This window comes from Cylas formicarius, unplaced genomic scaffold, assembly GCF_029955315.1.
Source record: "Cylas formicarius isolate icCylForm1 unplaced genomic scaffold, icCylForm1.1 PGA_scaffold_1__22_contigs__length_36826433, whole genome shotgun sequence".
Taxonomy (NCBI): domain Eukaryota; kingdom Metazoa; phylum Arthropoda; class Insecta; order Coleoptera; family Brentidae; genus Cylas; species Cylas formicarius.
Window position 1 is genome coordinate 32857002 of NW_026844264.1, and position 273669 is coordinate 33130670.

The window sequence follows — 273669 nt, forward strand, 5'->3', positions numbered from 1 at the left end:
TAGGAGTAGAAAAAAAATCAGGATTTAATTCGACCTCGTGGAGTATTTAAGAGGAAAATTGCACTCCAGTAGTTTATAACCAAGGAAAATTGATTTTGTTGTCCGGTTTCCGCCAAAAAAAAATTATCCGTTTCCGCGGAGATCTGTCAAAAAATCCAAACAATCAAATTGATTAAACACTACAGGTTAGGAATTTTCTGTTGAGAATTTCAGGTTCTGGAATATCTTTTCTGTATTTTCAATAACGAATTTTGTATAATAAAGCAGGACCTACATTTTCGCATAACAACATCAACACTGGAACGGTTTGTGCTCATGGTGCATTGAATAGTTCGATTTTTACAAGGGCTGTCGTTCGCCTTCCAGAATAGCCGATAAAATACAGAGTGTTCCGTTTGAGGAAATGAAATTTTTAAAACTATTTTAAGAGACCTTCGGCATTATTCGTTAAAATACATGAAAGTGTGTGTCTCGCCCAAAGTATTATCGCAAATGCTACTTTTTCGAATGGGCGGCAACGTTGCATAGCTACGTAAGCGCCGAAATTTAGTTGGAGTGGCGGAGGTGTATTAAAAGAGCAAAAAAACGACAGGGCCGTACTCGTAAAATCGATTTATTGGTCAGGAAAGCTTCATTGAGTCACGACGAGTTTGTAGTATCGGACTTCCTTGTTGTTCGTGTTGCGCAATTCCAAAATCTGCTCTACAAGGGGCAGTTCGGCTTCCCAGTGTATCACCAAATCCATTGTATCCTCCGAGGTGACATCCTTGACTTCCAACGTGGCATTTTGCGACGTGAAATGTGGATCCGGAGCGACCACGTACACGCCGCTGTCCGAGAATATCGACGAAGACATCAGCAAGCTGTCGGGGAATAGGTTGACGTAAAACTTGAGGATGCGGAACAGTAGCGGGGTGTCTGCCAAAAAAAAAAAAGGTCCGTTGATTTTTTTTAAATAAAAACCAATACGGCTCTATCTTGTGAAACCTCTCAATCGGGGAAACCGAGGACAGCGACGGATTATACCATAGATCTTGGTATTCAAATTCCGTGACGGTTTGAAATACCTAAATGAAATTAAGACCGCGAATGCAAAAGGTCGTCGCTTAAACTCCTAAAACCAGAAACCTTAAAAAGAAACGTCTGGGAGAAAAAACGACTTAGGTCAGTAGTAAACTACGGAAAACATTAGAAGTTAAACAAATATTTCGAGAACCAGAAGTATGAACTACAGTCTCAGATTTAGTTTTGTTGTGACATTTCTGGGTTCCTTGTTTTCATTTTCTATTGACATTCAAGGGTCGCATTTGCCAGGTCGTTTAAATATAAACATAAAATTTCCAAATACTGGGAGGTTAAAAATTAAAAATGAAATGAACTTTTATAAAGCTTGGATAATGACGATAACAATTTGTTAAAATTAGGAACAATTGGTTTAATCAAAATTTTCCTTCGAACAAAACAATTGACGAAATTTTGTTTTGGTCATGTTTGCAAACTTTTAAACATGAAATAATTTTGAAAGATTGAACTGAGGTGACTCTTACTTGATGAAAATCCATTTATTAACATAAATAAGAACTAAAAGTTCATATTTTCACGAAATTATTTATTTTGACATAATTGTTTCGACAACACCGTGTCGTTCGATTCGAAAGGGGACTAACCGGCGTGTTTGTCCCAAAACGTGCGGTACTTCTCGGGCAGGCACATCCTAAGTAACGAACGCAGCCCGCCCGCTAATAGGTTGTTCCTGCTGGGCACGGCGACCCTCAAACTCCTGGGACAGCGCGCGCTAATGGCGGCGTCGCAGACGCAGGTGTTTAGCTGCGGAGCAGCGACCGGCACTGTCTCGCAGTGGGTGCGCGCATCGATTTGCGCCGTGACGTTCACGACAACACAGAAGTCGCCTACGCCACGACAACAGAAAAACAGGTAAAACGAGAAGCGGCCAGGTGACAGGAAACACAAGCGCAGTCGCACACTCCCGGAGGATTTTTTCGCGCCAAACTCGCAACTGTCGTGCACCACATTCACCTCTCTGGGGAGGTTACTCGCGTTGATTTCGCGCACGGAACGAAGATCGGATGGCGTCGACGGAGCGCCGTGACACTCGCGCACGTCGGCGACATACTCGACGCCCACGTAAGGGCTCACCACCTGGAGGTTCCTCGCAGTAGCTCTGTAGACGTCCGCCACCAGGTTGATCTCCTGACAGTTCGCGACGCTCGGCACTCCGACGATTACGAACGCGGTACTTTTCGCGTACCTACGTTGTCAATTATTGGTTATTGTTCGTTGACGACTTCACACACTGATGACGTAAATTTTAAAACACCTTGAAAGTTACCTTCCGGACGTCGTTGCGCGGTCAAATATTCTTGTTAAAATTTTCCAGATACGTTTCGCTATGTGACAGTCAAGAAATTTAGACGTAACATTGCACTCCCGTTTATAAAACAATACTACCTTTATTTTAAACTGTAAGGTTTCAGAATACCTAAGATATGGAGAGAGTGATTGAAGTCATTAGTTTATCGCGATTCCTAAATCAGAAATGGCTAGAAATTACAATGAACACAGCACCATTGATCTGATGAGTCATGTCTTAAAATTTCCATAGATACTCAATGGATGCTCTGTTCAGCATTCAAGTTCTAACTCTAGGTATGAAATGCGACTTCGAGAAAGCGTTTGACAGAGTGCAACGCGGAAAATTGATTCGACTACTAAAAACAACAATAATTGACGACAAGGACTTGAGAATCATTGCCACCTCTACTGGCACGAAACGGCAAATGTGAAAAAAGGAAATGATATGACTGAAAGCGTCTCAATTAAAAGAGTCTATCACCATTGCTTTTCAATTTATACTAGGAGAAAATATTCCAAGAAACTCTCATACCTGGGCCATGTTACGATCCAGCGTTTGATCATTCAGGGCAAGATTGAGGGAAACACCCCACAACAGTGGGGTTCCTGTTTTTTAATAGTTTAAAATGTGGAGAATGTTCCCCGGTTAGAAGAATACACCGAAAACAACGCATACGACGACGAAGGCGAAGATGCTAAACAAATTGTTTTTAATGTTTACAGTTTTATTCAGAAGGGCAAGTAAGCAATAAAAACGATTGGCATAAAACTTAATAAATTGTTACTGTGTACTATTTTTTTTATGTACATGTTTCAAGAGTTGCTCGCCGAAAAAGATTGAAAACATAGTTATATCCCGCTTGTTAGTGTAGGTAGATAAATTCCTAGGACGGTCCTGGGATCGTTACGGTTTTTGCGGTTTTGGAGGAACAAACAGTAGGCAAAGTTGGTTGGTTGTAAAAGTACTATAATTATGGTCGAAATATACCTGTAACCGGACGACTCGCCAGATAGTACGAGCGTCGCGCGCACGGGCAACATCTCCGTCGCCGCGTACGTCACCCGGACACGCTTCCGACCCCTCCGTACGATCTGAATCTCGACGTTGTCGACGCCGAATCTCCCGGCGCCGTTCCCGAAGAATATCGCTCTATACTGGACGGTAGCGTCGCCGCAGTTGCGCAGCTGCAAATCGTGGAAACCGCGCCCGGACAGCGGCGCTTCGATCGTGACCGTTTGCTCCGGATGAAACGAGGGCAGAACGTCGTAAAGATACGTGACGATCAGCAGGATCTTGACCGCGTACGCCTTGACGATGGCGCTGGGGTGAATGTCGAACGACAGGTTCAGTGATTTCCACGCTTGGACGACGCGACACGCGTTGTGCGTCAGTTCCGCCTCGTTCTTCGGCGCGACGTAGAGGTCGCCCAGGCGATCGGCCAGGTACGGGCAGTACGCTATCGTGACGGTGGCTAAAGGGCCGCTGTCGTACGCTTCGCGAAACGCGTGGAGCCGACGCGGTGTGTCCGGCGCCGCGGCGCCCCACAAGGTGCGTTTCTCGCGCTCGTAGTGATACTCGAGCCACAGCAGGAGCGTCGTTTCGCAGGGGTGCGAGTCGCGAAACCTGCGATCAGAACGTCTATCGATGATTGATGTTTTACAACGACGTAATGCATCGAAAAAGCCATAAGAAATTGTCGAACTTCCATTGCACAACGCTTCCCGTTATCAAGTGTCGACCAATTTCTCCACGTTTGGGTTGCTTCAGATGTTTCTATTGTTTTCCTTAGACTTGCGCTTTTTCCAATATAGTTCCTTGTGGAGAACCCAGATGAAATTGATGTTTTGTTTTGTTATGAAGCAAATCCTTTTTAATACTGGTTAATTCTACTTCGAGCGATGCGTCGTCACTGCATATTGTAATTGCTTTTTCGCAGTGTGTTTCGAAGAATCCTAGTTTGGTTGCTTCAGAGTGGTTAAACTCGAAAATAAAATACTGCCCGGTATGTGCAGGTGCTGATAGAACTACTAGGATCTGTAGAAACGATAGGCAGCCATTCTCTTTCTCAACGGTAAATTTAATGGGCGGTCCCAAAGAATTAAGATGATTGAGAAAATAATCTAGACGTCTATCGGTTCCGTTCCACGTGATGAAGATATCGTCGCATCGTGATAACTGGTAGTGCCCGCAACGTTGTGTAACCAAAAAATGAAGACAATGGAATTTCGATATTCTCTTAGTATTTCTACTGAATTATTGTCTACCGCCTACAATTATATGAAAAAGACATCGTTGCATCCATAAATTCCAACTGCAATTAAAGTGGTTACGAAAGACTGATCATTGGATAATAAAAGGAATAGTTATAATTTTTTAAGAATGTTTATTCTAAAGTCAGTCAAGCGAAGCAATTTTATTTTTATTGCTGAGCAGTTTACAAAATACTCGAATAGGCAGCGAAATATATCTTTGGAAATTATTTAAGTCACTTTTACGCAACGGCGGTATATTTCGCGTACATAGTGCTTAATTGTTTATTATTATTACTATTATTATCTATAAACTAATAAATAAAAAATAAAGAATTAATTTTCGGTAAAAAGGTGCACATATCAATTAACAGTATATAAATGTTACACTGTTTAGATTGTGTAGTATATTTTATTTTGTTTCTTTATTTTAATGTTCTGCGTAATTCTACGAGACATCGTTAATTTTCTAAATTTTCAAGTTTTTAAGAAATATGTATTTAACTGGTGGTAAAATTATTCATTGTGTGGTCACCATGTGTTATTAATTCTTAAATTAAAACTAGAAAGTAGCTAGAGTTCGATAGGTGAAACAGGACGAATCATCCATTGGGGACGTTGGAGACAATGCAGCAGTAGAATGGACGCCATTGTGATGGCGACTTCATCAGTTCAATAAACCGAAACACGCATCCAAGACCTGAATACCATTGGACATCTTTAGGATGAATTGGATGGGAGCTTCTCTAGTTATTTCCATCGTTTATTTGCAAATTTTTTTAAATGAATCTGATCGGAACTTGCATAAACACTTTCGACTTGAAAAACTGAAACCATCGCGTTAATAGCGGGGAACATAAGAAGTATATGCCGTTAAAAACTCTGGTCACTATTCCAAAACTTTACAAAAATTAAATCTTATTCAGTTGTTTTTGTTGTTCGTTAACCATTCCTGCCAACCTGTTTGCCTCACGTTCGCGATACGCCGCGAAGTCGACGCAAGATGGCGTCGCCCGCAACTCAACCGCCCGTTCCAGCACGAGCGTCTTGTAGAGGTGGAAAAACAGTTCGATCCATTTCTGTTTGCTGAACAGGTAGAAATCGCCTTCAGAAAGCTCGGGTTCCGGTGACGAAGGTCGTTCCTTGTCGACGAAGGAGGTTCGAAAGTGGCGGTATTCGCTGTACGGTAACAGATGTTCCGGTCTGAGGCCCGGCACCCAAACCTTCTGGCTCTTCAGGAACGATATCGTGTCGCGATAAGTGGTGTAGTTGTGCAGCACCAGGTCGTCGAGCGATTCGCCTGGCGTCGAACTATATAGATTATACGAACAAAAAAATTTACTCGAGTTTTACTAGCCCAGATATTTGTCGTTGTTAACCTTTTCTAAAAGAGATTTCCTTTTATGGACGTAGAAATGCTCTTTTTGGGTATTGCAAACATATGTCGGGATGTAAAAGTACGAAACTGATTTCGACTAAGATAACAATAATCATAGATGAAACATTTCAATCTGAAGAAGAAAGACGAGCTTGAAAATATTTGCCGAAGAAAACGGTTAACGGTTAACGGTTATTCGTGTTGTTTTGCGAAAATATACCCAAAAACTAACGGTCGTAAAAAAAGTGTAGTATGCAACACGTTCGGTAAACTTTTTAACTCACTAGTTTATTAAAAACTCGCTCCGCTCATGTCAAATAAACTATTGTTAATTTCAATTTCGAAACTTCCACAAGGATTCCTTTTTCTTTCGGATTCCTGTTGCGTCAGTTAATGCATTTTACTCTGTATCTGCTTATTTTTTTGTTTGAGTCGGCGGATGACTGATTCAGATATTTGGTAAAAGGTAAAGAACTGAGGCGCAGTTCAGATTGTTTGGTTGCTTATAGATTTCTAAGGACTGTCGGATTTTTCGTTAAGAGAAAAATTTTTGGTTCGGATGGTGATGTGACAACACATGAGTGTTTTTGTCTGTTTGCGTAGGGTTTCTGTAAACAGAATGACCCAACGTGAGTTTTCAATTCAAAACGTATGTTAGGGTGCATAAAGTTTAAAATGACTAAAAACATCTAGCAGGCATTGTTGATGATGAGGTCCAAGACTTCCATATAATAACTCGTGATAATGTTGTTCCCGACGTTTAAAAATTTACCCGTTATAAGACAAATATGTCCCAGAGAACCCTATTTCAACTAAGACGAGATTGCTTGGTTCCAGATTCCCGAATAGTAATATACCTGAAATAATATTGAAAGTTTCAGGAATCGGGACTTCTACGTCGAAACTAACCAGGATATCCTGTGGATCTAATATAATGCTTTTCAATTGTTAAATACAATGAAAGGAATTAAGTACCAAACTATCGATTTTCTCTGCAACAAGAGATTGAAGGGGCAACCGTGGTTTTTGAATCTTAGACAGTCCGTAGAGGCGATCAATTTTGCAGTTATGAGGATTGACAGACTTTTTCACGGATTCTGATAGAGAGGAAGCTTCAATAACAGTTTAAAGCTTGCGTTCCATAAATGAAGTTGGCAATGAGACCCGTTTGTAAGAATCTCTCGGATCTTTTTCCAGATTTGGCGTCTTACCCGGAATCGATATACTTCAAGATCGAAGCATCCATCAGGTTGACGAGCAGCTGGACGAGAGGCAGTCGCGGCGGCGGTCTCGCCTTGGCGTCCCTCTTTCCGCCGCCGGTCCGGACCGGAAATCGCGCGATGTCCTCCGGCACCCGGCAATAATTCCGGCAAAAGAACCCCTGACTGTAGAGCCACCGTTCGATCACCGGCACGACCGACGTCATGCGTCGCGCATAGAAAGACGCGTCGTCCTTTTCCGGGAAATACGGATACGTGGTCGTCGATGCTGCGTCCAGCGACGACGCGAAATTGATCAGCGTGCAGCTGTCCGAGCAGGCGTTGACGACGACGCAAGTAGTCCAACATCCACAGGAGAACTTCACGTGCGATTCGATCCTGCGATCGACGCCCCGCGGCTCGAACGTGATCCTGTAGCGACGCGCGTCGTTTCGCTCGCTTGTCACTCGCAAACACGAGTCGCCCGACTCGCACGTCACCCGCTCGCAACCAAGGTGCGGGTCGAAACCGACGACGACCGTCGTCTCCGCCGTCGCGTCGTTCGCAATCGCCGGCAGGTAAACGGCGGCGACGTCGCACAAGAGCGCGGGTCGCGGGTTGCGTCCCCGCAGCGTCAAGTAGTTCAAGGAAGTCAAGTCGTCTCCGACGAATATCGCGAGTCTCTCGGTCGCGTCGCCGAAGTCGCGTGGTACGTACGTTACAGTCACCGAGGCTCGGTCGTCCGGGTCCAAGGCAAACGGCGACGGCGACGCTTCGATCGTGAAGTCTCTCAGGGCGCCAGCATCGAGAGACACCTGGAGACGCCGTTCGGCGACGTTGACCATCTCGAAGACGCGGGGCACGTCGCCCGGCCCGAACGACACGTCTAGCGCGTTAAAAACGAGCCATGGCGACGACGCCGCGCATAGAATCTTCAAGGTGCCTATCCTTTCCGGCGCCGACGCCTTCGAGAACCTGTCCGTCGTCGTCATCGTCGAGCGAAAATGCGTCTTGGCGAGCAGCGACTCCGGCCGGTTCAACTCCGGCGGCCCGATCAGACCGTTCACTACAGTGCGAGAAATATGTTACGTAGTGTAATTAATATAAGCAGATACGGCAAGTTTAATTTCGTTTCTTCAAGTTATGTTGAAAAGGAGAAACTAATTGACAAAACACAAGCCGGTTTTAGGAGGGGACACAGTTATGCTACAGCGCTTCTTAATGTGACAGATGACATCATCAGACGAATTGATGAAGGTAAGTGCGCTGTGTTGGTTCTACTCGATTGTTCTAAGACTTTTGATACCATTAGTCACAATATTCTACTCACTATTCTTAAATACTTAGGTTTTGGGGAGGCATCCGTAAATTTAATTAAATATTACTTAAAAGGGAGAAAGCAAAAGGTGGTCCTGAACGGGGTCGAGTCTGCTTGCCTAGACATAAGAAGTGGAGTTCCTCAAGGTTCAATTTTAGCTCCTGTTCTGTTTATTATTTTCACAACAAAATTATTAGATTATCTCAAACATTGCAAAGGACAATCATATGATGATGACAAACAGTTTTACCATGTTTTTGACCCCTCTAGATTGCAGCTTGAGTGCCAAAATATCAACAGTGACCTTGAACGAATTGACAGAATTTCCAGAGATCACGGTTTGCTTTTCAACAAAATCTTCTGTAATGTTTTTTGGTCGGCCGGTGGATGTTAAGCGTCTTGCTTCTGAAGTAATCATAAAAATAAACAATATTACTCTTCCTCTTCAAAACGAGGCAAAAAAATTGGGATTACTTTTAGATACAAAACTTCGCTTTGAAAAGCATATTTCGACTTGTACGCAAAGGGCTATTGGCCGTTTAAAAGGGTTGTATAGCTCAAGGCATATTCTAACTCGAAATCTTAAAAAAACCTTATGCGATACTCTTGTTCTCTCCGTCTTTAATCACTGTGATGTCGTATATGGGCCTTGTTTGACAGCTAATTCGTCCCAACGTATTAAAAAAATTCAAAAATGCTGCTCGAGGTTTACTTACGGCATCCGCCGCTGAACACCTATCAGCTACAAGCTGAAGGAAGCGGGTTGGACGAATATGAAGACGCGGCGCTTGATCCATCGCTGCTGTCTTTATATCAAAATAATTAAGACAAAATAGCCGGAATACCTCTCGGAAAAAATAACTTTTAGAACAGACGTGAATAGCTTAAATCTAAGATTTAAAGGGGTCATAAGTCCTCGTCACCGATCTGATATATTTGAAAGATCTTTCAGTTACGACTTGGCTAAACCATATATTGACCTGCCCTATTCCGTTCAGAATGCGACAATAAATTCTTTTCCAAATAAACTAAAAACATAGTTATGTTCTAGATTTTAAAGAGGAAAAAATGAAAAAAAACATTGAGAAGTTACAGAGCGCAGGAAGAATCTAACCAATGTGCACTGCTAGAATTCTTTAAAAAATTGTGGTACTTACGGTACTTTAGCTAATAGTTTTTTTATTTAGAGAGATAGGTTTAGGTTTCTCATTCTGTTATATAATTAAGTGGGTACTTAACGTATTGTAAATTGTAAACATTAATTAAAACCATGGTGTGATGTAATGTGTAAGGATAAGTGTAGAAATCAGCAAGCAGATACGTCTGGGCGCTGCACTCTTGCCTTTTCTTGTAATTTTTCTTGTCGAAATTACCTGAATAAAGTATATTATTATTATTATTATTATTATTATTATTATTAATGATAATAATAAAGATTTATTCAATCGATTGAATATTTTCAACACACCAGTTTTGCCTAAAACCAAACGTAATTAGATATACATAATGACAAGCAAAAGTGCGTAAATAACGACTACTTAACCATAAAAACGTTATTATTAATTAGTATTAAAATGTAAGTTTGCAATCGCAGGGACCGTTACACGAGGAGAACAATTTTTTTTAAAGCCTATACATGCTAAATCGTTTTAAAATTATATTGAATATACTAATTTTAATAGTATCGTCCCGATAAGGTAGAAAGTGAGGATCGAACGCATCACCCAAAATCGCGAAGATTTAAATTGAAAAATACCGTTCGTTTTCGAAAGTTTGTTATAAGAAAATCGAATCATTTCAAATCATAAATATTTGTCATCGTGTTTTTAGTCAGGCGTTGGACTTGGGAGGAATAATAGCTTCCTACTGTCTTATTTTGATTTTTTTTACAGTGTTTTTATACCCTATTGCAGGATCGCTTCAACGGTGGTCTCATGCCTTTTTACTACAATTCCGAGTAATATGGAAGAAGTCAAAGTTGTTCTGAAGCGATTTCATTTTAGATTTTATTTGCTATATGACGCTTTTCATTTTTATTTATTACAGTTTCATTCCTTCCTGTATTTCTCTTTGGCGAACTGATTCGAGAGCGTTTATCTCATCAACCGAGTCAGTATACGGTTAACTGTTCAATTGCATCTATATTTGAACACATTTCAACTGCTTTTGCCAATGCGAATGTTGAAGTTTGGTGGCGAAAAGCAGTGCTGGACCCATCGATATTAATTTTCTCACTTTTACTAATTCGTTACTAACTTTTTAAACTGTCAAATCATCATAAGTAGAAATTGCTGACGTTTCGCCAATCATCCTGATGGCTTCTTCAGTTTCAATCAAGCACTTACGCACGTAGGGCAGGTAGACGCAGAATGCGGCCGGCTCCATCGGTTTGAACACGACGCTCAGGGTCCTCGACTCGTCCGGTTCGAGTTCGACGGGCGCGTCCAGGGGCTCGCCGGTCCGGCTGTGCACAGCGAACGCCTCCAGATCGTCCAACGGGAAAGTTACCGTCGTCCTAACCGCCGAACGGTTCGTCATCTTGAACGGGTACGAGGCGACCGCCCCCGCCGGTATCTTCTCCATCTTGATCATCTGCGGCTCGAACGCGACCTCCGGACAGACGACGTTGCCGGACACGCGGACGGTCGCCGAGTACTCGTGCTGAAAAACCATCTTCAGCGGGCAACAGAACTCAGCCGCGTAGCGGAACAACGCGGCGACCGCGACAATGATTTCGCCCTTGGGGTTGACGAGCGCCTTCGTCGGGCTGACCGTCAGCTCCGGCATCAGCCCCTCCTCTTCCACGCTAAACTGTATCAGCAGGTTGCCGTCGTTCCTCACGACGAACTCCCTGACGACGGTCACGTTGATCGGCACGTGCTCGAACGCGATCTCTTCGACGCTGAGCCCGATCGGCGCCTTTTCGTAGCCAAAGTACACCTCCACCAGCTCCTTGGCGCCGCTCTCCGAGATGACAGTGATCTCCTTGAGGGGCAGGTATCCGATACCGGGTCGAAACGTCACCGTGCACACCATGTTGGCCCGCGACGGGATCGTCCCCTCAGAAGGGAACGCCTTCAGGTGGAAGTACTTGGTGTCGACGGCGAAACGGACGTTGCTGTTGAGCGGGTTGCGGAGTTCGAGGAACGCGACTTTCTCGGTCGGATCGATGAAGATCTCTTTAGTGACGCACTTGACGGTGCTGGCGATGACTTGCGCGAGCACGGTCGCCTCGAACACGTGGAACAGATTGACGACGACATAGAGCGGCACGTGGCGTTTGCCCATCGAGTGAGATCGGTAAGCGAAAGTCACGTCGACGGACGCGTGAGCCGCGACGGCGAAACTTTCGCGCGGGAACGTCAGCGTCGAGTACATCGCCTTGAGGGAGACGCGCACCGGGAAATCGTTGCCGTTTCGGACGGTCAGGCTGGCCGAACGGGCGTAGCCGAGAGCCAGCTACGAAAGATAATTCAATCCAGCAGCAATCCTCCTGCTGGTTTCTTCAGAGCTAAACTCAACTAAACTATACAGTTGAGTTCGGAAACTTAGAGGAAATATTCAAAGTGGTAAAATAATGGTTGTAAGTCATGTGACAAAAATTCGAAATCGTAATATTTTCCGCAACGCAAATCAGCTGGTATTTTACACACAGATCTGATTTCAGAAATCTTTTTTTATTTAAGCAGAATCACAGTTCCTCAAAAATTGTTATTCTCATTTTAAGTAGGCCAATCGACTTTTTTATTCTCGGCTCAAATTTAACCAGTAAATGTGATTTTACCAAACAGGACAAAAGGAAATGTGAAAAAATCATTGTCACGATCCGTTAAAAATTGTTATTTTGTTCACTAAATTCAGTCGTGATGGCATTGTAAATTTTCGAAATATGCATCACTAGAACATTGAAAACCACACAGCGCCGGTTTTCTTTAAATGTATGGACAGGGATTATAGGAGATAATCTTATAGTACCTAATTTCTTTAGCAAGACTGATGACTTATTCCCATATTCCCATATTCCCAATTTTCGTTGTCAGAAGAATTGATGATATGCAAGAATGTTAGTTTTATCGAATAGGTTGCGATTTGCGCTTTCGTAATTTTATCTATGAAGGCTCGAAGATGTTGGGCTTGTCTGGTTTTGAACTTTTATTTCTTCAGACACTTTGATATGTGTGTTACTTTGAATGTACTTTGGAAGTTTAAATCGAAGTATATTTTGTGATTGATTGAGTGATTAATATCTCTAATATATAATAATAAACCATATATAAAAAGTTCATAAAAAATATAACGTCAAAACCAGATTCACTACTGGTCCAAAAATCATAAAGCATTGCTGGTGTAAGTAGTAAGTGAGTGTAGGTAAGTAAGTGTAGGTATTAGCGACGACCTTTGAGTAAAACAATTCGATCAACCGTGGAAAACAGGTGAGCAAGGGCCCTTAAAAATGGATGCTTGCCAGTATGGCTTAGTACACTGTCTAATATTCCCCAGCCAAGATATTTTCTTCCTTCGGAACTCTCTGCTGCTTTCAATGATTGATATTTTTCCTTTCTTATTATATACCGTTCGTGCAAAATAAACTAGTCACTCAACGCCGTTTACCCACACTTATTATTATGCATATTATTCTATGAAATGACCTGAAACGGTTTGACTATTCATCCAGTTCGCTTTTTTTCGCGTTTTTGGTCGAAGTACCTTCCCCAAATCGATGAACCGCGGCGACACTACGATGTTGCGGAGCTCGTACGCGTTCAGCGACGTCGGCGTCGGTTTCTCGATCGCGGCGTCGCGACGCGCCGACGGCCAATTCGGCGGAGGTTGAGTCAGCCAGGGGGCGATGTCGGTCGTCTCGTAGTCTTCTTGCGGTTGATTTTTCGAAGCTGTCACCCTCCTGCGCGCAGCCGACAGCTCTTTGATGTAGCGATCGTAATAAGCGTCGTTCGATCGTTTGACGTCGGCGTGGTCGGGCTCGAGGTCGTAACGTTCGTCGAACGTCGCGACGCAGCGAGGCAGATTAGCGAATATTGTGCGGCACCTAGATATTTTATATTATTTGAAAAATGTGATGACACTATATTCCGGGGTATCATCCGTTCGCTTGTTGAACTCCGACTGGAATCCTGCATCCGACTGGAATCCTGCAGACGTTTCGCCAAAATCTCACTTGGCATCTTCAATGCTGGCGCTCCGAAAACACTTCGAACACTGCAGGATTCCAGTCGGATGCAGGATTCCAGTCGGAGTTCAACAAGCGAACGGTCGTTTTAGAGAAGAGACCATTTTCATTAAGGATTGATCAAGGGAGCTAAATTTATTGACAGCGTCCGTCGATGCTTTGACCTCCGTGAGAATAAGCTCGAGAATGTGGCTCAAATTGGCGGAGGTCATCAGACAGTCAAGGCTATCTAGGCCTGAAAGCCAAAAGTGCTCAGTGCTCAGACTATCCATCTACCGATCAGTGGCGCATCACTAGCGGGGGGTACTAGGGACTCAATTCAAGGGGTGTTGGACTTCAGCGGCAGAGAGTGAAGATATGCGGGTCTAATAAATCGAAATATCTCAATATTTCAATGTGGAATAATTTTATCTGATCGACAGATCGACATTGTTAAGACTATTTTTGTCAGATTTTAAAATATCGCTAATTTTGTGTAACGATGATGAAGCACTTCATATATTGTCATATATTCAAGGTGGGAATTTCAGTCGCTAGTATTGACATTAAAATGCACTAATTTCAATTGTAGAAACTAAGTTTCAAAACATTTCTTTTCAGAGCATTTATCGAATTCTATCCGAGATTGCATCCGGAATATGAATTTAAGCAAAAGTAAAATCCAGCGGATTTCAACATCTCATAGATGAAGACCGACAGTGAAGAAGATACTGTTTACGTATCTAACATTTAATACGGCGCCACCGCCTAATTTAAAAACACACATTTCTGGTCAAGCGAAAATCCCCACGAAATATTGCCAATTAAAAAAATATGGTCTCCAACCAATTGGGGTTAGGCTTCTGGGAACCTCTTTTTTCGATTTCCTTCGATTTAGAGTAGAAGAACATATCCAAGAGTTACCTCTTGCTGTGATCCCAAATATAGTAAGCTAGAAGGAGAGGGCACCATGTCACAATGTAGAAGACTTAAGAGACTATTTGAAAAAAAAATATCATGTTTGGATAAGAAAAATGGAGTAATACTCTTGCTTCCTAGCAGTCCAGATCTTACTCCCCCTGATATCTTTTTATAGGGATTCATAAAATCGGGATTACATAGAACAAGGCCGGCAAAAACTCTGGAAATATAAAATAAAACTAAATCCGTCAATCCGTCAATATAATTTTAGGACATTTCAACCTGTAGGTACCAGATTTTTGGGATTTTGGACAGTTCGTTTAAAAAAAAAAAACAACAATAAATAAAATAAGGTTGTCGTCTAGATTCTAATTATGCTACACACTTAAACACAGAAAAACTCATTTTTGACGACAATTTTGATATTTTACGTACAGCCACAAAAAGTAGAAAATTAAATTTATTGGAAGCCAGGAAGTTTGTAAATATTACATTTGATAAAGACACGGTGTTGTCGAAACAATTGCCATGTCAAAATATATAATTTCGTGAAAATCTGAACTTTTAGTTCTTATTTATTTCGAATACAGGGTTTTGATTTAAAAGAAATGGCGACCTATCAAAATTTTATATTATTGATTGCAGAATCGGAAGCTTATCCATTTAGTAATTTAAGCCCGATAGAATGGGGTGTAAACCGATGTGAACCTACGGTTTCGTCGACCTCCAAGGGCGCAGGCTCCGCGGCCTATCGTTGGGGAACGCCACAAGGGCGTTGTCTGTCTTCCGAAAGCCCTTGTCGACGACGGCCTGGCGCGGTTTTGCGACGTCGCTATCGAACGTCACTTCGTCCACCAGATAGCCGACCTCGTGAGCGACTAGCGGCGTGATCCCGGGCAAAAACGACGGCGTTTTCGCTGCGGGACTGTACGTCCCTCGGTACTTGATCCGACAATGGACAGATTTCAGCTTGACGCGGCGCTCATCCGCGACGCAGCGCACGTCGAACGCGACGGTGACGCTCTCGTCGCCCATTTTGGTCGGCGTCACGCGTAGCGCGACTTCGACGGCGGCGCCGGCGCCTACGTCGAAATCCCTCGGAAAGGCCTCGACGCATGCGCGTTTCACGTAGCCGCAACGCACCGCCAGGCGTTTGGAGTCGTTCGCGACGGTCACGGCGACCACACGCGTCTCGTTAACCTTCGAGTCTCGCAAGTCGACTTCGTCAGGCGTCACTCGCACTAGAAGCGGCTCGACTTCGCCGTAGAGGCACACCCTTATGGAGTCGTCGATTAGAACGACCTCGTCCGTACGGTATCGTCCGTTGAAGTCCATCTGCGACGGAACATCTGCGAAAGACGGACGTCTCAGTCTTTTTTTTAAATAAACTACAGTAATACTATTTACAAAGCTTCTGGATGATTATCGAAACTTCAGTAAGTTCGATTCATTATGGAAGATTTGTAAAGAGTCTCCACTAGGTTCTTTATACTCTCGCGAATAGACGACGCCGTCAAAACAAGAAGTTCATCGACTATCCATCCTCGCTGCTGAAGACCGACGTCTATTCTAGTTTTTTTTCCAAAAACCCTAAAGTAATACTATTTACGAATGTTCTGGATGATTGGCGAAACGTCAGTAAGTTCGATTCATCAACAATATAGAAGGTTTGTATCTAGGTTATTTATGATCGTGAGTAACCGATGTCATCAAACCATGGCGCTCATCTACTATCCATTCTTGGAGCTGTCCAATCATCGAGTAGCTAAATTAAAGTATCTTGGGACTTAGACTACTACGTGGAGGTTAAAGCCAGAATCGAATGTGAAGTAATCCTTTCAACGCTACCGATTCGACCGTTTTAAGCTGATGTAGTATAATATGTGGCGGATCAGTTGATTTTGACTAAAATCTTATTGAAGTCGACTAGGAAATACGTGACCGTATGATATAGAAACTGAGATGCTGAGTTGATGTGTGCAGGTTCGACGTAGTTTTCGACGCAATGTGTGATGCAAATGGCCAATTTGACTGTAATCTGATCGAAATCGCCAAAGAAAGGTTTTGTCTATCGACTGCAAAAAGGTTATTGTATGACACAGAAAGTGAGGTTCCAAGTTGACATCGGTAGGTTGGCGGAAAAGACGATTTCGGTTGGAATTTGATAGGAGAGGAAACTATCAGAGAGGTTTTAAACTGTTATCTGTAGGTATGGTATCGTTTTCGGTGTAGCGGAATAATCGATTTGATTGAAATCGATAAGAAATTGTAACTGTGTGACACAGAAACCGAGATTCCCAGTTGATATCTGCAAGTTGGGCGTAGTAACTTTTTCAAACGGTTTGGAAATTGACGCTTTTGAAAGTGGACATTTCGTCGAACGAGAATATCTTAGACGAATAAATCCCTATAACTGCTCATCTATTACAAACGATCATCAAAGATATTTTACCTTTGATGACACATGTCTTGGATGAAAAAATATCCCGAATCCAAGGAAAGAAAGTGCAACAGCGACGTTATATATGATTTAGTCTCTTTAGACTTAAAAATTAACTACTAATTACCCAATAGAGGGGACGCGACGGACGTGATCTGATCGAGGACGTGTTCACCTGGAAAACGATTGCTTTAACGATTGCAAGATGGTATGGGTTCCCGAGTGGTACTTTTGGTGTCGGGTGCGTGACCCACCGAGCATTTTACGACGTCGATGCGGACGAGGCAGATGTGGTAATTGGGAGGGTTCTTCGCACGCCGCGGCGGTTCGTACCTGCGACAATAAAATACGTCCACTTCCATTGTATAAAAACCTTCGTAACTAGCAGGTCAAGATTCCTAAAGATGTTGTTATACTTTGACCAGAAATATAGTGCGTTTACAACCGACCCCGTGATTAACTTTGCCTACTGTTTGTTGCTCCAAAACCGCAGCCCCTTATCGAACGCCCTGCCGAGCACAGTAACAAGCGGGATATAAATATGTTTTCAATCATTTGCGCCGAGCAATTCTTGAAGCATGTACATAAAAAGATTAGTACAAAGTAACAATTTATTACGTTTTATTTCATTACATTTCTACATAGTATCAGTATTAATATACAAAATATTAAATATAATAATAATAAAGTATCAGTCACTTAAAAAATCATCACTATCGCTACTATCGTCACCTAGTATAATTTTCAACTCCGCCCTATAAATACAATCTTCTTTTATAACTCGTTTTTCACAGTTAGAGCAGCTTTTATTTTAGCTAATTATTGCCGCATTACTTTTATGGTACTAAATTTTTTCAACTTAGATCAAATCATCTCGATCGTGTTAACTATATGGAGGTAATCTCAAGAATTCTTGTCCGTTTTGTTGTGCTATCGAATCGATCTTGTAGTCCTTATTAAAATGTTTTTAATAATTCCAGAAGTTGCATTTTCGTTTAGCTCTCTTCAAAATATATAGAAAGTATTCTTTATACACAATAACAGTCACTATAACACAATAACAATATTTGCCATTAGTTTTGGTTGGCACTTGAATCTTTGACGTGTTTGGCAGATAAAAATAAGGCATCTTCTGCCCAGCCATTTTTGGACCCAGCATTATGCGTTTTCCAAGTATTCCTTTTTTTTACTGTGTCGTGAGTGGCATTGGTTATTGGTCTATTTTGCTCTCGAAATTTTGCAATTGCATATAAATAATCCACCCTCCATTGCGAGTTTTTTTTTTTCACTTTTCTCTTCATTTCCAACAATTTTTCTTACAGTCGACTTCGGAACATTGGTCATGTCATTTGTTTTCATTGCTGCTCCCCTTCTGAGTTTCTTATAAAATTGTAAACATTCAAAACAAGTTGTTCAGGACCAAAAGACAAATTTATCCGCTTTTTTATTTGCTGAGGTAGTTCGTCTTCTAAATTGTAATTAGGTTCGACTACCATCTCCACTTGGTCTTCAAATTCAGCGTTGTTTTATATGTCTTCTTCCAACAGCAAGCCGTACAAATGTGGTGGTTCGCTGTGGTGTGGTGTGAGCGATCGTCTGGTGTTTTCCATAAGATAATCTCCTTATTTACTAATTATTTTGTAAATTCTTCTTTCCAGTAGCGCAGTTGGGTTAGTAACCTACATTTTTCATCTCTCAATACATCGTAATTACTGGTATTTAGAACTCCGGTTGGCTTCTTTTTGTCTTGAACTTCAAGCTTTATGGTCTCAACTGTACTTATCATATCTTTGAAACCAGAATCAATCTTTGCCTAACTTTAGAGAAACGGCCTTTTACTTCTTCATTCGTGGCATTGCAAGTAAAATTAAAGACCGCACAAGACGCAATGTACGCTTACGTAAACTCGACGAGGGACCACTGGCGCGGATGGAGCCTGCCTTGCGTCGGAAACGCGTCGAATGCGCGGAACTCTTCGTATTTGCGTCGCGCATCGGAAAAGGCCTGAAAACGAAACGTCGGATGTAACGCACTATGTAAATATCACGCGTGCACTACGAAATTGCGCAATAAAGCGACATCGCGAAAGAGTAACAATAAAAGTAAGTATTTAGAGATTTTTAAGACAAACGGGGGATGGGTTAAGATGAACGGGAGTTGACCAGAAAAAAATAAATCTTTAAACCGATACGAGTGGATATGTTGAGTTAAGCTCTGGAGATGCCAAAAGGATGATGGGCGAAACGTCAGCAAGATTTTTAAATAGAATCACAGTACGCGGTGGAAATTACTTGGAAAAATTAACTGAAATAGCAAGCTATTAAAACTTTACGATGTAACCCGGCGGGCAATGTAAAATTTTTTAATTAAAATGCTTTTAAAAAGCAGATTCGATAAGAAATCGATATCGTGCGACTTACGATCGTCTCGTCTCTTGTGATGGCGACGACGCAAAACGATGCGCGCGTCGAGCTCCGATTGGCGAACACGATGCTGCGACGTTGCCGTGTCCCCGCGTACGACCTCGGAAAAGCCAAAATGAGGAAACTGGGGTCTGTGGCGGGAAAGTCGAGCGCGAGTTTCGGCTCGACGAAGCTGCCTTGCACTTTGACCCGATGGAGCGGTTCCCCCTTGATCCAGAACTCCTGCGCGAAATATCCCCGGCTGGTGCCCAACACCTCGACCGTTATCGCCTTCGTTTCCAGGGGCTGAAAATGCCCCGTGCGAATGATTTTATTTAAAATTTCAATTCACAGCTTTGACGCCATATTACATTTGCTCTTTTGCAAATAAATCCATTAAAATCGTCGCTAGATCTCGAAAGATCGAAAAAAAAAAAGTTGATGAATTTTCTCTGTTCTCTGTTTTCCGCATAGGACCTTCGGAAAGTATTTGAAGCCCGATAACATTCGAACGGTTGTAAATGCTTACTTCAAATTTTCCTCCATACTACTTCCGGCTGATGGCTCGCAAAATATTGCACCGTTCAGACATCGACGGCGATTTTGTCATCCATTAAGGGTTATTCACTCGGAACATAGCTACGAATCAAAGTAAGTTGCCCAAATTTCGAGTTATCGAGTTGAGGCTCAGGCAGGAGTTTTTATTTCCATCCCCATATTGAAACCAGGCGGAATCGAAAGCCGCTAACTACTTTTTAAAAATTTTTGAACATTTCGGAATCACAAAATTATGATTTTCTCGAAAACGGATGTCCGATAGTAAAAAAATTCGAAACGGAAGACGCGCCAGATTCGAGAAAATAACCGGAAAACAGAGTGTCCGAGTTATGAGCAAAAAACGGAAATTTACAAAGAGCAAACGGCGCGGTTTCGTGAAATCAACTTGTTTAATACCTGAACCGTCCCCTTCAAAGGTCGTACGCTCAATTCCGATTCGTTTCTGCCCAGGTCGATCGAAAATTGGGCATTCTTCGTACCTCGGTTCGTCAAGCGTAGGGTTTTCGCTTCGGACACGTGACCGACATCGATCTCGCCGAAGTCCAACACCCTCGGTTCTAGGCAAAGCCGCGCGTAGCACCGCACACTGATGGCGTAAGCAAATTAGAGTTTGTAGCAGAAGAAATCTCGAAAGTTTTGAAAGTTTTATACTGAATCCCCGGTAGGACCCTGAATACTGATGCCGAAAAATCACCCCCAAACATGTTGGTGGGCGTTTTACTCGTTTACCGTGACTCCAATGAAAAAATGTAAGTTTTTTTATGTTCTCCATTAAATTCTGCATAAAGAACAGTTCTTTGTCTAGGTCTAGGTCTAGGTCTGGTGCTGACAATACTGGCTTTTGTACCATTTTAACTCATTCGCGTGTACTCACACGAGCAGCTCGTAATTGACACGTAGGTTGTCGACGTAGATCGACATGGAGGTCTGGAGCACCGTCGTTGCAGTGGTGTGGAGGTACCGCACATTGCGAGTGATGCTCAAACCGCACGGGAGACGTTTGGCACAGAGCAGCGGTTTCATTTTAAACGCCTGCAATAGAATTTTGCACATCAAATTGTCGGTTAGTATAATTCCCGTTTCATATGGTATTGAGGTTGTTTATAGACCCAAAAATAAGGATTACTCATCCTTATATTTTGGTGTATTCCAAACAAATCACACAGTTGTTACTTCTCCCTAGTTCTGTTTTGTACTGCTAATAATACAACTGTTTTGCTTAGATGTTATCGATGCTGTTATGGTACGACCAAAAATATAGTGCATTTATTGCTTTGGTATTTTAAGTATTTTACAGTTGCTTAACCGCAGACCTACATAGGACCGTGGTAAAAAAAAGTAGGTGAACCGTAACAAATATTTATAGAAAGTTGAATGCGACTACTTATTTATGTACACGATTTTCGAGCGTTCTTGTATTCTTTGATTTTTGCAGTTTGTATTTTTTAAATTAATTGTGAGAGCTAATAGAATTGCCTCCGCCAGCTAGCGGTAGTGTGGACTATAGATTATAATCTCTGTTGATAAAGGTACGGACTAAGAATACAGATAAATATTTATTAGAATCTTACAACTACACATTTTTTAGACGAAGAAGACATGCAAAACAACGCAGAATTTGAAAACGAAATGGAGATGGTAGTGGAACCTAATGACACTTTAGAAGACGAACTACGTCAGGAAATAAAAGAATGGATCCATTTGTCTTCGGATGCTATTGTTTTAAATGATTAGCATTTTTATAAAGAATTTTTTATGTACATGTTTCTTTGTTGTTCGGCGAAAACAGATTGAAAACATACTTATATCCCGCTTGCTAGTGCAGGTAGATAAATTCCTAGGAAGGTCCTGGAATGGTTACGGGTAGTGCTCTTCTCGGCAGGGTATACTTTAAAGTGCGGGTTTGGAGTAATAAATAGTAAGCAAAGTTAAAGACGGGGTCTGTTGTAAAAGCATTTATCGTCGTCTAATCATCTCTATTACCTCGATCGTCCGTCTTTCTTTTGATGTAAATTGCTAACATTCGGCGCAGCAATTAAATTGTTGTCTTGCCTTTCTCGGAGTGTTCTTCTTCCTTCGCGCAGTGTTGGCTCCTCTCCCACTTTCAGGTATTCGATTTTTGTAAGGTTGATATGAAATCTTATTCTTCGATGGACAGTGCTGGTCGATTTCTATTTCCGGTAACTCCTTCTGCTCACGTTTCAATCTTTTTATAGGCTTTCTCTAAGCAGTTATTTGCGGTTCGTTGTTTTTTCGTTATCGTTTCGGTTCGTGTTCTCGTTTAGTACATAGAGGATCGACAAGCGGCTAAGCGTCACCTAGACCCCGAGACGTATACGATACGTATAGTGCGACCTATGATCTATCGAACTGACGACCTTATTTCGGAATCGCCTAGGTAATTTCGATAGTTAGCTGACAAGTGGTTTGTTTCGTTTAAGACTGGACGTACTAACTGCAAAACTAAAATATCAATATCGCCAAAATTCGGTACGTAATTATATTAGGAACCCCTGTTTCAAAAAAGTCGTATAGAATTAAAAGTTGCCCCTTATCAATAGAGTCGGGTATTGTTTTACAGAATTGATTAATTTTGCAAATTTTCGGTCCAGTTCCATCTTATTCCATCAATAATTTCGGTAGATCTTCGGTTCTTAACTTAATACTTAAATTTTAGTTTTATACCTTGGACGTAGGCGGAAACAGTCTGACGAAAACGGCCCTCTTCCTCGCGTTCCTGACCGTTAACACTCTATCGAAGCTTTTCCCGTCGTAAGCGTCGCGAAACACCATGACGCCGGGCGTCACGACGACGCCCCCCAGGTCCATGGACTCTTCCTCGTCACACGAAGGCACCTAAACAATCGTCGGGAAAATGGCGACGCCGCGAGATCTCGCTTACCCTGCCTTGGTGGTCCTACGGGATAACGTAACGGAGGGACATGGGAGGGGGAGGAAAATAACGCCGTAGCTTACCCGGGCATCCCCGTCGAACAGCGTGACGCAGTCCGCCATTGCTATGGGCACTTTCCCGCGTGAAATTGATAATAAATTGGTATATAATAACGGTTAAATTGACGTCTACCCGTCAACTGTCAATATTTTAAAAAACAGGTACCGGGCGAGTCAACAATACGAGTGCTGCGTTATATTTCGGGATTTTCTTAAACTAGTTCTGCTACCTGGCGACTAACGTTTTCATAGAGAAGTTTGACATTTTAAGGTTAGGTTTATTTAACTCTACTCCCATCTATAAAATATCTAATTAACCACCGATCTAGCGTGCGGGAAGCGTCACTTTACCACGTAAGTTTCGTTTCCCATGAATCCGGGCCACTTCGTACATTTCCGGGATTTTACGGCACGGATTTGGGAGCAATCGGACGTTTTCGGAGATATTTCCCACGCTTTGAATTTTGACGTTTGTCAATTCTAACGTTCATGTCAGTGAATGTATTCGTGTTGTTTTGCGAAAATGGACCCAAAAGCTAACGGTCGTAGAAAAAGTATGCAACAAGTGCGGTAAACGGCATTTGACTCACGAATTTATTTGACACGAGCGGAGGGCAGCGGAGCGAGTTTTTAATAAACGAGTGAGTAACTAATATACTATATTAGTTGTCATTAAAGCTATTCCTTTATCGTTTCGATCGGTTCTGTTATTGTTGTCTCTTTTTAACTGTGTACGTTGAACAGAGGGAGATGTCATATAAACAACGAAATAAACACAATTTTAAAATATTATGTTTATTTTACTTTTAAAATTGATCACTAAGTAGTTTATTTAAAGAAAAAGACTGAAATTTTAAGAAAATTCATCCAAGGATAGAGCCTTTGAGAGGACTTTTTAAGATCGTGTAATTAAGAAATAGCAGGTCAAAACATTCAATTTTGTTTTGTTTATACTGATGAGACATGGATATTTGTAAATCGTACAATTGGTCTCGTCCAAATGACGATAACAGGAAAAGTTCTGCGTGTTGAAAATTTCCCAATACAGAATTTGTCCATCGTGATATATTGAGTTTGTCTTGGGAAAGGTTTTTAACCAGGACAGGTTCAGTACCTCGGAGTTTGGAGTGAGAGTGAGAGTTTTATGATCTCCCGATTTGACTAAATTAACAAATTGGTGTAGTAAGACAACTTGTAAGTTGGAGTCAGGACTGACTTCTAGATTATTTTCATGAACGACTTGGATAAAAGTGTCGCATCTGAGCTAGCACGTACCACATATAATATAATATAATATACATAAAGGATATGGCGTGGTACTAATAATTTTGGTAATAGTGGTCGCCTGGTTTCGTACTGGAATACCGTATTTCGAGTTATTTCAAAAGGTGAAGGAATTTATAATAATTAAATTGTTGATCAATATTTTTTAGCCAGAATATTATCAGTAAGATTAACAAATATTTTCGGGATTCAGATTATGTTAGAAATGCTTTTGTTACGTTGCATGTTAATTTTCAAAACAGTTTTCTGCTTAACATATTTTAGAAGATCGTGCTTTTTCTCAGGCAACATTCAAATTTGAAATATTTTTATCAAGTACGCAGTGTTTCGCAAAATGTTACTTCTCTCAATCTTCTTAAATCAAACGCCCCGTATGTTTCGAATAATGCTTTAAAAGACGAATTACCCTTAATTCTAATATTTTTTATGAAATTTTATTTAAAGTACCATTATAATTATATATTATTATACATTATTTATTTGTTCCACATTCGTTTTTTAAAGTGCTATGCGACAACTCAAAAATATAGGGGGTATTTGATTTTGATAAAAATATTTGAATTTTGAATATTGTGTGAGAAAAATATGTTACTCAGAAAAATGTTTTTAAGGGCTATTTATATATGTAATAAAATACAGGATGTTCGTTGTATATAAACGACCAAAATCAAGAGTTTCCTCAGTAGTTAACGCCGCTTTTGCCGGTTGTCTTCTTAGCAATAATGACCATTGCTTTTTTTTTGGAAAATACTGATTTTTTTATAAACTAACCAGAACTACATAACTTACGTGGGTACGTCGCATGACTACCATAAGTGCGATTGTTCTTTTTTTTTACTTTCTCCTGCGGCGGCGGCCATGTTTCCGCGCGGCAGGAAAAAATATCGATCGGCTCCGGTGCCCGGACCCCCTTAGCCGTTAATCATCCTGCGTTCCCGCGTGGTCCTTCGGGAACACTTTTTGGTCCCGGCCCGCGTGATTGATTGTAAACTGACGCCGTGTTCCGCACGACTTTGTCATGCACTTTGAGGTCCCTGAGGGAGACGGAATTTGTCCCTGTCGCTAGGTGCGAATGTATAGTTTGAGATGGGTCGAAAAAGGGCGGCTGCCCAAGTGTAACTGGGACGGGAGATGAACCAGGAGACTGCTCAATAGAAGTAGTAGACCAGCAGTGCATGCAAAGGGATGATAGATGTTGATGAAGATGATGGTGCAAGAAACACCTTATGCGTTAATTCCATTTGGTCTCTCGCTAATCTCTAATCTCTTCTCTATCTGCCAATCATCAATACGCCTCTACTTCGGCCAGAAATATAGTGCTTGTACAACCGACCCCGCGATTAACTTTGCCCATTGTTTATTACTCCAAAACCGTAGCCTCTTATAGAACACCCTGTCGAGCAGAGCCGTACCCGTAACCATTAAAGGACCGCCCAAGGAATTTTTTTACCTACATTAACAAGCGGGATTTAAGTATGTTTTTATTTATTTCTATCATTATTAATATACACAATATTAAGTATAATAATAATAAAGTATCAGCCACTTAAAAAGTCGTCACTATCGCTACTCTTGCGCAATTACGTTTATGCGCTTTCAACTCAGACCAAATCATCTCAATCGGGTTAAATATACAACGATACGGTGGTAATCACCCGATTTCATGTCCGTTTTGTTGTGGTATCGAATCAGTTTTGTAGTCTTCATTAAAATGTTTTATTTTTAATAATTCGAGAAATTGTTTTTTCGTGTAGCTTTCTTCAAAATATAAATCATTTTTGTACAGATATTTTCAAATTTTTCTTTATTTAAAGAAGTATTTTGAATTTTTCTAATTTGGGCTTAATGATACGAGGCATTATAAAAATACAGTAACAGTATTTGGCGATAGTTTTGGCAACAGTTTATTTTCAAACCAGTCCTCAAATATTTCCGCGATCATGTTTGCAGCATGAAGAATTATTATTCATTTTCCATGCGGCACGTAAGGAAGGAAGCATCACAGTCAAATAAATCCACGAACTAAACGCTCCTACTTATTCGAAAATACCCCGCAGCATCAATGCTTAATCAAATTTAAAACGATCCATTTACGTTTCAAAAAAAAAGAAAAAAAAAATCAAGTTTCGAGAAATATTCGTTACGGTCCATCTTAATATCAATTACTGTGTATCTCAAAAACTGGAGATAATAATAATTATAATAATAATATATACAAATAAAAATACAAATTCTAAACATAAAATATAAAATTTCAGAAAAACGGAAACCAAAAGCCAAACACACAGAAATCAGAATTTTGACAATACATGATATCTTAAAAGTCTTTTAAATTCATTAAGAGTATCACCGTTTTTAATATCATGGAAATTGTTAAAATGGTTTAGGCCTTTATGTAATATAGAGTTTTGTACATGACTAGAATAACATACTCTTAACATAAAATTACCACAATTCCTTGTATTGTAAGAATGAATGTCTGTGAAATAGGTAACTTTTTCACAAACATAATTGGGAATCGGGAATTTTAAAAATAATTACATAGACATGAAACATTAATTTTTGTTTTACAGACAAGAAATTAAGAACACTCAACATGCTTTGAATTGGCGTATATCTGTTACACTTTAGTATATTTCTCACGGCTCTATTTTGAACAATCTGCAATTGCTCCAATTTATAATTAGGGAAAATTGAACAAAAGTGTGGAACAAAATTCTAAATGGGGAGCAACTAGGCTGTTATACAATAAGATTTTGGTGTCAATTGACTAATTTTTCCCTATTCTAGATATAAAATTAATCTTTTTAGAGAATTTGAGTCAAATATAACACCCATTAATATAAATTAATTAATATAAATGTTTACATCGAAATTTAGTGTACTCAATTTATGTCGCTTACCAAAAATACAAAATTTTGACTTGCCCGTGTTTATACAAAGGTTATTATTGCACAGCCATTCAAAAGCTTTCTTCAGATCGGCATTCATTTTTCTTTGCATTTCATCCACATTTTCACCCACAATAAAAATCATAGTGTCATCCGCAAATAATACCGCTTTAGTATCATCTAAATCATTTACAATATCGTTTATGTACATAAGAAACAACAATGGTCCCGAAACTGTCCCCTGAGGAGCACCATGTTCTACAGTTATGCAATTTTTATATTTCGTTTTTTGTACCCTATCTGTTAAATACGAACAAAGCCATTTATACGCTGTTCCCTTAATACGCATTTTGTACAATTTTCTTAACAATCTAGTTCTACTTATTGTTTCGAAAGCACGCTTAAAATCCGAAAATACAGCCAACACAAATTTACCATCCTCCAAGGCCCTCAAGAAATCATCACAGACAGTAACGACGACAGATTCGCATGAGTGTTTGGAGCGAAAGCGAAAAACATTTCTGGAATCGGCAAATTTACGACCTGGATGATGCAATGTTTGGTCTCATTTTCTATCAAATTGGATATTTTAATAATCTAAGTTATTAGTTTCTAATTCACTAATATAGGCACCTCTGAATAAGCCAAGAGGATGATTCAAAGAAACTTCCATAGGCTACTGTAATACAATTTACAAGTCTTCTGTATTCCTTTTTCGTTAGTGGTTGAGAATCTTTTTACTCAACTCCCTATTCTTGAAACCCCCGACATTATTTATTTTCTTATGACAGTTATCACCAGCCAGGTTAGGTGTTTGAAGACATGCATATTTATATCCATGAGAATTATAGAACATATAGAATAAATGTAATTTGTTAATAAACATTTTTTTGTACTACCTTCTACTTAATCAGACAATCAGACATTCTTTTATATCAGTAATGAAAGATCATTGAAAGGTGCTGACGACACCATTGAAAAAAATGGAAACAAACAGCATTGAAGTTTTTTTTTTAAATGGCTTTTATAAGTTTGACGGGATCGCGATACTCAACAATAAGCAATTCTCAGTTGCAATTGCTAGTATGATTGCTGTATCAGAACAACAGTTTACTTGGTGCTTCGTTTTTTTTTAATCCATGTAAAATTCGATTTTTTCTTCAAGCTTGGAAGATACCGATATGTAAATATTTTGTTCATTTGCAGGCTAAAAGTGGATCGATTTAAAATGGGAGTCGGTAACCTTTCGGACCTGGCGCCCTTGCGAGGGCCCTTGGCCGAAGCCTGGTGATCCGACACCTTCCAGTGGCGTACGTGCAAGTTGCGGCCGAAGACAAGCCAAACCAATATTTTCTTAAATTATTATTACAGCTAATTAAATAACGAAAAAATACAAATGCATTTTTTTTTCAAAGATAGTGCATATTTACAAAATGCATGTTAAATTTACTTTATAAATGTATTTGTATGTTCGTAAATATAAAATCACTCCGTACCAGTTTCAATTTAAAATGAAATTAAACAAAATACAATGTAATACCGCTTTTGAAAAAATCTGTGGACTTCAAAACTACGACAAATTTCCATTGAGTTTTCTTTTCAGGAACTGGGTGAGAGTCTAACCTTAACCTAAACTTAAGATACGAACGTGCGTTGTCATATAATTTCTGTTCTGTTATTTTATCTATAAAAAAGGTGAAACGTTTGATCCTAATAATTATCGACCCGTATTAATTATCCCAATAGTTTACAAAATTTTAGAAAAAAAAATTGTATTCTCTTGGCTTGGATTTAGAAAGGGGCGTTCCACCACTATTACGTATAGTCGTTGGCATAGTTCAAGACTTTATTAGTCAATCAATTTGTGGAAAAACTTATCTCCCTAATAGACAGCAACCAGTTGTTTTGCAGTAATAAAATGTCAAGTTTACGAAATATTATGCACGAAGTTCCACAGGGTTCCATTATGGGTCCATTATTGTTTTTATTTTATATTAATGATCTCTTTGACCACAATGGGCCAAAGAACATGCCAATAGATATGTGGTTTGCAGCGAATCGCCTAAAATTGAATGTGGATAAAACTCACTCGTTAGCGTTTTCAACAAATGTAAATATTTTGGAAGGAGGATCTGCGAAGTTATTGGGTGTTGTCTTGGATGACAGGCTCTCTTGGAAGGATCATACTGCTTATTTAGTAATCGGAAGTCATATGCTGTTATACTGTGGGAAAACTCAGTAGATTCCATAAAAAAAAAATTGCATGCAAAAAAGAGCGATCAAAATTAAATCCAAAGCAATCCATTGTCAAGCGCTGTTTCAGAATTTTGGGGTTATGCCACTGCCATCTATATAAATGTACTACACGGTATTAGAAATTCATAACTCAAAAAATACGTTTTCATTTCACTCAGATAATTCTTAAATTTGCTTCGAACTAGGAAGTTGGAATACACTAAAAGCATAAAAAAAACTGGAAATAAAATCTTTTCTTTTGATAGATATTACCTGGTTACCCATTATTGATAGTGGCTACTGTTTGATAGTATTCGGTATCTTCCTATTTGTTCATTTTTAGTCCTGCTTGTTTTTATATGTTATGTGTTACGTTGTTATTCTTGTAGACTTTATCCATGTATGTGTATATGTATAAATAAAAATATTTATTTATGATGGTTTGCAAATCCGCAAATATATATATATATATATATATATATATATATATATATATATATATATATATATATATATATATATATATATATATATATATATATATATATATATATATATATATATATATATATATATATATATATATATATATATATATATATATTCTCACGTATTGATTCACGGATGGAAAAATGTGATGACACTATATTCCGGGATGTCATCCGTTCGCTCGTTGAACTCCGACTGGAATCCTGCATCCGACTGGAATCCTGCAAATCTTGCATCCGACTGGAATCCTGCAGACGTTTCGCCAAAATCTCACTTGGCATCTTCAATGCTCGCGCTCCGTGTTCGAAGTGTTTTCGGAGCGCGAGCATTGAAGATGCCAAGTGAGATTTTGGCGAAACGTCTGCAGGATTCCAGTCGGATGCAAGATTTGCAGGATTCCAGTCGGATGCAGGATTCCAGTCGGAGTTCAACGAGCGAACGGATGACATCCCGGAATATAGTGTCATCATATATATATATATATATATATATATATATATATATATATATATATATATATATATATATATATATATATATATATATATATATATATATATATATATATATATATATATATATATATATATATATATATATATATATATATATATATATATATATATATATATATATATATATATATATATATATATATATATATATAATAATTAATAAATGTATTTAAAAAAAATGAAAATGACGCTGGGAGATTAGAAATTTGTATTGGTTATTAGAGATTTTCAAACGAAATTAACTGTCAATACCCTAAAAATCAAGACATGCATATACCGGGTGGCCCAAGAAAGTGGGGACACTATAACTTTTAAACGGCTGGAGATAGCCATTTGAAATTTCGAAGGGATAATATAGGATGAATTTCCAATTTTTTGACAATATGTAGCCAATGGTTACACTTCCGATTTCAGTGGAAACAACATTAAATTTCGAATTTTAAATGGCACAAGCTATATTATTTGCATTTTTGGATTCATTAGATCGTTATACATAGGATACGACGGCTTTTCCGCATCGCTTAGAAAAGTGGCATTAGAATTAGACATCCCAAAAGAATCTGTGACTAGAATTTTAAAGAAAACACAGCTGTCATTCTTTATGTAGCTGACTTTGCAAGAAAACTTCGATATTGTAATTGGCTGTTAGATAAACATGACCAGAATAATAATTTTTTTTAACTCAATTTTGTTCACTGATGAGCTACGATTCTCAAATAATGCTATGCTTAATCGGCAGAACAACAAATACGGGTCTTTAAATAACCAAAAAATTTTCGTCTCGGACAATTTTAAGAACGGTTCGGAAGCAATGTTTGGCCTGGAGTGATAGGAAGGCGAATTATTGCATTTGTTTTTTTTTTATGATGCCTTAACTGGTGTACTATACTTCCAATTCCTAAGAAATGAAATACATATTACGCGATGTTTATGGGGATAGAGTAATCTCAACACACGGTCCAGTCAATTGGCCCCACGGTCACCGGACTTGACACCGTTAGATTTTTTTGTTTGGGGATACATGAAACACCGTGTTTATGTACAAGAATTACAGCAGAGTATATGGGCTGCGTTTGACAGTATAACTCAAGAAATGTTAGGAAAGGTTAGAGCGAATGTCTTATACAAGAAGGAGGACATTTTGCAAACATTCTATGAAAGTTTCATCTTAAAATAAATTGGTTTTTTTTTATTTAGAAAAATTTTCTGTCAAAATGTTGCAAGAAAGTACCGGTTCGAAACATGTTTTGTTCCCACTAGGGTGCTATTTGAAAAAACTATGTTATCCTAAAAAATTAATAGTTGGTTACATTAAACGCTATTTGCCATTACAATTTTTCCCATGACTAGGTGACCCGGTAAATAGTATTTATTTTGGCCACAGCCTGCTGGACACAATTTTCAAAAATTAAATAAAATTAAAAAAGTAACAAAAAAATGAGAAAAACCGCCTCTCAATCCAAAAATGCAAAAAATGTAGATTATCCTTTTAGTATTCGACAGTTACTGTCGTGTCAAAAAAATTGAACATTCAGACTATATTAACTCTTAACAATTTCAAATCGCTATCTCAAGCCGTTTAAAAGTTGTATAGTTTTGTTGTGTCACTCGGTATATTTTTAAATTTTAGTGTTTGAACTTTTCTACAGCACATGCATTTTTAAAGAAAAGAAGAAGTGTTTTTTTTAGAACGGAATGGACGTGGTTTTATCCTTTCGAAATCCGAATCGACAAGTCCTTGGATTACGCGAAAAAAAAGGGCGCTTTTCGCGCGACTGTGGCCGCCGCCGTTCGCCGCCTTATAAATGAAGCCGATAGTTCGAGCATTGAGATCGTCTAGCGAACGCGGAAACGGCAGTCAAGCGTCCGATTCTTCTCCCGCTTCGAGATCTTACACGAGCCGCGAGTTTCGTACGAGACCTACGAAACAGTCTCGTCTCAAACAACACCTGCGGTACGGTGACCGGTGAAAGTGAAATTTTCGGTGGTCTACGTGTCCGAGTTCAGAGAAAGCGCGTCGACAATGGACGTCCGCGACTTCAGGGAGTTCGGCAAAGCGGCCGTCGATTACATCGCGGACTATTACGAAACGATAAGGGACAGGTAAGTGTCTAAAAGCCCATAGGCGTAATCTCCCACGATTCCCTGGAAAAATGCGGGAGACAATGTGAAGCGATTCGCTGACGATGGGCGATAGATTAAATTTGGATGGGTAGATGGTTATACTTCGACCAGAAATATAGTTAGCAGTTAGCAGTTACTTAGTGATTTATGACAGCTGTTTCGGCAACACTGTACCTTTATCAAATACAAAATATGGCAACATTCCAACACCTATATATATAAACGGGTAGTAATAATTTTTTTTGTTAATTTCTATTGCTTTCAACGAATTTAGTTTTTTGCTTTCTGATTGATTACTTAAAATATCAAAATTATCTTCAAAGCTTTGCATTTCTGAATTTAAATGAATGGCATAGTTAGAATCCGAAGTTTTAGTTTTGTACACCCTTTTATGTTCGTTAAAATTCATTTCTTAAATGTTCTACCTGTTTGTCCGATATAAATTTTGGGACGTGATGCACGTTTCAACTTTCGACCGGATTTTTGAGTTTTTGTGTTTTCAGTTTTAAAACCAATATTAATATTCGAAATTTTCTTCTTAGTTTCTCCTATGTATTTTATTGTTTTATAAATTTTGCTTTCGTTGTTTAATATGGGATGGACAGAGTTATGTTATAATCTTATATATCAAAGAGGGGCGTTACCATTGTTAAAAGGTATTTCTTTTATAATATTTAATTCTTTTTCAAAATTTTGTGTGGGGCGGTAAAAGCATAAAAGGCAGCCATTTTGTGTGAGGGTTTGTGGTAAATGGAAAAATCTAATTTCTTCTGTAGTTTGGTAATAGTTAAGTGCAGAAAGTTTAGAGAGTCATCTAGTTCCATCTCAATGGTAAATTTTATACGGTTATGTATGAAGTTAATATGATTCAAAAAGGACTGCAGTTGTCTTTCGGTTCCAGTGAAACAAGCAAAGACACCACCTACTTATCTATACCACTAGAGAAATCCTTTACTCAGAGGATGTTTATGTATGATATTTTCTAAATTGTCCACGAAAATTTCTGCAAGTGGTGGACTAAGTGGGTTTCCCATGATTAATCCTTCTTTAGCAATATAAAATTGACAATTAAATTGTTTTATGATAGAGTTAACTTCTCTCTGCGTGAGAATATTATCTATTATGTTTATTACGTCAATTGGTGGAACGCTAGGAAATACGAGGTTCGAGCCAAAATTTCCCGGCCTGTCATAGATAGAGATAGATAGTATCTAGTATAAAACTTTGTCTTCTTTTAAACATGTATGTTAGTAGACGAGAAAATTGTTTTTAGACCATAGATTAGATAGATATAGATAAATAATTAGAAATGCTAAATCATTGTCAAACTTCCATCGTCTTTTTTTTTGAAAATCAAAAACTGAAAACCAGAGGATAGGAGGTTAGTTTTGGTTAGTTTGGTTTTTGGTGGTTTATTGACTACAAAAAAAAAGTGAACACATAAATTGTGCATAATCCATTATAATTAAAGACGACTTTTCGAGTTTCAGCAGCAGTTTTTCAAAAATTCGACGCCGTTTTGTAGTGGAAAATACTGTAATTATATTGTAATTAGTGCTATCTCTGGCAGGTAAATAGGAGACTTTTGCCTTTCTTGATATATGAGTGGAAGCAGATGAAAATGTGAGGCACCTTCTCTGTTGGTTTTACGCCATCGCACAGATCGTACCGGCTATATCTACGTCGCTTCGTTTCAGACCGGTCGTGTCGTGCGTCAAACCCGGATACCTAGATGACGTTATACCGAAAGAGCCGCCCTTCGCAGGGGAATCGTGGCGAGACCTCCTGCAGGACGTCGACAGGATCATCGTGCCAGGACTCACGCACTGGCAGTCACCCAATTTCCACGGCTATTACCCCACCGGGCAATCCTTCCCCGCCGTAGTGGGGGAACTCATGAGCGCCGGTTTCGGTGTGGTCGGTCTCAGTTGGGTACGACCATACCATTTTTTGTTTTTTGAAAAAAATTCGCCTTTCAAAATTCGACACAAAGATCTCAAAAAAAATGCTGGTTTTTCGTATAGACGTTTGTCTTAACTTGCTCCGCTTTAAAAAAATCGGGTTCTAATTAATGACACAAACACCTTTTTTAAGTCTCGATAATTTAAATTTAATCTGCAGTGTAAAGACAAAGGAAAATCCGCATTTTCCTTCAAGTTCTTCATAATAGGATTTCAAAAAAAAAACATATCGATGCATGTCTGTAGGTTTCATTATTAATGTACCAGGTGATCATTTTCTTTAACGTGTTTGGAAAAAAAACCTCAAATTCCAAAGTTTTAAAAATAGTAAGCTATTTACTAGACATATGAAATATATTTAAAGGAACGCCCTGTATATTACTCATGGGAAACTACGTATAATTGCATAATTAACCTCCGTTTGTCATTGCAAAAAAAACTTTCATCGAATCTCAACAAACATCAACCAACTTTTTATTTTTTATTAAGCGTATAATATACAGAGTGCCTCATTAAAAAATATGTAACTTTTATCTATTAAATAAATCAGTTAAAAAGGGCCGAACACATTATAAACGATCACCCGGAACCGCGAGTTGAAAACATTTAAAAAAAAACGGGATTTCTTCAATTTCATTCAAACTGCTTTTGGCGTCGATTGTACGGCAAGAGATATAGAAACAATTTACAGAAAAAAAAAACTAACAGAATTATTCAAGTAACTATCCTATATAACAGAAATTCACTTCAATACTGGCAACAAAAAACGCAAACATATTGAGGGTATGTTGTTGTGAACAGCTGATTTTACTTCTGATTGGCCTAAACTTAACTCAACTGGAAAAATCAGTGGCGTACCACAATTTCATCTATAAATACCAACGAGATCGCCCGCTTAGACGCCATTGGACGAATAATCAAATTTTAATTGAACAGAATTAAGCGCCTTCAAACATTCCAAAAGCTTATAAAAACGCCTACCGTTTTTTTAAACATGTGAAAAAAATCTTTCTTGTGGCGATTAATATAGACCTGACAATATAAAACGAACGCGTGCCGCATTCGTAATTAGCCGTTGCCAGGTGCGCCAATTAATTATATCTCGCGTCTTTCTTGACGACCCGGTGGAAGCTTTACGGTTGTTTTGAAACTGTTTAAGGTTTCCACCACATAATCAGTCGAAATTTTCTACTATTACGGCGTTTTAGAACAATCTAGAAAGTAAATTGGTACTAGTTCGCGGCGCGTAGCGTTCAGCTTCCATGGAAACGAATGTCGCGCACGCGCGTGGTCGCTACGGCACGGCGTGTCCACGTCATTGACGCGTAGATAGAAAACGTAAATACGCACGGCCACGTTATAGATACTGGCGTTAAACCAATAACTTTAACTAATATCTCAATATTTTCTGTGAAAATGAGTAAAGTGTGTGGAAATCGCTATTTACGAAGAAATATAGAAAATACGATTACAAAAACCAATGCCGTATGCGGCGCACCAATTTTCACGGCATTATGGCCACTATATGCGTCAATGCGTAAAACGGTTCTTGACAATACGGTGGATGCTTTGCTGTTATTTTTGCATAATTTATCATCAATCGGAATTGGCAACCGTCAAGTCGTTTCAGAACTAACTGGAAATGAAATCGGTACTATTTCGTGGTGCGCAGGGTTCGGTATCCATGGAAACCAACGTTGCGCGTGCGCGCCTCGCAAATTTCACAGAGGCAGTTACTTTATGTATGGCAACAAATTTTTCTTCTTCTTCCGTGTGAGAGACGGTAAAACATAGTTGTTGTTGAGCATCGTATATTTTGAAATTCAAATGATATAGTTTCACCAAAAGGTGTGGACAGATTAGTCATAATATAATTTAATTTAATTTAATTTTTATAACGCGTTGACATTAAACTGAAAAACGATACCCTTTACTACGATACTCTAGGATTTAATTTTCAAAAACTTTAAAGATCTCTTCCGTAACATTGCACAAGTATACTCTAAAATAGAGACGAATCTCGCTCGTCAATAACTACTCCATTTCGGAAAACTGACTGACGTAATACAATACTAGCTTACATGTGCTTCCCGACAAACATAATACCTACAGAAAATATTCAGGGCGGGTCAAAAAGTAAACGTCGAAACCAAGTTCCAACCAACCAATTCCTCTTCAAATTTGACGCTTAGTAGCAATAAAAAATTATAACGGAGGAATGTTGGTTGAAATTAAAGTAGAGAGTTTTCCCTGAAGGTGCTAGACGGTGATCCGGTGGAAATACTAAGAGATTGTCGAACTTCCACATTGATGCATCTGCCAGAAATGTTGTGAAAAAAAATCGACAGTCTCATGGCATTTCCAAAGTGGACCGAAAGCTCTATTTATGCACTATCTGCAGATCGCCAGTCCCGCCATGACCGAGCTCGAAGTGGTGATGATGAACTGGCTCGGACGCATGCTGGGCCTCCCCGAGGAGTTTTTAAACTGCTCCGAGGGACCGGGAGGGGGGGTAATACAGGTAACAACACGCGAGGCGTACCGACGTTCCCGGTCACACATTCGTTCCTCTTGCAGGGCTCCGCTAGCGAGGCCACCTTCGTCGCCCTGCTCACCGCCAAAGAGAAAAAGGTGAAGGACCTGAGGGCGTCGCATCCTGAACTATCCGAGGCTGAGATCAAGGGGAAACTGGTCGCGTACTCGTCCGACCAATCGAACTCGTCGGTGGAAAAGGCCGGATTGCTGGGTAATAATAATTACAATCTTTATTTTTTAATAAATTCACAGAAGGAGCTGCTTTGGCTAAAACCAAATAAGATTTAAACAGGGGTGAGGGCCATTTCGTAAAATTTATTGAATAAAATGTGCGCCACTGTCTTTAATCTGATTTCGATGCCTTTATGATGATGAGATAGAGCTACTAAAACTGCAACTTTTTCGTCTCTTGAGTTTTTCTCATATCTTGCTTCTTTTACGAGATAAAAAATACTCTATAACATTTATTGATTGAAATGTACGCCGCCGACTTCAGATTAATTTGGATACTTCCATGAGGCGGAGCGGCTAAAACTGCAACTTTCATAAAAAAGATAAAAAAAAACCTCGTGAGATTTATTGATTAAAATGTACGCCACTGAGTTCAATTTAATTCGATACTTCCCTGAGGCGGATCGGCTAAAACTATTACTTTTTTATACCTTGAATTTTTGTCATATCTTGCTTCGTTGATGAATTAAAAAAGTTTATAAAATTTATTGATTAAAATGTACGCCACTGGCTTTAATTTATATTCGAAACTTTTTCAACATGGAACTACTAAAACTACGGCTCTTAGTTTTTTCTCATGTATTGCTTCGTTTATACAATTTATTGAATAAAATGTACGCCACTGACTTTAATTTAATTTCTACGATTTTCCTAGAAGAAGCGATCAAAACTGTTACTTTTTCGTCCCATGGATTTTGTTTCTTTGGAATTTTTAAAAAAATTATTAATTAGAATGTACGTCATTGACTTTCATTTAATTTCGGTACCCCCTTGAGACGGAACGACTAAAACTACTACTTTTTTATAACTTGAATTTTTCTCATATCTTACTTCGTTTACGAGAGAAAAAACTTTATGAAATTTGATAAGAATGTAGGAATAAAATGTACGCCACTGATGAAATGTCACACAATGTTTATAAACGATTTTATAATATACACAATACAACTATGGACGAACAATTGCATTAGTTTATTAAAATATTTACATTTCTAAGATATATTAGACCAATCCCAAAGTTGTGGTATACAATAGTGGGATAACAAAAACCAAAGTTTGTTAATGAAACAGCTGCAGAAAAGGTTGGTTAAAATCGCGTCGCGTCATATTAAATGCAGAAATATAGAATTCGTAAGCAAAGGAACCGGCAATGCTGGATGCTAGTCAAGCACTTACAGCTCTTTACCGAAACTCTGTGTTTTTCTCTGCAAAAATTTCTTTAGATATTCTTTTGGTCAGTTGCCGATCGTTTTAGCTAAAGCTGACGCATTATCTTTGCTTCATTATTCCGAGCGTGTTATTTATTTATTATCGCATGTTATTATTGTTTAATTAATTTTGAGACCGGCCGTTCGCAATCCTTTCTCATTGTTCGCGGATTTATGTCCCGAGCGTTCCGAATCGTAAACAATCATAAACGCAGGCAAAAAACAAAACGATTCCAGACACATTTTACTTTTGACTTACGTTCGGACGAGGATTTTTTTCAAGGTCAAGGTCGAGATTTTTTCCACGACCGTAATTACTTCATCGATTGTAATTGAATTATACTTTTCTATGGTAAAAAATTGCAACACCTGGCGACACCAGATGTCTGCTAAATAACCGTAATGGTCGCGCCTTTCGCGCGAAGTCAAAAATCGATTGCGATTTCAAAGCAACGGATCAAAAATATTCCGTATCGATTCGCATTTACCCATCTCTAACATGGCAATATAACCTCGTTGATGGCTTTACTCGAAGACGTTTCTATGGAAACCGTAAACTACCAAAGATTTCGCCATATTTTGCGATCAAATCGAAGCAGCATGTGCGGGTTTTATTCGTCGATGCAGTATTTAACCAAGAAACGTTATCGTGCCTCCTTTTCCATAACGAATAAGCGGATGATGAGGGTTGTAGTTTGGCGTTTAAGGTTACCGAACGGCTGAACGAGGCAAATTTGTGGACAAATTGCTGTAAACATCGTCACATTTTCATCTCGTTTTAGGCTCGATGGTCATGAGATTGCTGCCTAGCAACGAGCACGGCCAACTGAGCTGCGACACGCTGCAAGAGGCCGTCGACAAAGACAGAGAAGCCGGCCTGATACCATGCTACGTCGTTGCTAATTTGGGTAACCTTTTACGTATTATACGCATTATAAACGGTGGATCGCTGTTGCTCGAACGTAAAATGTTTCGGAAACGTTTGAGCATACAAAATATACAAAGTTATTTCATAAAAAAATAACTATTTGGCACTTGTCCCGTTGGTCCAAAAAGTACCGAGTAACATTGCCCAGCTAGTAACAAACTGTGTAAACTTCTACCCGGAAACGTATCTAAGTATCGTGGTAGCTGTATATTTCCTGTATTGAAAATCAAAATTAAGTTTGCCCTTTTAAGTTCCATTCCTAAGTATACTAAGTGTTTTCAAATTGTTTGTCAATAATTAAGAGTGCGATTTTGGGTCCATTTTAAAAAGAAAACTTCATATGAATATACCTAAGTCTTAAACGTCCTCACTTTTGGCATACTCTACTATGTACTTAGTATACCACAATTTTTTTAAATACACCAGCGGCGGGCGTACGAAATTTCACCCGTCTAGTTTGACATTGATGGTACGCCACTGATTTCTCTTAAGATAAAACAAACAATTACAATCTCCAATCATTTCTAGAAAAATTTAATTTTAGATTTTTTTTTTAATCCGATCGATTTTCGCTTAACAAAATAAGAACCTCTTCTCTGCGTAGTCATAACTCATTATTATCAAAATCATTATTATTTCTCTTTTTTTTATTGTTTTAGAAAGTCTTTTATTTTTTCTGTTCTCTGTTATTCATAACGGACGTTTGGGAAGTTTTTCAAGTCGGATAACTTTCGAACTGTTTGACAATTATTGCCAAAGATTTTCTGCGAAAAATTGTAATTTTCAATTATTTCCCACAATTGGGACAACCTGTATATTTTTGACTAAACTATATTTTTTTGGTTATTTCCGATTCGAGAAATTTTTCGATCGGACGTATCGTTTTCGAGAAAATCATTTTTGTATCAGTTCCGAAAAAATAATTTGGATGGGGATGGAACTCGTAACTTCCTGTCAATTTTTAACTGGATAGCCCGAAATTTACGACACTTGCTTCAGTTTGTAGCGATTTTTTAAGCGAATATCATTAGCGGCCGGACAAAATGGCCACCGACGTCTGATCGGCTCGATGTTGTGCAGACGGCCACGTGTCGCCCGGTATTAGAACGGGGGAAAATTCGAAGCCCGCACTTGAGCGTTCAAACACTTCGCGACCGTGCGCGACATAGAAAAAATAAAAATGGCGTTTTTTTGCGAAACACAGGTACTACCCCGACGTGTGCATTCGACAGTCTCGACGAACTCGGCCCGATCTGTCAGAGAGAGAAGATGTGGTTGCACATAGACGCCGCGTACGCGGGTACCGCGTTCGTGTGCCCCGAATATAGGCACCACATGCGCGGCATCGAAATGGCCGACTCGTTCAACTTCAACCCCCACAAATGGATGCTGGTCAATTTCGATTGTTCGGCGATGTGGGTCCGAGACGCGAAATACCTCGTCGAAGCGTTCAACGTCGAACGGATTTACCTGAAGGACCATCACAAGGGTCTCGCCCCCGAATACAGACACTGGCAGATATCCCTGGGTCGTAGGTTCAGGGCTCTGAAGATTTGGTTCGTGCTCCGGATTTACGGAGTAGAGGGAATCAGGAAACACGTCAGAGATCAGATCGGGCTCGCCGAATACTTCGCCGAACTCGTCGCTAGCGACGAACGCTTCGAGGTGTGTTCGTCGAACATGGGCCTCGTTTGTTTCAGGTAAATTCTGGTGGGCGTAACGGCCATTTTAAACTTGAAGGGTAACTTTTCACTGAAATTCTTCTAGTAAATGTAACAAGAAATCGAGTTTTTAAAAGCCGAGCTTTATTCGAATAATTTTCGTTTAATACTTTTTGACCTGTCAGTCAAAATTAAGTGTAAGAGTTTTTATTAAATAAAAATGTTGTCAAATAATGCCTAAATAGGCTAGTTAAGACTGTACCTTGGTATCTAACTCCTAACCTAATAAAATACAGTAGTGTGAAAATTGAGTTTCCCAGCTGTTTGAAGCCGCGCATGCGTGGACATTAGAACCGTTTCAATTTCTCCACAAGCCCAAACATGTGAGGTCTGGGTAACGGGGAATGTTCTCACAGGTTTCTTTTGTTTTATTAATTTTAAGGGCTCACTTATGTGCGCAACAAGCGCAAATTACGCAGCATCTATAATAAATACAATTTTAATACAAACTTTGTTGACAAGTTGATTTTAGGCATTTGTTTTGTTACTGGTGTTTATTTTTATTTTATTTTGTTTTACAAACTAATAGTTTTGTTATTTTAAAATTATAAAACTACGAAATTTTACGAACGGATCTTGAAAAAGAAACTAGTAAAACTAGAAATAAGATAAGAAATAATTTTCAGTCGTTTGTTGTTAGTCCCATCCGCTTGGCCACGTGACTCGTATAGGCAGCTAAAACTTTTCTATCCAAGGGTTTCGCATATTTTTCGTGGTACGTCTTAAACAAATCAATTAACCAATATACCGGTCAATATTTCCATGGAACCACGCAATTTTTAAGTTTTTAGTTTTGGTTACTCTGTCACCAATAAGAAAAGTCATTTTTCATGTCACACTCCCGAAATTTCAAAAAAAAACTCGACCGTTTTCAGAAATAGCCGGATGATCTCAGGACGAATCGTGCTTAATTTACATGTAACTGCAGCGGAATTGAACCCAAATCCTTCAACAATTGCGTTGTAAATAAATTGGCAGTTAGTCTGGTGTCGCCGGAGTGAAAAAAGATTAATCTGTGATTGTGAGGTTATGTCGACTTTGTTTTTGCGGCAAATGTTTTGTGAGAGCGCTCTAAAGATATAGAGAACCAAGTATGCGAATTCTATCGGATGCCAATACGAGCAAAAAATCCGTACTCTAAAATTCCCAATGTATCGTGTATACGCGTATAGCGCAGGTTTTTTGTGTTTTTAGATTGAAAGGCGACGATAGCCTATCGGTGGCGTTGCTCAACGGGATTTCGGCCCGGAAAAACCTGTTCCTCACCCCGGGACACTTGCGGGGCAAGTTCGCCATCAGGTACGCGGTGTGCAGCAGGCTGACCGATAGGGCGGACGTTAATTACTCGTGGAAGGAAATCACGAGCGTGCTCGACGACATTTCTTCGAACAAGTCCGCAGCCAATAAACGAAACATCGCGACGATCAATATGCCTGACAACGTCAATGCGAATACTGAAAAATCCAAATAGGTCAGAACGGATAGTATTGTGTTGCATCCTTATGATATAATTATGTTTAAGTTTTGATATATTTTGGACTGTATCAATAATTGGCTATTAATAAAAGTTAATATATATAAAAGTCTGAACTGAGGAATTTATTGATGAACCACTTCACTACGCGACTTTTCTTTTCAATAACCAACGACTGCCAGAAAAATAACATTTCAAGCTTGGGCTTTATTATTATTACAACAGACCCAAAATAAAATCCATAAAACGAGTTACATCCACAAAGTTTGTTCTTCAATGCTCCTGATGACCTTGGCTATAGAAGTAAAGTAGAAGAATGTTATAAGCTACGCAATTCATTCCATTTGGTAATGGGCGAATGCTCATAGTGATTTTACCCTGCTATATGTGAACGTGAGAGGAAGGAAACAGTCTGTGGTCTTGATTTCGTTTGTTTCGGTCTGAATATAGCGGTATCAATGTAAAGGAGATTAGTTAGTGGCGTTTTGAAGGTCGCTATATTATGTTGCCATTGAACTATACCAATTTGAAATTAATTTATGAAAACAGACATGGTCTTTGTCATCTGTTGTGTGAATAACTTGTTCTGTCACAATTTAATCATTGCAGTGCTCTATACGGGCTATGTTTGGTTGGTGCCAGTCATTGTCGTGTTTAGAGCTCGTGCCTGACGCTAATTTATACCTTGCTGCGACGGGTAATTGAAACAACAAAAACTCGTCTATCTTTATTCAAAACAATACTTTTAACATAACAATACATAATGTGAAACTGACTTGTAATAACCCGTCATCGTAAAAAAATATTCAAAAGATTATATTCCTATTTGCATTAACTCAGGTTAATAGTTGCTACCATCCCAATAATAATAATCTCTTGAAATTTATGTGCCCTCCCACTCTGTTTTTTTCCTTACTTAAGAAACTAACCGATTAATATTAATTACTTTTTAACGCAAAATTAATTATTTAAATATTTCAAAATATAAAATTCCGTTTAACTTGAGGCCTGGACAGTGTCTATATTTTCTAAATAGCTGTCCTTACAAAGCCTATTAACCATTATTTCAAGCATGTTTATTTAGTTACTTAATTATATGAAATGTTGATGGTCGTATCAAAAAGTTACCACGACGGATATCGGTAATGGGCGAGTGTCCCTAGTAAAATTGTCCAACTTTGTCTTAATTGTGAAGAAGATGAACAATCTATGGTAGTACGATTGCTCAGCATATTAATTTGAATGGGAGGAAATTGAAAAATTATTGAGTAGTTTTGAAAAAATTGGTAAAACTCAGGTAAGCCAAAAAAGGGATCCTAAATAACAGTTTTTTTTTTTATTTCAGTTAAGCACTGAACAAGTCAACAGAAGCCAGAAGCTTTGTAACTAGTGTTACAGTACGCTATGGGAGTTTATAAAATTAAACGCAAACTTATTACGACGATGAAGATTTTCATTGCCATAAAGCTCCCTCGCTTTTAAAAATATATTCCCGAAGCTGTTTCAGAAATTTTCGTATTTTTCGCATTAATTTTTGTTTGTTGTCATAAACATGACCTACTATTGAAAGTAACAATTTATTTTAGAAAATTATCGTTTATTTCCGATGAAAGCAGCATAGCATTGAAAAGGTAAAAAAAGAGGAATTCTATAAATATTCACTGAAGAAAACAGTGGACACAGTGGCTTCTGTACAACTTGTCACTTCAATAACACAGGGGTGTTTTTCATGGTCCTTTTTATTTTATCAATAAAAAACAAGCTTATAAATTATTTCTTCTTGGATACACCGACGGTTCGGCCTCGCCTTCCAGTAGTTTTGGTGTGCTGTCCGCGCACTCTGAGGCCCCAGTAATGCCTCATGCCTCTGTGCGCGCGAATCTTCTTCATGCGTTCCAAGTCTTCGCGGAGTTTCGAGTCCAACGAGGACGAAGTCAACTAAAAAGAGAAAAAGGCCTCTCCGTGACACTACCCCTCACACGAAACCGCGTCCACTTACCTGACTGTACTTTCCGTCAATAATGTCCTTTTGTCTATTCAAAAACCAATCTGGGATTTTATATTGACGAGGATTCGACATGATCGTGACGATCTTCTCGACCTCCTCTTCCGAGCATTCTCCGGCCCGCTTGTCCAAGTCAACGTCCGCCTTTTTGAGGACGATATTGGAATAACGCCTGCCCACGCCCTTAATCGCCGTCAAGGCGAACATCACCTTGCGTTTGCCATCGATATTCGTACCCAAGATACGAAGAATGTGTTGAAATTTCTCCGGTATTACCAGCGACTGCAAAGAGAATCACGGATATTATTTACCAATCGGACACCGAAAAAATACTAGCGCGTCTCGAAAGCGAATAAAACGCGCGACATGCTAAACCGATTACGCGCAGTTTTCGAAATGCGATGGTCGAAATAAAACGAGATTGTAATTCGGAATTACCATTTTGGAAACGCAGAGAGACCAAAGGAAGAAACGTCAAACATTAATGACGTAACCGCAGGACACGGATTGGCAGGTCTTACGTCGCGACCAATTGCCCAAACTCTGAATTTCTGGGAAAAAATAAAATTTAAACGGAGTTTGGGGTTTTGTACTCTTTATCGACAATTTTCGTAAAAAAATTGGAAACAATTAGCATCTCAAATTGCTGTATAAAATGCCTGGCGATTTTTTAGTGGCCTTGATATATAGTGTTTGTGATCATTAAATGCGTGTGCGCTTTATGTGAACAATTTGACTTTCGTAATACGTTTATTAATCCAAATTAAGCTGACATTTAAGTTTACATGAATAAAATCATAATATAAACTGAAATACTATTGAGATTCACCAAGTATTACTTACTTATAAACATCTCTGGGTTTAACTTCCAATATTGCTAACCTGTATTATATAAAGCGCTTACATACATGACAAGGTGGGCGTATAAGAAAAATCCATAACGAAGATGTTTGTTTAAAGTGCTGAATAAAATCCAATTTATACTAATTAAATTAATTTAACCAATTTATCCGCAATTCTGTTACATAAATTGCTAATTCAGGTTGTTATAAACAAATTGTAAATTTTTACAACGGGTTTTAATTCGTTTGGTTGTATTTTGCAATACCCACAGTTTAAACAAATTATCCTTTGTCACTTTATATAATTAGATATTTTATCCATGGGAAGTTCTACAGTCGCTTCGTGAACATTTTTTCCTGACATCTAGTATCACATAAAGTTATATTTAGACAATAAAAAACGGGTTATAATTTTATTTGACAAATTTCTCGCAATTAGAGGCAAAATGAGTCGTATTCTTCTTCTTTTTTATGAATTGGTGTCTTCTCGAATTATCGTCCAGTACAAAATCAAATGTTGTCTTAAAGCTTTATAAATCTATAATGTATCTGCTATTAGTTAGTAATTTTTCCACGAATCCATTCTATAATGCTTGGCGCTGTTCTAGAACTTAAAGGAATGTAACCATTCTTCTTGGATGTTGGCCGAATGATCGTTATATAGTTGGCCAACTGAAGTATGAAGAAGACTTGATAGGTTAGAAGGGTTTTGTTTTATCGGGAAGGATTATCGCAGACAATGCAGAATTTCTTCGAGATTCCGGAATTTCACGACTTATTGTGGGTAAAAACGCGTAATGGCGGAAAGTTTTACTGGTATGTTATCGTTTCAGAAATGCGGTTAAGACGTCGAACGAAAAGGTTGTTGTTATTTCAATCATCGGGAAAACTGCCCATCGCTCGTTCGGTTTGAAAGCGAAATCGTTCGGGCGCCTCTTGCCGCACGGAAGCCAGCAGAAAGACCAAAACGTGAGGATCGCGGGATCCTATGATAAGGAAAGCGGCATCGTCTATCTCCACCTGTACAGCCTGTTGGACACGGACGTCCTTATACAGCAGTACCAGGGCGTGAGAGTGTCCTGTCAGAACCGACTGAACTGCGACGATTTCATAACGATAAGCGACGAAATAAAAAACCAGACCTCGAAATACATGTTGTTTTTGCTGTACGTGAGTCACATTGTGGTCCTCTCCCATCCAGGCTACACTTTCGACACGAATTACGTCCAGTACTTTAAGATAGTGGACTCTCTGAGTAAGCAGCTGTTCGATCACATAAGCGACTCCTTGGCGTCCGTCGAGTCCCTCAGCTATGACTGGGCGAACAACGGGCGGCCTTGCACGCCCCGCCTGCTGGTGCTGTTTGAGCGGAGCCCCCCAGGACTCGACAGCGATGGCATAAAGCGGATGGAGCACAATTTGGAGGACAAAATTTACCATGTGCTGAAGAAAACCAGGATTATATCCGGCGCGGGGTACTGGGTTTAAGTTTCAGCTGACTGGGGCTCATGGGACATATTTTCAGGCACTCGTTGTTCGCCATCCCGTTAAACGATGAGTTCGTTTACATTTCCGAGCGGCCTGCCGAGGACAGGCTGGGTGACGCGGTCAGGGGGTTGATACGAGACTGCCAGCCGGGGGGCGCGCTCCAAGTCACGCCTCCGTTTTCGAACGAGCCCTACCTCGAGAAGCACTTTTCGAGGTTTGTGCAGGTCCATGTGCAGCAGGCCCGCAATAAAGGTTTCGACGATCACGCCGTGTCGAGCAGGCACCAACACGCGCCCCCTTATTTCGAGGTTAGAGTCGTGGGTGATTGGGGCCCCTAATTCGGGTTGAAGCTTCCAGCTTTGAGGCTATGGACGGAGGTGTGCAAACGGCTTTACGACGTCATCATTGCTAAGGGTACGTTGGTGCAGACCCATTTTGCCGACACCCGATTTTCTGAACAGAGGTGCCTCAAAGTGCTGCCACTGGCGATGGCGCGCTATCAGGAGGGATTGCCCTCGCATTATGCCAAGGCGGAGCACGAGGCGCGGTTGAGGATAGCGCTGGGATTGTTCAGGTAAGTTTTCCTCAAGTTTGTAATTTTTTTTTTAAATAATCTTCTTCCCTTTTCTCCTGCATCGTCGAAGCTTCTATATGAATATTCATCCACTTCCACTACAAAAACTCATCTCAAATTCGAAAATATTAGAAAATATTTCGATCCTTTGCGAAAATAGAGTATGTTACGTCAGAATTGCCAATTATAGATACAAGTGCGATGGAATAAACGTCTGTTGATCATGGAACATAGAAATTTGCCGGCCAATAGGCCAAAAGTGTTCGTGTTTGTGTAAAATGTTTCGAAAAATCAAAAAACAAGGAATTTTTTTTTTGCCTGCAACAGTTTATTCTGTTAGTGATTATAACTTACTAATTTGTTTCTGTTGAATTAATTTTCCCACTTTTTTTCGGTATCGAATTTCAATCCGAATAATATCCGAAGTTTGTCAATGTAAACGTGACTTTGACGTCGGGCTGTATAATGGTGTTTTGCCAACGGAAGATACTTATTTCTTTGGTCAGTTTACTATTCAAAGCCTAAAATAATGTATTTACCTGGAAATGGAATATAAAAAATGTTTTTTTAAAGAAAATTTCAGTGAATATAAATTTTAAAACTTCCAGATAAAAAAACGGGTTAGAGAAAATGTCGAAACTGTCCGGGTTTAAGTTCTCTTCTTCTTTATTCCTGCAATTTAATTTTGCAATAATCATTCTGCCAACAGGGCTGTTTGCTATTAAAAGCATAGAATAATGTATTCATTTGGTAAATGGGATAAAGAAAACGGAATTTTAGAGAAAATTCCATTGAATACCGGCGTTTTAAACTTTTTTAAAACGTTCTCTGGAGTTAAACTGAAGCTGGCCAGGTTTATGTTCTCTTCTTCTTTATTTATGTTGGCCTGATTCGCAATCATCGATCGGCCGACATCCAGACTAAATAAAAGCTTTTATCGTTGTCGAAATCGAAAGGGCGCAAGCGCGGGGCCCCAAATACCACCAGTACGAGATGCAGCTGGAAATGGAATGCACGAGTCACTGGGAAAACGGTCGGCAACAGTGCGAAGCCGCCTCCATGACCGGAAACCCGTGCAAATTGCCGAAACATGCCAGCGATCAGGAACACATCAGCGGCTTCATTTACAGGTGTACGTCATAGTTTACGCGACGATGCAATTATAATTCGGGAACGCAATTGCAGCGGTGTGTGATTGTGGCCGCAAGGTCGGACCCAGAGACGACCCGTACACCGCGAAGCAAGCGAACTTTATCTTCTATCAGCAAATCGCGAAGGAGTGTCAGTGCTCGAAACTGGAACGCATAGATTTTCCGGTGTTCGAACCGTCGATCAAAGAGTACAGGGCGGCGACCATCAACGAAACGGAGGAGGCCCTATCGGTCTTATCGGACCGAAGCGTCCAACTCACTCCCGAAGTAAGTACGCTCGGGCGAATTTCTGCCAAAAATCGGAAATGTTCATTTGACACTTTCAGCAGCACTTCATTCGGTCGGTCATTATCTCAGATAGCGGGCTGTCGTCCTTTTTTTCTAAGCTGCCCCGCTCTAGTTTTATTCTTATCTATTTGTGTTGGCCCAGTGTACATTGATCAGTCGGCCAACACACTATAAGATCCTTACTCTATATTTCTTTGGTTTTCAAGGTATATAAATAAATCTTTAAATCTCCCTGGCGAGTGAAGCTCTGAATTCTGTTCTTCTGGTTCTCTCCTTTTTAATTTTTGTTGTCCCGGAGTGCAATGATCATTCGGCCAATAAGCCATGCTTGTTTTTTTTCTCAATTGACTATTAAAGTCTTAATATTTAGGCAGGATTCTTTTAGTCTCTATTTCTATTGATCCAGAGTGCAATAATTATTCTAACAAAAGGCCATACGTGTTTCTTTATTGAACTTAAATTCCTTTCTCTTTGCCTTATTGGTTTTTACAGAACTTTTCTGGGGAATACAAATCTTAAAATTCCCTGACAAGTAAAATTTTTTTAAAAGTTTTTATCGTTTAAAAAAATTTTCTGACGTAAGTGTCTCGTTAGGGACAGTGCGAATTGAAATATCAGATATACAGGGTGGTTCATAAAGAATGGACACACTGGACAAAAAAACGATTCGATTTATCTAAATAAGTTTCACATTCGTCTTTGTCATGTCAAAAAATCTGCCTATTATTATTATTGTATGAGAGACTTATGTCAGAAATTCTTAGTTTTCAGGAGATAGTTATTGGATAAAAAGGTTTTTTTTTTTTCAACGAAAAAAAAATATTTAACCCCTGAAATATTTTCCCAAAACAATTAAATTACATGAACAAAATCCCGCTTTTTTTTGCTAATTTTTTATTTTCAATTAATGATTTCAAAAAGCAAAGCCTCAGAAATTTCGGATAAAGACCAGGAAGAAAAAGTTTTTTTTATTATTCGCATGTTTTTAGCCACTTTTACCGAACTATGATGATATAACATTTTTATGATTTGACCGACGTCATTCGTTCTGGTTATTCACTCGTGTTCGTTCTCTTGGCGATTTGATTATTGCCCAGCTCTACTTACGTCCACAAAATTGGCTATTATCCCACTTCTAAGAGTGTTTCGCTTCAATAGATGGAAAAAGGTTTGGCACGTCAGCCCAGCACCACGGAATACCTACCGGGGATGGTGACGTCGACCTCACCCCCAGGTTTATTACCGGTATTCTCGAGCTGGTCTCTGGTCTGCCTCGGGGCGTCCTCCCTCTACAGTCACAACATAGGTACGATCCTTTCGTAAAACGTGTCGCCGTTTAATTGTCAAATTCTCCCCGAAGGTCTGACCGAATCGTGCCACCCGGGCTTTCTAAGTTCCACCAATTACCTGCTGCCGTGGGACGTGTCCGTGGGCACGAAGTAATACCTCAAACGGTCAAAGTTTTCATCGGAGTCGAGTACGAGTGCACTTTGGGCCACAGGTTTATGCTGGCCGCCCCGGATCGAATGCTGAAAGCCGCACCCGGAAGCATAGTCAAGGACACCGGCCACAAGGTGGCCGAATCCGACATGCCGCTGTATTTCCCGTGCTCTTGTCGGGCCGGCAAGATCGCCCAGCTCATGCGTTTGCACGTAGTCACACCCAAAGCCCCGGTCCACTGCACTCTGAACCCCAGGGTAAAGTTTGTTCGGTGATTTGCGGCGGGAAATGAGAAAATTGATGGTCGTAGGTCCAGCCCGCATCGGGAGCGCCGATTTTTATATGTTCCGTGGACGGGCCGGCCAAGCTGACGCAGTCCGCGTATTGGGTCTTGCGCTTACCGTTCGCTTACGTCGCCGACAAGGAGCATTACTCGCAGAACTTGACCGGGAAGCTGCTGCAAGGCGTGTTCGGGATCGCCGAAGCTGATTATTAACGTCTTACTGCTACAAATTTCGAGTTAAATAAATTTGGTTTCAAATATCGCGTTTTTTTTTCACTCTTCGTTCGTAATTTTTTTTTTAAATAAGTTTTCGGTTTTTAAAAAGTTTTTTGTTATTATTACTATATAACATTTATTGTCATATAAGTTTCGATTTAATTAAAAGTGGTTTCAGATAACGCTTTTTTTTTCTTTTCACAAATTACAGAAACAGTCTTTGTTTATCTACTGGTAGAATGAGGTCATTTTTTTAAAATGAGGTCTTTAATTTTCATGTTTTTATTATTACTATTATTATATAAACAATAATAAAGTTTTTTCGCAGAAAATTTATTACAGAAAACATATTTGTATAAATTATATAATTGTCCGCAATATATATATATATATATATATATATATATATATATATATATATATATATATATATATATATATATATATATATATATATATATATATATATATATATATATATATATATCCGTCCTTATGCCAGCAGACAAAGGAAATGCCACTGTCGTCATGAATACGTCGGATTATAATGCAAAATTGGAGGATATTTTGAACGACCCAATATACAAACTAGTCACCAGAGATCCCACGACATATTTGGAAAAAACAACTAAGTCCAAAATTCTCGATTCATCAATATACGAGGATACAAAGAAGAAACTTATTCCGAGGGAAAAATACAAAATTCTACGGGCTCCCAAAGATCCATAAGGACGGGGTTCCCCTGCGTCCAATCGTAAGCGCCTTTAACTCACCATTATGCAAGCTGGAAAAACATCTGGCCAGTGCACTTCAGCCTATAGTGGAAAAGGCAGATTCCTATGTTAAAAACTCAGAACATTTCACTCAGATTTTAGGTTCTCTCAGGATGGACAAGGACGACATTATGGCAAGTTTCGATGTCAAATCCCTCTACCCGAGTATTCCAGTAGAAGAGGCACTCTTGCTTATAGAAGAAAACGAAGATCTTCCGCCATACATAATGGAAGACATTGCCTGAAAAACGCTTACTTTATGCACAACGGGAAAATTTACCGACAAATAGATGGAGCAGCAATGGGATCATCTCTCTCACCTGTGATTGCCAACCTCTTCATGATTTACTTCGAAAAGAAAGCAATTGAGAAGGCAAATCTGAAGCCAAAACTATGGACAAGATACGTTGATGACGTATTTGTTGTATGGCCTTTTGGCAAGGAGGAGCTTTTGAAATTCCTAGATCATCTGAATTCCATTCACCCAAGGATTCAATTTACAATAGAACTTGAAGAGGATAACAGTCTGCCCTTTTTAGATGTGCACATCACAAGGACCGAGGATGGACACTTGGAACACACTGTCTATAGAAAACCAACACACACTAATAGATATCTGAACGCTAAATCTCATCACCACCCATCACAGATACAGGCAGTGGCAAATACATTAATTGCGCGGTCCTTCAGGCTCACAAACGAGAGGAACAGAGATAAAGAACTGAAGAAAATTAGTACCTGTCTTCGACAAAACGGATACCAAAGGCGCACCATCAGCAAGGCAATCAGTAAACAACAATAGCCGCAGCAGAGAGTGCAGGACGAGACCCAACGAAGATCGATCGCTGTCCTGCCATACATCAAGGGGGTTACTGACAAAATCGGCCGAATATTACGGAAACACGACATATCAACGGCATACAAACCTGACCATACCATCGGAGCAATACTAAGAAACCCAAAACAAAAAAAATTACTCTGGAAAACCAAGGAGTATACAGTGTAGCATGCGGATCGTGCAGCCTGACGTATGTGGGAAAGACGAACAGAAGGATTTCAGCCAGGCTCGAGGAACATCGTTTAGCCATAAGAAACAAACAAACAACATCTGCTTTGTTTCAGCACCAACATCAGACAGGCCATAAAATTGATTTCGGCACTTGCAAACAAATAGCTAATATTCCTGATTTTAGGACTAGGATTATACGAGAGGCCATCGAAATAGAAAAGTCCGGACACCTCAATACGAGAGACGACGCTCTGCATTTATCCAACACGTGGAGAACGATAATCAAACAGCAGAGCGATGCGCAGCAGCCAACGGGGACATCGCAACTACGATCGGGCGAAATTAACAACGCGACAATTCAGGGGGCGGAGCCACCTCCCCCCACGCACAAGCAGCGCCGTTACCATCTCCGGCGCAGAGTATAAATACCGCACGCACCGCCGATAACCTCCCAGTGTTCGAAGTGTTTTCGGAGCGCGAGCATTGAAGATGCCAAGTGAGATTTTGGCGAAACGTCTGCGGGATTCCAGTCGGATGCAGGATTTGCAGGATTCCAGTCGGAGTTCAACGAGCGAACGGATGATATCCCGGAATATAGTGTCATCATATATATATATATATATATATATATATATATATATATATATATATATATATATATATATATATATATATATATATATATATATATATATATATATATATATATATATATATATATATATATATATATATATATATATATATATATATATATATATATATATATATATATATATATATATATATATATATATATATATATATATATATATATATATATATATATATATATATATATATATATATATATATATATATATATATATATAAAGCTATTTTCAAATATCGCGTTTTTTTTCACAGACAGAAACACTCTTCGTTCATCATTTTTTTTTTAATAAAGTTTTTTTATTATTACTACCATATAACATTTATTGTCATATAAGTTTCGGTTTAAATAAAACTGATTTCAGATAACGCTTTTTTTTTTCTTGACACAAATTACAGAAACAGTGTTCATTTATCTACTGGTAGAATGAGGTCATTTTTTTAAAATAAGGTTTTTAATTTTCATGTTTTTATTATTACTATTATTATATAAATTTATTACAGAAAACATATTTGTTTAAATTATATAATTACCCGCAAAAAGGGAGCGATGACAAGTTACAACTTGTCAAAGTTCAGCCGCAAAAGCATGTATAATCGCAAAAAAAGACAAAAGATTTCCGCAAAACTATAATAGTCATTACAACTTACACTTCTCAGCTTTTCGTAATATTCTAAAGCTTCTTTTTTGCACTGATAAAACCTTGGTTAATCCGAATAAACTCCTTCAAAGAGTATATTTTTTAATTCAATATTTTTTTATTTGGCATTTAAATTAACTCTCATTTTTAATAAACGTAACAAGTGATTGTAAATTCTAATAATCTTCATCTAATAATCTAAAAACGTAACTGTTTTCATAAGTTCTCTGCATTCGTTCTTACCTAAGTGACGCAAAGAAACAAAATAGGAAAAATTAAGCTCTATTAATGTATTTTTTTAGGCCAACACTACCCCACCAATGCGCACACTGCCACCCCAAACTGGAATGCCACAGATTACAGAAACTTGAATAAACCAGCTTAATATATCTACTTACACCTATTAATTTTAGTAAAGTTTATTTTACTTTGTTGTTTATCTGAAAAAGTCCAGAAGGTGTATGTGCCTACAAGTTTCACGGTCTGCAGAAGTTTCTTTTAAAAATTATTCTACAGTTTGTTCCAATGGAGGTGCAAAAATGATGTTATCAAGAAGGCGTCGTGAAAGTCGCTCAATTCAACTTACCTTAAAGGTGCATAAGTGTGCTGGAAACGCCTTTAGGCCTGGAACTTTTGGTAACTGATATTTAAAACATTCAAAATCGATTTACCTTAACATCCCTGTTCTCTGTAATGGAATTTCGGGAAGTATGACCCAAAATAAGTGTCCGAAATTTCCAGCGATCGAGTTGAAATTGCGCAGGAGATTGAGAGGAGAGAAAATTTTGCGAAGTATTAAAAAAAATATATCGACATTTTTTTTCGAGACCGCAAAAAAAACGCCGTGTCCGATGGAAAAAATTCATGAACCAGAAGCGAGATGAAGCGAAATAACCTTAGTCAAAAATATACCGAGCGTTCAAGTTATAGGCAAAAAACTGAAAATTTTGGAGTAAATTGTTGACCTTAACTGACGAATTGGACAAACGTGGCACTTTGGTTTGAACGCTCTTTTTACTTTTTACTCAAGATTAGCATGCTATAACGGGGATATATTACACAGGGAATACCGAAAATATACATTATGGTCAACATACTGATATCGAATAAAATACCAAAACACATTAGCAAACAGAAAGTTAGAAGTAACTGTTGATGGAACACTGTTTCTCAGATTTATGAAAATAATACAGGGTAAATGACAAATGACAATTCTAATCGAATAAATAACTCGTGAAAGTACGGAAAAATATATATATATTTCGAAGTAACGAGAAACAAAACGACGAACTCCTCTTCTTCTTTTACGCTTTAGCGTGGTCGTTGAGCGGGATACTTTCCACGGCTTCCTCGATTTTTTTGGGCGGCTCCGTGGAAAAGATGAATCGGTAAAGGAGGCCGCCGAAGAAGCCGGCGCTCAAAGGCGCCAACCAGTACAGCTGCAGGACCGTAATAAATAATTTATTAAATGTAAAAAAGTATTGTCTGTTCTCTGTAGACGGAACCTAATTCTGGCCATAATTTTTGAAAGGTTCTAGGTAGAGAGTTCAAATTTCGCTCGTTTGGACCTCACCGCCCTCCTCGTCACGTCAATGAAGATAGCCGCCATCCAAAATCGGCGCCCATCTTTTTTCCGAAAAATTACGTCAAATCTTTATCAGACCGAACTCTCGTGAGGTCCGAGATCATTTATAACCCTTACGTAAGGGGATTTTATCCATAAGTCACCGAAAACTGAATATTGAAAAAATCTGCCATAACTGAAACAATGTAATTTAATTGCGCTTTAGGCAGTGGGGTTCGTTTGTTTTTTTTTTGGGTCAACTTTAGTTTCGAAAATTCAATCGGAAAAGTTTGCTTTTGACAATATGATAGGCCGTTACCAGAGTTATGGTTTCCATCATACAGGGTGCGCGAGATATATGTCAGATTTGGTCAGGAAAAAGAAGTCTCACGTACCCAATGGTGATCCCAGTCTCCGTTAAACAGCGCAGGCGCAAAACTCCTGACCGGGTTCATGTGGGCGCCGGTGTAGGGGCCCTGCAAATCGCAGTGCAGGAAGAAATTTTACGGTTTCAGTTTGAATTTTAGGAAAACGCTGAAAGGCCACCAAGAATAAAATATGGATTTTAGTTTAATACGGGAATTTTTTGAGGAATAAGTCACAATTTCTTACAAAACTCAAAATTCAGATTTGTTTTCCAAAAAAACTTACTAGGGAAAAATTCTGACTTAACTCAGAAATTCTGCCTTATTTTCCAGAAACTTTTTTTTTTCAGAAATTCTAATTTAAGTCAGGAATTGAAATATCTAATTTGTTTTTTTAAAAATTCTGACCCATTTTTTAAGAAATTACGAATTAATATAGAAATTCCGACTTCTTCAAAATTCTGTTGTTTTTTTCTAATTTTGAATTATTTAAAAAAAAATTGAATTGTTTTCTAAAAATTGTGATTTTTTTAAATTGCTGACTTTTTAGAAATTTAATACGGAAAATTTTTGGGGAATAAAATACAAAAGTTAAAATGCAGACTTGTTTTCCAAAATTTTTTTCTTACTTTGGACTTATTCTTGAAGACATTATGACTTGTTTTCCAAAAATTCTGATTCAGCTTAGAATTTCTAACTGAATTTATTCTTTAAAAATCCCGATTTATTTAAAAAAAAACTTATTCTTTAGAAATTCCGACTAAACTTAAAAATACAAAAATTTTCCACAAAATTTCTCCTTAAAAATTCAGAACTATTTTTCAGAAATTATTACTTGTTTTTCAGAAATTCTGACTTAAATTAGAAATTCAGATTTGTTTTACAAAAATTATGATTTATTTTTTAAAAAAAGCGACATTTAAAAAAACGATTTAACTTAAAATTTTCGACTTGTATTCCAAAAATTCTGATTTATTTGACTGAATGCTGACTTATTTATTAATGAATTCCAAATCCAGAAATTATAATTTATTTAAAAAAAAGTCTGATTTATTATTTTAGAAATTCCGACTTGACTTAGAATTTATGACTTCTATTCCAGAAATTCACACTAGTTTTTGCAAAAATCTGATTTATTTTTTCAAAATTCTGACTTATTTTCCAGAAATTCAGATTTGTTTTCAAAAATTCCGACTCAACTCAGAAGTTCTGTTTTATTTTCTAGAAATTTTTGCTTATTTTTCAGAAATTTCGATTCAAATTTGACAGAAATCCTGACGTAAATTAGAAATTCCGATTTGCCTCGCCGAACCAAAACCTACATATATTTTTGGTGGCATTTTGGGTCCGTTCAACTCACCGCCGCCATAGCCAGCACCGCGATGGTCAGTCCGAATCTTATGGGCACGGAATCGTGCTTGTTGCTGTTCCTGTGGTCCCACACGCCTCCGCACACCAGCGCCAAGATCAGCGTCGCCAAAAACTCCACCAGAAAGGCCTGACCCGGACTGACCGTTATTCCGGGCGAGCAAACTCCCGGAGTTTTAACTGTACCGTTGAGGATCTGGTTGCCCATGTACTCCGCAGGCGTGGATATCTAAGAGAAAATAGGGACCACGTCCGCGGACGGTCGACCATTTTAATCAATAGTAGATACCTTCAATAGGGAAAAACCCAAAAGGGCACCCAAGAGTTGACCGACGAAATAGATGGGCACCCGGATCAGGGCGATGTGACCCAGCGTAGCGGCGGTCACCGTCACGATGGGATTGATGTGGGACCCCGACACGTGACCGAATACCTGCAAGTTTAGAGCGTTCGCACGCCTAAATTAACGATTTCCATAAGAAGGGAGTTCCTCAGGGCTCTACACTTGGCCCGCTTCAGTTTACGTTTATCTAATACGCAATATAATTGAAAAAAGAAACTGATTTAAATTGTTTTTTTTTTTATTTCATGGTTGTGGTAAATCTGACAACGTTTCAGCTTTGGCTGTTTTGGATATATTTAAGATGTCGTCCGAGAGAACCGCATGTTTTTTTTCAAAGAAAACACAGGTTTTTAGCAATAAAATAAACACTTTAAAATACTGCAAGCTCGAAGATGTTCACTTAGTGTTGGAGATATTTTGAAAGAGCCAAAATAATGAGACACTTTTCATATAGTCATATTTTATTTGCAATACAAATAACAGAAATTTCGTAACACAATTAAAAATATAATAAAATTCTCTTCAGGTTTTATTAAAGAAAAATGAATTTTTCCCATACAAGAAAATACTGATAAAAATTGATAATTGTCCGACAAAATAAAAAAGCTGCGCATAAAATTTCGAAGACCGCTATTTAAAAAGTTGCTCTAATAAATTTTCATATAGCTTTGAAAATGTCCGTTAAAAAACGAATGGATACTTTCCAAAATCTATCATTTTAGGTTTCAAAAAAAACGAGTTCTGAAAACTCTTTCTGCGGCTCATTAAAAATCACTTGTGTTGCTTCCTAGTCAGACAACAAGTATAGTGAAGAACTAGGCATCCTAGGTAAGATCTGATGATTATGGTAGCGAAAAATTGAGGTTAGGACCATAGAACAAACTATTATTATTGTATTGGTTAGGTGAACATGTAAACGTAGATGAAAGAGATCGATCATTTACTTACTATGAATTTGAATTTCAATGAATTACTATGAAAATTTTACATTTTTTTAAATTTATGTTGAAAAAAGAACCTCAGCCTGTTGTTTAGTACTGCTTACTGGTCGGCTTTTGAAAACAATTTTTATACACACGCCACCGTAGTAGAATAAGTAATGAAAAAACTAAGAGCTAAAAATCTGCAGGAAAAATATTTTATGCAAAACATTGGAAAATATTTAAAGTCTTTTAATAAGTGGAATATAATTTTTGTGAATGTTCTCAAAATTAATAATTTATACTTTTCTTGTATATTATATGAAAATACTTCGCACATTCTAACACGTAAAAATTATTTTGCAGTATCTATTCGGCATGCGTGACGTATATTGTGTGTGATTAATGCTTAGAAAGAGCACGTTCTACCAAAGATCTGGGTGTAACATATAGTAGTGATATAACATTCGCTTGTCACAATAAGGCTATAAAGTACACTTACATTTGAGCCCATAAAACATCTGACACATTCAATATTCGAACTTTGCAATGTCGCAAAAAATCATGATCTTTGCTTCCCATTTAAGCAAATGAATAATCATGTTTATTAATCTACTATTAACTTTAGTGCATATGCAACAAGCACTGTTTAGAATTGCTTGTCTATTTTTATATTTTATCTTGTTTAAGTACCATATATGTTTCTAATTCTCGTTTATTGTAAATAAAAACTGGCCAGTTCATTAATAACCTATAATTAAATCGTGAGGTCAAGATTAACGAGTCTAAACCGAGATCACACAGCATAAGCGAATTCTTTGTCATTAAATCCGAATGCCGGTTTAATTAGATCCAAAACGGTAATAAGGTTAATTTGCCAATAATTAACCATGTAATTGGTTAAATTTCCTACTGTTGTTTTGAATTTGGATAATGGCGACCAAAAGAACGTAGATCTCTTTGATCTATAATGTCTCATTTAAACCTAATAAACTATTTTACCGAGATTTCCGAAATAATCATTGTATTATGGTCCGAGACTTTCGGTAGTTTTAATAGTCTGCGGTAGAATTTCACCTGAATCACAGACCATAGTGGCAAATATCAGAAAGTCGAAGCCATTTTGATATATTATGTGTTTTGCATAATAATAATGATGGCCGAAAGCCTCTGTTGGCACATTTAGTGAGGTATTTATGTTTTCACAAGACGATGCTTTAGTTGGTCAAATGATGAAGATATTGTGGGTATTTTTTAATCGTCCATATTTTTATTCATCGTCGACTCTGTGGAAATCATTTTCTAAAAGTTTCTGAACATTTGTTTGACGAGCCTTTCTTATGATTTCTTCCCAGAAAAGTATATGTAAATATTGTCATAAATGGTCAGTATACGTCAGCGGTTAGTGACTTATTTCAAAGGGTTTAGAATGCCAGAATAGGTAGAACAATATGTAACTTAAACAGCCTCGTAACTATCACTTAACATTATAATAACATATTATTTATCATATTAATAAGACATTACTGTTTAAAAAAATATATTTTTATCCTCTTTTTTCGAAATCAATTAGAGAATCTCTGTTTTCAAAATTTATCAAAAACAAAGAAGACAAATTTAATGCGAACCAGGCAGTGCCGTCGGACGACGTAATGACACGTGACTGCCGAGATAAGACTGTTTGATTTGGCGAAAATCTACGGTGACTGATTTACAGACGTCTTTCGCTACATAAATCATTCAAAATTTCCGGTCAAGTTTTTTTTTTAATTTTTACTCACGGCGTGAGAAAGACACTCCGAATCTTCAATTCTATATCTAAAATTAAGTTTGCAGGCCCATAGATAATTAACAGCCGTAATTATTTTATTAAGTTACAACAAACGTAAAAAGTGAAAAGCCCCTATTTTTTTTATAAGGTTGTCCAATCCGGAAATCATAGTTTCTAGTGTTCCTTCATTGTAATAATGCTGTGATTATACAGGGCGATGCACCTGAATCTAGATTCTGTTCGATAAATAGAGTCGATTAACTGCCATCTTGTTCGCAAAAAGATAACGTGTAATATTTTAGTGTAACAACGAATTATTCAATTGGAACTTTCACTGCTGATAACTAATCGAATATCGACAATAAAAGAGACGCCTAAAAACTACACCTGTGAAAGAAATATGCGAATAAACAAAGTCATTTTTATCGGCAAAATGATTATACGTCTTGCTACCTGACCATTTTTTTTAAGAAATGCAATAAAAAACTATATGTTCCGTTTAGAAATTTAAATGTTGCCATTCGTTTCAGGTACTGGGTGACTCAAAAATAACATACGGGAGTTCTAGAGACACGTTTTATTGTTTTTTTACTTTCGGGTTTTTTTGGAGTGTCTTCGGAAATTGTGTTTTTTTTCTAATTTAAGCGTCTTATGGTTTTCATTACACGGGGTGTTCTATTAGAAATAAAAACGCGGGCCTCAACCCCAAACGAACTGTGTATATGAAATATTAAAAAACCTAGACGAAACTACTTTTCGAATGTTTTTTTCAATATTTCCTGCGCAGCGGCTAAAAGATATTCCGCAAAAGCAGGGTGACGCAAAACATATAATCGTCGTTGTTTACGAACGCTTCTGTTGTGAAACGTCTCTATTAATAACAGCCTCCAGTGCCGTAGCGGTATTTTGAGAAAAAGAAAACTAAAGTCGGTTTTACCTGTACGGCGATCATGACCGCCAGTCCGAACGTCAGCGAAATTTGCTCGTGCGGGATCGCCTTAGCTGAAGTAATATCAGTTACGCAGCCCATGCACCCCAGAAACACCAAAATGGCGGTACCGCCTAGTTCGCTGAGGCACAGCACCACCCTGTCGCCGGTGGACATGTCGTCCAACAATTTGATTTTGTTCCCTGAGAAAGAGGCGTAAAAAATCAACGTTAACCATTCCGGTTGTGAAGTAAACTATAAAAAAAGTAGTGTTTTGGATATTGCATATTTCGATATACAGTGGAGTTCAGATATAGTAAACCTGTTTATTGTGAACACTCGGTTATAATGAACACTTTTTGAAATACACTCAAAAAGTCTCATAAGACTGTTTGCAGTGATCCCGTATATTCGGATACAGTCAAGATAAAGATACACTTTCCATTTTTAATGAACTTTTTTCTGTTGTTTGTTTTATTGTTGTTTTGATCTCAGTTGTGATTTATCAAAAACGAAAAGCATTAATGTTGAAAGAAAAATACGATGTTATACAAAAAATTTAACGTGGTATGAAACAAAGTGACACCAAACAAATGAATTTGCCTAAAGCAACTGTCTCCATCACCTGGAAAAAAAATAGGATTCTCTCGTCCTATGTTCAAGTGAATGCAAGTTGTAAAAGGCTCAGAAAATCAGCTCATGAAGGCGACAATAAGGGACTTTTACAGTGGTTTACCCAAAAAAGAAAAGAAAACGTTCCCATAAGTGGTCCAGTTCTTCAGCAAAAAGCAAGTGAAATGGGAAGTAGAATAGAAAGGAAGAGATTTTGTGTGTTCCAGATTGATTGATTGGACGTTTTAGGAAGGGAAATTGAATCTCTGGAGAAAAAACCGTTGGTGAGTCTGCATCAGTGATATTTCTGCAAACTAACCCCTGATAAAGGAAAGGTGTTCAGGTGAAAAATCGTCCAAGATTCGAATAACAGTTCTGATTACTGCAAACATATCTGGAACATAGAAGAGCAAGCTGTTTGTTATCGGGAAATCAGTAAAGAGTGGATGACATCTGACTTATTTATTGAAGAGCTGTTCGAATACAGAATTGAAGAAGAAGAACAAAAAAAATTTTCTTCTAGTAGATAATTGTCTAGCACATCCTTATGTTCCTTTGAACCAAATCAAAATGGTTTTTATGTCACCCAATACCAGTTTTAAACTGCATCCCATGGATCAAGGTATAATCCATTCCCTGAAGTGTCACTATAGGAAGATTTTTTGCTGATAAAGATGATAGAAGCGACTGATGATGGCCAAGAGCTTTCAGTGAGCTGATTGGATGCTGTAAATTTTATTCACCGTCCTTGGCAGGAAGTTAGCAAAAACACAAAAACCGTTATCAAGGATTCTTTGAATAGGAATATATATATATATATATATATATATATATATATATATATATATATATATATATATATATATATATATATATATATATATATATATATATATATATATATATATATATATATATATATATATATATATATCTAGAAAAATGCTAGTACATCATGACAGTTTTTTAAAAAACAACGTACATAATATTGTATATTATGTAATAACCTCCATTCATCGGGTAAACATCGGGTGTGTACAAACGTTCATTTATTGCTTACAACGAACCAATTTTGATGCAACTTTCGAGTTCACTATATAAAACTGAGCCAGTATGACATGGTGTATTCAAAACAAAGACAGAATCATAATTTCGAATAACCGGTCATGGCGGACACTCAAACGAAGGTCAAAAGATCATGTTTTTTTCAATTATTAACCTATGTAAAGCATCTGTTACAATCACGTAATATTGGGCTTTAAGGAAACATTTCATGGTATTCTAGAATCTTACTTAAAGGGTCTATTAAAATTTTGTAGAGATACCGTCTTTGGACCGCTGCTTTATACTATTTATACATATATCCATAGCTCTCCTCTAACAAATTGATAATGAATGTGAATAAGACCAAGTTTATAATCATTTCTATTCTAAATTCCTGCCGAATTTCAATACGACAGCTCGAAATTTTTCGAGTAAAATCCTATTAAAATGGCAGCCGATGCCTGATCGGGTCAATATTGTACGGGACGCTGCGCGTCGGCTAGTATTGCTATTGAAGCAAGTACTTCGATTGAGCTTTAAATACTTCCCGAAAATCCGTTACGGAGAACAAAGGAAACGGAGAACAGACACACGAAGGCTTCAAGAATGTTATGAACGCGTCGGAAAATGCTAACACTTATTCGAAAGTTGCTTCAAAAAAAATATTACGCTAAAAAAATTAGTAAAACTAGGTTAGGTTGTAGGCACAACGTCATTTTTTAATTTTAACTTTCGTCAGGTTATTTTTTTACAATCTAAACCTACAAATTCGAAAACAACTGCGTTAACACACGTTTATATACGATTTGACGCTGTCCGCGTTATTATTATACGATAAATACGGGCAAACTACATTAATCGGGACTTTGGTCATGTGTATTTTGCCGATCGTTTTGGCTAGAATCCAGGCGTCGCGAAAAACACCGCGTCATTTTGACCGCATATTCCGTGCATGTTTTCGACCCCGATGAATAGTAAATCGATACGGAATCGAATTAAAACAATACGACAATTTTATTGTGGTCCAATAAACGAAAGTAGTTGCTTTTTTTTAAACTAACTACAGCAGTGCTCAGAAAGTGTTTTTGAACACACCAATTCTATTCTGTTATCTTAAAGTGAGAACAATTGTTCCAACTTAGGTTACCAAAGGAAACAAAAAGAGAATCCTTCTAAGCATTGTAGAGGATGATAGAGTAAAATTCATTATCTCATTGGTTTCGAACGTTATGAGAAACTCGTAAATACAAATCGATGATTAAATTGATTTGAAAGAGAAGAAAATATGACTAATTAATATTGCAATGATAATTCAAAATATTATTCTATGATCTTGAAATTATGTTTAGAAGGAGGGAAAAATCTCATTATTTCAAATATTCAGTCTTTTAAGTCAATTTGCAAAACTATTGGGAACGATTTTTTAATCGAATTAAACAACTTTTTTGTAAAGGTTGTCCGAAATATAAAGAAAAGTTAAATAGATTTTTTTATATAAATGGGGGAAAATTCTGGATATATTTTATATAAGTTTAACCGTTTTCGAAAAATCCTGAAAAGTGTCGTCTGCAGGCCCCCAAAATACTTATCAATTTCCGTTCTGTTAAAGGGCCTGTTGTGATATATTGAATAACTTGTCTTATTTTCGAGACACAAACTGTCATTTTTTTAAAATAGAAAATCGTTTTTTTTTATTTTAATTAAACTTGACGTGCATCTCAGAGGGTAATCAATTTGTTAGTATATTTTATACATATTTTTAAGAATACACTATTTGAAGTGCTTTTTTTTTGTATATTCTAGTTTTTTAAAAGCATACCGAATTTTTACTACTTTTGCAATTAGATTATCCTCTGTGACACCTCTGATATTAATTGCTTATTTCGGTAAATAAAAATGTGAAATTTTATCAGTCAGGCAAAGGGTTGTTCAATAATTTGCAAAAATAAAAAATAAAAAAAGTGTCATTTTTACATGGAAAACGGATCTTGGAGGTATTGTATTGAACTTTTTTTTCTATCGTACAATTATCCAACTCATTGCTAGTATTTCGGAGCCCACAACTTTTTTCAATAGGTGAATTTTTAAAAAAGTAGATTCGGAAAACTTTTAACGATTTAAATTTTTATACCTAGGTTTTGATCGCCCTGTATTAAGGTAATCAGCGCACACCTCCAAAGTAAAAGGAAACCGTCGCCAAGTCTATATAACAAAAGCTTTCAGACTTATCAACGTCATTTTTGAAAATTCCAGGGAATTAAACAGTGCCCCAATATACAGAGTGTCCTATTTGAAATAACAAAGTTGTCCACGAAAAACAAACACCCTGTGTAAATGATAATGTAATATTTGAAAAGTATTAGTGAATCCCGCGTAACGTAGCCTAGCTCACCATGGGGTCCAGCCAACTTGCTATACCAAATTTCAAAAAATCGCTCGAAAATCCGAAAACCAAAAACCAATTAAACGAAAAACACTTGCCTTTGGCCATTTCGAGTGCGGATCGTTACGTCCCAATCGACTAGAATCTCCGGTGGAAAAAAAAACGAACCCCGGACTTGTTGCCCAATTTCACCGAGCAGATAACATTTCTGGTTGAACTGTTGCCGATAAACTCGCGCGGTTGAAAATAACCGCGAGCTCAAAACGGCCGCCATTGGCGCGCCGCTATCGCGGCCTCCGCTTCGTTGGGACAAAGTGTGACCGTTAATTGCGATGCAATTTGCATGAGAAAACGTCAAATTGCAATCAGACGCTCCCCGTCTCACTTCACCTTTCGTTTAAAACCGCGTCTCACTCTTTTTCGGGTGTTTTTTTTTTTTTGACGTGAGACAGACACCATTTCACTCGAAAACTCTAAAAGATCGGGCTAAATAAAGAGAGCAGACGTTCGAACAAGAAGTGCAGTACATTTCAAAGAAAAACTAAAACAACTATTTAAAATTGTCACCATTGTCACCACTCTAAGAATCATTCATCACTCTTGACGGATTCTCCTCCAAATAGTAACTACCAACCTCATACATTTTCTTTTTAAAGCGTCTTCTTAGAAGCCTAACTGAAACTGACTCGCGTACATTGTCTCGGATGACTTGATCGTCATATTGGTGAAACGTAACCATTCCTACCGAGCTTCTATGTACGACCATCTCAAGTCCGCAAAATTACAGCAAAATCTTTTGTTTTAAACAACTTAAATCGCAGATGTTTTATTCCTAATTTCAAAAACATATAGTTTATTGAAATTTCAATTAGCCGTTTTTCAGATATTCCAGTTTAAAAATAATTATCAGTCGACTTCGGGACTAAATGGCCAAGTCTGCCATATTATTTGTGTTTGCAATTGCAAAACTAAAGATCTGCAACGTAAGTGAAAAAACTTAAGATAGTTGAAATAAAATAATATTATTTAAACGGACATAATGTTGCAAGGGTTAAAAAAGAATACCGACAAATATATCCGGGTAGAAGAGTTGCTTCAATAAACACAATAAAAAATGTAATTAAACAATTTTGAGGACCGAAATAGAAGACCAGGATAATAGAAAGAAATATATCACTTTACTTTCAAGGTACGACACTTGACATCATGCCTTTGGGTTCTACTACCTTAATTTTTATATTACACATTTTTTAGAAAATCCTATAAATATAGAAAATTTTATAACCAACGCTAAAATATCATAAGTTCCTTCCAGTGCAAAGTTTAACCGATGAACAGAAAAGGCAGAGGCTCAAATTTTGCACTGAAATGTATAAAAAATGGAAATAATATTTGCGGATATATTTAATTGTAAGAATAAACATTTTTAGTCCACCAATTATCCACACAAAATGCAGGCAGTGAAAATCCAAGTTAATGAATAGTGTGGTATGTTAAACAATGTGGTAGTCGGACTAATTATATGCTAAGGATCCTTGAATGGCCAACGATATTTAAATTTCCATGCAACAGAAATAGAACAGTTACTAAAAAATGAGCCAGTTAGGAATCATTTAAATTTAATTTTAACATCAAGATGGCGCACCTCCACATAATGTCCAACCGGTTACCGATTATCTAAATAATATATAGAGACTTTGGATAGGTAGGCAAAGAACTATCAAATGGCCTGCCAACAACCCCGATTTGTGACATTTTTTTTGTGAAAATACTTAAATTGTTATTTTATATATATTTACAAGACCTAAACAGAGAAAATCCTGATTTTATCACTTCGTGTATTAATAGGAAATTCAAGGGAAATATTGTCCGATGTATAGAAAATAATAGAGGTTATGTGGAAAATGTTTGGCATTAATTATTGATTTTTTTATTGTTTGAATAATATAATTTTATTATTTGGCGTTTCTGTTCCTCCCATTGATAGATATAGTTGCTAGATAGATATAGACAGATATAGTTGCTATAAAGGCAATTTTGTGCAGAAATCGAATGATAATCATTTTTAAACTGAAATATCTCAAAAACGGTTAAATATAAAAATAAAAATAGCAGAAAAAGACCTTTATCTTTCAAAATTAACCCTGTACGTGGGTGTCAAAATATATTGAATACCCAGTACAGATTGAAAAATTGAATGCTTTCACACCAAAACAAAGTAGAGATGGATTCAACACTAGGAGACTCCTCTCCATATGCGAGACGAATTATATCCTTGAAAAGGCTAAGACTATCACTGGCAAATACTACGCAGAGTTATTTGCAACGTTTGACCTCATTTGGTGAAGAGAAAAATTTCGGGTCATCATGATAACGCCCTAGCTTATTCGTAGACTGTTGCCATGTCCAAAATCCAAGAATTGAAGTTTGAATTGATGCTGCAACCTCTATATTCTCCAGACTTGGCCCCCCGGCGGTAAAAAAATTTAAAAGCAACGAAGAAGTGATGTATCAGTGTTGATGGAGATTGTGGTAAAAAAAAAGCAAAATATTTTTTTTAAACATCATTTTTCTTTGTCAGGCCGGAAACTTTTCATCCCACTTTTGTAATTTACCGAAATATTATTACAATTACAATATTAATATTGTTCATAGGCACGCCACTGATTTCCTTAAAAAAAGTGACATTTGCATCAGATTTGATCTGTTAATTTTTTTTAGTCCATCGCACGGGTTTCACTTACAAATAAAAACTAATATCTCTGCATGCTGTCATATTAACGATATTGTCAGGACCTTGCAGAGAAGAAGTTTTTATTTTTTTAAAGCGAAAATCGTACATGGGATTGAAAAAAATCAAGAAATTAAATTTCTTTAGAAACGATTGGAGAATGTAAGAATAATTTTTAATTTAAGAGAAATCAGTAGCGTACCATCAATGTCTGCCAAGATCGACAGGTGAAATTTTGTACGACCGCCACTGCTGTATTTTACAAAAATTGTGGTATACTATAGTGGTATGTTGCTTGATGTATAGTACATGTGTGCCAAATTCCATTAAAATAACTAAAGCGGTATTCTCACAGGCTAAGAGCTTTAGGACAAGTGTCCATATGAAGTTTTCTTTTTAAAATGGACCCAAGAATCGCATCCTTAAGTATTCATGATCAATTAGAAAATCCGCTGCAAGACTTATTTCATAACTTGGTATTTTCTGGTATGGTGAAGTCGTGAAAATAACGTCATAGGTTTCGGGGCCTCACCTCTTTTACAAATCGCCTTAACCACCATCATTTTCTTCGGACTAGCTTCCGCCCGGGCACATCACATCGAAACAAACCAGAAATCTGTCCACGCGGGATGGAGCTACTCAGATGGGCCACACAAGGCGCATCGTATCATAAGCACGTGAGTCTAATGGAAGTTGTCTTGTTGCGTCAACTATTTGAACATGCTTGACATGGATGGGCCCTTTTTGACTTGTTAGATAATGACTAGTGACAAGTCTGACCAGCGATCCCAAGATCACGGTAAAAAGACGTTTTTTTTTTCAATTAAAAAAATCAGTAAAATCGTCACTTTCTTCGTTTTATCCCTTTTGTGTGTCAAAAGTTTTGTAATTTATGAGTTATAATTTTCGAATTTGTGATATTATTATTAGGCCTCTCAACGCCATTTCCAATCCTATTTTGTACAAATTGCAAAACCGCACTATTTTGGTCTGTGGTTCGTAGTTACTTACGAGCAGAGTTCCACAGACAACTGAAAGTCGTCCACACGGCTTTAATACCCAATGATTTAGTGCCATCTCGCCCGATATCCGCCATAGCGCCACAAATCACAAACGATTTATCTCGCGTTAACGACGGAGCTTCAATAGGCAACAAATCCGATGGGGCAATCTTTTATCGCGTTTTATTGGCATAATTCGTTTAATTATTTTACGGGTAAGACTGTAGAAAGCCGAACGTTTCTCCTATCTCCAGTTTCTTTCGAAACCTATCGCCAATCAAACGAATCGTCTTAATAGTGTGCTTACCTTTAACATTTCTTACAAGTCCATCAACGGACTATAGATAAAGGTCGATTCATAGCAGAAAACAATCCTGGGCACGCACTTTTTCGCCTGTCGTTTAAATTAGATCGTTTAGGGCGCGATTGAACGCTTAATACAACGTTTTCAAAAACGAAACAGCGGAACTTCTTCGTTTCCATTGGGGCAGTTTACTATGGACACTCGCCCACAGAAAGAAAGATATCAACGTAAATTGTGATTTGGCTGTTCCGTGAAAAAATCGGTAAACAATGCGACTGAATGTCGTTTTCGATTATGACGGAAAAACCGCACCGCGGAAAAATTTCCGGCATGAGGACATTGTTTATTTATTTAGAATGATATGTACGGTAAATCAAATTCTATAAGTTTCGTCGATTCCGGCGCATTCGCCAGAAAATCGAAAAAACCCGTTCTGGATATTTCCGACGATTCTCGTTCAACCTCAGGTAATTCAAACAATAAATCCCTCATAAAACTGCAGAGACACGAATTTCGTGCCTGGCGGGCGTTTTCGGTAAACGTAACTCGCGATATTAAAATCGACATTAGGGAAAAATAGTTTTCTTATTAAAGTTCGGATTGAAAGACGGGACGATATCCATCTGCGTGGTACGTCCGTACAGGACGTCGCCCAATAGACAGCGTATAATTTGACTTTTCATTTGCAGAATGATTTCCGCCGTTATTTATGCGGTCCGGACACGACAGTCATTTCATTTCCATTAAAAAAAAGGTCGGAATTTAAACCGGAGCATTGCGATGATAACGGCGAGATATATTCTTTCATTATGCGGATGGTTTCTAAGTATACAGTGTGAGTTCTAGAGAATGAGAAATGGAAATTGGTAATTTTAGGTTTTTGTGAAACTTACTTGGACGTTGCTCATAGAGGGCACTAAATTCAGTCTATTATTTACAGATATTTTGTCTAATTTTTTTAAAAAAGTAAAAGTGAATTCATTTCATTCATTGGAACGTTGAACGCAATATCTTTATTATTCTACTGCTCCTTGCATTTTCTGCTTCAACTCCTGCTAACGACAAACTGCAAATATTGAGAAGTTCAGAGGGTTTAAGTCTGGAGTGCTTGTTTTTTGTTGGGAGTTTATATAATGAACTCCACCAAACGTTCAAAGATTATCTAGCTAATAAAGACTATCTAGCTAATATTGTGATGAAATTTTCGAAAAATTAGCCATGTCCCAACCTCACTTTCTATAGTCCAAGTCACACTGACAATACAGTGTTGCCGCCAATTGTAGGGTAGTCCCAGAGTCGCAAAAGATGCGTGTTAAATAGACAGATCATATAATTTTAGATACCTATACTCATACAAAAAATAGAATAACATGTTTAGGATTTATTTACAAAAAAAGATGGGTAATAAAAACTGACCAGCATCAATCTCTAAAGGTCGGATTACTTTAATGATGTATTAATGACTGAAATAAGTGTGTCAAAACGGCTTACAATACCCCGAAGTTTTTTTTGGTTTAAAGCAGCTACGACTTGCGCTACAGCACTGAATGGTGTCAGTGAAAAAACAATTTTTAACATCATTTCAACATGTTCCTAACAAAAAATAATTTCAAAAAATATTAGTGTAAATTCTGACGACAGTATAACTTATATTTGAATTGGATTATACCGAGGAAGAAAAACGCCAAAGAATACAATTATATAATTCAAAAGGACATATTGTTGCAAGGGTTAAAAGAGAATAACGACAAACATATTAGGGTAGAAGAGTTGTTTCAATAAATTCAGTTAAAAAAGTAATTAAACAATTTGAGGACCGAAACAGTGTCACACGGGAGACCAGGACAATAGAAAGAAATTTTGATGAAGACCCCAATATATTACTTTACTTTCAAGGTAACTTATTATACTAGTACGACACTTGATATAATGAATTTGAGTTCTACTTTCTTAATTTTTATATTGTATATATTGAAAATTTTATAAACAAACGCTAAAATATCATAAATTTCCCCCGTATAAGTTCCTTCCAGTGCAAAATTTTACCGAAGAACAGAAAAAGCAGATGCTCGAATTTTGCACTGAAATTTATAGAAGATCTCAAGAAGATGGAAATTTTCTAAATAAAATAATATTTACGGCTGAGGCTTCGTTCTCCACAGCAGGTGTATTTAATTTTAAGAATAAACATTTTTAGTCCACCAACAATCCAAGGACGGACGTCAGTTAATGTATGGTGTGGTATGTTGAACAATATGGTAGTCAAACCAATTTTATACTAAGGATCCTTGAATGGCCAACGATATTTAAATAAAACAGTTGTTAGAAAATGAGTCAGTAAGAAATTATTTAAATTTAATTTGGCATCAAGATGGTGAACCTCCACATAATGTCCAACCGGTACCTTTGGATAGGTAGGCAAGGAACTATGAAATGGCCTTCCAACAGCCCTGATCCTTGTGACATTTTTTTGCGGGGATACTTAAAAAATAAAATTTATTATATTAAACTTGAAAAAAAAAGAGCAAAAATCTTCAAACTTTACACTTTTTATGATACCTTGTAGGGGGGGGTGTCAAAATACAATGAATAACCCTGTACTCCCGACTTTCGGTAATCAGCGTATGAAATTCATTTAACTCTACATACCGAGTCAGTAAAATGTTGGCCGTGACAAATTTCAGAAGTGGGATGATGGCGGACATTAGCGAACACGGTCAACCGTCTACTTCGAAATGTGATCAATGTAACAGCTATGTCGCGGTCGTCTATTTACCGGCGACAAACACGCAGGACGAAAGACGTCAAAAGCGACGCCTCCTAGAAAACCGCGTGTTGACATACGTGCACCGTAGCTATGTGGTCGATGTATTAATCTCCGAACGCGTTTCGCGAGAACACGGACCACCGCATTAATGAGAGTATTAATGGGAAACGCACACAATCGCTCGAATTCCGTAGAAACTTTCTTTGTTACATATTTAGCACCGGTATAAAACAATTTCGGTAAATAAAGGGAGACAATTACGGCCGGTATTCGTTCTGAAACGTGATAATGCGACGGGCAAACATCGAGTACGACCGCAGAATAGAAGAAGCGAAACCGTATGGAGCACTGAGATAATGACGTAGCACGCATTGCCGCTTGTAAATTTGTTGACGGTTTCTGCGTGCACTTAATAGTCGTTTTTTTTGTATCGTAATTCCGTTGAAAAGGAATTAAACAGAAAAACATCTTTTCCTCCAAAGCCATTCATCCGATCGGAAAGATTTTACATCCGGTATACGTGGGAGACCTGGCGCTGTAGGTGTTTTAGTTATGGACAAAAATCTAAAAGAAAAGATTGGAAGAAATGGATAACTGCGCATAAAAGTGACGTTGAAAACGAGCCGAATATCACCAGCCCCAATAGATGCGTGAATGCTACATGTTTAACAGATTTTTTTTGGAAATGTGTTTGTGTAACAATTGCACCAACCAGAAAAAAGATGCGGAAGGTCTGAGTGGTATACATTTCACTAAAAAAAAACGGATACCCCTGATTGTTTCATTAGACATTGTCTGTAGCCTTGCTGGCTTATCCTGTCCCTTAGTAACCGGTTTACATAACTATAGATTTGTGTGTATATGCATATATGCGTATGTAAAATACGTTTCTTTTAGATTAGGCGTCTTATACTATGGTATATTCATTGGCTTTCGACCGGCCTTCCCCAATGAAATTTTGACAGGTAGGCCAGGTATATTTCTTTCTTTCTGATATATTTCTTGAGTGTTGTCCATTTGTGGCAGTGTTGAATAATCGTTTTTACTGTGCAGAAGCTTTAAAAGAAACTTGTCTACTTACGAAAACGCCAATGTCGTTGATAAGGGTTATTATTAATAGTGGAGATTTGTAGAAAATAAATAGATGTAGTGACCTCCATATAGACAGTAGTAATCACTACTTAAAAATAAATAAAATATATTGTCTTCATCAAAGCGAAGTTGTTCCTACCTTGGATAGACTGAAAACGAAAGTAGTGAAAGATGAGACCAATATAAATGTAAGCCGTGTCACCCTCCACTTGGAGATTTAATTATCTTCAAGAAATTAAAAGATATAGATTCGACAACGGATCCATAATTTACCTTAATGAAACGTTGCTTCAAACACAAAGCATGGGTTGATTCCACTCAAAACTGTCAGACGAAACCACCATCAAATAAAAGAAAACGCATCCCCATAATACACGCTGGGATTTGTCCCAACCGGTTTGCTGTTGCCTGCAAAGAATATTAAGGATTCCAGCTTGGATTATCATGAGGATACAAGTGCCGAACTTATTGAAAATTGTTTTGAAAACAATCTTTTAAAAAATATTCCCAATAACAATGTTATTGTCACGGATAACGCAGCTACCACAGCCGCCTGCTACGCAAAGCACCAGCCTCATCAAGTTCAAAAACTGACATCCAGGATTACTTGTTCGAAAATTATATTTATTTTGAATTCAGCTAGAAAAAGCTTTGGAAGTCCTAAATTCAAAGCTTATAATTTGGATGAAAAGGCTTTAATAAAAAATGTAATTAATTACATAACAATTGAGTGATGGAAAAACTCAGTACAGCACAATATAAAGATTAAGATTAAGATTAAATGCTATTATAATTAATCTCAATGACGACTCTGATAGTGAAACAGATTTAAATTTAGACATTTCGAAGAAAAATGTAATTATGTATTGATATTCCGTCTTAGTGTAATTTAATAAGATTATACCGACCTAAAAAAACAAAAAAAAATATTAATACCAAAACCTTTGAGAGTCCGTCCCTAATGTTATGTCCTTTATTACCTGTCGGGCTCGAACTTTATTGGCGTTGGCAGGTAACTTCCATAATTGTGGGAGGACGGAGATAGACTATATTTGTTTCTTTGTTACTTCTAATGGGTGTTTTTTTTTTCGATGTATAGAACTTTAAGTTCGCATAACTGTTCAAGATGGCGACCGATTTAACAGATAGCAGTTTGGTTTGGCAATTCGTCACGAATCGACTCACGCCTGAACAACGCTTGCAAATAGTGCAATTTTATTTAAAAGAAAAAAGGTTCTGTGCGGAATACGTATCGCGCACTTCATCCATTGTATCCTCGACAAAATCGTTTATCAGAGCAGTTAATTCGATTAACCATGGAACGTTTTCGCTCCACGTTTACTCTTATTGATAACTCGCATCCCCAAAGACGCCGTACGGTGCGTACAGAAGAAGCTATTGCTGCTGTAGAGCGTAGCATTGAGGAAGACCCGAATGAGCCCATCCGCCATCGAACACAGGAATTGGATCTATGTCCATCCACTTTATGGAAGGATCTTGATTTACGTGCTTACAAAGTCCAACTCGTGCAAGAATTGAAGCCAAACGATCATCAAGTAAGGCGTACATTGGTCGAATGGGCCCCAAACGAAATTGCCGTTGTTCCCGATTTTCATAAGCGGATTTTGTTTATTGGTATGGTTGAATGGCTACGTCAACAAACAAAACGGACGCATTTGGAGCGAAGCTAATCCTCAAGTGTATGTCGAAACACCGTTACATCCAGAAAAACTGACTGTTTGGTGCGCTTTATGGGCTGGTGGAATCATTGGTCCAGGAGATGTCGTTTCAACAAGACGGCGCAACATGTCCCACAGCTCGTCCCACAATCGATTTATTGAAAGACACGTTTGGTGACCGCCTAATTTCACGTTTTGGTTAGTATCTTTCGAATAAATAAAATTCATGTCAATCGAATAATCCATCGTTGTTTTATTGCAACCTAAAGTACTATACATCGAAAAAAAAATGCCCTTATAATACATGGTATGTTTTATTATTTCTCCTCGGTATGTGGCGACCATTGGTCGGTTGTCACTCGTTCTGTGACACGTTTGTTATTTTAAGACGTTGTGCTAGATGTGATTCTGTGAAATTTTACTAATTTCGACAATACCCAGTATTTAACAATAACCACGTTTTTATTGAATTTTTGATATAATTTTGAATAATCTTTTTTTCTTTTGTGCTGAGTTTTAAGCTAACTCGTTTTTTTTTAATTCAAGCGTATGCGTAAAACCATTGACCGTTAGAAATTGGTGCCGCTTTAAAACGCGACGAAACCATTTTTTTTTTTACCGTTCCATTTAATTTCGGCACACATGCCCCCGCAACCCTCGCTCGAATTAAACTCCGGTCTCAGTGCGCTGAAAACCAATTTTCGACGTTCGATACGGCGATATTTACCGTAAATTTTCCAACCCATATATCGCATGGGCCGATGGGTCGCTCATTATATCGACCGATAACGTTGCACCTTCGGCAGACCGCCCATCATTTGCTTCAGCTGGTTAATTTGCCGGACCAAAGGGCACCGATAATGTGTGCGTGATTCGGTTTTCCCCGCTTGTATCGAAAATTAACGTTTCTGGATCGAAAATGCCCCGATATATACAATATACGGTGCGTCCGATATAAACTTGGTTGCATAGACATCCGAACACCGTAAATTTTTGACTATAGTATATTTTTTGTCTGCAAACTATTCATCTGACCCAAAAAATAAACATGCTATGTGGAATACAATTTAATATGCTTCAGCAGGAGTGTAAATTTTTCAAGAGATCTTTTATATGCGTAGCTGCGGCTAATGAAAAACATTTGTGCAGTAGTTATACTGAGAGTAACAAACTCATACACTTACAGTTCGTCAAAAAAGTCTCCGTACACATAGTATTTTTTTAGTTTTCATTTAGTTTCTTCTTTCACTTACATTTAATGAGAAACGTATTTCAACTAAATATCGGCAATCTCATTAAGAGTAATAAAAATAAAATGAAAATCATTTGAAACACTTTAAAAGATAAAAAAATAATGCAGTTTTAGAAGCAAGAAACTATGATAAATTATAAAGTTTCTTAAAGTCTAATATTTTGTACAATTGCCATTTGCTTTAATAACGGCATTGCGTGTTTTTGAAAGACTTAAAACAAGCTTTCTTTTAACGGTTTTCCCGCTCTTCTTTTATCCTATTTTTGAGGTCTTTTTTACTCGTAACTTGATGTTTTTTCACTCGTCGCTTTAATTCTTCCCACAGTTGCTCTATGGGATAAACATCCGGAGATTGTGACGATGTATGAAGTTGTTGGCGTACATTATGGATCACTCAGTCACTTTCAAGCGTAGCGGTGTGTTTAGGATCGTTATCCTGTTGGAATAAGTAACGTCCCTCAAGGTTAAGTTTTTCAACACTTTGGTTTATAGTATTCTTTAGGATGTTCACTCCCACAATAAAACATTACCTCCACCATGCTTCACCGTAGGACCGTATATATATATATATATATATATATATATATATATATATATATATATATATATATATATATATATATATATATGATGACACTATATTCCGGGATATCAGGATATCATCCGTTCGCTTGTTGAACTCCGACTGGAATCCTGCAATCCTGCAGACGTTTCGCCAAAATCTCACTTGGCATCTTCAATGCTCGCGCTCCGAAAACACTTCGAACACTCGGAGCGCGAGTATTGAAGATGCCAAGTGAGATTTTGGCGAAACGTCTGCAGGATTCCATTTGAGGGCTAACATTTTTTGAGAACTTTTCCCTGATTTCCTCTGCAAGTTTTGGAGTGCTTGTTCAAGAATTAATTCTAATTTTTTTCACAACAGAAGACTTTTCTCGTTCAGTTAACTTCCTGTACTAAACGTTTTTGTCTCTTTCCATAAATCTACTATGATTTTTCGGGTCCCAATTGGAATTTCGCAATTTTTAGCGCTCATTTTGCTTTTGCTTCAAAAACCGAATAATCGAACTTAAAAGTGGTGTCAAATATAAACAAGTATAACTCATTTGTTTAATTGCAATTTGATAAATTATTGATAACTAACAGTTCTACTTCCAGTTCTGAATAGTGATTTATTAAAGTGTGTGGAGACTTATTTGACAATTTCTTGGGCCTAAAACTGCCTTATTTTTTATCGTTCAATTAAAGTGTCTCAAATGATTTTTATTTTATTTTTATTACTCTTAATGAGATTGCCGATATTTACTTGAAATTTAAATGTAAATAAAAGAAGAAACTAAAAGGAAACTGAAAAAATACTATGTGTACGAAGGCTTTTTTGGTCTCAAATAAGACTAGAATATGATCGAATATGATCGAACATTTATGGGATAAGTTAAAATGGAAAATTAGAGATAGACTTTGTACCCCAACTTCGATCCCACAGCTTAAAGTTGCAGTAGAGGAAGGATGACTTAACATTCCACAAGAAACAATAGCGAACTTAACTAGATCTATGCCTAATCGAGTAAGAAATGTTATTTGGACAAGAATGGGTCATACCCAATATTAAATAAGTGTTGAATTGCTAATTGTTAATAACTCGTAGTTAAAATAAAGTTAATTGGACTCGTGCTATGCTAAACCTAAAAAGCAGAAATAATTAAATCATATTGAATTGCTTTTCAAACAGCATATTTTTTTATCTGATCAGTAGTTTAAAAAGAAAAGAAATTGAAGTCAAAAGTACACAATGTTCCGATCTCTATGCACCCAAGTTTACATATTAATCGGGTGCTCATACAAATAAATTACGATGAATATCACGATAGTTGCTGTAGCTATTTGCTGGAATGCGGATGCCTGCAATTCACAAGGGTTGCTAGTATTGCTAGATCGATAATTTGAATATGAAAGAAACAAAGTAGAGTAACAATTTTTTATTATTTTTTAATATAATCCCCCCTTAACTTCAATACACTTGTTACATCTCTTTATTAACAACTCAATCCCTTTAAAAGAATATTCTTTTGGTTTGTCTGCAAAATGAGCTAAAACAGCCTCTTTTAACTCAACTTCGTCGTTAAACCACCGTCGACGTAAGTCCTTTTTCAAATATATAAACAAATAATAGTCGCTGGGGGCCATATCTAGAATATAGGGAGGATGATCTGTCCGTTGGAACCCACACTCTAAAATGGCTGCTTGTGCAACACCAGCAGTATGGACAGATGCATTATCGTGCAAAAGACTCACGCGTCTGGTCAGTTTTCCTCGGCGTTTTACACGTATGCAGTCTCACAATTTATGTAATAATGTTGCGTAATGTTGACAGTGGTATTAGTTTCTTTAAAATCTATCAAAAGAATTCCTTCACAATCCCAAAAGATAGTGGCCATCACCTTTTTTGTTGACTGGCAGATTCTGAATTTTCTTGAAGGTGCTTCACCCTTATGACGCCATTCCATTGATTCTTTTTTCGATAGAGGGTCATAATAGAGAACCATAGTTTCATCTCCCGTCACAATAGTTCACAACAATATTTCCGATCCTCACAGAATTCCAAAAAAGACCTCGCACACTCGACACGGTGTTGTTTTTGAATAGCCGAAAGGTTTTTAGGAACCCATCTTGCACTAACCTTATGCATAACTAAATCATGCTGATCATTTCTGTAATTTCCTTGACCATTAAACGTCGATCACTCAATACCACCTCTTTCACAATAGCAGCAATATCTTCCGTTATGACCTCCACTGGTCGACCATTTCTTGAATCTTCTTCAAGGGACTCCTGCCCCATTCTGAAACGTTTTGCCCATTCTTTCATTACAGAATACGAAGGAGAACTTTGGCTGCATCTATGTCAAGCCGGGAAATTTTGGCGCTAACCTCGTACTGCTTTAAATGTTACATGCGATATTATTTACAATGACATTCATAGATGAAGATAAATGGTATTTATAGTGCTTAAATCTTAAGTCACTCCCCCAGCGATAAGTCGACGGTTCATTGCATGAAGAGGGTGCATAACAAACCGTCAGGCAGGCTCCACTGCCCATCGCTCCAGCTAGCTAGCTGTTGACATAATAATCGAACTTCATTGCACTAAACCGATCTTTGCAAGAAAAAGCAAGAAAGAGCATTGAGCATCCTTGATCTTTGTGGGATCCCACTGAAGAAAGTTACCTGTCTGCGATGTGGGAGATAACTTTGTAACAATACACTGCCATTAATTTTTCAAAAAACTGTAATCCTCCATTATCACCGGGCATCGGGAATGTATTTATGGAAGCCTTCGGGAAGTAAGTTCTCGACCTACCGTCCAAAACCAAAATTATGATAATGTGATACTTTTGTTTTTGACCTCATGGTCGGGAATCTCTTTATACTCAGAAAACCTACGGACACAGACCGACCATGGATTATCAACTCTCTTGTTTACAGAGGCGTAAAACTAGTTCAGCCCGAGTCACTGAACCCACCTTGCCTCTGCTCTTCTCCCCAATAATTTCCACATTAAAGATATTAAGCGTTCCATCACAAAATACATGTCATCACAACCTTCCAATAGCAATAGCAACATCACTCTTCAAACACCGAAAGGAATATAACGTCAAAACAAGTTTACCAATAGTCCAAAAAGACAATATTCCATTTGAGGTACCAGGAGTTTACAGAATTCCATAAGAAGACAGCGGATATTGCTAAGTTTAGGTCGAACGAGAAGCTGGCCGAGCTGTGGGGGTTAAAATGACTCTTTTCTTTCTTCATATTTTACAAGATACCCCACCCAAACCACCCCAATCACTCTAAAGTTTCTAATCTCGGGACACAGCTTTTTACCGAACGGATTTCAGCTATATAGAATGCAAATTAATAATAACTATATTGATATTATGAGAATTTGCCGTTAAAAAAGCCATTTAGAGTAACAAAAATAAAATCGGATAATTTTTGATATGTTTCAAATATTGTACACTGACGACGAACCGAAACAGGAGAAAAAAGGAATTCGTTACATAATAAGATCGACTAAATTTCAAAAGGATAGTCCGTTTATAATCTCAGTTAAAGGAAATAAGTTCGCAAATGAATAGCACACAATAAATATAAAAAAAATCCAAGAGGAAGACCATCCACATCCATTAGTTCACCTTTTAGGTTTCTAGTGCCTTTGTTGTACAAAGACCTCATGGCTCAATTATTATTAATTTTCTACGTGACGCGTGTCGCCTTTTGTTAGTATTTTGGTTGGGCAGTTAATAATAAAAAAAACGTTGCACACTAAAATGAAAGAACGAAAATCAATATTTGCTTCGATTTGTCGGAGCGCGACGGGCGCGCAGAAAGAGAGAGACGACACGCGTTAAAAATATTACCGGGCACCCAATCAGCATAGATATTGCCGGTGATACTATAAATATGTCATCGCCGCTTGATTTTCAATTCCGCCGTGTCTGCGTGTGGCGTCATAAATAACACTGGAAGGTGAAATAACACACCTATTACGGAATAAATAAATAATTGCATAAATAACTCCTTGTTAACAGAGTGTGTGGCTCGAAGAAGAAAAGACAAAGAGTTGAAAAGAAATTGAAAAATGATAAATGAATTCCTAACAAGAACGCGGCGCTGCCTCGCCCCCCGGGGGCCACAGTCGGACAAACGCGTGGCCCCGCGCCAGTGCGGCACCTTTTTTTTTATCGATTTTCGAAATTTTCCGTAGAGTTCGTCGACTCCTCACAGTTCAAAATCCAATAGACAATTAAAATTAAATAATTTTGTCCAACCTAATTAGTTTCATCAGAAATCGTAGTGGAGGGTGGGGCAGACTTTCCCATCTTACAAATTAACCAAAATTTCTAGTTATTTGTACATTTTTAGCCTTTTGCGTAATACCAGCTATTCCATAATTTTATAAAGGAATCATAATTAATGTATTGTATTTGGATAATTCTATCTTGTAAATATCAATAACAAAGAAGCTTCGCCAAAATTCGGGTAAATTTAGTTAAAGTGAGTCAAAAATAGGTCGACTTGATTGTTAAAAGCCTCAAAAAATGATAAAAAGCCTGATCCTTGCCCCACCAGCCCTATTTAATTTTTGTTGTTGTTTTCAAGCATGCACCCTGACTCAATCACAAAAGACGACATCTAGCCCACAAATAAAGTTTATTCAGATATAGTCGGTCAATTATGCAATTATGCCGACCGAAATAAAAACTCGGACCAGAAAGGACAAAATATTATTTTGGATCTTTGGTTTTCCAAGCTGGAATCCTTCACTGGACCAGGTAGAAGGCCAATTATAACTGCTTGTGTCAACAATAATAACTATAACAATTATATATATATATATATATATATATATATATATATATATATATATATATATATATATATATATATATATATATATATATATATATATATATATATATATATATATATATATATATATATATATATATATATATATGATGACACTATATTCCGGGATATCATCCGTTCGCTCGTTGAACTCCGACTGGAATCCTGCATCCGACTGGAATCCTGCAAATCTTGCATCCGACTGGAATCCTGCAGACGTTTCGCCAAAATCTCACTTGGCATCTTCAATGCTCGCGCTCCGAAAACACTTCGAACACTCTAGAACTAGTGTTTTCGGAGCGCGAGCATTGAAGATGCCAAGTGAGATTTTGGCGAAACGTCTGCAGGATTCCAGTCGGATGCAAGATTTGCAGGATTCCAGTCGGAGTTCAACGAGCGAACGGATGATATCCCGGAATATAGTGTCATCACATTTTTCCATCCGTGAATCAATACGTGAGAATATATATATATATATATATATATATATATATATATATATATATATATATATATATATATATATATATATATATATATATATATATATATATATATATATATATATATATATATATATACATATAACAATAAAAGCTCCATGAAGTTTGAAAAGTGGCTATTAGTCAGTGGGCAGTGAGAAGACTGAAGGAGAATAACCTGACCCCAAAAACAACTGCAATTGGTCCAAAACTTAGTCCAGCTAGGCTGCACACCGCAAGGATCGTGCAAGATTACATTACAAAAGTCGGTTTTCGCATTTGGAGTGGCCAGCGTGCAATTCCGACCTCAATCCAATCGAAAATTTATGGGAGGAGCTAAAACGGAGAATTCGATCTAGACTTCGAACCCCGACCTCAAACGAAGAGTAGTAGAGGAAGAGTGGCTTAACATTCCACAAGAAACAATAACGAACTTGAATAGATCCATGCCTAATCGATTAAGAGATGTTATTAGGGAAAGAGGGGGTCATATCCATTATTAAAAAATAAGTGTTGAGTTGCTAATTGTCAATAACCCTATTTGTTTTTAGTTATAAAAAAAGTTAATTTGTCTAGTGCAGTTTTTTACTATGCTAAACCTAGAAGGAGAAATAAATTTAAACTCGTATTAAAGCATGTTAAATTGTCTTTGAAACAGTATTTTTTTTTCTGACCAGTAGTTTATAAAACAAAATGAAATTGAAGTCAAAAGTTCACAATGGGCAAGTTTATTTTCCTTCTTATTAGGTCCTGATCACTATTGTCCCTACGGTGAGTTTGAAAATTACGTACGCTTATTGTTTTTCTACAATTTTGCGCTATTAATAATATCGATGAAATAGATCCTAGAGGACCGTCATCGGTACAGAAATGATCAGCGTCGAAAAAAAAAATCCTCCAAAACCGTCAATGCGACCAAAAACATCGTTGAACGAGAAGACGCACAAAATTGATAGTTGATAATTTTTCAAGAATGTACATATTCAAAAAAATTGAAAAATGGGTCCCCTTAATTTTGAAAATTGGATATAATTAAAGGAATGTATCTCAGATGTTAGTTTCTTTTACATGACGATATAGCCCATATAGACAGCTGAAACTTTTGTATTTCACCTATTGTACAGGATGTTCGCGATATTCCGTGCGATATAAGAAATGCGTTAAATGGCCTAAATTTGCAAATATCCACTTCAAATTTATCAGAGAAGTAAAAGTCCTTGCCCACATTTAAACAGTAGAAATTGGGGGTAATCAAATTTCAATAAGTATTTTTTGAAAAGTTTTGAATATTCTTTTTTTTTTGGTTATTTTGGTTTCCAGAAAAACATGTTTTTTCCATAACTATTAAACTGATCGGCAAAATTATTTATTTCAGACATTTTTTCGATTATATACAGAATTTTCCAATTACAGACAAAAAACTAAAAAACCCAGAAAATTGTTCTTTTCCAGAGTAAATTATTAGCCGCAAATCAAAAATCGTAAAAAATATGGCTAATTGGTTCAAACAGTGTCATAGGCCGCATCAAGAGCTACAATTTTTGTATTTGCGGTTTTCGTTTATCACGCTTCAAAAAATCCATATGAAAATCATTATTCGGAAGGTTTAATCAAGACGCGTTGACGTCATTGATTATTACGATGCACTGCATGGTTTCAGAAAAAAACTTAGTTTTCTCGAAAACCATATACTATTTTGGAAAAATTCTTGTACCAGGAAACGTGGACGATTCAGGACTATAACCTCCATTCCCGGATTTTTTCAAATATGTACAAGGCAACGGGATCAAGCTTGTCGGTCCCTCTGGGTCAGTACTGCACTGTGTTTCAGGCGGAAATTTTCGCTTTATTGATGGCGGCCAGAGAGGTGCTTCGGCTCAACTACGGAAGCAGGAGAGTCTTCTTCTGCTCGGATAGTAGGGCTGCACTCATGGCGCTGAGGTCAGTGCGTACGCGCTCCTTGTTGATAAAGGAGTGCAAAGGGGTACTGAGGAGGGTGGCTGAGGAGAGAAAGGTCACGTTGGTCTGGGTCCCGGGTCACACCGATGTCCGGGGCAATGAGGCAGCGGACGCCTTAGCCAGGGAGGGCTCCTCGCATAGGCATATAGGGCCAGAGCCCCGCTTGGGGATCGCCCCGTGTGTGAGGCGGGGAGCTCTCGAAGCCTGGGCGAGAGACCGGGCCGCGGGGGGCTGGAGAGTTGCTCCGGGAATGAGGCAGGCGAGGCTTATGATGGATGGGCCCGCCCTTCCTCGCACCAGGGAGCTGCTTAGACTGACCAGGAGGGAGTGTAGAGCACTAACAGGGGCCTACACAGGACATTGCAGGCTTAGGAGGCATCTCTGCTTGCTAGGCATTGGAGACGACCCGGAGTGTAGGTGGTGCATGGAAGGGGAGGAGACCCCGTATCATCTGCTCACCGAGTGCCCTGCCTTGACATGGGCAAGATTGGGAGTCTTCGGAACGGCCCTGATCGATCCGGACTCAGTGCACGGTATTGGGCTAAAGGAGTTGCTGACCTTTTACAGGAGGGGCGGCATTCTGGACGCCCTCTAGAGCGGCCTGGGGGCACAACGGGCCCATCTGGTGGCCTAAGTGCTTGGACGCCCGCGAGGGCGCCCCCCTTTAATACCAATACCAATACCAATACCAATACCAATATGTACAAGGCGTGTCGATTATGGGTAAAAAAAATCTAAAAGACCCTGAAAATTGCCGTTTTCGTAGATAAATTATGAGTCGTAAATGAAAAACTGTAAAACATGGAACAATTTGATTTAAACAGTGTCGTAAACTGTATCGAGAGAGTTTCAGGTTTCGTCTAACATGCAGGGTGCGCTAGAGACTTTGAATATTATCATTGGAAATCGTTATTGCTTTCACATTTTTTATATATATCAAAGTTTGAGGTGACTTTGAAATTAGGCGATGCTTGAAAAACGCCATATACGGGGTGTATGCACAATATATTTACATCGATTTTGCGAAAGGTCCATGGTGGTCCGCAAGAGCGCGATAGAAAAACAACGCGTTCCTCTAGCACAAGAACTTCTGATAAGCGCACACTTAAAGATTTGTGATCGTTGCAATTGCTCCGCCATTGGTCCACATAATTCTTATAATGAAAATAGTTAACAAGGCTAAATGGGTTGTTAGTAACAAAAAATAGACCTTGTTATTTTTTAAATAAATTAATTAATTATTTCTTTTTTAAATCGATCTATTAATTAAATTACTTAATTAACTTATTATTCATTATATTTATTTTTTTAAATTTAATAATTAAATTAAATTCATATATTTTTTATTATTAAAATTAATTAAATAAAAAGTTAAGTGTTATTTTCGTTATTAAAATTGAAATTAATTTCACATAATTGTAATACGAAAATAATTCCTAATTTTTTAGTTAATTATGTTTAATAAATAATTATTAATTAATTTAATTAATTTAATTTATTTTAAAAATTCATTAATTCCAATCAATAAAAAATTATTTAATACAATCATTAGATCGATTAAAAAAAGAAATTTATTATTTATTATAAATAATTAAAATAATTTTAATTGTAACAATTAATAAATTGATTGATTTTTTGATTTGATTGATTTTTTAAATTAATGGACCTTTTCAAAAAATTAGTTATTTAATTATTAAAGTTAATTAATTATTAAGTTAAAACAAGTAATACTTTCGTAATGAAAATTATATTAAATTAATTTTGATTTTAATAATACCTGACGGGGAGGTGAAATGCTAGTAAAACATGTATTTCGGTCAAAATTTTCGGATATATTTGCGGGGGGCGCCGGTGTACAAAGGAGTTTTGATTAAATCATTCGTCGGTGGTTATTCCATTGAATTTTCCATAATTATAATCGCTTCGTTAGCGGGCCGCGTGCTCTGTCCCATTACAGTGGCACGTGCCACCCCACACCCCCTCCAGATCGGCGTTCTACCTGAAAGATTTTTTTTTATCAAAGCATTCAAAGAAGATGTTCAAAAACTCTGGATTCTCCCTGCGTCGGTTGTTGTTGAGTGGGATTTGATAAAGTTTCGACAATCATCCTCTCGGCTTCTTCAGGAATCCAGAACATTTGAAAACAGTATTACAGTAGCCTGTGGAATTATTTTATTATTATAGATTTACCTTATATTAAATATATGCATTGATTAACGGAAAAGGTTGATACTGTGATGTGTGTTGATGTTGATACCATAACACACTGAATTTTAGCACTGCTTTAGCAAAAAAAAATTTACCCAATTGTTTTGTATTTTTGTAAAATTCTGTGTCAAAATTTCAACATTTGCTAATTAGAATTTAGCTTTGACAGATTTATAGGCAAAAATATAAGCTTGTCGTGTTAAGAATATTTTCTTACCATCCAGAGAAGAGGTTTTTACTTTTTTTAAGCGAAAATCGTTGGGGGGGGGGGGCAAGGCGTCCTCTACCTGGGGCAAGGAGGCCTACCTCAAAAATTAACTTTTTTTTTTCGTTTTTTTCTCCAATAATTCCCCTTGTGTAATATCAGGGGTAAAATGGACCGCTTAAAACTTCTTTAAAAAAAGCTATTTGATATTATTATAACCAAATCATAATTTATTTATAAAAAGTGTAATTTTTTGGATAATTCTATGGACTTAGCCCAAAACCAGACGAAAATTTGAAAAATATCAATAACAAATTTTTTAATCTATTGAAAAATAGTTGCTAATCATTAACTTTTTTTTTATTAAATGCTTTTTCATAAATAAATATAATTTTTATATATAGCATTATAAATAGGGGAGTATGGGCCACGACGGCCAGAAGAAAATTTAGTTAAAAGTCTCAAAAAACAATAAAAAATTTATGGGGGATTTACTTAAATTAATCACTTAATTAGAAAAATAATTATATTAATTAATGAAGTAATTAAAATAAAAGATCAATTAAAAAAAAACAAATTTTCCATTCCAAATTGCAAAAGTGATAAAACAAATTTAAAATAATACCATCATCGATATGAAAAATTGGAATAATAAAATCCGTTTATGGAATGCGATGAATTTTTTCTGCGTAGACTAGCTCGACTTAATCACTGAGAATTTGAAACTATAATAATAAAAATAATAACTATAATAACATATCTTCACTTAATGTATATAGTAGCATCAACATTGAAATTTTCAATGGGACACCGTGTATATTATTGCATTTCACGATCGGTTAATATTTTATGATTGATTTGTTATTTTTTAATTTTTATTTTTACGATACTGGGCCGGTAGATATTTAAAACTCTACATCGGATTGAAAAAAATCAATAAATAAAATTTCTTTGGAAATTTATTTTAAGAGCAAAAAGCGAAATTCTGTACGCCCGCCGTTGGTGTATTTTAAAAATTTGTGGTGCACCCTTACAAAATCGAATTTGAATTTAGTTTTTGGGGATTGCATATCGGAACCAAAGAATTAATTGAAATCGGAGGAACAAATACAAAAATGGTAGCAATGTCACTGTACATGACGTAACTGCGCGCGACTGCTCTGACTTCAAAAACAAAACAATTTGTCAAGTTTTGTTTCTACCTCGCTTTTGTCGCAGTCGTAACTAGAGTTTTTTGCAAATCTACTGCGTTATTATCGTTCTCTTTGCTTCGCAACTGACCAAAACGGAAACCAGCGTCTATTCAGTGTCGCGTCACCGTCGAGTGGTCGTGACGTAGCACGCCTAGGTGCACGGCACCCTTAGATCCACTCCGGTTGCCGTAGAAAAAGGTACGCATTGTTTTTTTAAATGCACACCCCTTTCCGTAACCGAAATACGGCTCGATATTTTCTTCCGACGCGCGAAACTTACCGAAATCTGTTTCCCCGCATACACCGAAAACAGCTGCCTGCCTGCCTCGTAACCCGATACTTTTAAGAGGTATCGCCGGCATCTCTGTCTCGCAAGAGCGACCAGGTGGCGCTCGGTCCTCTTCTAGCGTCGAGCCGGGAAAACAAACACCATTAAAATGAACAGCGTGGAACACTGACAAAGCCTATAAATAGACCGTATACTTTCTGTATGGTTTTTAGAGGAGAGTTTATCGCGGCAGCATCTCCATCAGGCGCGTACGGGGTTGTTGACAAATGGGTACCTACGGGAAATGTCAAATGTCAAACTTGAAAGTACTTGATAACAGTTGGACTGAGGTGGCTTTTGCTTGATGAAAATTCACTTAACATAATTAAATTATAACGAAAAATGTTCATATTTTCACAGTTTTTAATGATTTTTGACAGCTGTTTCGGCAACACCATGCCTTTATCAAATACAAAATATGACAATATTCCGACACCTATATACCGGGTACACAAGAAATTGGGAACACTCTATAACTTTTAAACGGCCTGAGATAGCGATTGGAAACTTGGAAGGGTTAATATGTCCAATATTTTGACAATATGTAGTCAATGCACTTCCGGTTTGAGCGGAAACAACAGTAACTTTCGAATTTTAAATGGCAAGATCTATATTTTTTTACAATATTGGATTGAGATCATTAACTCAATTTTTATTTAATTTTTAAAAATTGTGGCTGGAAGGCTGTGACTATCATAAATACTATTTTCCGGGTCACCTGATCCTTGGGAAAAATTGTAAATGAAACTTTTCTTTCCTTGTCTTATGGCAAACAGCATTTAATGTAATATTTTTTTAGGATAACCTAGTTTTTTCAAATAGCACCCTAGTGGGACCAAACACTTTTTAAAACCGGTACTTTTTTGGAAACATTTTGACACCAACATTTTCAGAATCCGCTAAAAAATAAGCTCACAGGAAGGAAAAAACCAAATAAGTACATAGATTTTTATAAGAACGAAATATTACTTGGGTGGCTTTGCCTCTAGTCATCATCAAGTCGGCATGATTGAAAATTCTGACAGTTTGTAGTTTTTGACTGTATCCCCGTATTACAAAAGCATATCAACTTTTTACCATAATAAAACACTTTCAACAAAAAATTCTAATCGTTGAATCTCAGAAGAAACTTTCCCGTGAATTTTATTATTTTTTTAAATACAAATCTGTTTTTTGTCTTTCCACTGCATTTTTAATCTTACCGACTTGAAAATTAATAATGAATAGAAACCATGCCACCTAAGTAATATTTTGTTTTTATAAAAATGTGTATACTTATCTTTTTTTTTCTTTCCTATTAGCTTATTTTTTAACGGATTTTGAACATTTTGGTGTCAAAAGGTTGCAAAAAAAAGTACCGATTTTAAAAAGATTTTGTTGCCATTATGGTGCTATTCATAGTTCATTACATTAAATGCTATCTGCCATTAGACAAGCAAAGAAGAGTTTCATTTACAATTTTCCGATGATCACGTGATCCGGTATAGTATTTATGATGGTCACAGCCTCATAGACACTATTTTCAAAAATTAAATATATATTACGTAGAATGATCTCCTGAATCCAAAAATGCAAAAAAGATATAGGCTGTGCCATTTAAAATTCGAAAGTGTCATTTCCGTTCAAACCGGAAGTGCAACCATTGACTACATATTGTCAAAAAATTGGACATTCAGCCTATATTAACCCTTCCAAATCTTCCTTTAAGTTATAGGGTGTTCCTACTTTCTTGTGCCACCCGGTATAGAAACAGGTAGAAATAGATTTTTAATTACCGGTATAGGATTATAAATTAAAATTTAACAATTTAGTTTTTTGCTTTTTGAATGATTATGTAAAATATCAAAATTATCGTCAATGTTGTGCATTTCTGAATTTAAATGAACGGCATAGTTAGAACCCGAACTCTTATTTTTTATACGCCCTTTTAGGTTCGTTAATGCGTTTCTTAAATGTTCTACCTGTTTATTATTATTTTGGTATAAACAAACTATCAAACTATCTAGCAAGTCTTGCTTTATGATAGGGATGACTTGTCTCTGAGTGAGAATATTGTCTATTATGTTTATGACGTCAATTGGTGGGATGCTAGGAAATTGGTTGTGGACGTCAAATGAAACTAAAATTGCCTTAGGATTAATTTTAATGTCTTTAACATTGTTAATTAGTTCGAATGAATTTTGGATAAAATATCTATGTTTTAAGGCAGTATGATATTCTATAATTTTTATTAATCTTGTTCAGAATTTAACTGATGGCGCTTTAAAAAAAACTATATACCTTATTGACATATCCTGTTAATTATTATTGCTACGTTTTCCTGTCTTTAAAAAGTGATGAACCATTAATTATAGTTTTGATTTGCTTTTGATATAATTAGGTGGGGTCTTATTGTATATGTAAATGATAAATAAACAGTTTCGAGGATTCTGAACGTCATTTACCAATCGGTATCCAATCCAATGCAGAAGTTCAACAAAAACTTTTTGCAACAAATCGCAACCTAAAACTTAACCCCTAAAAAACTCGAATTGTTATGGTCGATGAAAACGAGGACATTCGAGAAAACACTGAACGGAGAATCTGCGTTGAGATTGAAAATAATATTTTTCCAATTAGAGACGCAGCAAAAAAATTAGGTTTGACTTTTGACAAGTCTCTATCAATTGTTTCTAACCTTTAAAAAAAAATTAAAGCCAGTCATAGCCCGTCTGAATCTTTGTCGTATTGGATTTCAACGAATCATCCCCAATAAAACTTTAACGATGTTATTACCTACTGTTATTGGGTAAAGCCATTAACAAAAAAATTATTTTAATTTGAGTGACAAAGCAAGGGTTTGTGATCGTTGTGAAATATGTATATAAAACTCAGTAGAGCAAGAAAACTGTCTACTTGACTCCTTGTTTTGCCGTGTCTTCGGGGTAAGTGTAAAAGTAATATTGGAAAGTACGTATATAGTAAAAGTAAACGCGTATAATGCACACCATTCAGGAGGCAAATGGTTTCTTTTTGGTAATCCATTATTATGGCCTCAAATTCTTTTCGTGCTCTCTCTTTTCTGTCCCTTGTTCAGTTCGAAGCTTTTTAACTTCCAAATTTTCAGTTCGGCTTTAATTTGCAGACATCACATCATAATTTTTCATTTGGATGTAGAACTTGAAACATTCTCTACATTTTTTAAATTTTGGGTTGATAGGCTTGTTATGAGCTATTTTTATTATCTTATTTCATTTTCAATCAAAACTGGAGATTCCCTTCAACAAGTTGATTTTTTTTTACTATGTTGTGGGTCAAAAACACAGCAGTTTAATATAATATTAAGCAACGGGTCAATAAAAAAAAAGATTACAATAAAACCAACGAAAAGATCAATATGTCCTCAATAATACATGTGTAACACATTAATTAACTGGAAGCTTCGTCTTTGTCAAGTTGACAATAAGTGTATTATTTTTGCACCAATCTGAATATTGATGAATAGGTGTTATTCAAGGCTGGAAGACAAAAGTAACATGGTTTTGAGTGAAGTGAACTATTGGTTTAATGATAATAACCCATACCTTTATCCACCAAAAACAACTTTTATAAGATTCCATCATGTTGACCACTGAGTGAATACAAGATCTAAAGACGACTTTAGATAGATATAATAGTTCTTATTGAATCCCATTTTTTACCTTCTTGAAGAAAGAAATAAAAATGTGTGATAATTAATGTGCATTTAAAAAAGTTTTAAGGGAATATTTAGTGATTAAATGCCTGTACTACGTAGAAGAGTACTTTAGTTAGTCTTTTTCCTTCCTTGTTTTTAGATTACTGTTTGTAGTTTTGGGTTATGGGTCATTTTATTTCATTTTATTTTATTTTTTTTGACAATTTCCTATACAAATATTCTACCAAATTGCAAAATCAATATTATTATTGTTTGATGTTTTGCTAAAGTTTACCCTGAGGAAGTTAATTAAACTTTCATTAGTTTTAACACTAACGCTCATGGTTCAGACAATATTGACATAAAAATGATTCTTTTGACTACTCCGTATTTAGTCGATCATATCGCTTTCTTTGTTAACAAGTGTCTGCTGACCGGAGTTTTTCCGGACACTTGGAAGCAATCTGAAGTTATACCCGGTCCAAAGAAAGGGTGTCCAAGTGGCATTAACGATTTTAGTCCAATCAGTTTGTTGCAGCTATACAATTTCGCCAGTTCCTATACGATAACAAAATCCTCCTAAACACTCAATCTGATTTTCGACCTCTTCACGGCAGTGCTTCTACCTTGCTTCTAAATTAAACTCTTGGACTATAGCAAAGCGTTGGGCACCTGGGATCATTTCCTTCTCCTAGCTAAACTGGAATTCTTCGGGATTGCATTTTTTAAAAATTTTCTTGGTCAGAGATATCACAGGGTAGTTATAGGAAATACTCACTCAGATGTCATTTCTTTATTGAGAGGGTAGTACTCTGGAACCTATTCTGTTCTCAGTTTATACGGCTGACTCATCTACTTTTCTTAAATTTTGTAAATCTCATCAATACGCTGATGGTACTCAGATATATTTATCTTTTGTTGCTAGTGAAGCTTTAAATGCCCCTACTAAAATAAAATTAGATCTAAAAATAATTTCGGAGGTATCTGCGGCCCAGATACTAACAAAACACGGATCTTATTATTTGAAATTGAAAGGGAAAAAGCGCCTCTTTTAAGATTATTGGGTTGTTCGGAAAGTCATTTCGTTTTTTTTTTTGGGAACATGAAAGACAGTTTTCGTATAATGAATAAATATTTTATTAAATTATATATTGGCCATTCTGGTCCAACACCTTTTGCCATCTTTCTGGCAGTAACATAATTCCCCTCTCATAAAAGTTTTGGTCCTTGCTGGCAAAAAACTGGTTCAGGTGGTTTTTGACCTCTTCATTTGAGGTAAAGGTTTTGCCATACAAAAAATTTTGCAGGGACCGGAACAAATAGTAGTCGGAAGGCGCCAGATCTGGAGAATATGGTGGATGTTGCAGTACGTCCCATTCAAGCTGTAAAAGTTTTTGGTGAGTGACCAAACTTGTGTGAGGTCTCGCATTATCCTGGTGGAACACTACACCCTTCCTGTTGATTAATTCGGGCCTCTTCTCTTTAACTGAATCATTCAATTTGTCCAGTTGATGACAATAGACTTCTGAATTAATCGTTGTATTGTCCGGCAAAAGCTCAAAAAAAAACGATTCCTTTGACATCCCACCAAACGGAGAGCATCACCTTTTTTTGGTGAATATTGGCTTTTGACACGCTTTGAGCCGGTTCATCTTTTTTGCTCCATGACCTCTTGCGTTTAACATTGTTGTATACAACCCATTTTTCGTCCCCAGTAATAATCCGCTTCAAAAATGGATAATTTTCTTGACGTTTGAGGAGCGAATCACACACGTCAACGCGACGACACAAATTTCGCTCCGTAAGGACATGGGGCACCCACACATCGAGCTTCGAGGTTAAGCCCATGCCTTTCAAATGGCCATAAACAGTCGAATTTGACAAATTTAATCTCTCACCGATCTCTAGTGTGGTTATTCGCCGATTTGCATCAACTAATGCCTTTATCGCATCTTCGTCAGCTTCGACCGGCCTTCCAGACCGTGGTGCATCTTCGACATCAAAATTGCCGGATCGAAATTTTGCAAACCAGTTCTGGCACTGGCGTACTGTTAACACGCCTTCTCCATACAATTTTTTTCTCGCTTGGAGAGCATTTTTACCTTTTCTGAAGTAAAAAAGTAAAATATGACGAAAATGCTGCTTATTGCTCTCCATATTTAAAAGGGCACCAACCAAAAACTACTGCGTAGAATTAATAGAACTTTTTCTCACACAAGCCTTGCAATATCAACTCTCAAGACATATAATGGTTATGCGGCTTAAGTGTGAAATTGGTTTCGAAAAAACGTAATTAAGTCCTCTGACGGGAAAAAACGAAATGACTTTCCGAACAACCTTATAATTACGCTAAGTGATAAGAATATCTCTCCTTATTCAGACGGGTGTAACAATTTAGGGTTATGGTTTGACGGTGACTTGCGATTTTCTATAAGTTGAGGACATTGTATATTCATAAACATTTTCTCAGTAAAGAAGTCAAACTTAAACTCTGTGATATGGTATTATTTTTATCCCCTTAATCGAGATAAGGAGAGACTCCAACGAATTCAATATGCTTGTATTCATTCTAGTTACAATCTCAGAAAGTATAACAATATTTCACAGCGCCTCTCTGATTCGGGTTGGCTCAAGTTTAGTTAGCCACTTTTGTTTTTTTACTAGACTCCAACAAGACCTCGTTGTACTTGTTTGGTAAACTTTGCAGAGGAATCGATGTTCATAATCGAGACATTGTTTAAGATATTGCGTTCCAGAGATCTTTAACGCAGTTAAATTCTTTAATGAAGTACCTTATGCTATAACCTGTTAATATTGTTTATTAGGTCCTCCAGTATCTAGCAAAACCGTTTCAGTTCAAGATGTGCCTCTATTTCTTGTATTTGCGATGTTTATACAATTATGGCGTTGGGGCTTATAACAATTTTGATTGTAAACCCTCGATTGACAAGATAGACACATGTTACGTAAATAGTGTCAATGGTCTTCGAAATATTGTTCTCAATGCTAATTGGTTTGTTAAAAACGGCCACTGAATATACAAGAAAATCCACTAAACGAACCGAGATTTTCGTTTTGAAACACCTCGTATAGTAGACACGGGAATTTGTCATTTCGCGCCACGTGAAAATGATTTTTTCGCGTCGAATGACAAAGGAAAAGTCCCATCAATGAAGAAGACTTCGAGGTCTTTATATAGACATAATACCGAACAATTGGGTTGTGATTTTTTTTCGATTGTGGAGTATTTCCGCTACTTCTCTCGCCGATCGTTTAAAATTAACGACTTACTAACTAGAGCATTGTGTTCGGTGGACGAAGCTATGAGAGGGACCTGTATATTTAAACGTAGTCGACAATAATAACTGTCAATGGGACGGTTGCGCTTCCCTATATGACAGACCGTTAATGTTCGTCCTTTATTCTCGTTTAATAATGCGTGAGATCCTCAGTAGGTTTTTTTTCCTCTAAATTTGTCACATGCGTTGCAGTAACGACAGAAGACGTTATTAGTCAAGTATTACATTATATTCTTTTGATTCACTCTCTCCTGGTAAATGAAACATCCCATTTCTGGGGAAAATTTTAGAAATGTAACTCATCGCTTATTTTTTATAGCTTAAATTCTCATTTAGGGCAATGTACATGTACAATAGACACAGACATAGACCTAGAAAGAAACATATTTTTAATCGTTTTTTAAGTAGACAATGTTTTAAACGTTTAGCGCGTGGCTCTAATGACTCCGAGAGGTCATCGTCATTCCCACACCACCATCGTATACAGAACATTTTCAATATACAATACAAGAGCACAGGGCCTAAAACTGATCTTTGGGGGGAACCCATCTCTATGCGTTGACTAGCTGAATATACACCTTCCGTTCTCTTACCGTTACAAAACTTAAAGGACACAAATTGAGAACGATCTTCTGGAAAACTACTGATCCAGTCTAGAGGCTTACCCTTTATACCCGAAGCGAGCAGAGCTTCAACAAGTTCCGGAAAATCGACACAGAAACATCCGAGCCTAGTTCTTTTTAGACACGATGGGGATGTGCCATTTAGAAAAGATAGATTCACCAAGAATGTTAGCGGACCTATTATCAAAAGCAAAATTGGTATGCAATCCAAAAGACTTTTTGTTTTTTAATTTATTTTTTAAAATATGCAAGAGATCCTCCTCCTCCGTAAAAGGTAGCAAATAAAAACTCTGATCATTAATTTATTTTCGATTGGTTTAAAATGTTAATTATAGGACATTTGGATAAATATCTATCCTGCATGCATAAAGCATGAAGAGAAACAACGTCTGAAAGATACATTTTGTAAAGCTATAGTTACCTTTGCTGTCCTGGACATCGTTCTAAGTTTTGGTTATTTTTGTTATGTTTAGTTTCTGCAAGGCTTATTGAAATTGTTTTTTCGATTCTCCACTAAATCGACTAGGTAAATATTTTTTAAAATTAATATAAACTTGATTTTATTTTGACAATCCACAAAAAAATTTGATATTTTATTTTCTTCCACGTAATGGTTCCAAATTGTTTATAAATATATAAAGAAATTAAATAATGTTACCATAAAAACCACGAACATTATCATTTTTTTTTAAACCAAAATACAAAAAATTCCATAAAATTTCACAGTAATTTAAACGGATTTTGAAAAAATAAAAGATTGAAATTTCAAATTTGTGCGGGTAAGTCTACGGAATTTGAAGCCTCTTAAAAAGTCCGATTAGCCCTCCAAATTAACCACTTCAATGGAAAGCTTGAGCCGTTCCGGTTTACAGAATTTTTTTAAGGTCAGTAAATTATAATTTGATTATTTTTTATTTAATTAATTTAAGAGCAATTTCAATAACATCGGGTTCGAGGTTCTCGTAGATATTGGTAAAAGTAGGATCTTTTTTTGTTATTAATGTTATTCGAGAACACCGTGCATAGTAAATGGGATAATTGGTTAATGCTAGGTATAAGCATAGAAAAAACTAGGTTACGAACGGTACCGAGGAAGGAATAGTACCTTTTGTTCCTCTTAATTGTACTTTACTGGGAATGAAAGACAGGAACTAGAGTGGTGCGTCACGGTTACACATAAGTCAAAAGGTTTTAATGAGTAGAGCAGACCAGATAAGTTGGACGAATCCAATAAGAAAGTCCACATTAAAATCGCCTGTCAAAATTATTTTGTAGTTTTGCAAACCTATTCATGTTGAAGTCTGCTAGGCAGGATCTGTAAACTGAAACTAAAATACAGTTATTAAAATTCGATCTGAAACCGAAAAAATCCTGAAAAAATCGAAACCTCCTAAATCTAATATTGCAATGCCGGAACGCATTGCCCTAAAATCTAATCCCGACATCCTAAAATCAGATCAAGGAAGTTTTACGGTGGTCATGAACACAAATGAATTTCATCAAAAGATTCAAGATATTCTTACAGACGGATCATATCGTCAACTTAAAAAAGATCCTATGGAACGCAAACTTAAATCTGTTATTAAGGCTTCTTCCAGGATTACCCTTTCGACCTATTGCCAGCACCATTGGTTCTGCAACATATTCTCTAACAACATACCTTGCTTCCGTATTAAAACCCTTTACAGGAAAAACTGTACTTAATTCCTTTCACTTCATTGAACAATTAAAAAGATATTCTGGTTAGTTTTGACGTAGAATCTCTGTTTACTAAAGGTCCTATTCCTGAAACCCTCAGCATCATTTCCGATATATTAAAATCAGAGAATCTGGAACTAAACCTTATCAAGTATAACGCCAAACCAGATTTACTCCTTGACCAAAAATGCGCCCATCATCTTCGATCCCTCAAAGACAAAGTTTCATTTGAGATGCCAGGAGATTACACCATTCCTTGCGTATGCGGCAAAGGATATATTGGAGAGACAGGTCGAAAAACATCAACTAGGCTCTAAGAACATTAAAGAGCCTTAAGACTCATTAGTTGGTGCAAAATAAAATGCGAGCCAGTTTCAGTCAAGCTCTGAAGAAACCGACAGGATGATAGCAAGTTCTACACAACAAAAACCGACGGAAGAGCAATCCAGAAATCCAGAGGTTTTGTAAAAAGTGCATCACGTTCTATGCAAACCCGAGAGACTTCTACAACTTCACTTTCATCGATTTCATTGGAAAATATACAGACTCCGCCACGTTTTCCAGGTGGACGTGGATAAAAGCTGCCCAAAACATATCCATGAATATTTACCAACTTCAGAGTGTTACAATCGAGCCAGTGTAAGTAATTGTTATCTGAAGAAAAACTTGTTTTGGGCTGCGTATGAAGTTATGTGAAGTTATTTGAGGTCATGTCCGGTTTACAGGTCTGAAAATGATGAACAATCTAAGTTTCGAAGTTTTTCGATTCCAATTTCCAAGTGTTTTTGTTTCTACGTTATTTGACGGGCACTCTTGTCGATCCCCGGAGCCCCCCACTTAATGGGTTCCAATTAACTCTTCGCGCGTGAGATTACGACCGCTTATTACCATAAAAACACGATTTTCGTCGCTCACCGTCTTCGATAAACAAACTCGCGAGTTGCCAGGTAACAACTCTCGGTTGTAATTAAAGCGAAACACCGAACGACACCTTTACCACAACTTCCACGATGCGATACTTCGGAAACGCGTCTCATTGGCCCGATGGAGCGGCGAGCACGCCCCCTCGCGACCAGAGAAACGCCCAGGACACACCGAACAGTAAAATCCCAAATCTCCTTTGCCAGTTACTCGCTAGGACTCGTAAGTGGCGGTAGTGTCGTTTTCGGTTACGGGCTCTGGCCTATTTCTGGACTGAGTGTTTCTCCGATTCCGAGGGATACCCGAACGCGTTCGTCAGGGAATTCGGGACCCCTGAGCGTTTCAAGGTAGGAATTTGCGGTGTTTATCTTGCCCGACTCGATCTACGAGTCTCTGCGACCCGCCCACACACCCGGAAAAACTTCTAAGACGTCTAAAAAACCCAAAACAAGCCTAGTTTTATGCCCAAATGTACCAAGAGTACGGTTCTCAGGTTTTTTAACGAACTAACCCAACTCGAAAGCTCCTGGACGCGTTAACGATAGGATTTTGCGGTTCCTTTATGTGTTAATCTGTGTTTCTACCTTGGATGAACTAAAAAGGAAGCAAAAAGAAGATGAAATCAATATAAAAATAATGCCTGTAACATTGGATTTAAGTAACCCAAAATATTTATTTAAAAGCTACTTTTCGCCGCCACTTTCTTATGATGTGCTTAAGACTTACCCAGAAGTACGCAGTTAAAATTAGACGTCAGATCCATAATTTACCTCGATGAAACATGATTCGATACACTGTAAGACGAAAGCACCTTCAAATTAAGGAAAACGCATCACCATAATACACTCAGATTCAGAACACGGATTTATCCCAAACTGTTCGCTGTTGTCTGCAAAGAATATTGAGGATTCTACAAAACAATCTTTTAAAAAATATTCTCAATAACAGTGTTATTGTCAAGCAGCTTCATCAAGTTCAAAAACTGAAATTACAGAATAATCACAGAAAAAATAAAAAAAAGTACGTAAGCAATAATTTGGCGGAACAACCTGGTCGTACTGTTTTACGCCATACAAAAATTGAGGACTCTTACATTCTATACAAAACAACATAAATCCTATTATAGGTAGCCTCAGAATTGGATTTAGACATTTAGAATAAAATTCTGTATAGATATTCCTAGCTATTCCTAGTTTATTCTGTGTATGATTGAATAAGATTATACTCTCCTACATAAACCAGACCCGAGTTTTGTTGCCGTCGGCAAGTAACTTCCATAATTGCGGACGCGATGAAGATTGTAAGAGAAATCGCTGTGAAAAAGATGATCACTTCGGTGATATTTCCGTATCTGAACTCAATTCATTTCTTACTGGCATTGCTTCCGAGAATTTTGCCGGGTTTGCTGAAGGAGATGTCTTGAGTTGAGCAGCAGTTGTGAAAAAATTGATTATTTTGATATTAACAGTTAGTTACAGTTTATTAACAATTTATTATTTATTTCAAATTCAAATGATTAAGTATACTAAATACTAAAAAGACTCGTTAAATTCGTGTTTTTATATGTGTCATGTTGCATTCTTTTGTTTTTTGATTTTTGAATTGATTTTTTTTTTGGTTATAACTTGATTTATTTATACCATTTGTTTGTTCGTTTTGATTTATACACCCATCTTACTTTTGTTTCATACATATTATTGTACATTCTAATGACGTTGCCGATATATTTTTTAAGTCAATTGAAGAACGTATATAACCATATCGACTGGTACATCCATTGAATATATTGAGTATAATAATGTACAAGGTGCTACAAAAAACATGTGTCATCGCTGTAAAAATAACAATAACGTTAAAGAAATAAATTAAAGAAAAATTATTTCGATTTACTCCGAATTTCTCCAAAACAACTGTGGCGATAAATTTGAAGCGCATTTTTTTTGTTTAATTAGTTCGTTCTTCTATTTACAAAACTTCTGGATTCCTCCTGCGTCGGTTTTTGTTGCGTCGAACTTGCTGACGTTTCGCCAACCATCCTGTTGGCTTCTTCATCAAAATTCCACGTAAAGATAAATAAAATAACACTTATCTCATTAAACAGGTCGACAAGGGATTAAAAGGTCTCTGCCTGATTTCCTTATAATGTATAATGTAATTTTTATTAATCAACTTGTTCTTGAGAGGAAACACCTTCTATCTTGAGGCAGATATTCGTGTTGCCTTGTAATACTCATCTCTATTTTTGTATATTCAAATAAATATACCTTTAAAACGGAACAAAAATATCAGCTATTTAAGTAGAACTGATTTTTTATTACAACTTTTTAAGCATGCACGCTGTATTACAAGCAATTGATCCAATTAAATAAAAATAATCAAAAATTACAGATTTTAAAAATTCTTATGTACTTTTTTTTTAAATAATTAAATGCACTTATGTTATCATAAAAAACTATGTACACTTATTTTAAAATTATTTCTTAAAAACCCAAATATAAAATATTTTAACAAAATTCCCAATAATTTAAACCTTAATCTGGTTTTCTTATGAGGTCAAAGATGTTTTTAATTTTTGTGCTTCAACTTCGTGTGAGTTTTGATTAATTTTGTAAAGGTAAAATAAATCGCAAAATAATAAAAATAGCTATGTGACATACTGAATTAAACTTGAAGGTCTTTGTAAAATATTTCAAAAAAAAAAATATAACATATGGTATGTCGTTTGAGAAAATAGAGAAATATGTTCGTTTATTTTGAACACCCTGTAGCATCTAATTAAAATTAAATAATAAAAAAAATAAAATTAAATAAATAATAATAAGCTATTATTTTTTTAGAAAAATTAAAAGATTGGCTGTCCTTACAATTCCAGATAGATATTTGGCTAATTTTAAGGCTGTTTTCACTATTAGGTATATGCTATTTTTGGAAAAAGTCAGTTTTCAGTCGTGGTGATTCCAAAATCAATTCAACAAATAAAATTGAGAAACTCAAGGTCAGGTTCCTGTCGAATGGTCGGACATCAACTGGGAACATCTCATATATAATTTCTTTATACCTCACCACACTGGACTTCAATGTATACCGCCGGTGACCTCCCTGCTTAATCCAGACCCATCTGTTTGTGAAGCAAGGAGGCCGGAGCCCGTCAATTGCTATCGCCAATAAAAATACGTATGAACGAGCACCGTCATCTTTGTAAACGCAACCCGATTGTTTGCGGTTGCTGTTATACCGATTTCGGTAAAACAAATCGAGATAACGCCATGTTTGCCAATTAGACGGCTATTGTGAAACCGTTGCGACACCCCGTTGTTTTTCGATAATTTTCAACTTGCCACTGAACGACAAGGCAAGCAGAGGGCATTCTTGACGAAAAAATGGCCATAAATCCGAAAACACTCAGTATGGACCATTGGGTGATTGAGTATAAAATTAATGCAGGTGTCCTAAATATAAGTTTTATTCCCAACTATTACTGACTCACCCTGTATATTTGAAAAAACTTCTAAATTGTTTATTTGAGAATGTCATTTGTCTATTTTTTAATAAAATTTTCCAAACTTTTTAAAAAAAAATCTACGTAATTATTTGCTGTTTAAAAAGGCGTTTTTTTGCGAAATGTTTGATATCTGCGGATTAAATTGTATTTCAAAAGCTTTTTTTTTTCGAAATATTTGAAATTTTAAAAAATCTACGCAATAAATTGGAGTTTAAAAATGCGTTTTTTTTTTGTAAGTGAATGTCATTTGTCTATTTTTAAAACGAAATTTTCGAAACTTTTTACGCATTTTTCTTGAAATTTTCGAAACTTAAAAAAAAATGTACCTTTAAATTGCATTTTTAAAATTCGTTTTCTTTTAAGTCTACGAATGTCATTTGTCTTTTTTTATAGAAATTTTCGTAACCTTAAATTGGAGTTTAGCAATGCATTTTTTTAGTCAGTCATTTGTCTATTTTTTAATAGAAATTTTTGATACTTTTAAAAAAATCTACGTATTAAATTGCAGTCTAAAAATGCATTTTTTCGAAATTTTTTAAACTTTAAAATATTAAATTGCAGTTTAAAAATGCGTTTTTTTTTTTAATTTGGAAACTTTAAAAAATCTACGCATTAAATTTTAGTTTACCAATGGGTTTTTTGGTCACTGAATATTATTTATGTATTTTTTAATAGAAATTTGCGAAACTTTTTAAAAAATCTACGTTTAAAAATGATTTTTTTTTTCGAAATTTTTGGAAATTTAAAAAATGTACATATAAGATTGCAGTTCAAAAATGCGTTCTTTTTTTGTAATTCCAGCAATTTTCGGCGAGGCGGTAATGGCCTGATGTTACGCCGCCCCCGCCCCTCGTAGGCCCGGCGCTATGCTATCGACTGGACTGACCTATGGGGCCGCTCCCGGTGCCGTAACCGCCTCCACGCCCCCGTATTCGCCGCCACCGTCTGGCAGGCACAGTCCGCTACAGAGTTTCGGGTTCACGCAGGAACAGGTCGCCTGTGTCTGCGAGGTAGGGTAGTTTTCGATGGAGAAAGGGACGATAATAATTATACTATTAAAAACGTTAAACCGCCTATACTTTAATTAATTACTACTAATAAAATTTTACAATACGATACTATCAAAAAATAAATTATTAAAAAAATTACAAAAATGTTCGAAATGCAATATGCGATGAAAAAATATGTTTTTTCCTCTGCAAATGCATAAAAAATTGACCTTTTCAAATATTTCGTATATTTCTACTTGAGATGGGAGCCAATTTTAACCCGATATTGCAAAATTATTGTTCGAAATAACTCGAGTTTCTTATTCAGGGAAAAGAAAAGTGTCACGTATAGTCTTCGGTCTAAAAGTAACTGAAAATAATAATCAATTCAGAAATTTCCACGGTAAACTTTATTTCACGTCGTTAAGAACCGAGCACTATGTCAGGAGGTTCCTCAAGGCTCAATACTGGGGCCATTGTTATTCAGCGCTTTTATTAATCGCGTAGTTTGAGTCTCAAAATAATAACTTGCAGCTTGATGGTGTAGATGATCTTATTGATGAAAATGTCTGCCGTTCTAATACTTTTTGGTAACTCGCAATATTCTATTCGAAATTATCCTTTCTTCCTCATGTCAGTATAAAAGTAAACTCACAAGTCATGTTAAAGTTAACGATACTTCGCTTAAATACTTAATGATAAATATGTTGCAGTAATTTGGTCTCCTGGGTACAATTGGGCCCCGTTATCCAAATAGCTACCAACCGTAAAGAAAGAACGGAATAAAAATACACACTCTTCAGTTTAGCATGAAATTTTCAACCTTCATGGTTGACATACTGAGTTATAAAATTTGAATTTCGCGATGGTATGATTGGGGGAAGTTCGACTCAACAAAAACCGACCCAGGAGGAATTCAGAAGTTTTGTAAATAGCAACATTTAGAGTTTGCGAATGAAGCTCCGACACAGAAGATTTTAAAAAAGCCAAACGCAATGATGAATATGAGTGCTTGACTTTTAATCTTAAAAAAAAATCTATACAACCATTATTAGTTCACCTGTCACATTAGAAAAACTTTAGAACGAAATGATGGATCTTTTTATAGCAGATTAAAATCAGATAAACGTATAGTTGAAGATGTAGATTTATTTCAACGTGTAGTCTTCTAGTATTTTTTAGTATTTTTGAAAAAAAGTAAATAACTTAAAACCTGTTCTACTGTAAAGTAAGATGATACTTGTGCCATGCTACTGTTTTTTGTATTCAGTTTTGTATGCGTTAGCTGCACATTTTCTTATTTAGAAAAAAGTGAATTTACGAATATCTCGATATCATTGATTTGAGGGATGCAAGTTTTTTGCATAACATTGCCCAATTGCCACATTGGTTCTGAGTTATGTATGCCCTTTCACATGAAAATTTTTTAAATAGAATTGATTAGCTTTATTTAAATTTGGCGTTAAAACCGTTGACTATAATTCAAATTGTTTAGTTTCTTATAGATTTCTATAGATTCTCGGATTTTTCGTTGCTAGAAGAATTGATGACATGCAAGAATTTTAGTTGATATTGTATTCTATGGCGCATATGCACTTCTGGTAGATGTTGAAAGATTTTTTGGCAAGCACGCCCATGATTCCGCCGAAGATAAGCAACGCGCGCTGTATTTCTGAGAAAATCCGATCGGGTACGATCTCGACGTAAACAGTTTTGGTTAGTAGAGGCGCGTATTCCATGACTCTAGTCTATACGATGTTACAAGTCACAACTAAAACTCCTAAAAATCACTGTTTTTACTTTTTTGAGTTTCTAACCAAAACGAGCCTCAACTTTCACTCTTTTACTCTCCTTTTTGCCATCTCGGGCTGTCGAAAGATAGATAGATATATTTTTTATTTGGCTGAATTACAATACGTAGTATGTTTCCAGCACGTCTAAGTACAAAAGTGAAAAAAATATATACAACTATATACTGTTTGCATTCGTGTACACAGTAAAAACAATGCTCCAAAAAAAAAAAAGAAACTCTTTACCGTCATCCTCTCATCCAGGACCACACTCAACAACTTCGCAGATGTTCCTTCCGAAATATTTACATTTGTTGAAAACACTAACGAGTGAGTTTTATCCTCGTCCAATTTTAGGCGATTCTCTGAACCACATATTGGCATGTTCTTTCGCCAACTGCGCTTCCCTTTTAAGAGTTTTAAATGTAGAGTGATCTGCAAAATTAACCGCAGCCACAGGGTCCACATGACCAAAGAGGTTATTAATATAAACTAAAAATAATAATGGACCCATAATGGAACCCTGTGGAAGTCTTGACATTTTATTACTACAAAAAAACTGCTTGTAATAGGGAGATAAGAGGGTTGCTGTGCTAACCTCTCGGTGTTAATTAATTGCCAAGACTGTATAAGCCAGTTTTCTTGTATTTTTTATTTCATTTTGTTACTCCTTTTTTATATTTTTTATATATTGAACAGTCGTCTGGAGTATTTGTAATTTCCGCTCTACTACGAATTTTTGATAATTTATCTCGTATGACTCTGAGACCGTCATTCAACCAGTGAACTGGATTTAGGTTTGAATGTCTTTCTAATCAAAGGAAAAGACTGCAACCTCTGCTCCCCGATATTCTCCACCATGGCAAATGCCAAATCATTAAGGTTGGTGCCAATGGTATTACAATTTAATGTAATTGCTGATTGAAGATACCTATTAAGTGTTCATAATTATTTCTAGACTACTTTCGACACTCTATTTTATTATTCGAAAATTTCAATTTAGACTCAATATAAATAGTCTGCGTCCTATGATCCAGTTATCGCAGCAGTTAGCGCAGCCACTGGCCACTCTGCTGAGTTCCCGAATAGTAGGCTCCAAACCAAACTGGCGAATTATCTATAGAAAATTATCCCATCTGGAGCTGGAAATATTAAAATAAATATTTATCATGTTTGTCTCCAAATTGACTATTCTGGATGTAGATATCATCTATCTATTTTTTTGGTAGTTAAAAAGATCTAAGCTTGTTAATATTTTTTCTACTTCACACCTTGAATGTGCTTCTGGTCTTCTATGGAGGTAGCAATTTCATGTATTATGATGCACTGCTCTAACAATGCTCTAATTGCTTCATCAGCTCCAGATCGATATGCGAGCTTCTTCACATCTTTGCCGCCCAATTTGTTTTTAAATTTTCACTTGTTGTCATGTGTCGTCGACATGTTTATTAATCCACTTCTCATCTATTTTTCTAGTATCGTATTATTTTTATCTTTCCTACGATACCTGTAGCAGCAGGTATGACGGAAAAAATTTCAACAATGATTTGGCAATCGTTTCCGAACGACGATCGTCTATCGAGTCCGATTCGTTTCTGAGTCACGCGTTGATAAGGAAACATTCCGCGCCCGTGGTATGCAAATCGCGATTAAATGAAAATGATCTATACATTTTTGTACTGTGCGCAAGAAACTATGAAGAAATTTCACCTGTTTTCGCCATGACAGAGACATCCACATTTTTTTACCTCGCAAGTTATGCTAGAAAAATCTGAAGGAATATTCAATGGATGATGTGCTCTCTTTTTTTTCCTTCAATCCTCTACCTAGTGGCACATCTTTAAATGTTGCTGAAGGAACTTTAATCCAGTTGAATCAGAAATTAGACATCACCAAATGTCCACCTTAAACTCATATTGATAATGTCTTGCTTTTACACCATGTCGATGGGCGTTTTTAGATCTTCTTCAACAAAGAATATATACTGTATTTGATTTACTTGGACTAGTACCGTTTAAGATAAAAAATATTGTTGGAAGTGCCAGAAGAAAAAATTGTTATTCAAAAGAACAAACATGACGAAGGAAAGTATGTTTAATTTTTATTTTTATTTTTAATTTATATTTAATGCTGTGTTTGAAGCACACATGCTGGACATGGCGAAAGGGATAAAATAATGCAGAACTTAAAAACAAAATATAACGTTGGAAGATGTGCGATGGAGAAATAGCTTGAAACATGTGGAACTTTGCCAAAAAAACGCTTCATACAAATCTGACAGTAAAACCTATTATTTTAACAAACTTCAACTCTAGCGGACAAGTGGACCTTATGGATTTATATATACAATATTGCTGTTGGTTGCTTAATTATCAAGATCACCTAAAAAAAACTATTTTATAAAAAGTGCGAACGGAGTAGCAAAATGTGGCAAAATTATTCAAAAATGACATACTAACCAAATTATTAAGACTTAAGAACTAGAGCCCTATTGCAATAAAAACTAAGATTTTAGAAAATTTGCGAAATTATTTATTTCTTTTTATGTTTTTATATCTCCATTCTCCTGATTTCATTAAATTCAGAAAATAAATAAGTTTATGTTTTAATTTATATCCTTCATTCCTGTTTACCGGCAATACGTGAACTGACTAGGCATTTCTTTTTTTTTGTTATGTTGGTACGCATGTTCTCAACATACGTTCACTGTTTCAGTCAGTTTTGCACGTCTCCTTTTTTTTATGAGACAGAAGCGTTAGAAATGTTTTGTGTGCTCTGCGATTTTCTGCAGTAAAAAAAATCCAACAAAGAATTTTGTTGAAATGTTGACAACGTCACGTGGTGAACTTTGAGCACCATTAGAGAAGTGGCTAAAGACTTCTGCGTCTCTATTGGCTCCTGTCATGCATTTTCTTTGGAAGTATTGGGCAAGAAACGTGTAGTAGCAAAATTTTGAACAACAGAACTGTGGAAGCTGTTAAACGATCCTGATATGCTCCAAAATGTCATAACTGGTGACAAATCATCAATCATAGTACATCAAAAGTTTTACCACAAGGTCGTACTGTCAATAAATAGTATTTCATTGAAATAATTACACCGATGTAACATTAACACGGACCAAGCCAAACACAAGACGTTAAAATTGTTAAATATTTCTAAATTATAAAAAAATAATAAATATCCGCCATCATTAATAAATAAAATTTAAGTTAATAACAATAATAACAATTTAATTAAATATGGTAATTACCATATACGAGGCGCGTTCAAAAAATAGGATGACTTTTATATTATCAAAAAGTATTTATTTATTTATTCACATATTGTTTCAGGTCCTTCAGCAATCTGGCAACGTCGAAAGGTTGGGTAGGTTTTTGTGGTCTCTGCCGGCCTGTGACAAACTGCACAACAACGAATCCGTACTAAAGGCCAAGTCGATAGTCGCGTTCCACAGGGGTAACTTTAAAGAGTTGTACCGAATACTGGAGACGCATCAGTTCAGTCCGCATAACCACGCGAAACTGCAAACCCTGTGGCTCAAAGCTCACTACATCGAAGCGGAACGGCTTAGAGGTGAGTGAGTGTTTTTTGTCGGAAATCACGTCATGTGAGGATTTCTTATAGATAGATAGATAATGTAGAAAAATATCACTTTGTATACTTTATTCTGAGATAATGGCAAATCTGTAGTGTATCAACTTTATATAGATAGTTACTGGCATTTTGTACCAAGTATACAGGTAAACAAATAATCGAACAGTTTAAAATAACGTAAAAACTGAAAATGATTTTTTCATTTAATTTGGTTTATAATTTTTGCAAAATGCACGCTGCTTTAATAAATAACTTGTCCGTGCCACATGCTTGCCAATTTTTAGAAAATATCCTAAGCACCTAATCCACGCATAGGCCTCATCAAAATATTTTCTATTTGGTTCATAACTGTATTCTCAAATTTGTATAAATTTGTATATATATATAAATATATATAATATATATATTGTATATGTATAAATTTGGAATTTTTCAAACTTTTTGGATCACCTTTGTCTATCGTGCGACGGTGATGTGGCGGTGGTCAAATTTGATGATAGTGTAGACATAATCCTTAATCTGATTTTACAGTGTTACGTTATTTTGTTTGTTTGTCGTTGAAACCTTGATGGTTCAAGAAGTCGCAATATTAATGAAATTATTCAAGTGTAAAACGAATTATTTAAATTTAAAGATTTTATGAACCCTTAACCCTTCTGCATCAATGTTTGCACCGTTAAAAAGAATATTACTGGTTGCCACTTTCGCAAAATCGATTATTTGCCGCCATTGGTACAGAAATGTCGAAAAAAAGTTTTTGTCTGTTCTCTGTTCCTGGGCCTTTAGGCCCATAGTTTCCGAACTGTATGAGCTGGACGGTTAAAATTTTATTTCTTTCTAGCCTTCCGCGGGACGCTCAAGATGTGTAAAAATGGCCGCGGCGGTTATCTTTGTTTATTCTATATTCCTCTGCTTTTTGGAAATTGCCGTGAAACGCGATAGGTGTGCCAAATTTGAAGCGGTCAAAAAAATGTTTTAACGAAAATGACCGTGAAATCCAATGCTATAAACTTCTATTTCTGATAACTTTCAAAAATGTACAGGGTGCGTTCATGATTTCGAAAAAAACTGATTTAATTGGCGGTCTCTTTCACGTGTTTTTTTTTTAATTTTTTGTTTTGGGTTATTCCGGTTTTCAGAAAAAAATGTTTTCTCGGAAACAATCTATTGAAAAAAATTCAGGGACCAGAAAGCGTGGAGCTTTGCTTCAGATACTTTCTCGATTATGTAAAAAAAAAACCGAAAATCGACGTTTTCGTGCATAAATTGTTGGTTGCTTTAAACAGTATCGTAAAGTGCACCGAGAGCCACAATTTTCGTGTTTACCTTATTATACAGAGTAGAGATATTTAAAAAATATCTGTCAGGTCGCATAAGGCCGCCTTTTAATCGTATGTTATGTCGTATATGGCCACCTTTAAATTGAGAAAAAAAGAATGCACAGGGCGTGCGGCACGGCATAAAGTAGAGACTCTTTAAGTTGAAAATTGAATATCGGCATTGTAAATTAATTGTTGCTTTAAGATCTGCAACGATTGTAATTATATTCTTTTTTTTTCATATTGATGATTTCGATGGAGGTGTACTTTTTTATATTGGTATATTGAGGTGGATAAGTATATAATTTTAACTGTTCAAATTCCAACGGACTTTAAAGTCGCGTTTTTCGAAAAAAAAATTTTCAAAACCATCCCTTTTTTGGCAGGAAGACCTCTCGGTGCGGTCGGCAAATATAGGGTGAGACGAAAATTTCCGCTGCCGAGGACGATATGGGACGGCGAAGAGACGAGTTACTGTTTCAAGGAAAAGTCCAGGAGCGTCCTGAGGGATTGGTACTCGCACAACCCCTATCCGAGCCCGAGGGAAAAGCGGGAACTCGCGGAAGCGACTGGACTCACCACCACGCAGGTGTCCAACTGGTTTAAGAATCGGAGACAGAGAGATCGGGCAGCCGAACATAAAGACAGGTATTTCGGGGTTGGGCGGAAAATTGCTAATATTAATCGTATTCTTACGATTTTTTTTACTAGTTTATTAATGTTTTGCAATATTTTGTTATTTTTCATTAACATTTTACATTAACACCGATTTTTCGTTGTATTTTGTTAATATTGTCCTGTATTTCTTAATATTGCCCAAAATTTTAGAATATTTTGATTTTTTTTATTAACGATTCCCAGTATTTCCTGATATGTTATTAATAATTTCCAATATTTGCTCATATTTTATTAATATTTTCCTGGATTTCTTAATATTTTCAAATATTTCCACGTATTTTATTAACGTATTCCATCATTGCCTGGTACGTCATTAACATTTTGGCATATTTATAATTTTACGGAATTTCCTAGTACGGCATTAATATTTCCTCATGTTTCGTTTTGTTAATCCTGTATTTATTAATATTGTCCAAAATTTTAAAATATTTTGACGTATTTTATTAACATTTCCCAATATTTGACAATATTTTATTAATATCTTCCAGGATTCCTTAATATTTCCCCATATTCTCCAATATTATTACATTATTTCCTGGCACATCATTAATATTTTAAAATATTTTTCAGTATTTTCTAATGTCCCATTAATATTTCTTAATGTTTTGTTATATTTCGTTGATATTGTCCGGGATTTCTTAATAATTCCCCATATTTCCCAATATTTCGACATATTTTATTAACAATTCCCATTATTTCCTGCTACGTCATTAATATTTTAAAATATTTTTCAGTATTTTCTAATGTCTCGTTAATATTTCCTAATGTTTTGTTATATTTCGTTAATATTCTCCCGCATTTCTTAATATTTCCCCATATGTTCCAATATTTCGACGTATTTTATAAACATTTCCCAATACTTCTTGGTACGTCATTAATATTTTAAAATATTTTTCAGTATTTTCCAATGTCCCATCAATATCTCTTAATGTTTTGTTATATTTCGTTAATATTGTCCGGGATTTCTTAATTAGTCCCCAATATTTTGACTTGTTTTAACACATTTTATTAATATTTTTCAGTATTTCCTAGTTTTCCATTATTATTTCCTAATGTTTCGTTGTATTTTCGTTCTATTTTGTTATTATTGTCGTTATATTTTTTATATATTTTCAAGTGTTTCTTAATATTTTCCAATAATTCGATGTATTTTACTAATGTTTGTCAGTATTTCCTCGCACCCCCTATTAATCATATTTTCGTTTTATTCTTTATTAATATTTCCGAACATTTTCTAATATTTTCGAGCATTCCATTAATATTTCTCATATTACTTCATACTTCTTTAATATTTGCAAGTATTTCACTAATGTTTCCCAGTCCTTCATGCTGTATTTCCCAATATGTTTCAATATTTCCTAGTATATTATTAAAATTTACTAACATTTCCTTTAATTTTATTAATATTTCCCAGTAATTCCCCACCATTCTGTATATTTGGCAACCGATTCCGATTTTACACAAAACAAAAAGTCATATCTCGGCGATTATTCGTTTTGTCCCCAATGTTGTTATAATTTAAATAAAGCCCGACAATAACGAGAGTAAATAAACGTTCAATGCGCTGGGAGAGGTACCACAATAGGCCCTCCTAGCGAACACACATGTGCACCACTTGACTGCACGTTAACGATCGAGACGCTTCGTAGAAGGCACCAAAAGAATGCGTCGAGTGTTTACGGGCAAGTTCGGACCTCTTTGTCGCCGCGAGTACTTGCCAAATATCGTCCTTTAAAACGATAACGACTCGTGAACCCACGGCGTGGGAATACCTAACAAAATCGAAGCTGTTTAAGTAGTAACTAAAGCATGGACAGAAGTTAATTTTTCGAAAAAACATTTATGACCACATACGAAAAGTTCTTAGGGAATATATCGTCAAAACTACATTCTCCATTTGTTCAAAAATCTCGCGACATCTTCGATCCGTCAAAGGCAAAGTGTCAGGGACTAGAAGTTTACGGTATTTGCTGTGGTGCGGTCCTGAATGTACCGTTGATCGTTGAAGTAACGGAAATTCGTTATTCATTCATTCATTCATTCGTCAACTAATGTTAAAACTTTCTAGTCGTTTTATGGTAGTGACTCAAATACTTTTGAGCAAAAGGTTCGCGCTTTAGTGTAGTGTGTAGTACACTCCAGTCAGATCAGTTAAATAAAACTAAATTAAAAGTCTATTTTGTAAATGTTTTTTTCTACTCCCGTCTGTAAAATACCTAATTACCCATCGATCTAGCGTGCGGGAAGCGTCAATTTACCACGTCAGTTTCGTTTCCCATGATTCCGAACCACTTCGGACATTTACGGGATTTTACCGCATGGTAAACTTTTTAACTCACTCGTTTATTAAAAACTCGCTCCGCTGCGCTTCGCTCGCTTTAAACTCGTGAGTCAAATGCCGTTTGCCGCACTTGTTGTATAATATACTATACTATTGTGGACGTTAGTGCTTGCGAGTTAGTTCAGTGGCGTATTATATTATGTATGGGAGAATACAATGTCAATTTTTGAAAAACTCAAAGAACAATGAAGGGGAACAAAAACTAGTGATCATCAGAAAAAATATCTTCCTCCGAGTCTGATTCATGCATATCGATAACAGCTGAAAAGAAAAAACATAATTTAGTTTTTTTCCAAAGCATTTTCCAATAAGAGATGAGAGTTTTCGTTGGTACAAAACTTCATAGGTTAAAAAAAGTCCACTTTCGCATTAAGTCACTTGTTCATCGAATCGTGGTAGTTCTCCGATTTGCAGTCCGATTTAAAAATAAGACTGGCATACTTCACAAAGCCATTTTTAGAGCCATCCTGTAAAGTCGACTCTATTTTTTTCCGAAATGTTTACATATATTAAATATCGAAGTCCAAAAATACTAGATTGAATAAAAAGGTTTTTCATGTATTCATCACATAATTTCGGCTTGCAATACTACTTTTTTTTTAATCCATCAATTAATGAACCATGGTAAATATGAGTACCATCGATTTCGTGGAAATTTTTTTTAGCGATTGTACACCGACATGTTCTCCTGTAAGGAAAGAATAGTAATGATTAAAATGAACAAATGCAAAAATCACGAAGAAGTTTGATAGATTTTTGATCTTTTTGATTTTACAGTAGAGGTTACGCCCCCTAGCCGTCATTTTATGAACTTGAAAATAATTTCCAGCTTTTTTTCTTGGCCGATTTACCCCAAAATATTTTTTCTAAGTTGTAGGAATAACTGTTCCTGACATATGGCCGGCGTTCTTTATTAATGGGCCACCTGGTACTTTGGCCTTCTTCTCGGCTTTTTTTTTCTTGCTTTGTTCGTTCTTTCCAGATCCGATGAATATAAAAAAGAAAATATTCTGGCGTGTCAATTGCAAAGAAAAATTTCATGGGACTCAAATGCCTATAACTGGTTTGTGTGCCTGTCAGTTCTTTCCTTTAGTTGTATTTTTTTGACCAGTTTATTTCTTAAAATAGTCAATAAACTTCTACTTTTCTACTGCGAATTGGGCGACGCCGGAAGCAACGTATTTGCTTTTGCCTTTGGAGTGTGGCGGAAAAATTCCCCCGTATAACGAGAGAAACAAAAGGCCTGGGCAGCGTTTTCAGTTCCCGTACACGCCGCACTGCCTCCTTCACAAACAAATTATGGATATCGGGTTACTTATCGAAAGCAGCCCGCAGATGAAACCCGACACGACTGAAACGAACCAACGACGGGCCCCCTTCGTTATGTCGTTACCAGTTACCGGGGACCACGCTGTCGGTGGTCCCCTGGTCAATACCGCTCGTCGGACACACGTAAATCGAAAAAGAATCCTCGAATTTTCGCGTAATTGTAAATATATAAATAAAGATACTAACACATAAATCGTGTACAACATCGCGTGGCTTATAAACAGTACTTGAAGAGTACAGGGGAAAAAAGTTGAGGTTCGAAAAAACTTAATTCTTGCTAATTGTGATTTTTATTTAGGAAGACTACTCTATGACGTCGTGAGCAAAAATAGGATTTTGATATATGTAATTTTTGCTAATTTGAACTAAAATACTTTTTGACCGAGTTTACAGAAAATATATAAATTGTCAATTCAAAAGTATAAAAAGAAAGTTTGTTGGAAGCAAAAAACACTTTTCAGGTGGTGAAAGTCTTTGTTTTATGACAACTTTTTCAAGTTCTCGACCATTACAACTTGCCCTATGTATCATCAAACGATGGTGATCGGTTACAGTTAATTCTTTGACCTGCCTTGAAGGATAGGCATATAGATATCCGCTAGAAATTTGGTCCAACTGATAAAAATGGACTGACCTTGACAAGAATTGGTTTTGTTTAAGAATCCCTTAAAACTGCGTTTCATTCTTGAGGCAGTTCAAAATACGTCTTCTGTTTCACTAAACCCATATTACTATCGCATTCTAGAATGTCCCCGAACAGGAAAAACCATTTTGAATATGTTAAGTTTTTTAACAGAATGAACAATATAATGTAACACAACATCACAAAATATTGTTAGCTTTTTGACATCAAAATTCAGATGGTTAAAAATGTAATCCCATAGCAGTAAAGAACTGAAAGTTTAGTATAAGTATAGAAAATAGCTTCAGAGGTGAAAAGGAGATGTATGTTGTACATGTAGAACGATAATACGTGTCGTTAGTTGTAATATTCGGCAGACGAAGATTTTTTTGAAAATCCATTACAATAGCCTCCTTGGTTTTGTCTTTTTGAGCCGCAAGCCTAGCAGCTCTTTTACGCTTATAAAAAGTGTCCGCTCTTTTTAAATGTACTTCTTTTTCAACTTGCAAGCTTCGCAGTACTGTGTGTGACTGCAGTGCATTGTGATGAACGTCGTCAATTTTTACTATCAACTCATCGCATGTACTACAGGTCGCATCGTGGGTATGGTCTGTTCATAGATATAAGAAAGTGACCAATTGCTTTTGAAATACAATGCAACAAGATTTTTACCTATAGTTTCGGAATTTAAATTCAGGTAAAATTGTGGTCCGTAATAGAAAATAATTTTATACCTACCTGTGTTTAATATTCTTTGGTTTGGTATGCTCCTTAGTTTAAGTTTATTAGTAATCATTCTTATTTCGTGTGTAATACAGCGTGTGTCAATATTTTCTCTAGTGTAAATGAAAGTGATCAAGATATAATACGGCGTAAAATTTGCCAGTTATACGAGGAACAAAGCTTGCCTACAGGCTTGAAAAAGATGAAACCGGTGTTAAATGTGGCAGAACTACCTTATGGAAGTGTATGCAACACATGGGTTTTAGAATCTTTACAGAGAACAACAAAGTCCAACTATTTACTTGGATGAAACCTGGTTCGACACGGAATACCACTGTAAAGGGTTGGGTTGACTCAAGTGTAAAACAAACGCGCCATCAAAAAGAGGTAAAAGAATAACTATTTTGCATGCTGGCTCTAAAGATCGTTGGATTTCAAATGGACTTTCTCTGTCAACGAAAAATTTTAAAGGTTCTTCTCTGGATTACCATGAAGACACCACCGCTGATTTATTTGGAAGTTGGTTTAAAACAAACTAGTTCCAAACTTTCCTCCATTGTAATGGACAATGCAAGTTATCACAGTAGACAAACATTTATTTTCACGAAGATTATACCAGAAAGCAATTAATTGAGGTTCTACAAAGCTTGAACCCACCAAAGGAATACGTCTGTGATTTATTATGCAAAAAGTCTAGGACATACAGTTTTAAGGCTTCCACCTTACCACTGTATATTTAATCCCATTGAACATGTTTGGCATCAACTGAAATCTGCCATTCTTCGTAACAATGTTTTTCCCTGTGTTAACTCCAATATCCTCAAACTTATAGAAACCGAAGTTTTTAACGTCCCTCCTCAAAGTTGGGCAAATTCTGTTAAGCATATAGAAAAAGCAGAACAATCGTATATCCATATTGCAAATAATATAGAACAAATAATAATTAGAACAGGGGATGATAGCGAAGTGATAATGATATATTATGTGAATAATTTTAAGTAATTTAAATAGGTAATACAAATAATTTGTGATTTTATTTTAGATTTAAACAGAAATACATAAATAAATATTGTTTAGTATCTTTCCTAACAAAAACCCAAATAATCAAATTCTAAGCAAAGTACTCAGATCAAGGGATTTTCATCATAACTTTGTAGTTGATTAAACTTAGACACGATCGTCCTTAAATCCGGTTGAGTGAGATTTTGCAAACATTTAAGTTTTGAACATTTGCAGTCTTGTTAAGTTTGATAAGTACTTAAGCTAAGTTTTTAGTTACATAGGGTTTTCTTTTCCTTGTTTTTTATTGCTCAGCCATTAATAAACAACAGGAAATACACCACAAAATTTGTTTACGATCATAAGCCGGCGAAATGGCAAGACGTTGGACTGTCATCTTTCTTGCGCACAACCTCTTTTGCCCACCACATATTGATTTATCAAAATCATCTGATCCGAAACGGAAATCAACGGAAATCAAAAGATGAGTCGTTTAGTTCTTCGATAACTTTTTGAATTGAGTGTTTGGCCCATTTTCCTTTTTTTACATCGTTAATTAAGTCGTTCTAATGGAAACTGATCCATACGATGCTACCATGGGCCCAACAAGTGCCAGGTTAGAATAAAACACCTTTAAACTTTGCGCTGAATCACGAGTACAATATTTTATCAACAACGGTCTTAAATTGAAGTGAAGCACAGTATGGCGCTAACCAGAAGTCAGGAAACCGCATATACGCGAGTGTATTTGCGAAGCTGGTCATTTTCACAACTACATTATCTGGAAAACTCAAGTAATAATTGATAAAAAAACATCGGAAAAGCACGTAAAAACGTAAATGTTTGTAGCTTACGCTCCCCATCGACGCGTCTTAGTTTTGGCTCAGCGGCCATCGGGGTGCGTAGCGGCAGGTAGGTCCGCTTAGGCTCTATTAGGGAACGATTTTCTTTTTCTCGAGGTTTGCGATCGTTATCGTTTCGACAAATTGTCTTTGTATCTACGCTCGGCAGCATCTGCGGCCCTTGTCGATTCCCATTTGGCACGCTATGCGTACTGTACCTAAGTAAAGGTTTTCGGGCATACTTTTTCGTAAAAATTTTCAGCCAATCGAGAGGCTAGTTTCGTTCCATAAGGCTACTTTACAATTTGTGCAGGAATTGTACATAAAAAGGTCCAAAAATACTTATATAGTGTTGTTTCTCGACAAACCTTCCCGATAAAACTATCACGATGTTGTTATTGGGAAAAGCTATTAGCAAAAAAATATGTCTACTTACAAAAACTCCAATATTGTCTGTAAGGCAAAAGCGTAGTGATTTTCAAACTCACCGCATAGACAATAGTGATCAGGACCTTTGAAAAACTGTGAAAGAAGAAACTAGAAGAAGAGTTGTTTGTAACATGGGAAGTTGTTTCTACCTTGAAAAAACTGTGAAAGAAGAAACTAAAAGAAGAGTTGTTTGTAACGTGGGAAGTTGTTCCTACCTTGGAAAATCTGCGAAAGGCGAAACTTGAAGAAGAGTTGTTTGCGACATGGGAAATTGTTGCTACCTTGGAAAAACAATGAAACAGGAAACTAGAAGAAGAGTTGTTTGTAGCATGGGAAGTTGTTGAAAAAACTACGCAAAAGGAAACTAGAAGAAGAGTTGTTTGTAAAATGGGAAGTTGTTGCTGCCTTGGAAAAACTGCGAAAGGAGAAACTTGAAGAAGAGTTGTTTACAACATGGGAAATTGTTGCTACCTTGGAAAAACAGTGAAAGAAAAAACTAGAAGAAGAGTTGTTTGTAACGTGGGAAGTTGTTTCTACCTTGAAAAAACTGTGAAAGAAGAAACTAGAAGAAGAGTTGTAAGATGGGATTTAACTTTCGCAAAAAAGACAAAATGCAAAGTAATAGAATCACACAGATTACGCACTTGGAGATTTAATTGCCTTCAAGAAATTAAAAGACATAGATATCTTCAAATAAAGGAAAACGCATTACCATAATACACGCTGGGTCAGAAGACGGATTTGTCTGCAAAAAGTATTAAAAATTCCAGCTTGGATTATGAAGAGGCCGATAATTTGGCTGAACAGGGTGGGCGTACTGTTTTAGGTTTTCCTTGATATCGTTGCATTTATTGAACCAAGGAAAATCAAGTCAGAGCAGAAAATGTGGCAGTGTTATAAATTTGATAAAAAATGTAATTAATTAAGTAAAGCATATAATAAAAACTGAGGACTCTTGCATTTCTATGAACATTAATCAACTTGTCAGGTAGCTTGTTGAAAATTACTGATCCTATACGTACTGATATTTACACAGGAGTTGTTCCTACCTCTGGTATTGAATTCATGTGATCTGAGCTTCTCAAGGTTGCCTTTTTCTTTTTGAACACGTACATCCAAGACCCGTCAGTTTTGAGTAGCTAGGAAGAAAGCTGAAATGTTGATTCTTATCGGCCGTTGCTCAAAATTTTAATGTAAGCGTAACAGCCGTGTCTTCCATTAATAAAAGGTGGAGACCAGAACAAACGTTTGAAAGGAAAGGAGTATCTGGCAGACAAACATTTCAGTTCAAGGAGATCAGATGCTAATGAATTCTATCCATAGAATTAAGGCATAAAGTGTACAGACCAGACAACCAACGTTTCTACCTGGTGATTGTCGACGGGTACAGAACTGCTCAAAACAGCGACGAACTAAGGTGTTCAGGATATATGGGAAGAATTGTAGCTCGAAGAAAGCTTCTTAGCTCCTTTCACGATCATGAGCCGAAGACTTCAATTTGTGATTGATGCGGATGGAGGTCACACACAATGTTCCTTCCGTGTGTTTCTTCTTTCCTGTTTATGTTAAAGTATTCTAAATTCTTCTAAATTTGTTCTAATTTGTTCTACGCCCATAACCTCAATTTTAAAATTACCGCTCATTCCATGGTATTGCCCGCTTTCAAGCTGATAACTCGCGTCAGACACTTTAATCGACGTTTAATTTTGAGACACCCTGTATAGCGGCACTCCGCAGTTGTATATTTGAACAGCCCGACGTTGCTCATGGAAACCTGACACCGACCCCACCGCGTAGTAACAGATACGGCTTCAGCGTTTTTCCCTCGAATGCGAAGGTCTCAATCGAAGTGACGTCACGACGAGAGTTTTGATCGATTCGACGCGGTCGTTGAACTAAACAGGGCCGGACCAACCCAACGTCCTAACTTTTGAGATAATAATAATAATAATAATAAATCGTCTTTATTTCCAAACATAATTACATTGAAATATTGTCATTTACAGTGGTTGTCCTACATGTTATGAATGAATCTATGGTCTCCTTCTACACTATATGGTTCTATTTCTACGAGTAAATTAAAAATTGTTTTCTTTAACATTTTTAAATCTCTAATCGTTTTTATATTGCTCGGCAACATTATAACACCTAATACTCTTCTCACTTATAGTCAGTCTGTGCCTGGGATATGTGTATTTCATGGTTCTTGTCCCATAAACTTCCTGAGACAAACTGTTTTCAAAAATGTTTCTGTGTTCTCTTGTATGAAAAATGCAGGAAAAGTTAAAATTTTATTTTCCCTTAATTTTCCCCTAGATGACTCTCGAAAGTTTAACTGCAATATAGTTCGCAGGGCAAATAAAAATTATTTCTGTGTCTCTGAAATTTCCATATATAACAAGACCGTATCTCATATGTCTCAAAATTGACCACTCTCAACACAGTGATTAAAATTATAAATATTGTGAATAGAAGATTTCTTAACAATCATAATAATATTCTTACTTCTATATTGGTTTCTGTATACTCGATCTCAGTACTAATGATGACATAGAGTTCTTGATCCTATTTAACGGACACATTTATTTTAAACGTTTTCTTTTACACAATTTAAAAAGCGTTAAGGTGTGAACACATTACATTACATTCGTATAATCGAATTAACGAATCAGTTATAATATTATCTGCGAAGTCAAACACAGAATAGAAGTTTTGACAATTTTTATGAAAACTTTTATTTCAAGGTCCCTAATAACTTCGGGTGGTGGTGGTTTAAAAAAATTGGGTTGGTGTTGTTTTTGAATCGCGTATGATGCGTTTTTGGTGTCCTAACGATAATAAAATTATCAATTCCCTTAAATGTTGGTCATCAACCGACGTAACGCGTGTGAGCTTGGCTTTTGCGCCATGTAAAACAAAATAGCCGCGGTTTCGGTGGCATCTGGGCCGCTATTTGTAGAGCCCGGTATCAGATGACGAAGTTAGATAGACCTGGAAACTGAGAATAGCCTGGCGCGCGAGCTATTTTAGACGGTATTGCGTATCGTAGAGGCGTAAAATTTGAATATCGAAGTGTTCCCGTGCAACACTAGCCACGACTCGACGAAGATTTCGGTTCTGGTCCGGTTTTAAACGGCACATTTCATACCCCTAACATCACTTTCCTTCATTTCCGTGTTAAAGAGTAGTTTACTTTATATTTAAACTGATGCTAGTGCTGAATATACTGTATATTCTGATGTTAAATAACGATTTTTTCGCCCTAACCTCACTTTCCTTCATTATCATTAATTGTAATTTAATCACTTTCACGCACATAAAAATCAACATCAAATATACGCTTACGCGTCGGCTAACTGTGTGCCAACTTTCGTTAAAATATAGTGGTACCACGAATATTAAAAAATATTTTATTTTTTAAAATGTTACCACCCTATATCTCAAAAGTTAAAATGTTTTCTAATTTTAAAATGGACCCAAAAATCGCTCCTTAATTACTGACATTCATTTAGAAAACACCTTGAATATATAATTTTTTTAAAGCAAATAAAATTGACAAAGGGACAGGGAAAAAATAGGCACAAATTTTAACTTTAACTTGTTTTATTCATACGCTTTTTAAAGAAACACATTTTCATTTAAGAGCATCGAGTATTCACTACAATTCTATACAAGTCAAATCAGAATTATATTATGGCTGTTCAATCAAGTAACGTTTATTTAGTTTAAACACTCATCGTTACTTTTACTCCCTAACAAGTTCGACTTGAAGAAGCAATAGTTCGATCTGTCGCAGTATTTCCAATTTCCAAAGTCCAATCACTTTTCTTGGACCCGGCCAAAAGTTTGATAAGTATAGAAATATATGGCCACAAAAAGATTCGAAGCGCATTTAATAATAACACTAACACAAATCAAATGTCGATCACAGACTTCACAACCCCTCTTCTTCGTTAACCACTTTTAAGCGCCATAGATGGCGCTAAATTAAAATGTAGGCAATCCTGCAACGGTATCCAACGTTGTAATTGGAAAATATTCAAGAAAAATACGTCAAAAGCGACTCCGGAATTAATCAATGACCGATTTTAAGCTGCCGCGGAGGTGTAACGAGGTAAACTTTCCGTTTCAGCAATCAAACGAGTTCAGATAAGCATCACATGGAATCGAGCGGGTCGGAGAGCGAGGGCGAGGGCCACAAAATCTCCTCTTACAACCCGACCGACATCGTAGGCCCGAATCAGCTGAATTCCTACCCGATGTTGAGCGCGAGCGGCATCGGTCAACACATGACGTATCAGCCGTCGTCGGCCATCCTCCACGACTACCAGACCTTGTGACAGTGGCTGACGGTGCCGCCGGACAATATCAAACAATTGCAGCCTGTAAATAACTTTAGTTTCTATTGAGGATTTGGAATAAAGTGTTATCGTTTTATTATTGATAGCGGCGCGCGTTCGTTTTTTTTTTGTTGAATCTTGATAATATATACGTTGCGAAAAGTACTCGTGTAAACTTTAAAATAAAACACATTAAAAGTTTCGCTCTGGTCTTTTTTTTGTCCCCTGAACCACGTGAATCATTCATAGTATGCATATGAAAAATAACCACTGGCCTGCGACCATGTATATCTAAGACGAAATTTATGCTCTGTGACTTGGGTTAGATTCGATGATCTGTGCGCGGTCATTTGTAGATTGTCGCTTTTAGGGATGTTCCGATACCATTAAAGTATCGATACCTACTCATTTCGATTGTACTTTCGATACTTACTCATATCGATACTTTTAGCACTTTATTATTTTTCTAATTATTTTAAGGAAACTAACAGTGAACGTTGAAGGACAATGATTAAAACAAAATTACGAAGGAAAAGAAAACTTTTGTTATAAACGTTTGCGTCACGTTAAGCCTCTCTGATAACATTGGAATAATAAGCTGATGATTACAATAAATAAAATTATTCGCAAGCAATCTCTTGCATGTTTGACAATGAAAAAAAATGAAGGGCGGGCGTTTTACTCGCGTTTCCGATAATCTGCTTAAAACCGACGGAAATTGGCTCCCGACTTGGATATGCTATCTGATAAATCTCAAAAAAATCGAGAGCGCTTCCCGTTTTCGTCACCACGTGGCGACACCTTCCAACGAGCGTGCGAAGTAAGAGGCAAGACGAAATCTTTTAAAGTGGTCGCGATTTTTTCCTGATAGATGACTCCAGTCCAGCGGACTAACCAAAGGGGTCGATCTATTGCCCCTACGATTTCATCGGCTTCAGTGGTCGTTTTGAATTCTACCGTCTGACAGTCGTCAAAAATGGTGTAAACACAACAGAGCCTCGTGCACAGGCTTATCAGTGGTAATCGCCGAAAATAGCATCGATTCTCTCTGGTTTTTTTATGGCAGTATCGCCGTCAGTGGTTTCCTATTTCGTTTCGGAATGGACTTTTAGCGCGTCCCGATGATATTTGTTTTATAAACGCCAAGGTAATTGTACTAAAGTGTGATATCAAAATTGCGGGGATTTCAAACTCGCATTGTCTGCGTTTGTTTAATTTTTTTCGGGGGGCAGACAATGCACGTTTAAAATCCCACTGTATCAATATTTTCGAAACGGTGCATTTGCGGCAATTACGTTCGTCATGCCTTGGAAAAATAACCTCCTCTTGTTGGGGTTCCTGATTTGGAAAAAACGCGCGGGCGATGTTTCCGAGGTGTGTGTCGCCGACGGAATCGATATGTTTGGTGGTGTTTGGGTTATACTTCGGACACACGTAGCCCTTAAGCGCACCGTTTAATTGTTGCTTTTTTTGTTTCAGAAAACAATGGCAAACTACTGGGTATGCGCGGCCTTGTTCAGGTTCCTCATGCCCTTCTTGATGGGAACAAGTAAGTGCATCCGTCCAAGTTAATTTACACGGTTTTTCGAAAAACTGTTGTCTATAGTGTATAGTATATATATAGTATAGTATATAGTATATAGAAAATTTCAAACGCCGATTGCTATTCAAAAATCGAGGCCAAAAATTATAGGCATTTTAAGCAGGGCCAGATTATGGTTTTAATAATAACGTAATGATTTTGTAGGTATGAAAACTGAAAATGCGATTACATTATAATTACTGACGAAATGCGTTGTTTTTTTTTTAATTACATAGAAATATGGGAAATCGGTTATATTTAATATATCACATCATATATCGCACTTACCTGCGCAGGGAGTAAGTTATAAAAGGATTCACTTGAATTTTCTAGGAATGTATTAAAAAATAGATAAAACAAAACGTATTTATATAAAAGTTAAAGTTTTGAAGATTTTGTCCTTTAATTTTTGAAATTTCCGAACTAATAATGGGCATGGGCAAAATCTAATATAATAAATCGGAATTTGACTGTTTATTCATACAGGGCGATAAGAAGGCGATTTTTGGATCCATTTTAAAAAGAAAACTTCATATGAGCATGTGCCCTAAACGTCTTAAATTTTGATGATAAAGCTTTCAAAAATAAAATATATATTTTTTAATATCTGTAATAGTACTTTAGATATTTTAAGGAATTTTGGCACACATGTACTATGTATGAGGAGACATTATTTAGTGTACCATATTTTTTTTAAATGCACCAGTGGCTGGCGTACGGAATTTGACGTTGATGGAATGCTACTGATTTTTGTTAAAAATACAATTTCCGATCATTTGATATTTGATTTGATTTTTTTTCAATTCGATGTACGGTTTGCGCTTAAAAGAAATAAAATCCTCTTCCGCATAACAATAACCTTAATATGACAACATGCAGAGATATTAGTTTTTATTTTTTACTTTCACGGTTTTAATGGAATAACAACATCCTAACAATAAGATAAATAATAAAAGATTCTTATTTAAAAAAAAAAAAACGCGACCTACTGTTAATAATTTTTAACGAAATTGGCAGTCGTTGAAAATGTCCTCCAGCTTGAAGAATACACGCTTCAGCTCTTACCTGCAGTGTTTCTTATTAAATCGCAGCTCCTCTATAGTGTTAACTGGGATGCGATAAACCAGAGTTTTAAGGCACGGATGTGGTTCGCCTCGGAGATACGAAAAAAGATTTCGTACGAAAGTTTCTTGGACTGTCTCGAAGATTTAAAAAATTAGAATTTTGTTGATACAGGGTGTCTCAAAAGCAACTTTGTTATGTTAAATGGAACATTCTGAATATTTCGACATTTTTTGAATCCTCGTTTAAAATAAAGGCCACTTTCTTAAGAAATTCGTATTCGAATTTTCCATAGGTTAGCAATAACAAAATCGAATCTATATTACACAGCTTAACAGATTTAATAACACTTATTTAAAGCAACAATGTCAACTGTGAACTTTTTAAGTAGAAATATGAAAAACAATAAAAACAAACAGAAATGTCACAGCCAACCACATTTTTAAATATTTTGATTTAAACATTTTTAACTAAACTCTATCGACCGAATTGACGAACACTTTTTAGTTAATTTTTTTTATAGATTTTTTTATTCCAATGTCTTACCTTGTTTAGTTGGGAATTCTGAAGTTTTATTAAATCTGTATCATCAGTTAACTTGTATAATATAAAATTTCCACGTATATTTTGAACACCCTGTATTATTAGCAATAGGTTTTAAAAAAAGTGGTATCGTGTCTTTGCAATTTAAAAAATACCTAATAGTGCCAATAAGTGACCTAATGTGGGCCGCTTTCAATTCGACCTCGAATATCTCAAAAAGTAAGAAAATTTTAAATCTAAGAGGGATTACAGACTTACCTTTTTTTTTTCCTAGAATTCATATCTGAACAAAAATATAGTGCGTTCCATTTGAAAATCTTGTGGAAGTAACGCTTGGACTTGTTGAATATGAAAATCATGCAAAATTTCAAAGTTCAGGATTTTTATCAATAGAATTTAAAACTGCTCCCCCAGTTAACCTTCTGGTATTAGGAATGCGCTTTTAATATCTGTAAGTAAACTCGAACATTCTTTTTTTTTAAATAACAATGCTCAGATATTTTAAGCACCGAATTAATAGGACGCGAATAACGGACTCTAAAAATTTATGTCAAACAACATAGTTTAAGTATTTTAATAGATAATTACTTGAAAAGAAATTAAATTTCTATGGAAACGGTTGGAGATTGTGAGAATAATTTTTATTTTAATAGAAATCAGTGGCGTACCATCAGTGCGTGCCAAAATGGACTGGCGTATTTAAAAAAAAAACATAGCACATGCGAGGCAAATTTTAGAACATATGTTCATATGAAGTTGTCTTTATAAAATGGACCCAAAAATCGAGCCCTAAAAAAAACATTTTTTTAAATGAATTTTGGATTTTTTGACCGGAGGTTCCGGAAACCGGGAATGGTAACGGAACAAAAAACAAAATGGAGGGCGGCTCGTGTTTCGTTTGAGTGAAAAATTTTAGCGCGGTTCCGGGTGTTGGGTTGCAGCCCAACCCTGACCGGAGCGCGCCCCGCCCGGAAACTATCCCTTTCTGCGTCGAACCCCGGGGGAATCCGCGGCAAATACCATCCTCTATGATTACGCAAAAACTCGGTCACATAATAATCTAATCAGGGCAGAAAAACGTCGGCCGCATGGAAACGACCCGCCCGAATGTCATAACGCGTCGCCCTTAATCATACCGAGCCACTTTTATTATAATCGCCCCTGATTACTCCGGGGTTTATTGTCTATATAGGATGGTCGACCCGTGAAAGAAAACCGATCGTCCTGAGATCACGTAACAAAAAAATATCGATAATATAAGGATGTTTTACGATTTACTCACACAAGGTAACAAAAATAATATACGAGGTATAGCCTTGAGTTCTTCCAGCCATTTTTTCTTTATCTCCTCAATCGTTTCAAACTTCCTTCCTTTCATGGGTTACTTGGGTTTTGGGAACGGGAAAAATTCGCATGGGGCCATACCCGGTGAATATGGTGGCCCAAGGATGATTGTGGTTTTGTTTTTGGCCAAAAAATTAGGCGAGTGAGAGGGTGCACTATCATGATGAAAAATCAATGAATTGTTTTCTCACAATTCCGGACGTTATTCTCTTTATTGACCGTACGACCTTGTGGAAAGAACTGTTGATATACTACGTTACGATAATCAAAGAAAACGGTAAGCAAAACCTTGATATTTGTTCGAACTTGACGTGCTTTTTTTCGGTCTTGGCGATTCTGCGTTCTTCCATTGGGACGACTGGGCTTTGGTTTCGACCTGGACCATGATTAATCACAAGTTGTGGAAGATTTACCTAGAATGCGTGTATAAAAGAGAGACCAGAGCCAGAATAAATCGAATGTACCCTTAAAAACGTCGAAAATGGCAAAGCAAGTAGAACCGACGACATCCAAATAAAATCGCTTAAGGTTCACACTTTAATACCACGTACTCAACCGGGGCAATACGAAAAAAAAATGACTAACGTCCACATTTATAGCTATGGGATCAAATGTGATTTCACCACAATACTCTATTCGTCTTAAACATTTTTGCACAACGATGGTACGAACGAAGAGGTATCCGATAAAGTACAACGCCATGGTATGATAAATGAGTATAAGGATGTAGACGGCAGAGATATGTCGTTTGTCGTTTGAATAAAACTAAAGTTTCGATAGACTAGATTCCATATTATAAGTAAAGACTGTTCATAGATATAAGAAACTGCTACGAATTAAGGAAAATTGAAAAGTTCTTCTATAATAGCTATCTACATCGACCCTTGGACCCTTAAACAAAATATCAAAGATTCTACAGAAGCGCTCGAGAGATATTACTACCTACGGATCCTAAAAATATCATGGTTGGATGTTCTTCACAACATAAACAAAGACAATTATTAGAATTATCATACAGGGCAAAGGTATTCTGGCTACGGAATTTCAAGGAATTGCGTGTCCGAAGTTCTAGTGAATTATTTAACAGAGTGAGATTATCGGCAATGATATCCAATCTCCTCTGGGAGTGGCACCAGAAGAAGAAAGAGAAGAACAAAATAAAAATTATTGAACGTATGAAAAAGTCTACAGAATATTCGTTCTTGTGCGTTTTCATTCGATCTCAACCTCCGCAAAAATCGAAACTTCAATGGTATTTCAACCAAACGTTGAGCAAGTTGAGCGTTGCGTTTTTCGGAGTTCATGCACTGCTGCGAGGAGTGAAAAGAGGAGATGTACAACTGTAACTGTTATAATAAAAAAATGACCTCATTGCTTAATTTACAGACCTCTTATTTCATCCTTTGCGGTGGTTATTTTCCGATGTAATTCCAGGCATAATATTTCGCCCCACGTTGATATCGGCCTTGTACTTCCTGCTGACGTGTTACCTCCCGTTCGTGCCCGTACCGACAGAGGCGTCGATCAAGGGGCACACCGGCATCTATTTAAACGTTTTGGTGGCCGTGTCTACCGTAACGGCCTTGACCCAATTGGGCTTCCAGATCGCCCTGTTCGCGATGCCCCCCTACGCTCACTTCCTGAAGGTATAAAGGATATCGAAACTTGATGAATTTTCTATCCCCCGCCGCCTGCAGGACTGCGAGTTCTTGGAGAAGGTCCTGCGCCACGTGGGCTTCGTCAGACTGAACGGGGTCTCCCTCGTGGACGCATTCACTTGGATCTCCCCCGAGCCGATCATGCTAATCACCTCCGTGGTGTTTCTGGTGCTGTTGAAGAGGCTGATCGTGCCTCCCGACGATTGCCCCGAGCAATCGCAATTGGTGCGTCTCTCCAGTGAAGCGTTGAGGAAGGAGAACGAGACCAAGGCGAGGAAAAAGTATATCTCGTTTTTCGTGGGCGTCGGTAAGTTTCGCAAAGAGATCGGCAGACCCGGTGCCGTTTGAGTTTTCTGTTTCAGAAGGGTGTGGAGTAATAAAATCTCACCGTGCCTAGAAGTACAAAAATCTAAGTACCATAAACAGAAACAAGTTGAAATAGAGTACTATGTTACAAACGTGGAAACCACGAGAAGATTGCGAAATGATAGGGAAGTAATTATTTCAGCAACTAAATCATCCATCTACTTTTCTTTAATGACATGCTGGTGTTACTTACTCAAAGGCTCGATCAAACAAGAGCTTAAAGTAGTGACTGATTCAATTTTTCATAAGTACGACTGAATGTCACCATTTCACCAAACTAGTGTTCAAAAACACCCGAACTCGCTTGCAATATGGACGATGGTTAGTCTACAGGCACCTCAGTACCCCTTGACTGGTCTTTAGTGAAAGTTTGGGGTCCACTAATCCATATCTCATTAACTTGGATGATTTTCTTCTGCCCTGTTCCAGACTTCTTCATTATTTTCGTCGCCAGCAAGTGGTCAAAAATGACAACAAAACTTATTTATTAGTACGGTATTTTCAATAAGGATGAAACTGGATGGAATGTCACATTTTATTACTCTACACCGTTCTGAAATAGACTATAATAATTTACGTTTCCTTTTTTCATTTCGGTCATTACATTAATACTGTTGATGTTGATGTTACTGAAATCACTGAAACACCTAGTACTAAGATCCTACCCGTCGCAGTCACAAAAGAGAAAAAAAAGGGGCAATAAACAAATTAAAAAAGTAAAGGAAAATTTCGTTTTCTCATTGTTTCATTTATTTGGTTTATTTGATGTTTTGTTATGTTGTAACTAGAACAGCAGTATATGTTACGTTAGTTAAGAAAACAAGGAAAAGGAAAATAGAAAGGAAATAAAAAATGAAAGTAATGAAGAAAAAATCTGCAAACTGAACAATAATAAGATTCCTAATTCATAAGGATTCTTAAAATCACGAATATTTATATAAATGAATTACTTGATCAACTGGCAACCATTTATACAAAATGTGAAATAGTTAAAATCTTGGCGCGACTAATTAGAAGAAAGCTTTCTTTTATACATTTGGTGTAATCGAAGATTAAATAAAAACTATTGTATGTATTGTACATCCATAATTCATTAATTGATCTTGAAATCACAAACAAGTATGTAAAAGAATGACAACCATTTATACAAAAAGACGAACTTGTTGAAACTTGAAAGCGGCTAATAAGAAGGTTGCCTTTGAGCACAATCAATCAGGGCTTTAGTCAGCCTGTTAAATACAAATTATACTTTGAAACCATTTATACATATGGTATAATTAAGAATAATTAAGGATTAAATAAAAACTATTGCATGAGAAAGGTTGACTTTAAGTACAACCATTTACAAAAACATACATACTTCATTAAGGTATCTTTAAATCACAAACAAGTATATAAAAGAATTACAACAATTTTTACAAAATGATGAAATTGTTGAAACCTTAAAACGGCTAATTATAATTATATACCTTATAATATATTATAATTATATACCTTTGAGCACAATCAGTCAGTGCTTTAGTCAGTCTGCTAAATACAAATTATGCGTTGAAACCATTTATACATATGCTATAATTAAGAATTAAATAAAAAATATTGTATGAGAAAGGCTGACTTTAAGTACAACACTGTAGATAAGCATTCATAATTCATTAAGAATTCTTTAAATCACAATCAACTTTATAAAAGATTTAAAACCATTTCCACAAGATGATGAAATGGTTAAAACCTTAAAACGGTTAATTGAGTAAAACCAATCATTACTTTAATCAGCCTGTTAAATACAAATTATGTATTGAAACCATTTATACAAATGGTATAATATTGTAGAAGAAAGGCTAACTTTAAGTAAATGCACTTAGATAAACAATCATAATTCCTTAAGGGTTCTTTAAATCATAAACAACAATATAAAGGAATTAAAACCATTTGATGACATTTTTAAAACCTTGACACGGAGAGAAAACTTGCTCAGGATCTTGCGTGACCTCGCACGTTATCCCCCTAGGCAAATACGGAGTGTTGGTGACTCTGTGTCTGGCCGGCGTGCTGAGACCGTCCGTCCTCGGCGGCCTCTACTTCCTGGTATTCCTGTCCGTCGCGACGTGGTGGGCATGCTGTAGAAGTTTGCGCCGCGGCTTCGCCATACTGATGTGCTGCCTGTTACCTTTTGTCTTTTGTCACATGTGCGCCCTCTACGCTTACCAGTTCCAATGGCCGCAGGAACTTTTGGACAAGAACACAACCTACGCTCGGTAGCGTAATAGAGTCGCTTGTTGGGGGTGGCCTCACGATGCTACGTTTCAGTTACTTCGGGCTGACGCCCCTCAGGGTGTCCAGCTGTGAGGACGGCGCCGATCCCCGAACATTCTCGTTCGAAATGGCCGAATGGGCATCGTACGTCAATCCGTTTGCCCTCTACTGGCTGTTTTATCTGTCGGTTCTCGTCGTCAAAGAACTACTGCGGCCGGACGTAAGTACCGCCAGGTGGCGTGGTCGCAGTCGACTTTGGATAATCCGTATCCGCTAACCAAATATGGTGTCCATTACTTTAACCGCACGTTAGTTCGCCACAGTTAGCCACTAACACACTAACGATTTTCCAGTTGGTTAAGAAACAGGGAGCGTTTACGCGCCTGGACGGCAGTCTCAGAGGTCGTCTCGGTCGGCAAATGTCCGACAAGATGACAAAAAAACAACTGATGCGTTCGGTCACGACGCGCCACAAGTGGCAGAGCGCCACTCGCAAAGTTCGAGTAAGATGGTCTTAACCGAAACGAACGTTTGCGGTTCTCGGGCTGTTGCATGGACGCGTTTTTTTTCTGCAGAGCATCTTGGTCGCTGTGAATGTTGTAGCAGTTCGTCGTGTAGAATACATAAAATTTTCGAAAGTTATAAGTGGTTAAAACCACCGACCTTTTGTATACCGACTCGTAATTAATAAAAAAATGTTTAAAGTCCAGGGAAAACAAAGTAATAAAATCTCTCTGGTCTTATATTGCTATTGAGTAGAAGATGGTAGAAAAATGTAACGCCTAATACCAATTAAACAACCATTTCATGATTCATTAAGGATTTCCAAAAACCATTTATACAAAATGATGAATGGTTACGGTCACGGTGGCACCCATATAGCTACTAGACATATAGAGGCCCTTGCCTATGCTAATAGTGCAGGAACTATGTAACAAAATTTTGAGAAGGTCTGGCCAATGTGTGCGCGACATTTGAAACTTCGTTTTTAAACCGATGGCAGCTCTAATTCCATTTTCTGACGTTCGACCCATAAATCCTTCCAACAACCAACATGGCCGCTACCAGGTCGCCAATGTTTGGATGCAGTAAATGGAATTAAGGTGTAGACAGTGTAGAATTACAGTACACGGATCGGCGTCCTCAGTATAATTCTGTAAGTACTTGGTTCTTTAAGCGATACCAGCTAATTTTTCCCGAATTTGTGCTCTCTAAATCGACGCAAACCGTTTGTTTTTATAAACTTAATAGTTTAACTTCTATTGAAAATGTAAATAAAGTCGAATTTACGAAATGTGACTATAGAAACCACTTTTAAGTATTTTAAATTAACTTGTACATAAGGCAATATTTACCCGTATATAGGCGTTGCCAATTATAGTCGGGTTTCAGAGACGGATTTTGCGTTCTTATGAAAATTAGTCAATTTTTTCAGAAAAATTACGGAAATGTGGCAACTCAGTTAGTTGGGGCGTGATACATGCGCAAAAGATCCACACCTTCTCTACGAAAACATAGTCACTTTTTACCGTAGTAGGGCCACTATATTATCTTATAGCTATAGGGCGGCACTCAGTCGTAATTCATTGAGGGCGCCTTTAAAACAAGCTTAAACCGTTTCTACAAAAATTTCAATTGGGATAAATTGAAGATCTGTTCTGATAAGTTGACAAGCGTTTATAGAAATGGTTAAGAAGGTTGCTTAGAAAAAAGTTGTCCTTAATAGGAATCATCACGTCAGCTTGTTAAACCCAAATTACATGTTGAAACAAATATATAAAGAATTAAGTAATAAAATGATAACCATTCATACTAAATCATGAAATTGTTAAAACCTTGACGCGATTAGTTAGAATGATAAATAAAGATAAAATATAAAATGTAGCATGGTGAAGTTTGACGTTAAGCCCAACCATTTGGATTCACAATACATTAAGGGTGTTTTAAATCGCAATTATATAAAAGAATTTATCACGTAATAAATAAATTGAACACCATTTATACAAAATTATGAAATGGTTAAACCTTCTTACCGTTAATTATAACGTTGCCTTCTATACAGAGGGTTCAATTAAAGATAAATAAGTCGATTGGAAGTTAAACAGTCTTAAATATACAAACTACATGTTAAAACCATTTTGACACGAAGTACTTCTTAAAACCATTTATACAAATACCATCGATATCGAGGTTTCTTAGCTACACGGTCATTTTTTTAATTTTTGGATTTTTTTTACTCCTGTAAATATGTACATTTTGCGCAAGATGGTCGCCAAGTTAGATTGTTCGTTTTTTTCCCTTATGATTTTTTGCTTCTTATAAGCTTTGCCCTCATGGTTTTTTCTAGGATCGCACCGAGAAAACGAAAGAGGTCACAGAACCTAACGAAACGACTCCAGTATGTATATCACTTTCTTTACGTTTTTTTTTTTTTATTTAAAGTAGATAGTTTGGCTTTGAGACGGGTGATGGAAATGTCATTGCATGCTCGCTGTCCGAAATCGTACTAATCCTGGGTACCCGATAACGCCTACAGTTTTTTTTATATCCCCTACAGCTCATGAGGGGAGTAAGTCCGTCTTGGAGGCACGGCTCGAGCAAGAGGAGTGGGATCACCCAAGACTCGATAGGCAGCGTGACAGTCGACGGGGAGAACACCGAAGAAATTCCGATGAACGAGATGGGTAATTTGTTTTCCAGCCGTTCGGGGGATTTTCGTGGCGTGGTCTCTTCTCTGAAAGCGTTTCACGTTTCTCTTGATATTTTTTGAGGTTTAAAAAATTAAGCAACAGGCAACGCTTTATGAATGTACTTAAAAACCAGAGGAAAACCTTTAATTTCGAGGTCTTCCGTCGAATTCAACCAAATTGTATATTAACGGTCTGCTTAAAGCTCGATGTTGATATATCTTTGTTTGCCAAGGTGCTTCAGAAGAAGACGGTGGGTACACCCTGGTCGAAAATGTCATTTACATTTTGGAGACGATCCTGGAATTAATCATCAAAGTGTCTTACTTGGGTACGAACATCATAATGATGGTGAGTAACCAGGCCTCCAACATTATATACAAAGGAGATCGGACTCCTCAAAGTGAACTGATCAAAACACAGCAACTGTCACGCCTTGTCGTGTTCTCGTTTGGTGACATACTCTTTCGAGTCCGGAGTCGAAACGAAATACACTATGAGGTCTTCTCCTAGGCGTGGAGCATAACCTACATCAGTTGGATAACGTTCGTCCTTCTGATATGGGCGAACCTCATATGGCTCGTGCCGAACCAAAGAAAGAGCATGCTGCAATCGAGCCCGTTCTTGGTGTTTTACGCGTGGTTCCTCCTCCTCTCCGCTTACGTCTACTCGATGAATTTAACGGAGGAGGAGTTACCGTCGTCGATCAAAGGGTTCAACCTGCAGCAGATCGGATTCGCCAAGGTGCTCGTTTTACCCTGCAACCCTTTACTCGTAAAATGTTTATACACCACCATGTTTTGGATCACCCTTAGGCAGTACATGCAGGAGAGGTTGTTGGAGAGGCAGAGTAACGCCTTGGCGGACATGGTCGCCCCGTTGCAGGTCACGGTCGGCGCCGCCACCTCCGGTGGGTGTTTTGTATTTTCTATTTTTCCATTAAAAGTTTAACATTTTGAGTTTACTTAAGGTGCGGCCGAGTCGGAAAAGAAACAGACCAAAGTGATGGACGTGATAGGCGTGTACCTGAAGAAGTTTCTGACGAAATTTTGGATATGGGTGGTCGCCATTACCTTGTTTGCGGTGGCCATAACGGGTCAGAGGATGACCGGTTTTAGGATCGTTTATATGGCCCTCTTTTTGATATTCATCTTGTCTTTCCAGGTTGGTCCACCTCTTAATTACAATTACGCTTATCTTATCATCTCACAAATCTAAGTTTATCTCCGTAATTTCCATTGTCTAGCTGTCGTTTACGATCTGGCGCAAGATGATGTTCGGTTTTTGGTTGATCGTCATCATTTTCTCGATGATGGTGCTGGTGATGACGTACACGTACCAGTTCGATAACTTCCCCGACTACTGGACTGAATATCTTCACGTCAAAAAGGAACAGTGAGTGTTCGTATCCGCCGCTCTTCCTCCTCAAAACACGCATCTTGCAGGCAACTCGACATTGGTTTGGAAAAATTCGAGACCAAACAGCTGTTCGTCCGGCTGGTCACCCCTACTTTTTTCGTCATCATAACCGTCGTCCAGCTCCATTACTTCCACAAAGATTTCATGGAGCTCTCCGATCCGAGAAAAAGCAACTTCGTCGACGGAGACGTCGATGACGACGCCCTCAACGAGAGTTCCATGCAGGGCGGCTCGGTGATCGAGAAGAGCGACAAGGAGGACCTCACCTCTTCGTCGTACAAATACGAACTCAGTGAGCTAAATGGTAACAAATGCGGGGGGATAGCTTGAACCGTTCATTGATACTACTATGGACTACCCCTTCGCAGATTTAACATTCAAAGAATTCCTGGAGAAGTGGCTGTCGAGACTCCACAAGACCCTGAACCTCTTCTATCTGCTCATGGAGATCCACATGCCGAAAGTGGTGCTGTTCTTCGCGATGCTGCTGTGCGTGTACGACAAGTGCGCCCTCTACTTCGGCCTGATCGTCATGATCTCGTGCTCGTTCACCCTAGGCAGGCCGGTGCAGATGTTCACCATTTACTCGAGCTCGATACTGGTGTCGCTGTTCCTGCTGTCGCGCATGCTGTACCAGATCAAATACATCGACCCGGGAATCTGGAACGTCACGTGTGTAAGTAAATTTTTGTGCTCGTTGCAATTTTTTCTCTTCTCTGTTCTCTGTAACGGACATTGGGAACGTTTTTGAAGCCGCCTAAGCCTCGAACGGTCGATATGGAGTTGTAATTCGGCAGAAAGTTAGAGTTCTGTTCCTAGATGTAACTTGCCGAATCTGGGCGTGATCGGAATTCACGAAGTATTTAAAATAAAAATTCGCCAAAAATTTTTCGGGATTTGAAAAACTCAAAAACCGCAAGTCCGATCGAAGGGACGCCGAGATCAGAAAACGCGTGAGATTTGGGACGATAACCTGAAAATATCGCTTCAGCCAAGTTATACAGGGTGCGCGGGTTGTAGACAGAAAACGTCACCGGACGAAACGCCAACAACCTGCCCTGGTTGGGTTTCGACAAGGTCGACGAAGTCGACCGCTCCATACCGAGCCTGGTGAAATGGAACATCATTTACATTTTGGTCGTGACCATCTATTCGGTGGTGTTGATCCGCCAGTTTTACTATAGAAGATCGATGAACCGGCCCACGTCGCGGGCGTTCTTCATGTTCCCAAGGATAACCAAGGCGGACGCCGACAAGAACCTGAGCAATATGTTCAAGTACCTGGCGAACTACACGTTTTTCAGATTCGGCATCGAGGTTAGGGCCGCAGGACGTGGAAGTTTCGGGCGAAAACTTTTTTTTTTTTTTCACAGATTACGTTCATCGCAACCGTAGCGGTGACCAGCATCCGAATGGACATGTACGCCGTTTTCTATTGCGTATGGCTGATCTTCCTCTATTCGCTGAAGAGGCGCACCATGGCGAGGGTGTGGGTGTTTTTCGTGTTGTTCGTGGCTATCCTGCTCCCTGTGCAGTATTTCATGGCGGTCGCGTTGCCGCCGACCCTTTGCATAGGTCGGTTGTACAGGACACTTTATTAGCGGCCTGCACCGTTTCTCGGGAACCACTGATTTTAGAAACAAAAAAAGTTTACACATAAGTTTTATGGTGTAAATTAAATTTGTTTTTTTTTACAGATACAGTGCAGGGCCGACATTAGTTTTAAATTTTTAAAGGGAACGCCCTATATATTTTGATATTTTTAGAATCCTCGCCAAAAATAAAGGTAACTTATGATTATATAGGATTACTTGATCAAATTAACACATTTTTAGAAGACTTTCTTCTAACGGTCTGCGATTATACAGGATGTCTTAAATTTAGTCTTAAATTTTGTCTTTAACACTAAATATTTCGTCAATTTATTTGTTGACTTCTTCAGGAGTGAAAAAATTAGAGTCTACCACATAGTTCCTCGAAAGAATACATTTAATTTAGTTAAGGTAAATGAACGAAGCGACATAATGAAACAAACGGATCTTTTTTTTTTTTAGATTGGTAGCGAAAAAACAATCAAAAAACAATTGATATAAACAATCCGTCCGTTTGTTTCATTATGTCGCTTCGTTCATTTACCTTAACTGGAATGTATTTTTTTGAGGAACTATGTGGTCGACTCTAATTTTTTCACTCCTGAAGAAGTCAACAAATAAATTGACGAAATATTGCACTATATTCCGAGATATCATCCGTTCGCTCGTTGAACTCCGACTGGAATCCTGCAAATCCTGAATCCGACTGGAATCCTGCAGACGTTTCGCCAAAATCTCACTTGGCATCTTCAATGCTGCTTCCTTCTAATGATGACTAGGTATTTTAGAATTATGCATATTTTTAATATTTTTTCTCAACACTTGGAATTTCTTCTTATATTGACCGTACTAAACTTATTTGAATTCAAAGGATATCTGGTAGCGGTCCGTGGTTAAAAAAAAAAACAAAGAAAATGGAAAGCTCCTTTTTCTTTAACACTAAATAACTTCTTCAGGAGTGAAAAAATTAGAGTCTACCACATAGTTCCTCGAAAGAATACATTTAATTTAGTTAAGGTAAATGAACGAAGCGACATAATGAAACAAACGGATCTTTTTTTTTTTTTTAGATTGGTAGCGAAAAAACAACCAAAAAACAATTGATATAAACAATCCGTCCGTTTGTTTCATTATGTCGCTTCGTTCATTTACCTTAACTGGAATGTATTTTTTTGAGGAACTATGTGGTCGACTCTAATTTTTTCACTCCTGAAGAAGTCAACAAATAAATTGACGAAATATTGAGTGTTAAAGAAAAAGGAGCTTTCTATTTTCTTTGTTTTTTTTTTAACCACGGACCGCTACCCGATATCCTTTAAAATCGTATATATATATATATATATATATATATATATATATATATATATATATATATATATATATATATATATATATATATATATATATATATATATATATATATATATATATATATATATATATATATATATATATATATATATATATATATATATATATATATATATACATATATATATATATACATATATATATATACATATATATATATATATATATATATATATATATATATATATATATATATATATATATATATATATATATATATATATATATATATATATACATATATATATGATGACACTATATTCCGGGATATCATCCGTTCGCTCGTTGAACTCCGACTGGAATCCTGCAGACGTTTCGCCAAAATTTCACTTGGCATCTTCAATGCTCGCGCTCCGAAAACACTTCGAACACGCGCGAGCATTGAAGATGCCAAGTGAAATTTTGGCGAAACGTCTGCAGGATTCCAGTCGGATGCAAGATTTGCAGGATTCCAGTCGGAGTTCAACGAGCGAACGGATGATATCCCGGAATATAGTGTCATCACATTTTTCCATCCGTGAATCAATACGTGAGAATATATATATATATATATATATATATATATATATATATATATATATATATATATATATATATATATATATATATATATATATATATATATATATATATATATATATATATATATATATATATATATATATATATATATATATATATATATATATATATATATATATATATATATATATATATATATATATATATATATATATATATATATATATATATATATATATATATATATATATATATATATATATATATATATATATATATATATATGTATATATATATATATATATATATATATATATATATATATATATATATATATATATATATATATATATACACGCAGGATTCCAGTCGGAGTTCAACGAGCGAACGGATGATATCCCGGAATATAGTGTCATCATATATATATATATATATATATATATATATATATATATATATATATATGTGATGACACTATATTCCGGGACATCATCCGTTCGCTTGTTGAACGCCTACTGGAATCCTGCATCCGACTGGAATCCTGCAAATCCTGCATCCGACTGGAATCCTGCAGACGTTTCGCCAAAATCTCACTTGGCATCTTCAATGCTCGCGCTCCGAAAACACTTCGAACACTGTCAATCAATCAATCAATTTTTGTCTAAGCTACACAAAATTCGAATAAGTAGCTTCTATAAAAGTTACCTTTATTTTTGGCGAGTATTCTAGAAATATTCCGTTCCGTTTAAAATTTCAACACTAATGTCTCTCCGGGACTTATCGGACACCCTGTACATATAAAAATTAAATAATTTTCAAATTTACTTTAAACCATGAAACTTTTGTGTACACTTTTTTTTCTAAAAGAAAAGATACAGGCCCCCTAATAAAGTGCACGCCTTGTACGTTTCGTCCATTTTAAAACGGAAAAAATTGAAAGTCGCCGGTTCCAGATTACCCGTGGAATAGCGACCCGTACTGGCTGCGCCTGCAAGAGTGGATGTTTCTGATGAATGACGTGCATCCTCCGAGTCCCGTCAAACTCATCGGCGACTTCTTCCTTTTGCTGTTCGCGTCGCGCCAATGGGTCGTGTTCCGCATAGAGAGGCGGTACTCGGGTCGCAACTACGCAGGCGGCAGCAACGAGGGCGTCGCCCATCTCATTGAGGAGCCCGACTTTGAAAACCCCCTACCCGACTTTATCACCTACGCCAGGTAATTATAGTTACGTTTTTTCCAGAAAAAACTATTAAAAATATGGCTGATCGTTTCAAAAATAGTACCATATGCTGCATCAAGAGCTACAATTTTTGTATTTGCGGTTTTCATCTATCTCAGACGCTGCTCGAGATATTTGAAAAAACCCATATGAAAATCACTATTCCTTGGGTTCAGTCATGACGCGATGACGTCATTGATTATTACTGCACCCTTTCAGAAAAAACTTCTTTTCTGGAAAACCATTTACTATTTTGGAAAAATTCTTGCACCCAAACACGTAGGAGATCCGCAATTTTTTCAATTATGTAACACGGTGTGTCTGTTATAGGTAAAAATATCTAAAAGACCCTGAAAATTGCCTTTTTAGAGGATAAAATATTAGCCGTAAATGAAAAATTATAAAGCATGGGATTATTTGGTTTAAACAACGTCATAAACTGTATCGAGAGAGTTTAAGGTTTCGTCTATCACACAGGGTGCGTGAGATACTGAGATACTTGAAATAATATCATTGGCAATCGTTATTACTTGTACAATTTTTTATATTTATCAAATTTGGTTTGAAATATAATATAATACAATATAATTACATCGATTTTGCGAAAGTTCCCTATTAAAAAAAGTATATACCAGCAAGCGTGGGAGATCCAGGGCTATAAATTTTAGTCCAGACATTTTTTGGATTATTATCATAGTATGGGCAAAAAATAAACAAAAAGATTCTGAAAATAGCCGTTTTCGTGGGTAAATTATTATCCGCAATTGAAAAACTATAAAATATGGGATAATTGTGTTTAAACTGTCTCGAGAGAGAGTTTCAAGTTTCGTCTATCGTACAGGGTGCTCCAGATATCTAAAAAATATCTTTAAAAATTGCTATTAATTACTAAAATTTTTGTATTTACCAAAGGTTGCGGTGACAATGTGCAAAACAATGGATCCATCTAGGACAAAATAAAAAATAGAAAATACAAAACGTACTAGTCCTGAAAATATTTCGCCCGTATCGCACAACACCCTATATTTTGTTCCAACATTGATGACGTCGCGCGATTTCCCGCAGGTCGTACCTCGACATCGCCAAACGTTGCGTGTTCTGCAGCATGTTCTACATCTCGCTGGCGGTGGTCTTCTTGGCCGGTACCAACCGTACCAACTTGTTCTCGGTGGGCTACCTGATCGGGGCCTTCCTCTTCCTGTGGGAGGGTTCCGACCTTTACCTGCGTCCGATACCTGACATCGTGAAAAAGTAAGAAGCCCTCCCACTCAAAGTCCCTATATCATCGTAACTTCGTAGATGGAACTGGCTGCTGGGTTACAACGTGGTCGTCATATTTCTCAAAACTTGTTTTCAACTGGTCGGCTGCGTGCTGGTGTTGGGCTACAACGGCGAATGCTACTGGATGCTGCTGTTCGGCATAGGGTGCGTGCGTAAATTTGGCAACGTCGAGGACAGTGCCGACATACCGATCGACAACACGTGCAAGGTGCCCAAGGAGTATTTGGGCTTGTTCTGGGACAGCCTGTGCTTCACGTTGCTCATCATGCAGAAGCGACTGTTCCAGAGCTACAACTTTTTCCATATCGTCAACGACGCGAAGGCCACCACCATTTTGGCCTCTCGAGGTGGGTGTGGTCCAGTTTTTTTGGGAGTGGGGTGGGGTGTTGAGTTGCTGGTTTGTGCGCAGGCGCCGAGCTGATCGAGGAGATGCGGATCAAACGGATGAACGAGCAGGTGGAGGAGGAGAGGCGTATCTTGGAGAAAATCAAGATTAAAATGGACCGGATCAAGGCGACGCAGCAGAAGATCGAAGGTCAGTTTAGTGATTGGGGCCGGGCTATTAATTGTGACCACAAAAAAATCGAAGCTGGCAGCTGAGTGTTGTTGGTCGGGTTGGTTTTGGACGCACTGAACGGCAGGGAATTTATTACTTATCAAGTTCGCCCTAGTAGAGAGGACGCTTTTGAGATAGCAAATATGCAGATATCCTACTGGGTACCGATCGAACCACTTTACCGTTGGCAACACAGTTTAGAATATATAATTGCGAGTGTACAGTTATTCGATCGTACATTTGGGATTATAGCTAACCAATTATATTTTGCCTCCAACAGATTGGTTGATGTAATATAAACAAAAACCATGATTCATTGATTCAAAGCATTTTCCTTGATGGTTATTTTGTTTTTTATAATCTTTAATTTTGAGGCACGTCAGGTTTAAGTTAAGGTCGTGTTTGAATCTTTCCGCCAGAGACGTGGAACTGCCGAAAATTAAAATGACGTTATTTTTATTGTTTATCAATTTTGCCCTGGTAGAAAATAAAACCGCACCCACCGTTTGACTGGACGGACTTTGAGGTATCAAAATTACAGATACCTAACTACGCGGATTTAATTTCGTTATTCGTCTCCAGATGGCAGCACCGCTTAGAATTTACATTACGGTGAGTGTACAGTCATTCGAGCGTACACTCGCAACGTTCAAAATAAAACCAGTGATGAAGGTTTAAATGATCATACGTATAAAAGGCATTTTCCTTTATGGTTATTTATTCCAGGTTGAAATGTATTTTTATTAGTTTGTCAATTTTGTTCTTGTTGGGGGGGGGGGATATTGCGAATGTACATTTTTTCAATGCTACACTCGCAAAGTTTACACTTAAAAGTACAAGACCAAGTTGCCAAGTTCACAATCGATTTTTTAATGGTCACTTAATATAATAATGATTTAATATATTAAAAATAGAAATATATAATTAAAAACAAACGATTAATTGCTTTTCCATAAGGTACTTAATTTTTATCTGTTCATGTTTTTCATTACTTACGAGTTCTGTCGGTGGTTGTTTTTCCGTTTTTTTAATCCTAAAAGTAACCCCCTAACATTGATGGGTCGGTTCGTGGGTCGACTTTATGTAACCGCACCACAGTATGTAAAAGCAGTAACACGTAATGATCCTCCACTCTCGTCTGATCTACGCGCAGCGAAACCTCCCTTGGCCCGAAACTCTTCAGCATCGACGTGCTCGTCGGTCGCGTCTCAAGAGACGAACCCGCCAGGCTACCACACCCCCATTGAAGAGGAAGACGAGGAAGGTCCGCCTCCGACACTCCTGTCGTCCACGCAGCCGCAGGGACCGCCCTCTCCTTACTCCGCGGTAATGACAGTCTCCCTCGAGGGATACCTCGAACCCCAGCGGATCTCTTTCTCATCGCCCCCCATGTCGGAACTGAACCCTCGCGTGCCCTCGCCCGACGAGAGTTTCCCCATTTTCTCGCCGCCCTACAATGAGGTGCCCCCCTATGAGGAGGCGGCTACCCGCGGACCAGTTCAAAGGCAGACGAGCCTGGGACCTCCATGGATGCAGGGCAGCCTGATCACGCCCAGGCAGAGCATCATCTCTTACTCCTCGCGCTCCCATTTCAGCCACTACGAATGTAATTGGAGTCGCATAGTATTCGCCCGACCTGTATATAAAGCCGAGTCGTTTGCCTGCCACTTTTATTTTTGCCCATTGTACATACCGACGATGTATATACGTTTAAACAAGGGACTCTATAATGGAATTTGGAAATATTGGGATAGCGCAGTCGTCTTTGCCGTTAGAGAAGTGTTACAGCACTGGTCAGTGAACCGAGAAACTCGTAATATACCATCCGTGATACCCCAGAGCCCTAGGTTTAAATATTGGCATCGAAGAGACACGGGAAATTACATCTAAGTTCTAGAAGAAACAAAAACCGGCAAACACCAACCCATGCCTACACAGTTTAGAATTTAGATTGCGACGATTGATGCGAACGTACAGCCATTCGAGTGAACCTCGCAACATTTACATTCGCAAACACAAGACCTCGAATAGAGTATTTATCGATTTTGCCGTAGTAAAAAGAGAGACCTAACATTGACCATCCCTCGACGAGATCTTGAGATAGCAACATTACGAGAGTTATCGCGAGGGTACCACCATTCCAATGTGCACTAAACCTAACTTGCGAGTGTACCGTCGTTCGAGCGTACACTCGCAACGTTTGCATTCGCAAACACAAGGCCTCGAATATATTATTTATCGAAGAGAAAGACGTGATATTCACCGTCCTCCGACGAGATCTTGAGATATCAAAATTACGAGGGTTATCACGAGGGTACCGCCATTCCAGTGTATACTGGCAACAAAATATATTATCGAAATGTTGCAGACATAGCAGGAAATTACAGTTGAAATTTGCCATAGTTATTTCGAGTGTACCGTCGTTCGAGCGTACACTCGCAACTTTTACATTCGCAAGTTGATAAACGGCTGGTTAATGTAATTGAAATAAAACCAGCCGCTCTCCAGATCGCAATAAGTTGCAGATTGCAAGAATTGGCGTCTCCCTTGAATTTCGATCATCCTTGTATATACGTCACGTGAAATACGATTGATTTCCATTTGCGACTTGTATTATTTTAAAATGTTCGTGTATATATTTATTTTAATTTGTTTCGTAAATGTTAATTGTCTTATGTCGCTTATATTTATTGTTTTGCTTATAGATTCGGTTATAGAACGTAGACCTAGGTATAGAAGGAGGCAACCGAAAACTTTCAAAGAGGGTAAACAGATTTTTTTATCCGTATTATAGTTTTTTTTTTTTGGTACTTTAGTGACCTTGGAGCAACCTTTGTTTTCCGGCGTTTTTTTTATAAATATGTAATTATTAACTTTGGTTGTTCATTGTCAGTCGGTCGTATCAGAAAAAGTTCGAGTTACGACGCACGAATCAGACATTCACATTTGTACGTACTACGCTGAGAGTTAGATGTCCGCATGCCTATCGTACAGTTCAGCCTCGATTGTCCGAAGCTAGATCATCGAAGGCGGACTGTACCTTTCTATTCACGCATTTTTTTCTCGATTCGCTTAACACACTACTTAGCGCTTGTCGCATGCCAGTCGCACGTCGTACGTTTTCCTCGTCCACAGCATAGCGTCCTTCTGCGGTCCGTGGTCAATTGTGAATAATCGTTTCGATCCACATTCTTAGTAATTACCACTGGTTCGGGTGGTTATTTGCGAATTGACCACGCTAGGGGGCGAGCCTTGAAAAATATACCGTCTTTTTTTCTCGATAGCAATTCGCTCCGGCGATTATTATATGTTCGACGACGTCGACGACGACGAACTCGACTTGCTGCCTGAGGAAAAACAGGACGAAGACGAGGTCGACGATATGCCCACGATGGGAGAGGTGAGATTTTCGAAAATATTTAATTTTCGCCCTTTGTCAAGCGATGTTGTTCCTTCCAAATTTAATTTTATTATTCTTATCTTTTTTTCGTTTTCCAAATAAGTTGGTGATCAGTCGGTTGCATTGTTTTCAGTTTCTGAACGCCGCCATTAAAACCGATGTGGCAACGGTGTTGAGGGAACGTCGCAAAAGCATGAAACGAAGGTCGAGCGTGCCCTTGGCCCGGAAAAAGTCCGCCAGATCGACCATGTCCGCCCCCTTGTCTGCCCCGCCCGCCGTAAGTGTCTGTTCTCTGTAACGCGGACTTCCGAGATTTTTTTGGAGCCGAATAACCTCGATAGGATTCGAGCTACGGACTTCAAGTTTTCCCACGTTCTAATACCGGGCATTGTGCAGAGTGGCCCGCAAAATGTCGAGTCAATCAGAAATCGGCGGCCATGTTGTCGGCTATTGTTGATATTTGTTCGAAAAATCGTTATACAATAAAATAAGCGTCCGAAATTTCGAGGTATCTAGTTGAAATTCTGCAATAAATTAGAGTTTCATCCCGTTGAAACTGGACGGGATCGGAATTCCCGAAGTATTTTTTTTTTAAATTGAAAATTTTTTTTTCGGGTTCCGAAAAACTCGGTTCTCTCGAAAACCGTAACTACGATCGAAGGTATTCTGGAAAAATATCACTTCGTCGAAACTGTACAGGGTGTGCCGGTTATAGGCGAAAAACTGAACATTGCCATTGTTGCATTGTTCTCGCTTTTAAAACAGACGCTACTGTATTTAGAAGTGCTGGAAATGAATTTATCAACTGTTCTCCTACAGTACTTCTTAAGGAGAGACTTAAGGAGAGCTGTAGGTAGGTTACCTTAATTTCTGACTATAAAGAGGTAAGGTGCATATGGTGCTAGGTACACCCATGCCTGTTGTGGCAAAGATAAATTATGTGGAAGTGACGCTTGTTTTTCCAATCTATTTGCTATATTTCGGCCGATCTTAGGTGGAGGAACAGACGTCGAAGAGTGTCACGATTAAGGAGGATCCTCAGCCGAGTACCAGCAAAGACGACGACATTAGCGACATATCAGAGTCTGGTACGTAACAACGTAGTTTTAACGGAAGCTTTTGGATTAGGTGGAGCATTACGGTTTTGGCCGTGACGTCACGATGATCAAAACACATAACCTACAACGTACCGCACGTTCCATTTATCTTGATAACATTTTAATTGGCTGTAGCTTTTTTGTTTTTACTGACATCAAGGTATTTTTTTAATGAAAAACCCTGTATATTATATATGTGTTTAACAGAATATCTTATTGCAATTACAATGATGTAAAATACTTTATATTTTGGTCCACTCGTTTTTGACAAATCGGCAAAAATAACAATTTTTTATATAATTTCAAAGAGTGCCTTGACTGACTGCAACAACATTAATTATTTACAAATTAAAGTAGAACGAAAACACTAAAAATGACGAGACACATTAAATTAAAAAAAAATGTGACCAACACATTTCCCATACATTCTAATTATATAATCTAGTAATGTTGCCGGATTGCCTCTTAACTGATTGATTGCCTCTGAAAACCTTTGCCGACATTATTACAAGGAGTTCTGTCCACGTGATTTTTTACGTGTCCCCAAAAGAAAAAATCCATTTAAGTTAAGTAGGGGCTGTTGACTGGCCAATTCATAGTTTCGCCGTTCCCTATCTGATCCCTGGTATATTGAATGTTAACTTGACCAACATTGTGAGGAGGGGCACCGTCTTACTGCCATATAATCAGCCCTTCTATATTTAAGGGTAAATCTGAAACATAGAGGACTAAGGGGACCGAAAGATAAACAATGTCAAAGGAGGATGCAGTTTTGTTTGGATTTTTTAAATGGCCATGGGTACCAATCAACTCATCTATGGTGTGGTGTCATATTTTGGGTTCAATATTATTTGCAACTCTTATATTTCAGTTCCCTTAGTCCTCTACGTTTCAGTTTTCTTTCCATATACTCCATACCTTGTCAGTAGCTTCCCCTTTTTTCTATAGATTTTGTTAATTCATTGCCTAGTTGCGTTTCCAATTCCCTCCAACGTTCATTCTTTCTATAGTTGTTGCCGTTGCATATGCTTGTTCTTTTCAGTGACATTTCTTATATATTGACTAATGCGATTCCCTTCGAATTTCTTCTCCTTTTTCCATCTTGTAAAACAACACTTCAATGATAATTTAAATAATGTCGTGTTCCAGAAGAACCGACCATCTTCCAAAAACTGGCCAACTGGACTATATTCCTATGGGCATTCGTCGAAAGCGGCATGGTCAGCCTGACGCGGATACTGAACGGATATTCGAGAGATTTTAGATTTGTGCTGCGAACGTTGGGTGTGGAACGCAGATCGCTGAAAGTAGCCACGGAACACGGAGATTTGGGAAAATGGATCGCTTATTTTCTTTTTGCAGGAAAACACCAGCTACGATGTGGGGATACGGAGCGGATCGAAGAGGTTATGGCAACCGGCCGGCTCCTTTCACGATCTCATTCGTTACACGACGTAAGTAGTAGCGTAAGACGAGTAGACATAAGACGTAAGGTGTAAGACGTTTAGGGTTTATTGCAGTATGATTATTAGTTATTATTAAAAACGGTGTATCATTCTAGTGGAAAAGGAAAGAATAGAATGACTATTTAAATACTTTTTTTTAAATAAAATTTAATTGAAAATATTGTTTTAAATATACAAAATTCTTAATTATTAAAACATTTTAAAATTAAGTGGGGATACCATAATATTAACTAATTGTACTAATTATCTTATAGGAAATTAGTTTTTTACAGTTTTAAATTAAACGGGAAGCTTCTCCTACTTTCAAAGTAAAAAAAAAAAAATTATTTAATTTGAATGATTGCAATGAATGAATCTTAAAAATTAAAATATTTTCGACTAAAGTGTCACCATAATATTAAACATTCTGTGAGAATTATTTTTTATTACAGAGTTAATTAAATGATTTGTTTTAAATTAAACGGGAAGCTTCAGCGAATTTTAAAGTTATACGTCAAAAGAAGGTGCTAACATATTTTTAAAACTTTAGTCTTCAATTACTGAAAAATAATTAAATGCATCCACCAAAGCTAAGGTTATAAATACATTTTATATTAAATAATATAAATTTTTATTTCTGGAAACTATATGTACATAATTATTAAAGTTAAGGCTAATAAAATCTAAGTATAGTTAATTTATTATAATTATAATTAATGGTCACTTAATCAATTTGAATAATTACAGTCAATTTATCTCATTAATGAAAGAATTTTTGAATTAGGTGGTTTTTCATAACGCTGATTAGTTTAGTAATTTAATTAAATGATTTGTTTTAAATTAAACGAAAAACTTCTGCACTTCTAAAGTTTTTTTTGTACTTTATGTGTTTAAAGAAGATGCGAATTAGCTTAACCTCAATTTCAGAAAAAATATCACATTAATGATAATATATAAATTACCAGTAAAATTAAACTTAATAAAGTTTAAGTATGACGAAATGAAATAAATAAATTGTTAATTTTTTTGGTTGACAGTAAATTGTAATTGTAAAAGTGTGGTTAGAAACAACTATCGCAAGCAAATGCATTGGAAATATTTAAAATTCGCCAATTTTTTTTTATTAAACTAACCAAAATTGGAACTATAAAATTAAACGTTCAAGTGATTTTATCAATATGCTAGGTTAGAAATACTCTTTTTTTATTTTATCCTTTAATTTCGCTTAGTTTACTTTACTTTAAACGGGGAACTCGAAAAAAAAAACACCAATTTTTCTCATTCGCTCCATTAAAAAAAAAAGAGTACATTGTGACAATTGCTTACGTAGGCGAAAGGAGAGTATACTTGATGTTCCGGAAATTCGTATTTTGGGCGCCAGTTTGGAAAGGGGCCTCGAGTCGCCATATTCTTTCAGGTAAAACCCGGGCGTGCAACACATGTGCTTTTTGTTATTGTTCCCCGACCCCTCACTCATCCCTTCCGATTCAAAACAACCCTATTCTAAATGTCAGGCGTTTCGGAAATGAAATGGGAAATTATCGAAAAAAAAGAAAACGTAAAAAGTAGATAAGCCACGCCGATTCTGTCTCAATTTTTCCTACCGTGAATGTTTTTTTTTTCACACACCATTTTAACAGATACTATTTGATAATATTCCTTTTTCTTTACGTGGGCTGTAAAAAGCTTTTCAGGATCGTTTCCTTTATCTTTTAAACGTTACGCGTCGCGGTTTATGCCTCCCACCACCATTATTCTAGGAAGTCCACAGCGACGGACGACGAGTACGAAGAAATGTCCTCCGACGGCCAACCCCCGACGGTCAAATTGATCCTGGCCGTTTGGTACGTGATCATGAGCCGATCCGAATGGCTGTGCTACTTCGCCGTGTTTCTCAACCAAGCCAAAAGGGCGACGCTGCTATCTCTGCCGCTGCCGCTGATGGTGTTCTTCTGGGGCTCGCTGACCATACCGAGGCCGTCGAAAACGTTCTGGGTGACGATCATCGCGTACACCGAGGTAGGCCCTCAGATAATTGTTGAAAATAACTTATGCAGAATGCACCTTGTGGTTTGCGGTTTCCGAGGTCGGGCAGAAAAATTATCCGACTTTCATTGAAGCACAAAATAATCTTGCATTGTGTCAATACCATTCTCATCGTTTGTGAGGTCGGGCAATACGACTTTTGGACTGTTATCGCTGTTCTACTGAAGGTAGTTCTGGTAATCGTGGTATGATGTAAATATACCATTATGTCTGGAGCTAGTACTAGAATATGTCTATACTAATAGTAACTGAATTGTGGGATGTCATTTTCCTGGTTTCTGAGATCATTCGATACTATTTTTTGACTATTATTGCAGTACGACTGATTAATAGTAATCTAGTAATCATCTTCCGTGAGGTGTAAATATACCATTATCTAACTCTTCTAGAAATAGTCCAGGAATATGTCTATGCTAACGGTAAATGAATTCTGAGGAGTTATTTGCCTGGTTTCTGTTGTCGACCTATACGATTTTTACACTGTTATTGCTGCTCTACTGAATGCTACTTCTAGTGCTCTTGGTACGATGCGTAAATTTACCATTATTTAACTATGACTGGAGATAGTTCTAGTTAATTCTAATATTAAATTGGTTATTTTCATGGTTTTTAAGGTCGTGCAACTGTGACTAAAGTCGTCGTCTTCAATTTTAGGTGATCGTTTTGATCAAGTGCCTTTTTCAAATGGACGTCATACCGTGGAACGAGGACATATACGGAAACAATCCATTTTTCGCCCCCAACATCATCGGCATTCAGAAGAGGAAAAGTTACGCCAACTGGGACCTGGTTTTGTTGTTGGCCGTGTTTTTCCATAGGTAACGTTAATGGTATGATTGTTTTTATCGGTGTTTCGACCGTCCACTTCTAGAATGATGCTCAAATCTATGGGCATCTGGAAGTCGTCCACGGACCCGCAACCTGCGGCCTTTATCGCGGAGAGTGATTACACGGATGGCGACTACAAGTACGAGGACGGACAATTGGTGCCCGCAGATTCGGTTATCGACGGGAATGTCCCGATCGGGAGCAGTTCGCCGGAAAATAGGTATTTTTAACACATTAACGAACGCACGCACAACTGTCGCTAAACTGCCAAAAACAAGACCCTTCTAAAAAATAATCGATTTTGTTGCCGTCAATCGATTTTTGTTTGTAGCGTTTTAATTTCTTTTTCTCTCTGTATGTTTTTTTTTTCTTTTTTTTTACTTTTAATCCATATAATTTCAGTGCTTTTACTACTTCACAATATTTTCGTATTTTTTTTGTTTTTAGTTTCTTTTTATCCATATTAATAACTTTTGCCTAGTTCGTCATTTAAAAAAATGCTTTTGTTACAACTGCTTGAAAAGAAGTTATAAAAAAAATCGAATTTCTCTTTGCAATTTTTACAATTTTATTATTCTCCCTGTATTTAAAAAAAAATTATTTGATATAATTTCGGTGGATCTACGCCGATTATTTTTTTTAATTCCAATTTTTGTATTAAGATTCGAACTTTTTTTTAAACGGTACATATTACTACCATTTTCAATTAGATAAATAACTTTTGCTAAAGGTGCAGAAAAAGCCCCACCTTTAAAAGTTTTCATTTAGAACGCCTAACGCTTTGATTTGCGTCGCTCTGTATATATTTTCGTTTTTTTTTTTTTATTTATTTAGATATAATTTTTGTCTTTAGGTTCTTGCTTTTTTTCTGTCTGTGTATATGTTTCCCTTTTTTGTATTTTTATGTTACTTATTATATTATTTTTACTCTTGGTTAGAATTTATTCGAAAAATATCTACTGATTTTCAGTAAAATCCTTTGGTTAGAATCTGTTAATAAAAATATCGTTACAAGTGAGTTTGTAATAAAATAAAATTTTATTCATTCTTTCATTTTTTTACTGGCAATTTTCTTCTCTTCTCTTTTTTTCTTTGTTACCGTCGCTATTTTTTCATAGAATTTTTTTTAAATAAATATTACCGTAAAACGTCAATTTTAAATGTTTTTTTTGTTTTTGTTAGTTTTTTTTATAATTGTTTTTCTCTTCTTTTTAGCGCCTCGATTTGTGTTCCTCTCTGTTTTTTTTTTTAATTATTAAATATAATTTCGATGCATTTATGTCTCCTGCGCAATAATTATTTCTTCCACTTTATTTTGTTTCCCTGTAGGTTCTATTTTTTAAACTTGTAATTCTTTAATGGAATGAAAAATATCAATTTTTTTTAATATGGATTAGGTTTTTCCTTGTAACTTTTCAATTCTATTTCATGTCTATCTATCTTTTGTTTTTTTTTTGGAATATTTATAACCAGTTTTTTTAAATATTTTTTTCTTTATTTTACTTCTTTTCTGTTTTTTCTTTGTTTAATAATAATATTAATGGACCAGCAAAATCGTCGAACCCAAATACGGTAAACAGAGAAGTCAAGCAGAGTCGGATCAGAACGTCTCGGTGGTCAGCGTCGAAGTGAATTTGTACGATCACATCCCCGAGTCGATAAAATTGGGGTAGGCGTCTTTTGTTTCCTTTGTTTTCGATCGCTATCGTCGTATTTTTTTAGAGCCGCCAAATATATCGAGTCGCTTCGGTATTTTTTCGCGCAGCTTCTCGATCCGACCGCCCGCGTCGCTGCCGACGTCTACTCTTTCATGTTTCTCTGCGATTTCATCAACTTTTTCGTCTTGCTGATCGGCTACTCTTCGTTCGGGGTGAGTTTTTACAAAAGAAAAAAATAACAGGGAAACTAAAATAAAAAAAAAACAAAATGATAATCAAATTCAAAATGAAAATATCGATGTAATTGAGTTTATAGTAAAATAACTTTTTTCCATTGTCTGCCAGATATTTTCATAATTACTTAATTTTTTATTCTACACGTTCAAATTTCTCTCCTGGCTTTTAGAATTTTTTTTCTTTAAAACGGCCCTTCAAGAGCTTTTGGTTAGAATTTATGAAAAGAAAAATCGACTTTCTAGTATAAATGAGCTTTTCTTTTTGATGATTCCATTTGTTTTTCTCTCGGTATATATTTTCGCTTTTTCAAAACATTGTTCCAATATAACATAATCATTTTTTCCACTGATTTTCAGTTAAAAGGCTATTTAAAAAATTTATAAAGTAACTGTTTTTTTTTTTTTTTTTCATTGCAATTTCAATGCCTCCCAGATATTTTTATAAGTTTTTTTTAGTTCATTTTTTTGCTACCAATTTGCAGGTAATCAAAATTTTCTTTTTATTCGAAGTTTTTTTGTTTTTCAATTAGGAAAATGTCAGGTTCTTTTGAAGTGTTTGTTTAATATTTATGAAAAAATAATTTTACCATTACTGAAGAAACAAAAAAAAATAATGATTTTGTTATATCGGCCGGAACAACTAGTTGGGTAATAAAATTTAAAATTGCGATGTGTATACTTAAACTCTATAATTTTGTACATATTTTTGATAAAATAATTTTTGTCCTCAAAACAACCCAAGAGACACTCCGAATTTGTCATAGAATAAAATTGTCCCAATATATATATTTTTATTTTTAAATACCTACGCGGAGTCATTAGGCATGATGAGGAAGCACAATGGGCATTGTGAGGCTTAGGCCCTGTAGTGTACAGGCTACTCTCCTCCTCCTCCTCCACAGTATCTATTCCCCATAATTTTTCGATAAGCCCTTGAGTTTCGGGTGTGCTATGTAGAACATATGATCGACTGCGAAGTATTAGTAAATAAATTTTAAAAAAATCGAGCATTCTGGAAAATTCTAGACCCAAGCTGCAAGCGACGGCGGCTTCAAGGCGTACCTCGAAGAGAACCGGGTACCGCCGATGTTCCTCTTCATGCTCATCCTGCAGTTCATGCTGATCATCATAGACCGGGGCATTTACCTGCGCAGGAACATCCTCGGCAAGCTCGTCTTCCAGTTCATACAGTCTATCCTGCTGCACATTTGGCTGTTCATCCTGTTTCCGATCATCACCGAGAAGTAAGGCGGGCGTGGTTTGTAATAGTGGCGATCACGTGACGTTAATTTCTGCGCCGTGGCAGGGAATTCAAGACAGTGATACCGCCGCAGGTGTACTACATCGTCAAGTGCATCTATTTCCTGCTGTCCGCTTACCAGATACGGTGCGGATATCCGTCGAGGATCCTGGGCAACTGTCTCTGCAAGGGCTACAGTATGGTCAACATGTTCCTGTTCAAGGGCTTCATGCTGGTGCCGTTCCTGTTCGAGCTGCGCAGCGTTATGGACTGGATGTGGACCGAGACCTCGATGGGCGTGTTTGACTGGTTGAAAATGGAGGATATATTCTCGCACATATTCCTGCTGAAGGTGAGCGATTTCGAATACAATTTACGGTCAGTGTGTTTTCGATTAGTCTTTACATTTTAAACCCCCCGTATCGTAGTAGGTCGATAAAAACCAAATCAAATTAAAATCCAGTAGCGTGCTCGCATTTCTTGCGCTTTTAAGATGGGAGCCACTTAATTGGCGATATTTTTGAATGAAACACCCTGTAAATATATTTTTAAATTGTATTGTTCAAATATATGGCGACATTTGCTTTTTTTCTATCTATATTTTATTGCTATTAATATTACTATTAATATTATTATTATTAATGTTATTATATATTGAAATAACACACACAAATAACGGAACTTATCGTACATTGGAACAAAACGCTATTTCTAAATATATGTAACAGTAGTAATAATTTTCCTAAAAAAATTATTATTATTATTATTATTATTATTATTTCACTAATACAATTAGTTTTCTATTATTGTTTTATAAGAAAAATTATTATTATTATTATTATTTTAATTAGAAAAATTGATAAATAACAAGGCATATCGTACATTTATTAATGGAAAATAATATTTTAATTTCGATTGTCTAAATGAATTTTTCAAAATAACATATTTGGTGACATTTACAAAAATTTACTTATTTTCAACATTTTTTATTTTTATTTTATTCGAGTTAATATTTTTATGTTATTATTGTCATTGTTATTATTATTATTATTATTATTATTATTATTATTATTATTATTATTATTATTATTATTATTATTATTATTATTATTATTATTGTTATTAATATCGGTATTATTTATTGGAAAATTACACAGTAATAATTGTTTCCCTTGTAGAATTATTACTATTGTTACACTAACACAATTTTTTTATTTAGTTTTTTACCAAAAAAAGTGATATTTTAAAAAATGTGCTTGTTTTCTATCTTAATATTATTCCAGTTATTATATTATTATTATTATTAATATTATTAATGTTGGTAATATTTTTATTTAATTTTAAAAGAACATACAAATATATTTTTATTTAACTTTACATTTTATTCCTTTTAATATTTTAACATTATTATTATCAATTGAAAATTCATAAATAACAAAGCTTATCGTATATTTTTTAATGGATTTCATACCATTAATTTATTGTAATTGTTTTATTAGAAAAAAATAAAATTTTGAAAAATATACTTGTTTTCTGTCTTAAGCTTATTCCAGTTTGTATATTATTATTAATATTATTATTATTATTATTATTATTATTATTATTATTTATATTATTTTAATTTGGAAAATCGATAACAAAAAAGACTTATCGTACATTTTTTAACGGAAAATAATATTTTAATTTGAATTGTCGAAATGAATTATTTAAAACAACATATATGTTGACGTTTACAAAAAAAAATCCTTTTTTTCTATCTAACTTTTATCCCATTTGACATTTTATTTTTACTCTCATTATTATTATGGTTATTATTTATTGGAATATTACATTAACAACTATTTATGGGTAAGTATACACAAGGTACATAAATATTACAGTGGTGATATTTTTTCCGATAAAATTATTATTATGATTATTATTATTATTATTAAACAATCATTTCACTAATAAAAATATTTTTTTCATTGCATTTATTTTATTTGTTATATTATTAAAAAATGTTTAATATTAATATTAATATTATTTTATTTTTAAGAAATGCATTACTTACTTGTTTTCTTCATTTTATCTTTTTTTATGCTTATTTTCTTTTTACTTTTTTATATTTTTTAAAACGTGCTTGTTTTTTAAGTTAATGTTTAATTAATTATTATTATTATTACTATTATTTTATAACAAAAAAATAATGAACCCCAAAAAACTCACGAGTAGGATAAAATGTGTTTATTAAAAAAAAAATAATTATTCAGACCATTTTGAATTTTTCAAAAACGGACAAAAAGCGCAAAAATATTTTCAGAAAATGGATATTTTAAAGTCATAACTTTGGCACCGTATCATAATGATTATATCTGAGCACGCCCCTGGATTTCATGTAACCAAACGTATAAGATTCCATTGGCGTCATACAGAACAACACAAACGGCCAGCTTTCCGTTTTCACCCTGTATCTCAAAACTAATTTTGCCTCGCTGTCTTGAACAATACCAAACGAAAAACGGACATCCTGTACATCTCGATTTCCTGGAGTTCCTTCCCGTAATTTGTCGATTCAAGTGCTCGAGGAACATGGAGGACGAGTACCCGCAACCCAGGGGCACCAAAAAGGGGTTCCTGGTCAAGTACGCTATGGGCGGGGCGCTCCTGATAGGCATCATCGGCATCATTTGGTTCCCGTTGGTGTTCTTTTCGCTGGGCAAGGCGGTCGGCGAAAGTAACCCCCCATATGATATCACATTGGAGTTGAGGATCGGACCTTACGACCCTGTGTACCAGATGTCAGCCCAAAGCAACGCTCTGTTTCAGTAAGTCCGTGTTCAAGTTTAATATTTTATCGTTTTTTTTTTTTTTTTTTTATCAAATACTTATATATATTTTTATTAATTTTTTTTTCGATAGATTTAGCGACGCCGATTATCAAAACCTCTTGCACGTATTCAAAGATTCGAAACGTTCCGAACAGATCTTCTCCAATTACGATCCGGGCGATATCGCTGCCGCCAAGTTCAGCCGGGATTCCGCGAAAATCTGGAGCATTTCGCCCCCGGACCGCGACAAGATGATCCAGGAAGTGAATTCGAGTGAGTAACTGCGTCGACGTGACGTCTTAACCCCGTCGTTTGACGTGGCGACGCGAAATCGACGTTCTCGCGACGTTACCGTCTCCTCCGAGGGGTTTTACCGTCGATAACCACAGTTAAATGAACAGATTGTTGAGGTGTTTGAATTTTTCGAGGACTTTTTGCTAACGCAAACATTTTTCCCAACTTTTTGTTTACATTATTTATTTATTTATTTATATATCGTGTAGCATCGCGACGACATAGCTGCAACGTCAAATCAAATGTTTCTTCTATCTAAAATACTTTTCCGATCTTCTCAAACATTATTTTAACTTGCCGCAATTCGTGAGAAGTCATCAATGCTCAAAAACGACGTTATTTGGACGTTATTCGTTGTAACGTCACGACGACGTAGTTTTAACGTAAAATTCGCGTCGATTGCGGCGAAAACGTTCAAAGTGCGATCCGGATTACGTTTTTACTGCGTCCTGACGACGTTATTGTTTCCTTCGACGGGTTTTACCCTTTAAGAAACAATAATTGTGCCCGAAACATTGGTACCCAAGGTAAAATAACAGATTGTTTATCGTTGTTTTTTTTTTCGTAAAATTTTCGAATTCTCCAACACGTCGCGAACTTTCTGATGGCGCTAAATACTTCTCCGATCCTCTTAAACCTTATTTTAACTCGTCAATCAACGTAATTGCGACGTTTTTTGTTGTGACATCGTTACAACGTCGAATTCCCGTCGAAAATGATCAAAGTGCGTTGATGCGATGTGTTTCTTTAAGCGGTTTCTACCCTTTTATGGTAATAAGGGAAACGGAAAACTTTAGAATTTTTGACCGTGTCGCTGATTTTTCGATGACGCAAAATATTTTAATCAGTGAACGTGAAACGTCGTCGATCCGCAGGATCGACGTAATTTCGACGCTAATCGTTGTAACGTCGCGACGACGTAGTTTTAACGTCAGAATCGCGTCGATTGCAGCGAAAACGATCAAGGTGCGGCTGGATTATCGCGTGTCGCACAAGACGAGCAGCTCCACCGACTCCGGGATCATATCGAACAACGTGGAGATCGAACTAGCCCCCGGCACGCCCACCGAGCCCAACCCTGACCGGGTGAACCTGCTGAGGATGTTGCGCAATGCGGCCGCCGAACCGATCAGCCTCGAACGTATCCTGCCGAAGTTCCTGAAAATCACCAACACCGGAGTGGCGGAGCCATACACCGGCATACTGGGCAGCTCGAATCCGGGTACGTTGCGGCGTTGACAAAGTTTTGCTGATCTATTTTCTTGTAATTTTTCGTAGATACCATGCAACGTAAACGATAAGTAGCTCAAAAATGTTCTAGCTGGTGCAACTGCTAATACTAGTTATGTTTTACGCCTCTGTTCGCTAGCTTTTCCCTTATTTAAAAAAAAAACATGCGTACTGAGAAAATGTGCAAATAAACTACTTGCTACGTGAACTTGTGAACCAAGTTATTACTTTTAACAGGCATATAAATTTTTTTCTGAAATTAAAATGGGGCAACACCTCGTGTTCCCAGAATACGTTGCTTGACGTTCGGTTCAGTTAATGTTGCCATATTGGTTTCCACAAAGACAAGCGCATGATACCTCTGATAATTTTTTTAATAACTCCTAAACGGACGGATGCGTGTCTGATAAATGCTACTCGTAAAAACGGCCCATTAAAATAAAAGACGCCGGCCATTTCTCAGGAAACGTTAGTTCTACAACTTAGAAAAAAAAATATTTATTTTCAACTTCATAAAATGAACTAATGTAAAATAATCCAAATTAACCTATATCATAGTTATAACGTAGTCCACTCTGTTTAAACTATTTTTTTATGTCTCGTCAAATTAAGGGTGTTGGAAAGGTAAAAGTTGAATAACTTTTTTTTTGGCTAATCCGTTTTCGACGAACTCAGTTCAGTTTTAAACAGTGTTTATGGGAGCTTCGACTGTCATGTCAATATCACGATATTAATCCTTTTACAAGTCAGTAGAAGGCGCTTCATGTCAAAAACAACTATTTTATGATTTTCTCGAAAATTTTAAATATAGTGGTATAAACATTTTCAGCTAAGATTAAAAAGAGTAAGAAAAACACAGAAAGTGGTTGAAACAACATGGCAATGTCTTTTGATCTTTGAGATGTGCTTATAGTTCCTACTAGAGTTCAATTTGATTTTGTCCTAATTGTTCCATGATAATCGCCAATAATTAATATAGTCAATGTAATTTATTCATACATTACATGTATGGTCAATATTGTCGAAAAGGGTAAAATAAATCTCAAAGGGGAAAAAGATATCACCATGCCGGTTCCACTACCTGCTGTGTTTTGTTACACTCTTTCGTCCTAGCTAAAAAATGTATGCCATTATATTTGGAATTTTCGAAAAAATTATAAAAACAGTTGTTTTTGACATAACATAAAAGAATTAATATCGTGACATTGACAGTATAGTCGAAAAATTAAACTGGATTAGCCAAAAAAAAGTTGTTCAACTGTTTCTTCACCAATATTTGACCCTTCCCCCACCCTTAATTTGACGAGATAGAAAAGAATAGTTAAAACGAAAAAGTTTCCTAATCTAGAATAGATTACGTAAAAACTAATTTTGGTTTGGTTTAATTTGGAATATTTTTGAAAAAAACCGTTTTTTCTATTTTATAGTAGAGGTTCTTTTAGAGGCCATTTTAGGAACCTGAAAATAATTTCCAGCTTTTTCTCTTGGCCGATTTACCTATAATTTTTTTTCCCTAGTTGTGGGACTTTAATGGACACCGTATGAATGTCCATTAGCGATTGTACAAAAGATTTAAGCTAAAATTAAAATAATTCTAAAAATAAACCTAAAATCTGCGATTTTACGGGCAGAAGTGGAGGCGTCACCGCAGGCCAACTTCCGCAACATAACTTTGATCCTGCTGCGGCCGAACAACACCCCCATAGTGGACAAGGAGTGGTGGCAGGTGAAGGAGGAGTGCAACGACACGGACTACAAGCATTACCTCAGGGATTTGGCGTATTCCGATTGCGATTCGCTGGTCATTTACACGCTGAACGACAAGATTTTCCCGCAGACCTTGAACATCATCACCGGCGGCGGGTGAGTCTGCTTTTGATAAAAAAAAAACATTTTGACGGCTTGTAGGGCAATGTTCCTTAAGGGGAACGTTCAATTCGACAACACTCTGTATAACGGCTAGCGTTTTGGCGAGATCGACGACGTCTTTCTAGTAGTTTATTGTATCAAAAAAATGTGTAAATACGAAAGTTGTTGTTATTATACAGGGTATGTCGTAAACACCTTAAATGTTTCCAGTATTTAATACCAATAAGAGTCTAAGATATTTTGAATGATTTAACAATTCTAAAACACGTAGTGGAACATTGCTTATTGTGCTTATTGACTTGTTTTTCAGAAATTATGTTTTGTGTCTCGAAAATTTCTGCTTGTTTTTCAGAAATTCTATTTTGTGTCTTGAAAATTTATGCTCGTTTTTTAGAAATTCTATTTTGTTTCTCAGAAGTTTTGGACTTGTTTCTCGGAAATTTAGACTTGTTTTTCATAAATTCCTACTTATTCCTGAAAAAATTTTGCCTAAGTAAACTAAAACCCTATATTTTTGGTAGCCTTTCATAATGACCAATGTAGAGAGCTACAATTTTCATACTTGTAGTATCATTCCGGGTGCAAGAGATTTGAAAAAGTATCATTGTGTAACGTTATCACTAGTACAATATTTGCCAATGTTTGCCATGACTTTGATGTTTGACGAGATGTGAAAAACACTTTATACAGGTACGATAAATTATCTTCATTTTACGTGTTTTTTTCTTATTTCTCAGAAATTTCTGCTTGTTTTTCAGAAACTCTGATTTGTTTCTCGGAAATGGCGACTTGTTTTTTAGAAATCCTGACTTGTTTCTAGGAAATTTTGACCTGCTTTTCACAAATTCCGACTTATTTCTGGAAAGTTTCGAGTTTTCAAAAATTCTTACTTGGTTCTCGGAAAATTCAATTTGTTTTTCAGTTATTCTGACTTGTTTCTCGCAAACTTGGACTTGTTTTTCGGAAATCCGGACTTGTTTCTTTCAAATGTCGACTCGTTTATCAGAATTTCTGACTTGTTTCTAGGATATTTTGTCCTCTTTTTCAAAAATTCCGACCTGTTTGTCGAAACTTTCGACTTTTCAAAAATGCGTACCTGGTTCTCGGAAATGTCGACTTGTTTTTCAGTTATTTTGACTTGTTGCTTTGAAATTTCGATTTGCTTTTCAGAAATTCCCACTTGCTTCTCAGAAATGTCTACTTGTTTTTCACCAATTCTGACTAGTTTCGAAAAAAAAATGCCTAAGTAAACTGAAACCATTCTTTAATTTTTTGTATCCTTTCGTAGTAAGTTGTATCGGAAGCTACAATGTTCGTGTTTGCAGATTTCATCTAGAATACAGGGTGAGCGAGATATTTAAAAAAATATGGTTGGAAATCGCTATTGATGGTACAATTTTTTATATTTGCCAATATACGACAAAACTATATTTTCGTATTAAAATCTCCGATAACTCTGTTTCAGAATTATCGGCCTATACACTACCTTGGTGCTGGTCGCCTCGCGTATACTTAGGGGCGTGTTCGCTGAGCAGGTGGCCAAGATCATGTTCGAAGACCTTCCCAACGTGGACCGTGTGCTCCAGCTCTGCCTGGACGTTTACCTGGTGCGGGAAGCAAGGGAGTTCGCCCTCGAGGAAGACCTCTTCGCCAAATTGATATTCCTGTTCCGGTCGCCAGAAACCATGATCAAATGGAGCAGACCGAAGGAGGAGCTGGAGGACGAGGACGATCCAGAAGCGAGTTAGGGGCAAAAAGGGGGGCGATTTCGACTTTAAAACCAGAAAAAAATACCGCTGACGCGGCGCAAGATGGCGGGAAACTGATCTGATGGAAAGTTTTCGAATTTTTACATATTTCACGGGATTAATGGGATCTGGTCTTGGGTTTATCTCCGACCGCGGGTATTTAAGTTCTAACGGCCAGTTTTTTTTAATGGTATCTTTGGTATACGCACAATTTTAGGAAGTAAAATTATTAACGCTTCGTACGTATTTTTTTTTTCTTATAAATCATATACGTAAATTTTATATTTTAATACGCGCGCCTTTATCGATTGTGTTTTTTCTTTTGTTTGAATGTTATGTTTTCGCGAAATAAACTTAAAACACCATTTTCTGGTAGTTTGATTTCGAGCTCGAGCTCGCCCAGGGTAAATAGGATATTTTGTTTGTCATAGTTCCAGCTCTCCCGACTTTTAGAATCTTGAAATTTTTGTTAAAAATATATGCGGAATGCACAAACGCAATTTATTTCCAATTTTTAGTTACCAGGATCGCTATTGAGCCTCTCGATTTATAGAAGTTGTCAAGAGGGAAACGCGGTGACGTCATTAAAGTGCCAACGTGGCGAATTCACCACAAGAAAACCTGATTGCATCCAGAAACGAACTTTTTTAATATTCTTGTAAAAAATAAACGTCAGAATCGACAGGGTTCTCATAAAATAAAGATAACCACTCAACCTTCCTTCAATTTTTTGAAGTTGTTGAAAGAACCTTAAGGCAATTGTAGCGTGCCCTGGAATTAAAACAAGCGCAAAACAAACATTTATAAATCCGGGTCGAAGGACCAACAAATGTTGCGGAAACTGCCGGAGCTCCTACAAAACTGAGTTTGTTAAGAGAAATACGATTTCAAATCCGGAGAAATTCAACTTTTTTGAGCGAAGCGTTCACTCAAAGTCGTACATTTGGAGAGCGTGCAATCGTAGGTAATGATAATCAAATCCACGTCATTTTTCTATGAAACGTGTGTGACTTAAGAGCCGCCACGGAGAATAAAATAAATCTGATTCCAGCTGGCACTGGGTTTAAAACTCTGGATCAATACTAGCATAATTTTTGAATTTATTAGGTGTGTGTAACTAGACGCGCGCGGCTGAGAGCTCATCGACACCGGCGCATCCGCCGTAAAATGGAATGAAACGCGCAGAGACCCGATATTAAAGAAAAATAGTTTTCTTCCAATAGAATTAGAAGCGTTTTTATTTTTTATCTTAAAAATGAAAACGGATACAACAATAAGATATTGCTAAAGTGTTGTTTTTCTTTAAGTGTCGGACGTCGCGCGGGGTCCCCGCGCACGCGCCGAAAATTAGAAATCGATAGCCGACGCTGCAGAAGCTCAACATCGGCCATGGATTTCAACGTGAAAAAGATCGTGAAAGACGCGGGCACGGCGCTCAGCAGGGTCGTCCAGGCACGTAACGAGTGATCCGCACCCGGGGCTCTTTTTGAATACCCGATTTCCGTATTGCAGCTGACCGAGGAGAAGCTGGGCAAGTGCGAGAAGACGGAGCTGGATCCGCACTTCGAGCGGCTCCTCGAAAGGGCGGAAAACACCAAGAAGCAGACGGAGAAGCTGGTGAGGAGCGCCGAGGCGGTCCTGGTGCCCAATCCAAGCAACAGGATTGAGGACTATATCTACGAGAAGATAGACAAGCAGAAACCGCCTCGGTTGAGCAATCTCGAGTACATGGGGCTCGATATGGTCGAAACCGGAACCGTTTTGGGTGCCGGCACCCCTTACGGTGCGACGCTGGTCAAGGTGGGACAGTGGGAACAGAAACTGGGACAAACCGAGCGGGAGTTCATCGGGATTGCAGGGATGTGCTTCACGCAACCCCTGAAAAGGTTCCTCGACACCGAAATGAGGACGATCGCCAGGGAACAGAGCACCCTCGAGATGAAAAGGTGAGGCTGGACACAAATTATTCCGTCTTTTGTCCTTTTCCATTTACAGCCAATAATTTACCCAGAGAAATGAAAATTAGCGGTTTTTTTTCAATTTTTGCCCGAAAACCACACACTGCGTATATAATTCACGTAGACACTATAGCCCTGGACCTCCTGTGTTTCCTGGTTCATGAATTTTTCCAATATCATAAACAGTTTTCGAGAAAATATTTTTTTTTCTGAAAGCACGCAGTACGCAGTGAATGGCGTCATCGCGTCTAGACACGACATTTTTCCAAAATTGTAGCTCTTGAAGACGTCTATAATACCGTTTGAACCAACTAGTCCCATTTTCGACGAATTTTGATTTACATCTAATAATTTACCCCCGAAAAGAACAATTTTCAGGGTCTAGATTTTCGTCCATAACTAATAGACCCCCAACAAACATAATTTTTTTTTTTAAATACTTTTTGAACTAACAAACTACTAGCTATATAAAAAATGGACGATACTGATTTCTAAAAATAACTTCATGCTCTACAAAAAAGGTCCCTTAACATTTTATTAAAAAGCGATTTTTTGAAAAAGTTATTCGCGATTTAAGTATTTTGAAGTAATTTAAAAAATAACAATTGCTTTGTTTCACTATTGAAAATTATTCATCTTTTAATAGATATTTATTTTCAGACGAATTCATACGTATTTATAGATTTCTTCTCTGGTCCCTCGATTTTATATAACAAAGTTATGATGTGAGACCTGCAAGTGGTGAACCGACAATTCTGTATGGTCTTAAGTCTTCCGATATTTTTAACTATCCCCGTATGTACCCTAATTCTAATTCCGGATATTGCTTTAGAGAAGTTAACATTTTAATTGAGTACAAAACTGCCAATCGTCTTAAATTTTCTGCATCAAGAGACTAGAACATTGTTAAAACAATTGCAAATGGTTGCTATCAAGGCAGACTTGACCATTTTTAAACAATATGGCTATTGTCCAGAAATCGAATGATAATTATATTCAAACTGAAATATCTTAAAAACGGCTAGATGAAGTGTCAATAAACTATATGTTTTTGAAATCAGGAAAAAAGATCTAAGATCTAAGATTTAAGATTCCATTTTTTAAAAATGATGTTATTGTCATTTTGACAGCTTGCGATCCTCGTTTGTTTCTTCTGACGTTTGCATAAAATAACACAGCAAAAATCTTCAAACTTTTGCATTTGCACTATTTTTTCTTTCAAAATTAACCGTGTAGGTGGATGTCAAAATATAATAAATAACCCAGTACGACTAAGCTTTCTTGAGAGATATTTTAGCGGAAAGTGAAGTGTTCAACCAAATTCGCCAGTGGTGAAGCAGCTCCAAATATAATTTCTTTAAAAAATTGACCGGTTTCCCTTTTTTTTAAGAAACTTCCACAGGCTCCTGCAATCCTATTCGCAAATCTTCTAGATTCCCCCTGCTGGAGCTAATTTCTATTAAAAAAATGTCTATTAAAAATGATCCAAATATTCAAATTCAAATTTTCGTTGGGTATGTCTTTGTTTCAATTGCTATCGACGTTACGGTTCGTTTCAGGCTAGACTTGGATGCTTGCAAAAACAGGGTGAGAAGGGCGAGGAGTATGCTGGGCCAATCGGTAAGTACCTTAGGCAGACTGGTCACGAGACCTAATCAGGGTGTTTTCAAGGGAGAAATACCGGCGGAATTCGCACTGGAGCAGGTGAGCGCAGGCGATGTTTGCTGTTTGCTGAGTTTCGGCAGGAAAAAATGTATTCGAATGACGAGGAAAAAACACAACAATGACGGAAAAATTTTATTTCAGGGAAAACCGTAATTAAACAATAACGTTTATTTTCGGAAAATCAATGCTACACGGTTTTAGTTAATTAATTTTACGCATAAAACAAGTGAAACTAATTTGCTGTTATACGAGGTGTGTTCAAAACGTAAGTTGACTTTTAAGTTTTGTAAAAGATTATTTATTTATTCAGCATTTTGAAGGAATCCCAACTTTTCGTGATAGTTTCCAAAATAAGATTTTAAATATCATGCCCGGTATCTCTTAAAGTCTTAAAAATAAAAATTATTTTTCACAATAAAACGGACATGAAATCTGAGTTGAAAGCGCATATCAGAAGAACTAACACTGCACGAAAATTTAGTTATAGTACTATAAACGTAACATCAGTACAAAGCTGGTCTAACTGTGAAAAAGGAGCAATAAAAGAAGAAAATATTTTTCGAGAACGATTAGTGGCGGAGTTGATCATTGAACTAGGTGATAGTGACGATTTTTTAAGTGACTGATACTTTATTATTATTATATTTAATATTTTGTATATTAATAATGAATCAGAACGTAAGAAATTGTTACTTTGCACTAATTTTTTTGTGTACATGTTTCAAGAATTGCTCTGCGTAAACGATTGAAAACATACTTATATCCCGCTTGTTAGTGTAGGTAGATAAATTCCGAGGACGGTCCTGGAATGGTTATGGGTAAGGGTAATTAATAGTTAACCGCGCTATCGGTTGTAAAAGCACTATATTTCTGGTCGAAGTATACTCATATTGCATCCCTAAGTTTCTCTCTATTTCCTGTTTCCTAGAAAACCGTGCCACCATAAAACATACAAAAATTCCTTCCTTTAATTTCACGTCTGAGAGAGCGGGAAATTTTCCACATAAGTATTTAAATCATGCTTTATTTGAAGCAAAAATTAATTCAAAAATATTGCGCGATGAAAACAAGAAATCGTTTTTCTATTAGTCCAGTCCATATAACACCGAAAGAATGAGAAATACAAAATCCCGGAACCTTTGTTGACCTGCGTGGTTCCGAATCACTTCTCAGTTTGGTTGAAAACCACCGTATCTATAAAGATTCGAATCATTTTAAGTTAAAAATATATAAAAAATTCTGCCAACGTTTTTTTTATCTATTTTATCCTTTCCGAAACAGTTAATTTCTTAGTTTCTTAGTTTCTGATGACGCGTCATCGGGCCCTGTTGCCGGATCGTGCAAAACTTCCTCGTTTCAGGCGGAACAAGACTTGAGAGTGGCCCAGTCCGAGTTCGACCGGCAGGTGGAGATAGTGAAGCTCCTGCTGGAAGGACTCGGCTCGTCGCAGGACGAACACCTGAAATGCCTGCACGACTTCGTCGAAACGCAGGCCAGATTTTACTCGCAGTGCGCGACTGTTGCAGCCCAGTTGAGAAGGGAACTGGACAAGTACGGATGGTTTTTTATCGAAAATTCGTCTGTAATTTCTAACCGCGTATTTTATTGACATATCACCATAGCAACGGACGAATTTTAGCGGACATTTTTTGTAAACACGCGTCGCTATGGAAACCTGTCAACAAAATCAACCGGCGTAGAATCTTCTTACTGAAGTCGCATTTTTTTCACCTCTAGTGATGTGACTAGCGATAATTTCTGAAATCCAAACCATAGTCATCGGATATCACTTTTTTCCGGTATATACGAGGCTTGTCGAAAACTATGAATTTTACTTTTAAATTTGACAATGTTGTTCAAAAAATTGGTCGAAACAACATACCGGAAATAATAATAATAATAATAATAGCTATATAATAGAGATAATATAGGGTGTTTTCTAATTGAATGTTCATTATTAAGGGGGCCATTATTGGATCCAATTTAAAAAGAATACTGCAACTTTTTTACTGCGTATATTTTCTAACTGTAATAAAAAATCGAAATTGAAAGTTAACAATTTGTTTATGACAAATTATTAATATAATAAACAACTAAATTGCTAATGGGAAAACAAGTTTGTTTGTTAATATGTAGAGAGGTACAGTTTCCGGAATTCGAACTGTTTTTAATAAATTTTCTCGTCTATAAGTAGCTTTTTTTCAAAAACCAAAATCCAAACAGTACTTTTTACCACCTTTAATTGTTTATAACTTTTGAAATTTTTAATGCACCAATCCACATAATTTTAATAATAGTATGCTCAATTAACGTGATTTTAAGCTCATTAACTAGGTTGAAGGTTCAATGCAACAAAGCGAATAGGAAAATTAACAGGATCTGTTTGAAAAAGCGAACATTTAGGAGTAAAAAAGGCCTTTGGTCAAATCAAATACGAATATAACCTTTGAAACCATAATAAGGTGCTGAAACGTGGGAAATGATAAAAAAAAGCGAAAACCATTTTTTTTGTTCGAAAGCTGTCAGAGTGGAATACAATTACAATATTTATTTCGTTAAGTATTCAGGTGAGAAGGACGATACTAAACTACCCCACTAAGTGTGGTGTGTTTTCTTTTCAGTTGCTGCAAATCCGGCCCTGTCCTGCGCCTGAACAGCGAAGAGTTGGAGTGTCTGAATTCCAACGCGCAGAACGATTCGTACAACAACGTCGACCTATCGAGAGTATAAATTTTAATAGCACTTCTTCCATTTACAGCTTCTCCTTTCTCACTCTAATTAGCTCGCCACTACGTTTCTGCGCGTAGGGTTGCCAAATATAGATGGATATATACTGCGGTCTGGGATATTTCCCTGTATATTTTGGCAGACATTGAGAGCATGCCACTGATTTCTCTTGAAATAAAAATTACTCTTGCAATCTCCAATCATTTCTAAAGAAATTTCATTCCTTGATTTTTTTCAATCCGATGTACTGTTTCCGCTTAAAAAAATAAAAACCGATATTGTTATGACCATGCAAAGAAGTTCTTGTTTTTTAATGTGAAAACCGTACATCGGATGGAAAAAAATCAAGAGATTAATTCTTTGGAAATGACTGGAGATTGTAAGGAGAATTTTTATTTTGAGAGAAATCAGTAGCGTACCATCAACATCTGCCAAAATACAGAGGTAAAATTCCATACGCCCGCCACTGGTGTATTTTTAAAAAAACGTGGTACACTAAATAATGCATCTTGATACATAGTAAATGTGTGTCAAATTTAATTCAAATATTTAAAGTGGTATTACAGACACTAAAAAAATATTTATTAATTTTTTTTTTAATTTTACATATTTGCATTTCAAAAGTTAAGACGTTTAGGACGCATGTTCATATGTTCAAAAATCGTAGAAAGCAGCCTCTATATCTGAAAGCAAACACTTAGAAAAGCTTTAAATAATTTTATGAGGAACTTTCTGCAAAATTCGAGAAAATATAACAATTTGTATTTTCAATTTTTCTCCGTAAAATAGGTCTAGGAATTGGTACATTTGGAGCATAAAACATGCTTTTAAATGAAGCCACGCAAAGGAAATTTCTTTTTTTATATATAAACGATCAAAATTGCACAAAAAATTCTCGTCATAAATATGTAAATAATAATATAATAATAATAATAATAAAATAAACTATTAAACATTTTAAACATTATTATTATTTTATTAATTGAATGAAATGCTTCTAAAACTAGCTGACGTAATACATCCTAATAATATTCAATCAATTATCTAATATGGCGCAGTAATCTCAAGATCATGTCTGACATATTTTGGGCTTTACGGACAACAACGGAAAATTCAATTTTTACGTTTTTTCGGACTTTGCAATGAAATTCTTAAACATTTTAATAATCTAACCGGCACTAAATATAAATCGGTAAGTTTGGCAACCCTGTCTTATGGTCGAGACTAGTGCTAGTGTTGCGTTACAAAATCGTAATATATCTAAAATACTCTTTAAGATCGACGGAAGTAATTTTAAATTTAAATCGGTCTATAGTCAATTACCATGTCGCATTTCATTTGACCGCAGCTGTACAGGGTGTTCAATTTAAAATGGACGTACGCCTCTGTTTATCTTTCCGAAATGAAGTCTACTGTCATGGACCGTTTGTTGTAATCTCCGTGTTGTTGAAATAAAAGCAATAAAGATATGTTTCACGTTGGGACGTATTTCATGTTCCCCTTTGCCCCCCTAACAATTAAAAAGAGAAAAGAGAATTTTTGTATTCAAAATTGAAGATCGGTCTTTAACCGAAAGAAATCTCTCAGACAGTCCCTGATTAACCATCACATATTTTTGCGCCTAGAAAAATATATTATTTAAATAAACCTCCATTTAATTAAAAAAAAACAATTTCGAGGAGAAAACGATTTTCGTTCGTTTCGCAACGGTGCAAACGCGGTTTCTAAAATTGTTAAAAATGGGCGCGGTCTCAATGCTCTATCTAGAACGGTTCACAAGTTATTAGTGTTTTTTCGAATGGTTACAGAAAACAGATTTCGTCGCGTCTAAACCGACCTTAACCAGTACACTCTGTCCCAAAATAGAGTGTCTCGACTTTAGAGCTTTTGAATAGAATGTTTTTTCGTAAAATACAGAGTGTTCGAAATGATATTAAGTGTCTTAAATTTGCAGCTATCGACTTCAGATTTGATGGTAAAATAGAAAGTATTATCTTTTTAATTTTTTTGGGCTATTTTGGTTTTGAGGCAAAAATTATATTCTTGAACCAGGAAATTAGGGAGATCCGGGGCCAATGCTTTCATTTCGAGCGTTTTTCGTACCTAAAACAAAAATTGACGTTTTTTCGTGGGTACATGAAAAATCGTAAATGGTGAGATAATTTGGAGTAAACGGTATCGTAAACCGCGTCAGGGGCTATAATTTTCATTTTTACAGTTTTCGTCTATTGTACGGGGTGCGCGAGAAATTTGAAAGAATATCTTTGGAAATCGCTATTACTGGTACTGGGCTATTCATTATATCTTGACATCCAAATGAAGGATGAATTTTGAAATATAGAAAAAAGTGTAGATACAAAAGTTTGAAGATTTTTCCTCGTTTATCTTATGCAAATGTCCGAAAAAACAAACGATGATCGGAAGGTGTCAAAGTGACAGCAACGTCATTTTTTTTAATGGAATGCACTCTATATTATTAGCTTAAACATATAGCTTATTGATATTTCATTAAGCCGTTTTTGAGATATTTCAGTTTAAAATTAATTATCATTTTTGACCGTCAGGTATAGAATATTATATAGTAGCGAGCTTATACAGGGTGCACTCGCACTACACAGGAGCATTACTTCGAGACACACTCTATACGGGACAATTCTAGTGACTTGTCGCGTGTCGCCGATTTAAGCAGCAAATTTTGCTTCAAAAAACGGCAATTACCTTTTTGCCATGTTAAACGCTCCTAAGTGGGGTCTAAGTGGATCCCGAAATCGTTATCGTTTCATAAACAAGACGACGAAATATCGAATTTCGATTCGATAATCGAACGTTTCTAATCTCCCGAACGTGTCGCGGACTGCATTATAAATATCCAACAAAGATATCTGGAGAATTTGAACTTTGAGTTAGCCTTTTAAAGGCGGATAAGATAAAGTAAAATAAAAACGATATCGGTGGTCGATTTTAGTCGATTCTAGTGGTGCATCTCGCAAAGGAAGGTGAGTTGGAGTATCGACGTCCATATTTACGTTTTTTTTTTCTATTTGATTCGACGTTGTAGATGCCAGCGCAGCCTTTTACCCTCGACCTGTCCCCTCCGGGGGAGGAAGCGATGCAGATCGCCAAAACGGAACTCCGGGAAACTCCGGAGAACGTGGCCCAAGGGTTGGCCGAACTCAGACAACTGTTGAGTCAAGACGACACCATCTACTACAAAGACGACGACAAAGTGCTGACGATGTACCTCAGACCGTGCAAATTTTACGCCAAGAGCGCCTACGAGCTCGTGAGTCGCCATTTTTAATTCCCTTATCTGTGTTTTAAAAAAAAATGTGATTTGATTTCGAGTGCACCCACTCCGAAAACAAAACAATATTTTTTTGGTTCCGCATATTCTTATCGCCGCGATGCGACTCGTTTAGAAGTCACCATACTTAAAATGCGTACTTTGCCTAACATCCCTTTCTTGCCTTCAGGATAAGCTGGTAATAAAAGTCTTGATTTTTTGGCTTTAGTTACCGTGCTTTCAATTTATCTTGATAACATTTTAATTGGCTTTTTTGTTTTTGGAGGTGTTAATGTAAACAAAAAAACAAAATATAGAGTTATTGGCCAAGTTATTTTACAAGTGACGTATAAATCAAAACACTATTAATTTACTGACATATAAGAATACATCATATATTTTTAAATGGAATACCCTGTATATTATATATGTGTTTAACAGAATATCTTTTTCTTTATATGTTAGTGCACTCGTTTTTGACAAAGAAATTTGCAGAAAACGTATTAAATGCTAAAAGTGTATACGGGAATCATAATGTTTTAAACGGAGAAAATAAGGCATGCATGGATTATATGAAGCACATATAAAGAGACAGGTATTTCTAGGTGATCAACTCACTCAGTTTTGAGAGAATATAAAAATAATGCATTTAAATTTCGTAAAACTCAAAGACTAAGAGCAAAACAATGTCAAAGGAGGATGCAGCTTTGTTTGGATTTTTTAAATATACATAATGAGAATAATAATTTTTTGAAAAACATTTTATGGAGTGATAAAAGTCAATCAATCAATTAATGTATGTTGTGGCATCATAGATGAGTATATTTGAGGTCCGATATGTACAGATCAAAAGTTAAACGGAGATCAATATTTGCAACTTTTAGAGCACCAAATAGAACAATATTTACCCCAAATAGAGCAATATAGGATAGGGAACGGCGGAACCATGCATTGGCCAGCCACATATTTAGAAAGTTATAGAATTTTTTACTTTAGTGTGTCTTTTGTTCTACTTTAATTTGTAAATAATTACTGTTGTTTTGGTTTTGTTAAAAACGAGTGGACCAAAATATAAAGTGTGTTACATCATTGTAGTCTAAAATATTTTATTAAACACATATATAATATAGAGAATGTACTAGGTACCGTATTCTGAATATCTTTTTTTAACTTCTTAAAGCAGTCAATAGTTGCATTTTGCTTAAAAATATTTACTCTGCGGCAAGGAGCTCCTTCAAAATAATTATTTTGTACTTCCACCTGCACCTGGCATCTAATCTAAGACCAAAGTATTAACGATTTTTTCGGAGTGTTCAATTGGTTTGTTAGAAAGTGAAAAATACAGTAATCCATTTAGGCCTTTTTTAAATAACTGCTTCATTTTGTTTATTTTATATGGACAATACTTGTATTTAAGTATAAACAATAATGACCTAAACAAATCGGAACCATACGGAAATCTTTTTTTTCTATTTACTAATATGAGAGGTTCGTTATAAGATATCCCTTAAATTTGACAATAACTGATAAATGTTTCTTTTTTCTGTTGTCAAATTCATATGTTCTAAATGTCGACATTTTGAACTGGCCTTTTCTATAGCAATAGTCCCGTGGGAAGTAATCAAGGGTGGCGAGGTCAGGGGAACTGGCAGGCCGAAAATGCTCTGAATATCTGCGGATGACGCACGTTCAATTTATTCGATGTACATGACGTCCCAAATAAGGTTCCCTTATATGAAAATTTTTGAACCATCTCTTTTCGCAACTGACATTGACTGATTCAGAATTGCTGTATTCCTATTTTAGATTATGTTTTTGTTCAAGGATATAATTACTCCCTTGGTGTTTTGCAGTTTTGAGTATGTAATGTAATGTGACGTAAAGGAACTTTTTGATAATGTAGGTAGACGGGAAAAGGGGCAAACTCGTCGTACCGGCTATAGCTGATATAAAAAAGTGACGTTGCTTTATTTCCCAGATGAAAAGGATCGCAGAATTCAAGAAAAAGTACGCTGATATTTTGGACAACCTCCTACCGGCCGACGAAAAAGTGGCCTTCACCCAGCGCAAGGTGGTGAACGTCCTCAAAGACCGCGATCACAAGGGCAGACGCGTCCTCATAGTTAATTGCGGAGGTAAACCTCTCGAAAAAGCTAGCCCAGCTTTACTAGCACTAAACAGCTCCCGTATTATTTTGAGGTTGGAACGGCACCTTCCTAGGTCAAGGCTTGCCCTACCACAACCATTAAACGCCTTCAAGTCCATCAAGACGTTTGGTGACGAACCGGGTGTAACTTTTGAATGGTTTCAGCTATCTGGGATCCTTCGTTGGTCACCACCGATCAGATATTCCGAATGTTTTACTTAATCCACGAAGCCGCCCTCCTGGAAGAGGAAACCCAGATCCGGGGTGTCGTGGTGATCATGGACTACGACGGTCTGTCGATGAAACAGGTGAAAGCCCTCGGCGTGTCCTTCAGCATGAAACTGCTCGGGTTCATTCAGGACGCGATGCCGCTGAGACTGAAAGAAGTCCACATGGTGAAGGAGCCGTTCGTTTTCAACATGGTGTGGCAGATATTCAAGCCGTTCATAAGAGAAAAGCTAAAGAAAAGGGTGAGCACGTTACCTTTTTTTTCTCAATTGTTTCTTTTATTTTTTTCACGTATCTTGGTGATTTTGCAATTGAAAAAAATTACCACTTACTCTTTTGGAACATAATAATTTTGAACGAGAAACGGTTAAATAACGAAAATACCAAAAACGTTAGCAAATATGAGACCTAATTCTGAGTCCTCATTTCGTTTACTGATATTATAGGTTAGGAAAAAAAAGAAATGCAATTTTTGTAATATTCATTACTTTTCAAATTAAAAATTAAAATAACACATCATGACTTCTTAGCCGTACCCAGCAACATAAAAAGTAATCTCCTACCTATGGGCATTCATTGGTAACGACTTACCACAGAATATCACTTATACAATGCACTCATGGTACAAATAACATTCGATTATAATACAATTTTCACTAGTGTGAAGTTATAGAAAATAGGATTCGAAACACGTATAAGCAAATATGCGAAACATACTAAACACGTGTATTCAAGTCGAAAATCAGCAGCAGGGTGTTTTCTAATTGTAAAGAAACCTTCATAATAATGTATGTCCAAAAGTTTTCAAACATAAAATATAAAATAAAACCTGGCACATATGGACTATGTCAAGCATTATACCACAATTTTTTTAAAACGCACCAGTAAGAATTTCACTTGTCTATTTTGGCAGCCATTGATGGTACGCCACTGCTTTCTCTTAAAATGAAAATTATTATTACAATCTCCAATTATTGCTAAAGAAATTTAATTCCTTGATTTTTTTTTACATTAAAAAATAAAATCCTCTTCTCTGCATAGTCATAACAATATCATTATTTTTTTAATTTCCACATTAACCATATTTTTGCCAATGAAAACTCTCATGCAGGCGTAGAATTTAAACAACAGACAATTTTGTTAAAAAGTATTAATAGTTGGTAGTGTTAATAACAGTAGTTTATTACTTACCATGTTGTTAGGATCTTATGTCATTTCATTAAAACTGTAAAAGTAAAACAAGTCTCTTATTTTTCACAAGAAAAATGTTCTCTCTTAAACCTGCGCAGTAGCGACCACACAGTAGATGTTTCATTGGTATTATAGACATTAAATAATATACTTTATTTTTAAAACTTTACTTTCTTTGAAAAAACACCCTGTATATGAAAGTAAGACAGATGAATTTAAAATTGGCTAATAGTTTTTTCATAAACAACCAATATAATAGCAATAGTCATAGAAAGAGGGAAGGGTAAACAATGGAAAACTTGGTATATGACGTACTAAACAAATATTGTGGGTTTTTGTAAGATTTTTCGGAAAAAAACGGGAATATATAAGGTGTGCTATGTAAGAAAAACTTTTTAGAAAAATTAAAATATTGGAAAAACTATTAGTTGTCCCGTTTAAAAAAACGCAACTTTTTAAGCCAACGAGATAATCATATCATCAATCATAACAAATACACAACACACAAACACTTCAACACGTTTTACTAGAAATTAATTGGAACACTAGTTTTTCGAAGAATAAACGATCGACGAGAAAGTTTTTATTACATTTGATTTATTTATTTATTTACAACTTTTTTTTGCTAAAAATTTTATATGTCATGATTTTCTTGTTCCTTGCAGATGCCTCAGTTAGCGTAAGGATAAAAAGACAAATATGGGTTTAGCTTTAGGTTCACGTTGCTGTCGTTTTCAGATATTCTTCCACGGTTCGAAAATGAACTCTCTGCACAAGTACATCCCCCCCACCCACCTGCCTAAGGAATATGGCGGGCAGTTACCGGCTATCGATTACAGCGGCGACGATTGGTACCCTTGCATCGAAAGCCACGTCGAACATATCAAAATGCTCAACTCCTTCGGCTTCCGCAAGAAGTGACCTACCAGCGTGTTTTTTTTTTAATATAGATTAAGAAAAGTTAGGTTAATTTTCGAAGCGCGCCTGATACCGTCGGTTTGAGCGAATAAAGTGGATTTACATATGCCACATGACCTTTTTATTTCAAACGCCCATTGTATTTCGACGCCTGGGGTCACGGCGTACCATCCGATCGGCCAGGGACTTCGTCCGACTCGGTAGTCGTTCAAAGCTTTCGACGATGGTCGAGCTTGTCTATTTGGTAAGTCCTTGAAAAAAAATTAAATGCGTCGATGTGAATTTTTTACACCACTCGATAGTCAAACAAAAGCCCGAAATCCGCGCCTCAATATCGTAATCCTAACCTAAAACATCGATTTCCTAAATCCTTGATGAGGTATGATCTGTTTCAAAGTATAGCGTCTACACTTTTGACCGCATTAGCAGGAATAAAAGAGTAGGACAATAATTGTCTGTCTTTATTTAATTTAAAACTCGCTATTTGCAAAATTTTCTTATATTAATGATGCTTAGAGCGAACAATGGGACACATTTCGAATCTTTTTTGTTGGATATGATTTTTTTTTGCATTATTAGATAGCCAAACAAAAGCCGAATAACCCAGTGAAAATCGCGTCTCAATATCGTTTATGAGGTATAGTGTGTCTCAAACGGTAGCGTCTTCATTTTGACCCCATTAGCACGAATAGAAAGTTTTTTTTACATAATTATAAATAATGATAATGACAATAATTAACCGTCTTTATTAGCGATCATGATATTTCAATTAACGTTGTATACGCCACCAAAACTCGTTTTTTTGCAAAATGTTCTTATATTGAATTCTGGTTGGATGCTTTTTGATCTGCGTCTAAGCAGCAGACGGCGTTTTCCGACATAATGCCTAATAATTTTCTGAAAAAAAAAATTAAATGCGACGCCGTGATTTTTTTTTAAATTTTTATTAGTCAAACAAAAGAGTAATAACCCAGTGAAAACCGCGTCTCCATATCGTTATCCTAACCTAAAATATTGATTTCGTAAGTCGTTGCTCAGGTATGGTGTGTCTCATACTATAGAGTCTCCAATTTTGACCGCATTAGCACGAATTAAAGAGTAGGAAGTTTTTTTCCAAAATAATGATAATGACAATAATTAACTGCCTTTATTAAAGAATCAAGATATTTCAAACAGTAAACACAGTAAATTCAAGCTCCGAAAAAAAAACGTTTCTTGGGTCATCGACGTTTCTCGCGTTCTCATTGCTTATAATAGAGGCGTTTTTTTACGTAATTAAAAATAATTATAACAACAATAACAAACGACCAAGACATTACAATGTGAGTATACGCCGAGAGAGGGCGCAATTGAATTTTAAAACCCGTCTTTTGCAATTTTTTTTATATTGCATAAAACTACAATTATAGCGGATCATTAAGAAATATGTGGTTTCTATATGGACGAGTCAGTAAGGCGTTACATACAACCATACAACCAGCAAGTATACGGGGTGTCCCAAACTATAACAGCTCATTATGTACCAAAAAAGTCCTAATTTCCGTTTGTCCAAATGAAGGAAAACCGGACAAAATTCGATATTTATAATTTCGGGATCAGATTCAGCACATCGAATTTACGAAACGACGAAAATTTCTGTTTTTCTCTAGATCCGTTTCGGAAATAACGACAAAAATCCGTATTCGGGTTCAGTCTTTGCGTGTGGCTCCGTTAGATCGCGCTGATCGCACTGCGATCGTGTAGAAAACCGGGGCTTACTTTGGACGTTAAGATCCCACCATGAGCAGCAAAGAAAAATAAAGAACTTAAACACACGTCATCTCGAGAGCGCTCTCATTGTTGGCCGCGAACTCAATCGGTGAAATTTAATTTCTATTCGAGTGCATCGCAGGCGGCCGCGCGGAGTTACAAGCGAAGGTAAAAAAATGCGCTTTTATTGTGTGCACGCAAACGGGTATATTCTGCGGTCATATCAGTAATTTAAGTTAAGTTGACGGCACGGCATTGTTTACGCATTTTCAACGGTTCCGGACGCTGTTGCCAAGCATCGCAGCGGTTTCGAAGGATTAATAAACGGGGATAAAATTAGATATTTTAGTAAGAAATGGACGTGACAACGTCGCAAAATACAAATGCTAGCCCGCGTTGGCTTGCTTAAGTTTCGTTTTACATCCAAGATCGCTTTGTTTTTGTGAGGATGGTGAGTTTGTGAGGGTGAAAAACTGTTTTAAGATAATAATATCGTAGAGACTGACCGTGAAAATGCCGCAACGGTGTGAAGCGTGCAAGAAATTTGATGAAGTTATCCGACCAACCGTAGAATATCAATCGGTATAGTTGGTTGGGGTTTGACAAAGTGGAAGAAGAGGAAGAGACGTTGACAGGTACGAGTTGCTTTCTGTTTTGTTTGTGTAATGTTTTTGTTTAAAGGTTATTCCCGAATACTGTTATTATTGCATAGTATTACCTATTGTTGTAGATTTCCAAGAAACGCTGAAACGGCAAAGCGGAGTGCGGAAATTGCAGAAAAACAAAAGCAGCAATTTGGATTGATTTTGACAAAGTTTGCCAAAGTTAGTCGACGGACTTGGGGCCCCTAGCCCAGAGTATGTAAACGAACAGACACGTGTCTTCGTAAGCTAAGTGCATTTATTGTTGTAGATTTTCATGAAACGCTGACGTCAGGTGCGGCGAAGACAATTTGAAACAACCGCTTCCAATGCGAGCGAACTAGATTTTTAAAACGAGATGTTTTTCCAAGAATATTTCACCTTGAAGTTTTCAGGCGACAAAAATCGAGGTGTAGTTTCTTTTTTGGTTCTTTTATAGGTTCTACCTTGAATAGATTCCACTGTTCCTCCTTTAAATAAAACAGATATTAGGAAGCAAAATTTGATTTTTTTTTTCATTCTCAAGGGAAATTAGAAAAAACAAAAGTTTTGACAGTCCAATTAGTTTAATTAATGTGGAAATTTCGTTGTGCAGTTTTGAAAAAAAACAAAAGATGGTCTTGTCGGTTGAAGTCAACGCCGACGGGACGCCGTTCGTCGCGATTGGACAGTATCAGTTCCGCTTGGAAGTGGAGGAACTTTACGGCGAATACAAGAAAATGGCGGAAAATGAACTGCAGGAGACCCCGCAACGCGTCAGCGACGGACTAAACAGGCTGAGAGATCTCATCAAAGGTACCTTTTCGAAACTGCTTTGGCATGACGTCGTCGCGATGTCAATACGACCCTCGAACGATCATTAGACAGTTTGTTAAGTGATTAGGACGCCGATTAAATATCATTTATATGCCACGATACCAGAAACGGAAATTTTTTTTAGTTCTAATCCTAGAGAAATGAATATGGCTTTGATATAATGTCACTTTGACGTCTAATAAGCGATTCAATGCCCTTCATCGGAGATAGATGAAAATTTCCGTAATTAAAACATTATTTTGACATCAAAGGTTAGTCTTGGTGTGATTTTCGTTGAAGCAAGTAACGTAAAGGTTTGTAGTGATTAAGACGTCAATATAACGTCGTCCTGACGTCGAATAAGCGTGTTTTAGCGGAGGACGTTATAAATGTACATATTTAAAACGTTATTTCGACGTTGAATGCGAGTGTTGGTGTGTTTTCGCCGAACCAAGTGACGTAAAAGTTTGATGCGATTAAGATGTAAATATACGGTCGCCCTAACCTCGAATAAGCGTGTTTTAGCGGAGGACATTTTAAATTTACGCAACTAAAACGTTATTTTGACGTCAAATGCTAACCAAGTGATATAAAAGTTTGAAACGATTGAGACTTCCATATAACGTCGTTCTGACGTCGAATAAGCGTATTTTAAACGAGAACGTTCTAAATTTACGTAATTTAAACGTGTGCGATGTGTTTTTCGTAGAACATAGTGACGTTAAGGTTTGATCGGTCGGCCAAGCGATTAAGACGTCTATATAACGTCGTCCTGACGTCGAATAAGCGTGTGTTCGCGGAAGATGTTTCAAATTTACGTAATTGAAACGTTATTTTCACGTTGATGTGTTTTTCTGCTAACCATGTGACGTAAAGGTCTGAAGCGATTAAGATGTCATTATAACGTCGTCCTGACGTCGATTAAGCCTGTTTTCGCGGAGGACATTCTAAATTTACGAAACTAAAACGTTATTTTGACGTTAAATGCGAGGCTTCATGTGTTTTTCGTCGAACCAAGTGACGTAAAGGTATGAAACTATTGGGACGTCTACATAACGTTATCTTGACATGAAATAAGGGTTTCGGCGTGTTTCAGCGGAAGACGATCTGTATTTACCGGTGGACGACGACCGATTTCTCATCAAATTCCTACGCCCGTTCAGGTTCAATCCGGAACACGGCTTCAAGGTCATGCGGCGCTTCTACCTCTTCAAAACGAAGTATCCCAAGTACGGAGGTAACGGCGTGACGCCACACGCCGTACGGCACGTGTTCGACAACGAGGTGTTCGTGTTCCTACCTACCAGGAGTAAGACGGGCGGGAGGATCATGATCATTAACTGCGGCAGTAAGTAGACTCAGTCCCGGCTTCTGTTGTCCGTCTCCGTGTCGCGAGTAGGTCAATTTCTTTCGCGTTTCCAGAGAAATGGGACCCGAAGTTGGTGAAGCTGGAGGACATGTTCAGGTCGATCATGGTGGCCATAGAAATCGCGATGCTAGAGCCGAAAACGCAAGTGGGTGGAGTGAACGTGATCCTGAACATGGAGGGGCTCGGTTTGCACCACGTTTACCAGTTTTCCCCGTCGATGGCGAAACTAATTATCGATTGGGTTCAGGTGAGCAAATTTTTTTCGAATTTCTACATTTTAATTCCCAATCGCATTTTTCAATTTCACAATCCAGAACGGCTACCATCGTTTTGGAAGTCTTTTTGAAATTAAATTATGGAGATTGTTGCTTTTTATTCTGAATTTCAAAATCCAGGATGGCTTCGATAGTTACTGATGTCTGTGAAATAATCGATAATTTATCGAGATTGACGCTTTTAGCTCTCAATTTCATAACCTAGATTCGCCACGATCGTTCCGAAAATCTTTTTTTTTTCAAATTATCGATATTTTATCGACGGTGTCGCTTCTCGTTCCCAATTTCAAACTCCAGAACAGCTACGTATGTCTTTTTGAACATATCGATATTTTGTCGATAATTTATCGAGTTTGTCCCATTTGGTTCTTAGTTTCAAATCCAAGAACGGCTACCATCATTTCGGATGTATTTTTGAAATTATCGATGTTTTGTCAATAATTTATCGAGATTGTCGCTTTTTGTTCTCAGTTTCAATGCCGAGAACGGTTACACTCATTTCGCATGTCTTTTTGAAATTATTGATATTTAGACGATGTTTTATCGAAACTGTCGCCTTTTGTTCTCAATTTCAAAACTTAGAACAGCTACGATCGTTTCGGAGGTCTTTGAAATTATCGATAATTTGTGGACAATTTATCGAGATTGTCGCTTTTGGTTCTTAATTTCAAAACCCAGAACGGTTACGAAAAATTATCAAATTTTGAATAATCTTCTTGGGTTGTTTATTTTTTTCACATCACGTAAATGTGTTTTTAGCGATGTTATAAGTGGAAATTTAGTCATCTAACAAAAATAGTTTTCGGGACATTTCGAGTGTGTCGCTATCGCTGTATCAATATCGCTTAAAAAAAGGACGACATTGAAAATTTTCCACTTACGCGAAATATTAATAATAATGGGCTACTTAAATGTCATTAATCACTAAAAGTGGCAAATATGTAGTATATAATAATTTGAAAATTTAATTAAAGGTTGTAATCTAAAATAGTCATATAACTTCTATAATATTTATATCAAAAATTTTGTGTTCTATAACCATGTGTCTTTATTTGGTGTTGTCAAAATAAAATTATTCATTTCAGTCGCGTCCCACTTATAAAAAAAATCGAGAAGTCAAATCTGGTCATTCTTCAGGAAAACAACAATTTTAGCAAATAGTACGCAACTGATTTTTTGAAGATTTTATAATTTTTTTAGATCAAAGCATGAAAAGTGAAACTTTTTCTCAATTTTTTTTTTTTTTCAAAGAAGTGAATGGCGTGCCATGATTTTTACTTATAAATATCAATGAGCCTTTCCTTTTCTTTTTTTCTTAAAAGGTATTAAAAAAGTGACCAATTAAACCTGAATATTCCCTCTCTTTCACTTCGCCATCTTTTTTCCAGGAATGTGCCCCGGTGAGACTGCGTGGCCTGCACGTCGTGAATCAACCGTTCGTGTTCAACGTTTTATTCGCGATCTTCAAGCCGTTCCTCGGCGAATACATAAAAAAAAGGGTAAGGCGGTTTTTGCGCACCGAGACGATTCTCCGCGACTGCTCCATTTTGCAGCTTTCGTTCCACGGTTCCGACCGACCGTCGCTGGCCGAGAAAATTGGACGCGAAGGGTTACCGGAAAAGTACGGGGGGACCGCCGACATCCCGGATTATCCGGGCAGCTTATTTTCCGACATGCTGTTTTACTACGAAGAAGAATTTCGAGGTACGTTTTTAAGAAACAACACCCTGCGTATAACGTTCAACATTGGGACGTTAATAATTTATCGCTTTTCGTTGTCAATTTCAAAACCAAGGGATCTTTTCAGATGTCATTTTAAAATTGTCGATATTTTATCGAGATTACTTTTCTTTCTCAATTTTAAAACCTAGAACGGCTCCGATTGTTTCGAAAGTTTTTTTTGAAATTATCGATCATTTTTCGTTCATAATTTGAAAACCAAGAACAGCTACGCTTGTTTCGGAGGTCTTTTTTAAATTATCGATATTTTATCGTTTTTAGCAGAACAAAATATCAATTCCGCCTGTGGATGGAGTCCACATTTATTATATGACGTCATTTCAATAACAATGTGTATACGGAATTTTTATTGGTTATGTTTAGTACACAACACTTACGGCTACGGTACAACGACGACGGCGCGTCCGATCTACACCTACGAGGACGATCCGAAAGAAAACGAACTCGAAAGTGGGGAGGAGGGCGAGAAAATAAAAACCCGCGCGTGGTAAAAATATTTTATTGTACAATAAAAAAAATATATCAAATGGTGATGCAGTTTCGATCACGATAAGTACACGACAATAGTCTCGACGCTTACACCGAATAAATAACAAAAACAATAATCCCAAATAAAACGAAAAAAAAAAACCGAAAACAATAGAAACAAGAGACGAGAAATACTACGCGGGTCACTTGGCGGCTCCCTTCTTGGCGTACCCGTACTGGCTGATGGCTGAAACGAAAAGGATAGGAACGTTTTTTTCTCTTTTTTTTTCAAAAAAACTTCCATTTTGTGAACCATGAACTGGACCCAGAATAATTTCCACATCAGAGATTATTATTATTGTGTGTATTATTATTATTAACGCCGCCCCCCTCAAACTCTGTATAAGCAGGTGCCGAGAAGAATGAGACATAAGACTTTTTTCGCATTTCTACCTTTGAATTCCCGATCGCATTTTTCAATTTCAAAACCCAGAACGGCTACCATCGTTTTGGAAGTCTTTTTGAAATTAAATTATGGAGATTGTTGCTTTTTATTCTGAATTTCAAGACCCAGAACGGCTACGATAGTTGCTGATGTCTTTGAAATAATCGATAATTTATCGAGATTGACGCTTTTAGCTCTCAATTTCATAACCTAGATTCGCTACGATCGTGTCGAAAATCTTTTTGAAATTATCGATAGTTTATCGAAATTGTCGCTTTTCCTTCTCAGTTTCAAGCCTCAGACCGGCTATGATCGTTTCTGATGTCTTTGTAAAATTGTCGATATTTTATCGATAATTGCTCGAAATTGTCGCTGTTCGTACTCAATTTCAAGCCCTTTTTTAATGAAAAAATGGCCAGAGGTAGAGTAGAACGCGAGCCACTTTCAATCAAGCAACGAAGAAGCCGACAAAATGAGACTCGCGAGACGTCAGCCAGATTTATAAAGATTATTAGTTGAAAGATTCTTTGAAAAACTAAGCTGTTGAAATATTTCAAATTTTCGACCTTGTCGCATTTACTTCTCAATTTCAAGCCTTTTATTTGCAAAAATGGCCAGAGGTACAGAGTAGAGTGCGAGCCAGTTTCCGTCAAGCAACGAAGGAGATTTTTAAACAGTATTACAGTGGAAGATTCTTTGAAAGTTTAAGCAACGGAAATATTTCCAATTACCTTTGAATTCCTGATCGCATTTCTCCAACAACTCGAGCCACTGGGCGCCGTCTATCCTCGGGAGGTCGAGGGTGCCCCCGTAACACTGAGGCAGGCACTTGGGGTCCATGTGCTGATGGAGGCTCTTGCGGTCCGTGCCGTGAAAAATGATGCGACTGCGCAGCTTCTCGCGCAGGAACGGCTTGAACAGCGCGAACACTATCTTGAATATATACGGCTGGTTCACGATGTGGATGTTCTTTATCCTGAGCGGGACGCTGTCCTGCGGACACACACGCGCGCGCGATCAAAATCTTCCGCCATCTTGGATTTCGCGAAAATGCGCGAAATTTAAATTTACATATACGGGGTGTCGAAAAAATATCCGTTTTTACGATGGCCGCCGGATAGACCGGTCGATCGGTGATAAAATACGTACCTGGAGCCACTCGACTATCCTGCCGGCGAACGAAGGGGTGAACTTGGTGGTCTGGCCGAGGGATAACCCGTCCATGTCGAATATGACGACGGCGCCGCAGACTTGGGTCTCGGGCTCCAACATGGCCGCCTCCAGGAACAACACGCACCCTTTGAACACCTCATCGAGGGTCACCTCACTCGTTTTCCATTTTTCTGAACGAAAAAGGTGCTGACATATTTTTCGAAAATTGAAGAATTTGTAAGTTTTTAACGCGTGCTGTATAAATTTCGACAATAAAGAACGTTACTTTTCGGACGGACAGTTAAAACATGAAAAAATCGTCGACTTATTTGCCAAGAGTCGCAGTAGTGTAACAATGTCGAGTTGACGAATTCAACGCAAATATTTTCCGCGGCGAATTTTGGGCTAAGGTGAGGTGCGAAAAAAAAATTTTGAAAAAAGATTGGTAAGTTTAGGGCGGCTCGTATAAAAATCGACACGAGTTTCGAAGGTAAAAAAGTACTCTTCAGGAGGAAATTTTAAAAATTACGGAAGCATCCTTGGACGTATTTCTAGCACGCTCAGAGGTCCTAATATCCAGCCTCAAGGTAGTACCGACAACCCTTATACAGGGTGTTGGCAAATTAAACGCTCATATTTTCGAAGACGAATTTTGAGCTAGCGTGAGGTGCGAAAAAAATATTTATCGAAAAATCGGTCGGAAAACCCGAGAAAAGTTTCGCAAACTCGTTTACATGGAGAATTTTTAAGTTTTAAACGCCCCGTATAAAAGTCGAGACCCGTATCGAAGTTGAAAAAATGTTCCCTCTAGGGTGGAAAGTTCAATAATTATGGTTGAATTCTAGCAGCCACAGAGGTCCAAATACCGAACCCTGAGTTATCACCGAAAAATATTATACAGAGTGTTAACATATTCAACGCGTATATTTTTCGAAACAATTTTGAGTTGACGTGAGGTGCGGAAAAAATATTATTTTGTCGAAAATCCGATCGGAAAAGGGTGGAAATAATTTGAAAACTTGTTGATTTGGTGGATTTTTAAATGCCCGGTAATAAAGTCAATACCGATATCGAAGTTGAAAAAAGGTTCCTTTTGTCGGTCCAAATACCGAGCCCCGAGTTAGGACCGACAACTTTTATACAGGGTATTGACAATTAACGTTGAGGTACGGAAAAAATATTTATCGGAAAAGGCTTTGGAAACTTAACTCCTGGTGTAAAAGTCGATACGGGTTTCCAAAGTAAAAAATGTTCCTTTTCGGATAGAAATATAAAAATATTATTTTTCGAAAATTCGGTGGGCCGACTTTTTTTTTTTTCGCCACTAAAAGCCAGTTTTTCCCGGAGTTGTTTTCGTCTGTCGTCGACGTGTCGCTGGCGGTTTTTTTTTGTTCCCCGTGCGAAATCAAAACTCGAAAACCTTGCTGGGTATCGACAATTTCCGTAATTAAGCGTAATCGATGGTCGAGGCCGAAATTTTGACCGATAAACGAGTTTTCCTTCGAGGCCGACCGGGTACTCGGAATATTCCACTTACTGCCTAGTTCTATAATCAATATCCGTCGTCCCAGCTGGTCCCTGTTGGGCTGCACCGTGAGGATGTTTTGCTGGAATATATTCTTCTCGTTGCTAGGGAGGAGGTTGTCGTAGAGTTCAGCGTGTTTCCGCTTGAACGCGTAGTACCGTTTGATCTGAAATCGGGTCGGTTATTCTAGGAACTTCCGGAGATATACTTCGACCAGAAATGCTTTTACTATCTCAGATGTAAAAATTAAAGGAAGGAATTTTTGTATGCGATTAATGCAACATCAAGACTTTATGGTGGCATGGTTTTCTAAATTGGATACGATATGAGTGTACCTCGACCAGAAATATAGTGCTTTTACAACCGACTCCTCGAGTAACTTTGCCTACTGTTTTCAATCTTTTCCGCCGAGCAATTCTTGAAAAATGTTAGTACAAAGTAACAATTTACTATGTCCTATTTCATTACGCTTCTACATAATATAGTTATTAATATCCAAAATATTAAATATAATAATAACAAAGTATGTCACTTAAAAAATCGTCACTATCACCTAGTTCAATGATCAACTATAAATATTATCGTCTTTTATTACTCGTTTTTCACAGTTAGACCAGCTGATATTTGATATTTGAGCTACCTCTTGCCGAATTACGTTTATGGTACTATCACTAAATTTTGGTGCAGTGTTATCATCTCAATCGGGTTAAATATGCAATGATACGGGGGTAATCTCAAGATTTCATGTCCGTTTTCTATCGAATCGATTTTCTAATCTTTATTAAAATTTTTATTTTTAATAATTCCAGAACTTGTTTTTCGTGTAGCTCTCTTCAAAATATAAATCATTTTCTCACGACCATTTTTTGACCCAGCACGAAGAATTATTCTGCGTTTTCCGTGTGAAGGCGGCACGTCTAGTACACATTTGTTGCTGTTATCACAGCATCCTTTTTTTACTGTGTCGTTAGTGTCGAACCAGGTTTCGTCTAATTACTCTAATGCCTATTTTGTTTAATTGTGAGATTCAATACAAGAAGCAAAACGTCGTTAATCGACGGGCACACAAGACAAATATGATTATTTTCAAGCTTACCTCGAAGATAAATGGAGTATAAATACGTACTAATGCCTCCGTTTATGTTAGAATAAACCTTATGTTAAAATAAACGCTTCTAGTGGAACTTCCATATCGATCAGTTAGTGAAAAAGTTATTAAAAATGTATCTATTCCGGCAACTTACTCAAATATCTGATAATCAATTACTTCTTTCTACTTATTTTTCACTAGTACGATCACTTACATCTGGAATAATTGGTTGGGATACTGCTTATCACACAACTCTTCAGACCCTTTACGTAAAACAAAAAAGAATTTTGAAAATTGTATTTAAGTTAAATCTGCGATATCCATCTGACTTAATTTTTACTCAACTTCAAATACTTCACATAAAAAATTGATATTATAAATCATCCCTTTTGTTCTTAATAAAAAATAACTTACTGGTTAATTCAAAAACTCACAAGTACGAAACCCGCTTTAAACTTGGAGAAAATTTAACTTTAGAAAATATGCATTTATCTGTTGGACAAAAAAATTTTTATACTGGTCAAAAAATTTATAACAATTTTCATTTTATTACAAATTTTCGTTACGGTCTATCCCGGGAAAAATACTGAAAACATCAAAGCAATAAATGCACTATATTTTTGGTCGTATTATAACCCTATAGCTTACCAAATCTCTCGCGCTTTCCGGGTAAAATTTGCAAGGGCGTAGGAAACGTATCAGCCACAGGTCGCGTTCCAAGGGCACGTAGAGGTCACTCTCCTCTGCAAATCAAAATCGAAGTCTATAGACATCTTTGCTAACAAGCGCGTGACAACCTGTTTCGTAGAAAACGTGAAACAGAGAAGTGCTTATAGGCAATTTCGTTGATTTCAAAAGATTTGCACAAATTAGAAACGCACTAAAATACTGTTTGATAAGGTTTGTGGATGTTGAGCGAAGTTTGTATTGTTGGTATTGTTGGGTATGATTTGTGTCATAATTTTTTTTATAACCGCAGCTAATCTTTTAAGATTTTTTTTTTTTTGCAATTTGCCGTGGCAAGTATCAATGTGAGTCATATCTATGAATAAAAATCTCTTTTTTTTTTGTTAAATTTATATTATTTATTATTAAGTATGTGGTTCAGGTAAAAAAATTCCATAGGATCATTTCAAACAAAATTAACGTTCATAATTTTTATCATAATAAACATGCATACCTGTATTTTTTTTTTGCATTTCAATGCATATATTCCGATACTTTTTAATACGCATATACCGACGAAATGATATTTATAATTATAGTCAACTTTTATTGATGAACTTCTAAATTGATTGCACCAAAAATAAGTAGGGCATTCTATTTAAAATAACAAAATTCTGACGTATAACATAGAACTGGTTCCAGTACATTTTACATACCATAGTTTTCGGTAAATGTGCAAAAAATGCATCACGTGCGATACCGGCTTATAGAAAAGAAATCCATAAATCGAAATGACTTTGATTTAGTCCGAGAAAAATAACATTTCAATTTTTAATTCTTTATAAATATGTGTCATCTAATATTTTTTTAACTTACCGGAATTGTATTTTTTTATATACGATTTTGTCGATTAATGTTATAATATTTTTATGTTACCATTATTTCTATTTGAGATGATGCCGTTTTACCAAAACGACGGTAAAGATTTCTAAAAAGTTGTCAACCTCGGTTTGGATATATCGATTATGCATAAAATTCCGAGGATTTGTTTTTTTTTGTCCGCCCTACGTCTAAAACGAACAGTTTCCGAGATGTTTGATTTTTCTGTCTGAAAACTATCGGTAAACAACTTGGAAGCAAAATTTATGCGGCAATAACTTTATTCCATGTGTAAATGATTAGTTTTTGATTTTTTTTTTTTCAAATAGAAAACACCTCATTTTTCATTTTATGAGTTCGAACATCGATCCTGAGTAAAAAATATTGACATTATCCTTACCTATATCAGGATTTTTATCCAGAAAGGGCAGACCAATATAAAAAACTTAGTACCTAAAATTTAACACGCAAATTGTTACAGACTGAAGGGTAGTTTTTAGTCAGTAAAAAAAAATATTTTAACATTCATTTAAATTTTTTTTGGGCATTTTATACCCATATAGTTTTGCACCTGCGCATTAAACTTGAACTTGAACTTAACCGTATTTTTCATACTCATACTTCATACTCTCCGTATCGCTTTAGGATATGCACAGGGTTATTCATTATATTTTATTATTTTTTCTCTATTATCTTATGCATGGTTTATTGACATTTCATTTAGTCGTTTTTCAGATATCTAAAAATAATTATTCGATTTCTGGACTATAGCCATATGGTTTAAAAATGGTCAAGTCTGCCTTGATGCCTTGTGTTTGCAATTGTTTTAACAATCTTCTATTTTTGACAACTAATCAAAACTAAAGATCTGCAGGAAGAAAAACGCCAAATAATAAAATTGTATTATTCAATTTCAATATCAGTTATATTATTCAAATAATAAAAAAAGATCTAAGGCTTAAGCTAATAATGTATAGTGTATTCCATTAAAAAAAAAGATGTTGCTGTCATTTTGGCAGCTTGCAATCGTCGTTTGTTTTTTCTGACATTCGCATAAGATAATAGAGCAAAAATCTTCAAAATTTTGTGTTTACACTATAGGCAGCTACTGATTTTGAGTAACGTCATTTCATACACAGTTTACACAAAAAAACTTGACAAATACTCGCACCGTACTGGCTGTTCAATTGTAAAAAAAGCTAATCTTTGAAACACATTTAAATTCGGAACATTGAAATTGTGCTTCTTGGCGTAAAAATTATTATGAAGTAGAATCCTTACCCTTGAGGAGTTCCCGTAGCTCTTTGACAGCCTCTCTAGCCACGTCGGGCGTTTCCCTGAGCTCCTTCCTAGCGATTTCCCTGACCTCCGGCCTCAGCTCGTCTAGCTCTATCTGGAGCAGATAGTTGTTGAGCTGGACGCACGGCATCTCCTTCATGTCCGACAGCATCGTGTCCTGGACTGCACGTAACCGAGAAATAAAGCGTTTTTTGACGATATCGCGTGGGATATTTGAACGAAAACGTTTATTAGCGTAGACAAAAAAATAATTGAGAGTCTATTATAGAAACACGTAGCGTGATAAAAATTTATTGCTATCGCTACAGATAACAATTTGTGCTGCTTTTGGGTTTAATATCAAGAAAACAAAATTCGTTGAGTCTTCAAGGGTCTTTCTGCAAAATGCAACAAAATATCAAGTTGCTCTTCGTCATTCAAAATATGACGACTTTCTTCAAGGTTCCTGTCGAAGATCTTTTTTTGTGGGTGCCTCCTTGATGGAAATTTTGTTATGTAACCTCTAAGAACCAGGGTCCCGTTTTTATTGTTCGATATGTAACTTTTTAACATATCAGTGTTTTCCTCCTATAAACATGATAGGCAAGCAAGCGAATAAATTAAATTTATAAACGATAAATGAATAAATCAGTAATGTGTCAATTCAGTTATGACAGTAGTCAACAACAAAACACGCGTCCAAGGAGGCAGCGTTCTAGCACTTGTTTTGTTTAAACGCCGTCATAGCCATGATGACACTATATATGTCGACCACTTTGAAGGTTAAAAGGTTTTTATTGATTTTCTAGAAAAGCTGAATACATATAACTTTTTTTAATCTATAGAATTTTTTTTTATTATTTATTAATTATGGGGCACCACAGCCAAAATTCGGGTAAATTTAGTTAAGTTAGTCGAAAATAAATCGACTTGATGGATAAAAGCCACAAAAAATAATAAAAAGGTTAAGTGGGTTGCCTTGCCCCACCCGCCCCTATATTCTATATAGTCGATGGTTGTTCCCTCGATGAAAACGCATTTATTATTGTATTGTTTTGAGCTTTTGTAGCGACTACTCAGTTTTTGCCGAAAATCGAGTGTTTTTCATCGTTTTTTTTTCAACCTCGACGAACGCGGTTACGTAACGTTTCCAAGACTTGTCGCCTGGTTTTTTTTCTTCCACGCTCGTCTTTCCGCGTAATTAACCGCAGACGAGTATTATGCTAATTGCGACAACTTATCATTTATTATTACCGTACATCCTAATGACGCAAACGCAATCGACTCGATCGCCCATAATTAATATCGGCCGTCCACTTTTCCTCTTTTGCGACCTTGGCGCGCGCGTCACCAGCTACTTTTTGTTTGTCGTTGTTTTTACCCAAAATGAAATACTTTTTTTTATCCCAAACACGAGCGATGCCGAATCTCAAAAAAAAAAGAATCTGATGTTTCGTTAGTGTTTATGAGATTAAATATGCAATGATATTAGGAAGACGGAAAACAGTACAGCCAAATTGTCGCTTTTTTATAACTGAATTCAAAATAAATCTGACTGAGCAAATATGCCTGGAGTCGGTTTTTGAACTTGATAAGGCTGGTGCTTTGCGTAGCAGACGGCTGTGTGATCCATGGCAGTAACACTGTTATTGGGAATATTTTTTAAAAGATTGCTTTGAAACTAATTTTCGAAAAGTTCGGCACTTGTATCCTCATGATAATCCAAGCTAGAATCCTTAGCGGTTTGAGACAAATCCGTCTTGTGACTCAGAGTATATTGTGGTGATGCGTTTTAATTTATTTGAAGGTTCTTTCGTCTGACAGTTTTGAGTAGAATCAACCCACCCTTTGAATACAGTGTTGTGTGTATCGAACCATGTTTGATCAAGGTAAATTATGGGTCTGTTGTTTAATCTATATCTTTTAATTTCTTGAAGGTAAAGCTCCAAGTGGTTGCCTTTTGTCTATTTTGCGGTACTTAAATCCCATGTTATAAACAACTCTTCGGAGGGTGGCTCTGCTTATATTTATATTGGTTTCATCTTCTTCTCGCTTCTTTTTCAGTTTATGCAAGATAGGAACAAATTTCCTTTGATAAAACAATATATTTTCCTTCTTAATCACTATTATCTATACGGTGAGTTTGAAGACTAATAATAAAATGTAAAAGTTGCCCAAAGACCTTGGCAAAGGAACACGCGGTCGCTTTCGGCTAAAATTTAATTTGGGAAAAATTATTTTTGTTATTAGTCTAGTGTAGTTGTAGGGTTTGAAATGACGTTAATTGAACATACTATTTAAAAACTTATGTAGTATGGCTCATTATGACTGGTACATTAATTTCAATTTCAAAAGTTATGAACAATTAAACATGGTAAAAAGTAGTATAAAGTTTTTTGCTAATAATTCGTAAACTAACACTTTTTTTCGATTTTGAAAAACAGATAATCAAAGAAAAAGTCCCAACTCCCAAAACAGTTATTAATAAAATTTGATGTTGAAGTTACAATAAAAAAAATTAGAGTATATAAAGTGGTTTTCAAAAATCAAAAAATATTATGGTATAATATAAACACTTTTCTCGGGACAAAGACATTTATTAACTAAAACAATATTTAGCTCCATTTGTTTAGAAATTTTTTATAAACAAATCAACTATTTCAATATTTAAAAAAAAAACAACTTCATGACAGTTCATTTATGATTGTTAAAAAATTCTTAATAATATTTTTTAATTGTTTCCATACGTTTTTTTTTTATTGTTTAAATAATTAATAAAGAAAAAATTAATCATAATTTACAGTTTTCACAATTTTTTCCATAATTTTACTGGCTTTATTATTTACTTATATGCAGAATAGGCGTAGACTACACTCCTTGGTATTTTTTCACAACATTATTTTTAATAGCAGTCCTCCTTACTTGACAAATAAAATAACATATCGGACAGATGTTCACAAATTTAGGGGTCTTATCTCTCCACCACCACACAGGACGTCTCTTTTTCAAAGAAGCTTCTCCTATAACAAACTTTACAATACCGTTCCTCTCTTTAAAAACCTTATCACCATTAAACTTAAAAAAATAATAATAATAAAACAAGAAATGTTCAGCCAACTAGCAAATTGCAAGTGATTTTCGAGTAAGTTCAGTCCTAAAATTTTCTATCCAATTTTTATTTTTTATATACACGTACACATTTTCTATTTTGCTATAGTCATACGAACTAATAATTTTAAAAGAGTTGATCACCTTTTTTGCAATTTATGTGCTTTTATTGTATTGTAAATTGAACATTGCAGAATAAATGTATTATTATTATTATTATTAAATCCTACTACTGCAATTTTTGTTCTACATATATTTTTAAACTGTAATCAAAATCGAATTTTTTTTTTCGAAATATATACAGTCTTATTTAAACAATAAAAATATATATATATATATATATATATATATATATATATATATATATATATATATATATATATATATATATATATATATATATATATATATAATATATATATATATATATATATATATATATATATATATATATATATATATATATATATATATATATATATATATATATATATATATATATATATATATATATATATATATATATATATATAAATTGATTCTTTAAACGCACTTTTTTTCCTCAAAATTTATGAAAACTTTGAAGGTAAAACCCAAACTATTCGTTGACAATTAATAGTAACATTCGAGCTCAGTTCGTGGTGAATTGGATTTTAAGTATAAATGTGGGAAACCTGTGACGACATTTTCACGATCAAAACTTGTAATTTTCTGCTGTCGTTCTCCAACCGTCTCGAACAACAGGTGCACCGAATGTAGGTACTTAAAAATCGACGTTTCATTATTTTTGGCTTGTTTAAGGAATGAAATAATAACGTTTTTATTTAATATCTAACCCTTAGTAACTTGACTTATAAATTATATTGGTTCGCTTTTGACATAAATACTATCAAGAAAGTTTAAAAAATACCCTTCACTTAAATAATCTTTGTTTGTTATTGAGTTAAGACACTTTTAAAGTTAAGTTAGTCTAAGATAATAAGATGAACGGGACAGTTATGGAAAAACTAAGACGACATAATTTGATGTATAATTTGCTAATTTGCTAATCTTATTTAGTAAGCGCAACAGCTAGAAAATGTAGAAATAAGCCATTGATTGCAGCAAATACGCTCAATAGATTTAATCAGTTGTCTAGATTTTAATATTGTCTTACAGAAACCATGAACTTGCGGATTCGATTTCAACAAAATTAAAAAAAAAAAACAAATCCAGTGGTTTTGGCGACCTTCCAGACTTTATGACGGATTACATTACACATTACAGAACCAGCTACGTTATTATATTCCGAATATACCTTTAAGAAATAATACAATATTTCTTATTTATTTTTATTATTTTTATGTGCGTGATAAAATAAGTTAATTATGATAAAAAAAATATATACAATATAGACTCCAAAAATAATTCAAAAAAATTCTACGAAACCAACTTCATTAAAAAAAATAATGGCCGATTCGAAAAGGTCCCTTTTATCCATCAACCTTGATCTTCATTTACAAATGCTATCATCATTTTTTGACAAACTAAACAAGGTATTATTATTGTTATTACTTATTGTGATTATTTTTACCGCAATACGTCACAAATCGCGTACACATGGTCACTTACTCAACTGCATCGAGCCGTATTGATATTCGATGGCCTTATTCGACACCGGACGAACTTATTGCAAAACCTGCCGCTAGACTCACGCACCAGAGACTGACCTGACCGCCGGTAGCTGGGTGAAGTCGCTAACGAGATCTTGACGCGAATCGCGCAACATCAAGAATCCCCAAACGCGGCAAAATTATTTAAACATTAAGGCTGGCTCAAACGACTCGTGTAAGGTCTGACTCAGACTTTATCGCGCCGGCATTGCCCGGAATTATGGAAGTTACCCGCCGACGGCAATTAAACTCGACTCCGGTAGGGATTAAAGGACAGATCGTTAGGTTTTGGTAGTAATATTTTTTTTGTTTAGGTGGATACAATCTATTAAATTACACTAAGAAAAAACAATGGCATTAAATATACCGGGTGACAAAAGCAAGTGGGAACACTCTATAACCTTTAAACGGCTTGAGACAGCGATTTGAAATTTAAAAGGGATGATATTGGCTGAGTGTTGTAACGAACACGCATAGTAGGCCCACCTGGACGTACCATCGTAGGCCTAGACCGCTGTGTCAGTACTGACGCCAGTGTCAGTCGGCAACGAGTTGGTACAGAGATTTTACCGCTTATAACCGTTTAAATTCTGTTTTCATCCCAACAAACTGTTCCTGCCAAATGTCCAATTTTTTGACAATATGTAGTCAATGGTTGCGCTTCCGGTTTGAGCGGAAACGACAGTAACTTGCCAATTTTATATGGCACAACCTATACTTTTCGGCTTTTTGGATTCCGGGGATAATTCCACGTAGGATAGGACGGTTTTTCTCTTTTTTTTTGTTTTGCTAAATTTTTACTTAATTTTTCAAAATTGTGTCTAAGAGGTTGTGACCACCATAAATACTAACGTTTTGTTTGGATTTTTTAATTAGACATAATGAGAATAATATTTTTCTGAAAAACATTTTATGGAGTGATGAATGTTCGTTCACTACATGAAAGGGTAGATTTTTTTTAAAAAGAAACTTCCACAAGCTACTGTAATACTTTTTACAAAACTTCAGGATTCCACCTGCGCCGGTTTTTGCTGGGTCGAACTTGCTGACGTTTCGCCAATCATCCTGTTGGCTCCTTCAGAGCTTCACTGAAACTGCCTCGTATTTTACTCTGTATCTGCTTATACATTGTTTGAGGTTGGCCGAGCTAAATGAGGGGGATAAACATCGTCTCGGATGACTAATTCCCATATTGGTGACAGGTAGAGGCCTGAGTCGCGGTTAAGATTTTTAGGTTGCTTATAGATTTCTATAAACTCTCGCATTTTTTTTTATTGGTAGAAGAATGCAAGAACATGCAAGAATTTTAGTTTTATCGAATAAAATTTTGTCCGGTTTTGGGATTGTGTTCGGCAACTGCTGATGAGTTTATTTGTCTTAGTACTAGTACTATTTCATGTTCTTTGAACCTAGTTGATTTTTTCGTCCGGTCTCTATAATGTATTCTTTGCCGCATATGCATGGAATGCAATAAACTTCTGGCATCTCAAATGGAATTTTAACTTCGACGGGTCGAAGATATGGAGAGATTTTTGCACCAGTGGTAAATCTGATTTTGACGTTAAATTTCTTTAGAACTTTTGATATGCGGTCAGTGATGTTTCGAATGTAAGGGAGGACTCTTGTAACAAGTGTGGGATTACTTTCGGACTCATCGCTATTGGAGGGTTGTGGTGAAGTGTATTAATATCTTTAATGTGGAAATTATCAGAGAGATAATTAGAGGTAAGGTGTTCTATTTTGGGTTCAGCGACTCGGGCTGAGATAGTCTTACGGCTCCGTAAACGAGAGAGCTGGGCCGGATGGTGATGTGGCAATGACCCAATGTTAAGTCTGATTTTCCATTAATAAGAATATCTAAGACAGGCAGGTCATTATTAGTTTCTAATCCAATGGTAAAACGTATGTTGGGTGTATAGAGTTTAAATGTCTAAGAAAATCTACTAGGGATTCTTGACCATGAGGCCAAATAACACAAGTATCATCGACCCAGCGTTTCCATAATTTTTGTTTTAGATGGAAGGTGCCGAGAGCTTTCTTCTCAAATATAGAAAGAGATGGAGAGAGAAAACCTATAAAAATCCACAAGCAACCTAACAATCTGAACCGCGACTCAGGTCTTTACCCGACACCAATATCGGAATCAGTCATCCGAAGTGGAAGTTTATTTAAAAAAATAATAACAATTGTCAACAAATCCGGCAAACCCAAGTTGACAAAAATTTGCCAGCAAGTTGCGAGAATAAAGATTGTATTCGAGATGTATTCAAATATTCATTATATCTTACTGTTAATATTTGAAAGATGTTGTCAAATTTTTGTGTTGCAATTGTTTTAAAATGTAAGCAACAAAATATAGTCGACAAAGTCACGATACCAAGAGTTGGATTAACTGTTGAATGACATTTTGAGTATGAAGAATTAATATTTTCGTTTTCTGTTTAAGCTAAAGCTAAGCGTTGTATAATATTATTGGATATACCCGCCCGGAGTCCCGCCTGTAAGCGCGTTTATTTGTTTACGCGTGGATTTTAACCTTTAGCACAATTAACATAATTGTAACAACCATAATCGATATTTACCGAGAAAATTACCATAAATTATAAACGATTAATTGAAAATGCACATCTTTATAGTTTTTGAAAATTTGATCCTCATATTTGGCAAAATGTTAAAAAAGCGTCATTATACGAAACTAATAATAAGCAAATATTATTAGATTTTACAGTATATTTTTTAAAGTGTTTCGTATGAACGATTAAGTTTTGGTTAGTTCCGAGGTTTGGTCAAGTTTTAAAATATCGAAAAACGAAAAATTTGTGATACTTTTTTCGTTCTTTTGAAAAAATAAAGCTCTGTGAGGTCACTTTCTGTTTTTCGAGTGCACGCGGGTACAATAAAAATACGATATAAATAACGTGACATTCGATTCCATTGCCGATCGCGAAGGTTTCGCGGACTTTCCTCAGTGATTTGCTTTCTCAATCGATTTGTGGGTTAAGAACGTCGACATCGCCCTGTTGCCGCTTTTTCAAATAAAATCACGTAACCAAATACCGGCAACACTGGATCACGGTCGAACGAATCGACGCAGACAACAGACGTCCGAGCGGAGTGACAAGTCTTGCCAGTGTTGATATTATAATGTAACGATATTAAAAATTTCATAATTTCATTATAAATAATTAAATTTTAACTTTGAAAAAGTAACTTCTCTGGAGAAAAAGAAAAAGAGGTTAAAAACTAAAAAGGCCTTTGATTGCCTAAAAATGTGGTTTATACTTGGCAACGGGGCTGCAGTTTACGTTTGTGGCGGACGCGATCATGGATAACAGAATTTTTTGTCCCTTGCTGCCAAATATTTAATAATCATTCGTGTCATATTGTTTGACCATTTCAAATACGTTCCGAGTCTCCTATACATTTGCTTAGTTTTCTTAATACTGATAACTGTTCGCGCTTACTGGCAACAATTAATAATGTCGCATTGACCCGATTTTGGATGTGGAACTTTTAAGGTTAGATGGAAAGTATTAACATGGATTAACAATTATCAAAATTACTTTTGGTTTGTTGCTTAGACAATATTCTCATTTAGGTATGTACCGTACGTTCAATTTATGTTGATAACATTTTAATTGGGTGTAACTTTTTTGTTTTTAGAGATATCAAGGTAAAAAAAAACAGGCTTGGTAGCCAAGTTTTTTGCAAGTGACGTATAAACACCATCAACTTTTTCATTTTCATTATATCTTTTTTTTTAATGGAACACCCTGTATATTATATATGTTTTTAATAGAAAACCTTATTCCAAGCCATTATGTCCTTCAAAACAGATATTTCCAAGACTGGCAGAGAAATTTTCAGAAAACGGTAACGTATTAAATGCTGGAAAAGGTATGCCGGAATCAATGTTTTAAATGAAGAAAATAAGGCAAACATATTAGGAATCTAAGAAGCACATCCAGTTTCCTCTATTACTAGAGTATATCGGTCTACTCAGTTTTGAAAGAATTTACATATCATGCATTTAAATTTCGTAAAACTCAAAACGAAGTACAGACATAATGAGAATAATAATTTTTTCAAAAACATTTTATGGGCTGACGAAAGTTTGTTCACTACAAAAAAAGTTGTAATAGACAAAACACGCGATATTGGTCTTTAAATAATCCTACACTAATTAACTAAATAAAAACCCAGTGGTACCAATCAATTAATGTATGGTGAGATGTCATAGATGGACATATTTTGGGTCCGATTTTTATAGATCAAAACCGGAGATTGGAGATCATTATTTTTTTTTATTATCATTATTTGAAATTGGCCAAAACTGCTATACTACCAATTTTTGTAATAAAAGCCATATTAATTAGAAAAAACATCTTTTTATGACCACCCTGGGTAATATATTAACAATTGCCGGCGAAATACGGTTTGGCAATGCCGCGCGGCTGTCGGTCGCCTTACGGTCACAGAAATTCCCCCGCCTACTGCGGGATTACCTAACTCTAAAGGGTTGCTTACACGGGGCGTGGACCGACACAAAAATTATCTGGGCCATTCTCGACGAAACGTCTGATATCGGAAACTGACCCGCGATGCAAATAAACCAACACTAATTGGTTATCATTTTTCTGCCGCCACGCCGATTAAATGTTATCGTTTTTTTTGCCCCGCTTAAAAAAAAAAGACGGATAACAACCGCCGCTGCTTCCTGCATCGTCACACAAAATTTAAGATCGATGCGGAGCGTATGCAACCGCACATGCGCTCCGCCACAGACCACGTAGATCAGTTCCCGTCGAAAAAAGACTCTCTCTTACGCGGTACCTTTTCTAGCGAGATCGCGGGCAGAAAAATGAAACCACTGAGAAGCGGCTGAGCGACAACGCTTTTAAATTTTCCTCGACTGAAAATTTCGATACGTTTTGCGAGTGTAATTGGTGATCTTAGTAATTACGGTGACATCAGTATTTTTGGCTAGAAATGGTTGGCGAGCCCGGCTGCCAACAGATGGCTGCACCATCGTCCTTCCACGTTTGCGTGGAGCTTATTGTGTGCGACTTACAGGCTTCCGGCAACATTTTGTACACTAAAACGGCGAATCCTTTTGCGTTCGCGGAGTCGTTTCCTTTTTGCACGCGCGAAGCGAACATTTTTCGGGACACTCGAGTGGTAAACCGTTGAAGATGGCGGCGACAACTGACGCATCCGTTGTTTGGGTGCCCGAAGGCGATTGTGTGCTAATTTAAATGAAGCGCAATATGCATATTACGACGAACGATACCGACAACCTTCGGTTTCGCATTAATTTTTTTTGTGCTTACAACCTTTTCAAGTATTTTCTCTTTTAACAAAACACCAGACGCTGATAAGTTTATGAAACGGATAACACTGTTAACACTCTGATAAATATTTTTCAGCATTCACCAAGCCTGATAGGCTATCGGACAACTTGTGCCAATTTTCAACAAGAAAGAAGTCGTCTGGCAGATAAAATGTTAAAAAGTGAGGTTAATTTGAAATTTTTGAATTCAAGGGGAACAGAAACAGTGCATTTTTCTATAATTCCATAGAGTTAAAATTAAAATATGGAAAGAACAGATGTGTTAGATAGCTTCGATTCTACATTATCAACAACTACTGAGTCTTCTAGAGAATTTCCCGGAAACTGGTAGACAGAACCCCAACGGATTTCGAAGGAATACACAGTTTTAATTGCACTTTGTTTTTTTACTAGAGGCTCCAATTTATAGAAATACCTGTTCACGGAACAGGAACGAAGAGAAAATGTTAAAAACTTTATAATATTGCTGGCTTTCCGGATATTATAGAGTATAATATTGTAACACATACTTTCCCATCAAATTCATGTTGCTTTGCTAGCTGCTTCATGTTTTCTATTAGAGCGATTATTATCTCTTCTTGATGTGCATAATTAGCAGGCCTTGTCCTTACCCATTTTCGACAACCAAACTGATAAAAATAGCCGAAAGATATATATTATATATACCGAAAAATTAATTTTCTAAAATAAACATAAAAAAAAGTTAGGTTAAGATAAAACGAATGCCTTGAAGATAGTTCCAGATGGAAATGTCTCTGTTTATTATGAGCAAAAACTTTTTAAATGATGATTAGAGCGATAAATATTATCAAACAGTTGACTGACAGAGACATAGTCCGTATTTGTTGAATTTTATATTATCATATGTCGGTAACATATGCAATTGCTTTACCGGCTTCAAAACACTGACATTTTCCATATACTACAAAAACCAGTAACCGAGCAATATTAGTTTTGAATCCGATCTGAAGAACTTTTCCACAGTAATTTACGATTAAAATGTTTACTTTGTCTTGCGCGTTGGTTTTTTGCTTTTAAGACGCCTGCCAAAGTCAATAATTCAAAATGAAAAATAAGATAATTACCCTGGCTAGTGCATTTCACATAAACAATTTTCACAACCATCGCGACAGACACTGGCGACTGCGATGTGAACGTGCGAAGAAGAAATTAAAATAGTTCGGCGGTCTTGTTTTTTTTATTTAACACGATATTATGGAAACACGATACGTGCGAGCCTATCGTATAAACAAATCCTGACCTTCGGTGCACCGAGCAAGGTCTGATAACGCATCGTGCATAAAAACGATATCTTTCTTAACGAACGAATCACGCAAAGGCAACAAAAGCCGAAACAAAATTACTTGTAAGAAAAACTTGTCGCCATGACCAGCCCTTCTAATAAACGCAAACCACTAAGGAGATAAAAACGCCCCATATCTTATTACTGTATGCAGTTGTGGTTTTGAATGTTATATATTTTTTTCGGTCGCGCCATCTAACGTGCGCCAGTTGAATCTTATTAAGTTTTCTTGGTTTTCCTGCATAACTACAGATGGAGTCCTAAGTTGGGACTGCCTGAAGAGGAGGAATGGTTGTTGGTGTGATTTCTCTACAAGGAGATTCCGAAATGTTGTGTTAGTTTCTAATTTTGAAGAAAGAACCCATTTCGACGGCCCGGCGCTTAGTGAAATGAAAGTAACTGTAGGAACACAAAGTAAATATCAAAAAAGGAAATATAACCGTATTTTGTTTTTCACTGACGCATCTGTCGTGGACGAATAGAGCGCAATCCACCTCACTACTTCGAGCGGTACAAATACACTGAAAAGCTGTGCAGTCACGGGCCCGTCAACAGAAAAAGTAAAAAAAGGAATGTTACAATTTAAATTTAAATGTGTACAGCAAAAAACTTGTGTAGCCATCTGGCGGCGGATACGCAAATTAATTGCGAACCTCGGAAAGGTTGTATTGAATAATGAGGTGTACGATTACTCATTTGCTGCTTCGGAGAATTGACCTGACTGTATATTGGATGATTCGCGTTGGATCATGAGTAATTACGACGTGACAATGTAAATATGGAAAAAATAAAATTACTGCTATAATAATACACAGCGAATAAAAAGAACGTGGCTGTACGTGTGTTTTGATGGTCTACTTATCTTTTTTATTGCGTATCTTGCTTACAGATTAAGGGATAGATATGTATATATAAGAAATATTTTCGCTTTACGTGCAAAACGCCGAAAACAGGAAGCGGTTTTTAGAGGTGACATCTTAAAAAATTGGAAATTATGTAAAAATATTTCCTAAAAATAGTTTTCCAAAAAACTAGAACTTACTCTTCCGTACAACTGTCGTTTAGTAGTTTTTGAAATAACGGTTTTAAATATTAAAAAAAAAACTACAAAGTATAACACATTCTTACAATACAAGAAATAGAGAATAGGAAAATGTGATAACAAATGAGTGTAAAAATCAAGTTCTAAGATCTTACACACTTTTGTATGTAGCTTCGGACCAATAGACAATTTAATAAAGATAAATGCATAAAGAACAGGAAACGAATTTTTCAAAGACACTCCCACATGTACTGTAATACTTTTTACGAAACTTCTGGATTCCTTCTGCGTCGGTTTTTGCTGAGTCCAATTCCATTAGCTGTTTGAGATGGCAGTTTGTTTAGGACAGACTTGGCATTTGAAATGATTTCCTCTTTTGCGATATTACATGGGACAACGACGAACCTTTTGAAAAAATTAAATTATCCGTTTTCGAAAGTTGGTACGATGATACATTTATTACAGTGGTTGGTAGTTAACATGAGTTTGAATGATGTTGATGAGATGAATATCTAAGAATGGGAGGTGATCATTGGTATCTAATTCCATGGTAAAACGTATGTTACGGTGTATAGAGTTTAAATGCCTAAGAAAATCTACTAGGGATCCTTGACGATGAGGCCAAATAACGAAAGTATCATCGACGTAGCGTTTTCATAATTTGGGTTTTAGATGAAAGGTGTCGAGAGCTTTCTTCTCAAAGGCTTCCATAAATATATTCGAACTGCTCGGACGGACGGCGGACTGAACGGTCGTTTGAGCGTCTGGAAGGTGTTAAGAACTTTCTCTTCAAAGGCTCACGATGGTATTAGTGGAGAACTCACAGCTGTTCCAGACAATCATTTTTCAATTAAGGTCAGAAGGTTTGGTTAGTTGAAATGATGTTGAGGGTTTCAGGAACAGGGACTTTAGCGAAACTAAAAGGAATATCAGTTTTCCCTGTCAAGGGTTTTAATAAGGATTTTGCTAGAGAACCATTGGTGCAGAGAATAGGTCGAAAGGGTAAGCCTGGTTTGTGGATCTTTGGAAGTCTGTAGAGACGAGGAATTTTAGAGTCATGGGGGGTGACAGATTTAAGGTTAGGTTCCATAGGTGAAGTAGGATCTTTTTTAAGTTGAGTATATGATCCGTGTGTAAGAATATGTTGAATCTTTTCCTGATATTCATTTATTATCTTTTGTTATCTGTTTTTAGGATTACGATGTCAGGATTAGATTTTAGAGATTTAAGTGCAATGCGTTCAGACTTTGGAATATTAGGTTTAGGCGGTTTTGATTTTTTAAGGATTTTTGTTTTGAGAAGTTTTGGAAAAAGTATCGTTTGTCGTCCTTGTTTGTGAAATTTGAAATGCGAGTTAACGAGATACCCGATGGCAACCATAAACAACGTTTCTCGCGCCATAACCGACTAGGAATTGCCGTTATTGCACTGTTACGTTATACCGATCGTTACGTGTTTTCTGCGGAGGGGGCCCGTATCTTAAAATGGGACTTGCCTCTCCGGGGCGTAGCGTGAGAAAGTACCCGGAAACCGAGATCGCAAAATCTTTGCGGACCGGTACCATTTCGACGGTTCTGGACAGTTTTCACTTTCAGTTAGACGCCCGAGCCTCGCGCATTTTCCTCGACAAGGTGAGCTTTTTCGATTGTTTCAACGCTAATACTCTTTTTTTCGAGTTAAATGGCACACGCTATATTTTTTGCATTTTTGGATTCAGGAAATCATTCTATGTAGGATAGGATGGTTTTTCTCACTTTTTTTTGTTTTTTTAAAATAACAGGAAGGAAAAAGCAGATAAGTAAATACATATTTATAAAAAACAAAATATTACTAAGTGGCTTTGCTTCTATTCATGATTAATTGTCAAGTCGGTAAGATTAAAAATGGAAAAGAAAGAAAAAACCAAATTAGTATTTAAAAAAAATGAAATTCAAGAGAGAGTTTCTTCTGAGATTCAACGATTAGAATTTTTGGATGAAAGTGTAGTATTATTGTAAAAAGTTGATATGCTTTTGCAATACGGGGATACAGTCAAAAACTAACGTAAATATTGTATGTATACGTACGTCATAAGCCACAAGCACTTTTTACCGGAAACTCAGAGGAACAAGAGAATAGAAATATTTTTTTTTCTTTTCAAATCTGTCACTTTTTGGGATAATTCGACCCAATATTTTGAAAGGCTGTTAGAAAATAAAAACTCAACAATGTCGGTAGAATGGATTTGAAAGTGGTATATCAACATGTGTTACTGTGAGACAAGTTTTACATTGACACAAAATATCGCATTCATTTATTTTGGAACGAGAGTTTGAAAATTTTGGTGTCAAAATGTCCCAAAAAAGGTACCAGTTTTAAAAAGTATTTGTTCACACTAGGGTCCTATTTGAAAAAAGTAGGTTATCCTAAAAAATGAATAGTTTATTACAATAAATTGCATTTACCAAGTAAAGAAAAGTTTCGTTTACAGTTTTTCCCACTTTTACCCGGTATATATGTATTATTGTATGCCACATGTACAATTAAACCGAATTTCATTTTCTAAACACTGAAAATTGTGGAGGGCGAACGTTTTTTCTTGGTAAAATAAACGACATTGTTAAATTGCTTTAAAAAGCACTGGCAAAACTGGAAAAAAATTAATAAATTCAATTTTCCAGCTGTTTTTATAACTATTATGGTTCTCATTTCCCAGGACCTTCTGCAGGGGCTGCCAAGCGGGGACACGTCCAAAATGATTTCCATTCTGCAGTATGTCTTCAACGAGAGGTAACGGTCATTTTTTTTCTTTCAGTTTTAATATTATATCGTTAACATTATACAGTGTTACTTATCATACAGGGTGTTTCCTAATTGAATGTGAATAATTAGGGGAACGATTTTACCACCAAAACCTCATATTAACATATGTCCTCAAAAATAAAATACATGTAGTACCACTTTGGATATTTTAATGAAGTTTGGCACACATGTACACTGAAGACTTAAACTAAATTTACTCGAATTTTGGCGGAAAAAAAAGCTTTTCGCGGTATAAATATCCATATTTTCCTCTGCCCCAGCTATTTATTGTCAAAAAAAGCTATTTTTAACATGATATAACTAAATAGATAGTTAAATAGGGTACACGTAAATTTCAATTTAACGTTGCCGCCAAAAGTGCCTCGGTAATAATAGTTCTGTTGTGTTGTAGTTATAACTATTAGAAGAAAAAACAAAAAAAAAGTGGCTAATTTCTGACGTGCACCTCCGTGCCCTACGTAAACTCTGATGTTGAAATTTATAATTATTTTTTATCATTCTAGTAGGCTGTGTCTGTAATAATTATTAATTCTGTTGTCAATGTGATTGTTTGACATCAGTTTTTAAATTCAGTTCAACAAGATTATTACCTAAAGTTTCGGAATTTAAATTCAGGTAAAATTGTGGTCCGTGATAGAAAATAATTTTATACCTACCTGTGTTTAATATTCTTTGGTTTGGTATACTACTTAGTTTAAGTTTATTAGTAATCATTCTTATTTCGTGTGTAATACAGCGTGTGTTGAATCGTGTGCGAATTATGCAAACTATGTGCGAGTCTAGTGTACCTCAGGAGATGCTCCTTCCCAAACGTAGAAAACACTATTCTATTGAGACTAACGAAGTTATAAACAATGTTTATTTGACTCTCATTGAACGTGGTGCTAGGAAGCAAGCATCTTTAGAAGAAACGGCCACATTGACGAAAATTCCAACATCAACTGTATGGAAAATTGTGACATTTTCTCGTGTGAAGATGAAAATAATCAAGATATAATACGGCGTAAAATTGACCAGTTATTCGAGGAACAAAGTGTGCCTACATTAGATATCTCAATTAGGAGGCTCGAAAAGATGAAAGCGGTGTTAAATGTGGCAGAACTACCTTAAGTTTTAATGGAATCTTTTAGAATTCGGAAATCTAGAATATCTAGAAAAAATTAGGATTTACAGAGAACAACAAAAGCAAATTATTTAATTGGATGCAACCTGGTTCGACACCTATGATACCTCGGTTGGGTTGACTCAACTGATAAGTGTGAAACAAATGCGCCATCAAAAAGAGGTAACAGATGGTTGGATTCCAAATGAACTTTCTCTGTCTGCGAAAAATATTAAAGATACTTCTCTGGATTACCATCACCGCTGATTTATTTGAAAGTGGGTTTAAAAACAAACTAGTTCCAAACATTCCTCCTAATAGCGTCATTGTAATGGACAATGGAAGTTGTCACAGTAGGCAGTTGACTAAAACCCCTTCCTCATGTGACACAAAAGCAACAATCCAAAACTACATGTATAATAACGACATTTATTTTCACGAAAATTACACCAAAAAGCAATTAATTGAGGTTCTACAAAGCTTGAACCTACAAAAGGAATACGTCTGTGATAATCTAGGGCATACAGTTTTAAGGCTTCCACCTTGCCACTGTATATTTAATCCCATTGAACATGTTTGGCACCAACTGAAATCTGCCATTCGTCGTAACAATGTTTTTCCCCGTGTCAGCTCCAATGTCCTCAAACTTATAAAAACCGAAATTTTTAACATCCCTCCACAAAGTTGCTCAAATTCTGTTACACATATAGAAAAAGCAAAACTCTTGCAACATAGATTGGATAGATTGGACTTTTTCTTACAGCATCTTCAAAGTGGGGTGTGATAAGAAAGACCTGAGGCATGTATCCTTCAAGGTGGAGGACACTTTCAATAACTTATCTAGTTTCTATGTTCCACTTTTTTTCAAAAAGTTTGTTACTAATTTATTAACAGACAATTATTAATAGTAGGTACTGTTTTGTTTTTAAATAGGAATGGTATATTATTTATTTTGTTAAGATGTTATGTTCTAATATATTTTTTGAAGGGTACTAGTTTAACTAAAAGCTATATATTTTATTTTTGTCAAAAAAAGTTCTCGATCTAACCAGTGCAGTGGCGACTTAATTAAAAAAATATTATTTGTTCATAGACAGCGTTAAAAAAAGACATTTGCATTTATTTATTAAGTTTGTTTTAGTCAGTCGGACGGATTTCACTTAAAAATGAAAACTAATTTCTCTGCATGCTGTCATATCGACGATACTATTGTGACTATGCTGAGAAGAGATATTTATTTATTTGTTTTTAGCAAAAACCATCGGATTGAAAAAAATCAAAGAATTAAATTTCTTTGTAAGAATAATTTTTATTTTAAGGGAAATCAGTGGCGTACCGTCGAAACTTTTTAAAAAACAATTTTCTCATTTCCATATTTTCGAATAATTTTTCGCCTAGATTTTCACGCGTCTTTTTCCAAATTAGACGATTATCAAACGAATAAGAAAAACGTCGTTCATTACATATTTACGGTTAAAAAAATTAAACTTTAACCACCCCCCCACCCCTTTTCAAAACGGTATTTCATGGTTTTCACGCGAGAAGCGACCTTGCGGTTTTCAATCTACCTAATATTTCAATTTTGTGATAAAACCGTCGCCTTCGACAATTACCTTCCGACCGTCGAAAGTAACACTTTTGCACATTTTTTCCGTCGCAAATTATCCAATTAAAGCAATGAAATGTGGCCGGCTGTCGAGACGTCTCGTAAAGTTATTTACGGACTTCCCCCCCCTAATCATCGATTTGCGATATACTATTACCGAAAAAAACATTAAGTAAATAGATATTATTAGAGTTCTCCAAACAGTATACAATCCTTTTCAGCACGTGTACCACAAGGCAGGCCCGTATTTAAGACGTTAGCCGACAAGAACTTTTAAATTTGCCCATTAGAGAGGTTGATGTATTAAACATATTAGAATGTTTAAAGTGATTCCCAATTTAAAATATTTTCCTAGCTAGATAATTGATTTATAATGGATGTTTTCCCAGTTTGCTATTGGTTGATTTGTGGGAATGGGTTAAATCGTGAAAACACTGTGACATAGTTGTGAATGGCGTCCGAGAAAGAAAAACCATCAATACGAGACAAGTGTTTGTATACACGAAGTACCGAAGTACGGCTCTGGAACGTCAAGATGGTATATGGTTTGGAGAACTCTACTACGTTGTGATATAGAGAGTTTTTCTAATTGAATGTGAACAATTAAGGGAGCGATTGTTGGGTCTTTTTTTAAAAAGAACACTTCATATGAACATATGTCCTAAACGTCTTAACTTTCAAAAATAAAAAATAAATATTTTTTAATGAAATTTGGCACACGTTTACTATGTATAAAGAGGCATTATTTAGTGTATCACAATTTTTTAAAAATACACCATTGGGGGGCGTACAGAATTTCACCTGTCTATTTTGGTATTGATGGTACGCTACTGATTTCTCTTAAAATAAAAATTATTCTTACAATTTATTTTTTATAATTCATTTACTAATGAAATTTAATTTCCTGTTGTCTGCATGCAGGGAGTTATTTATTATCATTATTATTTCTTAGTTAGGTAATTGTCTATTTTGTTTATTAAAATAGTTTAATAAATTGAAGTACGATTACGAAGTAATTTTTGGTAAATAAAAACTAGATATTTTCTTTTAAATAGATATTTTATTTTTCACAAAAAACGTCCTCGATTTAACCAGTGCAGTGGCGACCTAATTAACCAAAATATTATTTGTTCATAGACGGTGAGTAACACGCCTCTGATTTCCTTAAAAAAACTTAATTTTTTTATTCCATCGCATGGTTTTCACTTAAAATTAAAAAATAATTTCTTTGTTTGCTGTCATATTAACAATATTGTTATGGCCATGCAGAGAAGTATTGAAGAATGAAGGTATTTAAAAAAAATGAAAATTTAATTTAATGTTTTGTTTTTGAGTTTTTACATTTCGCTCATTGGTTCTGTCGAACAGTATCAAAATGCCGAGCGATTATAAATTTTAGAGGGATGAGATTACAGATATTTGTGAAAGGGCCATAAGGTAACGGGGGAGGGTTAGGAAGGTCTTTAAGCTATCTGTAGATAGACCGCATTGGCTTCTAGCTTCGATAAACATTTTAGTTGTCGGTATCCGGGCCTGCAGTGAACCAGAATAAGAACAAGTTGTCGCGTTTACTCTGTATAACTTCGAAAGTCAAGATAATATACTTCGAAACATACTATACACTTCTATACGTCGGCTTTGTTTATGTATACGCTAGCGAGTACTGTAAACAGTACCACAAACCCAAACAAAGGCACTGGAGATATCCCCTCCGTGACTCGTATGATAATGATAACAATAACTCGGCATCGCGCACATTTTAATCGAGTTTGACATTCAGTGAGCTGCAATCTCTATTAGGCACAAGAATTAAAATAACAAAATACGTAAATCGGTAGTGATAGTTTTCCGTAATTATCCTCTCGGCAATATCCGAATAGTACTGATATTCAAAAGGTTCGTATACTAGTATATGTACTATATTATGCGTTAGTTTTTGGGTAGATTTTTGCAAAACAGCGTGAATACGTGCTGAAAGTAGGTATTGCGTCGTATCTCTATAAACCAATCCCATATGCCGATAAATTTTAGTTATAATGAGGTGTACAGGATGTTTAATAATTGAATGTCAATAATTACATCTCTTACATCAAAACATCATTTGTTCATACACGGTCAGTAGCAAGCCATTGATTTCATTAAAAAAACGACACTTGCATCCATTTGAGCTTAGTTTTTTTTAGTCCGTCGCAAAGTTTTCACAGCAAGCGGTCAAAATAAGTCATGCATTATGTAGTACACAAAACAATTTTTTTGGAATCAATCCGAATAACAAATGGAAAGGATAAGACCGTCACCTTTTGAGATAGTGGAAGTGAACCAAAGCATGGATAAAAAATGAGACTTTGACTTTAAATTACAGATATATCAAAACATGTCCCTTTCCTATAGAGAAAATTAAACAAATAGAATATGCTCGGGAGCATTCAAGGCTTATCAAAACCCCATTACTGCAGTAATGCAGTTAACCTCCACCACCCGCATAAAGTAAAAATGAAAAGTAATTATTGTTATGCTTATCCTACTTTTCCTAGATTTATTACCGATACCTGCCGCAAAATACAAAAATCTAACTAGGCAAACATGATGGTCTATTACCAGTAGAATTTATTAGTATATAATTGGGGTAAGAAAGCATTTTTTTCCTTCTTCTGAATTATAATATTACTAGTGATTCATTTTTAGCCTTTCTGCAATGTTTGTGCAACCAATGGCCCGCAATGGTGACTTTCGGACTTTACCTGTTTTTTTTTTTCGTTTCTTTTCTGTATTTGAGAATATTTTTGTTTTGTCTTTAAAGATTTTACAAAAATGAGTTTGCGTACGTGGTAGAATGTACTTTAATTTCAGTAAATAAACATATATACTGTTTCACTCACGTCTTAATTTAAAGCTATTGAGCCATAAATCTTAAATACACTTGAAATGTTGATGATGAAATGAGGAAAAATTTCGAAACGAAGCCATTCCACTGTTTTTTTTTTAGCAAAAAAAACTGCAGTATTCCGATTCGAATTCCGAGACTATCAGTTGCCGAAGAATAAAAGCATTCCGATTGCCCACCACCGTCATATTTTGGTATCACACTTCTAATACAATACTAACCACGCTATCTAAAGAATGGGTGGAGACCACTGTATCGGAAAACTATTTCCAAAACAGTTTTCTAAAAAGTATATACAGATTTCGAAAAGGCATTTGGTAAAGTTCAACGCCAAAAACTTATAGAAATATTACAGAATATGAATATGATAGTCAGGACATCAGAATCATAGCGAATCTTTACTGGAACCAAACAGCAAGAGTCAGAATTGAAGATCAGCTTACAGATGAAGTGGAGAATCTGTGAGGCGTGTGTCAGGGCTGTATTCTTTCTTCGCTAGTCTTGAACGTATATAGTGAGGCAATTTTCAATGAAGCTTGGATGAACCACCGGAGGGTGTTGCCATAAACGGACAGATTTTAAACAACTTACGTTATGCGGACGACACTATTACAGTTACAGGCAAGCTTGAAGATCTGCAAACCCTGCTGCAAAGGCTAAATGTGAACGATATAGTACACGGAATTCTTACTATAGACATCAACGGTAGGAAGAGTAAGAAGATACCAATACTTAGGAACATGGCTACAAGAAACAATGGAACAGTCTCATGAAATCAAAATTTGCGTAGAAGTGCATTTGTAAAAACAAAAAGAAGAATTAAATCTAACGTTTGGTTTTTTTTTTGGTTTTCAACGCTGGCGATATTTAAGTTGGTTTTGCGCCAAATCATCTACCAGAGCGCCTCTATCGTGTGGCGGATGAACTTAATATGTAAAGAGCTGTCATTGGTGTACGAGATTCTTGGCCACTGTGAAAACAAAAACCAATATGACGGTCATTGTAGACAAAAATTAGAGGTTGAACGTGACAGTACACGTATTCACCATTAGAGCGGCGATATCGGGAAAACACGCCAAATTAATGTGCACTTTTTTTCCCGCTGTTTAAATTGGGTTTTCTCGTATCAAAACCACGCACAAATTAAATGGGCGATAACAGTAATGATCGGCGGATCGTCGACTATACGGGGTGTCCCATAAATTATGTAAGAAGCTCGCGTTTGCGGAAAAAGCAGAATATCCTAGGCGACAGACTTTCCCATTTATCGTAACAGATATACAGTCTCGGACAAAATTAAATATTTGTTCAGTACGTTCGGGAAAATTTCAAAAAGTACATACATCGAAAATTTTCGTTTTTTTGCGAAAAAAAAAAAAAACAGAAAGTTACTTTAATATAAAGACATAATTTAATTAAACTTCTGAGAGTCCGACCCTGATGTTCTGTCCTTCGGTAGCCACCGTACATTCGTATCTATTGTTTGTTTAATATATTATCGAGGGTCTGTAGTCTGAGTAATTTTTGTAATAATGCAATCAATACTTTTATTTTAGAGGGATATATCCAGCAGCCCATAAAATTGTTGTATGGCTGCATCATATTTGGAATTATTTACGCGTAGGTTTCTGAAAAAATATGTTCTTTATATAATCAGTTGCCTGTTGGTTCTTTGATATGATAAGTCGACGTTTTTGTAGTTTTGAGGTTTTTTCAAGCTGTCTGTTTTCATATTATGCTCTCATTGAATGAATTGTATTTTTTTATGTAATATAGACAACTTTTATTGCCGTCGGCAGATAACATCCTTAATTTCAGACCAAAGTCAGCACGCTGAAAATTTTTACAGACCATAATTGCCTTTTTTTTTTGTTAAACGTTAAAAATTATGAATCTATTGTCTTTACTAAAAAACAGTATGCTGACGAAACTGTCTTCTTTAGTAATTTACTCTATAAGCTTGGCTTTTCGCCTCGCCGCCATGAGCTTTAGAGGACGCCCTGTATATAGCGCGGGTTCGTGGACAAAAACCGCGCATTTAGAAGGCGACAAGGACAGTCTTATAACATTTTGTAACCCTGTACTGACTTTCCGAGCCACTACTTTAAAAGCGTTGCAATCGATTTTAATCGTTGCAAAACTAATTGACGCTATCGAAATATATAGAATTTTGCGCAATTTCGCGTGTCAGTACCGTTTTCGGTCGATTACGGAAAACAAGTGGCGTTTTTTGTGCTGGGGGTAAGATTTTTTTGAAATTTTGTATATCCAGAAAAACATAAAAAAAACAGTAATAATTATGTTATAGAGTTATAAAGTATATTATATCGGACGACACAAGAAAGTAAAATGAAAGCAATTTGAAAGTTGGAACGGTTTATATTGGGTGAATTTCCAATTTTTTGACAATATGTAGTCCGGTTTGAGCGGAAACGACAGTAACTTTCAAATTTTAAATGGCACAACCCATATTTTTTGCATTTTTGATTCGGGAGATCGTTCTACGTAGGGTAGGACGTTTTTTCTCTTTTTTTTGTTTTTTTTTTTTAATATTCATTTAATTTTTAAAAATTGTGTCTAGGAGGCTGCGACCACCATAAATACTATTTACCGGGTCACTTGATCATGGGAAAAATTCTAAATGAAACTTTTCTTTACTTGTTTCATGGCAAATACCATTTAATTTAATGAATTATTAAATTTTTTCAAATTGCACTCCCGTGGGAACAAAAACTCTTTAAAATCGGTACTTTTTTTGCAACATTTTGACACCAAAATTTAAAATTAGCTCTCATGAAGGAAACCAGATAAAAATATTACTTAGGTGGCTTTGCTTCTATGCATCATCAAGTCGGCGTGATTGAAAATTCTGACAGTTTGTACATTTTGAATTTTTTTTTAATACTAATCTGCTTTTTTCTTTCCACTGCATGAGCTTGTCGAGAGTTTCTTCTGCATTTTTAATCTTCCTTACTTAAGCAATATTTTGTTTTTATAAAAATGTATTTACTTATCTTGTTTTTTCCTTGTTTTGGTGTCAAAATGTTGCAAAAAAAGTACCGCTTTGAAAAAGTTTTTGTTCCCACTAGGGTGCTGTTTGAAAAAACTATATTATACAAAAAAATTAACAGTTCATTATTTGCCATTAGACAAGTAAAGAAAAGTTTCATTTACAATTTTTCTCATGATCAGGTGACCCGGTAAATAGTATTGATGGTCACAGCCTCCTAGACACAAATTTCAAAAATTCAATAAAAATTTAAAAAAAAAGAGAAAAACCAATCCTACGTAGAATGATCTCCTGAATCCAAAATTGCAAAAAAATATAGGTTGAGCCATTTAAAATGGAAAAAATTGGAAGGTTTTACACCAAAGCAAATTAAAGAAGAGATAGATTCGACACCAGGAGACTCCTCCCCATCATATTCAATTATTAAGCAGTAATTTTCTGAATTTAAAGTGGGTCGTGTGAGCACCTCTGACCAGCCTCGCTCTGGAGGTCACAATTTTAAAAATGCGTGAGATAGCTGAGGTCTGTAGGATGTCAGAACATGTGCGAAATATTTTGCACAACATGGAAAGGCTCTGGGCAACGCCAAAACTGATTCGAAAAATCTTCCGGCTATTTGGCGCTTTGTAAGGGTAATCCTAAGGAATTTTGGGTCCATCACTACATTCCTGAAAATAAAGAACAGTCAAAACAGTGGATTATCAAAGGGGAACCAACTCCACACAAGGCTGAAACAGTTTTATCGACAAAAAAGGTTGTGGCTGATTTATATACATTGATTCCCTTGTAAAGGGTAAGATTACCACTGGTTTGAAGCACGAGGTGCAAATTAAACGACCTCATTTGGCGCAGAAGAAAAAACTGCACAGCACGCACATTCGTCGATTGTTGTCATGTCCAAAAATTGAAGTTTGAATTGATACCTACTTTCCAGACTTGGCCCTCGGCAACTATCGTATGTTTCCTAACCTAAAAAAGTGGCTTGGCTGTAAACCAATATTTTGAGGAGCTTGACGAATCTACCTTTGGAACTGGTATAACCAAATGAGGAATGTGTCAGAATAGATCAACAGTAAAGCAAAAAAAAATTAAAAACATTGTTTTTCTTGGTCAGGCTGGACACTTTTCACCCCACCCTATATATGTTTATGTGAGTAAAAACTTGATTCAGGGGCTCGATTCACCATTTATTACATCAAAATAAACAGTGTAAAGGTGCGAAGAAAATATAGGGATATACTGGAAAATAAGGGGAAACGTGTAGAGAAATACGAAAACATACCAAGGTTGGAAATACCAAGAAATACCGAAAAATGGGGGGAAATTTTGTGCGGCGGTTTTGCAAGGGTCAAAAAATGCGGCAATTCGTATTAAAAAGACGTAAAAGACGAAGAAAAAAAAAGAAAAGTAAAGTGAAATAAAAAAACTACATATAACTTAATCTTCGAGATGGTACCCAGCGGTTAATCACGATTTCTTCTTTGCATTACGTTCTAAATTCAAGGTTCTATCCGAGAATACATACAATTGAGTATAATTAATAATTCCCGAGATTTTACGTAAACGCGAAGGAAATGATTTGAACGGCGTAGATTTCAAAGGAAACCAAAACCGTAAAATCAATCAAATACAAGGTAATGGAGTTGAATCGTATCTCACACCTTGGCAACTTTATGGTATGGTCTGTTCATAGATATAAGAAAGTGACCAATTGCTTTTGAATGGGATTATCCAAGGGTGGTCATTAACATACAATGCAACAAGATTATTACCTAAAGTTTCGGAATTTAAATTCAGGTAAAATTGTGGTCCGTGATAGAAAATAATTTTATACCTACCTGTGTTTAATATTCTTTGGTTTGGTATATTATTTAGTTTAAGTTTATTAGTAATCATTCTGATTTCGTGTGTGATACAGAGTGTGTTGAATCGTGGGTGAATTATGCAAAATATGTGCGAGTCTAGTGTACCTCTGGAGATGCTCCTTCCCAAATGTAAATTTTGATATACATTAGTTATGTTCGGTTGCAAATCAGAATGATAAATTTTGCTAGGTACAAAAATATAATAATAAATATAAATAACCACAAATATCATGATGACGTGCGATTATACAATTTTCTGTGGTCTGTAATTTTGGTGAATGTCGGTTTTAGTTTTTCGTGATCCCGCGCTGGCTGTTTCAAACTGTAGACTATATACATTTCCGAACATTCTTATCTTGTTTAGCAACACACAGCGCCCATTTGTTACGTAGAAATCCCTACACTTATTATTAAGATTTTTAATAGCAGCAGTGAGACTTTGATTAATAGATTAGATATCAATGTATTAACTGCTAACTTTTTCGGCACTATCTGCTTCATACAGTACATATTATTCTTCTGCAATGACATTTCTCGATATTTTTGCATATGCCAGTGTCCATTGCCTGGGAACTTTCTGACTATTCAGACCTCTACTAAACGAGAGTTATCGGTCGACTGTTTAATGAATCATGGGGTTTTCCGAAAATAACAAATTCCAGTTAATAATTAAAGCCGGTTGAATCTGGTTTCCAGTTTTTTACGTTGATATCGACGCGTTTCAGATACGCGATGGCCGACGAGGAAAATGGACGCCTAATGGAGAACAACTTAAAACCGCAGTTCGACCTCGAAGAACCAGACGATGAGCTGCTACGTTGGGCCGAAAGGAACATCGGGGAAAATCCGGATACCAAGCCGGAACTGATCGAGCAGCTTCGGGACATGATTTTCCGTGAGTTTTTTGACAGGTTTCGTGATACGGAGTCGCTCGAGGCACCTAAATCGCCTTTAATACGCCAGGCTAATACATCCGTATATAAACCGTAGACCTCGATGCCTTAAAAAGTTAGTTTTTCCAAAAAAACCTTTAAATTCAACTGGATTACTAACGAACAAATAAATATATCAGGGGAACATTTTAAATACGATGCATTATTTTTTTACTTAAAAAAATGTAAAACTTTCTTATTGCAATACTATTTTTGAATGAACGACATTTTTCACTTTTTTTTCACATATTTTTTTGACTACCCTGTGTTAAATGATTTTAAAAATGTTAATATAGACCTCTAAAGTAGTCATTCTATGAGCAAATGAACACTTTTGCCAAATATTATGCCTAAGTTATATATCTCGTTTGTTGAACACAAAAGTTATAGATGAGACTAAGAGAGACAAAATTATTTACAAACATACGCACATCATAAATATGTGAGAAAGCAAACTTAAAATTTTTTAAATGCATATTATTGCATTAGTAGCAGCACTCAATGTAGGGTTGTTGTGGTCTATACCAGGTATTTTCGGATTTATGGCCATTTTTTCGTCAAAAATTTCATAATGTAGTGCAGTCATCTTATCTTGAAGTTAATTCGAATCGTTTATACGGGGTGGGTCAAAGTGAAGAATATCAATATCAATTATGCTTCCATTTAATTTTATTAAGCCTCATACTTAAACAAAAATATAATTATGAACCGCGAATGGAATGAAAAAACAATTTAAACAGGATAATGATATTAAAATTGCTAATAGTTCCAGAAAAATAAAACACGTAAAAACTGAGAACAAAACTGCAAAACAAGAAAGGACTGTTTAATTTATGTTCTCTTTATGCCACAATATACAGGGTGTTCCTTTTAAAAATATATAAATTTGAATTCCCAGATATTTACGGATCGCCCTATATGCTTGAAAAGAACTTTAAATTGTTTCCTTTAGTTGTATCTATAACTTTTGTATTTAACATTTTTCTCTGAAACAAATAATAAAGCAGATATATTAGTTTGACATTTAAATTTTCTCAGAAAAGATAAGATTTAGATATAGCAATTAAAAAATACTTATACTGCAATATTTTAAGAGTATAAGTGAATCTAAACAAACTCCAAGCTGTTCTAATATTCAGTATAGGTTCTGAGCTAAGGCGACATTCCATTAAAAAAATGACAGCAGGGAGCCATTTTAGGTTTTTTATGGTAAGGGGGGTCATGTGATACCTCTTTTTAAAGGTCTTTTCGCAATCTATTCGCACACCAATTTTAAAGACACCAAAACTTACCAAGTCTTTCGTTAAATCGACGCAGAACGAGGTGAATGCGTGCCCCACAGGACGGACGACGCGTTCCTGCTGAAATTCCTGCGGGCGCGACACTTCCACGTCCGACACGCTCACAGACTGGTAACCGTTGTACTCTGTTTTTTAACATTTATCATTTTTATTTTTATAAAAAACTATAAGCTTCAATTAAAATGACATTTTATTACTCTTTCGCATTAAGAAAGGAAACATAATCACAACAAGCGGGCGCACCCCAGAATTTTCATATCCCTTTTCCAGATCGTAAACTATTACAAACTTAAGGAATCGACCCCCGAGTTTTTCGACATCGACTACGAAAAGCTAGTCGAGTTGGGTCGCACTGACGTATTCAACACCCCACCCAACACCGACCAAGACGGAAGACGTCTGATGGTAATCCGGATAGGTAACATCGACACCGGGCCACGCGGCGCCACTACCATTTTACGTGTTTCCAGGCAACTGGGATACTTCCAAATACACCCCGGTCGACTTGTTCCAAGCTGTGATATTAATTTTAGAAATAGCCCTCACGGAACCCAAAGTACAACTGTTGGGGGGAGTATGCATATTCGATCTCAGCGGGCTTAGCATAGGACAGGCATGGTACATGAGTCCGACAGTGGCCAGGCAGATGACCCAAGTGGGATTTGTAAGTATTACGCAACTAACACGAAACACGAAGACATTTTACTGGAGAGTATTACACAACAGATACTTTTTTGAAAAGCAACTGCTCTAGACAAACGTGTGGCTTTCTTCTTTACTCCTAATGGCCACGACTGCATAAGGTCATTCGGCAAGCTTACACAATTTTTCACATTATTCAGATATCCTACAGAATGCCTTCTTAAGAGAAGGGTCTGGACCAATCCATCATCCTCCAGGTTTTTGTTTTTTACGTATACAAAAACGGAAACTTCTAAATAAATTGTCATAAAATGACGACCGATTCTTCAAACGGCTCCAGCAATCATCTTATACGGGATATCCGATCCCATCCGGCCTGGTTACCAGCGTGAATATAGGACATTCGGAAACCGTATTTACATACACCTCATGGAATTACACATCACAAATCCGTGTACATCCACGTAAGACGAACACTATTTCTCATACTTATAGGCACTACGTCTCTATCACGTCAGATAACGACTATACGTAACAATATTTTCTTTAAACGACACTAATTTCGACCGATTTCTATAAATATTTTGGAACCGGGCAGGAGCAACGTCCGCCATGTGCAATGGTTCCATCGAAAGTCTCAAAACGTGTGGCTATGTTGATATTATTCTTCTTAAAGTGACATTGGCTACTTGCCCATTTAATCTCATTTTTGGCCAAAATATTGTGTTTTCGTGATGAAAACGTACCATTTAAGTACTGAAGCTCTTAATAAGATGCGAAGTTTTACTCTTTAATTACGCTAAACACAAAACGCCTTGGTTACTTTTTTGTTAGAACCTCACACCGAAACAAACCAAAGTTTGCGTCGAAAACAAGCACAATGGCAGCATAAATCAATAACCATGTTATTAACTTTAATAATTAATAAATTTGAAGAAAAATTATTACCGCTGAGCATAATGCAAAGGTACGAATAGTCCGTACCGTGGAATGCGCAACTATTTCTATTGGTTTCGACTGGAAAAAACGAAAATGACAGACGACTGCCGGTCACGGACCGTAGGGATTGGTTAATTTTCCCCGCGATGGCGCCCCAGTAGCACAAAGGAAGTATGACAAGGAATGACTTTGTCTTAATTTATATACAAATAAAGAGAGCAGCAACTTTCACGCCTTTACATTGCGGATATAGATAAAAAGGTTGAAAAACTTATTTTTTTTTTAAATAAAATCTTATATAAGAGTAACAGTATATATTGGTGATGGAGATATCAACTGAATACCTAAAAAAACAACACAATTAAAATGCAATTAAATGTCTTTACTGACACGTCGCCTGCTTCTTTAATACAACATTGAAATATTCTTTTATATCAACATTTATTTAATAAAACATGCAAAGCTTTATCCAACTATCAAATAAGAAATTTTCATATCACGAGAACCTTTCTACCTAATTTATCTGCATTTTAAGACTTAACTAAAACATTTGCACATTTGTGCTGCAAACAACAAAAGAGTTGATACGAAATACATTTGAATGTTTTACTCGATTTTGAACTTTTGCTTCTTCGCTAAGTGCGACGCACAGAAATGTCGATCATTTCTGAACATCTGAACGCATTTCGTTAAACGCGAAGTCGATGAAAACGGCTTATTTAGGCTATTGGGTTTGGTCGAAATTACAACGCGTCGCACTGCGCATTCGTTTTCAATGAAATTTCTGGTAGAAACTAAGTAATAATATAAAACTTCCACTTCCGTACGTAATAAAATTTACTTTCTCAAAAAAAAATGCGGCGATATTATTTTTATTTTACAACAAAAGACGCACCAGTGAAACATCGCATTTCCGTGTCCCTTTCCTGATCCATTATATCGGTAAAAGAAATAGAAACTCGAAATAATGCCATCTTTGGGGATATTTCGCTCTCGCATACTATATAACCATGCATCACTGCAGGATTTGAAGTCGCACTGACCGTAAATTCCTAAATCTTGCATTTTCATGGTATTTGTTCACAATAAACCTAACTTAACAAAAATGTCAGAGTGCGATGCCGTTTCGCGCGCACGCGATTCACGTTGTCAACCACTCGTGGGTGTTCGATATGGCGTTCAGCATTCTGCAGCCGTTCCTCGCTGAGGTAATGAAAGAGAGGATATATTTTCACGACGATTTAGACAGCCTACACCGGCATATCGAGCCCAAGCATTTACCGAAAAGGTGAGATCCGCTCTAACGTTGGAGAACGCCTCATAATTCTGCATTATATAGATACGGTGGAGTTTACGAGGATCACAAATATATCACGTGGATGGACAGCCTCAAAAACAATGACCATGTTATCGACGAGCTGACGTCGTTGGGTTACCTGGGCTGTCGCGAAGTCATTCAAAAATTGAAAGTCTAGACGATGTAGTTTAAGTGCCTTGTTTGACAATTTTATAACAATAATAGTAATAATAAACCGGCCCTATTTGGCGTATTTTCTAAAAAATGCTGTTATTTTCTATCGTCCCATTTAATATAAACTAAACACAGAGAACAAACACGACAATATATATAGATAACGTCGCCGCAATGGACCGTAAAATCTACAGCAAGAGCTTCGCGTTAGTCTTTGTATAATGTTACTGCATCTCTCGTTCGGTTTTCAAATCTGGTCTGTGGTGTAATAGCCGTAAAAGTAATTTTGAAGCTGTGTAGAGACCCGTTATTAAACAAATAAACCGTCGAAAAGATCTTAGGCGTGGCTACGTAATGGCCCAACGGTATTGTGTTACGGGGACTAGGAAGAACCCACGTTGGGTGTGGGCAACGGGCGAATTTCCGGAGTAAAATTGCCCGCTAGCCCCAAAATATAACAAGTGTTCTGTGGTAACGTTATTTTTTATGACTTTGTTCAAGTTTGTTTTGTTTTAACTGTTATTTTAATAATCTAATAACTAAATTTTTGTATTAATAGGTCATGAACATATTTGATCATATTTTTTATGTAATATAATTTGTCACTCAGGCAGAAACTTTTTTTGTCTCAATAAATATACGTCATCCAAGTACTTTTTACAAATATGGAGCAGCTGAAACAGTGCAAAGGGTTTATATGAGTTTAGTACTGAATCTTAGTTTACGTCAGTTGCATAGATAAATGAGTCAGTTAACGATGCCTTGAAGTCGTAGTAAAATTCTTCCAGGCTTTCATTTTTACAGTACAACATATGAACAATATGCAGAAAAAAAAAATCTGGAAATTTTAAGTAACAAAAAAAGGTAAAAAACTTTGTACACATTAAATTATGCGAAATTTATATAAGAAGAATGTTGATATAAAAATAAAATTAAAATGAAACAAACCGATCCGGCCAAAATTCCTAAAGATTGCGTCACCGCAATGGAATATAAAAGTCACAATTGATGAGGACTCGGAAAAGCGTGTTCTGAGTTATATTTCGCTCAGCTTATTGTGATGATTAGTTTTCTTAATGCGCCCGCTTTGCGTTTGTAGCGTATTTAGCGGTATATGCTATTTTATATTCTATGCTTTTTGACAACGAACTAATTTACTTTCCCGTGGTACTTTAGATAACATCGGCGACTGTCGTTGGCAATGGGCGAGTGCCCAGAGTAACCTTGCCCGCTTTAAGAAATGTGTGGTAGATTCTGTAGTGGGCATTCCACATGGCGGGTTAACCTCCGCTCGCTCCCGACATAATCCTTTGTAGTCGTCCTCAGAAACTTGAAATTGGGTTCCATTGTGTGGAATTAGTGTCCTAAGTATCTAGTAAATGTTTTAAAGTGTGCAACCATTGTCGGCCTTGCTGTTTTTGTCTTGCACGCTGGTTGAAGGTCAAGGTCAAAGACCTTTTTGGCAAGCTGAGAATAATTGTTGGTAATAGCTTGTTTTACATTTTGGTCTATGAGCAAAGGAAAATTCTTCTATTTGCGACGGTAACGGACGAATGGCCATAATAGCTTTGCCTAAGCGTTTGTGAATAGCAAATAAGAAGTGTTCTATGGTAATGTCGTTGAAATTTGTTTACAAGTAGCGTAAAGTTAAGTATCATTTTAAAGGAATTTTAGCACGTTTATTAGAATGCAGTAATGTGGGGCGACTTTTTTAAAACTAGATTTGTAAATGATGATATGTTTGATAATTTTACTATATCCGTATGACCCCCACATACACACCAGTGGCGTGCAAAATAGTTTCGGATAAGTAGGCACAGACGCAATGACGTGCAAAAGTGGTTTACGCGGCGAAAAAAAAACATAGTGCAAAGTGTACCTTTTGCTTTATTTTATAGTCACAGGAGATACATATACATATGTAAATATTTACAAAACTTGCACTAAAAGGTTGCGTTTAAACCTTTACGATTTATAAAACTAAACCTACTTTATTTACACCTTATATTATACGTAATTTATATATTTCAAACAATGTTCCTTTCCACAATTAATATAAAAAAACTTAAGGTATTGGCATTGGGTATGGCGTTTTAAATGCAAAATCTAAGAACCACTAGAAATTTATCGTTCAATTCTAACCACCTACCGCACTTGCGGGTAATACTACTTACACTTTTTACATGAGATTGCTTCGAACCGCTCAAGCCTGTAGAAAACTAATCTCTAACAGCCGGATCCTGCTGCCTGGCGTGGTTATCTATATACTCGTCAGGATCGTCTGCGGTAAAAAACCGACAGTTTGCTTCATTGCTTTGAAATAAAGGTTTTTAAACTCGTAAAGTAGATTTACTCCATTAAAAAAAAAAAATCCCAAATCTTAAAGGTGGACGTTTCAATTTCAATAGTCTTTTTAGCTTTTATAAGTTAAATTGAAACAAATTCCCTAGCTAATACTTGGCTTAAAACTAAAGAATAGCTAAGTATGTAAAGATTAAACTTTCATAATTATTTTATATGTAATAAGGCGTTAAAATTATTAGTTCTTTTTAAAAGAAGTTTTTATTAGTAACCATTGCTAACTAATTGTTATTTGTTGTTGTTCTAATCAATAAAAAGAAATAAATTAATTAAATTGGAGTCACTTTTTAGGCATATTATAAGTATTAGTAGTTGATTAGTTTTAAGTTAATAGCAACTAGTTGAAAGTCGGACCAATAAATAAAAAAAACTAAAAGCGTTATATTGGTAGTTAAAATGTGTAACTCACCATCGACTTCTTCCTCGCGCTGCAGGTCCTTGTACTCCTGGTCCTGCTTCCCAATCTTCCCGTCGGATTGCTTGCCGAACGTGTTCCCTGGCCCTTCGACGCCGTCCTTCGGGTGTTTGTCGTCTGGCCCTTGAGCGGGCGCGTCGTACACCTCGTGAGCGCCATTGTCCTTTTCGCCGTCCTCTGCAAAACCTACGTTGACCTTCATTCGACCTTGACCCAAGTTAAAATGCGACTACCTTTGTCCGCGCCATTCTTTTTCCTCTCTTTCGACAGTTCCGGCTGCTCATTTTGGTTTTCCCTATTTTCCGGTACCATCGGCACCCCCAGGGGAAATTTGAGCTGAGCTTTTTGCACTGTTTCCGGAGTGACCCCGGGCAACATTAGGGGCTTCGCCCCGCTCATGCTGACCGACGATTTCGCGCTCGCTTTCGTCGAACTGCTCGGAGCGCCCAACTTGCTTTTGCCATTTTCCAACACTTTGTGGGGTTCCATTTGAGGTTCGGGCAAAGTGTCAGGGGAACCGCATTTTTTCTTTTAAAAAAATTTAGGTACACGCCTATCGGACACCGACGATTGTGCCGCTCACCTGCAAGTCGTCAAATCGGTCTTGGAGGTCGTGGTTCTTGCTCATCAGCTCGTTGAGCACTTTTTGTTGCTCGTTGCCTGGTTCTTCAAGCTTCAATTTTTGCACTTCCAGCTCCAACTCCACATATTGCGTCTTGAGCGCCTCTTTTGCCCCTTCCACCTTCCGGAGCTCCTCCTTGAGCTCTTTCAGCTTCGACTGCAGGCTGTTTATTTCGTCCAGCTGCTTCTGTTGAATTTTGCCGCTCGCCTCTTTAAAGTCCTCGTGCTCAGTCTAAGTTACATATTATTATTCAATAAAAAGAAAGGTCCATTTCCGATTATTTCAAAAATATACAACTCGTTAGTTATTTTTACACTAATGGCAGAATTTGACAAAAACGAAATCATCACTTAGTTGGCCATACCTTGAGTAAATTGTAATGTTGTTGCAGCGAATTGTACTTCAGCAATGCGTCATTGGAGACCTTCTCGCTTTTCGATTTCTCCTCGTTTATCACGTCCTCGAGGTTTTTCTTGCTGTACTGATGTTCCGCCTTTTCGTTCTTCAAGCTCTTCTCCAGTTTCTGTTTGTAGTCGGATATGACTGAAAAAAATTATAAAATCTCTCGCGCTTCGAATCCACCTAACCGACCTTGCAGTTGCGTCGACAAATTCTCCTGCTGCTGGTGGCATATTTCGTTGGATTTTTTAATCTCGTCCAACTGAGAGAGGGTGTTGTTGTAACACGCTATCAGGCCGGTTATAATTAGTATACCGCACACATACAAGAAGATTTTCGCCTTTGTTCCTCGAATGACCCGCGAGGAGGACATTCTGTTAGATACCGAGATGTCTTCGGGCAGAGAAAGCCCGCAAATTCTTTTTCTTTTCGTCTACGCTAATCATGCGGTCATATTTTTTATATCCACTACCTTTCACTTCGACGTTAATTTGTTGACATTTTGCGATGCATACGAATTGGTTAGTTTGAAAGGTTGGAATGGATTGGTTTACTTCTATGGCCATGTCTACAATAGGTCATTCGGCCAGCTTACGACAAGTGAAACATAATACAAAACTGAAGAATGCCTTCCTAAAAGAAGGGTCTGGACCAATCCATCATCCTCCAGGTTGAATAACATATACAAAAACTGAAAGAATTTCTAAATAAATTGTCACAAAATGACGACCTATTCTTCAAACGTCTCCCGCAATTATCTTATTCGGGATATCCGATCCCATCCGACCTGGTTACCAGCGTGAATATAAGATATTCCGGAAACCGTGTTAACATACACATCATGGAATAACATCACAAATCCGTGTACATCCGCGTGAGACGAACACTATTTCCCAGACTTATAGGCACTGCGCCTTTATCACTTCAGATAACAAATATACACAACAAAATTTTCTTTAAACGACATTAATTTCAACCGATTTCTACAGAGTTTTGGAACCGGACAGGAGTAATGTCCGCCATGTGCAATGGTTCCATCCAAAGTCTCAGTTTGAAAGGTTAAGATCTACAAGCACAATGATACGTTTCACAATTGCTATTGGGCACAACTGCTAGGATCATTTGCCCTTTGCCGACTTCCGTCAAGGATTTTCACTTTTGGTCATAGACCAACACGTACAAATAAGAAGTATAACCAATATTTGCTAAGCTAGCAAAAAACAATTTTGACAGATACTAAAAAAACCGGCAGCCCCCCGCTTCTACCGAGGACCATCCGGCCTTCATACTGCCGCGAACGGTTATAACAGCGGGGCCGGCCGAACTTAAACACTTAAAAACGAACACCAAACACTGCCGAAACAGACGTATACAACGGATTCTGCTAGGAGAGAACAGAGGTTAAACCGCGGCGTGCATTGCTCCACCACAGAATCAATTCAATTCAATTGCGTTTCACAAAAAAATGTTGGGCTCGAATGCTAGGATCATTCGCCCATTGCCGACTTCCGTCGAGGATTTTCGCTTCTGGTCAATGACCACCACGTACAAAGAAGAAAAATAACCAATAATTTGCTCAGCTAGCAAAAAACGATTCTGACCGATACCAAAAAAAAGCGGCTTCCCCCCGCTTCCACCCTCCGGGCCCATCCGGCCTCCATACCGGCGTGAACAGGGAAAAACAGTCCAGACAGTGGTAACCGATATCAAACTTTTGAGGACGAATACAAGGGATTCTGTCGGGAGCGAACGGAGGTTAAACCGCCGCGTGCAATGCTCCACCACAGAATCCCACCACAGAATCAGGTTAAGATCTCGGAATGTCTCTTCTTTTTTGGATATGAGCAACGATAGGTAGTACTGGGTTGACGAAGGCAACATTATAAAAGAATTGGTATCTTATATTCATTAAAATAACAAGCATTCCAAATAGATTTGTGAAATTTTTCTTTTTTTTCAAATACCAGTTTACTTTCTTTGTTAGTCCATTGATCAGGCGAACTACCGTCGTGCCAATGGCTCAGTTGTCAGTAAGCATCGTTTTGAGCGTCATCTCTCGGGCGACAGCTGACATAACACATCGCAGAAATGTAAATATAGAGCTATGTTGTTCGTGGTCTCGCCGCCGCTCACCAGATGTGGCAACCAGCACGTACCTTTTTGAACTTTGCATTTATCGGTTGTATTTACAAATTAGTTATACTCTTTGTTCGCTTCCAAATAATGAGCGTTGCGCTCTGTAAAATGTATAAATCGCCGTATGGCGGTGCAGGGAATTCGAAGGCGCGAACCTTCGGGAAAAGACGAATCTGTCATCCGGCGGAACAGAGAGAAACGGACATTTTTAATTATCGAGTTGTTACTTGAGCTTTCGGGACGGGAAGTAGCGCCCACGGTATCATTCATCATTCCGTTCGCAGATCATTTATTAAATTAGTCCTACGCCGGCGATAGTCGGGCATACTGTGACAGCCAGCCAATTAGGTCACTTTTGATGCATCGCAGTCCGGATTTTAAGGCCCTCCATAGACGCTGATTGATAAGCCAGAGTTGAATTCCGTTGCGATCGTAGTCCTTTCGACGGTTGTTCGCGTTACTTATTATAGCATCGATCGCGAAAGTTCAAAATAATGAGGCAACTAACTCTTAATAATGTAGGAATTTATGAGCTTAACTTATATTTTTATAACATTCCACGGAACATTTATTTATAATCTCTGCCATGGAACTAATTCTTCGGTTTTTTATTTATTGTCGCCACAGCGGGACATCTAATCATGGGTTCGGGTAGAACATTAAAACTGCGTTATTATCAGTTTTAATTTATCTGCTTTTAGAATTTCGATCTACTTGGTTGCACATTGCGTTTTATTTAAAAAAAGGAATCCAAGTATGTCATGTCATGTCATGTCATTAGAAAATACCTCAGATCCAGGCTGTCGGTTCCATCAAACTTTGTCGAAATCAATAACTTGATTTTGACCGAAGAAAATATGAAAAATAAAGGACCACGAATTGAAAATGGTAAGTTGCAGGATCCTACCATGAAATTTTGTCAGAAATTTGTGACAGAAACCATTTTCCTCTCGGGCAGCGCATTTTTCAAACGAAAAATTTGTGAGCCGCCCTGTATATCCGAGGTTTTTGAGATCATGCAAGTGAAAATGGCGGTATTTGTAGCGTTTTTACCTGTCGTTTAGCTTCAGCCTACATACCCATATATAGTTCGATTGTTAGCTACTCTTGCCTTGTTCAAACGCGGCATTCTTATACGGGAAAAGCGTAAACTAAGCCGAGAGTAAACAGGTGAAATTATTTATGAGCGAGTTTAAAAAAAAAGAGAGGAGACGATTACATCGTTACTTTTTGGGAAAGGAATTCTATCTAACGTAGGGCAAAGTTTTTAACCTTTTGAAAGTTTTTTTTTTGTACGCATAGGTTCTCCCTTTGATGATAAATTTGAAGATACCGTCTTGATTAAATTCACAGAAAAAATGATTAATCTTTAAACAACCCCCCAGGCTGCCCTGTCAAGATACTTTTGTAAAGTATAAAATATTAACAGTGCCTTGTAATAAAGACTCCTATAAAAAACACACCGTATAGACGATAGTGATCAGGATATTGCCTTTATCACAGCAAAGTTGTTCCTATCTTGGATGAACTGAAAATGAAGCTGGAAGAAGATGAAACCAACATAAATATAAACCGTGCCACACTTTATAGAGTTGTTTGTAACATGGGATTTAAGTACCGAAAAATAGAAAAAAAGGCAAGCAGTAATGGAATCACACATATTACGCACTTGGAGATTTAATTACCTTCATAATAATAGATAATAGATCCATAATTAACTTTGATGAAGCATGGTTCGATACAGCACTAGATTTAGACATTTTGAATAAAAATGTAATGTAATGTTTTTTCTTGGTGTAATTTAATAAGATTATACTCACCTAAATAAACAAAAAAATTATATTATTACCAAAATCGTTGAGAGACCGTCCCTAATGTTCTGTCCTTTAATACCTACCGGGCCCGGCAGGTAACTTGCATAATTGCTTGTAAATGCCAGCACGATAAAGATTGAGACAGACTATACCTCCAAGGAAGATTGTCTAGTATTTTAAAGATTTCATCAATATGTTTGTACTGTTGCTAGGAAGGTATGGGAAAAATTTGAGTCTATTGTATTGTTTATACACATAATTTTGTGTATCTTTATAATATTTTAAAATGTACTTTTTCTCCTGACGAAACATCCATTGCAGGATTTGAGAATAAAATTATTTATTCAATTGAAAAACATTGTTTTGTATAACGTAGTATAACGAAACATAACCTAAAAATATCACCGTCCCCTACAATTTTTCGCAGCGACACCGCGTATATTAACCTCCTCTACCTTGAGATTTCAAGAGGTGCATCTTCGCTTTGCAAAAGTACTCTCGACGAAGGTGAAAACTTAGACACGCGCGTCAGGTGCCATCTGCTACGACTAACCGCCATGATTGTTGTATAACAATCGCACTTTCACGCTCGGTCGCCTGATGGCGTCCGATCGCCGCCATGTCGCTTTCTTTTATTTTAATCGGAGCCTTAGATTTATCTGCGTTCGAGTGTCGAAACTACCCTAGAGGTCAACTTCAAACCCAATTAGTTTGCTAGTGGCGAAAAAGTAAAATATTTTGTATCAGCTTATTGCATAAACATGCAAAAATGTTTATGCAGGGAATACCGAATTTGTAATGGATGTATAGAAACAAAGGAGTCTGCGAATAAAAAAAAACTCTATGACTTGGATTTTATTAAACTGGTTGTATGAAAGGGGTGCGATAAATCAGACTTGAAATGCATATCCGCCAATTTGCTGATGTCCAACCACCTTGACAACAGAATTATTAATTCTTAATAGACACGGCCTGCTACAATAAGAAACAATTATAAAGATTTCAAAAATACACCTCAGAGTTTACGTACTTCTATTTTTTGAAGTGTTTTAGCAAAACAGATAGACAATTACTCAAGTAAGAAATAATGATAATAATTGTGTACATTTCCTGTGTAATTGATTATTGGCCCAGAGATAGATAGTTTTATTTGACTGAAATACAATTCATAGTGTATGTTTACAGCACGTCTAAGAACAATAGTACAATACAATATATATATATATATATATATATATATATATATATATATATATATATATATATATATATATATATATATATATATATATATATATATATATATATATATATATATATATATATATATATATATATATATTCTCCAAATTCTCTTGGGTATTCGGTCTCTCAAAAAAAATTTCGATCTTTTTAAAATATTCTTATTTTGAATAAGTGACATATATAACAATTAATGACATTTGACATTGCGTTAATATATTACGTATTTAAAATAAACATAATTTGTCAGCAAATATTTTCTGCGGATTGGAATGGCATGCAAAGCGGATACGGATGTTTTTTATTAGCAAATATATTGGATAATTTAATTTTGTTAGTTTAAAATTGAATGATATGAGGCCTCTAGAATCGGTTTTGTAATTAATTGATTACTTAACTTTCGTAAAGTTATCTTTTTTTGGTGTTGAGTTCTCTTCTTTTTGAAAATTAAATGTGTGTTTGGTGTTGTCACAATGGGTATGAAGAGCTGTTTTATTTCTTTTTGTCATACTTATGTCAGTTGATATACACTGTCGCAATGAGAGATTCCATATACTATATTACTTCTTTTCTCAACTGAAATTTTTGCTTTGAGGATTTTGATGTTGGTTTTTCTTTAGGTTATTATAAAATTTGTTGGTACGTTTACTAAATATATTATTAAGTTTTTGGGATAATTAATTTCTAGAAGTGCGCGTTTTGCTTTTTCAATTCCGTCTGGTCTATATTCTGGATCGGATAATATTATTACTCTGCCTGCGAGACCTATTATGACTCATTTTTTTGAGCTAGGGGATGATTAGATTTAAAATTTAGATAAGTAATGATTTTGTTTGCTTAGTATACAAAGTTGTTCTTATTTCATTTTGTATGTGATGTAGGGATAAATTCAAAAAATTTATAGTATTTTTAGTAAAAATCTGTTTTTCTTTTTGGAACTGCAGTTATGATGTCGTAGTCATATCGATAAAAAAAAAGGTAAATTGAATTCAATATTTTTAAGAATATTTTCTTCTAGATACTCCCTAACAAGTTGTGCTACTATGCTTAAAATTGACATACCCATTGAACAACCTTCGACTTGTGTATAGAACATATTTTTGTATTGAAAAAATGTGGATTTGAGAGTAAAAATTCATCTATAGGAATATCTGTGTGTAGTTTAATTTTATCCCATTTTGTTTTAATAACTTGTGTGATAAGTTCGAAGGGTATGTTGGTATACTATGGCACACATCAATCGAAACTGGAACATAGTCATCTGGTATTTTCAAATTTTTAATTTTTTATTTAAAGTCTATCGAGACTTTGATGTCAAATTTATTTTGATTTCCTATGTTTTTTAAAATATTTTTTAAATATTTAGACAATTTTTCTGTTAGTGATTGTATACAGGATACGCTAGGTCTTAATGGGATGTTGGGTTTGTGCAGTTTGGGTACATTCGTGTTGGCAAAGCATTATTACTTTTCAATTCTTTTGCAGTATGTGTTGAATTAAGAAATTGATTTTCCCAATTTCACAATGCAATCGTTAAAAACATCATAGCATATAGCTTTGAAGTATGCCCTCTGAAAGAAAACATTAGTCCACAGAATACCAAACGATACGATAAGACGCAGCATGGAAATAAAACACGATATTATCGATGAAATTAGAACTCGGCAGCTGATATGGTATCGACACGTACAGAGAATGCCACAACATCGAATCCCAAAAAAAAATTAGATTGGAACCCTCAAGGAAGAAGGAAACGAGGCTGCCCACGCAAGAGCTGGAGAGAGGGATAGATTGGAATGGAGATTAGGAATCGGAATACGTCGAATGTTGTCACCCCATGTATTTATTTATGTAATTATTATTAATTTCATCATTATTATTAACTTTTATTATTATTATTATTAAATGGTTTTAATTGTTGACTTTACCCGCTGGAAGGAGAAGAAATGAAGCGATATAGTGAAAGTCATCTGACCCCTCGTTCGATTGAATATTCCTCCGATTTCGAACGACCGGATGATCTTAACCTTGAGGTAGGGGCCGAACTTGCCCTGATGTTATAAAGCCAAGTACGGGGATCCGCTTTTCGTAGTTCAAGGAAAGTGTTTTGTGACACGATGCGTTCGTACCAGGTGGGTCAAGGCGTGACGGCTTCCGCATCTTTTTCTCGCGATGAAACGGCCATTTTCTGAAGTCGCTTTTTGGGTTTCATTTTCAGTTTTTGTTCGGATGGTTCGCAATGGTATCAGCTACTCCTTATCAGCCCGATCTGCACGGCTACGCCCCTGGATATGACGTGAGTGTGAAAATTTGCGAAAACTGAAAAAAGTATAGCGAAAAAGTAAGGTTAACTTCTAGCATTCTTTTTTTACGCTGCCGGAATTATACCGGGTGCTTCGCAATTCCGTCCAAAGATTTTAAGGGCGCACTTACCAGGCAAGAATTCTTTTATGTATTATTTTTTGTTTTTTATCGATGCTTTCTTGGTCTCTACCTACTGGCGTCTTCGAAATAATTGTTTAAAAAATAATTACCATTAATTACTTTTAATTAAATGTTTGCAAATAACGCGTTCTGTAGATAATAAAAAGACAAAAATTTCATTTTGACTTTTGTCAAAATTAAGTGCTAATTTGATATATGTTCTTAAAAAAAACTTATATGCTGTCAAAAATAACAATATATTACCCATTTAAACGAAACCTTGGTTACACAAAATAGGAATACTTTGTTAATTGATTTATTTGTGTTTGTTGTTTATTTCTTGAAAAATAATTGTATTTCAATGTTTTTCTCACTTAAAATTGCATTAAGCTTTATTTTTCATCTGTTCCCGAGCAATGTGTTTTCAAATTGTTTTTAATTTTCTATTTCAGTAAAAAAAATGACACACATACGAAATTCATTTCTCAGTGCGTCAAAATTTAAAAAAAAACAAATCAAAAATTTATCATTTGTATTTCTGAATTTTCTACTATTTGCATTATTCTTTTTCTTTATTTTTATAATAACAATATCCTCTTGAATTGCCAAACTGAGCAAAACTAACTATCCTAGGAGCGACATAATCTTTTTAGTTCACATAGGCTATTTTTTACCATTCTTTCTTCATATAATATTTTGAACTACTTTTATATCCTTCCATTTCTATCTATACTTGCCTAAGGTGACAGCATATATGAAAATCGTTTTAGATTTAGGTATGTATGTATGTATATGGGTATATTAATTGTTGAAAGTTGAAGAATTTCAAAGCGAATTCAAATTCATAAGTTTACAAACCAATGAGGTAATGAAATTTATTTCTCGACGAAATATAGATTATAAGTTTTCCTAATTGTAACTGTATTATTTTTTACAATTTTTGCAAAATTCAAGAAAAAAATATTTATAGGCTATATCATTGTTTCTCATTCTTTCTTCATATACTTTTGCGAAGCACTCATTGCACTCGTATTGGATGATTTTTAGAATAAAAGAGAACTACATTTCATGACCTTTATTTAAACAGCTTTATGAGCTTTATACATAAGCCCGCGAGTCCGGCATTAAGACCGTAGAATAGCAACACTTATTACATACAAAAATATAATATATATACTAATATCTTACATCAATCTAAGGTGACATAACCTATACAAAACGGGTTTTCATGTAAAAAATAAAATAAACACAAGGAATTATCAATTATACTTCTATCTGTTTCCTACTGCCAATCGTAATATGTTTTGTCTTTTCTTCTTTTACCCTTTCAACATGCATTTGAATTTCTAAATTAACCAACCTAAGGTGACATAACCTATAAAAAACGCGTTTTCATTCAAAAATTAAAAGAAAAACAAAAAATTATCAATTACACTTCTTCTTTTACTTGTTCAACAGCAACCGGCTTTCGAATTTCTCAACTAACCAAAACCAAAAATGCGTTTTTACTCAAAAATGTAATAAACAAAAATGCTTCCGTAGAGACCGTCAGATTACAGCTTCAGCTACGGCGTAAAAGACCCGACCACCGGTGACGTCAAGCACCAATGGGAGAAGAGCGAAAACGGACACGTCAAAGGCCAGTACTCCCTGCTGGAGGCTGACGGTTCCGTCAGGACGGTAGACTATACGGCCGACTCCAAAAGCGGCTTCAACGCCATAGTGAAACACTCGGGTCATTTCCGACACCCTACACCCTACTCTGGTAAATCTGCTTCGAGCCACAGCCACCTCGTCAAAGAAGCTCAACGAGAAGAGCCTGATATCGAGTACAAGTATCTCGGAGAACACCAAGAGTACCAACTGCAAGACCCCGAAGTGTTGAAGAACCACGCTACTGAGTTTATAGCTCAGGAGGAGGTCGCTCAGGAGTCTCAGAGGTCGACGGTCAAGTCTCCGAACGCGTGGACCAAAGGAAGCTACGAGAGCGCCCATCAGCAGCTTCCGGTGGATCTCACGTTCCTCAAGAAGGAAATCGTGCCCGTGGATGTGAGCCTAGTGAAGCCTATCGAGATAAACCTCAATAGAGGAGAGTCGAGAGACGTCCACAAACCCTACGACGAATTGTCAGAAGCTGAGCTCAGGAAATACCTGTCCAATTACTATGCCGATGGAGGAGCTGACGGGTTGCTGACAAAGCCGATAATGGAGAAAGGTTTCAAGCCTTTGAAGGCTGAGGGTGGAGGGGAGAGGGTGATCCCTCAGACGTACGTGTCGAATAAGAAGCCGAACACGACACCAGGGCTTGGGCAGTACTCGAGCCTGAGGAAATCACCCAACAGCTACGGGCGTCCAAGTAAGCACCAGAATCGCAGGCTGATGGGCAGGAACCTGAAGGTGTACCACGGCAGAAACAACGACAGCTACACTTACGCCAAACAGTACAAGTTTGGGTGAAGAACCACGTGAAAATCAGACGTTAGTTTTACTCACCCTAATTTAATTATTTAAGAGTGTTTTAGTGTAAATAAATGTCGATTTGTTGTTATTGCGACTTCGTTCTTTCACTCGCGTGCGTTGTGCAACCTCCCAAAGCTCAGGGTCGAAATTTAAAAAAACAAAAAATACAAGTGATTTTGGGTAGTGCGACAGATTTATTCGACTGCCATTTATCTAATCTCTCATTTACCTCGTTGGATATTATTTAAGATTTGAAAACACAAAGTTATCATTTGACAAAATGGAATGTGAGTCAAAACTGGCTTGTGGCGTGATGTAAATAGACACATATCACTTTTATTTGCTTTTACAATTGCATTGCCTTGCAGTTAAGCTGAGGACTCATGATTTAAGATTCTCAGATTTGAATATACTTGAAATAATGTCGACGGTTTCAGAAATGGAACTTTAGTCATGAAAGGTAACTTTTTCACTGTTTCTGATAGAGATGAAGCAGATTTAAGGTTGCGTTCTTGTTGCCTTCTTACGACATTAGAGCTATTAACCTTTCCATAACAAAATAGTCTTCACACCACAACCTTGTAAATGACTCCGAAAGAAAGCCTGCACTTGCCACTGTTGTCCTTTCTTACATTCAAAACATCACTGACCACATATCAGAAGTTCTTAACGTGATATATCAGGAGTTTACAACGTCCATGGACATGAAGCAAAGAATATCTTTCCCGCCTAGGTGTTGCAAAACTTGAAGATTAATTACGTGCTGCTGCGAAAACTAGAAAATGTCAATAGTATATTATGGAACAAGTGCGGTAAACGGCATTTGACTCGCGAGTTTAGCGAGTACTAATAAACGAGTGAGATAAAGAGTTTACCAAACGTGTTGCATACTATACTTTATCTACGACCGTCGCGAAAAAATTGCAATTTAATAAAATAAAAATAATAACAGATTATCGGAATGCTAAATTTCGTACTATTCAAACAAAATATTTAGAGTCATGTGGGGCAAGTGTGCGCAGGCTTATTATTTATAAAACCGTTGACAGTAGAGTAGGGGAATCAACTGCCTTCAGTAGTCACTACGACGTTGGACAAAAGACTAGAGTCTTGTCTGGCAAAGTTACGTAGTTTTAGTAATATTGGTAAGTAAAAATTTTGGTTATTATTCTTACGATTTTTTCCAATTTAGAATTCAAATACTTTTATATTTATGTAGCGGTAATTAGTATTAATTATGTCCAATTATGCTCGTTTATATATCTAATTTTATCAGCTATACATCAAAACTTGGTAGAGTGACGCAAGAATGTGTAATTTTAAACTAAATCTGTAAAGGCGATTAGGGTTAAGTGTACGCATACGGTTGTGGGGTAAGAGTACGCATATTTTAATGCGTACTTTTACCCCGATAGTGAGTTCTTTGTGTATTGACACTCGTTGTTATTTGTTTCAGGTTATACTTATATATTTCTTAAAAAAAAACTACAATGCCTCGAAATTACAAGCGGAAGGCTCCACACAGGTCCGTTGTTACCCGTGATCAATTTGATGCTGCTAAGCGATTGATTGCCGAAGGTTTAAGTAAAAGAAAAGCAGCTGAACAGGTTGGAATGAAAGAGAGTACTCTCAGGAAGCGATTAAAATCTGATTCAACTGCTCTAAAATTAGGAAGATTTACTTCAACTTTCACGAGTGAGCAAGAAAATGAAATATATAATTATTTAAAAAGATGTGATGATCTCTATTATGGTCTTAATATGACAACTCTAAGAACATTGATCTACGAGTATGCTGAAATAAATCATATTCCTCATCGGTTTAATCAAAAGTCGAAAATGGCTGGACGTGATTGGGTGTATGGATTTTTAAAAAAGCACCCTGACTTGAATTTACGACAACCCACGTCAACTAGCATAGCTAAAGCAAATAAAACTGAAAATTCTAAAAAAAAAAAAACAAAGAAGAATACTACTACCAAAGATAAGGCTGTTAAAGTTAAGGCTAGTCAAGAAAATATTAATGATTTTAAGGAAAATGATGATTACTGTGCATTGTGTGGTGAAAAATACGTTGATCCACCTACAGAGGATTGGATTAAATGTAGCTTATGTCATAGCTGGTGGCATGAACAGTGCACTCATTATGAAACTGGTGCTTTCATATGTGATATATGTTCTAATAATTAAGATTTTATCATATTCGTTAAAAACGATCTCATTTGAATTTATCTCTATTCAAAACTGTTAACTACTCTAAGCCTTATTCTCGATAAAAATCAAGTTAAACAGTATTTGTCAAAAATTATATATTTAATATATAAATATAAAAAATGAAGTAAAAAATGATAAGTATTCATAAAAAATAATATTTATAACATTAAATATGGTGTAACTATATGTAACAAGTTATGGTTTAAATTATTACAAATGCGCACACTTACCCGCAGTGCTGCGCACGTTTACCCCAATATTGGGGTAAGTCTGCGCATTCTGACTAATATTTATTTTATTTTATTTCTTTAATTACAATTAAGTAAATTGAATTTCATGTTACGTAATTGTTAAATCAATAAATCCTTTAAATAAATACTTCTATTTCAATTTATTTTGTACAATTATTACAATTTTATGACCATAGAAAAAAAGAACGCGCACTCTTGCCCCACATGACTCTACTAGTTGCCATTAAGTTTATCTTTCCGATCTGTCCCGCTATTGTTGTCTCTTTTTAACTGTGTACGTTAGACAGAGAAAGACGTATTATCGGATATGCCACATAAACAAAGGAATAAACACAATTTTAAAAAGTTATAATTTAATTTAAATTTTGCAATTGGTCATTAAGTAGTTTATTTAAAAAAAAATTATCCAAGGATAGAGCTTTTAACAGGATTAAATTTTTAAGGTCGTTTAAGCAAGAAAAAACAGGTTCTAACCTTCAATTTTATTTTGTTTGTACTGGTGAGACATGGATATTTGAAAATCGCACAATTGATCTTGGCAAGACATTAATATAAAAACTGTAAAAACCACTAAAGCTCAGGGGTATGTAAAATTTCTCTGGGAAAATTATAAATGTCACTCACCGACTATAACATTTTCCTGCATATTAATTGTTGGGTTCATTTTTGCAAAACAACACGAATACATTCACTGACATGACTGACAAACGTCAAAATTCAAGCCGTGAGCTAAAATATCCGAAAACATCCGATCGCTCCCAACTCGGTGGCTCGGATTCGTGGGAAACGAAACTGACGTGGTAAAGCGACGCTTCCCGCACGCTAAATCGATGCGTAACTAGGTATTTTACAGACGGGAGTAGAAAAATAATTTTACTGGCATAGTCTTACGTGCCTTACCAGCTCTTGAAGCGTTTCAAGACCTTACAACAACTGAAAATCATAAAAACTGTTATAAAACGCAAGGTTTCTTATAAACCCATCTATAAATGCTCGCTACTTTATGACCGATCCTCAAACATGGTTTGCCGTGTGACCCCAAGCGGGGTTAAACAGAAAAACGATAAAAATAACGGCCGTTACGCCTGAACGGGCCATTCGTAACGTGATCATTACGCATTAGGCGTACGTCAAGGTGTATTGGGGTTACAACATTTGAAAACAATTAGGCCGGCAAAGCGCGATTGCGCAGATATAATAAACGAGCCGCGGCGGCGAAAGTCAAGCGGATGCGTGTCTGAATTGTATAACGGCCACACCCGAGTCCACGTACTTTTGGACGCAGAGATTTATAACGTTTAAAGCGTTTTTCCACCCTAACGCTGGCCAGCTCTACCAGCCTCACTGCGAAGAATTACAGACTCACCCAAATGGTCCGACAAACAAACGTGTTAGGGTTAGATATTCCGAAATAGTAGTGTTTCATTTCGATGAAACTAACCAAGGTATTAAGGCGCCTTTAGAAGGTGTGATAAGCTTTCAGTTGTGCCATGGTTGTTTTTGAAACGATGAAAAATGTATGTCACTCATGACATTTTCGCAAGAAATACTTGTTTGATTTTGTTGGATTATAGATCTTTGATACCTTAAATCACAATCTTCTGAATTCAAAGTTAAAGTACTTCAGTTCAGTACAATTTTAAGGGGATTGCTTCAGGGCAGTATTTTAGTACCTTTATTCTAGAATGTCCAAAGTCCGTGGTCCGATATTAAATGAGTCCAAGAAGGAGGTTGTTCTTTTTGATAATAAATAAAACTTAGCAGTCCTTTTTGCTTTTTGATTCTAACTACAGGACTCCTGAAAGTAAAGATTATTTATCTACTGAGATTTGACTCAAATTGTGTGATGCAGACGTTGCATACTTCAAGTCCAATACAGCTTAGAAAAATTACGAAATGCCTTACTGAGATACAACTATGATTTGCGTAAATTTGATCATTAAATGCTGGCACTCAAGGATATACAGTGGTTAAATCTGTTTGAAAGGTATTTGGTACATCTGTCTACATTATTGTATAAAATTGCTAGGTACGTAAACCCTCCATATCTCTATGGTGGATTGGTCATCGTAACCAGGCTATCCCATGGTTTAGGAGCCTATTTAAAAATATACATATCATTATGTTGTAGATTATTTTGCTTTTTGGTTAATAAATGATAATAATAACAATTGTAAAACAAATGTAATAAGGAAGTGAATAGGGAATTTGGAAGGAAGTTATTATCACTGAATATAAGCAAATACTGGCGGTTTCAAGGTTCGATGGCCAACCACAGATTTCTCCCCGTAAATTTAAACGACCTTGAAACTGACTTAGTTGCGGCTCAGCGACCACGCGTTTCAAGCAAGGACGTGTACAGGGTTGTCAACTTAAGGAAAAAAGTTAAATTCAAAAAGTGTTTGATCTTAAGCACATATCTCATTTATACTATTTCTATGTGTACAGAGTGCTAGGTTCATATGAAATTTTGAGTAGTTTTGGAAATAATTTTATCATTTTTTTGCGGAAAACAGGTCTTTGGATAAATTTGTTTTTTTTTTTTCATTTGAAAAGTGAAATTGGGGATTTTTATTGTGGATACGTGGTAGCGGTTAATATTTGATGCTTTAAGCTGTCCATATATTAGTTTGTCACAAATGATCATCAAAAAAATGTTTATTCTAAATTAAAAAAAAAAATCAATTTGAACAGTCTGTATTTATTTGTACTTTGATTGGGTTTGGTACTAAATTTTATATCATTTTATAGAGCTTTAATTTCAAAAATTGATAGTTTTGAAGTTATGGTCAAGTTTCAATCTTTAGGAATATTGTGTTAATTTCTACATTGGCAGTTCTATTGTCTGTTGCATTAAGTCTTTATACCTGCTGCCGAATTTTCATCTTGTAACATTAAACACTATTACACCTATTTTTGTACTTTTCGTTGTTTATGCAGCCCCATAAAAAAACAATAACCCCTTCTTCAATATCAATTGATGGACATATACTCTAACAAAGTTAAGTATCTCTCACCATGCAGAACAAAATACTGTGCCTATTATTCGATCACGATTTTCATTTGAGATACCCTTGTAATGAATATTTTTTTCGGTAGCACATACATGAAGTTTCTTAAAAATGTCACTTTCAAAATAGTGGTCCATCATAAGGGAACGAATATCAAGTCGATTTGTCTTGTCCTATTGAATAAATTTTAAAATCCTTTGTCCAGTATGATTGACGGAACCTGAAACTCTCTTTCTCGACACAATATTCGAGACTGTTTAAATCAAATTATCCAATGTTTCATAGTTTTTCATTTAGGGCTAATAATTTATCCCCGATTTTTTTACCCATAATTGACACGCCATGTACATAATTGAAAAAAATGGAGGTTATAGCCGTGGATCTTTCACGTTTCCTGGTCCAAGAATTTTTCCAAAATAGTAAATGATTTTCGAGAAAATAAGTTTTTTCACTGTGCGAAATACCGATTTTAATATGGATTTTTTCAAATATCTCGAGTAGCGAATGTGAAACCGCAAATACAAAAATTGTAGCGCTTGATGCGGCCTATGACACCATGTGGATCGATTAGCCATATTTTTAACGATTTTTGATTTGCGGTTAATAATTTACTCTGTAAAAGAACAATTTTTAGACTTTTGCCTATAATTTGAAAGCCCTGTATATAATCGAAAAAATGCCTGAAATAAATGTTATTGCACGGGATCTTTCGCGTCTGCTGGTTAAAGAATTTTGCCGATCTTGTTAAATTTTATTAAAAATTTAAAAGTTCTACTGTTTAAATGTGGACACGGCTCTTTACTTCTCTACTAAATTTGAAGTTGATACCTGCAAGTTTAGGACACTTAACACATTTCTTATTGAGTGCGGAATATTGGGAACATTCTGTGCAATACGTGAAAACCTGTTTTAGCTGTCTTAGTGGGCTATATTGCAATGTAAAAGAAAATGACATATGAGTCATAGTCTTTCAGTTATAACCAATTCTCAATAATAGACGGGTTCCATTTTTTAGTTTTTTTCAATTTGCGACACACCCTGTATATTTTTGAAAAGTCGTCGAGAATAAAAGTTTATGGAGTTGTATCTCTGCGTCTTCCGGTTCAATAATTTTTTTGATCTCGTAAACGGTTTTCGAAAAGTGAGGTTTTTTGTATTTTTACTGCATATATGTGCGAAATATGAAGTCGATGTCCCAAAAACAGGCGAAAATCGTGAAAGAAAGCTCAATGGCTTCATTTCTTATAAGCTTATGTGTCTCGTGGAGAGTTAAAAAGGAGGAAAATTTTAAAATTGTACCTCGAACGGTTCCAAAGTTATTCAGGAAAAATCAAAAAACGATAACGGAGAACGGAAAGATAAAAAAATTTTTTTTTTGGGATGGTCATTTCTGTACCAATGGTTATCGCATAAGACCTACCGTAACCGAGATATAAATTTTTTATACAGGCGTAGATACTTTCCAAAAATCGAATTTTTCTAAAGTAGGAAGAAATACGCTGCTTAAAATAAACGTCATTCCAGAAGCGTAACGGCCCCACCGACTAAATATTTAACGTTATGACGTCACTTGAGTAATTTTCCATCGCCATTAATCTGTCCCCGTAGCGCTTTAACCTAGCGAGACGTCTCGATAAATTCTTCTGGACATTATTCGCGACGGGCCCCAAATTGTAAATTATCCCCGATGTCGGTTTATCACCTGTATACGAGCGTATGATATTTTATCTTTAAGACGAATGCGGACAAGCTGATTTATGACCCTATTCGACGGTAAAAGGTGCGACGGACGACTATGACCGCTGCAGCGCGTTTGGCAATCGATCCTAATCTCAAATTAATGCTTGGAATCCAGATTTTTAATTAGTATGAAAATAATGCTTGCTCTTACACTTAAAATGTTTCTGCTTGGACTTCAAACTTAAAAACGTTGTATTTATTAAATGTGACAGTTGATAATTTTTTACGTACCCTTTTTCAAATAAAAAAAAAAGTTGCACAAAAAGTTTTTTATTCAAATTTCTGCCTATTTCCAGTAATGTTTTTTGAGTTACCTTACTGTTAAATTTGAAATAGATCCTTGTCGTCGCCTTGTATAATCATTTAAAGTAACTTAAAAATTCGTAACATACATGTAGACACTCAGTACAGCCCTCTCATCCAAAAGTATAATAGAATTAGTGTCAATTAATAAAAATAATTGAAAAACAACTTTATTTAAGAGCTTTTTGTCAACTCTTCGAGATATTCCATTATCAACTGTTGCTGATAAACTAAATGCGTGCTTAAAATCATCCAGTTTGTGGCAGTATGTAAAGACACTCCAATTAACAACGAACATGCGAGTATTTTTGCAACAGGATGAAACTGCAAATGTGTTTGCGAAGCAGTTGTTAGATATTGGAAGTAATAAACTTGCAGCGGACACCTCGACCGGATTCACCTACATATTTTTGTGACATCACAGGCTCAAAAGAGGATCTTAATCAGCCCGTTTTCCCAGATATAGCGCAAAAGTTCCAAAATCATAGTTGGCTGGGTGAACGAGCAAAAATAAAAATGTCGAGGATCTCAATGCGACCATTCAGACATTTCTTCCAGAACAGTTAGTTTCTTCTAAATCAGTCGACACCGATATGAACCAGGATGACGTAGTCAACTATCTCAAGCAGTTTCTAAATTCACTGCGGATTCGTTTTGTTTGTTTCAAGATTATTTTATACAAAAGTTTAGGTCTTTTATTTATGGATTGAGGCAGTGTGAAGTCTGCAGGGTCAGCTAGTATTATAATATACATTTTTACGTCTGTCAGCACAGGCTTATTTGAAGGAAAACTTCAAGTTTTCACCATTTAGTTTTGGAAAATGTCCAAGTCCGTAATAACATTGTATTAATAAATTGTTATTCATCTAAAGATGCTAAAAAATAAAATGTCTGGAAGGAAGTTAGTTTTGATAGACATATTTTTAATGTTATTTTGTAATACGAATATAAGCGACAAAATTCTTTTTCTTTGCACAGAAGAATTATTATTATTAGGAAAAACTGGTAAGAGTCGTTCGTCGTTATTTAATTATTTTTAATAAAAAGAATTGCAGTCAAACATCAGTATAAATTGCCACTGGAGGACCTGTTAAAACGAACCGCCATATGCAAAAACCCCTTACTTCTTCTTCTTCTTTATTCGTTGGAGAATGGCATAGAACGTCTTCGTTTTTAAATAGATCGGAGATTTTGACTAAGGACACTCGCCCATTTCAGGATTTTTAATCTATGGAACATTATAGTTTATAGGACTAGATATTTTCTCACGAAATTATAAGACATTTTGCTCTCGTTCCTTTCACACTGCTGCGAGATTAAAGTTCATAGTGGATGCAAATTTTCTGATTAAATTGACTCGTAGATAATAATATAAGCGACGAATTTGAATACAAAATAACGGTTGTCGTTGTCGAACTACGATTGTAAACAAATGGATCGAATTTGCTCGTGCTAATAGTCTATAAATTACTCTCTTCACTGTAACTACCTTCGAATTAAAGGTTAGAAATGTCTGGGCAAATGGCGGCGTAATTAATTTTGCATAGGCGACGAACCCACTCTTTAAATTGTGAGGCAAATTTTACCATAGCAAAAGACGGCTAGTAACGAAGTCTGTGGTTCATATCAGAGAATGACTTTTAGGTTGTAGGTTGTTTTGTTTTTTATACTATTTCTCTCCGTTTGGTCTATTCAAAACGATCTTTTCTTATTTTTCACAAAAATCGTTTGTTTCGAAAAAACAATTTTACCGGTTTTCAGGGAACTACCTAGCTCAAATTTTGGCGGGTCTGAAGTACAAGATATTTCCTAGTAATAAACCTAATGGGAGATAGAAAAATGCTGTTACAGCAAACGGTCAACTAGAACTAAGAAGAAGAAGTTTTATTGCCGTAGACGGGTTATTTCGATAGTTGTCAAATTCATTATTATTAGGACACTTTTTGTGTATATTACAAAAATTATATTAGGAGGCTTCCAAAACCCCTAAACGGGCAGTAAAGTTAGGCAATATTATAAAACAAACTCTTATTATACCCAGCTGCCATACTTTGAGGCAAACCATACCTGTATTATTATAATTGGGTACTTAAATTATGATATTACATAAGATTTAGCACTAAGATTTGTGACTCTCTTTGTTTCCATTAGAAAAATTATATAAGCACCCTTCGATTATTATAATATGTATATTATTATAGTATGTTTTACTGCTATCTTTGATGATAATTTATTGCAGCCTGCCTTAAAAAACTAGGCTAAAATTCAAGTAAGAAGGACAAAGGATAAAAATTATTTCATAAAGCACTAGATATTTGCCCTCAAAACCCCCAACTAACTGGAAAAATAACACATTAATATAAAAAAAAACTTATTTTACCTATCTGCCATACTTAAGACAAACCATATGTATTATTATAATCACTTCAATAAATTTTGGTAAAGAAGTAGGAACTTAAGTTTTATTGCAGAAGATTTAACATCGTAAAAATTAAATAGGAGGCCTTCGATTATTATAAGATGTATATTAATATAGTATTTATTATCCTTTATAATCCTTCCTTAAATTTTCGTTATTAGTATATTACTTAAGTTTTATTACAGAAGATTTACTACTAACAATTGGTACACCTGTTATTTACAATATAAAAATTTTATAAGGTTTATTATAATATGTGTATTAGTATAGCATGCTTCATTATTATAAATTATGGCAGCATGCTTTGACAAATAGATGGAAGTTGAAATAAGAAGGATAAACACAAAGCAATAAATTCGCTCTTACAACTCTAAACTGATTATTATAATTATTTATAATATATTATTATAATTATTATAAAAAAAACTATTTTATCTCTCTGTCATACTATTAGAACAAACGACACCTGTATTATTATTATTAATATTATTATTGCTGTTATAATTATTAGGTTCTTAAATGTTGGCAATCAAGTATGTATTTAGTTTTATTACAGAAGAGTTAAAACTAAGAATTGTGACACCCCTTTGCAAATTATAAAAATTGTATAAGGTGCCTTCGGTTATTATAATGTGTATATTATTATAGTATACTTTATTATTCTCCGTTATAATAATTTATAGCTTTCTGTCTTTCAAAGATAGAATAAGGTTGAAATAAAAATGTAGATGTAGATTTATCTCAAAACCAGCTAAAAAAAAAGAAACAACAGAAAACAACGTCTTGCTAGTATTAGATTTAAGTGAGTACCACAAAAATTAGCGCCGGGGCTACCCGTCTTGCATTAAACAAAAATTTTCCGACAGTATCTATAATGTGCTATCAAACGGACGAATTACAACCTAACCTCGAAAAATTCGGTTACCCTATATATACGCGAGAGTCAATCTTCTTGGAAGCACGGTGGCAATCTATTTCATTATCCGAGCCTCGGCGTGTTACGACATAATCATAGAAAGTAGCGTGCCAGAGACTGGGTGCTTTATAGGGACCGGAGGTCAAAGGCTTTCGTAGTGCAAGGTGACACACCCAAACATTATTAATGGAATTGCCGCGAATCGGTCGCTTTTGTTCGTATCTTACATTGTGAAGCTTAATTTTTATTTGTTCACTAGTACTTCATTTATTTCCGTTTGACTTAGTAGCTAAGTAGAGGGTGATCTAATCTAAGATAGGGAAATTAGTAATAAGCAACTTAGCGCAGATACTACTTAAGAAGAAAAACAAATATTAAGATAAGACAATTAGCATGGCTTAATTGTATAAACAACTTCTTTTCGTCGAATGCAGTTCTGTCCTCAGGAATTGTAAGTAATTACTGAGTGTGTGTTGGAGTGGGTCTTGATTTTATTTTTAAAAGAATCGTTTGACTCACAATCCACATTCACATCTAAATTACCGACAGACTAACTTACTTCAATAAACTTTTACCTTTACGTTATGAAACATGTTCTTTTGAAGTAGAACATTTCAACAAATGAATGAATCTAAAAAAAACACTTAACGTAACACCAGGTGACGTTAAAGACACTAAGGGACCATTTTTAGTTGTCTCAAAATATTCGCAATACTTGCTATGTTCAATTTCTACATCAAACAGCGTTCACTGGTATACTGTCATTTTGGCAGAGCAAGAAGGTAACAGTTCTTCAAATGAAGAAGACGGGAAATGTTGTGAAATGTTGCTAGTTGAAACTGAACTTCGTCTGCATATAAAATAAAGTTTTTCAGTTACTGCTATTAATTCAACACACCGTGTACATAATGAAAAAATGCCCGAAGTGAAATTTATAGCCCTGGATCTCCCACGTTTGCTGGTTTTCGAGAAAATACTTATTTTCTGAGACCATGCAGCGACTGTCACATGGACTTTTTCAAAAATCTCGAAAATCGTGTGCCTTAGTCGAAAACGTTAAATACAAAAATTATAGGCCTCGATGCGGCCTTCACAACTGTGCAAACCAAGTAACCATATTTTTTAACTACTTTTGATTTACGGCTAATGATTTATAGGCGAAAAGGACAATTTTCAGAGTCTCTTAGATTTTAGTTTATAATTGAAAAACTGAAATTGAAAATGCCTGAAATAAAAGTTACGCATTTTCTGGTTCACAAATTTTTTTATTTTATTCTATTTTATTGCCAACTAGAGACCCTGTTCGTCTTTTTTAGTAGCGGTCAAAGCCCGGCAAAACCAAAAGGTCCTTTGTTAAATTAAAGAAATAATATTCATCATTTTTCAAAATTGAACCTTGCAATATAATTCGATTTCATCGATTTTTCGAAAGTTACGAGAGCAGTAGTACAATTTATTGAAATTTTTGCTTCCGAAAAAAGAAAAAATGGCAGATCAACTTATCGGCGTATCGGGAGTGACGACCGACGTAGCCTGTGGAGGAAAAATCAATCGCCATTCGGTTCAAAGACGCGCCTTTCTGAACAGACTAATGTAATTTCCGTCTCGCTCGTGTCAAAGTGCAAGGGAGCGCAGTGACGGCGGTTATATCGACCCGAAACCACCAAGTAAATTTTCGCTGCTTTAGTATTATTAGCGTCGAAACAATTCATCTCATTTGTTTCAAAAGTTGCGCGAATATGGGAAATTCAAAAGTTGTACTTTCGGGTTTACAGGGCGCCTCACAAAAGTGCGACGAATAAAACATACGTTTTTTTTTAAGGGAATACCTCATTGTTGAATGTCGTTATGAATTCCTTTTAATATCATTCAAATTTTTTATTAACTAATACAATCCCAAAACTTAATTTTTATTAAATTTTTTTATTTTATTAAACTTCTGGATTCCGGCTTAGTCGCGGTTAAGATTGTTAGGTTGCTTATAGATTTCTATAGACTCGACTTTATCGTTGGTAGAAGAATTGATTACAGGCAAGAATGTTTGTTTAGGTTTGATCATCAGCTGTTGCCGAACATAATCACGAAACCAATTTTTTATTCTACAAAACTAAAATTCTTGGAAGTAAAAGAGATCTATACACAACCTAACAATCTTAACACCGACTCAGGTTTTTACTTGTCACCAATATGGGAATCAGTCATCCGGGACGGTGTTTATGCCCTTCCGCAAACAATATATAGGTAGGTACAGGATGAAATGCGAGTCAGTTTCAGTCAAGCTCTGAGGAAGCCAACGGGATGATTGGCAAAAAGTATTACAGCAGCCTGTCGAAGTTTTTTTGAAAAAAAAAAAAAAAAACAAAGCCAACAGTTTTTCCAATATTTAAAATTTTCTAAAAAAAAATACTAGTTTTCACACTGGGGCAAAAATGACCACTGCGTCATTTTTTTTATTCGACATAAGCGTTATCGGAAGACGAAGAACTTTTATTGAGTATGTAATATAAAGAACTTTTCCAATAATTGATACTGACTTTACAAGGCGAAGTACCGTTATAGACTTACCAACTAGACAATTTCTTCAGCGTTTAATTTGAAAACTGAAAGTGGAAAACTATGATGTTAAGAATGAGGCAAAAGAATATGCCACTGGGCATTTCATCATAAAATAATTTCAGAAAGAACTTTCGTTTGTCTTAAAAAACGTATTTTATTTTTATTTCTTCAGTAGACTTTCGGCAAAGTATCAGTGAGTTGTGCAAAGCTTCAAACGTCTTCATATGTTGAAAGTTCGGAGAATAAAACAGAACCTCACATACTCCCATGTGTTTGTGGTTAATATTTGATTATTGGTTAATTAATTGGAACTGAAAATCTATTTTCTTCAAAAAAGTAAGCAACGACTCTTTGGCACAATTAATGTTTAAGTTATGTATAAAATCTCTCGAAGTACCAGCATCTTCTCTCACTTTCCTCTTGACTCACATTTGCAACAATTTTTTGCTGTTGACTTCGGAACTTTTTGTTCATGTCACTTGTTTTTATTGCTGCTCCTACTTGCCCATTTGAATTTCTTTTGAAATTGTCAACATTAATAACTATTTGTTCCGAAAACAAATGGATCCATTTTTATATGTGGTAGTTCCTCTTCTAAATTGTCATTAGGTTCGACTACCATCTTATGTCTTCTTGTAACAGGCGAACGTCTGCTTCATTCCACAATCTCCACATTTTAAAGTGTTAAAAAACAGGAACCTTTAATTGAAGTTTCTAATAAATATTCTTATGATGTACAATCTATAGTCTTAAGAAAGAATCGAAGAATTATGTAGAAGACACAAAAATACAAGAAGAAGAATGTTGTAAATCGACAGATATACAAAACAAAAATCTATCCAGTGAAAACAGCCTCGCAGCGTTAAAGATCGAGGTATGTAAATACCTCCGTAATATATACGAACATATTGCAATTTCGATTAAACTCTTAACCTCACCTGATGTTAAAATAAACGCTTCTAATTATTCGAAAATACCCCGCAGCATCAAATTTAAAACGGTCCATTTACGTCTCAAAAAAAAAAAGAAATAAGTTTCTACAAATATTCCTTACGGTCCATCTCAGGCAAGATCTACTTCATGCAGAATAATCTGTTTGATCTGTTGGGATGTGTTTTACCACGGGCCGGCAAAGGTCTGCGGTTAAGGTACTGTAAAATACCTACAAGGTTTAAGCAATAAATGCACTATATTTTTGGTCGTGTTATACGCACCGCAATCAACGTTAATGTATTCTAAAAAAAATATATATTTCGCGCCCCGTCCCGCCGTATAAGCTCCTCGCAAAAATACGATTTAAATTTGGAAAATGCCTGCGTAAAGCATTGCCTACAGGATTTCCCTTTAGGGATGAAAATAATTCGACTCATTTGCATATTGATGGAAGGAATATTCGAACGCCTGCTTCCGACCGTGTGTGTGTGTGTGTGTGTGTGTGTGTTTGACATATTTCGCTCAAAGGGGTCCCAAATATAAAAATAAATTTTTATACGCCCGGTTTGTGGACCAAAAAATGCAAAAATTATATAGGGTATTTGTTTGTATGTATATGGTAAGGACAGTCTAATTCAACCGCCTTCACTCATTTAAAAAAAAAGTAGAAGAAAATATATTAGCACCGGAAAGAGAGTCACAGTCGGTACCATATAGTTGATGATTGAATTATAAAAAATTTACGACAACTAAGAATGAGACACAATGGGACTATTACAAACCGAATAGAAACTAAACTGATATAGTTATCCGTAATGATAAGAAAAGATATCTTGAGCAGTTCATTAATGCAAATAAATCGGACACAAAACAATTATGGAGCAAAATGATATATTGTAATATTGTAAACAAACATAACACAATTGAAATTCCTGATATTTTAAATAATCCTGACGAAATTCCTTGGTTTTTCCACGACGTTAAGAGACATATTCCATAAATTAAATATATCGCGATGGGTGTGGATAAATGAAATAAATTGAACTTGGAAATGATACTTCGGCGTCTTGATTGAATACTTCCTTTTATCGCGAATCCGTATTGGCGAAGACGTGGAAAATTTCTAAAGTCTTTCCATTACCTAAATCAAAAAGTATCACAATAATGGACGAATTAAGACCTATCTCACCTGCTTGTCAAAAGTTTTTGAAAAAATAATATACCAACAAATTAAGGATCGAGAAATGATAAATGATATAAGCAAAACGACTGAGCTTATTTTGTTGGATTACTCACTGCAAAATTCATCCCCATGCTGATGATACCCGAATATATTTTCGATTTTTTCCGGAAAATTTCCAGCAGGTTATGGAAATTATAGACAAGGACATCAAGCGCCTTGAAGGGTTTTCAGACTAATCAAAATTAATCAAATCTTACCTTATGTTACTTGGTCCATCCATAAACCTCATTTTCGATTAGGTGTTAATCTTTTAAAGTTATTTGCCTTTCAAGCGGTCCATTCAAAAAGTCAATATGAGTTGAAAAAACATTTATCCCAGCCGGCACTTTTTGAAAACTAACCTTAAAATTAGATTAATGGATTCGCTGGTACTTTGTTGTTTTAATTATGCAGATGGAGTTTATTTAGGTTGTCGTGTTTGTGTATAAGTCCTTGATAAGTTCTGTGAGTTCTTTCGAGACATTTCTGCTTTCCAAGATGGTGATAATGTCTTTTAGTTGGACTCTATCAAAGGCCTTTGTTAAATCTATAAAGCATAGATAGGCTGGAGAGTTATATTCTAAAAATTTTTCAGCCAGTTTCCTGAGTATGAATAATCGGTAGTGGAGCGGTTTCTTCAGAATCCTCGTTGTTCCTCGCTTATTGGCACTGTTGAGGAGATTTTATCCGCAATGATCTTAGTCAAAAGTGCGAGGTGCTCAGTTTGCTGGGTCTGTTTTATCTCCCTTTTTAAAAATGTACCTTAACGCAGAATCTCCGAACTACAACTGGTATGCGCCAGGGCGACAGTCTCAACCCTCTGGTGTTCAACACAATCATGGACCAATTTATAAAAACCGTTAAGAATACTGGATTATTATATCGAATGGGAATACATAAAGTAAACATATTATGCTATCCCGATGACGCAGTACCTATTGCAGAGTCAGAGGACGACCTCCAAAGAATGCTACAAGCTTTTAACAGACAGGCAGAAAAACTTAACATGCAAATTTCCACAAATAAGACCAAATACATGACCATTGCAAAGGAGCCTCTACGGTGCAAATTGGTAATAAAAAACAAAACTATTGATCAGATGTCACTCGAATACCTGGGATGCAAAAAGTAAGGAAACAAGCCAATAAAGCTGCCGCAATATCAGGACATCTTAAACATCCCATATGGAAAAACAAACATTTGAGTGCAGAATGTAAGTCAAGAATATACAAAACCTGCGTACGACCACTGATGATATATGGTGCGGAAACCAGAGCTGAAACGTCCCTAACAAAGAGAATCCTACGAACTACTGAAATGAAGACCTTAAGAATGATAACTGGATATACATTGAGGGACAGACAGAGAAATGTAGACATAAGAGAAAAGTGCCAAAAAAATGACGTTGTCAGATGGATAAGGCAGAGAAGAAGAGAATGGAACCAGCATGTCAGTAGAATGGGCCCCGACAGAATGGCCATAATAATTCGCAACAACGTACCCCATGGCAGAAGACCTACTGGACGACCATCTAAACGTTGGCGAGATAGTTGGCAGTCAACCTCGCAAGAGTTGCTTAGACGAGGAGGAAACCGGAACTAAACAGGCGATACGCCTTCTAAAAGAGAAAGATGATGGAGTTTATGCTCCTTGTTTGGATCAAGAAGGTGTAACCAGAACACATACAATGCAAATCTCGTGTTTACTCCGTGAAGCAAATTGGCTATCAATGGAAAAACGTAGAGAGTCTCATGCAGGCGTTTTTTACCATAATAATGCACACCACTTGAAATTATAAAATACCGCACTGGAGTCCACGATATAGGGGTAAAGCATTGTTTTCCTACTGTGTCTACAAACACAGCATAATGCTGTTCCCAATAAACTGATGCCTACATCTTTTAGAAAAAATTATAAAACTTTTCATAGTCGAAGATAATTATCTGAAGTAGATTTCTATTAATACTTTTCTACCCCTAGGATGTAGGGACATTTCTACATGCAATTTAGCTATAAAAAGTTTTCAGTCTTTTCTAGTTAGTGCCAAATTTTTAGCTCCTACCCATGTTCGTTCCCCCTTTTTCAAAATCTTTCCGAATATGCTGTCCCATTTCTTTTACTCTGAAAAACTCTTTTAACCGATAGAGTGCTGCCCAATTCCCTTTTGATCGTAGTCTCTTTTCAACTGTTTTCTCAAAGAGTTTTAATAGCACTCACATTCCTCTATAATTTTTGCAGCACTTGTTGTCTTCTACCCATACCATATTGAACATTTTTAACAATAACGCAGTCGCCTTTTCTCCCATGTTTTTTACCATGTCAGCTGTAATCTTATCCTCACCTGGTGACTTGCCGTTTTTTAGCTGTTTGGTTCTGTCTCTTCTTGCTCTACCATTTATTTACCGTATTGAGCAGTCTTTCAAAATATTCTATCCAGCGCTCCATTATAACTGCTTCCGTTGTTAGTATTTCACCTCTACTTTTTATTGGCTCGGAGACCTTTCTATACTCTGCTGAGAAGCTTTTGATTGGTTTTGCTCTCCGACTCTAATTTATCTCCAAATTCCTTCCATTTTTTTGTGTGGACTGTAGTACCATATTTTTCACTTTCATTCTTTGTTCTTTGTAAAGTTCATAACTACGTTGCGTATTATTATTATTATTATTATTATTGTTCAATTAGTTCGTGTGTGTGTGTATGTGTGTGACCTGACAATCGTTATCGCCGTCCGGTGCCGCAGGGGTGAAAAAAAGAGGGAAAATTAATACCCTATCGATCCCGTTTATGTAGGATAAATCCGATCACGCGATTTTTAGGTTATTATTTATCGCAGTGACGTATAGAGTGGGGGATATCGCGCGGAAAATGACAAATGTCCACCGGGTTTTCCGATCGGGCCAGGGGGTTGGAGGATAAACAAATCAATTTTCCCCGTCAATTCGACCGGGCCGCCTAGTAAATTCGATAAATTTTAAGCGCTAGCTGAAGATGGACGCTTTGGTGCTCGAAACATCCAACAGACGAAACTCAATTTAATATTTTTTAAACGTACGCGTCTTATTTTTCAATTAAGCTTCAACCCAACTTCACAAAATCCGCGCAATCTCAAACGAATGCATATTTTGTAAGCACCCAATTTAAGAGGATAAGCGTAAATAGTTCGATTATAATACGACCAAAAATATAGTGCATTTATTGTTATTGTAAAGGCCATCCCGAAATTTGTTTATTCTGCAATTCTTCCCTGAGATGGACCGTAACGAATATTTGTGAAAACTTTTTATTTGAAACCTAAATGGACCGTTTTTCAAATCGATTAAGCATTGATGCTGCGGGGAATTTTCGAATAAGTAGATTTTTTAAGATTTTAATCTAAATTGCAATATATTTGTATATATTACGGAGGTATTTGAATGTTGTCGTTCCAGTAATAATTATCTATGTACTTGCTTCTTGAGCTCGGACCCTGCAAGGCTGTTTTCACTGGATAGTTCGAAGGGCAAGGGTAAGTACCTGCACTCCATTTATCTATCAGGTAACTTTGAAAATAATCATTTTGCCTTGTGTGCCTGTCGATTAACAACATTCTTTTTCTTGTATTTTTGTGTCTTCTACATAGCTCTTCGATTCTTTTTTAAAATTATAGATAAAGGTACTTCATAAGAATACAGATAAATATTTATTAGAATCTTATAATTAAACATTTTTTGAAGGTTCCTGTTTCTTAACTCTTTAAAATGTGGAAGACAAAGACGAAGTGGAGAGATTTGTCGAATCTAATGATAATTTAGAAGAAAACTACCTCAGCAAATAAAAAACGGATCCATTTGTCTTCGGATGGTAAACAAATTGTTTTGAATGATTACAGTTTTATAAAAAATTCAGAATGGGCAGTAGTGCTAATGGAATCTCAAAGAATTTGGCAATGTAGGGTGGATTATTGGCAATTGAAAAAATAGTGGTGATGGTGAGATAAGATTAACAAGTGTGTAATAGTCGTGCCATCTCTTCGCATTGAAACCGAATAATAATTCTTCATGTTGGGTCCAAAAATGTCAAAAATTCTAGTGTGAATTGCCATGAAAATATGACTCAGGTCTCTACCTGTCACCAATTTGGGAATCCGTCATCCGAGACGGTGTTTATCTTCTCCTTAGTGCCCCCCTTAAACAATATATAAGCAGGTAGAGAGTAAAATACGAGCCACTTTCATTCAAGCTCTAAAGAAGCCAACAGGATGATTGGTCAACAATTTCGACTAACCAAAAACCGACGCAGGAGGAGTCCAGAAGTTTTGTAAAAAGCATGTCTTAAGGCATTCTATTATGCCCTGGTCCAATCGTTGGAAGACTAAGGTGCTATTTGGAGGTAAAAACTCTAATCTGATATTTGAAAGTATTAGATTTTTTGGAAGAGCTGCACGATTGTTAACCAGAAGCAATATTTTTCTAATCTAGAAAGCAAGACTAGTTTTACGAAGAATTTTATAAGCAGACGGAATGTTCATATGATTGAATTTCTTAAGAAAATTGGTGATAAAGTTATGGTCTCTACGCGCTAACGTGGTGTCTCTTGCAGCATATATTCAAATGACACTTTGGTTTTGGTTGGTTACTCTCCTTCGTTCCGCCATTCACATTATCTTCACTCCTCTCAATACCCGTGCTGATAAAAATTTTTTATGTGCTATTTACAGTGTGCCGCCCATAGCAGCCTAAATACTCCACGAAATGGAGTTTTTTTAAAACTTAAATTAATACTTTCTTGATATATCATACCTGAAAATCGCGCGCAGGGGGCCCCCGTGCTAACGGAGAGCGCTCCGCCCCCCGCATATCACTAGAAAGCCCGGTTGTTACTACGGTCTTGAGGCTACATCCGATTTCGTGCCCCTTTTTCGGCCTTACGTAAATGCTAACTGAGCAGTTGTAATATATCTTATTTAAAACAATATCTCACGTATAATTTATTGACTTAATTATATGCCGCGATCCCAAATTTGTTTTCTAACCAAATACCCCAGGAATTATCGGAAAATGTAATACGCGGCTCCCCCTCCCCCTTGCAAAAGCGTCATTAGAACTCGTGAGATGCGGAGGCGGTAATACGGATTCTTAAGGATATCAAACGGCCTTCCCGCGTAGTTATTGTTGGGCGCGATGTCTGCCGCTTTGATTTAATTATAAATTTAACAGAGAGGATTTAATTAACGGGGACCCTTTTGAGAGAACGCCGCGTAACAGATACTTCCAGGAGGAAGGCGGGCGTAATTTTCCGGTTCGACGGGACCTAACCTCAAAAAAATTTGTCCGTCAAAGACGTACTAGTTGAAATTATCCCGCATTCGTCGTAAAATAAACTGAATTCTATAGATTCTATGGAAGAATTGATTGCATGCGATAATTAGATAGGATATGGTGCCCGGTTTCTTGATTCAGCAACTGCTGATGAGTTTATTTGTGTTAGTCTTAAGTCTCTTTCATGTTCCTTGGGCCCAGTTGATATTTTTTTTTCGGTCTCTCGAATGTATTCTTTGCCGCATCTGCCATCTCAAATGGAATTTTGTCCTGTACGGATCGAAGATGTTAAGCGATTTCGTAAATCGCAAAATCGTAAATACAAAAATCGCAGCTTTTGATGCGACCTGTAGTACTGTTTAAATTACATGACCCTATTTTTTGGAAAAGAACACTTTTCAGGGTCCCTCAGAAAAACAAACAACGATTGAAGAACGAAAGCTGTCAAAAAGACACTAATATCTTTTTTTTTTTTAAACGAAATGTCCTCTATATTATTAACTTAACCATAGATCAAAAACGCCAAATAATAAACTTACATTATTCAAACAATAAAAATATACTCCACATAACCTCCATTAGTTTCTATACATCGGACAATGTTTCCTTTTAATTTCCTATTAATAGACGAGGTGATAAAATCAATGTCTTTCTCTTATTACTTGTTAACTTCTAGACCTACTATAATAAATTTTATTGTAAGTTTGATCACAAAAAATGTCCCAGTTATCCAGGTCGGGGCTGTTGGCAGACCATTTGATAGTTCCTTGCCTACCTATCCAAATTCTATATCTATTATTTAGATAATCGATAACCTGCTAGACGTTATGTGGAGGTGCGCCATCTTGATGCCAAATTAAATTTAAATAATTCCTAACTGGCATATTTTCTAACAACTGTTCTATTTCTGTTGCAAGGACATATAAATATCGTTGGCCATTCAAGGATCCTTCGTATTTAATTGTTCCGATCACTATATTGTTCAACATACCACATTATACATTAACTGACGTCAGTCCTTGGATTTTCACAGTCTGCCTTTTTTGTGTGTATTATTGGTAGACCAAAAATGTTTATTAAATATATCTGCTTTTGTGAACAAAGCCTAATCCTTAAATATTACTTTGATTAGAAAATTTCCATCTTCTTTTCCGTGCAAAATTTGAGCGCTCCGCCTTTTATGGAAGGAATTTATGCGGGTGAAACTTATGATATTTTAGCGAAAGTTGAATTTTACTATAGGACTTTCCGGATGATTTTTTAACGTCAGGCATAGAATATTCAGTATTTTCGATAATATAACATAAAATATAAAACATAGAATATAAAATATAAAAATGAAGAACGTAGAATTCAAAGTCATGGTGTCAAGTGTCGTAATAGTATAACTTTACTTTGAAAGTAAAATAATGTATTGAGGTCTTCATCAAAATTTCTTTCTATTGTCCTGGTCTTCCCTGTGACACTATTTCAGTCCTCAAATTGTTTAATCACATTTTTAATTGTATTTATTGAAGGAATTCTTTTACCCGTATGTATTTGTCGATATTCTTTTTTAACCCTTGACCATTTTTAAACAATCTGGCTATTGTCCAGAAATTGAACGATAATTTTTTTTAAACCCATGTATCTCAAAAACGGCAAAACGAAATATCAATAAACTATATGTTTTTAAAATCAAGAAAAAAGGATCTACGATCTCAGCTAATATTATACAGGGCATTCCATTTTGAAAAAATGCTGTCATTGTGATAGTCGATCGTGGTTTATTTTTTCCGATATTTGCATACGATGATAAAGCAAAAATCAAAAGTTTTGTGTTACACTTTTTTTTCCATATTTAAAATTTAACCTTTTGGGTGGGTGTCAAAATATAACGAATAACACAGTACATTTTTCACAATATCCTCAAGAATAATAGTTATTCGCCAATTTTTTGGATTTCATTAATCGTTTTTGAGAATTTATATTTTTCTCAGACGCCCGCAACTTCGGTTTTCTAAATTTTAAAAATACTTCCCCACTCCTTAGCCCCCAATTTTAACAAGGTCCGTATTTGAACTCAATGGCTGCAAATTTCGAACATTTTTCGCGTTTCATAACGATTTACGATAAACAGACAGAAACTCGTGCGTTTCGTGGAGGGTCCAAAAAACAAAACTAGAGAACGGAGAACGTACTACCAAAAAGAAATTTTTTTATTTTAAAATTTAAATCTTCTATAACGCGTTCCAGCTGAAGAGATAAAAATACAACAAAAGGGTATTCGTTCGGTCTTTTGTGCGCGAAATGTTAATTTAATTTGTTTTCTTTTCGGAAATAAGGGAACGGGACAAAATCCCGGCTCCCGGAGCTCGGGTCTCTGCAATATTCCGTGGCGCTTATCCCTCGGTGTCGCTTTTATTTAAAACCGAATCCTTCTCCGCGGTTTTTACCGTCGCCGAACAAAAATGAACACCGTTTTATGGGAGATTTATCGTGTCCAAGGGCGCACTGCAAAACGGGGACGTTACTCAGTCAAACATATGACACAAAACAGTCGATCACAATAAAAGCAAACATGGCGATGGACATTCAAGTGTTAACAATAAAGATAGCTTTACTTCCATAAGACTTGAGTTACAAGTGAATCTAAAAGTATAATATTATCTTATATTTATTATAATTAATTGATTTTATAATATTAATAATAAATAATGATGATAATTTTTCAAAAAAACTTCCACAGGCTACTGTAACAATTTTTACAAAACTTCTGGATTCCTCCTGCGTCGGTTTTTGCTGAATCGAAATTGCTGACGTTTCGCCAATCATCAGACTCCCTGAAAAAATCTGTTACCCCTCACGGCTCTAAAATTCGTCGTCTCTACGGACTTCCAAAGATTCATTACCTCATTCGACCTATTGTCAGCACCAACATATTCTCTAGCAAAATATCTAGCTTCCTATATATATATTTACGAGGTGTTAATTACACAATTAGATAAATGGATCTCATGGTCGAGACAGAAATGGCAAAAATAGTCATTATGAAGGTTGCAAAAATTGTAACAAAACTTAATATTTTATTAAAAGTATGTTTGCGGTAAATAGGATTTTGTTTGTGACTAGCATCTCAATGTTATACAAAACTCTGTTGGGATACAGCAGTTAGATACTAACATCGCCTTAAGTTCTCTGGTAGTTTAGTCAGGTATATCTGAACATCGAGGGCAATTTCTGATGGAGGATTTGAAACCAACAGCAGTGTTTTGGTCTTAAACTCATGTATCTGAGGATATTTACTACAGTGAATTCTGTATTGGTGGATGCAAGCTGGTAATGTGAGTTACTAATAATAGAAAAGCTGGAGAGTGATGACATTGATGTCGAATACAAATGAAAGATTGTATGTGGTGCCCAGAATTATGTAATGGAAATAATGCTTTCTCGGTCAAAATACCTACGTAGCGTCCTATATCATCCCAAGCAGTTGGAAAATGCAAAATTCTTGGACTATTTTAAAAATTATTTGGATGAATTGAGCGATTTTTTGGGAGCAAACATTAATTTTGATTAGATAGAAAATATTTTTTATGGTGGCCCAATCGAATTACAGACAAAAGTGATACTTTGATAGATAAGATAGTTACATAAAATACATCCAACACCAAGAATTAGCGAACGCACTGTACTGTCAATATGCAAGAATGGCCTCTTCAAACAGCCTGGAATAATAGTGTCGCAGATGCAAACATATTGGCTTTGTAGATAGTATATATAATATATTAAATCAAATGTGTCCGAAAGTAAAATTATATGCGAATCTGTTGTTGCTACTATTTGTGATGATTTCTTGTGTGAGTAGAACTAGACATAGGAAAATTGTACAAAATTGTATTTAACAGTATATAAAAAAATAAATATAAAGATTGTATATCCGATTGCATAACCCTGGAACATGGTGTTCCTCAGGGGGCAGTTTTCGGACCTTCGTTGCTTCTTATATATGTAAACGATATTGTAAATATTTTAGATGATATTAAAGCCGTATTATTTACGGATGAGACAACGATTTTTGTTAAAAAAGCTTTTAGGATATCACGTTTTGTCCAAATTTTGATTTGTGCGCTTAGCCTACAGTCGCTGCTTACCTTTTCATATTTGAAATTTCCATTTTGTATTTTTATGTAACATAATGATAAATAAAAATATGTTATTATTATAATTGTGGTTTTTTTAACCTTAAGTCTAAAATTTAAGTTTAATAGTGGATTCAGATTATTCTATTCTTTTCGATAATACGATTTAGTTTGTCACGAGCATCTCAAAAAAGTATAGAACTCCATGGTTGTTTTCAATATTAAGCATAATTTTCCGTCTATTTTACTAACATCCGCATGGGAATTACAGATGCAGGATCCTAGCAAAGGAATCTAATTAGGCAACTTCGTGACACCTCCGGTGTGCACCAATCATACCCAATACATTTCAAAACTTACACCCTACGAACCTACGCGAATTATAAGTTTGAAATCAGCTTAACACCTGGCTTACTTCAACCATATTCCGCAGATGTTTGATATTCGATTCGCTCGGTAATTTTGCGGGGGCTTATTTGAACATCCAACTAGGAAATACTAAGTTTCTTAATAGAAAAAGGATCAAAATATTGCAAAAAACTCCTACATAGTAACATATAGGGAATAATTCATGATTTTCGCAAAAACAGTCCATCCTAAAGGCACCTTTTTCTCGTAACGCCCCACAAAAATCTTAGGAGGTAAAAAATAATTAATTAATAAACGCTCAACTGTTGGTAAGTATCTCGTAACAACATAATTATGTTTGTTTTTGACATTTGTCAACATTCGTGTCATGAATTTAGTTGTGTAGTTTGATTAAATTTCAATGCCTCTAAGTATTCATAACCCATGCAGTAGATGTGATTAGGGAGTGTATTGTGACACTCGGACAATTGTCTGTTAGACGTTATCGATTGGCACATACGTGAAAAATATCTAGAATATGGACTTTTTCATATGCTGGCGATTACTTTTCATTAGTTCGTACCGGGAAGAACCAACTACGAATTTAAGAACGTTTCCTAAAGATGTATTGCCATTTTCAGTAAGATCTCAAATACGCGGTAGGTCATCAATCAGAATGTCAGAAGTAACTGAAAATTGTTTTGATCCAGACAGTTCTGAATGAAGCTGACTTTTTATTATCATTTTAATTATGTAAAAAATGTTATTCTTTTAGTTTATTTGAAAATTAAGTATTCTCATTTTTCTGTATTGTACCTCATTGAACATAATACATTAAGTGTGTCTGGAACTTTTCGTAGAATTCAATACAGAGGGTGTATAAGAAAAAACAACTTTAATGTAATAAAGATTTTTGTGACATCCTTTATAAATGAAAATATTTTTAGGTTATGTAGCTTATATTGCTGTACAATTTTTCTATTTGATTTTTTTAATATTCACTAACAGTTGTTAAGATTTCAACCAAGCGTGCATTTTTGAGATACCCTGTATAATCATCTAATCAGTATTTCTTATCTCTGTGCGCCCCCTCAAAAGTTACGCCCCTGACCGAAATTTGGAATATATAATTTTAGAAACAGGTTCGGCGTGGAATATCAATTAAAAAAAAAACCTTTTCAGGTTTATGTTTACATTTCGGCTGCCTAATTTCGGGACAACTTGTATATCTCGATAAAACAATATATTTCCCGCCGCCGTAAAAATAACTTCCGGAAGGGGAACGCGCGTTGGGGGGGGGGGGGGGGCGCAGACGAGGTATATTTGCCCCCGGAATCGCGTAATACTCCCCCGGGAACAGTAGGAAACGTACGGGGCCGTCTATATCGATCTAAACCGGCGTCCCGACGCCGCGGTCCGCCGATTAACTGACGTTTAATTCCGGGATATGCCCGGAATTAAATATGGCGGGGGTACTTTATTAATATTCCCGACGAAATTTCCGGTTTGACTAAAGACAAGGCGTTAGAGGGTGGTGAGGGGATTTAAGGCTTCATTACGTTCCCTGAAGAGGAAATCTGATGTGGGGGGGGGGATAACACTCTCCACGCTCTCTACTCGTACACGGAAACTACCTAATAATAATATTTATTGCTTTGCGAAGCCAGACACTGTTCAAGCCTCAAAACCAAATTATTATATTAATTAAAATATCAAATAAACAAAATTAAATATGTTACGCTGAGTTTGTAATACAATAATCATTAAATATGGTTATCAATAAAGAGAGAAGGCGTAGGACAAAGCAGAAAGGACATTGTAAAGGGTAAACAACAGAAATTCTTGATTTCCATCAAGATATTTTTATACCCGTTTTAAAAGTTTTGGAAGATTTAAATTATTTATTGTATTCGCAATACTATCAGAAAATGATCTCTTAAACGTATCTTTTCGATAGTATTCTAAATATAATTTTTTTTCTTAGATTCAAGTTATGAACATCTGTACGAAAAGTGATTTTGTTAAAAAGATATTCAGGAGATTTATCCTTAATTAATTTAAAACAGAATGTAGCACTGTGTGACCTAAACCTATTGTACATGTTAAGTGAACCCGAAACAGCCAAGTATGGAGAACTCCATTAACAAGCCGCAAACATAAATTTTGCATTTTCTGGATACGACATTGGTCAGGAGTGTCCCGGCAGGTTGCGTAAACACCACAGAAATGATTGCGCTTTAACAAAATAAAAACGCTGACCTTCAAGAAATCATCACAGACAGTAACAACGACAGATTCAAATATAATTTCACTTTCAGGCACTACCAAGTCAATATGTTTACATCTATAATACTGTTATTCCAGGCTGGTGGTTCAAGTTGCGATTCCTGCATATTGACAGTACAGTGGGTTCACTAATTCTTGGTGTTAGATGTGTTTTATGTATCTATTTTATCTATCAAAGTTCCACTTTTGTCTGTAATTCGAGTATTTTTCAGCAAATCAAAATTAATGATTGTTCCATCCATCTAAATAATTTAAAAAATATTTCAAGAATTTTGCATTTTCCAACTGGCCGTCACATACATTTTTTAACTCCTCCAGTTCTTCTATTGTTAGTAACGCACTGTCCTAGCATCCACCAATACACAATTCACTGTAGTAAATATCCTCAGATACACAAGTTTAAGACAAAAACACTGCTGTTGGTTTCCAGTCATCCATCAGAACCATTAAATTGCCTTCGTTGTGCAGATATACCTGACAATTAAGTTAACTACCGGAGAAGTTAAGGCGTTAAGTTAGTATCTAACTACTATTTCATATGTCATGCATTATGCTATTATCCGCAAACAAAGGAAATTCTTGGAGATGTGTTAGATCAATCTCTGTGACGATTGTGTCAATCATACGAAAGATGTCGGTCTCAGTAGTATTTATACTGATTTATTGCATCAAAAATATACAAAAAAACCCACCCATCACCCTTGATAATTTCGGGATTCTCATTCTTATTCTAACAACTATGTTTTTTTAACTATGCCCTAAGTTCTACCGTAGTTTCTCTGTAGTAAGAAACGTCACCAAGGCTACTCTCCATAAACTTGTTCTACGAGACAAGCTGCACAGCAGTTTTAGTTTCCGATTACATTACATTACATTAATATACTTAAAAAGTGCCACTCGGTCATACGGGCGCTATTTTTATGGCCTCTTATGGAATTTCCGTAAAGCTGTCGCGTTTGCCTGTAAAATGTAACTTCTTCAAAGGAAGATGGTGCCACGTGGATTACCACAACCCCTCGCCGCTTTCCAGCGTCTGAAATTGAGTTATCTCTTTGCGAACGGCTCTCCTGATTATCTGTGTTAAAACTATATGCTCCAAAGTGGTGAACGTGATTGGTCAATCGTAATTTTCAACGCGAACGTTGCAGTTACAAAAGGGTTTGTTAATTTTTAATAGTGAGAACGAAGTAAAAGATTTATCCAAGAGAATGTTACATAAAGCAAGAAATATGAAAGAGAAATGTGTAATTAGTTACTAAAAGGACAATAGTAAGAGAGACTGTGAGTTTGGTTGAAGTTAATTTATCACACAGGGGTAATGTTACCCCCACTACCTTTTTTATTATACATTTTAGAAGTGTATAGTTTTTCTCAATCTTCAGCCCCTACCGATTAAAATTTAACGAAATCATCACCTATTGTTATTGGGTATAGTCATCAACACTAAAACTTCTGGATTCCTCCTGCGTCGGTTTGTGTTTACTCGAACTTGCTAACGTTTCGTCGGTTGTACTTGCTAACGTTTGGCCAATCATCCTGTCTCAGATGACTGATTCCCAAATTGGTGACAGGTAGAGACCTGAGTTGAGGTTAAGATTGTTAGGTTGTAGAAGAACTGATTACATGCAAGAATGCTGTAAACTCCTGGCATCTCAAATGGAATTTCGTCTTTGACGGATCGAAGACGTTGAGAGATTTTTCGATAAGTGTTGATAATCGACGATTTTAGGTCTTATTTTAGGGTGTGTAGAGTCTGTGTGTTTCTAAGAAATTCTACTAGGGATTCTTAACCATGAGGCCAAATAGCATAACATAATTAGGTTCCAGATAAACATTTTCCAATTAAGGTGGGATTCTCCGATTTTAATGTATCTGAAATGATGTTGCGAGTCTCAGGAATGGGAAGAGGGACACTACGTCAAAACAAACCAGAAAATCTTGTGTATCTAATGTAATGCTTTTTAACTGTTCAATGGAGTGAAATGAATTTATTTCAAGAAACTACAGTAACTACAGGATTTTAATAATAGAGTTAGATATTTTGCTAGAGAATATGTTGCAGAACCGATGGTGCTGCCAATAGGTCAAAAGGTTTGTGGATCTTTGGGAGTCCTCAGAGACTAGAAATTTTAGAGCCATAAGGGGTGACGGACTTTTTCATGGAGTCTGAAATAGAAGAAGCCTTAATAACAGACTTCAGGTTACATTCCATAGGATCTTTTCCTGATATTGATTTTTGTTTATGACTACGGTAGCATTTCCTTTACCTGCTTTTAGGATTACGATGCCGGGATTAGATTTTAGAGATTTCAAGCTTTGCATTATTAACCTTAGGAGGTTTTGATTTTTCAAGAATTTTTGTTGTTCACCAATATGGGAATCAGTCATTCGAGATGGTATTTATGCCCCTGATTTAGCTCCGCCCCTCTCAACAATATATAAGCAGGGTACAGAGTAAAATGCCAGCTAGTTTTAGTCAACAGGATGATTGGCGAAACGTTAGACTCAAAAAAAACGACGCAGTAGGAGTCCAAAAATTTTGTAAAAAGTATTACAGCAGCCTGTGAAAATTTCTAGTTTTTTTTTTAATTGTTGCATTTTTAAACCGTTCTTTCAGGAAGTCGTGGAAAAATGTATTCAAATAAAGCGAGCCTTCGTTTGCGTAGGTCTCCCCAATCATTAACGCTGGATATATAGCAGCGTCGCCCTTAAGGAGGAAAAGAGGAATACTGCGGCCGGCATCAGTCCTTGTCGGGACCGGGTGGGGAACGGGGAGCAAGATAAATTTATTACAATACGTTCAAACAAAAGGTTCTATTTCGGGGGAGAAATTTATGAACCACTGCCACCGGAAATGCCCCCGACATTGAATGAGATGACGCCGTAGTGATTCATGACTTGTCGCGACGGTAGCGACACGCGGTTGCGGTGCAAACTACAAAGGGCAGAAGGGTGAAAGTTTTGACTCGTCTCCAAATGGTCTCCAATTTGATCAAAAGTTTTAGGTATGATGTTAGGTTAATATTCTTTAGATTCCGTGTTATTCCGTATTAATTAATATAATAATGAACTATACATATTAAGTTCAAAATCGTTATTAATATTAGTTCAGGAGTTAAACACATTTAAATAATTGAATTTCAACGTATTCGGTTTATTGTATGTTGGAAATTGTTTACTTGAATATTGTTTTTAATAACCGTAGATACACTCTTTCACGGAAAAAAAATATTGATAACAAAATAATAGAACATTTTGGTACACCTTTAAACAAACGTCTTTCAGAAAACTAAACCAAAAATCAAAAAACCTTTTAAAGCACTAAATCCCGCATAAAAAAGCGACCTTTGTTTAAACTTTCCTTACATAGCCACAGCGAGATGTGTTGTCAAAAAATTCATGACACAAAACCCACCGAACATTTCAATCCTTCAACTTTTTTTCAAAATGCGCTCCATTCAATAAAGATTTATTCCCAAAGACCTTTGGTTTCCTATCCCTCCGTCCCTCGGTCTCTTTTGTAACTGCTAAGCATTGAAAGATTTGTTGACTTCTCTTTGTCGCGTACGTTTTAAAGTTTAGTGGCGACAAAACAAGGAGCAATTTTTAATGAATGAAATATTTGAATAATGAAAGTCACACTTATTCCCTGCCGGGTAACGTGCTCCTAAACTCCCTGCATAAAGGGTATCTGGAATGGCTAAAATATCGGCAAGTTATCGGTTTTTGACATTCAAAGTAGTGAAGGGAATTGCAGCTTTCCTTTGAGAGCGCCTCTTCATATACGTCCATCGGGTTTAGGAGACTTTTTTTTTGCCAAAAAAAAATCATATACATGGTGTTTTCTAATCGGATGTCAATAATATGGCAAACGATTTTTGGGTTCATTTTAAGAAGAAAACTTCATATGAACATACGCCCTCAACCTTCGAGATACGGGGTGGTAAAATATTCAAAAATAAAATATATTTTTTTAAAATCTTTAGTGGTACTTTACATATTTTAATGAACTGAAAAATCAGTGTGCTACGATTTTTTTTTAAATACACCAGTGGCAAACTTCTTCTCTGCACGGTCGATAAAAATATCGTTAATATGATAGCATGCAGAGAAATTAGTTTTTGTTTTTAAGTGAAAACCGTGCGATGGACAAAAAAATGTCAATATTTTGGTTAATTAGATCGTCGCTGCACTGGTTAAATCGAGAACATTTTTTGTGAAAAATAAAATATCTGTCTAAAACAAAATATCTATTTTTTAGTTACTCACTAATGCCCTCTGAGAAAAAAATCTCTGAGACTTTACTTTTTCAATGAAATCACATAACATCGTAACAAAAAGTTAAATAATAAACGATTTTAATTTTTTTTGAATTACTACTCTTAATAATTTTTAACAACGTTGTCTGTTACTAAATTAATGTCAACCTTTTTGAAAAAAAGTAGAACACAGGAACTAGATAAGTTATTGAAGGTGTTCTCCACCTTGAAGAATACACTTCAGCTCTTTTCCTCATATTGCGGTGCACTCTTTGAAGAATACCTCCAGTGTTTCTTATTTGATTAAGTCGCAGGAAACTCAGTCCTTCAGTCCTTCCACAGTGTTAACTGTGCTCTTATGCAAAAGTCCAAACTATTTAAATTTGGAGACCGGTTATTACATGTGTAATTTAAATATTCTCTTACTGCAACACTAAAGTGAGCAGGCGCGTCGCTATGTATTAACCACATTAACTAACCAAAACTAACCAAAATTAACTAAATCTAACTGAAACCAAAAAAAACTAACCCAAACTAACTGAAACAAACCAGAACTAACCAAAAGTTAATATAACTAACTGAAACTAACCAAAACTAACCTAAAATAACAAAAACTAACCAAAGCTAACAATAACTAACCAAAACTAAACTAAACCAACTAAAAGCAACTAAAATCAACCACAACTAACCAAAATTAACTAAATCTACTTATAACTAACCAAAAAGTAAATAAAAATAACCAAAACTAACTTAAACAAACGAAACTAACCAAAACTAATACTAACAAAAACTGAAAGTAATTGAAACCAACCACAACGAACCAAAACTAACTAAAGCTAACCAGAACAAACCAAAAAGTAAATAAAAAAAAACCAAAACTAACTGAAACAAACCAAAACTAACCAAGGAGCATCTAAATCTATCCGAAAGCTTCCAATATATTTGCGTGTAAAGTTTTGCGACGCGGCGTCTGTTTCTTATCAAAGCGAGACGACATTTTATGGTAAACAACTTAAATTTGACTCGAGCCAGACCGATATCCGACAGACGCGAAATCGTATTCAACTTTTCACGCGTCTCCGGAGGAGTTTAAACGATTGAAAAGTAGTGGGTGGGGGCCATGCCACTGAAAGTTCGGTAAAAGTTCCCCTCCGACCCAATTCCACCGTGTGTTTGTTTCTTCTTCTTTTATTCCGTATCCGCTTATCTACTTGTCGTGAGAAGATGTTTTCGGTAAACAAACTCAAACGAAATCGGCTTTTCCGAGACAAATTGTAACCAAGACGGCATCAGAATTTGAAGATATCGGCTTACAGCCTCAGTTGCTATAGCGAATTCGATCATAATCGACCAATATTTTAACGGCAACGTCAATGTCTGCTCACGGCCGCTCTTTCTGTCACGAATCGTTGGTTTTTCTTCTTGATTTCGAACACATCACGGTCAAAAACGGCTTTTTCGCCTCATGTTGTTACGAAAACGGCATCAAAACTGCAGACATGAACGTGACACCCGGCTTTTCGGCTCAAATAGTCGCCTTTCCTGGTCGATTTCGATTAGATTTTAGTCGACATCGACTTTTCTTCACTTTCTGTACCGTAATTGCAAACATGTTCTTCTATATCCTATACATTTTTTCTCTTTTCTCTGTTCTCTGTCTTCGCTCCATAAAAATAATAAATAATAAATGGCCGCTATCGAACAGTGGCGTCCATCTTTTTTTTCGTGATTTTTTCTTCCGTTTTTCGTACGCCTGTATTAAACACGAAAAGAATCCGAAATTTGCAGACATGGACTTCAAGATAAAAATATAGAACTTAGATCCCGAACGGAACCGTATCGGAGGGCTGGGGAGTCGATAACTATTTTTAAAAATTTAGAAACCACATTTGCGAGGGTCTTAGGATTTATTTTTTTCTCAAAGACGGTAACAAACATAAAAAAAAGAAGTGAAAATCCATACGCGAATCTGAACTGTAAAAACTGGGTGTAATTTAATCGTGTCATGTGGTTATTAAAAAAAATTAAAAATATTTTTTTTTTTTGATTATTTTGACTTCTAGAAAAAATACATTTTCGCAAAAACTATTAACCCTATCTGGAAAACTCTTTAACCGAGAAACGCGGAAGATCTGCTACTATGATCTTTATTTCAACTATTTTTTCGATTATAGACAGGGTTTTCCAATTATACACAAAAATGTGAAAGACCCTGAAAATTGTTGCTTGCGGGAGTAAATTACCAACTGTAAATCAAAATTTGTACGAATAATAGCTAATTGCTTTAAACCCTAGTGTAGGTCGCATCAAGGGCTATAATTTTATTTTTTATCTTAAATATAAATATAAAGGCATCAAACATAACTTTTTGCTTTACAGGGAATATTTGTAACACAGTTAACATAGTCATCACAGGTGTATATCTATTACATTTTAGAATTGCTCTGTTTTGTATTTTCGGAAGTTCCGTTCCGTAGATGTGGCGCTGCCAAGCAATTTTATAAAACTTGTTAAATTTTTGTCTGCTCTAGATATAAAACCCACCTTTTGTGAGAACTTTCTTATTATATAATCACAATGTGCACCAAAATTTAATTGTCGATCTAATATAATTTCCAAATATTTTATGTTTCTCATACTGCAAATTAACGTCATTTATATTAATATTAACACTCTCCAGACCCAAACCACTCAATATATGTTTTTTGCCATACAAACAGAACTTCGACTTCATGACATTAATGCTAAGGTTATTATTGTTGCATTGCCATACTCTATACAGGTCATAATTGATATCTCGCTTCTTCGATATTCTGCGAACGTATCAAACAGGATCCTACCGACTATATCAAAGACAAGTCAAGGAAGTAATTACTAACTCCACACTATTTAGTGATAAAGACAAGTATTTGTTTACAATTATGATTCCACAACAGCCGAAATTATATTCTTTAATTAAATTACATAAACAAGATATTAGACCATTAGACCAGTCGTGTCTTATGTAACGGCTCCAGCAGTTAAACTCACAACAAAATTAGTAAATATTTTAAAGTTCCACACCGATTTTAAACCAAATTTGCAATAAAAAATTCTTTTGAATTTACCAGCGAAATTAAAGATATCAAAATCCCTTCTAATTCTTCTTTAAATTACATTAACTCATTACATAATCGTATAAAATTCACTATTGAGATTGAACAGGATAATTCTATTAATTTTTTAGACTTAATCATTAAACAAATTGCACTGAACAATGGCTACATACAATCCGTGAATTATAGATAAAATTATAAATAAAAAACAAATCCAGACAACAGTAAACTCTATCCGAAACCTAATATAGAACACGAACAATTTAAAACAATTACATACATAGGAGAACCCAGTGAAAAAGGTTTAAAACATTTGTCAAAATGTGGTTTAAAAATAGCTTTCAGAACTAACAACACAATAGGAAAAATTTAAAAAAGCAATAAAACGAAGTGTCCGAAATCTCAAAAATCAGGTGTCTACAGGTTGAAGTGCGGATCATGTCCTAAAATTTATATTGGGCAAACAGGTAGATCCTAACACTAAATTTATTATTATTATTATTAAACTTAAATTCAACTTAAATTCTCACAACAACTTTAATTAAGGTTTTATTGTCATACATAGTAGCAGGTAGTTTGTAAATATTACATTTGATAAAGACACGGTGTTGTCGAAATAATTGTCATGTGAAAATATATAATTTTTGTAAAAATCTGAACTTATAGTTCTTATCAGTTCCCCAAGATGGCGCCACCGTTTTCGAGGTTATGGCCACACGGAAGCGACTTTTACCGAAATATGCGACGCGGTGGCGTGCGCATCGGTGTCGAAGGTGTCGCGACGGCGGTCATCTTGAAAACGAAAGCGGTTTAGCAGGCGGAACACGTGCTCGTTTTCCGCTTCGCGGGTTCCATGTCTACGCGGGCGTCAATCTAGATCATTTCCTCGGAATTAAGTGTGTAAATTACGCGGGCTTGTGATCGTTTAAATTATTATTATGTCGCGGACAGCTCGCGCGATTGCTTTTTGTTTTCGTTGCGCTCGCAGTGACGCAACGGGCCTTTCGTTCTCGTTCGAGTATCCGTCTCTATCTCTCGGTCACCGTTTTCGAATTTTATCATTGCCCTAGTACGTCGACGGTATAATATCGATCAGGAAACCTTCGATCGTATATGAAGTTCACGGCTACGGAAGGCAACTGCAAATAAAACGCGGGTTTTAGTTTAAATTTAGCAAAATACAATCATAATTTTTACTTGATAAGTCATAATTTTTGAGAAAATAGGCAAAATTTCTGGAAAATAAGTGATAATTTCTAACCTAAGCCAAAATTGCTGATGAAGAAGTCAGAATGTTTACTAAATAACCCGAAATTTCTGAGAGACAAATCTGAATTTCTGATATGCAACTGGGAATTTCTTAAAAATAAGTCGAATTTAGATGAAGTCCTCAATTTCTAACTTAAACCAAAATTTCTGATAAAGTTATAATTTCTACTTGATAGGTCACAATTTCTGGAGAATATCTCAGAATTTCTGACTAAAGCCAGAATTACTGATAGCTGTAGTCTAAATAACTCAGAATTTGTGAAAAATGAGTTAGAGTTTCAACGAAACAAGTTACAATGTTTGACAAACAATTTAGTAATTCTACTAAATGAATGACAATTTTTAAAAAATAACTCAGAAGTTCTAGAAAATACACCTGAATTTTCGATAAATAATTCAACTTTTTTTGAAAAATAAGTCGTAATTTCTGTAAAATAGACCAGACTTTCTGATTTCAGAATTTCTGATAAACAAGATAGAATTTTTACTCAATAAGAGTTTATAAATAATAAGTCAAAATTTCTGAAAAATAAATAAGATTTTTTGAAAAAAAAGTTAAAGTTTTTACTCAATCCGCAATTTCTGCTAAACAAGGCATCTGCTAATTAAGTCAGAGTTTTTGAAAGATAAGTCACAATTACTGGAAAATAAAATAAACAGAATTTATGATTTAAGCCAGAACTTCTGATAAACAAGTCAAAATTTTTACAAAATAAATCGAAATTTTTGATTTAAGTCAGGATTGATGATAAGGAAGTCGGAATTTCTGAGGAACAAATTAGAATTTCTGAAAAAGAAGTAATAATTTCTACTAAATAGTGAAGAATTTCTGCAAAATAATTCAGAATTTCTGGAAAATAATCCAGAATTCCTGACATAAGCCAGAATTTCTAATAAAAAAGTCAGAAATTATAATAAGCAGGTAACATTATTTGGAAAAAAGTTATTATTTGTGAAAAATAAGTCAGTTTCTTTAAAATTAATTAGAATTTGTAAAAAATAAGTCACAATTTTTGAAAAACAAGTCACAATTTTTGACTAAAGCCAGATTTTATTGCCAGCCATTCCTTTTCATGTTTTAATTAAAAATTCGAATTGTCGTACTTTCCAGCAGTAATTTTCATTCATTAAATTTTAAGGTGAGATGGAATTATAATTACAATTATGTTATGTTTATATTGGCATAGTTGAAACATCAATTCTTTGTCATTATTCATTACTTCAAAACATATAAAGAGATCAAAATTGTCAAAAATTGTTTATGCGCCCTTGCAAATTTAATGTCTATGGACATTCATTGTAGAACATAGTGAGCAACTCGATTTTTGTATGAATACGTCCAAAAGATTGAGGCAGAACACACCTCTAAGAAGAGGAAGAAGAAGAAAGACAACTAAATGGAAAAATTATAATCTACAAATTTGATTTTTTTTTGTCATTTAGTGTGTTCACGGTACCAAAGAAGGATCTCAACTAACCATTGATAATATAACTGGCGTAATATTATCAATGCAGTATCAGTAGTCGCCAGAAGCAAAACTCATCAGCAATTTTGGTTAATCTTTCTAGAAAATTGTTACTATTTCGTATTCCGCAATATCGAATAATATGGAGGCGCACGTTATACTTCGAACGTTGGGGAGCGCCCCACGAAATTCTCCGTTATTATTTACGTTTACTTTTCATAAAATAAAGAAACCTTATCGATTTTATCAACTTCGTTTACTTTGCCATTTACGTTCGATGATATTGAAAAGGGTGAACACGAAATACGAGAAACCAAAACATTTCTGTCAAGAAAAAAATCGCATTGACTTTATATTTCGTTGATTCCGTACCCAGTGTTTAAATTATATATATATATATATATATATATATATATATATATATATATATATATATATATATATATATATATATATATATATATATATATATATATATATATATATATATAATCGGCGTTCATTGGTCGGATATGGGCGTCTAACCGGCAATACGGTCTTTATCACGCATGACCGATGATAAAGTGCATTTGCTCGGGGGATAAGTGTTTCCTACTTCCGAGTGAACGCACCGCTGCTCGCGCAGGGAAAAATTGCTACGTAATAACGTTACCGTCGAGACGAAAAAAAAAATAGCGCTTTCAGCGGAGATGGTTTTATCGGTAAATTTTAGGTGAAACTCCTCGTATGTTCTAGACATCACACTTATCCAAAGAGTGCAAAATGCATGCTATATGTATACAGGGTGTTCTAGTGTGCCAGGACTATATCGTTATTCAAATACTTAAAATCTAGCGAAGTTAGTTACTGCCTTGGCACAATGTAAGGTGACACACTTTTTGTATTTAACTTTTTTTCCAATCACTTGAAATTCCTAAATATGAATCCGCTCTATGTCAGAAACGTCTTTGCTGTGTTGCCAAAAATTACAATAAAAAAAAAGTGTAATTACTTTTAGAATCCGTACAAGGAAACTTTCTCAGACCACGAAACGCCTCATCAAATAATCAATTTTTTTATAGTTTTGCTTGCGAAATAATTCCAGGAAATTTTTATGGGTTCCTATGCGTTAATTTTCCTTCTAGTGTTATGTGTCTTCCTTTTCGAATTTCGTTGTTGTTCTGTAAAGTTTATTCATTCCAACGCTTCGTATAGACACACAACTGCAAAGCTCGAAAGAATAGATTTATAATTTAAAACTGCTAACAACAATGCTGTCTGATTTCGCGACGATGTTTATCATTCTGGTAACCTTTCACCGGTACACTCCTAAATTTTCCTATATTCGAAAACCTCCAAAATTCTGAGTTGTTATGAATTCGCAGTAAATCGGACAGCGTTGCTCTTAGCATCTTTGAATTCTGAACGTTTAAAAGAGAAGAAATGAAGAAGGGATAACATTGAATCCATCAGTTGAGTACGTTTATCTTCTTCACGCGTTCATACCCTATAACCTTTAGGCTATTTTTTACTCCGAAATGAGTTCGAAAGAATGTATAACCGGGCTTGGTTCTTTTTTCTACCTTACATGAAAAATATTTCTTCATTGTATTTTTTGTATGGAGCGTTCCTCAACGAGTACAGCATTTCTTTTTCATTTCATATCTTTTAAAAAATGTCACAAATGACTAGAAACACTATTGAAGAAATAGTGTTGGGATACATTTAAAAGAAGTATGCTGGAAAACGTGCAATGTTACCCAAGAAAGCCGAGAGAAAAGTAACCCCGAAGACACGAATAAGTGACAATGGGTTTCAGAAAAGGAAGATCGACAATTAGATAGAATATCAAAAATACAAGTCAAAGAACAACACGGAGAATACGACACTTTTTTGGGTATTGTGTTGTGTGTATAAAATGGAATGCAGCGCCGCGAAACACTTGAAATATCAACAACGGCATATGGTGAGCAAAAACAATGTTTTTTAGTGGTGCAAGCTTTTCCAAAACGGCCGAGAAGACGCCGATGACGAACA

General features: G+C 36.2%; 14 protein-coding genes across 29 annotated transcripts; 9 read left to right on the top strand and 5 right to left on the bottom strand.

Annotated features, from left to right (window-relative positions):
* Positions 1-608: 608 nt before the first annotated feature.
* On the bottom strand, positions 609-23104 carry LOC132697168 (cilia and flagella-associated protein 47-like). The gene is made up of 17 exons (XM_060662461.1): positions 22983-23104; positions 22909-22923; positions 22692-22862; positions 20881-21038; positions 20403-20592; positions 19467-19754; positions 18947-19050; positions 17276-17379; positions 17174-17221; positions 15319-15955; positions 13226-13565; positions 10864-11977; positions 7213-8266; positions 5584-5934; positions 3362-3997; positions 1668-2269; positions 609-918 (listed from the first exon to the last, which is right to left on the bottom strand). Exons 1-17 carry the CDS (start codon positions 23019-23021, stop codon positions 632-634), a joined length of 6138 nt encoding a protein of 2045 aa, XP_060518444.1. The 5' UTR covers positions 23022-23104; the 3' UTR covers positions 609-631.
* A 9102-nt stretch (positions 23105-32206) lies between these two features.
* Positions 32207-42664, top strand: LOC132696173 (aromatic-L-amino-acid decarboxylase-like). Its single transcript, XM_060660839.1, has 7 exons — positions 32207-32475; positions 34194-34428; positions 36859-36978; positions 37035-37203; positions 39214-39339; positions 40564-41059; positions 42275-42664. The coding sequence occupies exons 1-7, from the start codon at positions 32396-32398 to the stop codon at positions 42549-42551; spliced, it is 1503 nt and encodes a 500-aa protein (XP_060516822.1). The 5' UTR covers positions 32207-32395; the 3' UTR covers positions 42552-42664.
* A 1613-nt stretch (positions 42665-44277) lies between these two features.
* Positions 44278-45110, bottom strand: LOC132696315 (small ribosomal subunit protein uS13). The gene is made up of 3 exons (XM_060661068.1): positions 44998-45110; positions 44554-44841; positions 44278-44492 (listed from the first exon to the last, which is right to left on the bottom strand). Exons 1-3 carry the CDS (start codon positions 44998-45000, stop codon positions 44325-44327), a joined length of 459 nt encoding a protein of 152 aa, XP_060517051.1. The 5' UTR covers positions 45001-45110; the 3' UTR covers positions 44278-44324.
* A 976-nt stretch (positions 45111-46086) lies between these two features.
* Positions 46087-50947, top strand: LOC132697226 (nonsense-mediated mRNA decay factor SMG8). The gene is given in 10 exon segments (XM_060662553.1): positions 46087-46181; positions 46235-46876; positions 46927-47197; positions 47240-47463; positions 48420-48595; positions 48649-48881; positions 50061-50208; positions 50263-50331; positions 50334-50599; positions 50653-50947. Coding segments are annotated over 10 exon segments (2256 nt in total). The 5' UTR covers positions 46087-46140; the 3' UTR covers positions 50839-50947.
* A 4208-nt stretch (positions 50948-55155) lies between these two features.
* On the bottom strand, positions 55156-65531 carry LOC132696208 (aquaporin AQPcic-like). Its single transcript, XM_060660918.1, has 6 exons — positions 65312-65531; positions 61184-61377; positions 57502-57645; positions 57205-57441; positions 55875-55955; positions 55156-55354 (listed from the first exon to the last, which is right to left on the bottom strand). Exons 1-6 carry the CDS (start codon positions 65319-65321, stop codon positions 55220-55222), a joined length of 801 nt encoding a protein of 266 aa, XP_060516901.1. The 5' UTR covers positions 65322-65531; the 3' UTR covers positions 55156-55219.
* A 32709-nt stretch (positions 65532-98240) lies between these two features.
* LOC132696500 (homeobox protein SIX1-like) lies at positions 98241-121704 on the top strand. Its single transcript, XM_060661358.1, has 5 exons — positions 98241-98368; positions 102325-102533; positions 107638-107878; positions 109605-109866; positions 121314-121704. Exons 2-5 carry the CDS (start codon positions 102390-102392, stop codon positions 121519-121521), a joined length of 855 nt encoding a protein of 284 aa, XP_060517341.1. The 5' UTR covers positions 98241-98368; positions 102325-102389; the 3' UTR covers positions 121522-121704.
* A 768-nt stretch (positions 121705-122472) lies between these two features.
* LOC132697169 (piezo-type mechanosensitive ion channel component) lies at positions 122473-161236 on the top strand. The gene is made up of 41 exons (XM_060662463.1): positions 122473-122668; positions 123001-123070; positions 127487-127698; positions 127750-128017; positions 130085-130331; positions 130384-130549; positions 130683-130832; positions 132677-132727; positions 132887-133013; positions 133252-133367; positions 133530-133926; positions 133987-134180; positions 134263-134411; positions 134462-134739; positions 134804-135111; positions 135456-135752; positions 135809-136010; positions 138874-139135; positions 140205-140390; positions 140439-140767; positions 140830-140955; positions 142130-142582; positions 143682-143741; positions 144261-144376; positions 144510-144653; positions 145371-145464; positions 146623-146780; positions 146836-146927; positions 148249-148335; positions 148679-148937; positions 149619-149782; positions 149836-150012; positions 151342-151461; positions 151515-151662; positions 152713-152930; positions 152993-153278; positions 155486-155733; positions 155828-156009; positions 156983-157252; positions 158892-159123; positions 160595-161236. Exons 2-41 carry the CDS (start codon positions 123007-123009, stop codon positions 160875-160877), a joined length of 7920 nt encoding a protein of 2639 aa, XP_060518446.1. The 5' UTR covers positions 122473-122668; positions 123001-123006; the 3' UTR covers positions 160878-161236.
* A 1001-nt stretch (positions 161237-162237) lies between these two features.
* Positions 162238-168707, top strand: LOC132696992 (endophilin-B2). The gene is made up of 6 exons (XM_060662217.1): positions 162238-162329; positions 162390-162823; positions 164395-164455; positions 164507-164539; positions 165861-166051; positions 167122-168707. Exons 1-6 carry the CDS (start codon positions 162267-162269, stop codon positions 167228-167230), a joined length of 891 nt encoding a protein of 296 aa, XP_060518200.1. The 5' UTR covers positions 162238-162266; the 3' UTR covers positions 167231-168707.
* Positions 168708-169991: 1284 nt separating this feature from the next.
* LOC132697430 (clavesin-1) lies at positions 169992-174996 on the top strand. Its single transcript, XM_060662946.1, has 5 exons — positions 169992-170223; positions 170286-170510; positions 172489-172645; positions 172822-173126; positions 174814-174996. The coding sequence occupies exons 2-5, from the start codon at positions 170286-170288 to the stop codon at positions 174994-174996; spliced, it is 870 nt and encodes a 289-aa protein (XP_060518929.1). The 5' UTR covers positions 169992-170223.
* Positions 174997-175100: 104 nt separating this feature from the next.
* LOC132697427 (alpha-tocopherol transfer protein-like) lies at positions 175101-182115 on the top strand. 9 transcript variants are annotated; one of them, XM_060662935.1, is made up of 10 exons: positions 176950-177184; positions 177241-177398; positions 177473-177599; positions 177655-177793; positions 177979-178178; positions 179275-179526; positions 179603-179794; positions 181211-181321; positions 181376-181526; positions 181926-182115. In XM_060662935.1, exons 5-10 carry the CDS (start codon positions 177998-178000, stop codon positions 182113-182115), a joined length of 1077 nt encoding a protein of 358 aa, XP_060518918.1. In that variant the 5' UTR covers positions 176950-177184; positions 177241-177398; positions 177473-177599; positions 177655-177793; positions 177979-177997. The 9 variants fall into 9 exon arrangements, with proteins under 9 accessions (XP_060518922.1, XP_060518921.1, XP_060518923.1 ...); XM_060662941.1 differs by having other exon boundaries at positions 176952-177184; positions 177241-177377; positions 179601-179794; positions 181926-182104; XM_060662938.1 differs by lacking the exons at positions 176950-177184; positions 177241-177398 and adding an exon at positions 175205-175237.
* Positions 182089-200409, bottom strand: LOC132697429 (alpha-tocopherol transfer protein-like). Of its 3 annotated transcripts, none has more exons than XM_060662943.1 (7): positions 200261-200409; positions 189069-189248; positions 186891-186985; positions 185165-185318; positions 183625-183818; positions 183207-183468; positions 182089-182277 (listed from the first exon to the last, which is right to left on the bottom strand). In XM_060662943.1, the coding sequence occupies exons 1-7, from the start codon at positions 200298-200300 to the stop codon at positions 182234-182236; spliced, it is 969 nt and encodes a 322-aa protein (XP_060518926.1). In that variant the 5' UTR covers positions 200301-200409; the 3' UTR covers positions 182089-182233. The 3 variants fall into 3 exon arrangements, with proteins under 3 accessions (XP_060518926.1, XP_060518925.1, XP_060518928.1); XM_060662942.1 differs by lacking the exon at positions 200261-200409 and adding an exon at positions 198897-199126; XM_060662945.1 differs by lacking the exon at positions 200261-200409 and adding an exon at positions 193785-193944.
* Positions 200410-203042: 2633 nt separating this feature from the next.
* Positions 203043-220176, top strand: LOC132696522 (clavesin-2-like). Of its 3 annotated transcripts, XM_060661391.1 has the most exons (8): positions 203043-203151; positions 204216-204289; positions 215515-215684; positions 217039-217133; positions 217293-217440; positions 217493-217686; positions 219716-219891; positions 219943-220176. In XM_060661391.1, exons 2-8 carry the CDS (start codon positions 204255-204257, stop codon positions 220076-220078), a joined length of 954 nt encoding a protein of 317 aa, XP_060517374.1. In that variant the 5' UTR covers positions 203043-203151; positions 204216-204254; the 3' UTR covers positions 220079-220176. The 3 variants fall into 3 exon arrangements, with proteins under 3 accessions (XP_060517374.1, XP_060517376.1, XP_060517375.1); XM_060661393.1 differs by lacking the exons at positions 203043-203151; positions 204216-204289 and adding an exon at positions 208775-208926 and having other exon boundaries at positions 219943-220170; XM_060661392.1 differs by lacking the exons at positions 203043-203151; positions 204216-204289 and adding an exon at positions 211952-212155 and having other exon boundaries at positions 219943-220174.
* A 1750-nt stretch (positions 220177-221926) lies between these two features.
* LOC132696483 (rho-associated protein kinase 2-like) lies at positions 221927-224393 on the bottom strand. 4 transcript variants are annotated; one of them, XR_009618038.1, is made up of 7 exons: positions 224064-224393; positions 223837-224015; positions 223434-223703; positions 223084-223378; positions 222845-223027; positions 222249-222387; positions 221927-222190 (listed from the first exon to the last, which is right to left on the bottom strand). XR_009618038.1 is itself a non-coding variant. In XM_060661323.1 (7 exons), exons 1-6 carry the CDS (start codon positions 224242-224244, stop codon positions 222294-222296), a joined length of 1170 nt encoding a protein of 389 aa, XP_060517306.1. In that variant the 5' UTR covers positions 224245-224392; the 3' UTR covers positions 221927-222190; positions 222249-222293. The 4 variants fall into 4 exon arrangements, 3 of the variants coding, with proteins under 3 accessions (XP_060517306.1, XP_060517307.1, XP_060517305.1); XM_060661323.1 differs by having other exon boundaries at positions 222249-222355; positions 224064-224392; XM_060661324.1 differs by having other exon boundaries at positions 221927-222387.
* A 6229-nt stretch (positions 224394-230622) lies between these two features.
* Positions 230623-234033, top strand: LOC132696425 (uncharacterized). The gene is made up of 4 exons (XM_060661238.1): positions 230623-230914; positions 231002-231195; positions 231282-231359; positions 233030-234033. Exons 2-4 carry the CDS (start codon positions 231181-231183, stop codon positions 233942-233944), a joined length of 1008 nt encoding a protein of 335 aa, XP_060517221.1. The 5' UTR covers positions 230623-230914; positions 231002-231180; the 3' UTR covers positions 233945-234033.
* Positions 234034-273669: the final 39636 nt, after the last annotated feature.

Bases quoted from the DNA above. Each gene is read 5' to 3' on its own strand.
- LOC132697168 (XM_060662461.1), bottom strand. From the start codon at position 23,021: ATGGCGGACTGCGTCACGCTGTTCGACGGGGATGCCCGG. The intron at 17,222-17,275 runs GTACCACTCGGG...ATCGTTTTCCAG, and splicing joins TCACGCACCCGACACCAAAA to GTGAACACGTCCTCGATCAG. The intron at 919-1,667 runs GTTAGTCCCCTT...TTTTTTTGGCAG, and splicing joins GTTTTGGGACAAACACGCCG to ACACCCCGCTACTGTTCCGC.
- LOC132696173 (XM_060660839.1), top strand. From the start codon at position 32,396: ATGGACGTCCGCGACTTCAGGGAGTTCGGCAAAGCGGCCGTCGATTAC. The intron at 37,204-39,213 runs GTAATAATAATT...ATCTCGTTTTAG, and splicing joins GGAAAAGGCCGGATTGCTGG to GCTCGATGGTCATGAGATTG. The intron at 39,340-40,563 runs GTAACCTTTTAC...TGCGAAACACAG, and splicing joins CTACGTCGTTGCTAATTTGG to GTACTACCCCGACGTGTGCA.
- LOC132696315 (XM_060661068.1), bottom strand. The intron at 44,493-44,553 runs GTAAGTGGACGC...TTCTCTTTTTAG, and splicing joins TTGACGGAAAGTACAGTCAG to TTGACTTCGTCCTCGTTGGA.
- LOC132696208 (XM_060660918.1), bottom strand. The intron at 55,956-57,204 runs GTGAGTTGAACG...TGCGATTTGCAG, and splicing joins CGGTGCTGGCTATGGCGGCG to GGCCCCTACACCGGCGCCCA. The intron at 55,355-55,874 runs GTACGTGAGACT...ACGGTCCTGCAG, and splicing joins GAGACTGGGATCACCATTGG to CTGTACTGGTTGGCGCCTTT.
- LOC132696500 (XM_060661358.1), top strand. From the start codon at position 102,390: ATGCTATCGACTGGACTGACCTATGGGGCCGCTCCCGGTGCCGTAACC. The intron at 102,534-107,637 runs GTAGGGTAGTTT...ATATTGTTTCAG, and splicing joins AGGTCGCCTGTGTCTGCGAG to GTCCTTCAGCAATCTGGCAA. The intron at 107,879-109,604 runs GTGAGTGAGTGT...CTTTTTTGGCAG, and splicing joins CGAAGCGGAACGGCTTAGAG to GAAGACCTCTCGGTGCGGTC.
- LOC132697169 (XM_060662463.1), top strand. From the start codon at position 123,007: ATGGCAAACTACTGGGTATGCGCGGCCTTGTTCAGGTTCCTCATGCCC. The intron at 143,742-144,260 runs GTAAACAGATTT...TTTTCTCGATAG, and splicing joins ACCGAAAACTTTCAAAGAGG to CAATTCGCTCCGGCGATTAT. The intron at 145,465-146,622 runs GTACGTAACAAC...GTCGTGTTCCAG, and splicing joins TAGCGACATATCAGAGTCTG to AAGAACCGACCATCTTCCAA.
- LOC132696992 (XM_060662217.1), top strand. From the start codon at position 162,267: ATGGATTTCAACGTGAAAAAGATCGTGAAAGACGCGGGCACGGCGCTC. The intron at 162,330-162,389 runs GCACGTAACGAG...TCCGTATTGCAG, and splicing joins CGCTCAGCAGGGTCGTCCAG to CTGACCGAGGAGAAGCTGGG. The intron at 164,456-164,506 runs GTAAGTACCTTA...GGTGTTTTCAAG, and splicing joins GGAGTATGCTGGGCCAATCG to GGAGAAATACCGGCGGAATT.
- LOC132697430 (XM_060662946.1), top strand. From the start codon at position 170,286: ATGCCAGCGCAGCCTTTTACCCTCGACCTGTCCCCTCCGGGGGAGGAA. The intron at 170,511-172,488 runs GTGAGTCGCCAT...TTTATTTCCCAG, and splicing joins CCAAGAGCGCCTACGAGCTC to ATGAAAAGGATCGCAGAATT. The intron at 172,646-172,821 runs GTAAACCTCTCG...GAATGGTTTCAG, and splicing joins CCTCATAGTTAATTGCGGAG to CTATCTGGGATCCTTCGTTG.
- LOC132697427 (XM_060662939.1), top strand. From the start codon at position 177,998: ATGGTCTTGTCGGTTGAAGTCAACGCCGACGGGACGCCGTTCGTCGCG. The intron at 178,179-179,274 runs GTACCTTTTCGA...GGCGTGTTTCAG, and splicing joins GCTGAGAGATCTCATCAAAG to CGGAAGACGATCTGTATTTA. The intron at 181,527-181,925 runs GTACGTTTTTAA...GGTTATGTTTAG, and splicing joins CTACGAAGAAGAATTTCGAG to TACACAACACTTACGGCTAC.
- LOC132697429 (XM_060662942.1), bottom strand. From the start codon at position 198,984: ATGTTCGCTTCGCGCGTGCAAAAAGGAAACGACTCCGCGAACGCAAAA. The intron at 186,986-189,068 runs GTAAGGATTCTA...TTTGATTTGCAG, and splicing joins GCTACGGGAACTCCTCAAGG to AGGAGAGTGACCTCTACGTG. The intron at 183,469-183,624 runs GTACGTATTTTA...GTGTGTCCGCAG, and splicing joins GGATAGTCGAGTGGCTCCAG to GACAGCGTCCCGCTCAGGAT.
- LOC132696522 (XM_060661391.1), top strand. From the start codon at position 204,255: ATGATTTCCATTCTGCAGTATGTCTTCAACGAGAG. The intron at 217,441-217,492 runs GTAACATCGACA...ACGTGTTTCCAG, and splicing joins TCTGATGGTAATCCGGATAG to GCAACTGGGATACTTCCAAA. The intron at 219,892-219,942 runs GTGAGATCCGCT...TGCATTATATAG, and splicing joins CCCAAGCATTTACCGAAAAG to ATACGGTGGAGTTTACGAGG.
- LOC132696483 (XM_060661323.1), bottom strand. From the start codon at position 224,244: ATGTCCTCCTCGCGGGTCATTCGAGGAACAAAGGCGAAAATCTTCTTG. The intron at 223,704-223,836 runs GTATGGCCAACT...TATGTAACTTAG, and splicing joins AACATTACAATTTACTCAAG to ACTGAGCACGAGGACTTTAA. The intron at 223,379-223,433 runs GTGAGCGGCACA...TTTTTTTAAAAG, and splicing joins ACCGATTTGACGACTTGCAG to AAAAAATGCGGTTCCCCTGA.
- LOC132696425 (XM_060661238.1), top strand. The intron at 231,360-233,029 runs GTGAGTGTGAAA...ATGCTTCCGTAG, and splicing joins GCTACGCCCCTGGATATGAC to AGACCGTCAGATTACAGCTT.